The following is a 288358-nucleotide window of genomic DNA, read 5'->3' as shown; positions in this document are numbered from 1 at the left end:
TTTATAGTTATTAATTCCTAAAGCATGTTCATTCGTATGTTCATTAAAAACTGTATCAACATATTCTGAAATGATAAAATTGTGCAAACAATAGTTTCATTAGAAAACAACTTCAAAATTACAACCAGCCATAAAATGGGCGCACGGAGAGTTTTATGATAACCATAAATTATTTACGATGTTAGTTTTCCCTCTTGAAGTCTGACTTTGAGTATTTCATGAATTATTACTGTGTTTCACCTATGTTTGATTACATGACGAATGTAAAACAGATAAATAAACCGACAATGTTTCTTCTGAAGCTATCTTGGGAACTTTTCTCAAGTGTATTCTTTGTCCTAAAGATAGAAGTCTATACGTGTCTGGGCTCTTCCGTGGTCTTATTCTTTGCAAGTCTACTATATGGACAAAATACTGTGTCAAAACATTTGATTTAATAAAACTTAACCGCCTCTGTGGTCTTTTAGGTTGGCTTAGCCTGCTCAAGTCGAGTGTCGGAAGTCAGGGTTCGATCGTCGACTGGGTCTAACCAAACACTTTAAAACTGATATTTGAGGATGTTCCTCCGAGTACGCAGCATGAAGAAGTATGAGTCAAGATTAGTCGGCTCGAAGACAGAATAATTTGTCTAAGTAGGGCAATGTAAGTCCTGCAGACAAATGCAATATGAGCTAGAAATCCCGACTCATTGTGTCAGTTCAGGACAAAGCACCTGGTATTTCATTCTCAATTTTATATTTATATCTCATTTCCATTCTTATATAGTCCTGAATATGTTTGATACAAGACGGCAAGCAGCAATTGATAAAACAATAAAGCTGACGGTCATCGACGATTAAAAGCAAATATCCCAACATATACAAAGGTACGCGTACAAAGGTTATTTGGAAAATCATTATAGTTTTAATTTTCATAATGTACTAGAAGCTTTCTCGAGTTGTACTTTATCGATTTAAAAGGATCAGGTTGAAATTTCAAAAACTATATAGAAAAAAATGTTTATGAACCCATTCACATATTCACGAGTCGTATATTTATAGTTTCTTTTCTTTTTAAGTCTGAGAAATTTGTTCATAGTTGTCTGTTTGTCTGTTTAACTTATTAACTTTTTTCAGTAACGGGGAGATTTATAGCTCGAAAATAGTTGAAGACTGTATGCGGACCTCTACATCTCCTTGGATTGTTTGTCATTTGGGTTACTGTCTCATTAGCTTATACCCCTTGATTAAATATACAAATATTTACATTTAGGTGCCATTTCTTGTTGTTTTATTGTGTTATTTCTTCGTTGTCTCATTGATGTTTATCCAAACTTCCCCTTTAAATACTCATGTAAAACAATTGTATATACCGAAAATTTATGTAATATTACTTCCTTGCACAAGAAGCTAGTCAATAACGTCAAGATAAACTTGCAGGTTCAATCGGATCTGATTTTTGAACTTTATCCTATCTATAGACAATACCGAAGCGTATGAATCTAAAGAGATACGATGTATTCCTCAGCATCATTACCACACAACCAACCAAAATGCATCTTTTTCATTTTCTCATATTGATTTCCTTGAATATCTTTTATCAATCAAATTAATAATTAAAAGAATGAAACTTAAATAACTGAATCTGTACATCTATATTACATTATATCAATGCATGTCTAGAAGCAGAGGTGTTGAATGCATGATTACCAATTAGACATCCTTGCACCAGAGACTAAATGACGTAGAAGTTAGCAGCAGGCTTCTATAGCCGTATAATCCCAAGTCGCTGTCTCATTTTTCTTGTCATGTGCTATTGGTTGCAGTGATGCTAAACTAATTAGAAGCTATAGCATATTATATGGTCTTTGCATATAATTACTCTGATTGGCCAGAAATTCTAACATGCATGCTACAGAGCACTGATTCCGACATATAAATATACAGATATTCTGATATGACGATTTGACGTACTTCCTTTATATATGTGATAATAAGGCAACTTTTGTCATCATAGCCTATGCAGATTTTTTTCAAGCCTGCATCCTAATCGCAATGTAGGACTGCACACCGTTTGGGATTTCTGGGATAAACACACTTTTGAAAACTGCTGGAATTCACGTATAATTTTGACATATCAGCCTTTATCACACATCACATGAATAATTCCATTTTCTTTGACCTAACTATGGCCTTGCATGCAGTTTGGGGTGATATTGAGTTATTATATTCGTTTACACTGAAATATAATTTCTCTCTTCAAACAGGCACATAAAAATTCCCATATGATTTAAACACAATATCCCAATAGTGGTACTTTTGCACGACAAGTTTCCTACCATTTTGAATCATCTAAACTCCTATAAAGCTTGATAGAAACCTTCCTCCATTTTTAACTATAATTGTGACTGAAGACTGAGTTAATACTAGCTACTGAACAGCTCTAAAGAAAGTCTGTCCTATGAAAATGAAAATGCAATTGCTAAATGCTTTTATAAGGCAGGTATAAGAGGAGAAAATTACAGCCCGTTTTCTTTGATGTTAATATCATAAATTCTCATCTATTACTTTATAACTGTTTATGATATATTGTAAAAAGTACACCCTCCGTACCATAAAGTCTAAAAACTAGCTTAGAATCGTATAAATTACTGGAATTAAAGGAATTAACCTTACCAAGGATATATAGCCCGTAATATCACCAATATAACTATATTCTCGATTTATTATGTTTGTTATTGCCTTTATATAAAAGAAATATTTTCTTTGTAGATTTGAATGGCAATATTTCATCAAGTTAACAAACTGTTTTACAGATTTAAATATTGTTTTATTTCAATATGAATGAAATAGTTGTGTTACTTCGTATCAAAATCACTAAGTTGATTATTTTTAATTTTTTTTCTCCAATAATTATGCACGACGTATATAAGTGCAAACTTAGCCGTACAAATAAGATTAAAGGTCTGCTTACAAAATATGCCATAAATTTGAAAATATCAGAATTTTCGTCATTTTGTTATTGCGGAAGTTAGTTTTGAATATTACTTAATTTTTGAGACGTCGTGATTTTATTTTTTTATAAATTATGTATTTGCACGGGCCTGTTTTACTTTTGACTAACAGAAGCACTTAGCTTATATTGTCTATGTTGATTTTCTTCTTCTTTTTTTTTTTTTTTTTGCTTTTTAAAGAGCCATAAACTTCAAAATTTACGCGCAAACGTCTATTTTATTTTTAATTTACCTATGAAAATAAGATTGCAAAGTAGACAGCTATTCATGTAGACATAAACGTCTATAAGTCATCGTACAGCCTTCAACAATGACCGAATCCCATACATTAAGCTATATAAAAGGTCCTTACTTATGTGCACACAATGAACGGGAAAAAATACAACTTACACTGAATTAAAGACTCTTGACATAAAACATCCACATGACATAACAGAATGTGGCATTGTTAAATATGTTTGCGATGAAGTGTTTAATTCTCTCCTGAAAGTGGAACAGGGATGTAACAGCACACGACAAGATCAAACTGTAAAACACAGTTGAAAAAGTCTAGACTAGATAGTTCGACACAAATCACACAAGCTAAAAACAAACAAAAGACAAAAGATGCAAAATATCGACCTGAGAACACTAGCAGTTACAGAAAGCTACGCCAAACCCAACTACAACTAATGAATTAAGCATGATTCCAAGACTAAAATACCAATCAGTACACATCCGATGGATTTAGTGTAAAACGGTATCACTAACACGAAAGCATGGAAAGGTCTGAGAAAGACATGCTCATATATATATATATATATATATATATATATATATATATATATATATATATATATATATATATATAATAATATTTTTAAATTTGCAAACTACATTTCACATCAAATAATAACAGTTCGTTAAAATATTGTCACTAGCGCTTTCATGCCTTCTGGCAATCTTCAGGCGACGTTTTAACAATGTCCTTGACGACACACCAACGGCAGTGTCGTCAAGGACATTGTTAAAACGTCGCCTGAAGATTGCCAGAAGGCATGAAAGCGCTAGTGACAATATTTTAACGAACTGTTATTATTTGATGTGAAATGTAGTTTGCAAATTTAAAAATATTATTATATACATTCTGTACACCGTGTTTATTTACTTTTGCTATATATATATATATATATATATATATATATATATATGTATATATATATATATATATATATATATATATATATTGAAATATATATATTGAAAAATGAACACTTTATACATTTCATTACTTCGATGCGCTTTTATAAAATTGAGAATGGAAATGGGGAATGTGCCAAAGAGACAACAACCCGACCATAGAGCAGAAACAGCAGAAGGTCACCAACAGGTCTTCAATGCAACGAGAAATTCTCGCACCCGGAGGCGTCCTTCAGCTGGCCCCTAAACAAATATATACTGGTTCGTGATAATGAACACCATACTAAACTCCAAATTGTACACAAGAAACTAAAATTAAAATAATACAAGACTAACAAAGGCCAGAGGCTCCTGACTTGGGACAGGCGCAAAAATGCGGCGGGGTTAAACATGTTTGTGAGATCTCAACCCTCCCCCTATACCTCTAGCCAATGCAGAAAAGTCAACGCATAACAATACGCACATTAAAATTCAGTTTAAGAGAAGTCCGAGTCCGATGTCAGAAGATGTAACCAAAGAAAATAAACAAAATGACAATAATACATAAATAACATCCGACTACTAGCAGTGAACTGACATGCCAGCTCCGAACGTCAATCAAACTGATTGAAAAATTATGTCTTCATCATATGAATATCAGGCACAATCCCACCTGTGAGGGGTTTAGTATCATACCATCATAACATATATAAGAAGAGCATAACCCGTGTCATGCCAACAACTGGTTTAATAATAAATGTGTTAAGTTCCGATGCAAAGACTCTATAAGTGAATCAATGTTAACGCCAAAATATGCAATCTTTAATGACCTGACAACAGTATCGTAACTATATCCCTTCTTAATAAGTCTATATAAAGGTTTTGTAAGCTTCTGAGGTGAATACTGACATTTTTGTGCTTTATAAAGAATATGTCCATAAAATATTGGATGTGAAATACCTGAACGTATAAGAAGTCTGCATGTTGAGCTATATTTACGAATGATGTCCTTATACCGATGATAAAATTTAGTAAATGTTTTGACTAGTTTGTGATATCGAAAACCCTGGTGTTATAATTTTTCAGTAATACATAAATTTCTTTCGTTAAAATATAAAACATTGTTACATACACGAGCGAATCGTACAAGTTGAGATATATAAACACCGTAAGATGGTGACAAGGGAACGTCACCATCTAAAAATGAATAATTAACGATAGGAAATGAGAAATCATCTCTTTTATCATAAATTTTAGTATTAAGCTTTCCGTAAATGATATATATATCAAGATAGAGGAAAGGGCAGTGGTCATTGTTAGTATAAACTTTATTTAAAGTAAGTTCAACAGGATAAATTTCTTTAGTATACATACTGAAGTCGTCATTATTGAGAGCTAAAATATCATCCAAATATCTAAAAGTATTATTAAATTTGTGTATCAGATGTTGTTTCGGTGGGTCTTTGCTAATTTTTGTCATAATTGTAACTCATAGCAATACAAAAACAGGTCCGCAATAAGTGGTGCACAGTTAGTCCCCATTGGAATTCCGATAACCTGACGATATATGGAATCTCCAAAGCGAACAAAAATGTTATCTAGTAAAAATTCAAGGGCAGATATAGTATCAAAGCATGTTAAAATTGACATAGTTTTTTTGTTTATTGCTACTAAAAAGTGACCTAAAAGAGTTTGAACATATATTTTCACATTCTGACTTATGTATTTCATTTCATTGTCAACACTTATACACATAGACAAATATCTTGGAAAATTAACGAAAATAGCATAGTAAACAACATTCGGCGATCTTATATTGCAAAGTGAATTAAGAAGAACACAACTGCAATGTAACGAAACCGTCATAGAAGGATAAAGAGGGACAACACTGTAGTGTGGAAACGGACAACACTGAAGTGTGTATAGTAACATTACTGTAGTGTAGAAAGTGACTGAAGAGAGTGACGACATTATTGAGAGAAAAACACTGCTGAGAGGAAAACACTGTAGTATGGAGGGGGTAATATTGTAGTGACGAGGACAACACTGTAGAGAGTGACAACACTGCAGTGTTCAGAGGGACAACATTGAAGTGTGGAGTAGGACATCATTTTAGTGTGGAGAGGGACAACATTGTAGTGTGGAGAGAGACAACATTGTAGTGTGGAGAGGGACAACATTGTAGTGTGGAGATGGATATCATTGAAATGTGGAGAATGACAACATTGTAATGTGGAGAGGGACAACACTGTAGTGTGGAGAGGGACAACATTGTAGTGTGAATAGTGACATCATTGTAGTGTGAATAGTGACATCATTGTTGTGTGGAGAGAGACAACATTGTAGTGTGAATACTGACATCATTGTAGTGTGTATAGTGACATCATTGTAGTGTTGAGAGTGACAACATTGTAGTGTGAATAGTGACAACATTGTAGTGTGGAAAAAGACAACATTGTAGTGAGGAGGTGGACATCATTGTAGTGTTGAAAGGGACAACATTGTAGTGTGGCGAGGGACAACACTGTAGTGTGAATAGGGACATCATTGTTGTGTGGAGAGGGACAGCATTGTAGTGTGGAGAGAGGCAATATTGTAGTGTGGAGACTGACAATATTGTAGTGTGGAGTGGGATAGCATTGTAGTGTGGAAAAGGACAACATTGTAGTGAGGAGATGGACATCATTGTAGTGTGGAGAAGGACAATATTGTAGTGTGGAGAGGGACAAAACTGTAGTGTGGAGAGGGACAGCCTTGTAGTGTGGAGAGGGACAACATTGTAGTGAGGAGAGGGACAGCATTGTAATGTGGAGAGGGACAACACTGTAGTGTGGAAAGGGACAACATTGTAGTATGGAGAGGGACAACACTGTAGTGTGGTGAGGGACATCATTGTAGTGTGGAGAGGGACATCATTGTAGTGTGGAAAGGGATAACATTGTAGTGTTGAAAGGGACGACATTGTAGTGTGGAGAGGGACAACATTGTAGTGTGAATAGTAACAACATTGTAGTGTGAATAGTGACATCATTGTAGTGTGGAGGGGACAACATTATAGTGTAGAGAGGGACATCATTGTATTGTGGAGGGGACAGCATTGTAGTGTGGAAAGGGACAACATTGTAGTGTGCAAAGTGATATCATTGTGGTGTGGAAAGGGACAAAGTTGTAGTGAGGAGAGGGACAACATTTGTATTGTGGAGAGGGACATCATTTAAATGTGCGAGGGAAACATTGTAGTGTGGAAAGAGAAATCATTGTAGTGTGGAGGGGACAACATTGTAGTGTGGAGAGGAACAACATTGTGTTATGGAGGGGACAACATTGTAGTGTGGAGAGTGACAATATTGTGGTGTGGAGAGGGACAACACTGTAGTGTGGAGAGGGACATCATAGTAGTGTGGAGAGGGACAGCATTGTAGTGTTGAAAGGGACAACATTGTAGTGTGGAGAGAGACAACATTGTTGTGTGGAAAGGGACAGCATTGTAGTATGGAGAGGAACAGCATTGTAGTGTGGAGATTGATATCATTGAAATGTGAAGAGGGACAACATTGTAGTGTGGAGAGGGACAACATTGTAGTGTGGGGAGAGACAACATTGTAGTAAACAGAGAGACAACATTGTAGTGTGGAATGAGACAACATTGTAGTGTGGAGAGGGACAACGTTGTAGTGTGGAGAAAGACAACATTGTAGTGTGGAAAGGGATACCATTGTAGTTCGGAGAGGGACAAAATTGTAGTGTGGAGAGGGACAGCTTTGTAGTTTTGAAAGGGACAACATTGTTGTGTGAAGAGGGACATCATTGTAGTGTGGAGAGAGACAACATTGTAGTGTGTAGAGGGACATTATTGCATTGTAGTGTGGAGGGGACACCATTATAATGTAGAGAGGGACATCATTGTATTATGGAGGGGACAGCATTGTAGTGTGGAAAGGGACAACATTGTAGTTTGCACAGTGATATCATTGTAGTGTGGAAAGGGACAAAATTGTAGTGTGGAGAGGGACAACATTTGTATTGTGGAGAGGGACATCATTTAAATGTGCGAGGGAAACATTGTAGTGTGGAAAGAGAAATCATTGTAGTGTGGAGGGGACAACATTGTAGTGTGGAGAGGAATAACATTGTGTTATGGAGGGGACAACATTGTAGTGTGGAGAGTGACAATATTGTGGTGTGGAGAGGGACAACACTGTAGTGTGGAGAGGGACATCATAGTAGTGTGGAGAGGGACAGCATTGTAGTGTTGAAAGGGACAACATTGTAGTGTGGAGAGAGACAACATTGTTGTGTGGAAAGGGACAGCATTGTAGTATGGAGAGAAACAGCATTGTAGTGTGGAGATTGATATCATTGAAATGTGAAGAGGGACAACATTGTAGTGTGGAGAGGGACAACATTGTAGTGTGGAGAGGGACAACATTGTAGTGTGGGGATAGACAACATTGTAGTAAACAGAGAGGCAACATTGTAGTGTGGAATGAGACAACATTGTAGTGTGGAGAGGGACAACGTTGTAGTGTGGAGAGAGACAACATTGTAGTGTTGAAAGAGACACCATTGTAGTTCGGAGAGGGACAACATTGTAGTGTGGAGAGGGACAGCTTTGTAGTGTTGAAAGGGACAACGTTGTTGTGTGAAGAGGGACATCATTGTAGTGTGGAGAGAGACAACATTGTAGTGTGTAGAGGGACATCATTGTAATGTGGAGGGGACAACATTATAGTGTAGAGAGGGACATCATTGTATTGTGGAGGGGACAGCATTGTAGTGTGGAAAGGGACAACATTGTAGTGTGCAGAGTGATATCATTGTAGTGTGGAAAGGGACAAATTTGTACTATGGAGAGGGACAACATTTGTATTGTGGAGAGGGACATCATTTAAATGTGCGAGGGAAACATTGTAGCGTGGAAAGAGAAATCATTGTAGCGTGGAGGGGACAACATTGTAGTGTGGAGAGGAACAACATTGTGTTATGGAGGGGACAACATTGTAGTGTGGAGAGTGACAATATTGTGGTGTGGAGAGGGACAACACTGTAGTGTGGAGAGGGACATCATAGTAGTGTGGAGAGGGACAGCATTGTAGTGTTGAAAGGGACAACATTGTAGTGTGGAGAGGGACAACGTTGTAGTGTGGAGAGAGACAACATTGTAGTGTGGAAAGGGACACCATTGTAGTTCGGAGAGGGACAACATTGTAGTGTGGAGAGGGACAGCTTTGTAGTGTTGAAAGGGACAACATTGTTGTGTGAAGAGGGACATCATTGTAGTGTGGAGAGAGACAACATTGTAGTGTGTAGAGGGACAACATTGTAGTATGGAGAGGGACAACATTGAAGTCTGGAGAGGGACATCATGGTAGTGTGGAGAGAGACACCATTGTAGTGTGGAGAGAGACAACATTGTAGTGTTGAAAGGGACGACATTGTAGTGTGGAGAGGGACAACATTGTAGTGTAAATAGTAACAACATTGTAGTGTGAATAGTGACATCATGGTAGTGTGGAGGGGACAACATTATAGTGTAGAGAGCGACATCATTGTATTGTGGAGGGGACAGCATTGTAGTGTGGAAAGGGACAACATTGTAGTGTGCAGAGTGATATCATTGTAGTGTGGAAAGGGACAAAGTTGTAGTGTGGAGAGGGACAACATTTGTATTGTGGAGAGGGACATCATTTAAATGTGCGAGGGAAACATTGTAGTGTGGAAAGAGAAATCATTGTAGTGTGGAGAGTGACAATATTGTGGTGTGGAGAGGGACAACACTGTAGTGTGGAGAGGGACATCATAGTAGTGTGGAGAGGGACAGCATTGTAGTGTTGAAAGGGACAACATTGTAGTGTGGAGAGGGACAACGTTGTAGTGTGGAGAGAGCCGACAACATTGTAGTGTGGAAAGGGACACCATTGTAGTTCGGAGAGGGACAACATTGTAGTGTGGAGAGGGACAGCTTTGTAGTATTGAAAGGGACAATATTGTTGTGTGAAGAGGGACAGCATTGTAATGTGGAGAGGGACAACACTGTAGTGTGGAAAGGGACAACATTGTAGTATGGAGAGGGACAACACTGTAGTGTGGTGAGGGACATCATTGTAGTGTGGAGAGGGACATCATTGTAGTGTGGAAAGGGATAACATTGTAGTGTTGAAAGGGACGACATTGTAGTGTGGAGAGGGACAACATTGTAGTGTGAATAGTAACAACATTGTAGTGTGAATAGTGACATCATTGTAGTGTGGAGGGGACAACATTATAGTGTAGAGAGGGACATCATTGTATTGTGGAGGGGACAGCATTGTAGTGTGGAAAGGGACAACATTGTAGTGTGCAGAGTGATATCATTGTAGTGTGGAAAGGGACAAAGTTGTAGTGTGGAGAGGGACAACATTTGTATTGTGGAGAGGGACATCATTTAAATGTGCGAGGGAAACATTGTAGTGTGGAAAGAGAAATCATTGTAGTGTGGAGGGGACAACATTGTAGTGTGGAGAGGAACAACATTGTGTTATGGAGGGGACAACATTGTAGTGTGGAGAGTGACAATATTGTGGTGTGGAGAGGGACAACACTGTAGTGTGGAGAGGGACATCATAGTAGTGTGGAGAGGTACAGCATTGTAGTGTTGAAAGGGACAACATTGTAGTGTGGAGAGAGACAACATTGTTGTGTGGAAAGGGACAGCATTGTAGTATGGAGAGGAACAGCATTGTAGTGTGGAGATTGATATCATTGAAATGTGAAGAGGGACAACATTGTAGTGTGGAGAGGGACAACATTGTAGTGTGGGGAGAGACAACATTGTAGTAAACAGAGAGACAACATTGTAGTGTGGAATGAGACAACATTGTAGTGTGGAGAGGGACAACGTTGTAGTGTGGAGAAAGACAACATTGTAGTGTGGAAAGGGATACCATTGTAGTTCGGAGAGGGACAAAATTGTAGTGTGGAGAGGGACAGCTTTGTAGTGTTGAAAGGACAACATTGTTGTGTGAAGAGGGACATCATTGTAGTGTGGAGAGAGACAACATTGTAGTGTGTAGAGGGACATCATTGCATTGTAGTGTGGAGGGGACAACATTATAGTGTAGAGAGGGACATCATTGTATTGTGGAGGGGACAGCATTGTAGTGTGGAAAGGGACAACATTGTAGTGTGCACAGTGATATCATTGTAGTGTAGAAAGGGACAAAATTGTAGTGTGGAGAGGGACAACATTTGTATTGTGGAGAGGGACATCATTTAAATGTGCGAGGGAAACATTGTAGTGTGGAAAGAGAAATCATTGTAGTGTGGAGGGGACAACATTGTAGTGTGGAGAGGAATAACATTGTGTTATGGAGGGGACAACATTGTAGTGTGGAGAGTGACAATATTGTGGTGTGGAGAGGGACAACACTGTAGTGTGGAGAGGGACATCATAGTAGTGTTGAGAGGGACAGCATTGTAGTGTTGAAAGGGACAACATTGTAGTGTGGAGAGAGACAACATTGTTGTGTGGAAAGGGACAGCATTGTAGTATGGAGCGAAACAGCATTGTAGTGTGGAGATTGATATCATTGAAATGTAAAGATGGACAACATTGTAGTGTGGAGAGGGACAACATTGTAGTGTGGAGATGGACAACATTGTAGTGTGGGGATAGACAACATTGTAGTAAACAGAGAGACAACATTGTAGTGTGGAATGAGACAACATAGTAGTGTGGAGAGGGACAACGTTGTAGTGTGGAGAGAGACAACATTGTAGTGTGGAAAGGGACACCATTGTAGTTCGGAGAGGGACAACATTGTAGTGTGGAGAGGGACACCATTGTAGTTCGGAGTGGGACAACATTGTAGTGTGGAGAGGGACACCATTGTAGTTCGGAGAGGGACAACATTGTAGTGTGGAGAGGGACAGCTTTGTAGTGTTGAAAGGGACAACATTGTTGTGTGAAGAGGGACATCATTGTAGTGTGGAGAGAGACAACATTGTAGTGTGTAGAGGGACATCATTGTAGTGTGGAGGGGACAACATTATAGTGTAGAGAGGGACATCATTGTATTGTGGAGGGAACAGCATTGTAGTGTGGAAAGGGACAACATTATAGTGTGCAGAGTGATATCATTGTAGTGTGGAAAGGGACAAAGTTGTAGTGTGGAGAGGGACAACATTTGTATTGTGGAGAGGGACATCATTTAAATGTGCGAGGGAAACATTGTAGTGTGGAAAGAGAAATCATTGTAGTGTGGAGGGGACAACATTGTAGTGTGGAGAGGAACAACATTGTGTTATGGAGGGGACAACATTGTAGTGTGGAGAGTGACAATATTGTGGTGTGGAGAGGGACAACACTGTAGTGTGGAGAGGGACATCATAGTAGTGTGGAGAGGGACAGCATTGTAGTGTTGAAAGGGACAACATTGTAGTGTGGAGAGGGACAACGTTGTAGTGTGGAGAGAGACAACATTGTAGTGTGGAAAGGGACACCATTGTAGTTTGGAGAGGGACAACATTGTAGTGTGGAGAGGGACAGCTTTGTAGTGTTGAAAGGGACAACATTTCTATCAAGCATGAAATATTTCTGGCAAATTGGACTATCAGTATAACAGGAGTATGTCCTCCACTATAATCTCGAGAGGGACAATAACTACAATATGCACCGAGACGGACAATAACTAACATATGTGAGAAGAGGGGCCATAACTTCAATACTTGTGGAAAGGAAGTGCTATGTGTGGAGAGGAACAATAACTACAATATAAACTGGGACGGAAAAAAGCTAAAATATGTGCGGAAAGGGACATGCCATACAATACTAGTATTTGTGAAGAGGGACAATAACTTCAACATAAGACTTGAGGGTCAATAAATACAAAATGCGTGGAGAGGAACAATAACTGCAATATTTGTAGATATACTTACTGGGGAAAAGGGGGGGGGATGATGAGATGATTGAAGTTGTTTTGAAGTTGTTAATGTTTGTCTTTGGTAATATTTATGAACGTTTCGACAACAAAGTTTATCGACATATTGTAGGTATTCTAATGGGCACTAATTGCTCCCCTTTAATAGCAGACTTATTTTTGTAATGTTATGAATCACAGTGTATGACCAAACTCAGTAAAGACCCGTCCAATTGGATTTAATTGATAATTTCAAAACACTTACCTTCATCTTGATATTTTTTCGTTAGATAATCAAGAATTTTCTAAATATCCTGCCGAAATTTACCCAATCGAACTTACTTTAAATAAATCAAATTGAAACGGTATTGACTGTCGTTTCATAGATTTAAAATATTTCGGTTTTACACGGGAAACTCCACACTAAAATTCGACAAGAGGTGCGATATTTCGTTCCCTATTGTTAATTTACCCTTTTTGGAAAGTGATGTTCCTTTGGCACCATCTTACGGTGTTAATATTTCACAACTAGTTCGTTATCATATGCCCGTGTTTGTTGTGACATTTTCGATTTTAACGAACGTAATCTATGTATTTCTGTTAAATTATTAAGCCATGGATTTCGTTACCACAAATATTACTTGAAACCTTTATTAATTTTTTCCATAGATATAAAGATTTGGTTTGGAAGTTTAGTTGCACCTGTATATAGAAAACTTATTTCAAACGGGATAGCGCATCTTCATTTTGATCGATCCTTTAAATAAACATTAAACTTTCTAAAAGGTTACCAATTCAACACTGTATTTAGATCATTGAATATTGTTTTATTGGTATTTATATTGAGTTTGATTAAACTTAATTAAAAGCAAACTTAATATCATTGTTATATATACATACATGCATACACATTCATGGACCTACCATCTGTCGATACCCGTATCTTGGCATTGCACAAAATCATGTTTTTCTCCGACTGTTTATGACGTCTTTACACTAAATCCATTTGATGTTGGATATGTACTGATTGATCATTTAGTCTTAGATTGCATGATTTTTTTTATTAGTTGTTAGTGGCTATGAACAAGCTGTCAGTAACTGCGAGTGCTCTCATATCAGAACTCAGTGTCCTTTTGTTGTTGATACACAAGTCACCGGCCGCGTCCACTCTGTTTTTGGTAGATGCATTTCTATTTGTATCCATAGATGCATGTTATTTTTATTGTTTGTTCGTATGTTTTACTGTTACACCACTGACCCAGGTTAGGGGGAAGGTTGGGATCCCCTAATATGTTAAACTCCGTCACATTCTGTATACATGTACGGGTGTATGTGCCTTTCCCAAGTCAGGAGCCTATAATTCAGTGGTTGTCGTTTGTTGATGTGTTACATATTTGTTTTTCGTTCATTTTTTGTACATAAGACCGTAAGTTTTCTCGTTTGAATTGTTTTACATTTGTCATTTCGGGGCCTTTTATAGCTGACAATGCAGTATGGTCGTTACTCATATTTTAAGGCCGTACAGTGACCTTACGTTTTTAATTTTCCATGTAGTCAGGTATTTTTGTTATTTTACCTATAATTTGATATAAGAGACATTGTCTAATACCAAAAAGTTGCAAATTTACATATTGAATGTGACGGAAATATTGTCCATTTACGAAGAGTGTTATAAATTAAGTCGTCTAGCTCCGTCTCCCATATATCATGAGATCAAGTACTCACTTTCAACAACAGCAAAGTATATCTGATATCATATATTTAAAGTTACTTTACTTGGGTATTTTTGTCCTTCTTCAATGCCGACATAATTGAGTTCATGTGCTTTTTTCTAAGCTGTTTTTTTACAGTATATTCTTCTGTATTTTTTGTATTAACTTTATTTTAATTCACCAAGATAGAAAGAGAGGTTAAACCTCAAACCTAGTGTTTGCCCATCTCAAATTTTACATATATCAAGTCAGTATCCTCCTTATTTGAGATTCGTCGGAGAGAAATCGATCTTTTTCAAAAAATATACAGCACATCTGTTCATATGTTTCTTGTTATAAAAATCTCACAGCAAAATCTGTGATAGTTTAAAATGAGAGTTGACATAAGAACTCCACAAAACAGACCAATATTTATCTTTTATTTCGTATTTGAATGTTCTAAAATCAAGCGAGTGCTTAATTGGTTTTGCTTAAGCGGGGAGATTTTCTTGAAATTGGACAAAAAGGGTAATGTTTGACAAATCCCAGTAAACGGTAGAAAATAAAGGAAAAGGCAACACTCGGTTGAAAGTGATTTTTTCAAAACACCCACCTTACCTTAATGAAAAATGGAAAACACTGCCATATGTTTCAAAACTTTATGTTATATTTGTGCATTCCTTATAATCATGTTACATATGATGAAGTCACGATTTTGTTACTTATCTAACAAATGTTTGTTTTTGCTGGTCATCTATTTCAGGACCTTGACATTTTGTGATTGTATCTGCAATGTATCCCTGATGACGTCAGTTTTTTTTTTGTATATAGTATCAATATAAAAAAGAATTCCAATGAGACAACTCTCCACAAGAGACCAAATTAATAACTATAGGTCACCGCACAGCCTTCAACAACGAGCAAAGGCCATTCAGCTTTAAAATGCCTTGGAATGACAAATGTAAAACAATTTAAACGACAAAACTAACGGCCAAATTTATGTACTAAAAATGAACGAAAAACAAGTATTCAACACATAAATAACAAATGACAACCAATGAATGACAGGCTCCTTTACTTTGAAAACCACTGACATTTACCGCTGCGTATTCCTTTATTCCTATTTCTCTGCTATTGTTATCGAAAAAGTTTAGCCTACATTTGCTTCGGGAATTGTTATTGTAAGAATTTGTAATTAGGTAATATTGATTTACACAAACACCATAAAATCAAACTATCAAAAGTGCCGTGTCGTGCAAAGAAGTCGGGTGATATCCCAGAGCCTTGTGGAATATGTTAAATACTCCAAGTCATGTTGGAATAGCACTCTAAAATGTGTTCCTAGCTTATCTCCGGTTTTAAGAGGGCAATAAAAGATAGAATTTTGATGAACTGGAGTGATTTAGACCCGGTAATAAAACAATAAATTTCCAACTCGAACCTCTTGTACAAATTCGATATACTTCTAGTGTATAAACAAATACAACTTGTTGACAATTAAATAAGACTGGGCGACAGTTTTCATATCTATGGCAAATTTATTGTTCACACATTTGTATTTCGTGTATTTTCTTTTATTATTATTGTCGATCCAATATTGAATCGAACTTAACATTAATTGTTTAATATAAAATATTATTTACAGAACATAACAATGTTTTATAATTATTCATGTAAATGTTTCCACTTCATGTTTCTTATTAATCTCAGTCTTGTCATTGCAACAAACGTCAAACTATGTGCACATATAGCCATCTTTGTTAAATGAAAATAATCTGGCAAGATGTTGGAAGCTGAGCTCGAATTTAAGCAAATGTCGTTCAATGTGATTCAATAACTTTAAGATTGAATAACATTCGGAGGTTCTCCGGTGTCTACTTTAATGTTTGTCATAGTGTCTGAAACTGAGCTTGTCATGTGATGAGGGGTCTGTATGGGCGATGTTGACACGTGATTATCAGATGGATTAGACATTGGGATTTGCATCGTCACGTGAGGAACGGGATAATCGTCAATAGGATCTTGTTTTATTGTAACCTGCTGCATTGTGGGTGTCTGTGAGCTGTGAACTTGGTGCTGCATGTTGGGAATATGACCGGAAGTCTCATTGTGATATTCTTCTATTTTGATATCATCCCCTCTTTTTTTATTCTGTTTTCGCTCTTTTGCTCTCCTATTTTGAAACCATATTTTAACTTGTCTCTCTGACAAGCCTAGGTTTTGAGCGAGTTCGGCCTTTCGACGAATTGTTATGTAACGACTGTAATGGAACTCTTTCTCCAGTTCCAAACGCTGATGATCGCTGTAAACAACCCGATATTTGTCTTTGGTTCTAGTCTTCCCTGTAAAAGAAATAGAAAAAGAAATAAAATATATTTATATACATTGTTAACGGTTTCCCTTTATAGAAAGCTAGCTTTTTCGGGACAACAAATGGTTAATTTCAGTGTCGGTGTCTGTGTGTTGTGAAATAACACACGCTTACATACCCATATTGGCATAGACCAGCCACACTGACGTAGACAACTTGTTATGCAGTTTTTTTTATGTCTTTCTGAATGATATACTTTCATTATTTTTTGTATCTATATCTTTTCGGGGTAGTTGAACATATCTTTAGACCAAGATTTTATCCAGCTTCTGATGCATCGTTACTTCTAATACCTTTTAGTTTACCTGCTGGTGTGCTGTTCGTTAAGAATCTTAAACTACATTATTATATATGTAATACTAGTATAAGATAGTCAAGTCACTGTCTAAAGCCTGATATTCCAAACACCCTAATATCATTAGCCTGGGATCCGGCCCAATCTAGCTGCGCGTCGTAGGATTAGCCAGGACCCCAGGCTACCTAATATATATGATTGAGGAATTTGAGCCAACGTTTCAATCACAATATAGCTAAAAATATCTTGAGAATAAAACAGTGAGATACAGAAAATTTAAATTATATATTAAAACTAATAGTTATGTCTTTTGTACGATAACCCGGTGTACTTTATCAAGATTGCTCGAAAGAAAAAAAAATTAAGAAAAATAAGTATCAGTAAAGAAATATCCCATTCTCTTTCATTTGGCATCTTTAAAGGTTGAAACCGTGTAAAGCATCAAGTATATCATGGTAATCATTATTTCAGATTCTGTTTTGGGAAAAACGCGAAAGAAGATGAACCAAGGTGACTTTTTTTGCTACGCGTTGAAGGCCTCGCTGTGACAATGAGATAAATAACAGCAATTAAAGCGATGTCTAGTCCTTTAACTTATTGTAGTGTGTTTTGCTGTTTATAAACTGAGTTTGAGTTAAGGATGGAAACCTCAAGTAGCTTGTTTTTTCTGTTAAATCTAAAAACGAAATAATAGCTGTAAAATGTTGACGAAACAGTACAGTTACATTTAATATAATATCAGGATAGTTAGCTGAGGAAATCTCCATTTGTAACGTTGTTAAAATATCAAGATTCTTTGTAGTCGAAGTGATCTTAAAAATGTTCAATGTACAGAGAGAAAACAAACGGTTATTACATTATTATTGGTGAATATTGTCCCTCGTTAAATATATCATAGTTTTACGTCCGGTTTAAGGAATGTCTTTAATAGTAGGATTTATATAAAAAAAAAAAACACGCCATAAATATTTCAGAGATACCGTTTGGAAAAAACGGGAATGTTTCGGGATTTGTATGTCCTTTATATTTTGTTTAGTTCAAAAAGGAAAACATTTGATAATATAACCAAGTGAAGTTAGAAAGATTCAATTAACTATAATAGTGTTAATGTTAGATTGGTGTCAAAACTATGATGCCTTTTTATTTATTGCTTGGTGTTTTTTTCCATTCGTTTGAATTCGTCTTCATGACTGGCTAGAATGTTTTATAAGTTTGGAGCAAATCAAATTGAAAAGCAGACACAGCCTAAGTTAGTATCCATGTTCGAGATACATAAAGAGTCATTAAACATTCATTTCAATAGTCGAGTGACAAAACAAACAGAGATCTAGAGATGTCTATTGTCCATTGTCATATTTCGGTTTTGTTTCTATAATTAAAATGTGTTTCTATTTACTATTTTGTTCATTTTTTCTTTGTCGGTTAACGCATTTAACCACCACCTTTAAATTTAATAGTCAATTATTTTTGCATGAATTTAAAAAAAGAATTGTTGATAATTATATAGCTGAAGCCTTGTCATTTTTTGAAAATACTTCAAAATGTAATTTATATCAATATATACATGATGGACATACTTTGCAATTTTATTTAAATCGACCATTGAACAGTTTATACCAGTCATATGTAAAGCCCCAGTCCCACTAGACCACGATCGCACCACGCTCGCCGCGATCTAAAATAAATTTAGATCGTGATGAGGTCGCAGTATGAGCGGCATGAAAATGTAAATTTTCGTTGCTTTCACGATGCTACTACGTCCTCTCTACGCTTCAACAAAGACCCCGCTACGATTATACCACGTTCTCATCGCGCTTATTCTGCGACCTCACTACGCTTATCAAGATCTTTCTACGCTTTTCACGTTCTCACTACGACCATACCACGAGTTATCTGATTGCAACACGATCTTACTGCGATTATAACACGTTCTTACCACGATTATACTACGTTCATAGCGCGATCTTACTACGTTCTCAGCAATAACGTCAACATCGTGTTCCATATCGATACAGTTCAATTCCTTCCTCGGAAACAATACAGTCATGCCACCAAAATCTACCAGAACACGTGGGCATGGTGGTAGGAGTTGATGTAGAGGCAGAGGGAGCAAAGTAACGAATCCTGATCAAGCAGAGATGTCGGACCGACCAATCCAACCTAAATTACAACCTATTGCTGGTCCATAAAGCTCAATGACGATATTTTAGTGAACGATAGCAGAGATGACATAGATGTATCAATATATATAGGAAGATGTGCTATGAGTGCCAATGAGACAACTCTCCATCCAAGTAACAATTTATAAAAGTAAACCATTATAGGCCAAGGTACGGCCTTCAACACGGAGCCTTTGCTCACATCAATCAGCAAGTTATAAAGGACCCAAAATATTACTAGTGTTAAACCATTTAAACGGGAAAACCAACGGTCTAAACTATATAAAAACGAGACGCATGGTTTAGCCGTTAGAGCAAATGGATAATTACATTCAAGCAAACAAAATCTAGGGAGCTTTTTTTATGTATTTGATGTGAAAATGACAATGAGAATGATGGTCGTAGTGTGAACGTAGTCAGGTCGTAAGAAGAGCGTGATGAGGACGGCAAGGGCGTGCTAGAATCGTACTATGGTCGTGAACAGCGTGGTATAGTCGTAGTGGAAGCGTAGTTGGGTCGCAGTGAGAACGTGATGGTCGTAGTGAGGTCGTGATAACGTCGCTGTGCGATCGTAGCGCAGTCTCTCCGAATAGAATCACGCTTTCGCTACGCTCTCGCTACGCTCTCGTTACGATTGTACAGCGACCTTTGCGATCTTACTACGATCTTAGTGCGCTCTCACTACGCTTCTACTACGACATAATTTCGCCACGACCGCACCACGATTGTTTTGCACATGTTCAAAGTTGGCCACGCTCTTCACGATCTTGAAGACCTCACCACGACCGTGATACGACCTTACTGCGATCTACACGATCGCACTACGATCATCAAAATTTGTATTTTATTCACAGATCGTAGTGCGATCGTGGCCTAGTGGGACTAGGGTATAACTAAATATAGAATCAATTCACATTCACTTAATGTAGAAACTGGAAGATACTTTAATATTTCCAGAAATGAGCGTGTTTGTAATATGTGTAATTAGAAAGTAATCGAAGACGAATATCATTTTATATATGAGTGTGATAAATATGTAAATGTCAGAAGTAAATATATTAAGATATATTATTATAGAAACCCATCTACCTTCAAATTAGTTCAATTACTATCTGTAAGAAATATTAAAGAATTAAATAATCTGGGTAAATACCTCTATGAGGCAGAGAAAATTCGTAACACTTGATTTTGTTATGAACCTTTATTATCAATGTAAATTGTATGCCAAACTCCGCTATATATTAATGCTGTATATGTTTATGTAAACTGTATAATTTGTGTATGTATTTAATCCTATGAGCTGTATATTTGCTTACGGAATAAGGAATTATTATTAAATGCTTCCAAAGTTGAAACAGTTTCAAAAGACAAATCAGCTATGATTTTGGCAAAATGTTTGTTATATTTTAAAAAACAAATATAATTGAATAAATCCTGTTTAAAAATTATTTATATTAGCAAACTAGAAAAAACATTTCCTTCTCCGATGCTCCATTTCTCCAACATCTTATGCCTCTTTCTTTTGAGTTAAGTCACTTCCATATCATGTAAATATTTTTCCATTGCGGAATATTACAAAACGATTGACACAGTCATGCTAATCGTACTAGACTCTTGTTAACAATGAACTTTTACTCGTCCCTAAGTTGATAATCTCTGTAGAAATTGCGCAATTATCTGATAAAAACAGGTGTAAATTGCTTTCATCAAACAATTTAATCAGAAATTCATTGTCCAGACTATTTTCTAATTTGTTGAGGTGCGAGTTCGATTGATTTTCTATCTGTTTGTGTAAGATATATACCGAGGTACTCGGTTCAGTATAAATAAATCAAAAGATATCCCCATGCGTAATCAAAGACCATGATATCATTTCTTTTACGTCGCCCCGTTATTCTTGTAATTTATTAATATAAAATAATGATTCTTAAATTCTTTCTGCTTTGTTCCTGAAAACGCTTGCTTTTTACAAACACATTCTGCGAACCTGACATGCCTATTTCTGCAGACCTAATGTCTATATTTGGGATTGTATCATGCTACTTTTCATTTAGTCTTCATATGCTTTTTGATGTATTCATTCGTCAAATAAAAAGCGATTAATACCAAATATAAAATGCCCAAGACCAGAAGTTTGACATTATTATGAGTGATTATTTGTTGTCTTCACACTGACTAAAGGTGTCCATTTAGAAAAAAACCGCACTGCATCATGCAACATTGATTAATCTAATGTAAGGCTTCGTTTTGAAAATAAAATTTTTGGTTGACAATATTATTTTAAGAGAATTAAATCAGTATGTTTTACTTGGTCTTTGAGTAAACAATGATGTACAATGCTGAGTCCCCTTACATGTACATTTTTTTTTATATCCTAACTTATTTTCTTTTACAACTAGTTATAATAAGTTATGTATACATTCTCCATTATGAAACTATATGTAATTTTTGTTTCATCGGAACTTGAAAACCGCAAAATCCATTTTAAAAAATTAGTTTATTTATTCTAATTTGTTTCCAATTTACCACCTACATCGAAACCGTTTTCTTATGTCATCATGGTCATTTTCGTTAATTGAATTGTTTAATTTTGGGGGGATTTTGTAACTAATGAACCGTTAAGGCATGAAAGCATTCTCTTTTCCGTCTATGTTTATGGTCTTAAAATTTGTCATCATAAAATATGTACCGTAAATTTAATTTTTATTGACGGTTTATGTAAACAAATAATCGAAGACCCTAAAAAAATTAAGAATAAAAGCATAAAAATCAGTTTTATTGCAGATAAATGTTCATTTGTATTTCAAAACTTTTCCGGACAATTACGACTTAATCGGTTTCATTTGGTTATTTTCTCTCATGTAGGTCTTCCGGTGTACGTAACAGTACCGTATGTGACAAATGGGTGCGAATTTCTACGCGACTTTGATGTACGGATATCACCCAACAACGTAATAGACCTGACAAAATCAAGTTAATTCGATTACCAGTACAAAAGTAAATAACACTCTTGTATTTAATTTACACATTAGTAAACATTTTGGTTATTCATAATACATTTATTGTAGTTTTCTGTTTGGTGTAAAGTTCATCGATACGGAGAGCCTTTATTTAAGAATTTTCATAAAATAGACTTTCGGCTTATTCCATCTTTGTCATGATCCCGTTGAAGAAGAAAATCTGTCCATTTTGACCTTGTTAAGATTGGCAGTAAATGTTCAACCAAATGGAATAATTTGTCTAATTTCTGTTTGAAATTCGGAATCGGTAGAATTCTTATAATGTACAAAAACATTTTTTACAGAATAATCATGATAATATGCGTCAATTTTTTTCATTATTCAGAAAACTGTCCCGTTCAAGTTTTTTTAATAGGACAATGATGAATCATAATCTAAAGGACAACTATACGTTCTGCTATGCATTCAAGATTTTACAGAAATTTATTTAAAATAGTTATCTGTTTTAGAGTAATGAGTGTGTTTGTCCGACTTGATACATAGTTAATTCACGTTCATTTGGTCTCGTAAATCTGAATTTATTTATTTTTCAAATCTTAATTTTAATCCAAAAACGACATAAATTGTTTGATATATGTAACATTTAAATTTTCATTAAACTTGAATTTGGACTGATTAATCTGACAGATTTTGATATTGGTTCTCTAATATTGGCAGATGGTGTACCTTCTGCAGACAGAATAAATATTGGCTGAGTAAAAAAAATCTTTTTACATAGAAACCTGAATAATTGTATCACCACCAACGAAATACTGAAGGGAAAATTCTAAAGGGGGTTCAATTTCAAATCCTTTCAGCCCGTTCAAAAGTATTACATGAATTGACAATTGTTCAGAGAGAACTTATTTAAGGCAAATAAATCGTCGCGTGGCGGATAAGACTAAGCACCACAAAGATTGATGTTCCAAATTTTCACGACTTCCTATCAGAAATAATAATAGTTTAAAAGGCAATTGGTTATCCCACCGACACCTTCTTTTGATATTAATGAAATAAATTTAAAAGGGAACATATCACTTAATCTGTTTTATCAAATCAAAATTCTCTTTTGAAAAACATTATTGATAGATTTAAGTCATTCTTTGATTACAAAATATTCAAAGCTCCAAGTGCGATGATAGGTGATCTATGATATAGACCATGGACCTTCTCCAGGGAATCATTTACCGCAAATATTGCAAAATTTTCGTTTTTTCAAATATAGATATAAGAAGATGTGGTATATGAGTGTCAATGAGACAACTCTCCATCCAAGTCACTATTTGTAAAAGTAAACCATTATAGGTCAAAGTACGGTCTTAAACACGGAGCCTTGGCTCACACAAAACAAAAAGCTATAAATATATAAATGTTCATAATTGCATGCTTGTTCATTCAGAGCGCGTATTATACTATAGCACATCATTTGTGATATTATTCTCGGACAATTTCCCAAACCAAGGAAGAGAACAGCGTTACTTGCTTTAAATATTCAAGGGTTTTTTTTAGTTAAAGAAGAGGGGAGGGAATACATTTTTTTCTCCTCTTGGTTGAAACTTTAATTTTGAAGATTGCATTCAGTTGAAAGATTAGCTTTTTGTGTGCACATGTTTGATTTAATTTCTGTTAGTATCATTGCCAACACAATACAATGCCATCATGAATCTTAGTTCGTTTTAAACAACCCATAAAGGTAGGAGGCATGCTTAAAATATATAAACAATACCAAAACACACAACTGCAAAATATTATATTTAAAATGTATGACAATTCAAAATGATCGTCTTGAAAAAAGTCGAACACTTTCAATATTATTTTCAAATTTGATAGGAAAGGTTAGTTTTATATATTTCAAGTTAAAACACATTCATTCACAGACAGAAAAAATAGCCCCATGGACATCTAGATTTGAACGAGTACACCACCGAATTATTTCAATTTTGTTTTCGTCTTGCCTACAGGTGTATACTTAACGTAAAGCCGCTAATATTACAAAAATATATTCCTAAGACACTGGCAATTTTATATGCACCCTGTTAATAATAATAATAATAATAATAATAATAATAATAATAATAATAATAATAATAATAATAATAATAATAATAATAATAATAATAATAATAATTTTGTTATATTTTTTTTACTTTTGGAACTTATTTTTCAAAAGTTGATATTCGTTCATTCAAAGAAATTATCCATTTATAAAAATGCTTTAAGTATAAATGAAATAAAAACTGGGTTTCAACTGTTTCAACGCTTACAACGCGAAACATCTCTGATATATAAAATCAGAAGTTCTAAGTTATGAATTCGGATATACTATTTAAAAGAAAAAACGTAAAGTTACAATTGTATAAAATACATGTAAAAATAATATAATTCTTTTTTATTATCAAATTTTAACGTTTATGAATTCAAACACTGGTCAGCCTTATTTGTGTATTTCTTTACAATCAAAGATATCTCTCGAAATAAGTTTTTGTTTACATCTTTACGAAATAACATAATTTTTAGAAGTAAATCACATACTTTTGTAAACAAGAAATGGGGATAATTTTCTATTTGATGAGGGGTTAACAAGAAACAATTCATCTGGCAGAAAGTGGAGAGACTAAAATGCCAATATTATATGAAAACTGCCTAAATAATTGTGATAGATGAAACTTAACTATAATTGTCTGACTCACCTGGTTGTGGACCTGTTGGAACATATGAGGTTTTCTTCATCCAATCGTACGGGGGTCTAATCTGTTTGTTGGAAGGTGAGCCATTGCTCCCACTGGACCCAGTTGATGTAGTAGGGGACCCCGTGGGCTGGGGTGACGTAGACATATTATTCATGTTTCCATTCCCGCAGTGGGTCTGGACATAATCATTCCTGTACTGATACATAGCGTTCATGGAGTGTGGACTGACAGTACCAGAGGCATTGTTCAGTGGCGAATAGTTCATATTTCCCGTCCCATTCCATTCTTCGGGGCGCGACACTCCAGGGCCATACATAGGATAACACTGGGCCTGTTGGAAGGCCGATGATGGGTCAATGTTAAACTGTTCAAATCCATGAGGTTGACCAGCATAATGTCCATTTTGTCCAACGTATCCTTGAAAATGTCCGAAATTGTAGTTAGCTGGGGGTGATGTTCTTGTCTGATACATTGAATTTGAAGGTGTCTCCTGACACAAAACCATAATACAATCAAAATACTAACTGTCCATACAAATTTTTAAAATAAGTTCGTTCGAATCGCACAAAATTGGAAATTCACTAAAACACGGAAAAAACTGTTCCTCGAAATAGATGGATATTTGACAGGTAAATCAATTGCAGACTTTCCTCATTTTCAATTTATTATTACCTGAAATTTGAAGGTTGTCAGTTTTATTGATACACAAGAAGTTTATGGATATAAAATGTCATAGTAAAATTAACCACGCCTTCCTCATTATCTCGCACTGTTTTCATTGGATAAACACCTGACGGCCATATCGTACTTGACCGGAATTTCTTTGATCTGGAACAAATTCTTGATATAATTTTCCGCAATATACTATATTAACCAAGACTTAAACAATTAATAATAAAATACAAAACCGTTATTTTTTTGTCATGACAGTGTCACATATTACATAAAAAAAACTGTTAAATGATTTAAAAAATACTATTTATTAAATTACATTATAAATTATGGCAAGAGATATACTTTGGAACTTTTGAAGTGGGATAAAACTAGTAAAAAATAGTCGATAGAGTAGAGTTGTTTTTTTGTTGTTTTTTTTAATTTGAATCTAGTATTCCGCCTTTTTAAAAATTTGACTACATGAAAAAAAAAAAATCCAATTTTTGATAATATTTTTTTTAATCACATGCAGTGACTGTCTTCAAACACTTTTAACTAATGAATAACATGTATTTAGAGGGAGCGTTAACTTATAGTAGTTCAGCAAACGTAACTTTTCAAAATGTTTTTTTCGACGTCGGAGTTTTCGGCTTTAAGATGAGATGATATGAATAAGATGTGTAGAGAATATTGGTCAGAAAAAAAGGTAAATATAATTACCCTATACTGAAATTATTATAGCACATAAGTATAGAAGTCTCAGCCCTAGAAGAATGGATAAGGAAAAACGATAAATTATTCCCCCAAAGATGACAAGATAATCATCCGGTAAAACATATAAAGAAATGAGATAAATATATAGTAACTTTGATAAATACCATAAATATCATAAATATCATAAATACAGGCTAATTGGACACATTTTATTATTTTTCTAAATAAGTTCCTGCTTCCATAGATTTTACACAATATCGTAAAAAAGTTGTTCTCTATAGATTTATACTATAGATTTGTTTATAGCAGTTTGTAACGAACATGACGTGAAAGTAGAAAATGCAGGCAGACGTGGGTCTGAAAACGTGAAAATGCAAATGCAACACACAATACAGAATATACCAGAATGGTAAAAATTTACCAATTTTACAAGTGCGATTTCATGATTATCTTTTTGTTGTTAAATTGAAGAAAATTTAATTTAAAAAAAAGTTCTTCATTCTCCTCGTTATTACATTTGAATGAAGCAACACGTTGAGCAACTAATATTTGTTTAATACAACATGTACCCGGGTCACTACAGTGCTGTAAATAATCTCCACTCTCTTCATTATTTTCAGCTGGGACCCACTAGTACAACTAATAATGTTTATACATGTATGGTACGTTAAAACTGACTGATGCCATGTAGCACTATACATATTGATTGTATGAAGGAATATTCAATGCACATGTTAAACCAGAGACACATTGATTTTAATTTTTCTAAACAAATGTATATTTTTTTTTTCGTAACATAGTTGTTAGAATATTACTCCCCGAATATACATGTATTTGGAAGATAAAAAATAATTCTTGAATTTAACTTTTGGACTGAAATGATGTTCGACACGGCGGAGGACATTTGAGCGCATTGATAGGACATTTCAGCGGAAAAAAATAGGACGTTTGAGCGCCAAAGTAGAAACCATTTGAGCGCCAGAATTTTAAACCATTTTAGCGAAAATTAAAATTGTCAAAGCCCATTTTAGCGAATAATACCCCTTTTTAGTAAATAAATAATATATATTAACAAAATGTTTAATAGACTCAAGACAGCACAATATAAAACAATATAAAACATATCCATTAAAATACAGCACTAATAGACTCAAGACAGCACAACATAAAACAATATAAAACTTTTCAATTAAAATACAGCACTAAAAGTCTTAAAGGTCTGTTCTAGCCTGGAATTTATAACCTAGAGAACGTGTGTAATGGGCTCTAGATATACCCCCTGTACAATACTGTTCATATAATTGCATTAGGAACTGCTCTTTCTCTTGTCTCGATTATATATAATGGGCATGGAACGACTCTGGATCATTATTTGTTCGCTTTGAGTTGCACGAAACTTCTGCCCAAAGATTAGGCGGGAACCGAACATCTCTATCAACCAGGTAAATTTTCGCTAAAATGGGCTATCGAAAATACAGGTGAGCGGATTAATCCGGCGCTTAAATGGGCTCTAATGTCGGCGCTCAAAATATCCCCTAGTAGTTTTAATTTTTTCGCTCAAATGTCCTGCGCCCGTTCGACAATAGGTTGAATATTCTTCGTCAGATTTCAGGAAATATAAGCTTAGTGCCTGGAAATTTTAGGCAATAACTTGATGCCTAGGCGTTTGCTTAATGCTTAGGATTAAAGCTTAATGCATAATTACACTTATTGACACTAACGAATTGGACTTTTTAACAAATGTTATTATTTTCTTGGATATATCGTGTAGTGAAATTTTGCATATGATACCCAGTCCTTCATCAACGCGAATAATTAAGTTATATTCAGCTGCTCCACGGTGGCGACATCGGAAATGGGGAAGTCGACCTCGGGGAAGGATTGACTTATTCAGAATAGCCCTGTATACAGACAGAAATGTAATATGGTAACGTTGTTTGTATTTTATACAAGTAGTCATTACCAAAGAATGTATACTGTATTTATTTTGCTAGGTTATTAAAACAAAAAGATTTCAAATCAATTTGATGTATGCTTATCAATCTCTTCAAATTCAAAGCGATTTAAAGTTAAAACACTTTAATAATTTGAATGAATGGTGATTTCCAAATACAAGAAACTTTATTTCAGAAAATTACAAACGAATTGAACTTCTCTGTTCTATAAACGTGGAAGTGAAAACGTCTTTATATTATGATAAGATTCTCTTATTAAGTCTTTGATGACCACTGCAAAATTGAATATTAAAATCTTTAAATCAAAATATTTAGGATTGGCCATGTCTTCCGTAAGATCTACGTCATATTCACATCTAACATTTAATGTCGTTTGTAATCAATTGGTTTCTGACTACAAAAAGAAATTCAAAACATGTTTAAGTTTATAGTTCTGTTAATTTTTTTCACACTTTTTATTGACTCAGGACTCTTCAGTGCTTTCCATAGACCCTTTGCTTCATGGTAAATGCTTTCAAATTAAAATAATTAAAATAATTTTAGGCACTCATTTTTTTCTTTTTTCTACTGTCGGAAATTTATATAAAAAGTTAACGCGGCTTTAATAATCAAAGTGATAATAGTATATACATAGGCGGATCCCGTACCCCCTCCCCGGGCCCTTTTTCTTGGGAAAATGTGGTTCACTATATAGGGAATCACTGAATAAAATTGAGAATGAAATGATGAATATGTCAAAGAGACAACAACCCGACCATAGAGCAGGCAACACTGAGCAGAAGGCCACCAATAGGTCTTAAATGCAGCGAGAAACTCCCGCACCCGGAGGAGTCCTTTAGCTGGCCCCTAAACAAATATGTTACTAGTTCAGTGATAATGAACGTCATACTAAACCCCGATTTATACACACAAGAAACTTAAATTACCTGAAGCATGACTTGAGCGGCCAACCCTTAGGTCAGTCAGCCCCCCCCCCCCCTTTTGTGAAAAGTTCTGGATCCGCCACTGATATTATATATATATATATTTTTTAATAACTTACGGTTGACGTCCTATAGTAGACGTTTCTTTGGTATCGTATCTGTAATATATATATATAAATAAAGCGACGAATTTTATCCAAATATGGTGTTGTTGTAAGGCGATTCCCCTTCAGCCTTTGTCGTGAAACTTATATACTTTCAGAAAGTCCATTATGGATGCATCGTCTGATTAAAAAACTATATTTGTGTTTCAGAATAGAAATTGTTAGCACGTAGCTGATATCTATACTGCCACAAAATGTCAGTAAATGTTTGTTCTACTACACCTAAACCACGTAATTTCAGGTATACGTATACTTGCAATGAACAAAAATAAACCCAGACAAAACAGCGTAAAAGCTTTCATTGCAACTTTACATTTTGTAATTCAAACATCCGCGCTTTACATCCGATCTTTTAAACCCGGTCAACTCTCTGGTCATCAAATATTGTAGCATGCTAGTAATTTAGATCAAAGTAAGTTGTGCACAGTTAATTTTTGATTAAGAAACAACCCAAATGTCTACCTTTCGCCAGCTACAACATCGATCTCTAACACCACAATCGAATGACTCATAAAGTCGTAGACACATTGAACAACAAACGAGAGTCTCTCAAAATTTAGAATAATGCCGTATCGTTGCCTATAAATTAATTGCTTGAAATCTGGTTAATAGTTGTCTCAGTTTCAATCATATCACGCTTCCTTATTTTAAAGCCTTGACATTATACAGTCAGATTGCAATGAGTATTTTTGTCCATATTTGTATGGAAAATACCGCTGTGTAAAAATATCGCAAAGGACTTCTTAGTGCACTAATTCCATCAGGTCCTAAGTGCATATTTTTGTTCTTGGTGCACTAAGGAGGTCCTTTGCGGTATTTCTACGGACCCGTTATAAATACCAGAAACAATTAATGAGACTTCTCAAGACCATTATGTATCAGAAACGCAATTTACATGGAAAGGTCTTCAGTCTTTATACTTATATAAAGTTGAAGGGCAGTAATTTTGTATAAAAATCACAAAAATATGTATGCGAACGTGGACTCTATCCATTTTTATTTGTTTATTTTTTGTCTGGGGTATCTGGGTCAGAAAAATTAAATCACCGCGTAACACATATACATTTGAATATCTGAAGAAATCTGTATCAAAAACTTATATGATACCAGAAAACTTAAGTTCAATGAACATCCTTAAATAAAATACAAATCTTTCTGTAAACATTTATTTAAACCTCAACAAAACGCTACTTAAAATTTACTCTTTCCAAAAGATTTTCATCAAATAAAACGAAGATGGTAAAATGTAGAAATTAAACGGAATATCGGAGTTCCAGGTCTTCAAGCCTGATTTCTTTCAAGATGATCCAAGACAAAGCTTTCCCAGCAATCCGATGTTCGTATCTTCTGTCTTTAGATGTAGTTTAACCAGAGACATATATACACAGAGATTGGCAACTGTAACAGTGGTCAGCGAAATCTAATCCAAACATCGCATCACGCGAGACTTTAACGAGATCGCCATTTTTATTCTATCACGACAAGTACACCACCTCGCTTCGATTTTTATTTTACATCAAGCATTTCAAAACAGCATAATGTAAGTACATATTTCAATTTCGTATATGAATTACCTTGTTTTATTCAGTTTGTAGTAGTTATTAGTTAAAATATTGCGACGATTAACGTTTAATTGCAGTATATAATAAAGGAAGCTTGGCCGACATGCACGTTATGAAATTTTTTAACCCCTGTCTGTTTACACTTTATAAACTTTTCCGTCTTCAGAGAAATATTGTACCCAGCACATGCATTACTTTCCTATGACAAACTGGATTGGTATATATAGGTTGTTTTATTCATATTTTCAACCACTTTGATGCAATTTACAATTAAAAATCAGTATTATAGCGGCCATGTTTTTTTTTTGCTTCAATATCGAGACAGGCCCCTGTCTGTTTACACTTTATAAACTTTTCCGTCTTCAGAGAATTATTGTACCCAGCACATGCATTACTTTCCTATGACATACTGGATTGGTATATAGAGGTTGTTTTTTTCATATTTTCAACCACTTTGATGCAATTTACAATTAAAAATCAGTATTATAGCGGCCATGTTTTTTTTTTTTGCTTCAATATCAAGACAGGCCCCTGTCTGTTTACACTTTATAAACTTTTCCGTCTTCAGAGAATTATTGTACCCAGCACATGCATTACTTTCCTATGACATACTGGATTGGTATATAGAGGTTGTTTTTTTCATATTTTCAACCACTTTGATGCAATTTACAATTAAAAATCAGTATTATAGCGGCCATGTTTTTTTTTTGCTTCAATATCAAGACAGACCCCTGTCTGTTTACACTTTATAAACTTTTCCGTCTTCAGAGAATTATTGTACCCAGCACATGCATTACTTTCCTATGACATACTGGATTGGTATATAGAGGTTGTTTTTTTCATATTTTCAACCACTTTGATGCAATTTACAGTTAAAAATCAGTATTAAAGCTGTAGGCCATGGTGTTTTGCTTCAATATCAAGACAGACCCCTGTCTGTTTACACTTTATAAACTTTTCCATCTTCAGAGAAATATTGTACCCAGTACTTGCATTACTTTCCTATGACATACTGGATTTGTGTATATAGGTTGTTTTTTTTCAGATTTTCAACCACTTTGATGCAATTTACAATTAAAAATCAGTACTCAAGCTGTCGGTCATGTTAATTTTCTTCAATATAAAGACAGACCCCTGTCCATGGCTACAGGTTATAAACTTGTCCATCTTTAGAGAAAAATTGTAACCATCACATGATTTAATTTCACAAGACATACTAATACTGGATTTGGGTATAAAAATTGTTTTTTTCATTATTTCCACCACTTTGATGACATTTACAATTTTATATATATATTTACATTCAGTATCTGACAGCTTTTTTTTTTTTAACAGGATCCTGCACGTTATAAAAGAACAAAGATGTTGATCAAATTTACCTAACAGTGCAGCATACAAGAGATAAAATATCATACATGTGCTGAATGTAGGACTCCCAAGTCTTTCTGATTGAAATTAAGAATCCCTGGCAAACAGGAACAACTATTAGTGATGACTTTATCCGAATGTGACGGCACTGTCATGTAGTGGACTGATTACTACTATCAATGTGATACTTAACAATGGTTTTGTAAGAGAGAAAATTACATGTGCTTATCCTGACTGTAAAAACACCATACTATTGTAGTTCATATGCCAAACTTGATGTACATGTGTATGCGATTTTTGTGCAATTGATGGCGAGACCATTGAACTAAAAACAAATACAAGACTCTGCATTCAATCTATTGAATTTGAAGCAGAAGTGATACAGTGGCAGTTGTGCAGATGGATAAAAAAGCAAATAAATATCTTGTGTTCAACTTCATTTGTCTTCTTTATGTTTACAAAGTATACATGTACATAGTTTTTACATACATGTACATGTATAACAATATGATGATGTAGTATGATTGCTAATGAGACAATGATTTACATGTATGACTATCATTGGAAGGCCACTCTATAATATCTTTGTACATCATGAGAATGGAAAATGCTACCCTTGTAGCATAAAGGTAGCATAATGTAAAAAAGTGAAACTGTTCATTTATCTTACAACACCCCTGTGATATATCTTGACAGTACTAAATAGCAAAATATTTCGTTTCACAAATTCCTTCCTCTCCATGGAAAGTAACATATTTAATTGTTTACATGAAATGACAAAATGTGTAGAAAAAGAAGCAAGAAATGTCCACTCTACTACTGTACACTAGTCGCTCACATTGGTCACCATCTATGTTTGTTTCAGTCCTTTAACAAATTGTCAATGGTGCTTATTTATATTTATCTGTTTCAGTTTTCTTCTTTATAATATAACATGTTCTCATTCTGTGATCACTATTTCACCTCTCCTGTTTTGAAAAAAAATGTTTATGCTAATATTTTCTGCAATAAATTGAAAAGGCACAGATGCTATGACTAAACAGAAATGTGAGGTATATGTCAATGAGACAACAACCCAACGACAACAATATTCTTTGCATATCTATGAATGTTTAAGAATTCGTCTGAAGGTCAAAAGCACATAACATGTACTTATATATCCATAACCTGGTACATGTATGTACCTATTTCTGCATTCCGTCCTAAACATAAGTTGTGTGAAGAGACCAAGCAGTTTATATGCTTATAAAAAAGCTGTTATTAAAATGAATAACTGTATAACAAATTCCGGGAATGAGACTATTTTATTTAAAACAGATGACATATGTTTTAAATAAAATATATTGGTGGAAAAGGTTTAAACAGAAGCAGGAGATGTCAAGGGGTAATACAAAAAGTACAAGGTCGTGTAACACAGAGGAAAAAAATAACAAATGAAAAGAAAATAACTGCACCGAAAATTACCTTGAACAACATAAGGGACGACATCAAAAGATCAATGTAAGATAAAAAACTTAATTCAAATAGTTTGGGGGTGGGGGGGTTGAACGGCTGCAAGATTTGGTTATCCGACATTGATTTTTACGTATATCCATATGGGTCAATCAATTTTTCCCAAATTAAGTTAAGAGGGGGGTGGGGGGGGGGGTCAGTGAAAAAACTATGTGAATTAAGTTTTTTATCCTTCATTGAACTTTTGATGTCGTCCCTAAACTCACAAAAGATCGTGCACAATTTTAAATCTTTCTAATTTCAAACTCAAGTTTCACTACCTGATAGGAAAGAGTAAAGATAAGAATGTAGTAGTACTCCGGTGATCTATGAAACAAAACATTAAAATTCTACAGTTCAGCAGGGCATTTTTATGTACTTATGATACAAATTGTTTTTAATCAGAGTCTGTGATATCAAGTCTTAAAAAAACTACAAATAATGACAGATTCATATTCAATATTTCATGGCAGCAAAAATAGTGATTTCGACAACACTATAATGTACTTGCCTTTAGGAAAATCAAATTTATGCAAAGGTTCCATAAATAATTTTATTCTAGGTCAAATTGACAATTAAAAATTAAAATTAAATTAAAACAGATATAAAATCAGTTTCTCACGATACAAAATTCTACTGGCTACATATTTTTTATATATGAAAAAGTTGCTTCATTTCTTTTTTTGACATGTTAAAAGACTTTTTGTTTTCCTGATTGAATACTAAAGTATTGGCCAGTGCTTCTGTTAAAATAAAGTTCTGGTCATGGTTAAAATAATATGTCAGAATTTGTTAAGTTTTAAAAACAATTACCAAGTAATAATCCATATAGAACTTCACCTCCGGCAAAATTCAGGTGATCGCAGGGCAATAAATTGCGTAATCGCACACCTGTGAATCAACAGTCACAACTCTAAGGGACTAATTACCGAAAAATCGGACACACATAATTTCACTGTGTAATTTAGGAGCAAACTATTGCAAAGATATGCGGTAAAGAAAAGTTTCTTGTAATAACAATTGATCATTACCAGATTTGAATTTTTAAATTATATGAAATGCAGAAAAAATATTTTTCTCAATAAATACATAAAAATGAATATAACGATTTCAAGTATTTAAAAAAAAAAAAGAAATTATAAGATGATCTGAAATAATTTTCCCTTTGCTTTTCTTGATTATCTATCGAGGTTTTTCATCCCTGACTTGATTACATGTTCTAATATTCATCGACGAGAATCTCATCCCGGGCCGCGATCTTTCACGGGATTTCACGGAGTTGCCAATCTCTGTGTATATATGTCTCTGGTTTAACTTAACCCGAATAATTCAGTCGTTATATTCCGCTGATCTACGAAGGCTACAATAACTCCTGAACGTGTGGGAGAAAATCGGACACGGAAAGGGCTTGCATTATTCGAGTTAAGTTTAACTTTGAATACTTAGTTCAGATAATGTAAGGCCATTGAGATTTTCGGATGCAATTAAACAATTATGGAAAATTGGGAGTAATTTTTTTCATGGAAGATTTCTAATTCTATTATCTTGAGAAAAATCAAATTTCAAATTTTAAATGGAGTTTCAACACAGTTAAACTTTGCTATGCTATCAAGAAATAATTTACAAAAAAACACACACTTAACTGCATGTATCAGAGTAAATAAAATGAAAGCGGAATTAAGTATTTAGGCCACACCAATTTAATGCCTTGTTCGACGGACCCGCCCGCACCTATTTTTTTCAACACAGATTTTTTAAATTTTTTTTATATTCCGCATCCGTAAATGTAATCATGTCCATTTCCCGCACCGTTTTTTGTAAATATTATAAAAAGATATAAACATTTGTCTTTAGATCAAAGTCTTTTAAACCTGTATATAACGATTTTAAACCTATTAGCACCCCACCACACTGTACATATCTGTGAAACCAATTAATCCCAAGTCGGAGTGCTCCGAAATGTAACAGCGGAAATACCTATACAGAACAAAACATAGGTTTCTTTCCCCCTTACTTATATTCCCTATCACAAAATGTTCGTTGTTAGAATAAAATACAGGGAACTTCTGAAAGAGTTGCCTTCAACTGCAATTATATTGTATGCTGGCGAAACAAAACTATCCATAGCCGCTGTATGTTTATGCACCTGTCCTGATTGACCTGTGTTTGTTATTATCAGGTTGGGAACAATACCCCCCCCTTTTCAGACAAGGGGTCATTTTACTGTTGTAGACTGAAAGAAAATAGAAATACCAAGGATTTGTAAAGTGCTGCTATACAAAACCTTTGATAACTTAGAATTTTTACTCAAAAAGAGGTTAAATACAACATATTTTTAACAACTTTTCTAAAAGAGGGGTCCACTTATTTTGAATAATATTAAACTGTTAAAGTAAATGTGTTAACATGGTTAAAGTCCAGAAATATTACAAAATTCTTGGACCAGATAGATATATAGTTCTTTGGGAAAATATGAGCCCTTTTGTACTAAAAAGTCTTTTTTACAAAAGAATATATTCTCAGTTTATGACCAAACTCAGTAAAGACCCATCATTGTTACATTTGGTTGATACATTCAAAAATACCTACCGTTACCTGGATGATATTTTTTCGTTGAATAATCCAGAGTTCTCTAAATATACTTCAGAAATTTACCCAAACGAACTTACTTTAACTAAATCTAACATAAACAGCAGCAGTTGTCCTTTTCTAGATTTAGACATTTCAATTTCAAACGGGAAACTTCACACTAAAATTTACGACAAAAGAGACGATTTTTCATTTCCTATTGTTAATTTTCCTTTTTTAGACGGCGATGTGCCTTTGGCTCCATCATACGGTGTTTATATATCGCAACTCGTTCGGTTTGCCCGTGTGTGTTCTGATGTCATAGATTTTAACGAACGTAATCAATGCATCACTGGTAAATTGTTGTGTCAGGGATTTCGATACCATAAATTACTTAAAACTTTTACTAAATTCTTTCATAGATACAAAGATTTGATTAGTAAATTTGGCTATACCTGTAGAAAGCTTATTAAAAATGGTATTTCACATCCTAAATTTTATGGTAATATTGTACTTAAAGCGAGGAAATCACTATGTGATCCTTGTAAACTCATCGAACCTTTAAACAAACTTATAAGTAAGGGTTATCGTACCAATATTGTAATAAGATCTCTGAATATAGTTCACATTGGCACTAATATTGATATTGTCATTAGCAAATTAAAACATAACTAAATTTCATTATCTTTTGAGGCGAGATGTATAGAGACACAGACACGTTAACTTTTATTTCTATAGAAGTCGCTCTTCACTATACTACTACCTGTCGATACATTTATTTTTGGCATTGCACAAGTCATGTCTTCTTTGACTATTAATGACGTTAAAATACTAAATCCCTGTGATGTGTTTTAGTCGATTTTAGTCTCTGATGCATGATTTTTTATTATTAATTGGTTTTGGCTTTTAACTAGCTGTCAGTAACTGCGAGTACTCTCAAATCGTATTTTCTTGTTAATTCGACCTGTTGATACTGTTTATAATGCTTTTTTGTCATTTTTTATTTATACGGATCTTGTCTGTACACCAGCTTTGATTATTTGTAATATCTTCACTTATTCTTACAACATTTGTATAAACTTCAAGATTATAAAAAAACCGGTTTTTTCTAAAGTGAACATTGATTGGTTAAATATTTCTCAGTCATGTCCTGTTTTTGAATTTGTTTGTTAGCTTTTTGGTCATGAATGTTTGTCTCTAATATTTAATTAACTGTGCATTTGTATTCAGATATCGCAGATCAAATTTATTCGTTCATTGTTTAATCATACGTTTTTTGATTGAGTTAAGTCTGCCAATTGATATTTTATCGTATGTTTTTCTTTGTTGTGATGTTATGCTATTGTTTCAGAAAAAGGGAGAAGGTTTGGATCCATTAAAACGTTTAATCCCGCTGCAAATGTTTGCACCTGTCCTAAGTCAGGAATCTGATGTACAGTAGTTGTCGTTTGTTTATGTAATATATACGTGTTTCTCGTTTCTCGTTTTGTTAATATAGATTAGACCGTTGGTTTTCCCGTTTGAATGGTTTTACACTAGTAATTTTGGGGCCCTTTATAGCTTGTTGTTCGGTGTGAGCTAAGGCTCCGTGTTGAAGGCCGTACTTTAACCTATAATGGTTTACTTTTTAAATTGTTATTTGTATGGAGAGTTGTCTCATTGGCACTCACACCACATCTTCCTATATCTATTATAAAGTTATATTGAACCCTCATTAAAAGGGATATTTATAACATTAAGGGGTTGTTCCCAACCTGAGTATGACTTGGATGGAAAATTGTCTCATTGTCAGTCACACATACAAAGACCAGATTTAATTATTCAATTATTTCTTGGTAAACAGGGAAAAAAATACTTCATAAATTAAAGAAATGTCAAAGTACAAGTGATAAATCAAGTTTTGATATTGTCAAATCCTACTATTTTATGTTTACAAAAAAAAAATTATAATCGCTCGCCTTTACTTTCAAGCTTCGCCTCAAAAATTTGCAAATTGAATATTTTTTTATTAACATTTTCAAATCGCTCGCTCGCCCCAATTTTTGGAGTCCAAAAATCCGTAGAACAAGAAATTAAATTGGTGTGGCCTTAGACTGAAAAGTTATAAGATTTGTGTAGACGTGGAAAAAAAGAATGTGTCATGCAAATCAATTAGCGACAGTGTTGATTTGTTTGGTTTTGAAGACCTCCTTGAAGTCATAAAACTTTCGAGTCAGTTTTTTTGTACTCATACTCCAAAATCAACCAATCAAAATGTTTGATTTCATGACTCGAGCATGATTTTTGTGCTACGAGTACTGAGCAAAGTTTTATGGAAACTTGTTTACAATATATATAATAAATCAATCCTTAGCTTCAACATGAGAGTGTCGATGTATGCCTTTAATAATGATAAGTGGTACCAATTTGTATCAAATGAATGAGACTTTTGATTATTGTCTGAAAGCTATTGTTGGCACTGAATAAGTCTGCAGTCTGGTATAAAAGTGCTACAAGTAGTTTGGAAGTGGAGATAGAACCAAAATTTAACCATGTGTGCTCATCTAGATTATATGCCATTTTGTCAGAGAATGACAATTTACAAGACACTTGTGTCAAAGGACAAACAATACGTATACATTTACTAATAGTTGCATGCAAAATGTGTATAGGGTTAGCATATGGTAACGTTTAAATTACACAACAATATGATTCCACAAGGACATGAAAACCGAAAGCTGATGTTAATCTGTTTTAAAATAACTATACTACGAAGTCACATTTCACAACAGCAATGTCTAACAGAGCATGTACATGTATATTCCCTCAATGTATACAGAATAAATATTACGAGGATCGTGCTTGTTTATATTAAAGTCTTTTTAAGATGACTAAATGATTTTGAACAGGGATTACTTTAATGCTTTGGCATTTGTAATTATAGTTTCTGACTAAATTGTAAAAAAATATTGGAACCTCATAAAACGTTAAGACTGAGACTCGCGCAGTTTCAGACAATACACACAAATACTTTTAAAAATTATTATCGTTTAAATGAAAATATGCAATTAATGTACGCAAAATCGATTTAAGTAAACTGGGGAAAATAAACAAAACAAAACAAAACAAAACAAAATAAAATGTTAGTATTTGATGTTGCAAATGGAATTCATAGTACACCGAGAATGCAAAGGGACATTACATATATAGGACATCGATTACATACTGTGATTATAGATATTCTTACAAAAGCTTGGTTATTGATGAGACTATAAATAAAGATGTGAGCACAGAATTATATTTCGACGAATGTTCTTAAGCCGGCTTCGAAGAAAGGCATCTTTCATTATGTAAATGTAAAAAAAATGTCTTCCCTCTAGAATAAGGATAGTCGATGCGACACTGTTGCTGAATTATATTAATAGTTACTCTTGATATATCAATATTATAAACTTTCAACACAAAAAACAAGAGTGCACATGTTGGCATATCTCGCATGTTTTTCTAATTATCGATTTTATGTTAGTCCTAAATATAAAGTTTTACAACAAGTATCTTATACACTTAAATTGTCCAAGAAAAAAAGACAAAAAAATGATAAACCAAACATGAAGTGCATGAACACCTTACAATCATTTTTTACATAAACTATAGTTGACCAATTGCTTATGGTCTAAGAAACAAACATAAGCAAGAAAATTAACCATTGACCAATGAACCATGCCAGACAGACATGCACACCTCACAATCAATCTAAGCAGATGTAGTTGCCCTATTGCTGGGTGTTTCAAAGAAACAAACACTGAACCATGAAAATCTAACATCGACCAATGGACCTTAAAATTGAGGACAATGTCAGATGATATCTGCCAGACAGACATATATACACATTGCAAGCATCCCATACAACAAATATAGTTGACCTATTGCTTATATTTTAAGAAGAATTTACCGAAACACAAAAAGAAAATACTCTGACCAATGAACCATGAGTTCAATGTCAAATATAACCTGCCAGACTATACATATTCTTGGCAAGACTGACTGTACATCATCGTACCATATGTCCATACACCAAATATAGTTGACCTATTGTATATAGTTTAGAGAAAAGACCAACACACACAAACTAATCTTAACCCACCGAACCATGAAAATGAGTTCAAGGTCTGAAGACACCTGTCGGTTGGACATGTACACCTTACAATCATTCCATACACCAATTATAGGAGACCGATTGCTTATAGTATATGATATTTGGACTTGACGAAAAATTAACCTGGTTCACTGATCCATGAAATGACATCGAGGTCAGATGAAAACTATTGGACAGGTATGAGGACCTTGCAAGGTACTCGCATGCTAAATTTAGTTATCTCATTACTCAATTATTCCAATAGCCTGAGTTCTGCCTCATATCTTGAATTACTGACATCTAGAAATTGACAATGAGGGTCGGATGAAAACAAAACTTTACGACAAAAGAGATGATTTCAGCTTCCCAATTGTGAACTTCACATTTATATGTAGCAACATTCCAACAGCGCCTGCATATGGAGTATATATATCCTATAATTGATACGATAATCCCGGGTTTGTATTTCCTATCATGATTTCTTTGATAGAGGGTTGCTGCTCACAAGAAAGCCATTAAACCAAGAGTTCCAAATGGTGAAGTTGAAATCATCCATTCGTAAATTTTACGGACACCATCACGAGTTGGTTGACTGTTATGGAATTGCCGTTTCACAGATGATATCGGATATGTTCCTTACAAGTTTGTCGTAACTACAATACCCTTCCCTTTTCGCGAATGTGACCTACTGAATTAGACTATTTAGCGGATTTGTAATATTAATATAAGTAAACACGACGGGTGCCACATGTGGAGCAGGATCTGCTTTTCCTTTCGGGGCACCTGAGTTTTTCGTGGGGTTCGTGTTGCTTAGTCTTTAGTTTTCTATGTTGTGTCTTGTGTACTTTTATTTTTCTGTTTGTCTTTTTATTTTTAGCCATATAAACTATAATAGAGAAAGAACAACTTCGCGACGCATTTTTTAAAGATCTAAAATATAGTACTAAATTTATTACATGGGTCTGTCGGCTTTTTAAACAGTAGCTGCGTTTGGTGTACCTTAGCTAAAATTTATTCTATACATGGAAATTTTAACACAAGTATTCCTAGTCTTAATTGCTGTAAATGAAATATTTACAAATACAACACGGACTATAAAAAAAAACCTTCTGGTTCATCGTGCACATGTCCAGTTATGTGACATTTTTCTTTTCTTTCAGTTAATACATGTATATGAAGATTTTTAGAAAGTTTGTTTGTTCAGTATATTAAAACTCTTAATGACTGTGTTGTTCAGTATAATAAAACACCTAATGACTTCGCCTCGACCAATAGTTGGTATCTCAGGGACAAAAAACTTGCTATTACCCTCACACCCAGTCAATAGGTGTATAATAATAATTGAAAGACGACCCTCGTCGTAGATCTTTAAGAATTTGCTTTGTTCCTCGATTAATTTTATGATTTAAAGTGACTGAATTTTTTAAATATTTGTTTATTGATTTTGTTTTAGATTTTTTTATCTCTTCTTGTGAGTCAAATTATTACAGGAAGTAACACAACACAATCATCATGTTTGCATAGAAAAAGGCACATTGTTCAAAATATTTCATTTACAAAAAACTCACACCGTATTCCATATATTCTAAACTTGAAACGACACACTCGCCCTCACATTAGTCGAACCTCGGATAAGTCGAATTATTTCGTATAGTCCCTTCAACTAAACGAGGTTCGACTAATGTGAGGGCGAGTGTGTAAGTAATAAAAGTTATTCTGATAACACATCACATTCTAGATGAACTTATTTTAAAGGGCATTTTTTAGACAATAAATGCAATTTAAAAAAAATATATTTTAAAGAGGTCTTTAATTTATTCAGTTTGACAGCTTCAGACATACAAACTTTTTTACCTTTTTCAACAGGACCAAAACGCTACTTTAACTTATAATTCACAAATGTTGGTTATTTCATGCCCTTTCTTTTCATTTTCATAACAGATTTAAAGAAAGAAAATTGAAAGATTATACACTGTCCACACTAGATACTACATTGTTTTGAATATCAAAGAACGATAACTTTGGCCCCGGACTGTTTTGGTTAATATCAAGTCATACTATCATAATCTAAAGATTTGTCAGGAAAAAGAATAAAAAACCAGGGGCGTAGCTAGAAAGAAACGATGTGGAAGCAACAACCGCCGATCTGAGGGAGACGAAAAAAATTTGGGACCCTATATATATATATTATGCAGAATTTTGTTTTTCTTTCGGTTTTCGGTCATAGGACGGTTAAAAGAGGAGCTATATGTAGATAAAAATTTATGAATGTAAAACTATTAATAAATCTTCTGAATATAGTAATACATAAACAACAAATATTTGTGATACAGAATTTACTCAAAATTGTCCAAAATCTGCTCTTCGGGTCTGGGCAGAAACAAACTCCTTATTACTTTGTCAACATTCACACTGAAATCCCAATGAACATGCAGTAATGCTATGTAACTTTCGTTGTTCATTGTTGATCGTACATTTGTTTTCAATTACATACGTAGTACCGTGACTGATAGATCTCAGGGCCATCATGGCATGGTAGCACTCGCGAGATGTTATAAACCAGCGTACGTGTTCGGCATCGAGCGACCTCCCAATTGAATTCGTCAAAATTATATGCTAGGTCAGTTTCGTATGTTTCAGACAATATTGAGATTTGTTCGTTTGTGATATTTTTTACAATACGATGAAGCCGTCAGATACAGCACAAAGAAGCGATTTTCTGATAACTTGACGCGAGATTCAAGTAACCTTCCGATTTTGTCATAATCTCCAAAAAAAAAAATATATTTTGAAACCAAATGTCGTTATCTAATGATATTTCATCAATTAAAAAAAGTGACAACATAGGTGTTTCCTTTAACATTCAATTTATAAATTTTTATTTTGCCATTTCTATTTTTGCATGCCGAATCAATGTGCACGCAACTTCGGAGCTACGATCTTTTTCTGAACGAACAGCTTCATCAACACTTGTAACTAGGTTGTCAAACTAATATCCGGGATAGACGGAAAAGACACCAACAGTCTCCGATTCCGATTGACCAACTCATCTCTCTCTCTTCTGCTTTTTTTTCTTTCTTTTTTTTTCTTTTTTGTTTTTGTTTGTGAAAACGATGTGGATGCACGTGCTGTCGTGCCTCCGGGTAGCTACGCCCCTGAAAACAGTTGAGTATCTGGCCAACGGGGCGACGGAGTGCGATTGACCTCGAAATTTTCTGGTACCAAGTGCACAGTTTAGGAATATATCACAAGATCTTGTCTTTGATTGCTAGATGTTGGTATATAAAATCAAAGCTATATTTCAGTAATTCGTTTCGAAAGTGACAACCCTATCAAAACGGTAGAATTGTTTTAAAATAAAGGAATTCTTAACTTGTTTATTTTTTTCCCTTTCTCTCCGGTTCATTATTGAAAGGATTTGTTGGCTTGCAAATTCCGCATATTTATTTCATTAGTACTGGACGTTTCGATTTTTTGGAACCTACGTAATATTATGAATTTATTCAAAGTTTAAAATTGCTTAAAAATATTTTCCTATTCTAATAAATTCAGGCTCGGTTCCAGGGGGGGGGGGGGGGTCCGGGGGTTGGAACCCCCTTTTTTTTTGGACGATCAATGCATTTGAATGGGGACATGTAGTTGGATCCTATCCCTTTTTTTAAATGGCTGGATCCGCCCCTGAAATTATTGAATATATGTTCGCAAAATGACCGTCTTCTGGTATTAACTGTCAGGGCCCGTATGCATAAAGCTACTTAAGTTAAGATTTTCCTTAGTAAACACTTAAGTTAAGGAAACTCCGCCCTTTTTATCTAAGTGGTATGCATAAAAAATCTTAAACTAAGTATTTCCTAAGTAAAATCTTAGTTGTTTTAAGTCACGCCCACAAAACTTAAGTGGTATGCATAAAACTCCTTATACTAAGGAAACGCCTAAGATAACACTTAAGTCTAAGGTACCTATAGAGCTACCTTAAATTTTCAAAAATAGTTAAAAATTAGTCGAAAGTTTGCGTTTTTGGTAGAACATTATTATGTTACCTACAATTTGATTGATTAATATATATATCAGTAATAAACTAATTATTCGTTTATTTATTGCTAAATAATAAGTAAATATTAAAGATCATCGTTATTTTCTTCGAATCACGTATAATCAACAAATCAAGAGATAACAGTGGGTAGTTATATATACTATTTCCTAATCTCGATGTCATGTATACCGAAAAGTACTGAGTGTTACACACATGTAATTCATGGTACTTTTTTTCTTTTGTTTACTTTGTACGTGCACGTTTTTTTTTAATTATTAAAATACACCGCGCGGTATCAATTTTAACCGTTAGTTAAAAACCGAATCAAGGAATGAAGAGAGCATGAAAAACCACACTTCATATATGTGTGGGGGTGGTTTCTGTTTTGCCGGGTGGATGGGGTTGGGTGGGGGGTGGTGCGTCATTTGAACTTTCAATTCAGTTTTATTCTAAAGATGTAGGGCATACCCTAATTTTTTGTTCACTTACCGGGACAAAATCGAAAAGTTTTAAGACCTACCCAGAGGTGGATTTCTTTCATAAAAAAGGGGGGGGGGATATGAAACAATTAGGTTGATTGCTGGAATCACTGTTACGGCAGTCAGAAGTCCCCATGGAATTCGTCGGTTATATAAGGTATTTGTGATACCTTACTCGTTTTAAATTATTTTTTCATATTACCTTATATATTCAGAGAGATATATTGCGGTTCGAAAATATTTCTAAGTTCGTTAAGATGTGGAGAATATACTTACTGTAATAATTTGTTTTAGTAAAGATTGTAGGACTTTTGAAATATACCCTAGTTTGTATATGGATTTCTGGAAAACAATCTACCCTCCCCCTTTTTTTGTTGTAAAAGGGAAGTGATAAAAATGTTAATTTCACATCAAAATAGATTTTTTTTAAACTATAAGCAAATGTAGGCAAGGGTTCTGGACAGGGAGATGGCAGCGCATAATAAGCTCAACGATAAGTGAACATTTTATTGAAAAAAAGTGTTTTGTAAAATTATTTGTTAGCACATGCATGCTTACAATGCTGTACTCAGTCTTGATCTACACCACTGATTTAACCTTGATCATGTTTTGTTAGAGTTTAAAACATATTGTTGTCTCCAGAAAATATTACACCCATGAAAGATAATTAAAGATTAAGTAGAGGAAAGTTTTGGATTACCAATGCTCATCCGTCAAAGCATCAACCATAAAAAGCGTTGTCTTATATGCGCCAATTGTTCATCATTAAACTATGTTACGTTCTATTGAATTGTTTTACATGCCTATATCAATTTAACCCCAGCTCTTTAAAATAAAAGCATGCATTGATCAATAAATTAAAATAATCATAACAAACTTTTACACGGATGAGTACATATGATGAGCTAATATTTATCATACGGTAACTAGAGAAAGGTTCCGATTTAAGTATTCCTTAGTTAAGTGAATACTTAAGTAAGTTTATGCATACCATTTAAGAATTTGACTTAACTAAGGAAATTCTTAGTGAAATCTAAGTTTAAGGAATACTTAAGTTAAGATGTTTTATGCATACGGCCCCTGAGTCTGATTTGAAATTACTCTTGCGAAAACAAGGGATTTTCTATACTAGTATTAGTATAGAAAGTCCCTGCGAAAACTAAAAAAAAATAATTGCGGCATTTGGTTTTTAAAAATGATAATATAACCAAACTGTTATGCATTGTAACATGGTATTGTAACCTAACTTTGTTGACAGAAACAAAGAAAAAAACACTTGTAGAAGAATTAAGACAACACCAGAAGATGTACGCAGGATTATCACGTGTTAATTTAACCGTAAACGTGTCAGGTGTAATTTCTTGACGTTTTTATAATGGACAGATATTTTTCACCTTTATGAAATATGTAAATTAAAATAATCAATTAATTAATACATACCTGTGACAAAGATGACAAGCTTTCAAAATCTTGTTAACTGGTCAATACTTCCTTACCTACACATTGTTTGACAATACACAGGGATCTTTTATCCGAATTTTTGCTATCGACAAATACTAAAGCGAAAGATCGCAATTACTTAAGCATTTTGTTTGTCAAAAAAAAAAACTTAATCTTTTTTTTGGAAAAAAGCAACAAAAATTTAAATCGAAAACAGCTTCAAAGAAAGACACTATTTTTATAACATGCATTTACTTATCATCAAGATCTTTTTGAGATTTTGGAAAAACTTGATTATAAAAATATATGTTTCCATCAAACAATTAAAATATTGTTTTCCTAATTTAATCATTTTTAAAAGATTTAGGATTAAAATCCACCGTATTTTTTTCGATAATAAAGAAACAAAACAAGTTGTCGAAAAAAACCACTAGAAAGCAACGTTAAGGAGACAATTCAGAACTATTTGATCTAAGGCGAATTACTTTTACTTGACTTAATCTGGTCGCCAGTTATATATAGATCTTTATAGACTTGGGCTGTATCGTTCGATGACTGTTAGGCTTTGTCAGATGACTTACGGCATAACCCGAACGGCGATTTGTGATCCGATGTCCCTTGCAGCTAATTGACGAATAGTCAACGAGGATATTATCAGCTCAGTAGTCACAAGTATTTATAACTAACATAATACACGTCCTTGATAGTCATTTGACAAGATTTATAATATACCTTTTTAATGAATTCTCCGTTGATAAGAAATTAAGTTTCCGACGCCCTCAAGTTGACCTTTGGCTGCTCTCTTTGGTAACAGTTACACGTTTTCATGTTCTCATATAATTCTTGGCGTTGTAAATAGGTTTACGCGTTTCTTATGTCGGCAACCAAGAAAAGCGGTTCGGACGCACGAAAACTTATAAAGTATTACAATATATGTGGGTCAAATAATATATGCAATAACAAATTGAGGGATTCATATATGTGACAAAACGCATTGAAATGTTCGGACCCTTATCAAGCAAATCCTTTTATAAGATGCCGTCCGCATTTTCGTCATTAATCCCTTCATACCGAGTCATTTTTCTTAACCTTTCTGGTCCTGAATGTATAAAAAATCGGAAGATTTGGTATGATCCCATTGACATAACCAGAGACTAAATGAGATAAAAGTTAACAACTATAAGACAACGTTCGGCCTGCAACAATGAGCAAAAACTATAGCGCATATATAGCACGGTATTAAATGCTCCAAAATGACAAGTACAAAACAATTCAAAATGGAAAACCAACGGCCTGATTTATGTTAACAATTAATGAAAAACAGCAACAATCGACAACCACTAAGTTACAGGGGCCGTATGCATAAAACATCTTAACTTAAGTATTCCTTAAACTTAGATTTCACTAAGAATTTCCTTAGTTAAGTCAAATTCTTAAATGGTATGCATAAACTTACTTAAGTATTCACTTAACTAAGGAATAAGATAAGATAAGATAAGATAAGAATTTTATTAATCTAATCAAGAACCCATAAAGGGCATCATTTTACAAAACAATATGATTGGAAAAAGCAAAACAGAAAACTAATACATACTTTAACGTTATGAACAGGATCAGAGCCTAACACAACATGTGTTTTATATAACTATTATATTAAATCTTATAACAATAAAATGCAACCATACATAGTCATAATACGAGAAACTCGTCCCTAATCCCCCCTGTTCGAACAAGAACAGCCCTGTATTCAAATTATTTTTTACCGGCAACTGTACGTTCATGGAATCTCCTCCCTGAGAATGCTAAGACCAGTACTTCGGTGGGGGCATTCAGGAAGGTAATTCAGGAATTGTTTCCAGTCTCGGGCGATAAAACCTCCAAATTATTTTTACATTGGTAAGCGATTGGGTGCACGTACAAAGTAAACAAAAGAAAAAAAGTACCATAAATTACATGTGTGTAACACTCAGTACTTTTCGGTATACATAACATCGAGATTAGGAAATAGTATATATAACTACCTACTGGTATCTCTTGATTTGTTGATTATACGTGATTCGAAGAAAATAACGATGATCTTTAATATTTACTTATTATTTACCAATAAATAAACGAATAATTAGTTTATTACTGATATATATATTAATCAATCAAATTGTAGGTAACATATTAATGTTCTACCAAAACCGCAAACTTTCGACTAATTTTTAACTATTTTTGAAAATTTAAGGTAGCTCTATAGGTACCTTAGACTTAAGTGTTATCTTAGGCGTTTCCTAAGTATAAGGAGTTTTATGCATACCACTTAAGTTTTGTGGGCGTGACTTAAAACAACTAAGATTTTACTTAGGAAATACTTAGTTTAAGATTTTTTATGCATACCACTTAGATAAAAAGGGCGGAGTTTCCTTAACTTAAGTATTTACTAAGGAAAATCTTAACTTAAGTAGCTTTATGCATACGTGCCTGGCAGGCACATATTGAGAATGTGACGGAGTTAATCTAATTTAAAGACCCTCCCCTAACCTGGGACAGTGTTGCAATTTTTCCAGGATAGTATAATAATTTCCAAGTTCGGTAAACAGCATCTCCGTTCAAACTAGAATATGCCATCATGTTTAAAAATACATTTTCTTCAGGTACACATAAACTTCAAAACGAAATCATTGAATCTATAGAATGGATTAAGTTAGGGTTACGATTAATTTGGGGTAACGAAATTCTTGTTTTACCGAACCCGTTTTAACAATTTACCAGTAATTAGATATAAAAAGATGTTTTATGAGTGCCAATAAGACAACTGTAAGGTAGTGCCAAAGGAACGTTATCGTCCAAACAAGAAAAACTAGAGAACAAAAAATAAATACCTTTTGTCGTAAATAGTAAATGTCGCTTCCTGAATTATATGGTAACAGTAACAAAGTCAAGGTACAAATCTTCCGTAGTTTCATTTTTATTTGGTCTGACATTATGTCTTTTAATAGTGTATAATACAGTTGACGAAATGATTCGAATTTAGTACTCAATATATTGCAAATATGGGGTTTATCATATAATCTTCTCATGCCATAGTTTTTCGGGCATAGGACATTTGAGCGAAAAAGAAAAAAGCACATAGGGTCATTTGAGCGCCGACTTCATAGGACATTTGAGCGCCGGGATATTAACCTTACCTGAGTTTTCAGACAGGACATTTGAGCGAAATTTTCCCTGATAATTTTACACGAATTAAGATTTTTTTTTAAAAGTAAGAAAAAAAAGTAAGATTTAGTTATAAATATTTTTTATTTTATTTCACACCCGAGTAATTCGACCGGTTCTGGCTGGTTTATGTAAGTGAAATCCTAAGTTGATCTCTATTTACCAATCAATTCTACTATAATTCATTGGCTATGCAAATTTTCTTTGTTCTAAAATTCTTATATATATATCTATTAAGTGAAATGTCCCTTGGCACTTGAAATCTTAATACTAATAATACATGTACGTGTTAAAATGGATATTATTTTGACCGAGACTAATAAGGGAAAAAGAAGCCTTGTTTGTGACAGTTTCCGATATAGAGTGGACAAAACACTAAAAGGAGAAGAAATATCCTGGAGATGTACAGTAAGTACCTTTTTTTACAAATTTAATGTTAATGTAAACTACTTGTTCGTCTGTTACGCTTCAACTTCCATAACTTCTTTTAATTTTGATTTATATCTATATCATTATATGTCTATCTTATACCTACTTTAGATTAATTTTTTAACACATTTGAATATAAGCTACCACATATAGGGTTAGGTATCAAGGCTCCATGTTGAAGGTCGTACTGTAACCTATATAACATTGTTAGGTTGATTTTCTAGGCACTTTACAATATTCATACAATACACTGTAAAAATTGTGCTTAGAGCCTAAACATGTTTAGGAAAATGTTTAGAAGCTAAACACATAAATGTCTGTGGTGTTCCCATTCTAAACATGTTATGAATTTCATTTCATTTCATTTCATACTACATCTTATTTTTATGTCTTGCAATAGCAAATGAAAAAGCATTTAAACACTTCAATTGTATTTGTCCTTTCAATATTTTTCAGGCAAAAGGTTGCAAAGCAAGACTGAGGACGGATTGTACCGGAACCGTTATAATTCAACAGAAAAATACTCATAACCATGATACCAGTGATCGTGACAATGAACGTCACTTGCTGCGGGTACGATCAAAAAGAAAAGCGGATGATGATATTGCTCAACGTCTCACCCTGCACTTCCTAAATCTAGAGAGGAAACACACCAATCATTAAAGAAGATTAATATTCAGTCAAATAAATTTGAAAATTTTGTGCAGTTTAATGATGAACAAACTGGTATAATTATTCTTACGTGTCCAACCAATCTTGAATGTTTATGCAGTGTGCCGGAAATTTTTATGGATGGTACTTACAAATATTGCCCAAAGTTCTTTAAACAGTTATATACTATTCATGGCTATAACAAAGGAAATTATGTCCCTCTTGTATTCTGCTTACTTCCTGGAAAGTCTGAAGAAATTTACGTGAATTGCTTTTCCTCAATTGTCAAGCTATGTTCCGATCAAGGTCACACACTTCAACCGAAAGCAGTACACGTCGATTTTGAAGAACGGGTAATGAAAGTTATGAAGGATTTTTTCCCGTCTATATTATATATAGAGATCAAATGCTGTAGGTTTCACTTAGGCCAAGCCTGGTGGCGAAAAATCCAGAAAGTTGGACTTAGTCAACAATACAAAGAGCTTGATTCAGACATTAGTAAATGGCTTAAAGGGATTTTTGGGATAGCCTTTTTAGCTCCAGACGAAGTAGCCGACTGTTTCGTAGAAGATTTTATGGCCGTTGTACCTAACGACAAGCCTTGTATAGAATTTGCAGATTACCTGACTGATACTTATACTTATATAACAGATGAATCGTTATTTCCCCCTCATCTCTGGGCCGAAGTTCCATCCTCGTTAAAACGTACTAACAATGGGCCCGAATCATTTCATGCCCATTATAACGAGCAGTTCTATCACAGTCATCCATCAATTTATATTTTCCTTGACACTATTATCAAATTGCAATCTGTGACTTACATAAAAATTCGGAGTTTGAACATTGATGCACCGCAGAGCCGAACAGAAAAGGAGAAGGAACAGAATCTCCGGGATTTGCATTCGAAATACTGCCAGCAGGAAATTACGAGGGATTTTTATGTCAGAAGCCTGGGATATAAGTTCCAAGCCCGAACAGACTTGTAAATAATGCCGTTGCCGAGTTTTATGTTTTATGACAGTGCTTTGTTTTTAGTGCTTTGTTTACAATTAAAAGATGTTTTAATCTTTTTGTTGGTAAACTCCTGTTTTATGACTGTGCTTTGTTTTTAGTGCTTTGTTTTTTACAATTAAAATATGTTTTAATCTTTTTGTTGGTAAACTCCTCATTTAATGAACTATATTCGTAAGAAAATGTGGTATGATTGCCAATAAGACAATTCTCTATCCAAGACTTGTTTTCGCTCAAATGTCCTACGCTTATTCTTATTTTCGCTCAAATGTCCTAAAATTTAGGCGCTCAAATGTCCTATACTTTGGCGCTCAAACGTCCTTTTTTTTCGCTCAAATGTCCTGTCAATGCGCTCAAATGTCCATTGCCGAGTTTTTCTGTATAGTTGTTTAAGCTCGGTCTCTAAAAACACCGCAAAGGACCTCCTTTGTGCACAAAGGAGCACAAAGGACCTGAAATTCCCTTTAAAGCATAAAAATATTGTAAATCCTGAAGAAAAATGTTAAAAAATTTAAATAGTTTCAATAAAAATTGCGATTTTTATAATGTACAATTTGGTGTTATCACCGGTATTGGTTTGGAACCGACTTTATACCCGGGCTATGTGATAGCTCATGAATGTATTTTTTTAGATAGTTTTAATGAGACAATTGATTAAAAAGTAAATTATTTTTCTTAATATTTTCTTGTTGTAATATTTTTTTAAAAAAGAGACTTTACCAAAACTTCGAAAATTATGTAAGGATACCGATGTTTTGCTGGTTTTTTTTGTTTTTTTTTGTGTCTTGTATTTCATCATCAGCTTGTTTTCACGGGCGATATCTTTTTGCGCCAAAAAGTAACTCATTTGCGCCACAACTTAATTGCGCCAATACTTCTTTTGCGCCACCTAATTTTCAAAACTCGATGTATCATTTGCGCCAATAAAATAATCATCTAATTGCGTTAATTTTATTTATTTTTATTTGAAATGATTCAGGACCGTTATTGGTTCTTCTGTTATTTGAAGGAATCTCTGCCCATACAGGAGGAGGAAACAACACGTTATCCTTTACGTGTATGTTGATAACACGTAATCAGCGATTTTTTTCTACATTGTACACATAAATTTTAAACATTTTTCTGTAACAACCTTCTGATTTTGACGGCAACAAGGGAATATAATGTCCATTCTTAAAGCCATGTATATTTTAAAGTTGTTTTAAGTATTTTGGACAACATTTATAAAGGTACCATCACAAAAAAAATCTTTTGACACAGAAATTTTAAATTAGCCTCTCATCCTAATAACATTATCCCGCTTTACACCACCAAAATCATCCAATATTCTGTGAAATTCTGCTTGATTTTTAGGTTGAGTTTTCTTGAATTTTATGAGTGTTCAGATACATCTTAAGTGGAAAGTTTAGCTATAGTACAGTACATGTATGATATAATAGGTAAAACATGTACAGTTATAATATAGGTCAAAAAATATTTACAGGTAAATGTGGCGCAATTTCATTTCATTTATTGGCGCAATTCAAACCATCAAAATAAAAGAGAGTGGCGCAATTAATACCTTTTCAAAACTGCAATTGGCGCAAATTGATTCTGCCCGTTTTCACATGTATGGTAATATGTAATGCTATGACGAAAACGTGCCTAAAGGCACAAAGGGGCAATGATTCTAAAGGTAGGAAATTAGTTTGAATTTGTCAATCCGTATTACATAAATTTCAATGTACACTTTGTTTTATAAAATTTTATTCTACACACAAAACAAAGTATGTACAGAAATTTTCTTACTTGACGATTCTTAAATTCCTTTATCGAAAACGTTTCTAAGACACAAAGGGAACAGTATGAGATTTATTCTAAAGGTAGGGGTAATTGGTATGAATTTTTCAATCCGTTTTTCAGAAATTTCAATACACACTTTGTTTCATAAAATTTTATTCTGCACAAAACAAAAGTAGTTGTATTGAGAGTGAATTGAATTGAATTTGTACAGCTTTGAATGTTTTAATGAAGAACTCTCTGATTTTTTTATTCTTATATTTCTATAAAATTTTGAGTAAAATGGTTCTCATTTTTTTTAAAACTTCAATAGACGATGTCTTTGATCGCCGCTGGTGATATCTGTATTTAGAAAACTGGTATATTATAATTGTGCATATGTCTGAAGTTTTCTTTTGTTTTTAAAATATATTAATTAAATACACATTTTTTCGAAAGAAATAACTTTTTCCATGCAATTCTATGAACAATTTCAGTTCCCTTGTGCACTTATCAAACTCTTTTGTGCTTCTTTGTGCTAACTTATACTTACATACTTTTAAGCATCGGTATGTTTTCATTTCATTTTGTTTCGTTTCTTTCCGCTGTTATTTCATTTCGCAGATTGCAGGTACCCCCCTTTTTGCCCCTTTTCTATTTTTGATATATTATCAAAATTTTAAAAATCAAAATTAAAAAAAAATGAAATAATCAAAATTGCACTTTTGGTTTAGTATTTTAAAAGTTTGATTAAATTTCTATACTATCAGATTTAAAAACGATATTTAGAATTTTAATATTTTAATTATTTGATTAAAATTTTAAAATTTCAAAACTTTTACACAATATTGAATTTGAGATTTTTAAAACTTTGATCAAAATTCTAAAATTCTAAAATTTCAAAACTTTTTAAAACTTTGAATTAATAAGTGTTACACGGGCCCTTTCACAGTCGGTTCCAAACCAATACCGGTGATAACACCAAATCTCACATTATAAAAATCGCAATTTTTATTGAAATTATTTAATTTTTTTTACATTTTTCTTCAGGATTCATATTATTTTTATGCTGTAAAGGGAATTTCAGGTTCTTTGTGCTCTTATCAAAATTCTTTGGTGTCCTTAGTGCTCCTTTCTGCACAAAGGAGGTCCTTTTCGGTGTTTTTAGAGAGTTTAAGCTGTATTTTCTTTCATAAGGGGTGTAGAGTGTAAGTTAAAAATAACTACTAAATGATTTTTTTTGGGTATCAAAATCCTTTTTATTACAATAAGTCTTTGGCGTTAGATATATTTTTTGGGGGGAGGGTATAACTTGATTTAAAATTGACCTCAGATGAACGGGTTAAATGAGCCAAGCTATCAAGAGCTTTTAAGTATGTTCGGACATTCTATGCACTTTGTTTACTAAAAAGTAAGGACTAGAATATAGTTACTGCATCTGTGATTTATCTAAGGCAAACAATAAATGCATCTTCATATGTTGATGAATTCCAGGTCCGGTCTGAGACCGTCATTCTGTGATTGTCACGGGCTGCTATCGGTCATATTTGTATTTCGTTTATTGTTTCATTATGAAGCAGGGGCCTGGTTTTCGAAAGTATCTTACGACTAAGACATGTCTTATGATGGTCTTATGACATGTCATAGTCGTAAGATATGTTTTCGAAAGTGTCCTAAGTTACGATGTCATAACTTTTGTCGTAAACTTAAGACCCCTCGCGACATGACTTATGATGGTCTTATCATTGTGAACTAAAAGTTTAATTACTTTTCATGTATTATTTCATGTTAATTGCAATCAAAATATTTGTTGTGTTTCTCAGTTAGCTAAATAGTAAAGATTTTATTTTTCTCAATTAACTAATTTGAATCTTCTGGGACATACGTTTTGGAATTCTTTTCTAACTCATGGTTTTGCATAAGAAATATACATATTATTTCGTTCCCAGTACTGTATTAACGTATGTGCACGGGTATTTCGTTAAGCGGGTACTCGATGTACCGAATCTAAAAAGTATTCACAGTTAAATAACAATGCATGTATGATACTAATACACGAAAGCGAAGTTCAAGATTTATTATATATATGACATATTAAATTTAAAGAAAATTATTAACTCATACATAAAACATTCGTAAATACTAAGAATGGTTATAATTAATATGTTCATACTTTTCATTTTCATTTTTATATTTATCACTTTTTAATCATTATTTAAAATAAATAAATGTTCACTTATGACAGTCATAAGAGCATCATAGCAATGACTCTCTTAAGACAGCTTTGATTTACATCCTATGACATATCATATGATAGTCATAAGATGATCATAAACTATGTCCTAAGATATATCTTATGACATATCTTATGATACTTTCGAAAACCAGGCCCCAGGTCATTTGCTATCTCCTTTGACTCGTTTTCCCTTTTCATGTCTTTCTATACGATATGGATATTGTACATTGTTGTAGGTCGTTAGGTGATCATCTCCACGTTATTTGGTCTCTGGTGGCTATATTTATTTCACTGTCAATCATACCACATCTCCTTATTTCTATTTTTAAAACATTTTTTATAGATCAATTTCATGTTATTTAGCTATTACTTCATAAGTTAATAAAACTCTGTGTGAAATATAGGATGAGTAATTTAAAGGAGAAGTTAATGACCTTGAAAATGAACACCGTAAAATCATGATCCGATTCTGAGGAAGTAGCTTAATTTCTTCGATATTAAATGACCCTCAATTGACAAACAGGAGGTTCACTTCATAAGATGTATTAACATGACACCATGCCAGTTTGAAATAAGATGATATAGACGTTGTTAATTGAATATTAATTAAATTTTATGATTAATTTGACGAGTATGTTTTTAGACTAACCACATCTAAAATATATAAACGAAAATGCGTGATTTCAACATTGATACGACGAATTGTTTAGATAATTTAATAAATGAATGAAAATAAAAACTACTGGAATAGACAAAAAGTACTTTGGACCCTACAGTTTAAGATCTCGGCCAATGTCTTATTCTTTCCAGTGGAGGATCCAGAAATTCAAATACGTGGGATACCAATGACTGCCTAAGAGGGCACCAGTTTGAGTCATGCTTCAGTGATTATCTAAGCAATCAATAGACTTTTCCCCAAACACCCCCTAAATCCGCCTCTGCTTTCAATAGATGTAAAACGGTTCTAATCAGTCTTTCATTGTTACCATCATTTTTTTTAACATGGATAGAAGGATTCATAGGGCATTGATAAATGGAAGAGGTACCGTGATCCTTGCCTGGGTCCTCCGTTAATTTTACCGACTGAACAAGACAGTCATTGGTAGTCAAGGTGGTTAAAAACAACCCTCACCATTAATAAACTGGAAAGTCGTCTGATAAAAAAATATCACAAAGAGTAAACATTCATAGCGGTATTAGGTGTGGGCTCCAATATAAAGCTACAAAATTATATGGTTATCGTAAAGACTTTTTAATACTAATTATGCATGGCCTTTTCAAAATCATTGATTCACAACTGACACTGGTAAAACTGGTGCTGAACATCAATGCAATTCTTTCATGCGAAAAGAGATGTATGGACAACAGTGTGACAGCTACCCTAGAAATCAAGTCCAGCAAAATAAACAAAGTTAAGGTTACAAACTTATCTTCATCGATATACAAAAGCAAGCTGAACTCTCAATTAGGTCCATTTTAATAGCTAGAAATAGTGTTGGGTAATATGGGTACGTCTAAACAATGACATAAAAAGTGCAACTGTAAGATATTTTTTTTTTTAAATAACTATGAAATACTTAGTTTCAAAAAGGAACAATACTATAATATTGTTCTTCATACATCTTTCTGTCCCGTACGTTTTCCTCTGAGACTGAATGTTATCATATTGAAAGACTTCACTTGACAAACAACATTTCTTTATTTGATTTAAACGAAAGGGATATTGTATAAATTCTACACGTGCTTGAACCTCATAGTGTTTGTTCTTTTAATTTGATGTGCTATCTACATCGCCAAACATAACATCTACAGCACATGACTTAGGTATACAGTACTGGACTTTACATCTACAGCGCTTGACTTGGGAATACAGCACTGAACTTTACATCTACAGCGCTTGACTTGGGAATACAGCACTGAACTTTACATCTAAAGCGCTTGACTTAGGTATACAGTACTGGACGTTACTTCTACAGCGCTTGACTTAGGTATACAGTACTGGACTTTACATCTACAGCGCTTGACTTAGGTATACAGCACTAAACTTTACATCTACAGCGCTTGATTTAGGTATACAGCACTTGACTTTACATCTTCAGCGCTTGACTTAGGTATATAGCACTGGACTTTACATCTACATCGCTTGACTTAGGTATATAGCACTGGACTTTACATCTACATCGCTTGACTTAGGTATATAGCACTGGACTTTACATCTACATCGCTTGACTTAGGTATATAGCACTGGATTTACATCTACAGCGCTTGACTTAGGTATATAGCACTGGACTTTACTTCTACAGCGCTTGACTTAGGTATATAGTTCTGGACTTTACATCTACAGCGCTTGACTTAGGTATACAGCACTAAACTTTACATCTACAGCGCTTGATTTAGGTATACAGCACTGGACTTTACATCTACAGCGCTTGACTTAGGTATACAGTACTTGACTTTAAATCTACAGCGCTTTGACTGGACTTTACATCTACAGTGCTTGATTTAGGTATACAGCACTGGACTTTACATCTACAGCGCTTGCCTTAGGTATATAGCACTGGACTTTACATCTACATCGCTTGACTTAAGTATACAGCACTGGTCTTTACATCTACAGCGCTTGACTTAGGTATACAGTACTTGACTTTAAATCTACAGCGCTTGACTTAGGTATACAGCACTGGACTTTACATCTACAGCGTTTGACTTAGATATACAGTTTTGGGCTTTACATCTACAGTGCTTGACTTAGGTATACAGCACTGGACTTTACATCTACAGCGCTTGACTTAGGTATACAGCACTGGACTTTACATCTACAGCGCTTGACTTAGGTATACAGTTCTGGGCTTTACATCTACAGTGCTTGACTTAGGTACACAGCACTTGATGTTTCATCTACAGCGCTTGATTTAGGTATTCAGTACTGGGCTTAACATTTGCAGTGCTTGACTTAGGTGTACAGCACTGTATGTTACATCTACAGTGCTTGACTTAGGTGTACAGTACTGGACTTTACATCTACAGCGTTTGACTTAGGTATACAGTACTTGACTTTAAATCTACAGCGCTTTGACTGGACTTTACATCTACAGCGCTTGACTTAGGTATACAGCACTGGACTTTACATCTACAGCGCTTGACTTAGGTGTGTAGCACTGGACTTTACATCTACATCGCTTGACTTAGGTATACAGCACTGGTCTTTACATCTACAGCGCTTGACTTTGGTATACAGTACTTGACTTTAAATCTACTGCGCTTGACTTAGGTATATAGCACTGGACTTTACATCTACATCGCTTGGCTTAAGTATACAGCACTGGTCTTTACATCTACAGCGCTTGACTTAGGTATACAGTGCATGACTTTAAATCTACAGGGCTTTGACTGGACATTACATCTACAGCGCTTGACTTAGGTATACAGCACTGGACTTTACATCTACAGCGCTTGACTTAGGTATACAGTACTGAACTTTACATCTACAGCGCTTGACTTATGTATACAGTACTGGACTTTACATCTACAGCGCTTGACTTAGGTATACAGCACTGGACTTTACATCTACAGCGCTAGACTTAGGTATACTGTTTTGGGCTTTACATCTACAGTGCTTGACTTAAGTATACAGCACTGGATGTTACATCTACAGCGCTTGACTTAGGTATACAGTACTGGGCTTAACATTTGCAGTCCGTAACTTAGGTATACAGCACTGGATGTTACATCTACAGCGCTTGACTTAGGTGTACAGCACTGGACTTTACATCTACAGCGCTTTGACTAGACATTACATCTACAGCGCTTGACTTAGGTATACAACACTGGACTTTACATCTACAGCACTGGACTTTACATCTACAGCGCTTGACTTATGTAAAAAGTACTGGACTTTACATCTACGGCGTTTGACTTAGGTTTACAGTACTGGACTTTACATCTACCGCGCTTGACTTAGGTATACAGTACTGGACTTTACATCTACAGCGCTTTGCTAATGTATACAGTACTGGACTTTACATCTACAGCGCTTGACTTTGCATCTCCAGCAGTTATTTTAATATATTATGTGAAACTAATCTTATACAGCACTAACATCTACGGAGCTGGACTTCAAATTTGCAGCGCTAGACTTAACATCTTCAGCGCAGTGCCATTTTTTTTTTTTAGATTTTTATTGTACTGCCCTTAACTTTCAAAACCCGGCACAACATTTGCTATGTATGAAAATCAGGGCTCCGTAAATTTTTATGAAATGTGTACACAACTAGTAAAAATGCATTTGATTTTTTTTTAATTAAACTTTTTAAACTTCCCGAAATGCAATCAATAAGAAAGTGTGAAAAAAATCTGAAAATGCACTGTAAATATTCATTAGTTCAATCTGAATTGAAATTTAATTAAAAAAAAAATTTAGAAAAGGAGAGTTCATTATCAGAGTTTATGTGTTGTCAACGTATTTTATGCTCAATCAGAGAAAAGAAACTATCATCTCTAGATTTTTTTCTTCGTTGACTCGGTCAAAATAAAACAAGTTCAAAGTGCATTTTAATCATGATTAACATGATTATGATGTACTGATATCATGATTGATATGTATGATTAACAGATAAAACATATGATCAGTGTTGTTTAACAAATATCGAGACAGTTAATTGAATGGCCTTAAACCTGTCTGTAACATAATGAACGATTCATGGAATAGCTATTGTTGATATTAAATATTTATTTTAACGCTGCTTTAATAATCATTTTACAAATATAACCAACATCGTTTTTCTTGAGAAAAATCATAAAAGAAAAGAAAGACTAAGCAAAGCATACCTTCTTCTTTTTTTGCACAAATAAACGAACAGAATCGACTACATTTCTCTCTCTTTTACTCTATTTAAAGTTTAGTGGTACCGAGTAACTGTCGCAGACGAAAACAATGTTGGTGTTATACTTCTTAAATTTTTGCCAAAATTTAAAGATGAAAATGAAACTTTTAATTTGAGGGAAAACTTGCATATTTTGCAGATAAGAAACCAAATACGAGTTATGTTTTTGATTATCGTATTCACGCTTCCATTGACGAATTTATCATTTCTGAAATAAATAAGTTATCTACGATGATATATAACCGTTAACTGGTTAATGGGTAATAAATCCACTGTATTGCTCTCTTGTTTGAATACACAAAAAATATAAAATTCATTAGCAAATTTTTCGGACAATAATTGTGTACGCCATGTGAACGTAACGAACTACGAAATTCTGTAAAACTTGTACCATTACTCATAGTTGTTTATAGTTAAATACAATTTTTATATGTTGCAATATGAATGTTTTAGAGGACGAATATCCTTTTGTTTTATCATGTCCAGCGTATAGATTTTTGCGTATAGAGTTTTATTCTTTATTCTATTGTTCTTGGCCAAATCGGCACAAATTAGATAATTTATTACAAGCTCATTCTAAATCTCTGACAGTAAAACTACGCAATTATTTAAATGCACCTTGGAAAATTATATCACATATATTGCCATAATATTATTGTATACTCTGTAACTGAGACTACTATAATGTGTTATAGTAGTCTCAGTCTGTAACTACTGTTCTCTGCTGTCTTTTGTTTGTCATATATTGTATATATTTTCGTTTGCCATAGCTTGTATATGCCTCTTGCAAATAAAGTATTTATTCATTCATTCATTCATAGTTATTAGCTTCGAAAGTTTCAAGCTGAATTAAATAAATAAAATCATTGAGGAAATTTTTAATTTTTTTTATAACAAATTAATTCCATACAATTGTCAGAGTCGATTGAATTTATTTTGAACAAGTCGGTATTTTCAAAGACAATATTTACTAATCACAAATTTGATAACATGATAGATAGGGAGATTAACATATGATGTACTGATTAAAACATAGGTTTTTATTTACTTTCCTTGTAGTAAAACAATGTCTGAGACACATAATAACCTTGCCTAACTCCCGTCTACATAAACAATATCGTTACATAGTAATGTTTAGTCCTAACCGTATGTATAGATTATAATAATGTATGTTAATCCCGATAATCCATGTGTGAACATCAAAGAGGTTACTATTATCGATGCTTTCTGTTAAAAATTGTGTATTTGAATACTACTTTAATAAATAAAAGAAAGGAATAAAAGAAAAGAAAAAAAATACTTAAATAAATTATAAGAATTAAAATAAAATATGAAATAAGATAAAAACAAATTTATTAATTAAAATAAATGTTTTGTTAATATATTATCAATCATGCATATTCTGATTCAGATTCAATTTTTGTGTATTTGAATACTACTTTAATACATAAAAGAAAGGAAGAAAAGAAAAGAAAAAAAATACACAAATAATTTATAAGGATTAGAATAAAATATGAAATAAGATAAAAACAAATTTGTTAATATATTATCAATCATGCACATTCGGATTCAGATTCAAAAATTGTGTATTTGAATACTACTATAATACAAGAAATGAAGAAAAGAAAAGAAAAAAATACACAAATAATTTATAAGGATTAGAATAAAATATGAAATAAGATAAAAACAAATTTGTTAATATATTATCAATCATGCACATTCGGATTCAGATTCAAAAATTGTGTATTTGAATACAACTTTAATACATAAAAGAAAGGAAGACAAGAAAAAAAAAATACACAAATAATTTATAAGGATTAAAATAAAATATGAAATAATATAAAAACAATTTTTTTAACTAAAATAATATTGTTGTTATTATATTGGTAACGATGAAAATACTTTAATCATGCAAATTCAGATTCAATATTTTATGATTTATTCAAATTGATTAAGGAAAACAATTTTGATCATTTCAATATTTATTTATTTCTCACGCTTTCACTTAATTTATGGCTTTACGTCAAATTTGCAAATCCGTTCGCTTCCTGAAATGAAGTTTACCTGGTGCCACATATTTTGTGTATCCCAATTTCCTAATGTCAAGAAGGTGCTGATGTGGAGGTATGGCTTCAATAAAAACATCTTACCTGAGAATACCCTACTGTCAACGAAAAGATAACCAATTAGCAGGTAAATGAATACCTGTGTCATCTTCAGGATGCGAAGAAGGCGCCCTACTGATTTCTGATTATGCAATAAGTGTTAAGTTTCCACCGTAAAAATGTCTTCTGATTATTATTTTGACACGAAAGATAAATTCATAACAAAATACACTACGTCCAAGAAATAGAAAATAAATAGTTAAATTACTAATAATAATTTTATGATAAACTTATATACATAATAAAGTTTGAACATATTAAAATAATTCTGCAGGAAAATATAAATATAAACCTGCACTCTCAGAAAAAAAAATCGTACAGAAATCAAGCAGTGGTAAACCAAAAAAGGTTTAAGTTTTCATTTATAATAGAATGGAAATGTGATATTCATCAATGACACAAAATCAGGATATACTCAGCTTGAAGAAAAGCAAAGGAACAACGCATTTATTTGCTGTTTTACATCTCAAAGTCATACGTAGGCCTTCAACACGGAACCGAAAAACTGTCACCTCACTGTAAGTTTAGGACGACCCTAGAACCAGATTCAGCAGAATTCTTTGAAAAAGTAATTTTGCTATATTCTATATGTATTATTTCATACACAAGAATTGACAATCATAAAAAAGAGGTTCATAAAATATCTATTATAAGGTTATCCATGGCTTTAGATAGAATATGTATATTTACATACGTGTGTTTGGTCTTGGACATACTTAGAATAAAGCATATGAGTTCTTTATATCACTTTAAAGAATTAGGTATATAAATTAGAAGACAAGCCACGTATTTGACTAAATACGAGTGTACATCTATGATCACTGTAAATGCATATACCAATAATCGACAGTTCTATTTTTATGTCTTATATATGTAAAAAAAGCCAGTTACGTAAGCAAGGGAACATATTTTTTATCTGCTTTTAATTTTAATTTCTCGAAATGAACATGTTTGACCTATTTGCCACTGGACAATAAGCAACCATTTCATTTTAATCACGCAATATTGATTACACTTAAATGTCGTATTTAAAAAAAAAGTACATATCATTCAAATTTACTTGAATCAATGCTGAGCGCACGAAATTTCAATATATGAAATATATAAATATATAAAATAAGCCATAACAGGTAAAAGGACTGGAAATTTTAACTGAAAATCCAAGAATAAAATTAAAATACACAAATTAAATATATTGTTTTTTTGCTTAGCGTCCAGTAGCAGATATTTCATGTACGTTCAGGACGAGAACAAATCAACAACAGCATGACTTGAGAAATATTCCATATTTTTTAGTTATTATATGATAAAGAACCAAAGTTGCAGTTGATATTCCATATTATAATTCAGTATTGCACGATGGACAGGTGATATAATAATACTGCTGAGCAATTGGGAAAAAGTCACACGATTTTCCTTTTTCCAAAATCAAGAATCTAGGCTTACGTTTCCTACTAATAAAATATTTATAAAAATAGCTAAAAAAAATAACTCTGCTCCTGAAAAAGTAAAATTTCATGGTTTTTAGCAAAACTTCTGTTAAATCGTCAATAAGAATATCGATGAACTCATATTAAATTAAAAGATAATCATAAACAAACATAAATGTGAATGAATATTTATTTCTCACTATTTATGGAAAAGTATATTTATGTCTTTTTTTAAGACAGTTTCTTTTACATAACATTATACAGTTAAAATATGGAATTTAAATATATCCTAAACTATAAAGAATGAACTTTTTTTTAAATATAGAGTCTTCAGCAATATATAAAAATAAACGATGCATTAAATTTTATGTTTATCCCAAATAATAATTTTCTTCTTTGAACTAAAATCCACTAAGCATCACATTGTTTCCTAAAGCCAATAATTAATTTACAAAATGGAAAGAACATTGAAAATATCATTACACTTATTATTTTATTTTATTTTTAATCCATAAAATCCTTTAATTATCATTAATATTGTACAATACCCTGTAGGTAATTCAGGTAAACATAACGGTAGTTCATCAAAGAATGCAACCAACCGTGAAATTTTAAAATTAATCATTAACCAATCAAAAGCCAGTATTTTACGATGTCCAATCAGTCGAAGGTCAATTAGAACTTCACAGGTCGTAAAGTATAAATTTTGGCAGTTTTACATCTGCAACATCAAACTGATTTTGACTTGTCAAACAATAACTTGTCACTGAATTTGGATTTTATACAACATTTTTATTACTACTGCAATCATGGTGCTTAACCAAGAATCCACACCTACCAGCCAGTACCAGGAGACCCAGTCAACATCTAGCTGTAGATTCAACAATCCGTTCCAGGGATATTCATCATTTCCAACACCCTACATGCCTCAGCTAACAGATTTAAGCCAACCTATTGACTTTTCTCAGTCCGGCCATGACAGATATCAGCCACGTCCTGTTGAAGACTGGCTTAGTAACGTATACTACCAGAATACAACAGCTACGTTACCGCATAGTATGTACCACTACCGCTACAATCCATACCAGATGTATGACTACAGCAGCTACGCACAGAACTTCCATCACCAGTATACTACACCTCATCAACCTCAGCCACTTAGTATGACTCATACGTCACCTGCAGCCTCCATCAGTCCTATCAGCTCTGCTGGAAGTTCCTCACCACAAGATCAGCATCATCCCACTGTAAACTTCGACTGGATGAAACCAACCAGCAGCTTTGGTTCCAGAGGTAAATATTTTTCTTCTTCTAATTTTTATTATTTTTTAAAGTTTAATTTTGTTCAAAGTTAATTATCATTATTAAAAAAAGAAATGATGAGAAAAGAATATAGAAAATAGCTTGTGACATTTTCCGTATCGAAGTTCCTAGAAGAAAGCAATACAGTAATGTTAGTTATGAACGAATGCATAAAAAGTTAATGATACATGTAGGTGTACTGAAAGTTTGAATTCATTGTAAAAACAAATTTAATGCACGTACCATAGAGATGAAAACTGAAAAAAATTCAGAAATTAGTAGTGCATTTATCATTACGATTCCGAAATCTGAGGCATAAGAAGTTAAGGGAAGATAACTCAAACTAATAATTTTTAATATGACGAAATATTACCATACTTTGAATGTAATAATTTCACATTGTATCTTATGACATTTTTTCTCTCTTTTAGCACCTGGTAAGACTCGTACCAAGGACAAGTACCGTGTTGTGTATTCTGACTTCCAACGGTTAGAGCTGGAAAAAGAGTTCTGCTACAACAAGTTCATCTCAATCCGCCGCAAATCCGAAATCGCTACCATGCTTAACCTATCAGACCGTCAAGTCAAGATTTGGTTCCAGAACCGCCGTGCCAAAGAACGCCGACAGAAAAAAGAGTTCGACACTATCACTACTACACCACTTGTTAACGATACTACAGAAGATTGTCAGAACACTTTTCTTGAGCAGTCATCGATACCTTCTTCCTCCTCACCAGTTGAGAAGTTCAGTCAAAGTGCCGCAACAGCTTCCGATTCTAGCTTTCTTCTGACGTCATCATTTCCGTGGAAAGACACCAACAGTAGTGACAGTGACAGTTCTCCGTCTTTTATTTTGTAATTTTGTTGACATTTGTAAAACACATCTTAAGTGCTGAAATAGGACTTGGTCCTAATTTTCTTTTAGTGTTAATTGATATTATTGACATTGATATTTGCATAAAGTATATTTTTGATATGAAACATTTAAATATTTATTTTACAGGGTATGTAAAAATGTACAGAATATAAGACAAATATGATGATGTAGATTTTGTAAATCATATAATTGATAAATTAAGCATAATAAATCATCTGTACTGTCTGTTTTTTTAACTTGTGTTTTAATACTGATGCTAACTTTTCATACTTTTATTCCAAGTGTCCTCTTTTAAAAGAATGATGTGGTGTATTCGTCAATGAGACAACAATCAAACGATACCAAATATTGTCTCTGTTCTTTATAATTTTTTTTCGTAGAGGGCTGTTTAAAGTTTGTTATTAAAAAATGCAAGTGACGAAAAGCAGATGAAGGGTGTACGGCAACGAGACAACAAACCAATGATACACATGGTCGTATAGTTCTTCAGTTATGGTTAGCTTTTAGTTTGATGGAAAAATATACAATACATACAAAGTAGATTCAATGTACACATAAATGAGACAGCAATCCAACACGTGACACAAATAGACATATTTCCTTAGTTCTTTAATCATAATTGTTTGATTTCTTTCTTAAGTTCGATATAAAAGAGTCTATTGGATATGTCGACGCACAACTGTGAGACAAAAATAATCGATTGTATTCATTTCCAAATGCACTAGTCCTATTTTTAAGTATTTAAAAAAAGGATATGTGGTATACATCAATAAGACAGCTATCAATCAAGTTAAAAATCGTGTGTGTTCCTGTGATGTATCCATAGTAAAGGTCATAAATAAGTTCTATTTTAAAAGTTGGTTTTACCTTAAAAAAAGATGTGGTAGTATACGTCGATGAGACGGAAATCCAAACAATTCACTGAAAAACACGATCCTACACACTAAAACTAGGGGTGATTTCAGGAGTTCCGGAAGGGTAAGCAGATGCTGCTCAAAATACGGCTCCCGTCGGTTTTTCCCATGTTGGTGCAAATCCGGTATTAGTCTTATTCGGTTGGCCGCTTCAATAGTGAAATTTACATATTGAACATATGGGGTATACGTTGGTGAGGCAGCAATCAAACGATACCAGTTATGATTTGTGTCCATTTTAATGTTCGATAGTACAGGTCTTATTTGCGTTCAAACATCGGCTAAGATTGGTTTCTAACATCTTTTCAAAAGAAGTGACAAACAGGCATGACGACAAAATATCACACCGCATTTCATACACTAAAGCTACATGCAGCAGATCTAACAATTGTTCTATTATTTTTTTATTTCTTTTTCCGGGGGAGGGGGGGGGATGTAAACAATATTGGAGGAATCAATGTTATTACTTCCTACAGGATCTATATATTCAGTAAAACAAGTCGTATTAGTAAGCAATTTGCGCAAACTCTGATTTTTTTTTAGTGGTTCGTTGTTGTGAACTTTATTTTCTTTTACATTAGATAACATTTTATTAAAATCCTTTCATTGCTTGGTATAACTGAGTACATACGGGTGGAAATGTGTATATCGCCATTCACTATGTTGATCTCGCTATCGCGAGCAGGGGTAACATCAAAATCATTGAAAAAAAGATTAACAACGATATAAGAAACAATAACAAAAACAGTTTACAGAAGTTATAAATGTCGCTAAAAAACACTTAAGCGGTGGCCAAGACACTGTGACAAATAAGGGATGTAAATATCTGTCCTTTTATCTAGTCATGAAAGTTCTTTGGAATTCAAGGAATGAAGAACAAAGCAAACTCCGCAATGCATCAGTGACACTTTTTATAAAAATTGTTTCGCGTTCTCATTACTTGGCGTCTGTGATCTGCCAGGGCCGTAACTACCTATGAGGCAGGGGAGGCAACTGCCTCCCCTGAATTTTCTATACTCCAAAATTTTTTTTTGAAGTAATAAAATGAAAAATTGACAATATGTACACGAAGAACTTGAATTAATGTTGTAAGCAACACAAGATTACAGTTTTAACAGTGTTATCATAATACGTGATATCTGTCATTTTCCGGATTTTTGGAAAATGGACCGTTTCAGTATTTTCTTATTACTTTTTTCGTGTGGCTACGATAACACATGTATATGGTTGAAACTTTGCTTTCGATAATTTTGAATAAAACTTAACTATTCACATTTATTTAGGAGCTCAATTAAGCAGAGGAAGTTCTCTTATATATAATGTATTGTGAATCTTTTATGATATCGGAAATTCATTACCGACTGAATCAGCTGTTGGGTCAAGTTTTTAACGTCTTCCGATCGTACGAGAACATTATGGACAATGCCTTAATAGTTATAAAAACACTCCCAATTGTTGTAGCAGGGACTTTATAGAAAGTCCCTGGTTGTAGTTATATACATGTCTGTTCAACTTTCAACAATATTGAAATTCAAAGGTCCTCGATAAAAAAAAAATATCTTGCGTTCTATGAACTTGCTTTACATGTATTTTGAAGTTACCAGTTTGATTTCTAACAAAAATGTCTTAAAAAACAGATAATAATTGTTTGCATAAAAATTTCTTCCAGGATCCAGCAATACTGATATGTTTCTTAAAGTAAGGAAATCGAAGGAAAACGGGTGATTTTTAGCCATATTGAGAAAAAATCCGCGGTCACAATGTATTTAATGTTGACAATTATAGGTTAAAGTACGGTCTTCAAGACGGAGCCTTGGCTAACCCCGAACAACAATCTCAGCTTGTTTTTGCATAAAAAAATGCTTCCAGGTTCAAGCAACACTGATGTTTCTTAAAGTAAGGAAATCGAAGGAAAACGGGTCATGTTTAGCCATTTTATTGAGAGAAAAAAGATCTTTTAGGGGCGGCCCCCAAACCCCTGCCTCCTCTGAATTCGAACCCTAGTTACGGCCCTGACTGCCGTTGTCCTCGTTAACTTTTACATCAATCTCATCTTCTGAAAATACTGGGTCAAATTGAACCAAACTTGGCCAGGGTACTAGTATCTGGTTTAAAAATCTGAATATGACCCGCATACAAAAGAACATAGGGTTATCTTTTTATAGAAGTTCAATGATTGCCCTAATAATGTTAAATTTTACTAACTTTTTCATTATTGTTTATTAATTTCAAAACTATAATATACAGAAAGAATGTTTAATAATGAAAAGCGACCAGCAAGACAAGATCTACAAAAAAGGCACCATGGCTGAAATAGTTAGGCGACTTCTTATTTGTGTTATTGCTCTTTTATAACGAGTAAAAAAAAAATGCGTTTATTTTCAATTTCTTAAAACTGTAAGATGGAAACTTGTGAGTGCAAAAATGATAAACAATACAACATCTATAATAATTCAGCATTACTGAAATATTCAGTCGACTCATGATTGGAGGTATGATTTTTACCATTTTTCTATAGTGTTTACCTATCTATACTATTAAACGAGAAGACCTCATTTTGGGTGTCGCTTCTCCTCTTTCCACAATAAATTAATCAACACGCCTCTGTGTCCTATAGGTATAGTGCATAGTCGCATTTGTCATCTATTCATATGATTATTCAGATTGAGTTATTTCGGGAGAAAAACGAGAAAAAAGGTATCCGGATATTGTCCCACCATTGGACGAAATTTTAAGTCAGATTATACTTCCGGTTTGCGTTTTTCTGTATACTTTGAACATACATATACAAAGAATAAAGTGTATTTTCAGAATTCTATCTGCTATTATTTTCAAGTTTACTATCAACGGCGGTCACAGAGTTTATTAAATAGAGAGGGTCTGTATACTATATCAATGACCACCATGGATCGATTAGTAAACTTAGAATTGAAAGTTAATACACTGACTATATTTATAAGGAATGAATTTTCATAATATACAGATAAGCGCTAAAAATATTCATGTGAACTTTTGATACCTTTTCGGAAATTCTCCAGTCATTAAATCTCTTACAAAAAAAAAGAAGATGTGGTATGATTGCCATGTTGAGACAATTCTCCACAAGAGACCAATATGACACAGAAATTAACAACTATTATTGGTCACCGTACGACCTTCAACAACGAGCAAAGCCCATACCGCATACTCAGCTTTAAAAGGCCCCGAACTGACAATGTAAAGAAAACTAGCGGCCTTATTTATGTACAAAAAATGAACGAAAAACAAATAAGTTACACATAAACAAACGACAACCACTGAATTACAGGCTCCTTACTTAAATGTCCATAACATACTAAATGTATGTTCCAAAATTGGGAATTTGGAAATAAAGGAGGAGGGATAAAAAAAAAAAGCATTTTCCTGTCCCCAATAAGCTATGACTTATGACACTTTTGCTGAAATTCTCCAGTCATTCAATTTTTTACAAAATTCTTCCAACAACACTTTATTTTAAACTACGCTCTGAATGCCCGCGATTTCGCGGGTGTGTTCTAGTTATCTTGAAAAGAATAGAGAACCTCGGTGACCATGCACGTGGTCTAAGTACTCTGTGTGCGCATGACAAGATGGATGTTTTGAATTTTCGAGCTCTCAAGATAAATTCTTATAAATTCTTATAACTATGGATCTAATGATTGACTTCACACTATAAATCGTATGTATCTTATTCAAAGATTTTGGGATGAGGGTCTTATCCTCTCAACGCCCGTAAGCAAAGATTATTGTGTATTTGAGATAACCTGTGATCCCGTTCCGATCCGATGTACTATTTACAAAAACTATACATATTAACTCAACTGAGGGTCTAGAAGAGTAAACAAACAAAAAATGGGAGACAAAAAAGATAAAAAGGGCGACAAATCGACAACGCAGATTCTAAAGGAAAGTAGGAATGTCTTGTATGGAGAAGAAACAGAAATACCTGCTGTTCTAAATAACGTATTGACACTATTAAACAGAATGGATACACGACTATCCTCGATCGAAAAAAATACAGGAAAAAACACAACTTTGAGTCAAATGAACGATAAATTTAATTTCCTTTCCGCAAGAGTATTCGACGCAGAAAAGGATATAGTAGATGTCAAATCGAGAGTGACTCAACTAGAAGCAACTTCGCATGGTACAGGAAATCTTTTCGATGAAATTAAGACAAAGACAGACAGATTAGCTTCAGATATTGAACATTTACAGAGGGAGAGGACTGATTTTGAAAACAGACAAGAGAACATGAAAGAGAAAATAGACAATTTAGAGGAAGATAAGTGTATGTTGAACGACAAACTGATTGATATGCAATGCCGTTCGATGAAGTATAATCTTATATTCTCCGGGATTGAGGAACATCGAGATGAAGACTGTGAAGACAAACTCCGCCGATTCATATATCAGGACATGAGAATTGAACATAGACTAGAATTTGGCAATGTTTATCGTTTTGGGAAGAGTTACCGGAACAAACCGAGACCAATCATAGCACGGTTTTTATACTTTTCCGATTTAGATATGATAAAACGTGCCGGGAAAAACCTTAAAGGTACACACTATGGAGTGAACCAGCAATTTCCAGCTGAAATTGAAGAAAAAAGACGGAAACTTTATCCGATTATGAAGGCCGAACGAAAAAACAACTCAAAAGTTGTTCTCATCCGTGACAAACTATATGTTAATGATGAGTAAGTGACAGTTTCCAACGACGAAGCGCCTCGTGAAGAGCCCCGCCAGACACCTATCAGACCGAAGAAACGATCGAAAGTGAGTTCTACTCCGGACAGAGATGCACTGGGGTAAAGCTGATGACCGTAACTGCATTCACGGTCATCCCAAGATGTCGGATGAAAAATTAGGTCAGTTTCTGTATTGTCTGTTTAAGTGTTTCTATATCATTTTCTTTACAAATCATACATTGAAACGATGTAAATTTATAAAAGAATCACTCGGAAATCACTAATTACTTCTGAGAAATGTGCATGAAACGGGAAATTCGATTTGAAAAAATCGTTAAGATGACCGTAAATCATAATCAAAATATTTTCAAGATGACCGTAACATAAAACAAGGATGACCGTGATTGGTAAAAAGATGACCGTAACTTGTAAAGGATGACCGTAATTTGTAAAGACTGACTGTAATTTATATAGGACGACCGTAACTTTTATAGGATGACCATCAATTCTAAGAAATATCCGTATTGTATTCAAAGCTTTTTTGTTGAGTTTGTCGATCTCAATAGGGGCTCGGTTAGCGGATATAAATATGTTTCATAAATTTCTTTTTTTAAACTATAATATGATTGGCCATATTTAGGATTTATAACAATGATAGTAAATTGCATATTTCTCGTAAACAATGAAATATTTATTGATATCGACGTTAAAATTTTAACACAAATTGACAGCGATACGACGAAAATTTGAAGAAACATGAATGTGTCCCTAGTACACGGATGCCTCATCTACACTATCATTTTCTATGTTTAGTGGACTATGAAAATGGGATAAAACTGTAATTTGGCATTAGAATTAAAAAGATCATACTATAGGGAAAATGTGTACTAAGTTTCAATTTTATTTAACTTGAAGCTGGACAAACAAACAGACGAACGGACGAACGTACGCACAGACCAGAAAAACATAATGCCAATAAATGGAGCATTAAAAACATTAATAATACATATGAATATTTGGTAATCGAGCCCATGTGTATGGTTCCAGAGGAAGCAGATTAAAATCTTAATTTGTCTTGGTATATGCAGGCGGAAACTCTTTTGAAATAGAACAAAAGAATCGAAGCTCTGTGTGTATCGAGAAAGCGATAAATGTTAACTGTAATGTTTGATATAGTAACAAAATTTTAAAAAGTTAATAGAAACAAATAAAACGACAATTTTCTTATTTTAAAAACACCATTTGCATAAGTTTTCAATGTATCTATTACATAGTAATGCAAAACAATAAGATATCAAGTCGACGACATGGTTCTTATCGGGGCCTTTTATAGCTGACTATGCGGTATGGGCTTTGCTCATTGTTGAAGGCCTTACGGTAACCTATAATTGTTAATGTTTGTGTCATTTTGGTCTTTTCTGGATAGTTGTCTCATTGGCAATAATACTACATCTTCTTTTTTATATATAGTATCTATAAGTTGGATGTAGAAAATGCATAACCTCCGATTTTTTTTTATCACGGACGGAGAACATATCAAGCTTATAGTTCAGAAATTTTCGTGTCTGCCCTTCCATTATGTAAATCAAGAAAAAATTCCCCAAAACAGGTAACGATTGTATCGAAAAGAGAAAAATCGAGTGCACCTTTTTATGTTAGGGCATGTTTGGGTGTATATTTTGTCTTTAAAACGTACAAAGCAAGAGTATTTTATATAGCATCTCGCTTCAGATTCTATCATTATTATATATCAAAGCTACAGGTTGACTTTATAACGTAAAAAAATGACAGTACGAAAAGATGAAATATATGGGTCAAGTGAGATACCTATCTAATGAATCACAAAAACAGAGTAGGTGTGTTCGAATAGCTATTTTTTTCTAAAAGTACTTGACGACAGTCTTTTAATTTGGATGATGAAAATGGATATCTTCGAAAAAAAAAATGATTTTCTTGAGTGTGATAACTAGGGTTTATAATCTTCAACCACTAAAATTGTTAAGTCTGCCCTTCCACGAAATATTTAATTAGAATTTTTTTAAATGCTTAAGAATTTTCAAAAATTCCATCTGACATCCGAACAGACAATATTTTTAAGTTGAATCAATGCAGACAAGATCATTAACTAATGCTCATTAGCTAGTATATACATTTGTCTTTTAAAATATAACTGACATATAACGATCGATCGTAATGGTGCTATGTGGATAAATTTATCAGTTTTCAAGAGCAAAATTGGCAGAGCGTCATCCCTACAATGGCTTCCATTTCTACGATTGTGAGCATGAACTGGCGTAATGGGGAGATAATTTTGAAGAAGTAGAATCCTGACTGTATGAATAACATTTCTGTATACATTGTATATACAAATTGACAACGTTCCGCCTTGTGATACGCTTTTCGTACAATACTATTTTAAGGATTTACTTTGCTGGAGCTCACCTTTACTAGTTTATTCGAATGATATTTTCAAAATATTTCTGTTATTTTATTTGCACGACAAAATGAAAGACGATATAATATCAATGGGTGTACATGCATTTTTTTGGCATTTTTAAAAATGTGTATTTATTATATGTCATTAAAAGGAATCCCAGAAACAAACAAAAATCTTATGTCGAGCAGTTGAACTGTGCACCGCATTTTTTTCATTATGCTTGTAAGGTGTCATTTTATCGCGCTTTTGTAGCATGTTTTCCCTTCCTGTTCATTTGCATGTCTTTTGGCAAATTCATTTTAAAAATTAAACCCTCTACTGTAAAAAAGATACATATGGTAATCTTTGCATTTGAAGCACGTCTTATTTTCTTCTACCTATATGATAAAACTCTCATATTAATATGTGTATACCAACACGATTAATCATTTGATACAAAAAGATAGTTATATAAATACGAATATTTCTTAGAATTGAGGGTCATCCTTTAAAAGTTACGGTCATCATTTACAAATTACGGTCATCTTAAAAGCAGTTACGGTCAGCCTTGTTATGAATCGCTGATTCTGTTACGGTCATCTCGATTGTGATTTACGGTCATCTTGGCGATTTTTTCAAATCGAATTTCCCGTTTCATGCACATTTCTCAGAAGTAATTAGTGATTTCCGAGTGATTCTTTTATAAATTTACATCGTTTCAATGTATGATTTGTAAAGAAAATGATATAGAAACACTTTAACAGACAATACAGAAACTGACCTAATTTTTCATCCGACATCTTGGGATGACCGTGAATGCAGTTACGGTCATCAGCTTTACCCCAGTGGAGATGGACATAGTTAGGTCAACCTTGGAAGAGAAAATAACATTCCAGCTCAATCAACTTTTAACAATACAAATAATCATGTGATTAATAAAACTATTTTAAAAATACTTACATTAAATGTGTGTGGTTTAAGTAGACGTGTTCAATATCCTGAGTTTTTAGATCTTATTAATAATTATGATACTCTTTGTTTTGTAGAGTCAAAAACGGATGATTTAGACGAAATTGATATACCAAATTTTGAAATTAAGATGAAAAATAGATTTACTTTGCGAAGGGTAAAATCTGGGGGAATAGTATTATGTTTTAGGACACATTTAGCAGATAAGATAAATATGATTGATACAGATAGTAAATATATCATGTGGTTCACAGTTGATAATGAAATATTTCGTCTAAATCAAAATGTCTTGTTTGGAATTGTATACATTCCTCCTGAAAACTCATCGTATTGTATTGGGGACCCCTATAACGAAATGGGAAATGAGTTTTTGAACTTTTGTTCACATTATAATTACATTTGTCTTATGGGAGATTTCAATTCTAGAACTAGCAGAGATCTAGATTTTATTGATCTTGAATACGATGAATTCTCGGGGATGTTAGACATTGAAAATACCTGTATTAATACATTACATAATTTAGGTTTACCCATCCAGAGAACAAGTATGGATGTTAAAAAGAACAATTTCGGTAACTATTTATTATATTTTTGTAAATACAACAATATGCTTATTGTTAATGGTAGAATTGGTGACAACAGTGGACACTTTACTTGTAAAAATGCTAGTGTTGTTGATTATAATATATGTTCCCCATGTTTTCTCAAACTTATAGAAAATTTCTCTATATTAGAAACGAATACTTTATTTTCGGATATACATAATCCGTTATCATTAACTGTTAAAGCCGAAGTAATAAAAAAAAGTGGTTGTAGATGAACCATCGCATGTAAAGATTAAAGACTGGGAGAGTACTAAAACTGCAGACTTTATTGATAATATAGACGGAGAAAAAGTAAACGAAATACTGACTCAACTAGTAAATATGGTTGACAATGCAACAATAAATGAAACAACCATAAATACCGCAGTTGAGAGTATAAGTAATTTACTAACCGATGCAGCTAAGAGTACTTTTGGCACATATACCCAGCAAAAACTTAATCCAAATTTACAAAAATATAAGAAGGCATCCAAACCGTGGTTTGATGATGATTGTAAAGAAGCCAGGAAAAAATATAAATCATCAAAAAGAAAGCTGAGAAGAAATCGATCTCAACTTCAGGAGGCCGAAACTAAATCATTAGAGAAAAAATATAAGAGGACTATGGATAAAAGTATGAGAAAACATAGGAAAAAAATTAGAAATAAGATAAATAATTTGAAATCCACTAACCCGAAAGAATATTGGAAAATTTTGAATAGTGGAAAAAACAGAAAAGCCCTAATATACCTATGAACATATTGTTAGATTATTTTAAAACATTAAATGCTGGTAGCGCAAATGAAGATGGTGAAAATGTAAACAACCAAAACGATATAGATAAATTAAACATGTCATTAAATGTACCCATAACTGTAGATGAAATTGAAAAAGCAGTTAAAAATCTGAAAAATAATAAAGCCTCTGGTGACGATATTATTATAAATGAGTATTTAAAGCATTCATTTCATATTTTATCTAGTATATTAGTAAAGCTGTTTAATATTATATTTGACAGTGGCATTATTCCCGAGATTTGGTTATTGGGAAATATTATACCAGTATATAAAAACAAGGGTGACAAATTGGATCCCAAAAACTTTAGGCCTATCACTATTATTAGCTGCTTTGGCAAATTATTTACCTCTGTTTTGAACACAAGATTAAACAAATTTTCTGATGATTATCAGATTATTTGTGAAAACCAGTCAGGGTTTAGAAATGGATACAGTACTACAGATAATTTATTTGTTATTTACATGTTATTTAGTTTAATGAAAAGTAAAAAGAAAAAAATGTATTGTGCCTTTATAGACTTTGCTAAAGCATTTGATAGTGTATGGAGAAATGGATTGTTTCAGAAATTGCTTGGAAACGAAATAAACGGTAAAATTTATAACGTTATATTCAATATGTATAGTAGTATTAAATCAAGAATTGTATATAATGGACAATCATCAGATTATTTCCCTTGTAATATTGGTGTAAGACAAGGAGAAAATCTCTCGCCTTTTTTATTCTCCTTATATTTGAATGATTTGGAATCTTTTTTACAAATACATGATGTTTTGGAACTTAGTAAAATTGAGAATGGAAATGGGGAATGTGTCAAAGAGACAACAACCCGACCAAATAAAAAAACAACAGCAGAAGGTCACCAACAGGTCTTCAATGTAGCGAGAAATTCCCGCACCCGGAGGCGTCCTTCAGCTAGTCCCTAAACAAATATATACTAGTTATATCTGAAGAAATTGAGAATGAGATGAATATTTATATTAAACTGTTTGCTTTATTATATGCAGATGATACAGTTCTATTTGCTGAATCAGCTGAATCTCTTCAATCTCAACTTAATACATTTAGTGAATATTGTAAACTTTGGAAACTTAGTGTAAATTCTAGTAAAACGAAAATTATTATTTTTTCTGGTGGACGTTTATCTCACAATCCTCATTTTTATTTTGATAATATTGAATTAGATGTTGTCAAAGAAATACCATATTTGGGATTGACTTTTTCAAGGACAGGTAGCTTTGCAAATACTAAAAAGATATTAGTTACTAAGGCATACCGTGCCATGTACGATGTACTTAAGAAGGGGAGAGTTCATAACCTTTCGGTGAGATGTCAGTATGATTTGTTTGATAAGATAGTGAAGCCGATTTTACTTTATGGGTGTGAAATTTGGGGGTTCAGTAATATGGATATTATAGAGAGAGTACATTTGAAATTTTGCAAGATACTACTGAACTTGAAAAAGTCAACTCCAAACTTTGTGGTATATGGTGAACTTGGTGTGTATCCCATGGTAGTCTATGTTAAACTACGTATGGTAAATTATTGGTGTAGAATTGTCCACGGCAAAGAAAATAAGTTGTCACACATTTTGTATAACTTTATGTTTTTAAAATATTCACAGAATAATTGTAAGTCTGAATGGATTATGTTTATAAAAAATATTCTTGATACATGTGGTTATAGTAATATCTGGTTAGCACAAACTGGCTTTAGCACAAAATGGCTGAGTAATAGTTTAAAACAGAAGCTATTTGATCAATTTCAACAGAACTGGCGCTCAGATATATGTAATTCGTCAAAAGGTTTATCATATAGATTATATAAGGATAAGTTTGAATTCGAAAAATATTTAGATATATTACCAGATAGAGATAGGGTTACATTTTGTAGATTTAGAACTGGTAATCATAGATTACCAATTGAAACTGGAAGATGGATAGGTTTAGATAGAGAAATGAGATATTGTAATTTATGTCAATGTCAAGAATTAGGTGATGAATTTCACTTTCTTTTGAATTGTAGATCCCTAGACGACTCAAGAAAACTGTTTTTGGATAACTGTTATTGTAACAGAGTAAATATAATTAAATTTTGTAAATTATTCCAAACAACACATAGAAATAAGTTAAAAAATATATGCAAATTTATAAAGGTTATAAATTCAGTAGCAGGTCTTCCTGGTTAGCCTTTGTCTATTTGTTTTTCTATTATAATAACTTCTTGTATATATATATATATTTATATAAATAGTAATTGTAACATTCCTATCTTGTCATGTGCACACTTTATTTTGTATACTATGTATTATTATTTCATTCTTTGTACCAATGTGTATACAGTGGTTTTAAAGAATAAAATTGTCTTGTCTTGGCTATTGTAATCACTTGTCAATCAACACTGAGTTTGTAAGTTCAAATCTCACTCGTGCGAATGCACCCGACTCCAATATTAATTGTCTAGGATTGTCACTTTTCCTAACGAAGGTCGGTGATTTTCTCCGATTACTTCAGCTTCCCCACCAATAAAAACTTGCCGCCACGAAATAAGGCGCTTACTAAACTGGTCAGTTAAGTAGCCTTTTTAGAGTTATTGCCCTTTCATGATGATTTTTATACGCCCGTCAAAATTTTGACGGGACGTATTATGGTATACAAATGTCCGGTGTCCGTCCGTCTGTCTGTCCGTCCGTCTGTCCGGTGTAAACATGTCGCACCGTAACTTGAGAACGACGTATCCAAATTTCATGAAACTTAATATAGTTGTTTCTTATGATGGTCAAATGATCTGTATACTTTTTGGTGAAAATAAGATTTAAACTTTTTGAGTTATGGCACTTTGTAACTAAAACAGGGGTGTGGTTTTTTTTCACATGTCGCACCGTATCTCAAAAACGTTTCTTGATTATTGCTTAAAACTTTAGACACTTCTTAGTTATATTAATCTTAATATCTGTATACTTTTTGGTGATGATTCAAAATTTCATTTTTGAGTTTTTGAGTATTTTGTAAAAAAGGGGGAGGGTTTTTTTTACATGTCGCGCCGTATCTCAAAAACGATTTATAATTATTGCTTAAAACTTTACACACTTCTTTGTTATATTAATCTAAAGATCTGTATACTTTTTGGTGATGATTCAAAATTTCATTTTTGAGTTATTGAGTATTTTGTAAAAAAGGGGGAGGGCTTTTTTACATGTCGTGCCGTATCTCAAAAACCATTTATGATTATTGCTTAAAACTTTACACACTTCTTTGTTATATTAATCTAAAGATCTGTATACTTTTTGGTGATGACTCAAAATTTTATTTTTGAGTTATTGAGTATTTTGTAAAAAAGGGGAGGGTTTTTTTTACATGACGCGCCGTATCTCAAAAACAATTTATGATTATTGCTTGAAACTGTACACACTTCTTTGTTATACTAATTTAAAGATCGGTATACTTTTTGGTTTGATTCAAAATTTTATTTTAGTGATATTTGTAAAAAAAAAACAGGGTGTGGGGTTTCACATGTCCCGCCGTGTCTCAAAAACAATAAATGGTTATTGCTTAAAACTTCCTCAGAAACTATTTATGATTATTGCATAAAACTTCCACACAAGACGTCGGGCGTATCATGCGCTCATGGCGCAGCTGTTTATTACCAGAAAGTGACTGTTGAAGATGCAGGAGAGCGACAATAATAATCACATATATCTTAAGAGCCCATAGTCTTAAATTTGCACAGTAATTTTGCTTGTAAATACCGAAGTACTGCTCTTGTTTGTAATTTCTTCGTGCGAAAGATTAACATACAATACTACAGTGCTTCGACCTAGATATAAAAATAATGATATGTAGCCAATGAGACAAATCTCAACCAGAGACCAAATGACATATATAGAAGTTAATAACTATAGGCCACCGTATGGCCTCACGATGAGCACAATCCATACTGCATAGTTCGGTATAAAGATGCCTACAAGTGCAACCTTTTTTTTTATAGGATTATAGGAACTTCATTATCAACGACGAAGGCGACACTAAAAATGAGCAAATTAAGTGAACGTTTTTACTTATCAAATATAGATATGTCCCTTTTTTTTTTTTTTATCATATTGAAGATAAAACATGAGATATTACTGCAAACGTGTGCACATTAAAACAATCGATATATACACTCAAACTGCACCTATATATCATTAGGGTAACAAGCTCCATTTGTCGGCTCAATCCAGTCCTTCTTTTCACCTAATAACCGGATGTGACTTAATATTGTATTTTAAGGCCAGTGGCGGATTTACCGGGGGGGCACAGGGGGCACGTGCCCCCCAGTTCAGGTCAACAATTTTTTTTTCTAACATAATTTTATTGCTACTGAAACTTCTTATCTAGTGCGGAAATTGTCACAGCTTGATTAGACTTCTTAAACTGACCGTTAATTAATACCAGCATCCCCATGCGTGATTTATGACAACTTATCGATGGGTGTGTAAATATTGACACCTGTGTGTAATGTCTCTATGCAAAAGCTTTTAATATGTAAAATACATTTACATGTTGATTGCATTGGAATAATACAAATTTGTATTGGTTTATAATACAATACCGATTAAGATCGATTACCAGGTGAAACTTCTGATCTGTGTATTTGAAGAATAGGTACAAACCTCAGGTACAAACATTTCCTGTAAATGTACGTTTTTTCCCAAACTTTCTTTTTGTGAATTTATTCAGCAACAAATTAAACTATTTATTTTTTGATAACTTAGAAGATATATATGTTTTTTAAACGGAATGTCATATTTCATTCCCCTCTTATTTTCAAGGGAAATCTTTTACTCCCCCTCCCCTTCGCCTAATGCTTTCCCCCGTCCAGGAAAAATAAATTGACATTTCCTATTAAATAATCATTAATAAAATGCTATTTGATTTTCGTTCAAATTTAGTTTGTAACAGAATCTAGGACTTATACATTTCTCTAAAAGCCGAAACATGCAGTTATATTTGTTTTTATTGTTCTTGTTTCAATTACCATGTACATGTATGAGGCTATGCAAAAGGTCACCATTTATGAAGATATGAAGGTGTTTTGCAGATATTAGAATAATGTGCAAAAAAGTAAGTCTGGAAGCAAGGCCAAAAAATATAGATAAAAGAATATAGAGGTGATGATATATAAAGAAAATATTGTTTGATTGTTGCATGGTTGTTGAACATCCAGTGGCAAATATTTGATGCATGTTTAGGTCGAATATAATAAAGATCAATTGGCAGTAAAGTGAAAAAGTAAAAAAACTTTAAACATATTGAAATACAGAAACGATGATCTGACCCCCCACTCTCCCCCCAAAAAAAAACCAACACAACAACAAAAAAACAAACAAAACAAACCTAGCACCCACTCACACTCGCATATGTATATATATCCATAAAAAATAATTTGGTTCATAGTGCACCCCCCCCCCCCCCAGACATCGAGGTCCTGGATCCGCCCCTGTAAGGCAGTTAAGCTGCCTTATGAAAGCACTCTAGATATGTGTTCCTCTCAACGAATTCTGAAAGAAAGTGTCATTGTTATTAAGATGTCAAAGAACAATTGTATAAAATATTTCATCGCCGAAAATCTCTTATTCAATCTAATTAAATCAAAGAGCTGATAGCTCTGAGGTGGAAGAAGGTGAATAAAAGGTAACTTGAATTACCATAAAAGCAGCCCCACTAACCCAGGCTGCTTTGTTCCATTATCGTTATGATGTATTTTTTTCCCTTCAAACAAGAAAAGGTCATAAGTACATGGATTTCCCATCCGTACAATCATTTTCTATGTTCAGTGGACTGTGAAAATTAGGTAAAATCTTTAATTTGGCATTAAAATTAAGAAGATCATATCATAAGGAACACATGTGTACGAAGTTTCAAGTTGATTGGATTTCAACTTCATCAAAAACTACCTCGACCATAAACTTTATAACCAGAAGCAGGACGGACGGACAGACTAGAAAACATAATGCCCATAAATGGAGCATAAAAATAGTAAGACTTGTTACATACCCGCCAACTTTTGAAAGTTCCCATATGGGTTTTTACTGAACAACAACAATTTTAAAGGTTACAATTTTGAGCGAAGTATTTTGCACAATCTGGATTGTCTAGAAAAAGTGTCATATTTGTATGATGAACTTACATGCCTTTTTCTTAAGTCTGTTTGCATGATTCTAGTTATTAAATCGGTAGAAAAGATATACATGTAGCTAGCAGACCAGGGTTTATTTTCTTGCGTAAGAATTTTAGATGCTTGTTGAAATTTCCAATTTTGAATTATGCACAAAGATGGACCTTTAACAGGTTGGGAACAACACTCCAAATGAGGGGTAACCTTACTGGAAGATCATTACAACCCACTGTAAAAAATGAGCACAAAAAAAAGTCATTTATATTCATATTATTTGATGAAACTTTTTAAGTACTGAATGGTCAAAACATGTTAAAAGAATTTTCTGTTGTTTCTAAACTTATATCTTCTTTATTAATTTGACCCCTCATTTAGTAAAAGGTCCCAACCTGAATACAAAAATAAAATATGTTACAACCAGTATTATGTCAATAAATTTTCAATAAATTAGTGAAAAAAAATACTATTTACTATCTTTATCATTTTTATGGTAGTACAGTAGACTCCGGCCAATGGGATAACCAAATTGTCAGCTAAAAATATCAGATTACTCGATATATTCAATTAGAAGATGAATGTATATTCATTGAATATTCTACAATAATAAGTAGATCTATTGCTTAAAGTGTGAAAGGGCTGGAGGATTGATGGAGTGATTTTTATCAATAACATCACCACGATGTTTGCGAAAAAAATTATCAGCTGATTATGTAGCTAATGATTAAATTTGTTTCCACTTGCAGTTTTTAAATCCTATATTTATTAAAATCAATCAAACGTCCTGAAGTATTTATGTAAATTATTATCTTCCATCCATAGTTTGTCTTTACTTGTTTAGTAAACAAATTATTTACATTTTCACACAGGTAAACTAATTTGGCTATAAATAGATCAAAGCATGTCTGTGTAGAATCTCTAATCTAAAATCGTAATTGTTATAATTTTATTTCTTTAAATAATCAAATTTAAATTTATGAAAATAATCATGATTGATAAAATAGTATTGCTTCAAGTTTACGCTTTCAGAGACTATTTATGTTTATGTCATGGTTCTAGAGGCTTCTTCACATAGTTGTAAACAAACCAATATGGCTGCCACACGTGATGTGAACTTGAAAAATATATCTGACAAAAGTCAGATTTCTCTTGTCAACAGGGATTTATATTTATATTGCAATAAATTATTCAGAAGGAGTTACATTCAGTTTTAATTATATTTCTTTTTCTATGAGCATTTAGAGTTTAATCAATTTCTCCAAACAGCAACGTACTGCTCTTGTCAACTGAGTCTTGAATAATTTTATAAATAGATTCAAACCATTTGAAGTAGAAGGGCATCTAATTCACATGACAAAGGAAAACAATGAATACAGACAACAATTTTATAAGAAATAGATTCTTTTAATTTATAAAAAACAAAATCTTCTTGTCAGCAGAATTGCAAATTCGTAACTTCAAGGGCGAACTTGTAAACAGGGCGAGTTGTTCCGATACCAAATGCACGCATGCGTAATACAAATATCTACAGTAAAAACATCCGGTTACAAGTAAACAAAAAACGTTCATGTGGATGAGATGAAATCTAATAATTTACATAAATAAAAGGGTCATATTTACGATAGTGATTGTTTTTCAATCCTAATTTACAAATTAAATGATTCAGATGCTTAATCATGTGTAAAAATCGGTGTCAGGAATCTTAAGTTGTTATGAAATTGTAATACACAGAAACGAATGCGGCATACGGAGGCTCAATGGTCAGCCCCATAGGTCTTCAGAAGACTTGAAGTCTTCTTCCACCAAAAACGGTCTCTCATCGCTCCCGTTTTCTGATCACGCGACATATCAGAAAGCGGGAGCGATGAGAGATCGGTTTTTAATTAGATTGTCTTTTATTAAAGGGAAAATTCGCTATTTTTTACTTATGGTTTAAATATGTTCATTATGACAAAATATATATATTCACAAAGTTTTATCGCTATATGTCCAGTAATAAAGGAGAAATTCAACAATTAATGAAAAATTATTAACTACTTCCTGTAGGTCGTGACGTTTTCTCCTGGTTTTTGCATGCCGGGATTTAAAATACAATCAGTAAAAGTCTTGGTTTTTAATGATATTTAAACGTTATCGTAAGCGCGCCGATGACTTATGGTTTATCTAATAAACATCCGATGATAAGAAGATAAGACGCACAGACGTGCAATTGTACACATTCATGAGATAAATTTTCTATGTTAAACGTATATATTCGAATTATTTTTGTAGACAACCAAAAAAGTTATAAATTCATTAATTAATGCATTTTCGGACTGATATATGAGGTGAACAAATTAAAGTACAATAATCTGTAAAGACAATATGTTGGTGTACTCTTATTGACCTTTTACTATCTCTGCTATGACTAGATTTATACGATGTGTGTATTCACGGTTCTGTGGCAAATTGAATACTCGTAGATGGCTTGTTGAAAGGTAAATTGTTATTTGCACTTCGGTATTTAACCACGCCTCTAGGGCACACCTTGCCAGGTGTGACTGTCTATTCGGATCAGTGGATTATAAAACAAGGGAGCATTCAATATACACATCTTTAATACTAATTCAAGTTTGTGACAAATAAAAATAGATCGCCGTGGAATTATTTAATTATATTTGCTGTATCATTTATTTCAATTCAAATAAATTAATTTACTAAGTAATAAACAATTTTCGGTTAAAGACGGGAAACTTAATTCATGTGTCAGAATGAAATGATATACACCTCTTGTCCTTGATTTAAGTCTCATTAAAAAGGGGAAATTAGAAATAGCTTTACCAAAGCATTTTGATTTTCTTTATTAGGCAAAATATGTACGAGAACACTTACATTTAGACTTTTGAAAGCCATGTATTAATTGATATCTGAAACTATCTGAAGATAAGTAGATAACTCTACCGAAGCGGAGTATAATATGTACGAACAAAGAAAAAATACTTTTGTTTTTAAATCTTTGCACATTTATGATTAATTATTGTTATCTATTACTCATTCAATTACTTAATTGGTACCTAAAATATGTCTACCGCTTGGCATTAAAACTCGGTGTATAGTAGGAAGGGGTTATGTCATATACTAGATTATATTATTTGGATGAGGATTTGAGCTATCCTAAAAAACACATTTATTAGTTAACTACATTCGAGACCAAAGGATATTAACTTAAATGATTCAATTAACTTTACTCACATATTACTTATATGTCCATCTTATGATTTTTGCGTGCTTGTTTTTATAGAACAGTTTATATATGGTCCAAAAATTTATCATAAAATCATAACTAAAAATGTCTTGTTCGGAGAATGATAGTACTATAACAGTGGTTCCAGTCAGTCAAAAGAGTCAGATTTTGACGAGTATGGTCATTTTGGGTACGCACTAGAGCCAGAGTATACCGAGGAAGAGCTCCATGAAATGGAAGCTGCAGAAAGTTCCCGAAATCAAGATATCCTTAGCAACCATCGCTAGTTTTTAAAACACAGATTGGTGTTCGTGTACTAAATGCATACTTATGCCGTTATTAACAGAATGTCTTTGTTGCCACGAATTTACTCTCTTTGATGGTAATATTGAATTGGGTGAATGCATTAGTAACAGCATCGATTTCAGAACAGTTTGTCTGAACCCGGTTGTTCTTGAAACTAACTATATAAGTTTTTTTTAAGTACAATCGTATTCATATTATACATGTTAAATGAATGAACAAATATTAAACCTATCTGTTTATTGTTTTCCATCCATGTCTGCTCATCGCCCGGCAGAAATAAAGTTTGTCGCACGAAAAAATGGTGTTAATTCCAGAGTCAAAATTTAAAGAACTTATTTTCCATGTTTTCTGGTATTGTTCGAAAGAGAATTGACCTAACAGAAGAATTACTATCTTAGGCTGTCAGTAACACATGTAGAGCAGTGGGTCGTTGTTGGACATGTAAATCTTATAAAGTGTATCATCTGTTAAATTTGCAGGTCACTGAAAGGGGAAGTTCCATACGGAAGTAGGTTTTGAGATTGATTTTTTTTTATATCCAGTGACACATTTTACATGCGTATTCTTGAACGTTTGATACATCATTTACTCTCAAATTGCAAAAAACGAAAACTTCCACTTGTATTTATAGTATTTGTTGAAATAGTCCTCGTCTCACAACGTATAATACTCTATCTATTTGACCAACGATGTTCAAAAACAAAAGACAACGAATTTTATGTCATCTTTCCCTATTTTTGAATGTAACTTATAAGGCTGTTCAACTGGCAAGAATACCGCTAAAGCGGATAAGCAGTTTATTCTTTAAATTGCTATCATATCATGGCAAGAAAGAAAATAAATCCCGAAATTGATTTGAAACTTTAATACTCAATAGTTTTCCTAGAAAATACTCACACCCCTTTGGGATTATTAGTGTACGTCCAGTTGCATATATTTTACATGAATGTCGGAACAATTGTGATGATGACGAATTTCTTCCTTTATTCGAGAACAATCTAATTGATATATAAAACTGGGATTTTACTATGTTCGTAACTTCGATGAACCAAAGCAAGATATATATCGACCTGTATTTAAATCAAACTGGTTCTCTTCTTCTTCTTCTTCTTTTTTTGGTATACAATATAGTCTGATACATGTATATATTTTGAATTGCACTATAGTTCCGTAACTTTCTATCCAGGCGTATAAGCCAACATCGAAAAGTGCGTACATTTTTTAAATCAATATTTAAATTTTGGGTATGTTCCAGTCTGTCCTTTACTATTGACAAATTACATTTTCCCAAATTAACCCTCGGAAAAAATATGTATATAGATTTTTATTTCTTCAAATCTTTTTTTTTTTTTGTGGTATTTTTTATATTTTCATAAATAATATTCTTTACACCAGAAATGTTATTTATAAACATTCAAGCGTATACGTTTTAAGTTATTGCCATCATATCACTTTCTGACACACAAGACAGAGATGTGTATTATACACCTGATAGTTCAAAATGGAAAGTTATTAGTCTGCCGTGTACACTGATCAATACCTACAGAAGTGAAACGATGCATGAACTTGCAAGCCCGACAGGAAATCGCTTGAATACCTGGACGTGTCACCTGAGTCCTCACACCCCTCACAATACCTTTGGGAGTAATACCTTTAGCCATGCTGGTGATCAGATGAGGAAAGATCCGAATTTATTTGAATAAAGTTTATTACTTTAAAGAATTATGAAAACAATTTTCACGGAACACTTATTTATTATTTGAACTTTGACTTTTTAACTCATTCCAATATTAACTGTTTAAAAATAACAGATATATAATAATGGTCATTTTCCCTCAGCATTTTCCGTATCAAGTTTATAGTTAGTCAGATAAAACAATCGTACGATTGACAAGATATCGACACGCAATTACGACTACATCGGTTACTGTAGTTTTGGTTCTTTGTGTTTTATAGACATATCGTGATTATAATCGTAGAAGATGACAAAATGGCGGAGCGTAGAAAATTGATACTCAAAATTTAAAATCGATGTTGATCTCTTATCTAGCGGAATAAAACTTTAATATCTATAAATTTTAGCCTTTTTATACAGAATGGACATAATATCAATTTTTGATTTTTTTGCGAAGTTTCCCTTTAAAAGTCGTTTAAATGTTTAAATTTTCAAATGGGAAAGGCGCAGGAATATTGTTTGGCGTCACGTATAGTTGTCTAAGTTGACCGCGTTGTCCATTTTTCATTATTCAAAATTCAACGGGTCTCAGCAGTCCATTCCATTATTCATAATGTAATACCTTAATTATGTTCACGCGTATTTCGACATCTAAGTCCTGCGTTACTCCCCAAATCTCAAATATTGACTAAATACCTTTTGTTCCTCTTTTAATTCGAAGGAGGTATAAGGTACATGTATGTTTGTAATTAGGGACTGAAGGGTCGCAACAGGCCATTCCATTATTAAAAATTAGCTATTTCTTATTTTTTTACGCGTATTTTGGCATTTAGGTCCTCTGTGACCCCTCTTACGTAAACGCAACGTAGAGTATTGTAGAGTTTTTGTAATATGGGGACGTAGTCCCCAATAACAGTAGAAAATTCAATTAAAAAAAAAAATCGGGAAAAATTCCCGAATTTTTCATTGTACTAATGAACTCAAAATCGTTCAATTCTTTTTATGTCATATTTTGAAATCCCGGACCTGCGCAGAAATCTACAATGTACTTCCTTTTTACGGTCTCGTTTGTATGAATCTTTGAGTAAAATAGATATTTATCAGTCTAGTATAAATAGGAAGGAACGCAATACCAATTTCATTTTTAATAATTCCTTGATATGAAAAAACGTTACCTGATGATAGCATTTCTTTGTTTACATTGCATATGACGTCATAACTTAAATAACGTCACAACTAAAATCCCCAACAACAGAACCAAAATCGGAAACGTTACGGTACTTCCGTTTCTTTTTTTTTTTTTAACAAATATGTAAGTTACAAAAAAATAATTCATACAGACTTCGTCCCCATTTACAGGTAATGCCTGCCTCATATTATATGTTTGGTATTCAGGTTGTCCATACATAAGGAAAAAGAAACAAAACTCTCTTTCGAAAGTTTTAACTTTATTTATTTATATAGATAAACTAACGTTAGTGGGTTTCCCTAACTATTTTTAATAGAAATTCCTTGGTTCAATGTATGGTCAACCTGAATACCAAACATATATTTCAAAAGCTAAAATACTCTAGCTACGTTGTGTTTTTTTCCTCCACTGGAGCTTTGCTATTCTTCATATGAATGCCTACTCAAATTCCATCTATTAGAAAAACGAATTATTACAGAAGAGTGTCCACCATGCCCTTGCACTGCACTATCATTATAATAGTAGATTAGAATGATATACAATTGATGGAATTTAATATATATATTACTGTTATACAAATGTTTATATAATATACAACAACAAACCACAGTATACTGATAACAAATGATTGAAGAGAGCCGTGGTGTAGTGGTTAGTGCATCGGACTACTAACACAAAGGTTCCTGGTTCGATTCCCGTTTCGGATGAAAATTTCAGGAACTCAATTTTCGGCTCTCCCTTGACACCATCTGCGAGTATGGTCTTGAGGAAACGATGATAGTCCGTCGGAAGGGGACGATAAATGGCTGACCCGTGTTAAAAGAGAGCCATATCTCTTGCACGTTAAAGATACCCTTGTAGATTTCGAAAAAGATTAGGCTAATGCCGCTACCAGGCAGCACTCGCACCCGCAAAGTGGAAAGGGATTAATATAAGTTGCAAAACTTGTTTCCCAATCCACTATAAATAAATATGTTTAAAATCCACTATAAATAAATATGTTTAAGCTAACAAATGATTGTATCACTTATTACGGTGAGGTTGAATTCCCTGTGATTTATTCATCATCCACACAGAAACTTGTCTCAGAAAAAAATCTATCTATGTACCTTAACCAAACCTGCAGGTATAGAGATGTCGGATTTTTTTCCCGTGACAAGTGGGTGTGAACATTCACAAGAACTTGCGGTCATCCGATGTTCAGTACTTCAGTACTATGATTACAGTTTGGTCTTCAGTAGTGTTGTTGATACCACTGTGAGAAGTGTTGAGTGATAACAAACCTTACAAGTTTTAGCTTTCTAAAAAGCTATGGACTGCTTCGCTCTATCCTAATTTAAGGTAATGTGTTTGCATGTGGTTTTTGATTTATCACAAAGCTTGCAATGCGGAGCAATTAAGAGATAACTGTATTGTATTGGAAGCTTTAAGGACGTCCATCGGTAGTTTAACTGGCGCAAATTTAGTTTACCTGGCGACGCGTAGCGGAGACAGGTAAACGGGTATTTGTGACAGTAAATCTACCGATTGACGTCCGCAAAGCTTCAAATACAATACAGTTATCTCTATTCTAATGCAAAACAAGTTCATAATTAAATTTCAATCATAATTTTAGTGTAAAATCTTCATTAAAGAAAATTCCGCGAAAAGATGTTATCTTCTTTGGTCCCTATGTGAGCCAAAATTTGTTCCTGTGAAAAAAGTTCCAGTGGAACTAATATCACAGGAAATATGTTCTGGGAGAACTTTTTTCATAGATAATTTCAATATAATTTGTTCCATCTCTATGAAATAAGTTCCACACTTTACCTGGTGAAATAAGTACCGGGTTGGTGATATTTGTTCCTTACCTAGTGAAATAGGTTCCAGGTTTATGAGATTTGTTCCTTACCTGGTGAAATAAGTTCTGGGTTTGTGAAATTTGTTCCTCACCTGGTAAAATAAGTTCCTAGTCTGTGAAATATGTTCCACTGGTTAAACAGGTTATCTTATATACTGAACATTTGTCATCAATGAGTTTAAAGTTATCATTCAAGGGCATTATACAAATTAAGTGTCTACAAAAAAAAATTATGTTGTTTTAGGGCATTTTGTAAGTTGAAACAGAGGTTATATGGCATTGAAGATTAAAAGTTTTAGAGTGTCTTTTGATCAATTTTTAAAGTATTTTTCAACACAGGGCATTGAAAATGAACTTTTTTTTTTTTAAAGTAAACCATTTAAAAAACTTATCTTATTGAAATGTGGATTCTTTTTTGATTGCAAAAATATATATTCACTTTTAACAAAAATTTAAATGACTAAAATAGACATAATGATTGATGGGAAATAAACTAATAAACAATGGTTTGTTATAATTAAAAGTTTAAAATTTTTTAAACTGTTTCAAGCCAATTCCTGATAAAAAATAATTATTATATTGAGTGGTCTGTATAATTATGAAAGACTGAGGTTGATAGGTAATGTGGTCAATTTGATTGGCAGTTTAGGAGGTGGGGCATTGTAATTAAAGGTCCACCTTGTCTCTGATTGTTTAGTTATAATGACAGTTGTCAATCATGCTAGTTGAATCAGTACTCATTTACCTAATCAAAATGTTTTTTAAAAAGCCTGCACATCAACACACCTTAATGACATACATTCTTGCATGAACTGCTCCAATAATATACCCAGTTTTTTTCAGTTTATATGTGTATTATGTGCACATACATCAGAACCATATGGAACTATATTTCAGTGTGAATACATTTAGTAACAGTAGCTAACCTGTCCTGTTGTTAGGGAGGCCGGTGCCTAAGTAAAGATTTAGAACAAGTTCTAATCTTTCCAATAAGTATAATATATTGATAATATAATAAATGAGAAATGTAATTCATCCAATAAGAATCTTAAGGACTATAGCAAATGTTTAATTATAAACGTAAAAAATATCAAAATGACAGTCCCACTTTAAGCAGAAAAGAGTAGGATAAGAAAAATCTTTTAGAAAAAATTAAAGTCAAAGAACATGAACATATGAACTAATTTGGAAAGGACGAAATAACTGATTAATGATTGTAAAAGACATGAAGAAACAAAAGACACACTCTTTTGAAACTGTTCCATGACAAGTACATGTATGACTAGAAACAGGGCCATGACAGTTAACAAGAACCAAGACGGAATACCACATAAAACATAGATACAAATTATGATAAATTACCACCACTTTATCCTGTAGAACTTTACAGTCATGCCTAAAATTGCACATGTATCCCATGCCAGCACACTCAGTACAGCATTTAGCTTGCTTTATAATTTAAGTGTAACAAGAAAATGTTTCGCTGTGCAATATGTTGCAAAGGTACATGTTCTTATTTCAGTGAAAATAGGTTTGAGAAGAACTTATTCATTGGTTTCTTTGAAATATGTACATATTGGTCTTAAACTAATATCACAGGAACTTATTTAAAACTTTTAATATTAACTGGAACAAAATTCATGGAGCTATGATATTTGTTCCGGAACTTATTTCATATTTGGTCAAAAAATTAGTTCCGGAACAAATTTTACAGTGCTGGAACATATTTTCTGTGATATAAGTTCCAGCGGTACATATTTCCTATGAAATTTGTTCCAGCGGAACAAATGTCACGCCGGAACATATTTTTTGTTACACCTACACTTCTGTGCCGCTTCAAAATGTAATAAAATTTGATAAAAAGAAGATTTTTAGGTGCAACATGTGAGTTTGTTTGGCTTATTATTGTAGAAATTACATGTCAATACATTCAGCAATTCAAAATGTCGGCTTCCTTAGTTACAGACAAGGAGATAGAGAATTTTACGTTAACTGCCATCCAATCAGATGTCATGTGCTTTAAATTCAGTGGTTGTCGTTGTTGCTGTCAGTGATATTGTATTGTCATATCTATTTTTCCGCTTGATTTTGTTTTATTTTTTTGTCATTTCGGAATCTTTTATGGCTTATTACCGGTATACGGTATGGGTTTAGCTCATTGTTGACGGCCAACCGGTGCCATTCAAATTATGGTTTATATCCACGCCATTTCTTGTGGATAGATGTCTCGTTGGCAATCATACAACATCTTATATCTAATATTTATCTCCTTCGCGACATTCAAACAGGCGGAACAAACAGTCTTAACTCCCGATTTTCTAATTTTGGTACAAAAAATGGTATTACACAAATAGAAAGTAAGTCTATACTCCATGATATTATAGGCTATTTTTGTCTATACTTCTTTATTTTTACCAATAATCAAAGTTTACAATTTACGTGCGACTTCTTATTATTATAGGTTTCACCCACTAGTAGGTAAAACTAAATCGATTCAGAAGCAAATTCTAAAGGCTTTAATGAAAATGTGACGATAACCACTGCATGTTCAAATGTTTAAAAACTATACTCTCAGATATAGTTCAGTTGACGAAACCCAAAATTTGTAAAGTAGTATACCGGTATTATACAAACCATTGATGACACCCAGGAGGTTGCATTTTTTTTTATAACTTTGTCCTCAAAGAAGAGTGATGCATGTATTTATGGTTCGTTATATCACCAACGGATATGGGTTTTTGTTGACTATTTTAAAAAGGTTTGTGATAGTGATTCCTTATAATGTAGCTACTATCAAGAGCTTACTCTCTCCAAATCGTCAGAACCGGATAGGGTGGTTGGTACCTGTTCCACGAAGCATGTGACGAGTTTAAACTTAATAAAAACACATTTATCATTCAACTATTCATTTGACGTTTTCGTAGAACAAAGGAGTATCACAAGAAAGAAAACAAGTTAGCAGTATCCTATAACTTTACTTTCCGATGTATAAATGATGTTCTCTCTCAAAATAATTTCAAATTTGATGAAAATATGTTGAACGCATCTACCCCATCGAACTTGAGATAAAGGATAAAACAGATACAGCTAAGTCTGCCTCATAACTTCACTTGCATCTAGAAATTTAGAACCATAGTTTGTTGAAATCAAAACTTCGACGAAAGAGATGCTTTCAGCTTCCCAATTGTGAACTTTCCATTTCTATGTAATAACATTCCAGCAGCACCTGCATACAGAGTATGTATCTCCCAATTGATACGATTTTACCGGGGTTGTATTTTCTATTACTAGTTTGATCTCCTTGATAGAGGGTTTCTTCTCAAAAGGAAGCTATTAAACCTAGAGTTCTAAATGGTGATGTTGAAAGCATTCCTTCGTAAATTTTACGGATGCCATCACGAGTTGGTTAAGAGTCATGGAACATCTGTTTCACAAATGATAGAAGATATGTTCCTAATGTCGTACCTACAATCCCGTCCCCTTTTCTCGAATTTGATCTACCGAATCAGATTTATTACCAGATTTGTACTAACATGAGCAACACGACGGGTGCCACATGCGGAGCAGGATATGCTTACCCTTCTATAGCACCTGAAAATACCACAAGTTTTTGGTGGGGTTGGTGTTGCTCAGTCTTTAGTTTTCTATGTTGTGTTTTATGTACTATATTGTTTGCCTGTGAGTCTTTTCTTTTTAAGCTATATATATACATATAAATAACCATCGGTCATTTTATACAAAAGAAAGGAACTGCCCAATTACAAGACACCTTTTAAGAGCAGGACATGATTTTGAAAACATCACATTTCAAATCATTGAGAAAAATCAAAATTGGGATACACAAGGAAGACAAAAAAGAGAGAGATTTTGGATGCACCAGTTACGAACTCTTGAACCTGATGGACTCAATGAGAGAGACGAAAAAAGATTTCAAAGCAAATCAAAACCATAGTTATCTTGAAATCATACAAATTAATTTATAAAAATTCATACAATTAATCGAACATCTATAAATGTGTTAAACTTTTATTCCAACTTCATGTAGTTGTAGCTACAAACATATTTTATGACCGAATTAATATGTTACACCCATCCCTCAAATCTTGTATAGATTAAGCTACAAAAATATTTTTCTGTCATGCATCCGATTTCACCTTGAGAGATGCACACGCCTGATGAAGCTAATTTGTTTAGCGAAATATTGCGTATTTCTATTTAACATCTAATAGAACTTTTTAATGTATCAATTAGTGTGTTTTAGTTATATTCTTAGACATTTATATAATTTTAATTCAGTAACTGTATCAGTTTATTTTCACAAACTGATCCACGCTTAATTAGATTGAATGTTGATTGTTGCTATTTTTAGACATTATATATATATATATATATATGGCGTTATCAGTTTATACCCGACTTATATTATGAGTTTGAGTGTCTCTCTGGTATCTTTAGCCTCTCTTTTAAGCTTGAACCACAATGCATTTTGAAAATAAAATATTGTTTTCACAGTAAAAGTCTTGTAAATAAAGCTAATACATTGTAAGGCTAAAAGCGGCGAATTGTTGTTTACTGTACTGAACTTAGAACAGGTACAGCATTAGCATTACTTTATAGAAATAAAACGAGCAGGCCAAATTAAAAACGTTAATTTAATAATATAAAAGATAAATTCACGATATTAAACAATTGAGAAACAATAAAATTACATATAAAATAAAACATGAATGACAATATAGTCACCGCACTATAATGTGTGAAACTTTAATATATTCACCTTTTTTTATTACAACATTTGTCGATTTTCCTTCAGCACAACACAATAATATGGTAAATATAACATAAAAACTATTGCCCAAATTGAATTGGGATATCTACCCATGTAGCTCATAAATCATAAAATTTTTGAACTCGATTTTTTCAAATTCCAAATGAACTGTTTCTAGTAACTCCAAATTTTTTTTCAGACTGAAAGATAAATAATTAAAGGAGTAACAAGATCTTTAAAAAAAAATGAAATATGAATATAAATATGAATATATATAAGGTATTCAAGTAAGGTCTATAATTTACTTGATAGATTTCCATAATCTGACATCTGTAATTAATCAACAATTTAGATTAGTTCACTTATTTAATTTATCAGGAATTGGCTTGAAACAATTTTAAAATTAAAAAAAAACATTTTCATCTTACCGAATTTTTAAAATCAAATTTCCTGTTTAGTACACATTTCTCGGTAGTAATTTGTGATTTCCGTGTGAATCTTTTATAAATTTGCATCGTACCAATGTATGCTTTGTAAAGAAAATGATATAGAAACATTTAAACAGAAAAAACAAATACTAACCTAATTTTTCATTCGACATCTTGGGATGACCGTGAATGCAGTTACGGTCATCAGGTTTACCCCAGTGTATATCATAACTTTAGGACCAAATTTAGGACATATCTTATTTTAAGAGACTTTCGTTAACCTGACTTAGGACTAAGACGTGTCCTAAGACCATCGTAAGACATGTCCTAGTCCTAGGACAGCTTTGTTGACACGGCCCCTGATAGAATTTCAAATTGTATGACTCTACCTTTGGAAAAATCACTATTTACGTTTTTTACATATTGATTTTCAGTTTTCATTGTTTACAAAAATTTAAAAAAACATAACAAAACTGCACATGTAAAAATAAGAAATGTGGTATGATTGCTAATGAGACAACTCTCCTCAAGAGACCAAAATGACACAGAATTTAACAAGCATGAATTGCAAATCTTTAAAAGATTCTGACATCAAAACTATTCATATACAACATTTAAAAAAAGTGAACTCATTTCTACAATATATTCTACAACTTTATACCAATTGTAGTTTAAAAGAAAGTCTTGCATGTAATTTTATTATAAGAAAAAAGTATAAATCAGAAATGTCAATACGTTTCTTACATATGTGACTGAACATTTTCCCACAAGTGGAATTGAAAAGTAGGTGGAACTTTAGCTGTGTGAAAGTAAACAAAAATCGAAGAAAAATATTTTACATGTTCATTGAAATAATCCAGCATTATAAAAGTTGTAATTATGTTTTCCCAATAATTTTTTTCCAAGGCCCCCTAAAATCGTAATCCTTCCAACAATGTTTAGGCTAAAAAGTGTGTGGATCAATGGGTAACAAGTTGTAGTCTTCCGACCTTATGAGAGACAAAAGAGCAATTTCCCCCTCTCCTGTTCCGCAATCTTTGAATTCTTCAAGAATCTATATTTATCGGTATATTTATGGGATTTTCTGATTTCTTTATATAAGTTTATAGTCTTCTTTTAGCAATAGTGCTGACCATATTTAAGGGCAGTTGAAATCAACAACGATTTCAAATGGAGTTAAAAAAAACGTATTGAATTAGTTGTTCTAGGGATTTTTCAGTTATTTTCCCATTTTTATCCGACGTAGTCGATATAAGGACGCTTCACTATGGCAACAGACTACGCATGCTCGAAAATCCTTTCTGTGATTGGACAAAATGCTGTCATGGTGGGTGATTTGGTTGTGTTTGAAAAAACGTCTCGAAAATTATATCGTGATGGAAAGCAAGTGAAAAACTATAAATATTTGAACTAGATCTTATAAAGATTTATATTTTTATTAAAATACTTGTTTCTCCAATAGCTCTTTGCATCCATGACAGCTGTTTATTCGGGACAATTATATAATTTTAATGTAAACTTTGTACGAACGTACATGACTTTTAGAACGCACCTACGCATGTGAGATTTCCGCGGGGTTTTGGTGAATTTAAACAGAAAGAAACTTATTATTCTACCAATAGTTTCTAGCTTTTTTAACCATGAATTAAGTTTAATGTAAACAGTAGTAAATGTATATTTGTTTCTTTTTATTTGCACTAGATTTTTTGACAAATAAAATTTTTAGGTGTCATCACAATATTCTTATATATTATTGCCACTTAGTAAAGAATTTCTTGTAGTTACATTCAGATGGAGTTGTGCTTCTGAAGGTTATCGAAATGATAGTTTTAAACATATACTCAAATTTAAATACGTCGGATATCTTTTTTAAAGATAATTCTTGTTAACAATTCGTACACATTAAGAAACCACTAGCGCGATCTTATTTTTTTTATGTTTAACGACAAACGTACATCATCATTTCTAAATTCAAGGAAATCAACATTTAATATATATTAATATTATTACTTTGAATATTTTGACTTATTTGATTTGTTCAGGAATAGTCACATGTTAAACTATATTTCCAAAGGGTCCATTGAAAACGAGATGGAAAAGTGATAGTGATCGTTTATTTTTAGAATCACTGTGTATCATCGCCACCGGAAATTGGGTACTAACGAAGCGGAGAGAAATAAAAAAAAAGTAAACAAGATGAGAATTCATTCAATTTAAAGCATGTCTACTGATTTGACAAGGGTACCGCTTAAACTTGCCAATGAGACAACAGAGGACGATCGACCTCGAAATTTTCCGGTACTAAGTGGCAAGTTTTAGAGTATTATAAAACAAAATCTGGTCTTAATTTTGCACTTATCGGCCTAATAATTTAAAGAAATATATATCAGAAAATTAATTTCTTAAGCGGTTCCCTCGTCAAATCAGTAGAAATGCTTTAAACTGAATGAATTCTCATCTTGTTTACCTGTTCATTTCTCTCCGCTTTACTTTCACTGGCGTCAACGTGATGATCGTAACTGCAGTTACGATCATCCCAATATGGCGGATACAAATATAGGGAAATCTTATAAGGCTGATTCCTCCACTTTAACAGCTTATTTTCAGATTTGTATTATTTCAAGGAACATCTTTATAAGCATTGCCATTGAAATATTTTTTCGGACAGGATGGAAAAGCAACAAGAAGAATGAAAATCGAGATTCAAAAAATCACGATGATGATCGTAACTTTAATTTATTTTTATCAACGATGATCGTAACTTATACTTAAGATGATCGTAACTGTCTGCTCCCACGGCATTTTCTGAAAAAAAAGGACAAATGAAGCTGTCTTGTATGCGAAAAAATGTACGTTATCAGCTGATATAGTGATGATAACGAGGAATGATCACTGAGGAGAGGGTAACGTCCTATTTGTAATTGCACAAATGGTTATGAATTCGCGAGATTTGGTATTTCTTATTTATTTAGTTCAATATTTAAATGCATTGGGGGTTAACAACTTTATATTGATTTCATATGTTTTATATAAATAAGGTATTGGACAGTTCATATTAATGACCATGCAGTTTGTTAAAATTGAAGATTTTTTTTCATTTTTTCCCTACACTTTATAGGGACAATAGTACCTTCGAGAATCTGTTTGTTTTTTGGGGGGAATTCAGACTTTATAGTTTCTTTTATCAACAGATTCACGATTTTTAAGGGAGAGGTTGAAAAAATAAAGCATTAAGAAGTGAAATCATATCTGTTGAATAAAAAAAACAACAACAATGAAACCGTCAATAAAGAGAGCTACTATTTGATTTTTATTTGGGGGAGGGGCTAGGATGAATAATTTTCTCCTGCATTTTTTATGTTGAACTCTCTATCCTGCGTTTTTATTTTTACTCTATTCGGTCCTGCTTTTTTTCATCCTGATTTTTTTTACATAAATTGTCATCCTACCTTTTTGTTTGGCCAAGATGTTCATCCGGCCTTTTTTTACTCAAATCTCCTGTCCTGCCTTTTTTCAAATTTCACCCCCCCCCTATAAAAATCAAATGGTAGATCCCTTATTGATATGTTTGGCTCAACACAACTTCTTCGACCAACTTGAATAGTACATGTTATATACCGTATAAAAGTAAGAATGTGTAGCTTGAATAATCTAATATGAACGTGTATACCATCTATTTCAACTTTTCCTTCTTTACATAAATAGCCAACCCATGGTAAATATAGGCAACAGTATAGTTCAGTGGCGTAGCCAGAGATTTTCAAAAAGGGATTGGGGACTGGCTGCCTAAGAGTAGGCCTGCTACAGTCATGCTTTATAGATTCCCTATACAATCAATCAAATTTTCCCCACAAAAGGTGTTGCGAGCATCTTGACCCTCCCTCGAAGTCCGCCTCTGTAGTCTACCAATTTTTAATAGTCATAGTTTGATTAGAAAAACCAGGCAACAATTTAAAATCGATAGAAAGTCATCAAAATAATGTAACTTCATGCCCGTCTTTACTTTATTCAGTGAAAGTTTTGGCCTGTATTCTTAAACTGTATCATGAGAATGAACTAGATTACTTATAAGAAAATAATATTGAGGACATTTGCATATAAGTCTGCTAATCCCCCTTATATAATTTCTTTTTAGAATAGCGGTTTTCATTTATTCTTTGTTTGATTTTAAAATAATCATATTTTTTTTTATCGCGACTGCTAAATAGGGTGTTCATTTAGCGGAAAAAAACATTCGTAAATTTTGAGTTACGATCATCTTTTTATAAAAACAAGTCAAAGTTACGATCATCTGTAGACGAAGTTACGATCATCATAGTGATTTTTTGAATCTCGATTTTCGTTCTTCTGGTTGTTTTTCTATAATTTATGAAAAACACATTCAATGGCAATGCTTATAAAGATTTTTCTTGATATAAAACAAATCTGAAAATAAGCTGTTAAAGTGGAGAAATCAGCCTTTTAAAATATCCCTATATTTGTGTCCGCCATATTGGGATGATCGTAATTGCAGTTACAATCATCACGTTGACGCCAGTGATACTTTGTGCCATCATCTAATGAATATCATGATATTGTTAAAAGTTTTTAAAATTGTATATCTATGATCGATTATTTGAAGAAAAAAAATCTTCAAATACATAAAATGTAGACAAAAACAATTGAATTAACAACTCATATGTTGTTATTGTCAAAGAGATATTATGATATATAAATAATTCCAACAAAATTAAATAATAGAAAAAAAAGATAATATAATTACTGACAATTATGATATGAGTATAGCCAGAACTTAATAATATAACAATTGTAGCCTTTGTATGAGCTCAAAACAGGATATATCGACCCAAAGAAGTATACCTCGGACTTCGTCCCCAATTTATATATTTCTTTCAGGTCAATATATCCTTGTATCGACCTCATACAAAGGCTATAATTGTGTAATATCTAAGATAATAATAAGATTTATCTTATTACAACGGCAATTTTTGAAACATTATCTTATATCAATAGCTTTTCCAGTTAATCGGAGATAATTAAATTGACGCAAATTTCAATTTTCTATTTGAATTAGACTACACCAGTTTTCGTAACGAAGAAAGTGTGCTGTCATTATAACCAAGACCAGATTGTTTTGAACTTCGTAGATTTTCATTGCACTGATTTGGCTCTTTGTATCCTTATGACTGTCCAACCAGAAACATCCAGAGCTTTATATCTATCTAGATAAAGGTGTCACTGATCTTGTTTAACACGCGAACATACAGCACCCGTGTTACTATGCTATTTTTGATTATTCAACATTTCAATCGATACTTCATAACTAAATCAGTGAATCCATGATCCGCATCTACTGTTAATTTGAAAGCAGTTTGGCCATAATTATCATCAGCATTTACATCAGTTCATTTACCTATTTGCTCCGTGAGTAAAACATTAATGTACAATGTCTGTGTGTCCATACCATGCTGCTTATACAAGAGCAGTGTTTCTGTCTTTACCAACAGCATTGACATCCGCTCCTTTAGCAATAAGAAAATCTACAGTCTCTGTACGACCACGCTCTGCTGCTAATATGAGTGCAGTCTTTCCATTTTTATCAGTAGCATTGACATCCGCTCCTTTAGTAATAAATAAATCTACAGTCTCTGTACGACCACGACCTGCTGCTAATATGAGTGCAGTCTTTCCATTTTTATCAGTAGCATTGACATCCGCGCCTTTAGTAATAAGTAAATCTACAGTCTCTGTACGACCACGACCTGCTGCTAATATGAGTGCAGTCTTTCCATTTTTATTAGTAGCATTGACATCCGCGCCTTTAGTAATAAGTAAATCTACAGTCTCTGTATGACAAGCCCTGACTGCTAATATGAGTGCAGTGTTTCCATCTTTATCAGCAGCATTTATATCTGCTCCTTTAGTAAAAAGTAAATCTACAGTCTCTGTACGATCTCGTTCTGCTGCTAATATGAGTGCAGTATTGCCATCTTTATCAGCAGCATTTACTAATGCTCCTTTTGTTATAAGTAAATCTACAGTGTCTGTATGACCATCCCTCGCAGCTAATATGAGAACAGTGTTTCCATTTTTATCAACAGCAGTTACATCAGCTCCTTTGGTAATAATCAAATCTGCAGTGTCTGTATGACCACGCTCTGCTGCCAATATGAGTGCAGTCTTTCCATCTTTATCAGCAACATTTAAATCAGCTCCTTTAGTAATAAGTAAATCTACAGTGTCTGTATGACCACGCTCTGCTGCTAATATGAGTGCAGTCTTTCCATCTTTATCAGCAACATTTAAATCTGCTTTATTCGTCAAAAGTAACTTTACAGTGTCTGTATGACCATCTCTGGCTGCTGATATGAGAGCAGTGTTTCCATTTTTATCAGTAGCATTGACATCCGCTCCTTTAGTAATAAATAAATCTACAGTCTCTGTACGACCACGACCTGCTGCTAATATGAGTGCAGTCTTTCCATTTTTATCAGTAGCATTGACATCCGCTCCTTTAGCAATAAGAAAATCTACAGTCTCTGTACGACCACGCTCTGCTGCTAATATGAGTGCAGTCTTTCCATTTTTATCAGTAGCATTGACATCCGCTCCTTTAGTAATAAATAAATCTACAGTCTCTGTACGACCACGACCTGCTGCTAATATGAGTGCAGTCTTTCCATTTTTATCAGTAGCATTGACATCCGCTCCTTTAGTAATAAGTAAATCTACAGTCTCTGTATGACAAGCCCTGACTGCTAATATGAGTGCAGTGTTTCCATCTTTATCAGCAGCATTTATATCTGCTCCTTTAGTAAAAAGTAAATCTACAGTCTCTGTACGATCTCGTTCTGCTGCTAATATGAGTGCAGTATTGCCATCTTTATCAGCAGCATTTACTAATGCTCCTTTTGTTATAAGTAAATCTACAGTGTCTGTATGACCATCCCTCGCAGCTAATATGAGAACAGTGTTTCCATTTTTATCAACAGCAGTTACATCAGCTCCTTTGGTAATAATCAAATCTGCAGTGTCTGTATGACCACGCTCTGCTGCCAATATGAGTGCAGTCTTTCCATCTTTATCAGCAACATTTAAATCAGCTCCTTTAGTAATAAGTAAATCTACAGTGTCTGTATGACCACGCTCTGCTGCTAATATGAGTGCAGTCTTTCCATCTTTATCAGCAACATTTAAATCTGCTTTATTCGTCAAAAGTAACTTTACAGTGTCTGTATGACCATCTCTGGCTGCTGATATGAGAGCAGTGTTTCCATTTTTATCAGCAGCATTTACATTTGATCCTTTAGTGATAAGTAAATGTGAAGTGTCTTTATGGCCCCTTCTTATTGCTAATATGAGGGCAGTGGTTCCATTTTTATCAGCAGCATTTACATTTGATCCTTTAGTGATAAGTAAATGTGTAGTGTCTTTATGGCCCCTTCTTATTGCTAATATGAGGGCAGTGGTTCCATTTTTTTCAGCAGCATTTACATTTGATCCTTTAGTGATAAGTAAATGTGTAGTGTCTTTATGGCCCCTTCTTATTGCTAATATAAGAGCAGTGGTTCCATTTTTATCAGCAGCATTTACATTTGATCCTTTAGTGATAAGTAAATGGGTAGTGTCTGCATTACCCCTTTTTATTGCTAATAAGAGAGCAGTCGTTCCATCTTTATTTGCAGCATTTACATCTGCGCCTTTAGCAATAATTAAATCTACAATGTCTGTATGACCAAAAAATACTGCTAATATGAGAGCAGTGCTTCCATTACTACCAGTAGCATTTACATCTGCTCCTTTAGTAATAAGTAAATCTACAGTGTCTGTATGACCAGCCCATACTGCTGGTATGAGAGCAGTGTTTCCCTTACTACCAGTAGCATTGACATCCGCTCCTTTAGTAATAAGTAAATCTATAGTGTCTGTATGACCATGAACTGCTGCTAATATGAGTGCAGTGTTTCCATTACTACCAGAAGCATTGACATCCGCTCCTTTAGTAATAAGTAAATCTACAGTCTCTGTATGACCACGCTCTGCTGCTAATATGAGTGCAGTGTTTCCTTTACTACCATTAGCATTGACATCCGCTCCTTTAGTAATAAGTAAATCTATAGTGTCTGTATGACCATGACCTGCTGCTAATATGAGAGCAGTGTTTCCATTACTACCAGTAGCATTGACATCCGCTCCTTTAGTAATAAGTAAATCTACAGTCTCTGTATGACCACGCTCTGCTGCTAATATGAGTGCAGTGTTTCCTTTACTACCATTAGCATTGACATCCGCTCCTTTAGTCATAAGTAAATCTACAGTCTCTGTATGATCACGACCTGCTGCTAATATGAGTGCAGTGTTTCCATCTTTATCTACAGCATTTACATCTGCTCCTCTTGTAATAATTTTTTCTACAATTCCGAAAAGACCAAACCTTGCTCCTAATATGAGAGCAATGCTACCATCTTTATCAACAGCATTTACATCAGCTCCGTTAGTAATAAGTGAATCTAAAATATCCCCATGACCAACCCTTGCCGCTGATATGAGAGCAGTGGTTCCATCTTTATCAACAACATTTACATCTGCTCCTTTAGTAATAAGTAAATGTGTAGTGTCTTTATGGCCCCACCTTATTGCTAATATGAGGGCAGTGGTTCCATTTTCATCAGCAGCATTTACATCTGCTCCTTTAGTAATAAGTAAATGTGAAGTGTCTTTATGGCCCCTTCTTATTGCTAATATGAGGGCAGTGTTTCCATCTTTATCAACAACATTTACATCTGCTCCTCTTGTAATAAGTTTTTCTACAATTTCCAAAGGACCAATTCTTGTTGCTAATATGAGAGCAGTGTTTCCATCTTTATCAGCAGCATTTATATTTGATCCTTTAGTGATAAGTAAATGTGTAGTGTCTTTATTGCCACTTCTTATTGCTAATATGAGGGCAGTGGTTCCATCTTCATCAACAAAATTAACATCTGCTCCTCTTGTAATAAGTTTTTCTACAATTTCCAAAAGACCAATTCTTGCTGCTAATATGAGAGCAGTGTTTCCATATGTATCAACAGCATTAACATCTGCTCCGTTATTAATAAGTAAATCTACAATGTTTGCAAGACCGGCCTTGACTGCTGAAATAAGAGCAGTGTTTCCATTTATAGCAGCAGCATTTACATTTGCTCCTCTTGCTGTAAGTAAATGTACAGTATCTTCAGCATCATATCTTGTTATATAAATGAGAGCAGAGTTTCCATATTCATCAACAGCATTAACATCTGCTCCTTTAGTAATAAGTAAATATAAAATGCCTGTTCGACCATCCTTAGCTGCTAATAAGAGAGAAGTCCGTCTTTTGTAACCAACAGCATTTACATTTGCCCCTTTAACTACAAGTAAATTTACAATGTCTTTAAGACCATGCCTTGTTGCTGATATGAGAGCAGTGTTTCCATCTTTATCAACAGCATTGACATCCGCCCCTTTTGAAATAAATAAATCTACAGTCTCTGTATGACAAGCACTGACTGCTAATATGAGTGCAGTGTTTCCATCTTTATCAGCAGCATTGACATCCGCTCCTTTAGTAATAAGTAAATCTACAGTGTCTGTATGACCGAGCCATGTTGCTAATACGAGAGCAGTGTTTCCATCTTTATCAACAGCATTGACATCCGCTCCTTTTGAAATAAATAAATCTACAGTCTCTGTATTACAAGCCCTGACTGCTAATATGAGTGCAGTATTTCCATCTTTATTAGCAGCATTTACATCTGCTCCTTTTGTTATAAGTAAATCTACAATGTCCGTAAGACCAGCCATTGTTGCTATTTTGAGAGCAGTCTGTCCATTGTTAGTAGCAGCATTTACATTTGCTCCTTTTGCCAGAAGTAAATTTGCAGTGTCTTTAAGACCTAGCTCTATTATTAATATGAGAATAGTGTTTCTATCTTTATCAACAACATTAACATCGGCTCCGTTTGTTATAAGAACGTCTACAATGTTTTCATGAATGTCAGTTGCTGCTAGTATTAGAGCAGCGTTTCCAATATTTACAGCAGGATTATTTATATTTGGATTAGCCTTTCCTATGTTACCATATTTTAATGCCAATAAAATAGCCGTATTTCCATGCATATCTTTCTGGTTAAGTTCACATCCAACAGATATAAGCAATTTTGCAGTACTTTTACAGCCCATAAAGCATGCCCACATCAGACATGTCCAACCCATCTTGTCAACGTTATGTACGCTTGCCCCTTTGGAAAGAAGAAAATTACAAATATCAATGTGACCATGTAAACTTGCATACATTAATGCAGTAATTCCGCTCTTGTCTGCTTGATTGATATCTTTATTTATTTGCTTTTCTAAAATTAACTCTGTTATTTTCAAAATTCCATGTTTACTCGATAACATCAATGGGTTCAGACCATCTTTATTACAGAGACCTAAATCGGCTTCTTTGTTTATCAGAAAAGTTACAGTCATTGCAGAGTTACCCGCTTCTCCCATGCCGTTTATTGCATACAACAGAGGAGTCCATCCTCTAGCATTTACATCGTTGACCTGAAATTCTTTAGTTAAAAGGTACTTCACTATTTCAGTACACCCAGAATAGCATGCTAACATAAATGCATTTCTACCATCTTGCTCCTTAACAAGCAAGTTTGATCCCTCATCAATAAGATATTTTGCTGTACTATAATGCCCATTATAAATGGCCCAGTGAAGTGGTGTAAACTTTCTGACATCTGTTTCATACAGGCTGTCTCCTCTCTGAATGAAGCTTTTAACCATATGGAGTTTGCCTAAGGAACTTGCACCAATAAGTGGGGAAACATTTTTCTGAAAGAAAAGGCATTTGTAAAATTCTTCAAGGTTATCTATAAGGGCTCCATTTTCTATAAGCAAGTCTATAATCAGACTATGATTTCGGCTTGTAGAACTATCATTATCGCTATCTGAGTTATGAGACCCTTTTATAGCCATATTCAAAGGAGATTGATTATTATCGTCAGCTTTGTTTACGTTTGCCCCTTTACTTATAATCAACTGCACTATAATATCATCTCCCCTTTCACAAGCTCCAACTAACGGTGGATATGTGCTAAAATGATCTGCATTGATATCATCTGTCTTCTCGAGAATAAATTGTACAAGGTCTGTGTATCCTTTCAAACATACTAGGTATGTAAGAGTTTTTTTGTTTTTATCTTGTGCATGCAGCAAGGATTTTGTATTTTCGTTAGTAAGCAGTTGCAGATGAGAAATAAGTTTCGATCTGTACACTTCATATTGCATTTGCCTGTTGCAAACAATATCATATATTTTGCCTTTACTCAACATATCAACAATTCTGTCAAAATAATCCTGTTCGTTGTCCTTTTCAATCATTATTTCAAAGGCCTTGCGGTTTGTAGGTAAATTTAAACGTTTCAGCTGCATTCTACAACATATGATATCATCGTCAGAAAATTTGAACATACATTTTTTTTGAAACTTTTCACCAAAATACCAACATAAAAAGTCGAACATTTTGTCATGTATTGCATGATAAGCAAATCTATTTGACTCAACCGCATCTTTCTTTTGCGATACCCTTAATTCCAAGTACGTTCCTACAAGTGTATTCAGTTCATTTATAACAAAATCAGTTGGTGTTCCTCGAACGACATTAAAGCGATCAAATATGAGTTCAAGTGTCTGTCTGAATTTTTCATCACGGATGGTTCTTTCAAAAATGCAACCATCGAAGACAATCAGTAAGAACAAAGCACACAGCTTTGTATTATTCATTTGGACATGCATTTCATCTAATTCTTCTGTGTACATGAGGAAAGGATTTTCAAAATATTTCAAAGCATTGGTATTTGAATTTTGTGAATAAAGCAGACACAGAAGAGGTAAATATTCATATCTGTCTAGGCTCTGGCCGATTTCCATAACAACATTCTCTGGTAGGTATGCCTTAGCAATTTCTAATTTAACTTTTGACGGAAGGAGAAAAGCTTTTGATGATAAATCACATACATTCTTTGAAAATATGCGAATTCGCTTAAACTGGGTTTCTTGAAAAACCTGAAGACGTAATGTTGCCAGTAATTTTGTTTTACCCGCCTTCAAAATTGTGTCAATATAATCTATGTATTTTAGCCACTCTTCAACATCATATTGGTTTATTACATATTTTCCACACACATCGTCAATTACAAATATTTGATATGCTCCATCTCTATAGTGGGTAACAATGTCAGAAGGATTTTTACATGGTATAATAGCATATTTTAAGTAGCCATTTTGCAATGACAGAGCATTATGATGAACTGTTGCCGATTTCCCAGTTCCTGGCTTACCCGTAACTGTGACAATGTTCTCTGTATGTAGAATGTTTGAAACATATTCAGATGATGGTGTTTTTACAAATTTCTTTTCCTTAGCTTTCCACTCCTTTAACACAAGCTTGTGAATTCCTAAAATAGAGAAATGGTTTTTTGAGTTATTTGTATATATTCTATTCATGTCTAACAGCATGTGGTTTGGGTAAATAGTTATCAAAGGAACCATGCTTATAATGAAGAGCATTGAAGACCTAAAAATCCAAAAATGTGGGTAAACAAAAGAGAGATACAAGACTTCAAAATACTTTCCCACAAGGAAGTGACTTTTTGTATGTTTACAAACAAAATAGTATACACAGGATAATGAACCAAATAATTAAGACAAGGAAAAAACAGAATTCTTGGAGGAAAGATATTTATTCCGTCTATTGGCTAATAAATAGCTTTGATTGCATTGATAGATGCTCAAAAATGATTAATTTATTTGGGCTTTGAAACTTTTGTTCTCGATAGTTTGACGGTAAGAAATGCCCAAGTCACATTTGCCGTGTGCATCATCATCATTGATAATTTACACTCGAACACTTTACTCTACGATAATTTGAACTTCATCTCATTTACTAGGTTCAATGAGCAACCTTAAATGTTTATAACTAGGGTTGTTTCTGTGAGTCTTATAATAATGGCGTATCTACTCTCGATCTAGAGAGTTATTGTGAATGTGCATTTATGGGCCCAGTTGTTCAAAAGTGTCGTTAGCCTTAACGATGATTAAGCCTAACGAGTCGTTAAATCTTAACTAAGTCGTTAGCGAACATATGCGTTAAAATGTGTTGTTCAAAATTTTTTAACGACAATGTTAACTAACACTGCGTTAAGAGTCGTTAGATTTTTTGTCGTTAAATTGTTACACATAATGCACAGAAAATCTTCACTTCCTGTTGCCAAGATGGCTGAATTATCTGCAAAAAATTGCCTAGGGACAGAAAAGCCAATTTTACATCCATTGAGGCAAACCTGATCAGTTCTAGAGTAACACATGAGTTGGAGTTGTTGAAAGGGGGATTTTCCCCAGAAGTGACAAATCAGAAGAAAAATGAGTTGTGGAAAGTCATAACAGAGGAGGTTAATGCATGAGGTGTCAGCATGAAAAGTGAAACAGAAGTGAGAAACAAATATCGTAATATGTGTCGGGGTGCAAAAGAGAAATTTACAAATAACAGAGAGGAAATGAGCAAAACTGGAGGTGGACAACCACCCACACAGCTGACTAATGCAGAAGAGAACATAGTTAATGCTATGAGGGATAGTACCTCAATCATTGGAGTTGGTGGCTTGGAGACGGAAATAACTTGCAATGGTATGTATTTTTTAAATTCAATTTAATTTTTACTCTAATTTCATTCTTTAATTTGACTTAAAAGCTTTGTTTTTAACCTGTAAATACAGAAAATAAGTTTACGCTTACGGTCGTCTGCTTTGACAGAAGGGTTTCCCATAGCATGGGATTCCTCGCTTTAAATATATTTGACCTTGACATGTTCTAAAAATATATATATGTCAATCTACTTTTTAATTTTCATACGTATGCGTAACTAGTGCATGTCACTTGTACATAAAGGATTGAATTATTCACTTACACTTTTTGCATTTGGATATCCTTGAAACAGTATTCAACCTTTATTAATCTTTATTTTGATTGCAAAACCTACTTTCACTATCGTGTTGTTTTTTGTTTTGCTATTACCGCTTTTTTGTCCCTTGTAACATTGAAAACATATTTTTTTACGGAGATATGACTTTAAAAGAATCAAAAACGGTTTTAAAGTGATGAAACTGTTTTAATCAATTAAAACAATAACTTATTAAGTTTAAAATATATAATTTCATGTACAGATAAGAACTTATTAGTTGCTTACACCATAGATGAAAGACTATATATTCCTCTTTGTACTTCTGTTTTCAAAATAAAAAAAAGAATTCAGTTTACTTTAAAAAGTCCATTCAAAGTGACCTTCTAAAACTGAAAAAACAACTATAATAAACAGCTGCGCCATGAGCGCATAATACGCCCGACGTCTTGTGTGGAAGTTTTATGCAATAATCATAAATTGTTTCTGAGAAAGTTTTAAGCAATAACCATATACTGTTTTTGAGATACGGCGGCACATGTGAAACCCCCAACCCTTCTGATTTTTACAAAAAACTAAATATCACTTAAATAAAATTTTGAATCAAAACCAAAAGTATACAGATCTTTCGGTTAATATAACAAAGAAGTGTGTAAAGTTTTAAGCAATAATCATAAATTATTTTTGAGATACGGTGTGACATGTAAAAAAAACCTCCACCTTTTTTACAAAATATTCAATAACTCAAAAATGAAATTTTGAATCATCACCAAAAAGTATACAGATCTTCAGATTAATATAACAAAGAAGTGTGTAAAGTTTTAAGCAATAATCACAATTTTTTTTTTTTGTGATATGGCGCAACATGTAAAAAACCCTCCCCTGTTTAACAAAATATTCAATTACTCAAAAAAAAATTTGAATCATCACCAAAAAGTATACAGATCTTTATATTAATATAACAAAGACTTGTGTAAAGTTTTAAGCAATAATCATAAATTGTTTTTGAGATACCACACAAAATGTAAAAAACCCTCCCCTTTTTTTACAAATACTCAATTACTCAAAAATGAAATTTTGAATCATCACCAAAAAGTATACAGATCTTTAGATTAATATGACAAAGACATGTGTAAAGTTTTAAGCAATAATCATAAATTGTTTTTGAGAAATGGCGCGACATGTAAAAAAACCCTCCCCCTTTTTTACAAAATATTCAATAACTCAAAAATGAAATTTTGAATCATCACCAAAAAGTATACAGATATTAAAATTAATATAACTAAGAAGTATTTAAAGTTTTAAGCCATAATCAAGAATCGTTTTTGAGATACGTGTGAAAAAAACAAACCCCTGTTTTAGTTACAAAGTGCCGTAACTCAAAAAGTTTTAATCTTATTTTCACCAAAAAGTATACAGATCATTTGAGCATCATAAGAAACAACTATATTAAGTTTCATGAAATTTGCATAGGTCGTTCTCAAGTTACGATGCGACATGTTTACGCCGGACAGACAGACGGACGAACAGACGGAAGGACACCGGACATTTGTATACCATAATACGTCCCGTCAAAATTTTGACGGGCGTATAAAAAAGGAAACAAATTATACAAACAGACAGACACTAGCAAAATGGTAGTATTTCTCTTTTTAAATAAACATAAAGTCATCATTCACATGTTTATGCATTATGCACAAAAAAAGTTGAAAAATGAAGCAAAAGTGGAACCAAGTTCTTTTTAAAAAATTGCTCTCAATGAAAGTATTGGCATATATGTACTATAATTTTATGTGTGTTATATACTATATTTTAATGCTTTCACATTTGCTCTTAACCATTTCATAGGTCATTTGTTAAAAAAGTAAAAAGATTCAATATAGTATACTTTCAAATAAAACCATTTTTTTTCTCAGATACCACCACTTGGTATTTCTTATGTCATCTATGAAAAATGCAGGTCATTGTCCGTATGTTAGTATTTATATATATTAAAAAGAAGATGTGGTATGATTGCCAATGAGACAACTCTCCACAAGAGACCAAAATGACACTGGAATTAACAACTATAGGTCACCGTACGGCCTTAAACAATGAGCAAAGCCCATACCGCATAATCAGCTATTAAAGGCTCCGAAATGATTTGTAAAGATCTATTTGTATAGAATTGTTCTTACTGAAAATCTTTACAAGAATTTCTATTCCTATTTCTTTACTTGATATTTTAGAAGCAAATCCCGCCACAAATGGAAGCCAGTCTCCATGCACAGCTACCCCCAGACCTACAGCAGAAGAATCTGTCTGGATAAGAGCTTTAGACAGACATCACTCAAACTTGCAGAACAATGCGCAGACCTGCTCAGTAGCTGATGATGCTGAAGGGACTGATAGAAATGCCACATGTCCAGGACCAAGTAGTTCAGCATCTTCCCAGTCTAAAAGATCTTCATGTTCATGCAGGTAATGTTACTACATATTTACAACAAGAAATTTCTTATTTCATGACATCAGCAATTATATACATGTTCAATAGTTATATAAGTCTCCATTTGTGTTCGGTGCACAATTTGGAGATAGAATGATCTCATAAATTTTATATTCGTCTAAGCTCTTAACAGAAAATTAGAATATCATAAGTATTCCCTTCAAAAATTACAAACACATATCTAAAAGCAGCCTTTGAATAATTGATCGTCCCAAAAAGATATAATAAAAAGGAGATGTGGTATGATTGTCAAGAGGACATCTATCCAGCAAAGTTAAAATAAAGTGAATATAAGCTATTAGGTAACCGTGCAGCCTTCGACAATGATAAAATACCAATACTGTATAAAAGACCATGCAATGGATTAACAAAAGAATTTATGAAAAAACAAATACAAAGTGAATGAAAAACCACTGACCTACACAGACTACTGACAGAGTGTGTGTGCACTCAACCTTTTTGGGTTTGTTTTTTTCGGGGGGGGGGGGGGACTTTGTCCTGCTTGGTTGTTGTTGTTATTTCTGTCTTGCCTTTTAATTTTTCAATCTTTTTGGTCCTGTCTTCTTTTCTCTTTAGACTACCGTGACATTTTTTTACATAAATTGTCATCCTGCCTTTTTCTTGCAAAGTGTCTCATCATGACATTTTTACTTCTTCTCAAAAGTGCTGTGTCCTGCCTATTTTTTAAAGTTTCCTCGAGGCCCCCTTCCCCAACCTAAATATCAAATGCTCCCAAACATTGATGAACACCTCATGATACTAAAAATTCAAATGAGCAGACAAAAAAAAAGAAATAATTGTTCCATTATAATACAACTGATGAGACACACTCTAGGAAAACAGGACTGTTGAAAGTTGGCAAAACTTGATTATGCCGCAATTAACTTATAATGGTTATTTTTACAGTAATTTTTTTCAATGTTGTGGTTTTTTCTTGCATCATACAGCAGACAACCAGCAAGAAGAAAAAGACAGCTGAAGATGTGTATACATTACAATGTGCAGTTCTTGAAAAGGAATTAGAGAAGAATGCACTACAAGTAGATCTGTTGAGAAAACTGCTTAGCAAATATGACAGTTTAGATTCTGATGCCTTGGAACTACTGTCAGTTTTAGGGCAATGATTGTTAAAACATTCGAAAACTTTTCAAGTTGTTAGATATTTAAAATCTATTTACTGAAATGATTGACTTGTTTTAATTTTTTTTTAGATTTCCACTTTTATTACAAAATCAATTTATTAAAATATTGCATATATTATATTGATTGATTTTCCATTACCACATATTGTATGTATAAATTCTTTGTGATTGAAATTGATGATTATATAACTTATAAATGAATACTGTCAGCAATTTGGATTTTGTGTTGGGTTTTTTTGGTCATTTTTGTAGCCTTATCATTGAAGAGGTATTAACATTTTGATGTCAAATGTGATAATTTCAAGCTGGTAAAATGATAATTCCAATATATTGAGTCTTATTTCACCCACAATGTTTCTGTATATAAAGGAAATTGACTTGTTCAATGTTGATGGCTGTACAGTGTCATGTAATTGCTCATATCTATATCATTTGAAGTATAGAAGATTTTATCTTATTGGCAAGCATACCAAATCTTCTATTTTCATTGTTGGTGCAAGATTTTGGCAATTGCCAAATATGATTTTTTTAACATTCAAAGCTAAACAATTTTATGAAATCGTATTTGATCCTGGTCCTTCAGTTTCTTGGATTACAATACATAAAAATAAAGAAAGTGAAAGAGATGCTTTAAATTTAATGACGGTTAAAATAAGTTTCAGCAATTTGTTCCCTAATCCCTCTTCCATCCTGTTGTCCATTGTAGTTGTTTCCATAATCAACATCATCGTTAACAAGCTCTTCTGCTGCTACATCTGGTCCATTTAGCTGTATGCAGATGTTGTGAAAAATTCCACAAACCATAACTATTTTGGATAGCTTTTTGGGATCCATACGAATCTGAAAAATTAAAAAAAAAATTACCATGCAGGGTTACACAAGATTGTGTGGTTGAAGGAAGTAATAAGATGCAAGTAAAGTCGATGGTGTGGTTTTTTTTTCTCCGGGACCACTGATCGATGTGTCCAATCTGTTGGTAACAGTCTCAAAATGTATAAGTTTGTAATATTAAGTGTAAATATACAAAAATTTACCCAAATAGTTCTGGTTGATAACAGACCATATAAATATACTAAGACACAACTCGGGGGCAAATTTATTCGATATAGTATTGAGAGTGAGAGGGGGGGGGGGGGTATTGTAATTTTCTTTAAAAAAAATTATTATGATTATAATTTGAAAGGAAAAACAATCAATAAGAAATAGTAATAAAATCATCTAAATAATAACTTACTTCAGAATGCAATATGTGGAACCTTCTCTTCCATCTGCCAAATGTTCTTTCTATAATGGATCTTGTGACTGCATGACATCTGTTGTACCTTCTATGGTGTTGTTCATTGGGGTTCAGAAAATGTGTCATTAAAAAATACCTGCAGGGATAGCCACTATCACCAAGTAAGATACCATTTTCCCAATTGCCATTTCTCTCCATGTGAGCACAAATCTGCATGAGCAAATATATCTATTTTAAAGAATACTATACAATACAAAAATATATTTTAAAGAATATACATGCATTTCAATTTAGTTTGCATTGTTAAAAAGATATGTCTTTGGCAATCATACAACATTTTACCATTCTTATCCAGACATTTTTCATCGTCTTTTTGCTGGCTGATACATGTATCAGAGACATATAATACAATATGTCACTGATATGATATAAACCAGAAACATTGGACAGACGTCCTGAGGACCTCTTTAAGAAAAGTGAAAATATTTTGCATCTACACTTAGGTTGTCTACATAAAACAGAAATATATATATACCATCTGGGACTAATAGAATCAAATTTAGTGTTCTCAATGTTATGTATAATTATGATCTGTTTTTATAATACAATAAATTATAAATCAACCATTTACACTCACCTGTGATGTTCTGAAAACATGTGAATCATGACAACAACCTGGCCAGTTTGCTTTTATGTTTGTAAATCTTCCTGAAAAAAAAATCAGTTAAAACATTATATAAAGCACTACTTTAAGTTACTTTTTGTCAATTAATATTTTTTCAAAAACTAGTAAACCTTAAGAGACATTTCACAAAAAGGGAGGGGTCGAAGATTATAAAGCCTTAGTCTAATTAATCCAGCGTCTTTTTTTTCAAGTAATTTGTTTATAGCACAAAATGGAAACTAGAGGCTCTAAAGAGCCTGTGTCGCTCACCTTGGTCTTTGTGAATATTCAACAAAGGACACAGATGAATTCATGACAAAATTGTGTTTTGGTGATGGTGATGTGTTTGTAGATCTTACTTTACTGAACATTCTTGCTGCATACAATTATCCGGGATCCCTATCTATAAGGATTGGCCCAGTAGTTTCAGTGGAAAATAATAGTAAAAATTTACAAATTTTATGAAAATTGTTCAAATTTACCATAAAGGGTAATAACTCCTTAGGGGGTCAATTGACCATTTTGGTCATGTTGACTTATTTTTAGGTCTTTCTTTGCTGTAAATTATTGCTGTTTACAGTTTATCTCTATCTATAATAATATTCAAGATAATAACAAAAAAGCCAAAATTTCCTTAAAATTACCAATTCAGGGGCAACCTACTAACCAGTTGTCCAATTCATCTGAAAATTTAGAGCAGATAGATCTTGACCTGATAAACACTATCAACCCCTATCAGATTTGCTCTAAATGCTTTGGTTTTTGAGTTATAAGCCAAAAACTGCATTTTACCCCTATGTTCTATTTTTAGCCATGGCCGCCGTCTTGGTTGATTGGTCGGGTCACCAGACACAATTTTTAAACTAGATACCCAAATTATGATTGTGGCTAAGTTTTATTTTATTTGGCCTAGTATTTTCAGAGGAGAAGATTTTTGTCAAAGATTACATAGATTTACGGAAAATGGTTAAAAATTGACTATAAAGGGCAATAACTTCTAAAGGGGTCAACTGACCATACTTATTTGTAAATCTTACTTTGGTGAACATTTTTGCAGTGTACAGTTTATCTATATCTATAATAATATTCAAGATAATAACCAAAAACAGCAAAATTTCCTTAAAATTACCAATCCAGGGGGAGCAACCCAACAACCAGTTGTTCAATTCATCTGAAAATTTCAAGGCAGGTAGATCTTGACCTGATAAACAATTTAATCCCGTGTCAGATTTGCTCTAAATGCTTTGGTTTTTGAGTTATAAGCCAAAACTGCATTTTACCACTATGTTCTAATTTTAGCCATGGCGGCCATCTTGGTTGATTGGTCTGGTCACCGGACACAATTTTTAAACTAGATAACCCAATGATGATTGTGGCCAAGTTTAATTTTATTTGGCCCAGTAGTTTCAGAGGAGAAGATTTTTGTACAAGATAACATAAATTTACGAAAAATGGTTAAAAATTGACTATAAAGGGCTATAACTCCTAAAGGGGTCAACTGACCATTTTGGTTCTGTTGACTTATTTGTAAATCTTACTTTGCTTAACATTTTTGCAGTTAACAGTTTATCTCTATCTATAATAATATTCAAGATAATAACCAAAAACAGCAAAATTTCCTTAAAATTACCAATTCAGGGGCAGCAACCGACCAACCAGTTGTCTAATTCATCTGAAAATTTCAGGGCAGGTAGATCTTAACCTGATAATCATTTTTACCTATGTCAGATTTGCTCTAAATGCTTCGGTTTTTGATTTATAAGCCAAAAACTGCATTTTACCCCCATGTTCTATTTTTAGCCGTGGCGGCCATCTTGGTTGGTTGGCCAGGTCACCGGACACAATTACCCCAATGATGATTGTGGCCAAGTTTGATTATATTTGGCCCAGTAGTTTCAGAGGAGAAGTTTTTTGTAAAAGTTAACGACGGACGACGACGACGACGACGACGACGGACGACGGACGACGGACGCCAAGTGATGGGAAAAGCTAACTTGGCCCTCTGGGCCAGGTGAGCTAAAAAGGGGGGGATTACGAATAAATAAGTTGAACATTCTTTTACGAAAACAACGTTTTTTTAAGATGGAAAACATTTTTTTTATTAAAGTTACTGTATGGATTTTTTTTTATCTAGGTCTGGAAGTAAAACTATTAATATCAATTTCAATATAAGACTTCGTTATATGGAACAGACTATAGTGAGACTGTTTTCTGAAATTTAATTTAGGGGGAACAGCAGATTTGTTTACAATGTGACAGTTCAAAATTATGTGAAGATGAAAACAGAAGAACATTACCCTTTGCATCACATACTGCTTGAACATTCAGGCTTGGGTAGCCTTTTCTGTTGATAAATGAGGGTTCGTCATGATGCGGTTTCTTCATTCTTATATGTGTCCCATCAACAGCACCCAAAATGTTTGGAAACCCATCAAACTCGTAAAATTCAGCTTTGGTTTGGTTAAGGTTAGAAGGCCACTGAATGAACTCGTTCCTCTTTTCACAAAGGGCGTCTAAAACAGAATCGACCATTCTTGAAACTGTGCTTTTGTCCAAACCTACAAAGTAGAGATGCACAACTTTAGGATAATAATGACTGGCCAATTACTTTGTAAACAAATATTGTACTGTAGTGCAGAGTATGGAAGAACCAATGCAACAATAAATGCATGTACACTATGAATTAGCACTTAAGATTCTGCTAAAAGTTCTCAAATTGAAATATAACATGCGAAAACATATGTAAACAGTTGAGGCATTTAAAAGTATATAGTCTTACCTAATGTGTCAACATGACCTGGAGGAAACTGCCACTGGCAAGAAATCTCAATGTCACCATTATCTGTTGTTCTACACTGAGGGCATGATTCCGGTTTGTCTGACGTGTCAACCTGTCCCTTACTATATCAGATAAGAATAAAATGCCTTCCCTCCCAAATCTGTAGCGTTCTCTAAGTTCTGTGTCAGTGTAGTCTAGGGTAAGTTCTTCTTTGCTTCTAAAAGTTCTTTCTTTTCTTTGAATTGGTACATGAAACAAGGCTAAGTCTAAGGCGGCCATCTTTAACGCTGCGTTAGGGGTTTAATCGAGGTATGTGAAGTGATTAAGTTTAACACAGATTTAACGACTGAGTTAAGCGTTAAAAATTTTGAACAACACTTAACGATTATGTTAAATTTAACGACTGGCTAACGACACTTTAACGACATCGTTTGCTTAACGACACTTTTGAACAACCGGGCCCTGTCTTCCAAGAATTATGTGTTTTCCTTTTCTTTTCTTTTCCCCCAATCTTTATTGCATATTTGATGTTTACTAAGTTTACAGCTTTAACTTAGTATCCTTCATGTTAGCTTACCTAATAGTTAAGGGAAGCACTATTTGGCAAGATATTGTTTCTTCATAATATTAGTTTTCATAACATAAGTCATTTCACAAAATATATTTGATAAATTATTGTGATTACACATACATTATATTGTGTTTCTTTTTCTCTTTTTCATAATACTATTTTTTCCGGAATCAACTCCGTTATCGGTATGAACCGTGTTTCCATTAATATTGGGCACAGTGTTGTTTTTCACATGTGCGTTATCGGGTATAGTTTTGATGTGTGTCGTCTAAATATAATTATTTATCCACTGGATTTAACGATTATATATGGTGAGTTTACTATTCAAGTTTTCTTTAGTTATATACTGCTCTTTTTTTTTGTCGAAATGTATATATATGTAATGCACAAGTAGTTAAAGTTTGACATGTTTAAGTTAGAACACTCATCCGAAATGAAACATTATTTTTCCACATTAATTAATAAACGTACGGATACATTTATACCGTAACAGTTCTTTTTATCTTTTGTAAATACACATTTTAAAATATAAAAATGCAGTATAATTTACATGTGGTGACTCATGCATGGCTGAACATGTTTACACACATTGAACATGCATGGTTGAACTTGATCATAAATATTACCATATTTGGCTTGTGTACAATAAACAATTTTGTACACAACCTTTGCGCGCAGCTTTTGATTACATTTGCGCGCATTTTTTTGACAGGTAAACTCAGGTAAACTCATGTAAAATACAGATAATAATACTGATTTATTCATTAAATTGTTCTATTTTTACAAGTATAAGTACCCCTTTCGTTAGTATAAGTCCCCTGCTCACCAACGAGGAGGTGGAAGTGGGATTTAGTAGATATAGGAAGATGTGGTATGAGTGCCAATGAGACAACTCTCCATCCAAATAACAATTTATAAAAGTAACAACACGCTATAAAGAGTATTACTAGTGTTAAACAATTCAAACGGGAAAACCAACGGTCTAATCTATATAGAAAACGAGTAACGAGAAACACGTATAAATTACATACACAAACGACAACTACTGTACATCAGATTCCTGACTTAGGACAGGTGCAAACATTTGCAGCGGGATTAAACGTTTTAATGGTACCAAACCCTTATCCCTTTTTCTGAAACAATAGTATAACATCACAACATAGAAAAACACACGATAAAATATAAGGCTTAACTAATAAAAAAAAACGTAAATTAACACACTATGAACGAATAAATTTGATCCCTACTTTCTTAATTTTGCGCAACCAACTTTGGCTTCAATGAAAACGGCAGCATTCTATTCTAGTATCTGGAAACACAGATCTAAATGCATTGTGCATTGCGATTTCAAAGTCAATATGTACGACCCTTGGTTTAAACATAATGGTTCTGTATGTACACAACGAAGATATCATGTTGAGCTAAACAGTGTAAATTTCCTGTTTTGAATGGTAAGAGAGCAAATACTAGTGGTACATAATGTCCCAATTTAAATCCATGAAAATTGTAAAGTTGTTCAAAATATTTTGGACAGTAACTGAAAGTTCCGTCAATGAAAAGTTATTATTTAATTATGATTTAATTTAAAATTATATTTTTACCTGAGTTTACCTGTAAAATGAATGCGCGCAAATGTAATCAAAAGCTGCGCGCAAATGTAATCAAAAGCTGCGCGCAAACGTAAAACATTTTAATCCCCAAATGCGCGCAAACGTAGTGCGCCCTTTGTGCTTCGTACAAAGATTAGTCCTGCTTCAATTGAATCTTTGCAATGAATCTATTTGTTTTTAGAATTATCTGATTAGTTTTTTTGTTATTAAAATTGTTTATTTCAATAATTTCTGAAATTTCTTTCTGGAAATTTTTTAAAATGTTATTTTTTTTTGTCTTCTTTTCTGAGACAAAATGTGATTTGTATATTGAGAAGGATATTATAGTTAATATATAATTAATATCAAAGTATGCTAAATCTTCAAGGATTATAATGTCTTTTTCAATACCCAGGGATTTCATTAATTTCATTACTATTTTTTTTAGAAAGTCATTATTATATGAGCAATTGACAAAAAAATGTTCATAGTCTTCCTTTTTTTTACAATGCTTACATAAGTTGTATTCAGTAATTTTCCACTTTTTTAAAAGTTCATTACTTGGCAGTATGTAAGGAAAAGGTTTCCATCTAAATATTTCAAGCAATTATCAGTAAGATATTGAACAAGAGTGCACACACTGAAATGTCTCGCCTTCTTTACTAATCATTGATATTATGTTGATAGTCCTAAATATAAAGCTTTATTACAACTGTCACTTAAACTTAACATAAACCAAGAAAACTAAACATTGACCTTTGAACCATGAAAATGAGGTCAAGGTCAGATGAACCATGGCAGGCAGGTAGGCAGGCAGGCATGTACAGCTAACAATTCTTCCATACAATAAATATAGTTGACCTATTGCTAAATAGTTTAAGAAAAACAGACCAAAACACAAAAACTTAACACAGAGCACAATGAACCATGAGAATGGGGTCAAGGTCAAATAAAACCTGTGCGACTGACATGAAGATCATAAAATATTTCCATACACCAAATATAGTTGACCTATTACATATAGTATTAAAAAAAAAGACCAAAACTGAAAAAAATAACTTTGATCACTGAACCATAAAAATGAGGTCAAGGTCAGATGACACCTGCCAGCTAGACATGTACACCATACAATCATTCCATACACCAAATATAGTTGACCTATTGCATACAGTACATGTATAAGAAAAAAAGACCAAAACACAAAAACTCAACTATAACCACTGAACCATGAAAATGAGGTCACGGTCAGATGACACCTGCCAGTTGGACTTGTACACCTTACAGTGCTTCCATACACCGAATATACTAGACCTATTGCTTATAGTATCTGAGATATGGACTTGACCACCAAAACTTAACCTTGTTCACTGATCCATGAAATGAGGTCGATGTCAAGTGAAAACTGTATGACGGGCATGAGGACCTTGCAAGGTATGCACATACTAAATATAGTTATCCTATTACTTATAATAAGAGAGAATTTAACATTACAAAAAATCTTAACTTTTTTTTCAAGTAGTCACTGAACCATGAAAAGGAGGTCAAGGACATTGGACATGTGACTGACGGAAACTTCGTAACATGAGGCATCCACATACAAAGTATGAAGCATCCAGGTCTTCCACCTTCTAAAATATAAAGCTTTTAAGAAGTGAGCTAACACCGCCGCCACCGGATCACTATCCCTATGTCGAGCTTTCTGCAACAAAAGTTGCAGGCTCGACAAAAATAAAAATTAACGTATTTTTCAATTTAGAATTTAAATGTTTCTGAAATATTTTTTCCCACATAAGAAAACCATTTGGTTTATCACAACTATCTTTCAGTGTGAATATTTTATCAAGTTCTGTGTTTTCCTTGTCCTAATTATTTGGTTCATTATCCTGTGTATACTATTGTGTAGCTTTGCCGTATGCTTCTTGCATGCCTCCTGCACAGAAGAATTAACGGCATTTCCAGCCAAAGAAAGCTTTAACACTAAAATGCGATCAGGCTGTAGCTATTTCCGCTGAAGGTAAAGTGATCTTCTATTCGGGAGATCGTTAAAGTGAGAAATTCAAAAGTTAGCGATCGCAAGGGGTTACCAACGGGTTATTGCAAATGTTTTTCTCAGGTTAGCACATATCTTCATATAAACAATTAGGAAAAGGAAAAACACAGATAAGAACCACAGAAACAACCCTAGTTATAAACATTTAAGGTTGCTCATTGAACGGAGTAAATGAGATGAAGTTCAAATGATCAAACAGTAAAGTGTTCGTGTGTTAATTATCAATGATGATGATACACATGGCAAATGTGACTTGGACATCTCTTACCGTCAAACTATCAGGTTTCAAGTTTCAGAACCCAAATAAATTAATATTTTTATCAGGTAACAAGTTTCAGAACCCAAATAAATGAATCTTTTTATCAGGTAACAAGTTTCAGAACCCAAATAAATTAATCTCTTATAAGGTTCATGTGGACCCTTTGGCTAAAATGGCCGTATTTTCAGCTCAAAATTTACTCTTAGTAGAGGTCGGTCATTTAAAGACGTATCAACCGTATCATATACGTTGACGTATCCGCATCTGCAGATATACTAAAAAACAGTATATGATCCCGAGGTTTAATTTTCTGTAATAATGCAAATGGGCGAATGATTAATTTCTAATGCAGAAATTAACAAAACAATAAGGAAATATCGAGTTTTTGTGGAATAACCCTACTTTTAAAGATATTCCGTTATAGTTGGAACAGTTTACAGGCATGATAGGAGTGAATACGGTAAAATCGTTTGTTGTGTATGAACTTGTGCTCACGTAGCATTGACAAAATTGAAATTGTTAATTGTTGATACTCAGTACTTTCTATTACATTTTATGATAAAATCGCAAATGAACAATATTCAAAGTTCCTTACATGTATATAAGTAATACATTGGAATTTTTTGTTTTTGTTTATTCATATAAGATCTTGAAATATTTTTTAACTAGATTATTAAAGGATTGTGTACGATATTCGACCGTGTACCTGCCCTACATTGGCTCCTTTTTAAGGGCATGTAAAAGTAGTTAATATGTAGCAGAGTGATTTTTCATGCTTCATAAATTATGTAATTTGCACATTTGAAATCCTTGATTTATATATTAAGAATCTACTTATCAAATTCTTATTGAGTCTTTAGTTTAATTATTTCACTCTTGCAAAGTATTTTTACTAAAGGATATTTATTCTTTAATATTTGATTTAGTATATAATTTACGTATTGAGTAATGTTACTCATACATATTCATGGGGGTTGAAATTGAACTCTTGTTTTGATTGGTTCTTAGTTATTGGCGGTTAAGTTGAGTTTTCCTTTGTGCACCTTGGGGAGAATTTACCTGGACACTGGTCAGTGAAAGACGTTCATGATTGACTCAGATTATTATATCAGAAACCCATATTTACAGATTGTATTTACTATATTCAGCTTTATAGTTTGCCAGACATGACTAGTAGGTTGCACTTTCTTCTTTATTAACATTTTGACACGAATTAATAGGTTTGGTTAACTTTCCTATTTTCGAGTAAATACTCTTCAGATTGCATGCTTATAACACCAGAATGAAAGATTTGAATGAGCGTATTTTTGGTAAAGAAGCTAGGTCATATTTTTATAAAGTAATGTAATATTTGCCGCTGATCATAGCGTAATTATGTAATGTTAAGAGATATCGTTAAAACAGTATTTTACGAATACTGCGTGTAGAAAAATGGCGGCATGTATGATAAGTTACAGTATATTGTGAAAAGAATATTCGAGTTACATATTGTGTAACACAGTGTAGATACTATTCTGTACGCTATCCGGAAGTCGCGATTTTCGAAGCGAGAACTTTTTGGATCACATTTTAAATTTGATGGGTATACTGAATTAAACGGTAAGTTGATCATCTGTACATTGCTTAATGATTAGTTCAGCCGACATCGATATTCTCAAATGGTTTAGAATTAAATTCCGTACATTCAATATTCGTGTCTTAGCCTTAATCAAGAGATTTTCAAGTGCATCACTAAGAAAAATCAGTCGGCGAACCTAAAAACAATCTTTTTGCCCTCTTAGTGTACAAATTAACGTAAAAAAACAGACTTAATTAACTCAATGAAGTATATTTCAAGTGGTGGTAAAAGTTTCAACCAGATCTTTGAAGCCAGAAATAAGAAAATTACACTTGTTTGAATTTCTCACTGTACGATCAGTCTCGCTTGTTTATTTTAAAACTGTATGATCAGTCTTTATGTCACTGTATTCTAGTGGTGATTTCAAAGTTATTTACGATACATTAGAAGGTGGCATTTTTCTAAATAACACAAATATATTTCAATACATTCACATCCTGAAAACTTATGAAACATGTTTTAGCTTGATAGGGTGTACTCGATTTACTACATTAAGTATAAGGATGTTTAAATGTTGCTAAAATAAGAGGAAGGTTTGATGTATACTAGTAAATAAGTTTCAGAAATGTCCTCCGTTTTACTTGAAATTGTACAAACACACAGATTTAGTTGTAATATAAAAATGCATGTATTTACACACATTCGAGGCCGTACTGTAGCCTATAATTGATCACAGTTCCTTCACTTTGTTTAAGATGTAGAGCTATATAAAAAAAATGTGGTATGATTGCCAATGAGACAACTATCCACAAAAGACCAAAATGACACAGACATTAACAACTATAGGTCACCGTACGGCCTATAACAATGAGCAAAGCCCATACCGCATAGTGAGCTATAAAAGGCCCCGATAAGACAATGTAAAACAATTCAAATGAGAAAACTGTCTTTTTGACACTCAATTGTACACCACTTTGTCAAGCGGGGGTTTATAGTGATAAAGAAGTCCGTCTTTCCGTTCGTCCGTTGGACCGGTACAATATGTTTCGCCGGTTTTGTAAGCGCATCTCCTCATAAACCACTTAATATACATTGGGGGGTTCCGGCCATTTTTAAATGGAGAGGGGTCCAATCCATGAGAAAAGGGGATTCCAAATATATGTTCCCATACAAATGAATGTGATGGTTAAAAAAGAGTTTCAAACTGCCGGATCCCCTTTTTTTGAATCCGTCACTGATATAACTATTAATTAATCTTATTCGGATTCCTTATCATAAATGGCAATGACTGTATTGTGTACCGTCTATTTCGACTTTTAGTAAAAATCTTTTATGGGGTGTCTTTATATAAGATACGGACTTCAACATTACATTATATGGGGGGCACCCATCAGGTATTTCCAACACCTCCTAAACCAATCATTAAAGTTTTCTGAAATTGCTCCATTTTTACTCGATTAATGCATTATGGACCTTCTATTTCTGTAAACTTACCAAAATTATATCACATGAATTATCCCCCTACGCAAAGCTGTCTTTATCCATTTTTTGTTATTTTAAAAGACAAGCTTGATTTATGTTATCATCAATTGGTCAACGGCGGACGGTGTAAATAATCTTTAAAAATGTAATAGCTTAACAGATAACTGTAACGACACACTATTACAAAGTCCACAAGCGAATCATGTATTACTTTTTAGGCATTTGATTTTAAATAAGACTGATGGAACAAAAATACAATTATTTTGCTGTCTAAAAAATTCATCCGAAATATATTTGTATTATCTGATGAAAGTAATTACACGTTATAGTTCCCTGGATAGTTCATAATATCACATATACACGTATATACCTTCAAATTGCTGTTGTTTTTTCTACAAAATCACGACTGGTCATACAGTCAAAAAATCTGAAATCGCTTCTAGAATACAGTCAGTTCTAGACTGATCGTACAGTAATTTATTTTGGGATCCTCAAGGAAAACATATTTTTTTATGGGAAATACGAATATTCTACTTAAATACGAAAAGAATATTGAAACAGTATATATTTAACTGTAAACTGATGCAAATATTTGCAATAAAAGATTATTTGCTTTGTGCTACGAGAGCAAAATTGTCCATCGATTTCACTTTTTTCTACCAAGTTGATGTGATGCACACGTATCTATAATACTAAAATTACGAGGTCCAATTTGTCAGCCGTCATCACGTAAAAACGACGAATCAAAGAATTCAACTTTATATATAACTAATATAGTACAAAGGTGTAGATTAAAAATTACACCACTCCAGGCCCTTTTGTTTTCCACGTAATTAGTATTGCCAATAATTAAGAAGTTCCGGATCGAGTCCGATACCGATACCAATAGTATATTCACCTGTTACCTATTACCTTATCTGTACGTTCCGCATCTGACAGGCGCACCACCAAACGGTGTATTCAGGATTAATATGCTATATACACGGGTCATAATCACAGGATTGACACTACTAAATTGTAGTATTTTAATCAGTAAGACTTTCTAAGATAACAATACGAATACTAAACATCTGGACTAAAAATAAGGCGTATAGGTACAGTTTTCAATTTGTTAGCGGGCATGACGTAAAACAGCGAATCAAAGAATTCAACTTTATTTATAACTAATATAGGACAATGCTGTTGATTAAAAAATACTCCATTCCAGGACCTTTTGTTTTCCAAATAATTAATATTACCAATAATTGATAAGTTCCAGTTCGACGGGTTCAAACAGAAAGATTTGAAAACAAGAAAAAACTGTGTATCTTATAATCGGCATGACTTTATCAGATGACAATACTAATACTAAAATAAGGCTTGCGCAAAGTTATATACTTTAATTCAGTCACGGACCCGCGATATCACGGGTGTGTTCTAGTATTTTATATTCTAATGCATGTTTTTGTTACAGCTACTCATATTTATGATGCTATATATACATTGAAGATGTTCAAAGCACTTTGTAGATATAGGAGTAAACAAATGATGAGAAAAGTTACCGTAGGCAAAACCGTCCTGTTAGCCAGTTGGAAATCATCGCTTCGAAAATCGCGACTTCCGGATAGCGTACAGAATAGTATCTACACTGTGGGTTTGTTAAAGTACATGTGACATGTGATGTACATTTCACTACACAATTGAATGAATGAACATTCCATAGTAAATGTGTATCTACTGTTTATAGTAACACTATTATATTAGGAATTGTTTAAACTGTATTAAAATTGTCTGTGATATAATATGTGTATAATATATTCTATATGTTACATGAACTATCATTAATGTTTATAATCTTGTTATTTCAGAGTTTTTATTCTCTGGTAATAAAACTATCCGAACCCAGAAAGTCTTTCGTTTATTTCATCTATACCGGAAGAGACCCCTTTCACAAATAGAACCCCTTATTTTTTTTTACAAAACATCACTATCACAAATATTGAAAGTGTATGTTTGATTGTTTCGAAGAGATTCCAATTTTTTTTTTGTAATGAAGTACGGTCTTATTAATAAGCTCGGGATCACATGATAATTTTTGATATATCTGCAGATGCGGATACGTCAACGTATACGATACGGTTGATACGTTTGTAAATGACCGACCTCTAGTACAGACAAATCTGTGCATCTGGAAAAGTTTTAAGGTTTATGTACCCTTCTGTAGCCATTTTTGTACGAACTTTTCAAACTTCAATTGTATCAAAACTACAGATATTATGAATAATAGAGATAGGCCATTTTGTACATACTCCAAGGGGAAACTTGATGCAAAGCATTATTTTTTACTGTTCCATTGCATTTAATAGAAAAAGAGGACTTTGTGGCAAATATATCAAGATTGTTATAGAAAATCAACAGCCTTTATCCTTGTTCTCTCATATTTGGTAATTTGATGACTGATAGATGTAGGATTATTGCATGCAGTGCTAGCATTGATTTCTTTAAAACAAGTTTATAAATGTAGTTATTGGTTAAGACAAGTAAAAATATGGCCAAAATCAAGTACACCTTTTAGGGTGCGCTCGACTTTAGTGACTCAGCACGAGGTGTTTTGGAATTTACAGGTTACTTAGAACTTTTTGTAAAAAATAAACACTAGCACATCATAGAAAATCAAGTGAGTAATTTATGTTTCAAATTTTATAACTAAAATCTCTGTGTTAAAGGCTGTGGATTTTCTATAAAAATCTTGATTTATTTGCCACAAAGTCCTCTTTTTCTATCAAATGCAATGAAACAGTAAAAAATAATGCTTTGCATCAAGTTTCCCCTTGGAACATGTACTAAATGGCCTATCTCTATTATTTATTATATCTTTAGTTTTGATACAATTGAGGTTTAAAAAATTCGTACAAAAATGGCTACAGAAGGGTACATAAACCTTAAGGCATAGCATGCCCTAGATAAATAGAATTCAAATGCATTGTATGGTTCAGAAAATTCATAACTTAACTGGATTTTGCTGTGCACTTTTTTTCGTCCCTGTAGAAGATGATACAATAACAAACAGTTCAGTTTTCCTTGATATGGTCCACTCAGGTACACAGTTTAAATCACCAATTATTATCAGGTATCTGTTGTCCATCTATTGTCCATGTCAATCAATACAGCTCACTTCAATTATTACCTGTGGGGAAGTTCTCAAACCTGTTTCACAACCTAGTTTATTTTGGCACCTTCTGGAGGAATGAAAAAAAGTGAACTGCAAAAACCTGGTAAGTTTTTATTTTTCTAAAACATAAAACATATTTGAAATTTATTTATCTAGGGCATGCTATGCCTTAAAATTTTTACAGATGCGCAGGTTTGTCTGTACTCAGTGTAAATTTTGAGGTGAAAATACGGGCATTTTAGCCAAAGGGTCTAACAAGGCAATCAAAGTTATTTACTCCGTCTACTGGCTAACATTAGTGCGCAGTACATTTATATTATTTATTACTAAAAGTGACACAGCTTATTGAAAAAAAACGAAAATAACGAAAACTGTCAATGATTAAAGGTTGGTTATTATTGTAAATTTAAACTACAGCCACAAAACCATGTTGATCTAACGAGCCTTACCGATCACCTGAAATTTATATAAATTTGCAACATTGATATACTAATATTAAATTCTCTTTTAATTTGATAAATGCAAAACAAATGGTAGAAATAATAATTTCAGGGGCCGTGTCAACGAAGCTGTCCTAGGACTAAGACATGTCTTATGATGGTCTTAGGACACGTCTTAGTCCTAAGTCGGGTTAACGAAAGTCTCCTAAAATAAGATATGTCCTAAACTTGGTCCTAAAGTTAGGATATACAATTAGGTGTCTTAGGATAGTCCTAAAGGTTACATCGTCCTAAAACGTAATAAAAACAACAAATATGGCATAAACTCAATACTAAAAATACTAATACAATATTAAACTATCATATTAGATAAAATTAATTTTAAAAAAATTGTTAAAAGATTTAATTGTATTAATATATTAAATTATTTCGTGCTGCCTTTTTTGAAGCCTAAACAATACTATCATCATAAGCAAAACATATTTTAAATATTAATTCAAATATGGGAAAAAGTTAACTTCTTTTTTACCTAATCCTGATTCGATACATGTAATGAAATCGAGTGGCCCTAAGGACAAAACTAGTTTATGTACTAAAATTGCAGAACGAATATCACAAAGTTTTGTGACCATTTACTTTTGTTTTTGTATTAAATTCATTTATATCTTTTATCATATTTAATAATGTATTTATTGGTATTCCGTAAAACTTTGAACTTTTATTTTGCGTTAATTGTTAACACGTCCTAAGACCATCCTAAATTACCTATCTTAGGACATATCCTAGGATACTTTCATTGACACGGCCCCTGGTCTATATCTCTTATTAGACATGTTTAATACGAAAAGGTATATTCACGACGCTGAGGTTGACAATTTAAACTTTGAATGTGGGGACTGTGTCAAAACACAAAAGAGATTACCTGTGTATACTTTGAATATTAGTGAGACAATTTTATTTATATTCCGTATGGAACGAATATCCAATAACATATGTACCATTAGAAATATAAGAAATATATATTTTTAAATCCCATAATATGTTTAAGAAACTCTAATGCAAAAAAATGGGAGGGGGTTGGGGTCATGTAAATGCAGTAGATGTGCGGGGCAGCGGAGAGACTGGGTACGTACGTGTGTGAATTATTCGGCGAGCCCTTAATAGACCTTGCAAATAATCTAAAGTATTATAATTTGTTTTATAGATATAGGAAGATGTGGTGTGAGTGCCAATGAGACAACTCTCCATACAAATAACAATTTAAAAAGTAAACCATTATAGGTTAAAGTACGGCCTTCAACACGGAGCCTTGGCTCACACCGAACAACAAGCTATAAAGGGCCCCAAAATTACTAGTGTAAAACCATTCAAACGGGAAAACCAACGGTCTAATCTATATAAACAAAACGAGAAACGAGAAACACGTATATATTACATAAACAAACGACAACTACTGTACATCAGATTCCTGACTTAGGACAGGTGCAAACATTTGCAGTATACCTAGTATACTCGTGACGGTCTGTAACGGTCGTTTTATATCATACTTTGTTAAAACAAAGAAGTTATCATATGTTTTTTTATCAACTTGTTTGCCACCTAAATTTTTATGCAGTTAAGCTGCATTATGCGAGCACCCTATATTTGTGTTCTACCCAATAAATGCTGAAACACTTGCCACTGTTATTATCTAGCTAGCTACTATGTTATATATAACTAATTAGACACTTTTTTAATACTTTTTATTCTGGATTACAAAAAATATAACCAGAAAAACCTTAAATGATCGTCGATTTATCCAAAAGTTTTAAAGTTACACATAGGAAGTAGTGCTTATTAAGAATCCTTGTGTAGTTCATTATGACTTGTGCTTTTAGCTAAGATGTCAAAGAACAATTGTATGAAATATTTAATCGCCGAAAATCTCTTAAGACAAGTAGTTTAGATTTCCCAAATGACAATAGTCGTAGGGATATTGTTTGTCATCAATACGTAGTACAACTACGTCAGTAGTCTATTATATAATACGTTCAACTGTTCATGCTGTTGGCGGCAATTTCAAAATAGAAAAAGAAATTTTCGTAGCTTTTCAATTTGGAGGCCGGTGTGCAAATTAGCGGTGGTCCGAGGTCCACGACCTTCCACTTTTGCAAGCGGAATTTCGAATAGGATAGTTGGTTTCTAGCTACGCCCGACGTAGTCACCTTCCACTTGAAAGAAAATAAGAAATTACTTTGCAAACCTTTTCACCATGTTCACCAAAGTCTCCAATTAAACGAGCTAAAAACTTATTTTTATCATTATTAGTCATGACAGCGATGTTCGTTTTGTTCAACCGCTAGCTTTATACAGAAAATCGCCGACAAATATTGTATAAATTCGAGTAAAATCGTATCTGATTGATAAAAACAACATTGTAAACACATAACAATGGCGGCAGTGAGGACAAAATTTTACAATATCGGATCTGATTCCGGAAGCGGATAAGGGTAATTCCGGGTTTAGCGATCATTTACAAAATAAATCCAAGCAGATGAAAAAATACATCTATGCATGGTAAATGAATATAAACACTAGAATTGTAAACCAAAAGATATATGTAAAAGAAAGAAAAAGCAGAAAAATACTTTATTCAGAAACTCAAAATTACTTTTTGACAAATTTTAATTTAAAAATCCAATACAAAGTGACAGCTGGGAACAGTATATCTAACAATATACATGTTCATGGTCACAGTCTAAATTTTCTTTATAAATGATAAATGATGATAATGCATGTGAGATGCTTTTAAAGTGCAAACATATTGCTGCAATTTCGAAGGGTTATTTGTTTTTCTCAATTTTGAAGGGTCAATTAAAGTAGCTGAAAGTTTCTTTCTTTATTTTCACAAATAATGCAACTATATTATACATGTAAGTAAATCATATGATATATAGGTGGCATTCTTTGGGCCACTCTACCCCCTCCTGTTTGATAACTTGGAAACGGTCGAGCTCCCCACCCCTAAACCATATGAGGGGCATATCAAGGATTTTAGGTTAGGAGGGGCATAAACTTAAAAGTTTGCCAAGCAGAGCGAGGCTAAAAAAAATTTGAGGTAAAATTATCAGAATATTCTTTATTAAGCTGAGAACAACCCATGCTTTGCAAATTTAAGGGGTGTGCAAGCCCGCAACCCTCCCCCCGTCTGAATCAGCCCCTGCATATATTCAAGTATAGGACAATATGATAAATAAAAAATGAAACATAGGGGGAGTCCCTGGAGTTACTACACTCCCTCCTGTTTGAGAACTTGGAAACGGTCGAGATCGCCACCCCTAAACCATATATATTCATGTACGGGACAATATAACAATTCAAATGAAAGATAGGGGGAGTCCCTGAGGTCACCCCAACCCTCCTGTTTGAGAACTTTGAAACGGTCGAGATCCCCACACCAAAATAATATATATTCATGTATGGGCCAATATAACTAATTAAATGAAATATAGGGGGAGTCCCTGGGGTCACCCTTCCCCTCCTGTTTGAGGACTTGACAACCAATGAGGTCCCCACCCCTAAACCATATATATTGATGTATTGGACAATATAACAGATAAAATAAAATGTAGGGGAAGTCCCTAGGGTCACCCAACCCCCAGTGGCGGATCCAGAAATTTTCATATGTGGGGCCCACTGACAGACCTAAGTGGGGCCCGCTCCAGTCACACTTCAGTGATTCCCTATATAAGCAACCAATTTTTTTCCCAAAAAGGGGGGGGGGGCGGGCCCCCTGCCCCCCTAAATCCTCTGCCTACCCCTACCTGTTTGAGAACTTGAAAACCGTTGAGATCCCCACCCCTAAATTATATATATTCATATGTATGGGACAAAATAACAAATCATTTACATTTACTATGGGCAGGTCAGTCAGACCTCACCTTTGATCCCTGTTGTAGTGAACATTTGTCTGATTCGTGTCTTATAACTTTTGTACTATAGAACACAAACTCAGTTTTCTTTCCAGGGAAACCAGTCCATTCATACTATTACATGTTCATACTAAGTCAAATTGAACTTCTAGCAGTCAAATAAAACCAAGGTTAACTACCAAGTAGAACAACTGCAATCATTGGGAACTTGTACCACTGCAGACTCACCATAAAAAAATATACATTGATATATGCATTGCTTTTGAAACCTTGATAACATATAAATTATTTGCCTTAATAAATAAATCATTAGATAAACATGAATGTATTATATATGAATGTTTAATGTTGAGGCAACATTGCCACAGTTTTCATAATTACGGTTGCCTTGGTTTTTGGTTAACTGCCTTCAGCGCTTACAGCGCTTTGATTATCTGACGGGGTGTGTTTAAAGGGGCACTAGCTACGAGATATATAAAAAATTTAAAATTTGATTTTTTTCTGTTCAATCAATAATGAAAGTGAAATAGTGAAATAACAATTCGCTTTTTGCAGCCAAAAGGTTCAATTTTGTCAAATTACGCTAAGAAACATTGATTATTAGTTATTCACTTGCAAGTGAATGAGTCGACCTCTTTAAATCCGTATTCATGTGAACTTCAATTTAACTCCTAGCTAGAGATTGACAACGCATGCATTGAACGTGTACTGGTTATTTAAAGAAAAAGAATGTCAACAATGAAAGTGAAACTACGGTAAATCATTTGATAACTAATTCGATTGCACATGAAATCATTCTTATACGATTAAAAACAATATGAAACATCTATTTTTAATCTATAAAATAAAATCAAACAGACCTATAAAAATCCAATTGCAGTGTTGGTTTAATCTATTCATATCTTTATTTATGTTTACATCGCTTATATGGTCATCCGAGGTCAAATCGATAGTTAATTAGATGGCGTCTGGACTAAAATACACACGAAACGAACCTATATATTATCTACCCCGTGCTCTGTAAACTGTTTATTTTAGACTTTTGATAGTTTGGATAAATGTTTTAAATCCAATATGAGAATTTGAGTCAAATCGGTGACCATGAATTTGACAGCTAGTTCCCCTTTAAAACATCTAAACACGATTTTTATACAATTTCAAGTTGACACATGTTACATTATAGTTTCAAAAAATTTACTACCGGTCATATAGCTTCGAAGGCTTGTATTTTCTTTATTTATTTATTTCTAACTTTGTTTCAATTTAAACAGTTTCAGCTCAATTTGTATTTTCTTCATAAGTGGTTTGTGATGATTGTTTGTTGCGTAACGTCCAGTGGCAAACATGTCATACGTGCTCAGGACGATAAGAGGTTTGTGTAAAATATGACTCACCGGTTGAACATCCCTGCAGAGTTTCAAAATGCATAATGACTTTGCATTAACACCTTAACACCACCTTATGCAGATATTTTGTATTTTATAAATTCCTGAAACATTTTTGTGGAAATTCGCCAATTACTTCATAAGAAAATGACAATAGGAAAATTAACACCGATGACCGATGTGTCTTTCTTCTATCTAAGCTACCAATTCTAGGGGTTTCTCTTAAACTTTTTATGGCGTTTTTAGATCAAATCTGTTGCATGTGTGCCTATTACTACTTTAAGGAGGTACCAGTTGGTTTTTTTAGCTCACCTTGCCTAAAAAGGCCAAGTGAGCTTTTCTCATCACTTGGCGTCCGTCGTCCGTCTTCGTTAACTTTTACAAAAATCTTCTCCTCTGAAACTATTGGGCCAAATTTAACCAAACTTGGCCACAATCATCATTGGGGTATCTAGTTTAAAAAAATGTGTCCGGTGACCCGGCCAACCAACCAAGATGGCCGTCATGGCTAAAAATAGAACATAGGGGTAAAATGTAGATTTTGGCTTTATAAATCTGAAACCGAAGCATTTAGAGCAAATCTGACATGGTGTTAAATTGTTTATCAAATCAAGATCTAGCTGCCCTGAAATTTTCAGACAAATTGGACAATCGGTTGTTGGGTTGCTGTCCCTGAATTGGCAATTTTAAGAAAATTTTGCCGTTTTTGGTTTATATCTTGAATATTATTATAGATAGAGATAAACTGTACACAGCAATAGTGTTCAGCAAAGTAATATCTACAAATAAGTCAACATGACCAAAATGGTCAGTTGGCACCTTAAGGAGTTATTGCCCTTTATAGTCATTTTTTACCAATTTTTCGTAAATTTTTGTAATCTTTTACAAAAATCTTCTGCTCTGAAACTACTGGGCCAAATTTAATCATACTTGGCCACAATCATCATTGAGGTATCTAGTTAAAAAAATGTGTGCGGTGACCCAGCCAACCAATCAAGATGGCCACCATGGCTAATCCAGGTGATGGATATCACTCATGGAAAGATTAGAAGAGTAGTTGAAATAATTTCATATTATGGAATGGTGGGGAAAAATAAACATTAATAAAGCACTATTGCTGAAAATTACATTAACAGCAGGTCTTTAGAAGGAAACGTGCTTTTCCAGTATGAGGATAAAATGAGCTCAAATAAAATAATATGGGTCTCTTAATTTGCACAATTTTATTTAAACTGTAGTTTATATCTTATCCAAATAATGTTGCCTGTTATGAACATGTTTCAAAAAAAATAAATTGCAAATCAAACATTCTTCTAGTAAATGTTATCAACTATCCTTGTAAGACATAAAATCTAGACCAACAGCTAAGAACTTTAAAGTGTCAACAAAAATAATCCAAAAATGTTGTTTTGGGGCATTTTGTAAGTTGAAAAAGAGGTTATATGACATTAAAGATTAAAAGTTGTAGAGTGCCTTTTGATCAATTTTTCAAAGTATTTTTCAACACAGGGTATTGAAAATGTACTTTTTAAAAGTAAACAAATTAAAATACTTATTTTATTGAAATATATATGGATTTTTCTTGATTGCAAAAATATATATTTACTTCTAATAAAAATTCAAATGACTAAAATAGACATAATGATTGATGGGGAATAAACTAATAAACAATGGTTTGTTATAATTAAAAGTTTTAAAATTTGAAAACTGTTTCAAGCCAATTCCTGATAAAAAAAAAAGTGAACTAATCTAAATTGTTGATTAATTACAGATGATTTTTGGAAATCCTTTAATCATTTATCTTTCAGATATAATTTACAGAATCACTTTATGTAATGTAGATCAAAAGTAATAGGCAATAAATAAATCTATCATCCTTATATATATCACACATCTAATATATACATTTGTGTATTCAATTATGAGGTCAAATATTTGTATATTAAGATCTAGATGTATAGTGCAGGGTTCTGTATAATTATATAAGACTGAGGTTGATATGTAATGTGGTCAATTTGATTGACAGTTTAGGAGGTGGGGCATTGTAATTAAAGGTTTTCCTTGTCTTTAATTGTTTAGTGATAATGACAGTTGTCAATCAAACTAGTATCAATACCCAATTACCGAATCAAAAAAAAAAGCCTGCACATCAACACATCTTAATGACATACATTCTTGAACGAACTGCTCCAATAATATACCCATTTTTTCAGTTTAGATGTGTATTATGTGCACATACATGAGAACCATAGGGAACTATATTTCAGTGTGAATACATTTACTAACAGTAGCTAACCTGTCGTGTTGTTAGGGAGGCCGGTGCCTTAGTAAAGATTTAGAACAAGTTCTAATCTTTCCAAAAATAGGACATAGTGGTAAAATGAAGATTTTGGCTTATAACTCTGAAACCAAAGCATTTAGAGCAAATCGGACATGGGATTAAATTGTTTCGGACATGGGATTAAATTGTTTATCAAGTTAAGATCCATCTGACCTGAAATTTGCAGACGAATATGACAACCAGTTGTTGGGTTGCTACCCCTGGTAATTTTTAAGGAAATTTTGCAGTTTTTTGTTATTATCTTGAATATTATTGTAGATAGAGATAAACTGTAAACAGCAATAATGTTTAGCAAAGTAAGATCTACAAAAATTGTCAGTTGACCCCTTAAGGAGTTATTGCCCTTTACAGTCAATTTTTAACAATTTTCATAAATTTTGTAAATTTTTGTAAATTTTTAACAAAATGTTTTCCTCTGTAACTTATGGGCCAAGTTTATTATAGATGAAGATAATTGTTAGTAGCAAGAAAGTTCAGTTTAGTAAAATCTACAAACACATCACCTTCATCAAAACACAATTTTGTCATTAACCCATCTGTCTTTTGTTGAATATGCACATAGACCAAGGTGAGCGACACAGGCTCTAAAGAGCCTCTAGTTTCAGGGAGGGGAGGGGCTAGGATTAAATTGGAAAAAGGCAATTATACCACATCTTCTTTTTTTTTTTTTTTATAGAACAGGAGTTTTGAGTAAAAAAGGCAGGATGAGCAATTTGGCCAAAAAAAAAGGCAGGTTGACTGACATTTATGTCCTTAAAAAAGTCAGAATAAACTTATGGGAAAGGCCGGACCGATAAAAGCGACAAATAAAAAGGCAGGAAATATATAACAACTATGTTGAACCCCGTAATACTTTTCACATGCCTGTCCTAAGTCAGAGGCCTGTAGTTTGTGGTTGTCTTTGGCTACTGTCTGGCATATTTGTTCTTCGTAAATGGTTTTGTTATAAATTATTTCAAATAAATATGTCTTCTTAGCGGATAAAATTTATCCGTGTCGATCACCCATCGTTACCCCCTTCAGACGCCATCAACTAAGAGCTAAACCACGAGCAAAAAGAAGAAATAAAATGAATTAGCGTATATCAGTGTCAAGTATATGTCGAACACATTCTAGGGCGCTTAAAAACTTTCAGAGTCATTGGAAGCTTATGGAGACACCCGGGAGAAAAAAAAATCAACAGACTATAGAGCTTTGTGTGGGATTAGTGGAGCGACAGATTGAACTTTTTCAGGAACTGTAATAAAACAATAAAACTAATATCTAACTGGCTTACTATGTATATATTATCAATCTAGAATCGAATGAACTTGTATAACTCTCAGTCCCCCTTTTTCTATCCTATCCACTCCTGCACGCGTACACATTTCACGTCTTATGATAGCCAGCAATGATAACACAAAAGCAATTGTCATATACGAGGTTATATTATAAATGTGATTTGAATTAACCAAGGCGCACAGGATTTAAATTTTACATGTTTTAATCTATAATCAGTGTTTTGACACCGTCCCCATATTTAAAGTCTTATTTGTCAACCTCAGCGTCGAGAATATACCTTTTCGTAACATGTCTTTTAGGACTCATTATGATTTTTACCTGTTGTCTTTTTTGTGGCTTATTTTGCTGATAATTTTTTTTATTGACAGAATCTCTGTATTTTTATACTTTTTGCACAGTTCGACTTATCCATTATAATTTTCTAGATAAACGGTCAATAAAACATTAATTTGTGTAAATTCTTCATTTTGTGAAAAACTCTAAGAGACATCTGACCAAGCAGAAGCTAGCGAACAATAGCTAGCGAACAATAAGCCAGCGAACAATAAGGCGATATATCGAGAAACCAAAAAAACAGAATAAGACAACAACGGCCGTTAAATCAAAAAATATTCAAAAAGGCAGAAAATTCGTTAAAATATAGCAATTTTAACTCAATTTTGAAATGGTTTTTATCCCATCTATTGATAAAACAAGTCACATCTCTTTTTTGGCTAATATTCAGTACCACAATAACTCTGCATCTATCAACGGATTATTTGTAGGTGTGAGCCACCAATGCACCCTCTTCAATTTAGAACGTATGTAAAAGTAGTCCTACCCTGTAAATAAGCACCATTGATGTCATTGTTTAACTAGAAACTAGAGCTAAAAATTTGAAATAAATGGCAAAAAAATGGCTTCTAGAGAAAAAATCATGAGGGGTGTCACGGGGTATGACTATTTACGTCTTGAAGAGGAGAAACAGGCGCTTCTTTTGCGCCAGGTATCGACGGGCGCTATGTTTAAAAATCTAAAACTAGAGCTAAAAATTTGAAAAAAATGGCATAAAAAATAGGGGGGTCGGCCCATTCCTGGGCTGCTAGATACAAATAATGAGGGGTGTCACGGGGTATGACTAGATAGGTCTGGTGGAGGAGAAACAGACGCTTCTTTTGCGCAAGGTATCGAAAGGCGCTATCTTCAAAAATCTGAAAGTAGAGCTCAAAATTTGAAAAAATGGCAAAAAAATAGGGGGGTCGCTCTATCCCAGGGCTATTCTAGATAAAAATAATGAGGGTTAATTATTTTTACGAAGATGGTGTTTTGTTATAAATGAGAAATGCTTGGATTTCTATGTTTACAGCAACTGGTTAAAAGACTCGTTTAGATCGCCACTAAACCTTGTTAGCCAAGTAGTTATTGTAAATTACTAGATTTTATGGTGTCCTTTTTATCTCGGAACTTCATGTAAAGTGCTTCATACTGTTTGGAAAAGGCAATAACTAGTATTATTCCACTGCATGCTTAGGGTTAGGGTTAGGGTTAGGGTTAGGGTTAGGGTTAGGGTTGGCCCTAGGTCGTGTAGAGGAGAAACAGGCGCTTCTTTCAATTTTTTCTCTTTTTTTAAGACATTGCGCAGAATTTATCTTTGTTTCAAATTAGAAATAAACAACATTACATTTCGTTGCATATAAGAAAATAACCATCACTGACAGTTATCAATCAAAGGAGTAGGTCCTGTCAGGGCCGATTTTGGCCTCAAATTTCAGGTTCTTCTAAGGACATATTTTGGACACTTTTTAAACATTTAAGTGTCTATTTCAATTGATTCAATTAATTTATGTGAAAGATTTTAACTGATTTACTCATTAAAAACGCTCCAATTCTAGCTTAAATATGACACATTTTATAGGTAAGGAACCACTAATTCAGGCCCTGTCAGAAAGAACATAAAGGTATGTTGATTTTTTCATCACAAGTCAGGATAAGGTACAATTTTGACATGAAATAACTGTCACTTTATTTGAAATTAAGACAAAGTAGCCATTAATGCGTGAAGTGCAGAATTTAGCATAGAAAGCAATGGGGCTATGAATTAGTGGTTTTATACCTATTAAATCTGCCAAAAATTGTCACTTGTCAGATGGTTTTTGTCAAAAATGAAAGTGGCCGCATCCGTGCCCATCCTCAACATTTATATATGTTATGTATTATAATCAAACACAACTTAAATTTCAATATTAAGAATGAACACGACTGCATCCACTTTCATTTAAGACGGGAACTGTCTAAAAATTTAAACTGCTAAAATTTTGAAGATTTTGAAAATTTTAGCATGACTTTATGATGTTAGTACCCGATACATGTGCATTGTATTGTCTAAAACAACACAAATGTATGTAACAGAAGCATTCCACTTTCCGATAAATAACTAAAAGTTAACATTTTATCAATTTTGTAAAACAGCTATATTTTGGGACCAAAAAAGGATCTTACAGGACGTACTCCTTCCCCCTTTGTTAGCATTTGGACAAGCTTTATCAACCATGTAACTTCAAGTTTCCAAAATATTTTATAGAAACCCCAAATAAAAAAAAATGATGCTTTGAAATTCCCAAGATACATGTTTATGTTTATGACCCAAAAATGTTATACTACAATAAAATTATCAAGGGACCATTTTTTCAACCTAATAGTATTTTGGTATGCAAGCGGATGTGACGTGCCATGATTTGGTTGTATTACATATATTTAATGGCTTCTAGAGGAAAAAATAATGTGGAGTTTCATGGGGTAAAGCTATCCACAAAGACAAAAGTTAAGCACCCCCACGTTTTTTTCCAATTGACAAATATTACGATAAGGGACATGGGATCGTTGGACAATTGGGTCCTTAATTAGTAATGCAGACTGTAAGGACATGAAATAAGCTTTAAGAAATACACAACAAGTTGCAAAAAAGGACAATAGATTGTCACAAGTTTAAACACTTTAACGTGTCCATTTTGAGTATGGACCTTCTGAGTTCGTTATGCATGAAACTAATGTCATTTCACTTAGAACACGTCCATTGTAAGTCTGTTAACGTTACCCATAGTTCAATATTTAATATCGGGTAAAACCACCACGTGATTGGATGCAGGCATCCACCCTGCGTCTCATCCATCCAGTAAGTCGTCGGATTTCCTGCTGTGATATTTGCCGCCATTCTCGGTGCAACGCTGTTTCCAACTGACGTAAATTTTGTACAGGTGGTTCGGTTGCCTGTACCTGACGGCATAACCGGTTCCAAATATGCTCTATGGGATTTAACTCCGAGCTCATGACAGGCTATGGAAGAGCAGTTACTGCTTCGCCTTGCAGAAATATGGTAACCGCCTTTGAACGATGCGGCCTAGCGTTGTCTTCCATAAAAACAGGTATTGTAGGTAATGGGTGGTTATCAAAATGTGGTACAACTACTGGCCGAAGAACGTCTCTGACGTATTGATCACAACTAAGGTTTCCTCGTAGAGTGACCAAGTATAATTTGCAGTCAAATAATAAATCCCAATACCATCACAGAGCCTCCACCGTAATCTTCTCAATCTAAAGCTTATTACCCATCTTGACTTAAGTCCTGATTTTAACCGGTTCCTCACGGTTGATAGCTGTCTATGAATTAAACATTCTCTATTCTCTTTTAACAATGTTTAAGAACAGGACTTGTTGCGAATTACATTCGTCTAAATATGCATTGCAGTGCCTTGTCTTCACGCTGCGATGTTACCAATTATTTAGGCAAGTCTTTAACGTTATTGGTTTGGATGTGTTTCCGCACAAGCCTGCTGACTACAGTATAATGGTAGCACATCTGACATCCAATGCGATAGCTTATATAACCCTGATGACCGCCTGTCGATAATCTGCCTTCTTTGAGCCTCTGATATTCGTCTTCGTACCATCTTCACAGAGTGTTAATAAAATGTTCAAATCACCGGACTTAAATACTCAAATTTAAAGCACGTGGAAACTGCATTTTATAATTTGAATGGAATGCATTGTTCACGTGTATGTTTATTATTCAATAGGTCATTACGGGATAAAATATTCCCAAACCAGTGGAAAATTGCACATGTTATTTCATTATTTAAAAGTGGTGATAAATCTTTGCCATCAAATTATAGACCTGTCTCTTTATTATCTTGTGTGAGCAAACTTCTGGAAAAAATAGTTTTTAAAAATATATAATTTATACAAGTTTCAATCAGGATTCATTCTTGGTTATTCTACTACCCATCAATTGATTGAGTTGTATAATCATATTATAAAGTCACTAAACGACAAACAACTTACTAGTTATAACATTTGTGGACATAAGTAAAGCTTTTGATACAGTTTGGAGCAAAGGTCTTTTATATAAGCTCGAAAAATATGGCATTAAAGGGGATTTATTATGTTGGTTGAAAAGTTACTTATCGGGACGGTCACAAAGAGTGGTTATGAAAGATTCACTATCCACATTGGGCTGTTTAAGAGCTGGTGTGCCCCAGGGGTCGGTACTTGGTCCATTATTATTTTTGATTTACATAAATGACATTGCAGATGATCTAAGTGGGTTCAGTAGACTTTTTGCTGATGACACATCTATTGGCCATACTGCACCCGATGTTACAAGTCTCAACACTTTAATAAATATTGATTTAGATTATTTGCAAAACTGGTCTGAAAAGTGGATGCTAAAATTTAATCCTAATAAAACAGATATCATGATTTTTAATACTAGGAATATGCAGAACGTCCTTACTTTTGATTTTGGTGGAGTCTCAATAGCTCCTGTAGATACACATACACATTTAGGTATTATTTTTAGTAGTGAATGTAAATGGAATAAACATGTTGATAAACTGATAGAGAAGACGTCAAAACAAGTAAATATACTGAGGAAACTAAAATTTAGACTAAACAGGGAATAGCTTGAAAAGATTTATATGATTTTTATTCGTCCTATTTTGGAATATTCATCTGAAGTTTGGGACAACTGTGGGCAAATTAATTCTGAAAGGTTAGAAAAGATTCAGATGAAGCTGCACGTATAGTTACCGGTTTACCATGTTATGCTATTATCAACTCTTTACAGAGAGACGGTATGGTAGAAATTAAGTGTCAGAAGGGAAGTTAAAAAACTGACCATGTTTTATAAAATTGTAAATAACCAAACACCGGATTAGGCCAAAAATAAAATATTGTTTGTTTCCCCTCCCACCACCGACCCGGTAGAATCGCCGCGACTCGAAAAATTTTATTAGCCATTCTTGTCCAAAATTTTTTTTTGCTATGTTGGTTTTTGGTGATATCTTTCCGATGCTGTAGTAAACGTGCGTTGGTTTTTTGTCATACCTTTCCGATGCTGTAATCAACAACCATTTTAAATCAAGGCATTTTTGCATTGAAGCGTCTATATGATCGGAATAAAGGAAAACAAACTGCCTTGCTACACGAGTTGTGTTGTGTGCAAGGGTGATATTTGAAAATAAAAAATCTGAAGCATCTTTCAACCCACTGAGTGCACCTTGATTGGCTTTGTCTTTTACCTCTGTTCCCGTTTAAAGGATAAAATCTTTGAGTAAAAATGGTCTGAATCGTGCTTTGAAGTCAATCTACTTTGTCTTTGACTTCGGACAGGTTGGGCACAAGTCAGAAAATGTTGGATACGTGAATTCCCTGCTTTCACCTCTTGTGTAAACAAGACCAGTTTAAAAGTGTTTTTATTTTTCAATTTATGGCATGAAATTTACAAAAGGGCACGTTTTACGTTATAACTGCATCAGTTGAATTTGTAAATACTTAAAGTATTCTAGGAACAACAAAACATATAAGTGAAGCCTCGTTTTTTCTAGAACTCGAAAAAACATACAAATCTTTTGTTTAGGAATTAATTAACCAAGCTGCATGATCCAGGTGCAACTGAACATAACTGAATTATGTTCACTTCTATTGAAAATTTGTATTCATTAAATTTTAATTCCCAAGTCATTAACATATCTTTTTGTCATCTCATAATTGATGATCAAGGTATGAATTGGTGAACACAGGAATTGTTTTGTTGTGAGTTATGCATCAAATTAGACTTGAAATAAGCTTGATTTTTAACTAATTAAACACTTGCTTTCATTACACATTGTGATCACATGAAGGATGTGTGCTTTTGTAGATTTCATACCATAAAATGAATAGGAAAAAGGAGGTCCCTGTATACTGTTTTTAACATCAGAAAACTGGGGTGTACACTTAATACAGGGAATACCCCACTTTTCTTGACTTATCTTACCTGTTGAATTTTGTAAAAATTCAATATAGAAAAATTATATCAAGAAATAAAATAAAATAATTTGCCTACCTACCTACCCATACCCTGATAACCTCAGTCGGGGAGGGGAAACAAAGATATTTTTAATGTTGGCCTTATTTACAAGTATTGGTTCCTCCGTATGTATCAGATACTAATAATTATAACCTGCGAAATAGACATAACATTAATATACCATTGAATCGTCTATCAGTTTATCAACAGTCTTTTTTTCCATCTTCTATTACATTGTGGAATGAATTAGATTTGCATATTCGTCAAATTCCTACTTTTTCGTCTTTCAAGCTTCAATTGTAACAACTGTATTTTCATAATGTAAACCCTCCTAGGTACTATTTTTATGGAGATAGACTGCTATCTATATTACATGCAAGGCTACGCAACAAGTGCAGTGCACTTAGCGCAGATTTAAACAAGGCCATTTTAGTACATGATGCATATTGTGCATGTGGTTACACTAGTGAAAGTGTTGAACACTATTTATTATATTGTTATATCTTTGCATCGCAAAGAAATGTTATGCTTACTGAACTGACCCACTTAGACACTCCTGTTCAATTGATTTTTTATTGTTTGGTAATGACAACTTAGATACAAAAGATTATTTTGTAATATTTTCTGCAGTACATAAATATATAAAAGAAACTCAACGTTTCTCACTCTGATAACCTTGCTGGTTGCGTAAACCCCTGAGGGTTTACGCAGTATATATTGGACGAGTGATGTAGTCTTTCGGAACACCGGATGTTATTCGGAACACTTCTGTTCTTTCTATGACCACCTTTCAAATACATGCGCAATAGCTATGACCACCTTTCAAATGCATGCGCAATAGCTTACTAATCTGTTGAATATGCATTAGCATCTTAAGTTGCTATAGAGATATTTTACGTATGATCTGAAATTTATTATGATATAATATTTTCTTGCACACGATTACAAGCTGCTAATATTAACCTACATGCGTAGTATTTTAATTAGTCAAACGATGTAACCAACTGTGTTTAGATATGAAATAAGATTTCATGTAAACAATGCGCTTTATATTCTGAACGAGAATAATTAAAAATAAAATCTTTAGAAAGAGTTTTAGTAGCATTTTATTTTTGATTTTACGTTTAGTGAAGATGTACATGTTGTAAAAAGCAAGCTATTTATTTTTTTATACTGAAATTAAAGGGAAGTCTTTCTTGCATATGATTAAATTACAGTTATTTTTGTTTGTTAAATATTACAACTTTAATAAAAAAAAAAAATGGTTATTAAAAATAAAATTAAATAGATATTGAATATGAAAAAATAAAATATTTTTAACGAGAACAATTAAAAATAAAATCTTTAAAAAAAAGTATTAGCACTTTTTGAAATTTTACGTCTAGGCAAGGATTTGTATAAACCTAGGATAGACCAAGGACATGGAAATATAATCATAAAAACGTGCCTCAAATATGTGTAAAAACGAGGATTTTTCAAAAAAAAAAATCGTTTATTGAAAATAACGTTAAAATTAATTATGAAAGTTATGTCCGTATTTAGTTTCATAAATATTGCAAATTTAAAGTTATTTTCTTTGTTTAAATATTGCAACATTATTTACTTTTTTTAAAACAAGGAGGTCACATAATAACCTCTGAATCCTTTTCGTCATTAAAATACGACTGATAAGTATAGATATTCAATATGAAGGGGGGAAAATAACCGTGACTGAAATCTAAATCTAAAATTTATTTTAAAAAAATACACATTTGACCATGCAGATGTAAGAAATGATACTTCAAGCAATGAAACAACGAATTAAATGTGCCACTTTAATTACGACTGATAACCTAAAAATGAATCATGCATGCATTTTTAGCAGACTTAACCAGGTCGGCGATAAGATATCGAATATAAAAAAGAAGATATGGTTTGGTGTCAATGAGACAACTATCTACAAGAAACCAAAATAACACAGAAATACAAACTATGGGTCACCGTACGGCCTTCAACAACAGACAAAGCACGTACCGCATAGTCGGCTATAAAAGGCCCCGAAATGACAATGTAACACAATCAGTCAAAAAAGAAAACTAACAATGTCCGTATCATCGTATGCGTAACTTAGTTGCTCACCAGAGGAACGCTACGCAAGCGTTTAAACCCGCGTTCCATAAGTTTGAAGTACGTCGAAATGCAAAGGTATACGCTTGATGAACGCTTTTACTTCAGGAAAATTTTAATGGAACATAAAAAATTTCATTCAGCTCAAGCGTTTGTCAAGCGTATACCTGTAAACTGCACGCACATAATATACACGCTACACGAGCGTTGAAAACGCTATAGATAAGTTTGAGACACGTTAAGGGCACATTGCATACAAAAATACTTGTCGCCTTAAAGCTTTCATTCAGGAGAAGAAGTCCGATACGGTTGAAACTTCATAAAACCTACCGGTACAGAAGATATTACACCCTCTCCAACCATGCAACATGGGACTAGACATAGAAGTACAGGAACTACTCCCATTAGTTTGAGCTGTACAAGATCTACAAAAATATCCCGCCTGCCTCAAAGGTGCATAGGATCGACCATGGTCCAGCACTAATGATACAAATACCAACTAAAGTTACAATGACGTGGTAGTAAGTCTTTAAAGGCCACCGAGCGGCCTCCAAAAATGAAAAAAAAAACCTATTTAGTCGGCTATTAAATGCCCCGACCATTAAGATTTAAAAACAAAAATCAAACAAAACTAAACATCCTTATTGATTAACAAAATAATTTACGAAAAAAACTTGACCGACATGAATTATGAACAACAACCACTGTACTACATGTTCCTGGCTTTAGAATGGACATTGGCACATAAACAATGTGGTGGCCATAAACCCAACCCTCCGAATGAACCAAACTTTAAGGTCAACACATCGCAAGAAAAAACTGTAAAATATCAGTTGCAATTCGCGTCCCTACAAATATGGGTACGGTGCACAGTAATCACTTACATAAAAACAATAGACACAATTAAATCACTGAAATAATCGCACTTCCGAAAGCTATTTCAAAGCTAGTGAACATGTAGACGAACCAGTGGACATAGACGGACTGGTAAACATGTAAACAGACGGGCGAATGTGACATACTTATTGACAAACATTCACATATAGACAGACCTGCAGTTGGGAATGTAGAAAGACTAGGAGAAACGCTTAGGTACGCTTTACGCACACCCAATACACGCTTTAAGCTCGTTGTGCACACGATACAGATATGATTGACAGGTTTAATGCATCAAAATTACTAGCGTATTGGTAGCATGCATGATTTTTTTTTTACCACGGCCGACGTACGTCGGATCTATACGTTGATGTGTGAAGCCGGTATTACATTAAGTAAACAGGCAATGTCAGTTTCTAATTCTTATGTACAACAAAAGTAATATAAGACAATACATCTTTATTAAACAATTATCTAATATATATATAATGCCAAACAAGCATTTGGGTTTACGATTGCATTTCTTTTTTTAAAGAAAGCAACTTGTTATTGTTTTATTTACTATTACATCCCAGCTCCTTTGTTCTTACAGGGTCCCTACCAGATCACCCCAGTTTGAGTTTCTTTGTTATGCATGCTTTCCTTTGTTCTGTAACATTTTGGCGGGAATGTCAAATCCACTATAAAACTTATAATTAAATATACAATTATACGGAAAAGACTATCTATCAAAATTCAGGTAGAAAAAATCCAGTGTATATGCTGGGATTCGAACTCAAGACCTTTAGCATATCAAGCCACGACACAACCACTACACCAGGACGACTGGATACGAACTATCAGTAATTTAACATACTTAAAGGAAGCAAGATATTTTTATAAGTGGGGCGAGTTGGCAGACCTTTATTCAGTGGGGTTTAAGACCTTTTCGTTAATAAGTGAGTTGTCAGTGATTGTTCTGTTTGATTTTGCACTTTTTCAAAAGTGGGGCGAGTCGGTAAACAAGAGTGGGGCGATTCTTTTCATAAAGTGGCGATATAGGTTGGGCCGATTGGCCAGTGGGGCGAGTTGACATTGTTTGATATCTACTCATCGTGTTCGGGGGTCAAAAAGGGTATAAATCATATAGTAATGTATAAAGTATATTATAATGGTTGTGTGGCGTTCTAAACTAGATTTTATGAATTGTAAATGGTTTTTCGTCTAATCTAAAACAGCTGGGATGTAAAATAGTTATCCCACTCAGACTTGGTGTGTCAGTGTTAGATCACCCTCTGGCCTCCGGCCATCGGGATGATCTTACACTGACACACTGCGTCATCGTGGGATAACTATTAATTACATCCCAGCTCCTTTGTTCTAACAGGGGTGATCTGAGCCGGATCACCCCAACCAGATCATCTAGTTTAAGGTTTCTTTGTTATGCATGCTTTCCTTTGTTCTGTAACATTTTGGCGGGAATGTCAAATCCACTATAAAACTTATAATTAATTATACGAAGAAGACTATCTATCAAAATTCACGTAGAAAAAATCCAGTTTAAGCTGGGATTCGAACTCAAGACCTTTAGCATATCAAGCCACGACATATACCACTTAACCAGGACGACTGGATACGAACTATCTGAAATTTAACATACTTAAAGGAAGCAAGATATTTTTATAACTGGGGCGATTTGGCAGATCTTTACTCAGTGGGGTTTAAACCCTTTTCGTTAAATAAATGAGTTGTCAGACTGATTGTTCAATTTGATTTTACACTTTTTTTAAAGTTGAGCGAGTCGGTTACAAGAGTGTGGCGATTTTTTCATAAAGTGGCGATATAGTGTGGACCGATTGGCCAGTGGGACGAGTTGACATTGTTTGATATCTACTCATCGTGTTAGGGGGTCATAATAATAATAATAATAATAATAATAATCTTTATTTCAAGAGGGTATGCTCAATTAGTACAAACACTATTCTCCCTTGAGGCCCTCACACTCCACTCACAATGCAATTCACACAATTTCTTCATAACAAAGAAAAACATTAGAAAACATAAATCAAAGTTGATACATAGTCATTTAAATATTTCCTGGATTTTCAAGTAAAAACTTAAAGCAGTTTGTTTTAAAAGTATTTATGTTTGACATGTGTCTTAGTGCTTCTGGTAGTTTATTCCATAAAGTTGGGCCAGAATATGAAAAAGATCTTCTAAATGGTATACATCATATAGTAATATATAAAGTATATTATAATGGTTGTGTGGCGTTCTAAACTAGATTTTATGAATTGTAAATGGTTTTTCGTCTAATCTAAAACAGCTGGGATGTAAAATAGTTATCCCATTCGGACTTGGTGTGTCAGTGTGAGATCACCCTCTGGCCTCCGGCCATCGGGATGAATCGAAATTCAAATGGACATTTATCGACGGCAGAGCCATGATCTTCCGCAGGTGCAATGCACGATTTTCTGATGCGTGCGTACAGGAAACAGATTGACTTTAGGGTGGCGAATTTATGGTTTGGGACGGAATAACCTTCCAGGAACGCAACGATCTGACAATTATTGAAGGAAACCTAAATGTAAAAAGGTAAAGGAACGCAATTCTGGCTCCACTCGTTCTCCCGTTTCTCCGAAGTCATCGTTAAACTACGTTTTTCAGCAGAACAACGCCCGTTGTGAACACATTTTAATGAGTTTTTGGAGAATAATCGCATTCGAATGTTGCCGTGGCCAGTAATGTCTTTAGATTATCGCCAATGGGACATCTTTGAGACGAACTTGGACGACTCATCAGAAAGAGCACAAATCCATCGAAAACGGTCGCCCAACTCGAATAGCACTTTTCAGGGAATATAACAACACAAAGGGTCATTGATAAAGAGGGATGATCAAGGGTAGTTTCTTCAGATACTGGAACATGAATGACAACAATGTCACCATCCTGAAAGATTCGAGGGCCATTTCGGATGCTGTAATGAAATGTTGGTTCATTAAAACGCACGTATGAAACCTCGTGCGACCAGATTTAAACGGATATAAAATGGATGAAGATAGAATATGATGCAGCAATCAAAGAACATGAGAAAAAATAATGGACAAACTGGATAAGTATGACCACAAACATGCAGAACCATTGATTTGTTAACTTCACGAAAATAAAACGGCAGAGATCCAGGTCATGAATGTTTGATAAGCAAAACAAGAAGAACAAGAAACTGAAATTCAATAGATTCACGAAGTGAGATGTATTGAGACAAACTAGAGTAGATATCGAAACCTTAAAAACTGAGGGTAATACGTTGCATCATACTCATACCTCTCGTAAATACCACACACGTGGCGTTTACTATGTGCCGCACTCAATGTAATGTCACGCCACTTTGACATCTTTCTATGACTAATACATCTATCACATAGTTAAGAAGTCCTTTATTTCTATTTTAAGAAAGGAAAAGTAATACAAAGCTGAAAGCCAGTTGTTTCGGAAATAAACGAGCACTTACAAGACTTTGGAAGAATTTTGGATACATAACTGGATAGTTTCGATATAGAAATTGAGGAAGTCACAGATATTTGAGATTCCGTATCACAGAAAAGTGATATTAAGATAGGTCTTAATGATAAAATTGCAGAAGCTTGTTCGGATGAAAAGGTGGTGGAAGAGATTCAGCAAACAGATCAGTATATGTTTGTTAAGGTTAAGAATCCGTCAATTTTTTTTTTTATTCAATCCTCACAATCATCTAGTCATAATTTACCCGTCAATACTACCGTTTTTCAAGCTAGCCATGTTACTGCCTCTAATACACCCATACATATCATAATTTCACCTACAGACAAAAGTGTACCCGCAAGTGACTCCTCTCAATAGCACCCGCACGCCAATTCAATTGATGCACGTCGACATCTCTTGTTCAATAGAATGCAGCATAGATTCATACTAGTTACCCTGCTTTATCAGAGAAAACCGCTGAACCATTGGTTACTAGTAGTAACCTTAACATTCTCATAACCTTTACAGTCTTCGAAAATCATCAAGAATATAGACCTTCTAGAGAGGTTAGGTGAAACATAGTTATTTTAAGTGGATTTCGGAAATAAGTTATTGTAACTTAAATTAATCATTCCCCTCTCTTCTTTTATTGTGCGAGTGCTGCCTTGCAGCGGCATTAGCCTGTTGTATTTCGGAAGCTACCAGGTTGTATTTTACGTGCAAGTGGTATGGCTCCCTTTGACACGTGGTCAGCCGTTCATCCTTCCGACAGACTATCGTCGTTCCTGAAGACAATACTCGCAAATGGTGTCAAGGAAGAGCCGAAAATTTGGTCCTTGAAATTGTCTCCCAGAAACAGAGATGGAACCACGAACCTTTGTGTTTGAAATTAGAGGTTGTGACTCCATGTCTAATTGTTTGAAATAAATCGAATCGCAAGAAATAAAAGACTGAGATTACTTTTCCATTCCTCAAAGAGATCATTTACATCACCCCGATTATACGATTATCGAAGCGATACGAGGTATTCAGAAGTTCGGGAACCCTGTATTTCCTCATTGTTGAAATCTTTGGAATTGGTAATCGCGCGGAACTGACCCTGCTGTATAGTAAGTATGTCTGCATACAAGTTACACTACACCTTATTTTCTTTCATATTTCTTATGACTTGCGGCCACGGGTCTTAAGTCGATCTCTGTTTGGTGGTGTTTTTGTTGGTTAACGAGATCATCTAAAGTACCAATCACGCATGTGCGCATATTTTTGGCTTTAAAGTATTTGATCATCTTCCCCATCATGGTATAGTCTCAGTGGTCGAGAAAACTCGGGTTTCCTCCATTCGTGTGGGATCGATAGAGTAGACATCAAAGTCGTGTTAAATGCATAGTACTTTGATTTCTTTGTTGTTGAATTCAATAACCTTTTCCGTCCATAGGTTTATGAAAATGATTGACTTGAATATGGTATAAAAAGCAACATGGATCGTCACAACGTCTTTGTCTTGGGCGGCACTTGGTGATATTGGCAATTTAAACATAAATGTTTTATCCGTTCAACAAACTTTTTTCTATTGAGATGCCCAGACCGATTTGTACTTTTGTGAAGATGAGGTTTCAAACGATGTCGCGTTCCATCTTCTTTCTCATTGTTGGATTTTATATAGTGCACAGTTAACAATCCATGTTCCTTTAACTCACATAGTTGCGATTCGTTGTACTCTTATGTTGAACATCGACTGGTCATTTGCAAGGCTTGGGTGACAAATCACAAAGAAAAATAGGTATATTTTATAAGGAATACACAGCTTCCGTTGGAACATCCAGTGTCCACTGGTGGTACTTATAAAGTCGAATATCCTCGATCCACCCCTCCGTCGTCGTCCCTCGCTAGTCGTAAATTGGAAACGGCTGTTGTCTTTGTATATTTATTTACACTCCAGACTGCCATAAGCAATAAACCGACGCTGTTAAAAAATGACTCCTCCGGTCATGTGTTTATGTTACGATAGTTTGGAAAATCTCTTCACCGAACTATCTTTCTACTCCTGCAAAACGCACTGGGGAAGAGGTTCTTACAAATCACTTAAGCGACCTAATATCCGATATAGGTAAATGTACCACATCACTCATCAATGCCATTGTTCGTCTTCGGGACTTACAGTAAGATCTTTGTGATGTTTTGATGAATTGGTGCTGAGTAAGCAAAATAGTGGTAGGACTCAAAAACACTTCACCGTGACATATGTTCGGCCCTAACCTTCCAGGTGGTGACAACTTCATGCTGGTCTGAGTCTTACTGCTGTGTCACCATCAAACGCTTTTTTTTTACGCTATTGAACACTAGGTGATGTTTTCTAAAACGCTTAAGGATAATTTTTGCAAACGCTTTTGTGAAGACGAGGTTTCAAACGATGTCGCGTTCCATCTTCTTTCTCACACTTCGAACCACACAATTATTATACCCCACGCAACGAAGTTGCGGAGGGTATAATGTTTTTGACCCGTCCGTCCGTCAGTCCGTCCATCCGTCCGTCCGTCAGTCCATCCGTCAGTCCGTCAGTCCTGTTTCTTGTCATCGCAACTCCTCTCAAACCACACAACAGAATTTCACGAAACCTTTTCAGATAATAAGGACATACTATGTAGTTGTGCATATCGACGGGAAATTGCGATTCAATTTTTTTTCTAGGAGTTACGCCCCTTTGAACTTATTTACTTTAATGTACTACTGCAACAGTGTGTCATCGCAACTCCTCTCAAACCACACAACAGAATTTCACGAAACCTTTTCAGATAATAAGGACATACTATGTAGTTGTGCATATCGACGGGAAATTGCGATTCAATTTTTTTTCTAGGAGTAACGCCCCTTTGAACTTATTTACTTTAATGTACTACTGCAACAGTTTGTCATCGCAACTCCTCTCAAACCACACAACAGAATTTCACGAAACCTTTTCAGATAATAAGGACATACTATGTAGTTGTGCATATCGACGGGAAATTGCGATTCAATTTTTTTCTAGGAGTTACGCCCCTTTGAACTTATTTACTTTAATGTACTACTGCAACAGTTTGTCATCGCAACTCCTCTCAAACCACAGAACAGAATATCATTAAACTTTGTAGATAATAAGGACATACTATGTAGATGTGCATATTCATACTTTCTGAATATAAGATATAAATTTACATACGTTTGTTTTCATATCCACTTGATAACTAAACACGGCATAAACATTGATAAACAGTACTGATCAAAAGTAAATGAATAGTCTTTTATTTTTAACGCAGGAATAAATTTAAACACGGTAAACACCGTAAAGACTTTAGTAACGCTATTAAAAAAATCCACTTCAAAACGGTATGTACATTAACCGTGCGTAACGTTATACTACGAGGTCCGGGTCTACATAGGCTAATATGATGTTCAGAAGAGATTATGATACTCAGAAGAGAATATGAAATTTTGTTCGGCGTCACGTGTGATAGTTTCAACCAATCAAATGTTGATTTCACTATCAAAGTCAGCATGCAGTGGAATAATACTAGTTATTGCCTTTTCCAAACAGTATGAAGCACTTCACATGAAGTTTTAAGATAAAATAAGATATTTGTAAAATAAAATCTAGTAATTTACAATAACTATTTGGCTAACAATTTGGATGATATTTTGGCTCTCAATAATGACGACTTCAGTATGTATATTAAAGAAATTATCCTGTTGAACTTACTTTAAATAAAGCTAATACTAACAATGACCACTGCCCTTTCCTCGATCTCGATATTTATATCACTAACGGAAAGCTGAATACTAAAATTTATGATAAAAGAGATGATTTTTCATTTCCTATCGTTAATTATCCATTTTTAGATGGTGACGTTCCCTTGTCACCATCTTACGGTGTTTATATATCTCAACTTGTACGATTCGCTCGTGTATGTAACAATGTTTTAGATTTTAACGAGAGAAATTTGTGTTTTACTGAAAAATTATTACACCAGGGTTTTCGATATCACAAACTAGTCAAAACATTTACTAAATTTTATCATCGGTAAAAGGACATCATTCGTAAATATAGCTCAACATGCAGACTTCTTAAACGTTCAGGTATTTCACATCCAATTTTTTATGGAAATATTCTTTATAAAGCACAAAGGTGTCAGTATTCACCTCAGAAACTAACAAAACCTTTGAATAGACTTATTAAGAACGGATATAGTTACGATACTGTTGTCAGGTCATTAAAGATTGCATATTTTGGCGTTAATATTGATTCACTTATAGGGTCTTTGCATCGGAACTAAACACATTTATTCAAAAAACAGTTGTTGGCATGACACGGGTTATGTTCTTCTCATATATGTTATGATGGTATGATACTAAACCCCTAACGGGAAGGATTGTGCTTGATGTACATATGATGAAATCATAATCTTTCAGTCAGTTTAATTGAAGTCTGGAGCTGGCATGTCAGTTAACTGCTAGTAGTCTGTTGTTATTTATGTATTTTTGTCATTTTGTTTAATTTCTTTGGTTACAACTTCTGACATTAGACTCGGACTTCTCTTGAACTGAATTTAATGTATGTATTGTTATTCGTTTACTTTTCTACATTGGCTAGAGGTATAGGGGGAGGGTTGAGATCTCACAAACATGTTTAACCCCGCCGCATTTTTGCGCCTGTCCCAAGTCAGGAGCCTCTGGCCTTTGTAAGTCTTGTATTATTTTAATTTTAGTTTCTTGTGTACAATTTGGAAATTAGTATTGCGTTCATTATCACTGAACTAGTATATATTTGTTTAGGGGTCAGCTGAAGGACGCCTCCGGGTGCGGGAATTTCTCGCTACATTGAAGACCTGTTGGTGACCTTCTGCTGTTGTTTTTTTTTCTATGATCGGGTTGTTGTCTCTTTGACAAATTCCCCATTTCCATTCTCAATTTTAGTGGCGATATGAACGAGTCTTTTAACCAGTTGTTGTAAACATAGAAATCCAAGCATTTCTAATTTATAACTAAACACCATCTTTGTAAAAATAATTAACCCACATTAATTTTATCTAGAAGCCCTGGAATAGAACGACTCCCCTATTTTTTGCCATTTTTTCAAATTTTGAGCTCTAGTTTCAGATTTTTTAACATAGCGCCATTCGATACCTGGCGCAAAAGAAGCGCCTGTTTCTCCTCTTCAAGACCTATATAGTCATACTCCGTGACACCCCTCATTATTTTTCTCTAGAATCCCAGGAATGGGCCGACCCCCCTATTTTTTGCCATTTTTTCAAATTTTGAGCTTAGTTTCAGATTTTTTAACATAGCGCCCTTCGATACCTGGCGCAAAAGAAGCGCCTGTTTCTCTTCTTCAAGACCTATATAGTCATACCCCGTGACACCCCTCATTATTTTTCTCTAGAAGCCATGGAATAGGTCGATCCCGTTTCTGCATATGTGTATTTTAGTTTAATTAAACAATGACATCAATGGTGATATATTTTACAGGGTAAGACTACTTTTACATACGTTCTAAATTGAAGAGGGTGCATTGGTGGCCCTACACCTACAAATAATCCGTTGATAGATGCAGAGTTATTGTGGTACTGAATATTAGCCTAACAAGAGATGTGACTTGTTTTATTATTGAATGTTAGCAATATATCGTAATTAAAGGCCTTAAGGAGTCGTCTAATAATTTTGGAGTATATAGAAAGTATCTAGATCTTCACATCGTGAACGTTTTCGACCCTGTCAGATTTCTCTCTTATTAAAATGTTCAAGATGTAAGCATTTATTACGTTCTTCCCTTATGTTCGTTTCTGTGTGTGTTGCATTTTAACGTTGAGTCGTTTGTGTTTTCTCTTATTTTTGAGATATTGAGATAAGACGTGGCACGGTACTTGTCTATCCCAAATTCACATATTTGGTTTTGATGTTATATTTGTTATTCTCGTGGTGTTTTGTCTGTTGCTTGGTCCGTTTCTGTGTGTGTTGCGTTTCGGTGTTGTGTTGTTCTCCTCTTATACTTTCCCTCGGTTTTAGTTTGTTACCCCGATTATGTTTTTTGTCCATGGATTTATGAGTTTTGAACAGCGGTATACTACTGTTGCCTTTATCTATTATACTATTTATACTAGTTACCCATGATATCATTCCCCCAAGTTTTGTTGAAATTTGTTTCAGAGGACAAAATCTCAGATCTAGGATGACCACTAACGCGACAACGGACGCTAAGTGAAGGTCAAGTGACCTAATAGTCATGAGGGATACAAATTGGTACAAATTGTCACAAGAGCAATTACACTTATAATGAATCAATTTTTTTACAATTTTTGTATATCAAATTAATAATTTGTTATGTATAATTATAATTTTTTGTTATATCAAATTGGTAATCTGTCATATCGAACTGATAATCTGTTAAATCAAACTAATAATTTGTTATATCAAATTAATAATTTGTATATCAAATTTATAATTTGTTATATCAAATTTATAATTTGTTATATCAAATAAATAATTTGTTATATCAAATTTATAATTTGTTATATCAAATAAATAATTTGTTATATCAAATCAATAATTTGTTATATCAAATCAATAATGTATTATATCAAATTAATAATGTGTTATATCAAACTAATAGTTTGTTATATCAAATTAATGATTTATTATATTAATTGGAAAAAGAAAATTAGCATGGCCGTTAAAGGCTTCTGTAAATATGGCCTAAAAAAGGACATTGTTCTGTTGATCTTTTTTGTTATTTTTTATTTAACACTCTAATTGATTATTTATTGAAAATATTGCTGTTTACCAATAGACAACTTTCGAGTTCGATGCATTTCCGTCAAAACTCTGGTTTTAGTGAACACTATTCGTGCGTTTAGGTGCATCTTCACTTCCGTTTCAATGTTGAGCGAGTGGTTGGAAAATTTTAATACTATATTGCACAATTTATTCGGCAAACTAAATTCCCATAATTGACAATTAGCACTGCTATCATTAGGGAATTGTGATTGAGTACTTACAAAACAAAAAATATTTCTAGTTTATCCTGCACAATGACGATCACCAAGATGCTTGATGAACGTTAATAGTGCAGGGATACAGTCGTCGTCTTTTTTCAAACTTTTAAAAAATACTCTTCACTGAAACTACTGGACCAAATTTAACCATCATCATTCGGGTATCTGGTTTAAATAAATTGCTTCGCTGAGCGCAGCTTGATACGACCGCAGATTTCCAACTCTGAAAAGTTGGCCCAAAATGGACACAATATTCACGCTTGATACATGTCTGAACTTGGACTGTAACTAAATTTTTGACAAATAATAGGTTTCAGACACAGTAGAACTGTAGTAAAAAAACTTCAAATTGATTTTATGATTTGAATTCATATTAATTTTTTGGCTTTTGTGCAATACACTATGCTGTTTCCAATTGACCCCCCCCCCCCCAATAACTTTACCCCGTTTTTTTTTGCTTTTGTACAATACACTATGCTGTTGAATATTAACCCCCCAAACATATTGAAGGAATTTTCTCCCCTCTTTACCTTATTCCCCCCAAAAAATCTTTCCCTCAAGATATGGTCAGTGTCCCAATTCAAATTTCTAATGCAGTTTGCATCCATAATTACCAAATTAAAGACATCATAACAGTTTTAAAATATAAAATGACGTACATAGTAATGGCCAAAATTAATATTAATTAAAATTAACTGCTAAAAATAGATTGACAGCTTATCACTTTAAGACAATCATCATTTCTTAATACATAGTTTACAAGCAGTGTAAGGGATGTAATCAAACAGTGTTCTTTAAATTGATTTGGGTAACCTCCCTTACACTGCTTTTAAATTGTCTCAATTATCCTTTAACCAGAAAAACCCTTGTGTTTACCCTTTTTTGCCCAAATTACTAAATGGTTTGAGCCATAACCACTAGAGTCAATCCTAACCAACCGTTTGTAGTATGGAAACTTGTGGTATAATTTCAGAGAGATTCATACACTTTTACACAATTTCTTGTCTGGAAACCAAAATAAATGCTTATTTAGGACCCTTTTTTGGTCCCTTATTTCTAAAACTTGCATGATATGTCTATAGATCCAGCATGGCTAAATCAAAAACCCGAAAGGTGGATGCACCAATACTGGGTTAATTCAAGAGTCATATGGTCAAAGTAAAATAATAGTAGAAAGCCAATTAAAGGAAAAATCAAAGTAAGTAGAAGATACGCAACTAAATATATAACTCAAGACAATCTTGTATTTTATTTAAGAGGCCACTGAATATATTTACTTTTAAGGTCTTGGTACTTTCAGATCAACTTTTTGAGAAAGAGTGCCAGACGTTCTGTGACAAAACCCATTGATGTTTTATTCAGAAACCGATGACGTTTTACAAAGTCTGAGTGGCAGCTGCAAGGTTTTAAGTATTGCATGATTTGAGAAGTGTTTTCCATACACAGCATAAGTTGATATATCGCTGCTAAAGTGGGGAAAAAAATAATTTTAAAATTCAAATCTTCTCGTTTGTCATAGATTCTGTTGCTGAGATGACCGATGTTGTCCAATTCGATGTAAACGAGGAAGATAAAGCTTTATCTTACCTCCTATTATATACATTTCTAGGAATGTGATTGGTTAAAGCGCCCTCGTGGAGACCGTGTTTATTTGATATTAGGTTAGTAGGGAGGCGGGGTTTATCTCATACACGGTAAGTAGTGGTGTTACGTCCATTTATTATCGTCTCCTAGGAGACGATATTAAGAATGGAAGGATGGACAGTCAGTGCGTGAATGCTTCTTACTACCTGATTGGAAGATATTACGAGACGTGAATAATCAAAGTTTATTGATTGGTTAGGACAATCCAAACCTAGTAAATGTCCTTTAATCCCGAAGAGTATCGGTTTTGTCCTCTCTATTTTAGCAATTAGATTTTGCCTGGTCATTAATCATGCATATTCATGATATTAGCACACAGGTAACTTTTATCTATAAATAGCCGAATCTTCTGGAGTTTCGTAAACAACAACGTTAAACGATTATACTACTTCATAACGTGTGACCTCACGTGTGTGGTAAAATTTGTTGATTGATGCACGTGGCTATCCTAGTAAATGAATTAATCTACAAAGCGAGAGCACTTTCCATTTTCATCAGCTAAGAGACGACTAGCCCTTTTTGAAAGGCTAATACTTGTCATCTTTTTAGTAGTTAATACAGTAGTTTTGAATATTTTGATATCTCAAAATAGGTCCAATAGAACGGTAATTCGGGCGCGACGCAATTTATTGAATGACGTCATTGTTTGGTATGTACATGTGACGTCACGAACGTCAAGTTTTCATGTTTTTGGCACACTAAATGCAACTTTGAAAAGTACAAAACACACAAAAAAAAATAATAAACAAAATATTTTTAAAACAACAGCACGCAAATTGTAAGGTAACCCATGTGCTTTGGATAAGTAATTGAACAGTTCTTTTGCGCCAATTTACCTGTACACATATCTATCATAAATATTAATGATTAGTTCGGAGATATTTCACCATGAAGATGAACATCTGGAGAGAAATGAATTGAAATGCATTAGACAGTCTATGTGCAGAGAGAGATGATAACGTATTGCTTTGCTGAATATTTAATACAAGATATGCCAAAAGAGAAGAAAATAGAAGCTTTTGCTGATGATGTTTTAGCCACATATGTTAATGAAACAGTGTTTTGTTCACACCATCCGTATGAACTGTCTACCGAAAGACGTACCAGTAATAGAGCAGAAACATTCTACAGGGATTATTATGAACTGTTTTATGCATTTCATCCTTCAACATTTGTCTTTTTGGACAATAAAGTGAAGTTAGAAGCTACTACATACCCATGCAGCAGGAGTAAGAAGAAATAGATATAGGAAGATGTGGTGTGAGTGCCAATGAGACAACTCTCCATACAAATAACAATTTAAAAAGTAAACCATTATAGGTTAAAGTACGGCCTTCAACACGGAGCCTTAGCTCACACCGAACAACAAGCTATAAAGGGCCCCAAAATTACTAGTGTAAAACCATTCAAACGGGAAAACCAACGGTCTAATCTATATAAACAAAACGAGAAACGAGAAACACGTATATATTACATAAACAAACGACAACTACTGTACATCAGATTCCTGACTTAGGACAGGTGCAAACATTTGCAGCGGGAAAGTATGTTTAAGAAAAGGAAGCATTTGCCGAATTTAGGAAAAGGGAGTCATTTTTCTTCTAATTGGCGCAATCGTATGTTTTATTTTTGGCGCAAATGATACCATGTAATTTTAAAACAGGTGGCGCAAACGTAGCACAGGAGAAAAAAAGTTGTGGCGCAAAAGGACGCATTTTTGGCGCAAACGGATCTCTCCCGTATCACATGCCGTATCACTCTCGACCAATATCATCCCTCGGGCCTAAAGGCCCTTGGGCTGATATTGGTGTCTCGGGATGATACGACATATGATACGGATTTTGCTATGTAGTATTCTCTATTTATATTCCATATAAGGTAGTAGGGAGGCGGGTCTTATTTCAAACATGGTAAGTAGTTTATTGTAAATATGTACATGTATGCTTTTAAAGTGTCTCATAAGTCAAATGTTTGGCTGGGCATTGATTGAATTTTAAAGATGTTACTTAATTTACTTGTATATATGTACTGTATCAATCGATGTGTGACACTCAAATAAAATATATATTTATTATAGTTACGTCATTTTATAAAAACAAAACGGTACTGAGAAAAAAAACCCGTAAAGGTTTCAACTGACGGAGAAATTGATGATTCAGATTGAAATAAATTCATAAAACACATTTAAACCTAACAAGTTGTTATTGTAGGTATCTATTTTTGTAAGATCAATGGAAGTTGTTTCTTAATGCTAACAGAATTGAAAACTTGCTTATTTTGATAGGTCTAAATTTCAAACGTTAAGATATTCGGTAAAATAAATTCGTTACATAGTGTGCAAGTGACCCAATACGGTATATATGGGGTCAGTTAATTCGCTCTCACCCCATATGGAATTAACTGACCCCATATATACCGTCACTAGAACACTAGTATGTAATTAACACATGACAGAGGAAAAATTCCTTTGATCTTACTGTGGTATAATCTGGATAATGCACGGGTCAGGTGTGCATTAACTACTTCAATAATTGCACAGGTCACGTGAACTTCACGTCCTTGACAGATGTTTATTGTACAGTTCTTTGCGTTTGTTGATTCCATAGCTACTACAAATATTTGTTTTTCTCCATTTTGTAAGAAATATCAAGTGGATACATGTATCTATACTCGGACATAAAAATCAGTCACTTGATAAAACATCAGAATAGAAAACATACAAAACAAATGTAGTAGTATTACAATCAACACAATACAAGTCTAAATAAGATAAAGAACACAGGTTGATTTAATACTAAAATTATGTTTCCATCAATATAAAAAAAATTGTCATTAAAAAAAATGAAAATAAAGTATCATCGACATCTTCCTATTATAGTCTTGATATGTAAGTTATGAGTGTCACAACATGACACAATGAAAACTAAAAAAAAAACCCGCTTTTTCATATATTTCTATGTACGGCTTAAAAACAACTTAAAATAACAATTCAGTGTTAAAAATTGAAAACAAAATCTGTGAGGTTCACATCTTCGTTACAAAATTGAACACGCAGTTTTGAAAAGAGCTGTTACTTGGCAATCCCCGATAATTTCCTTCTGGTTTTGAAACATTAAATGCATTTTCTGTATTTTCAATATTAACTTGCTCAGGAAGGATTGCACGAGTATCGGTTAATGGTTTGGGATCCTCAAGTTTTATCTGCTTATTAGATGGATTCAAAATGTAAGAGACATCTTTTAGCATAGAATCCGCAGGTCTTTTGTAGGTACGAACAGCCTTTTCCTAATTTTCCTAAAATGCTGTTAATATCTTGAACAGACAAATCCTTCAGGTTTGGTATAATTAAACCACTACCAATTTTAGAATTCTTCCAGTCTTCATAGACATTAACTGCCCATTTTGTGGCTTTCTATGGTTTTTGTTCTCAGCATCTTCAATAAGTGTATCTCAATTTCATTGTCTGTCATTTCTGCAAACCTTGATTCGACTCCTTGTTCCTGATCTTTAGGTTCTTCATTCTAAAATAAGATAATATCACATAATTTAACACAAATATTTCATGAATGTTCCGGATGAGAACAATTAAACAATAAAACTAGTCGGAAGTTTCCGCAAATGATTATATCAAGGGTCTAAGAAGCAGATCCAGAACTTTTTATTTAAGGGGGAGGGCTGACAGACCTAAAAGGAGGGGGCGCGGGTCATGCTTCAGTGATTCCCTATATATAATTAACCATTTTTTTCCACAAAAGAGGGACCCGGGACTCCATCCCTTGGATCCGTCTATGGGTCCACACCTCAAATCATGCAATAATGGGTCTGCGCGTGGCAGATAATTCTTAAAAAAGACGTACCTTGACATTTTGGATCTTTCCGTTTTCCGAAGGAACTTGCAACCATAGATCTAAGGCTAGTCCTACAATGTAGGTCAAATGAAACAGCTGATGTGTTGATTAAATCTCCAGATGCATTCTCATCCATCACATTACTAGGAAACTCTCCAAAAAAGTCCTCTATATTTACATTTCTCAGTTCCATTTCATCCTCCAATGTTTCTAATACTTGTGATAAGATCATATCATCCTCCGATAATTCATTGAAATCCATCCATTTCAACGTCTTGTTGGGCGGATGTGATTTATGCGGGAAAATTGTTGACGTCATGTGTTAAAACAGTTATTGGCCAATCAAATCGGTATATGTTTTAATTTGCACAGCACGAGATGACCCATTAACCCGAACTCCTTCGTCGTTCGGGTTAAACAGGGTCACTCGAGCTGTGCAAATTAAATCCCATATACCGACTTGCTTGGTCAATAACTATAACCTAATAGTATCTGTAGTTTCTGCTATCTCTAGTTTAGGGAGGATATATTAATAGGGCCCGATCAGAAAAGTTGGTAATGTTGATGAAATGAACATTATCTAGATTTCTTGATGTTATTGTTTTTATCGGACATCCGACTCATGTGCAAATAAGGCCGTGTTCACATTGACCTAAACTCGGTGTTGTGTAAGTGTAACTTACACGTAAACTAAACAAAATTGCGTTCCCATTGATAAAACTCAATGTTTACATGTAGTGTAAATCATGTTTTGTCTACATGCAGTCGATACTCAATGTAGGCCTTGTGTAGATTAAGTGTACACAAAACTAGGCATTTAAAACATTAGTTTCACCGTGTATATTTAAGGAAGAAACGATGTTTGAATAAAATTGATATTTATAACGATTATTAATAAAGTTCTTTGTAGAAATACATGACTTTTTTTTTGTATTTGAATAATATAAGAAACAAGTCTAAATGTCCGAAATAAGAAATACATAAATTGGTCCGACTTTTTACACGTTCACATCTTTCCGAATCAACTTGACTTACACAGAAATATTTGCCACTGGTCTTTACTCAAAGAACGATTCACTCATAAATGCATTACTTAACAAATGTGAGGTAAATGTATTATTTGTCTAGTATCTCGGATCCGTTAAATTACACTTAAAAGTTAAAAACAAAAACATTACCCTCTCCCTTTGCCAAATACACATTGGAGAAGAAATACCACTTGAACAAACAGAAAAGATAGAAATATCGTGATCCCTAATATATCCTTCTTCTTCGTCTGTAAGCACACTGCTGCAGCCTTCGTTTTCTAATGCCTAATCGAGACATCTTTAGTATCTTTAAACTACTTCAAATCATCAAAATGGCTTTCATAAAGAAGCAACCACTTAACTTCAGAAAAGAGGGGAGGCGGTATTTTGTTTATTTATCTGAGTCAGAAGTTTTTCCGCGCCAATGTTTGATTCCGGTTTTTTTCCGATGCTGGTATTTATTTCTTTTCCAACATTTAACACTATAATGTATGGGGAAACTCTTAATTAATTTTCCAATTGAGATTCGGAATATAGATTATAAAGTACTAAATGCGGGCCCCATTACCGGCAATGCTATTTTTAGCAATTATCTCCTTAAAAGGCGTCTTTAATAAACTAATTATGGAAAAACTGCTGTTGTCTAATTGGAGCTCGATATCTATTTGTGATTTTACCGCACTTAAATATGTATGGTCCCATGGCTTTTCATGGTGAATTTTGGTGTTTTTTACGATACCTTACGATTTCGCAGTAAATTTTCCCTAAAAAAAATACATAAATGATATAACAACCAATCACAGAGAGCCATCTAGTTTTATTTCTAGGTACATTGTAACCTATACCCCCCCCCCCCCGATTGAAAGTGAAATGGTCGTTCCCTTACTGCTACAATAGTTGTCCGAAAAGTTTGCATCCTGTTCTACGTAATGAACATTTAAATGACATCGAGTTTACAAGTGTGAACAAATCTTATGTACAGGTAATTAAACAAGGTGTATAGATGTGAACAAATTTAATGTGAAACCAATGTCCAGTATATCAAACTAATTGTAAACAAGTTTAGTGTACACGGCGTTTGGTGTGAACACGGCCTAAGTCAGAAGGAAAGGCTGGACAGGAAAGTTAAACAGTTAGTTCACAAAGGAATGCCGACAAACTACTTGCATATTCAACAAATATGTTGTCAACGAGAAAAAACAACATACTGATCAGGTGTTCTACGAACAACATTTTGTTTTCGCACTAATTTAAAATAAAATAATATGCCGAATTATATCACTTTATACCGAACCATTTTTATAAATAAAATTAATGTTACGCTCAAGGAAATGTGGAATATGGTATAACTCTTAACCATAAACAATTTTGTCGCGCATTTTTTCTTTTCACCAATATATGTCCATTTAAAAATCCTATCAATGTCTTCTCAATTAAATAATTAGTTTTTACGTACTACAAATTTACTTCTGGAAAAAATCATATCAAAATAATAGAAAAATTTAACCAAGTCAAACATTTGTAACTTATTCAAATGTGCCACACTACTACTTAACATGAAAATGTTCTGACCAATTTTATGTAGTCTTACAGTTTTATCTTCCTATTTGCTTTTATTTTTTATTTCCGCGAATGTTTGACACCGTTCTACTGGTCAGATTTACTCTATTATTTATGATTTTCAAAATAATTAACTGCATTCATTTTAACCATGCATGTTTGTGCTATACATATCAGCTAAAATGAATCTTAAAATGCAAGATATCATTTACTTTTCATTTATGTTTGATATGGGGGGGGGGGGGGGGGGGGAATTGTGGCTTATATCTAATTTCATTGAATAAAATGTGTAATATTGCTATTTAAAGATGAAATATATCAAAATCAACATGTCGGATAACGGCTGTTATTGAATGTTATTGTCATTTCAAATCAAACATCATATCTGCAGGCTAACTTTTTCCTTACACTTACACGGCTGGTAATCTACACACGCAGAACACTGAATTGGTTCTGCAATGAAAACCGTGAGAGGATTTTCCGGTTGTGCATGAGTGAAGTAATTGTCACCGCTTCAAAAGGTAGGTACATTTCTAAATCACAATTTTCTAATTCAACTGATTAAAATATTGAAAATCGGAGAACGCTATACTGTGGTGAATACTTCATCGAAGAGATACATGTATCATCTACTGTTGTGCATGGAGTTACACTCCTACAAAATCAGTTGCCCCCCGAGAAATTCGCGAAAAAAGTGACATTTAAATTTTGAAATGGTTCTATTAACAGACCTACAAGTTCAAATTTAGTTTTTTTTTGGTCAATTGGTATGAATGTTGTTTTGTGCGGAGTGTACGCTGTCCGAAGTTGATAGACGTTCTAATAAATGTAAAAACTATAATTTTTCATTATTTCATGCGTGAGAGGATCGGTTCTGATTGAGGACATCGTGAATGCGTGAGAGGACGTGACATCATGTTATCTTTTATCCAAGCTATGTGTGGTTGAAAGTTGCCTAAATTTGGTTAAATTGTTCATGAAAAACACATTTGTGTGCATAAAAAAACGATAAGATAGAATTTTGAAATAAATTGTGGGAAGATACGTTTTATTTTGTTTTCTTGTCACAATTAAAAATTAAAATTTTCCTTATTAGCCCAGTATTTTACCAAAAGAGTTATCTCCCCTTAAATGGCTTATTTTAAACAAGAGGCTGTCAGAGCGACAGCAAACCGGATTTATTAATATTAATTCGTGTCCTGGCATTATTCAATATCACAAGAACCATAACTGATGAACGGTGAAAGTGAAAATCATCAATATCAAACTTGAGCTCCATTTTGTCATCAGTAACAATATATTAAAATTTGAAAAGCTTTGGTTGAATGGTTCATGGGTAAATGCAACAACATGACTGGTAACACAATTTTTCAATCTTTCAAAAACCATAACTCCTGAACAGAAAAAAATTAAATCGCCATTATTGATCTTGACCTCCATTTTGTCATCCGTAACAACATATTTGAATTTTAAAAGCTTTGGTTGAACGGTTCGTGAGTAAAAACACGGACACAACTGGATACACCATTTTTCAGTCTTTCAAGAACCCTAACTCCAGAACCGTAAAAGTCAAAATCGTCATTATTGAACTTGACCTCCATTTTATTGTCGGTAACAACATGTTAAAATTTTAAAAGCTTTGGTTGAACGGTTCATGAGTAAATGCACGGACAACATTTGGCTGCCGCCTGCCCGGCCGCCCGCCCGCCGTAAAAACCCAAATCAATAACCGACATTTTTGTCACAAAAATCCAGTAAAAAACTGATTTTAAAAACACAAAATTTGTCAAATATTGCAGATTTGTGCAAATAATCGGTCTAGAGAAATTTGGAAACAGATTGGCAATTTATTGGTTAGACTGTTTTTTTTTTATATAAAGAAAACTTGTCCATTTATTGTATAAACCAATATATTTAAACAGATATCAAATTTTGTGTTTTTAGAATCATTCTTCCCACAATGTATTTCAAAATTCTATCTCATAGTTTTTATATGCCCGTTTGCGGGACGTATTATGGTATACCGTTGACCGTCTGTCTGTCTCTCCCCGTCTGTTCGTCCGTCGTCAATATGTCGGAAATAAACTCAAAAAAGTTTGAACCAATATGCATGAAACTTTGGTGGATTATTTATATCTATCGACGTGTGCTCCCTTTCGTTGATTATAAATTTCGGATTTACCGTTTTTGAGTTTTTAAGTTTTATTCATTAAACTAGAGGCTCTAAAGAGCATGTGTCGCTCACCTTGGTCTATGTGAATATTAAACAAAGGACACAGATGGATTCATGACAAAATTGTGTTTTGGTGATGGTGATGTGTTTGTAGATCTTACTTTACTAAACATTCTTGCTGCTTACAATTATCTCTATCTATAATGAACTTGGCCTAGTAGTTTCAGTGGAAAATGTTAGTGAAAATCTACAAATTTTATGAAAATTGTTAAAATTGACTATGATGGGCAATAACTCCTTAGGGGGTCAATTGACCATTTTGGTCATGTTGACTTATTTTTAGGTCTTACTTTGTTGTACATTGTTTACAGTTTATCTCTATCTATAGTAATATTCAAGATAATAACAAAAAACAGCAAAAATTCCTTAAAATTACCAATTCAGGGGCAGCAACCTAACAACCGGTTATCCGATTCATCTGAAAATCCAGGGCAGATAGATTTTGACCTGATCAACAATTTCACTACCTGTCAGATTCGCTCTAAATGCTTTGGTTTTTGAGTTATAAGCCAAGAACTGCATTTTATCCCTAGGTTCTATTTTTAGCCATGGCAGCCATCATGGTTGGTTGGCTGAGTTACCGGACACATTTTTTAACCAGATACCCCAATGATGATTGTGGCCAAGTTTGGTTTAATTTGGCCCAGTAGTTTCAGAGGAGAAGATTTTTCTAAAAGATTACTAAGATTTACGAAAAATGGTTAAAAATTGACTATAAAGGGCAATAACTCCTAAAGTGGTCAACTGACCATTTTGGTCATGTTGACTTATTTGTAAATCTTACTTTGCTGAACATTATTGCTGTTTACAGTTTATCTCCATCTATAATAATATTCAAGATAATAACCAAAAACAGCAAAATTTCCTTAAAATTACCAATTTAGGGGCAGCAACATATAACAACGGGTTGTCCGATTCATCTAAAAATTTCAGGGCAGATAGATCTTGACCTGACAAACAATTTTACCTCTGTCAGATTTGCTCTAAATGCTTTGGTTTTTGAGTTATAAGCCAAAAACTGCATTTTATCCCTATGTTCTATTTTTAGCCGTGGCGGCCATCTTGGTTGGTTGGCTAAGTTTGGTTAAAGGCCCAGTAGTTTTAGAGGAGAAGATTTTTGTAAAAGTTAGCGACGACGGACGACGACGACGACGCCGGACGCCAAGTGATGAGAAAAGCTCACTTGGCTTTTTAGGCCAGGTGAGCTAAAAAGGGGGATTTTCCAGTTTTCAGACAATAACTCAAAAACAATTTGACCAACCTGCAAGAAACTTTTGTGAATTATTTGATTCTATCGTCATGAGCTCCCTTTTGATTTTTCTAAATTTTAGACTATACGTTTTCGATTTATGGGGTTTTATTCATTACAAAAAGGGGAATTTTCAGTTTTCGCACAATTATAACTCATAAATGCTTTGTAAATTGTTTATATTTATTGTTGTAAGCTCCCTTTTGATTGTTATAAATTTAAGATTTTATGTTTCCGAGTTATAAAATTTATTCATAAAAAAGGGGAGTTTTTAAGTTTTTGGACAATATCCTTAAAGTGCTTAGAGCAGTTTTCATTAAACTTTGATGACTGATTTATAACCTCCATTTTATAGTTTGTTTTTTTATAAATTTCTGATATAACATTGAGAAGTTATTGAACTTTATTGGTTTATAGTTCTTTGACTACATCTATTCAGAAATATAATGTGCAAAATATTCAATTACAATCAAAATTTATACCTGTATCAAGCTTGGATATTGTTTCCATTTTTGCCCCAACTATTCATGGTTGGACCTCTGCGGGCGTATCCAGCTACGCTCAGCAAAACAGTTTATCTTTTATGCACACGCGTGTGTTTTTTCATGAATAAATTAACCAAATTTAGCAACTTTCAACCACTCATAGCTTGGATAAAGAGATAATATGATGTCACGTCCCCTCACGCATTCACGATGTCCTCAATCGGAACCGATCCTCTCACGCATGAAATAATGAAAATTTATAGTTTTTACATTTTTTTAGGACGTCTATCAACTTCAGACAGCGTATACTCCGCCCAAAACAACATTCATACCAATTGACCGAAAAAAAAAAACTAAATTTGAACTTGAAGGTCTGTTAACAAAACCATTTCAAAATTTAAATGTCACTTTTTTCACCAATTTCTCGTGGGGCAACTGATTGTGTAGGAGTTTAACTCCATGCACAGCAGTAGATGATACATGTATCTCTTCGATGAAGTATTCTACACAGCATAGCATTCTTCGATTTTCAATATTTTGATCAGTTGAATTAGAAAATTGTGATTTAGAAATGTACATACCTTTTGAAGTGATTTTAGATTACCAGCCGTTCTTATAAATATTATGATTAAATGACTAATTTTAAGATAAACATTAGGATGCTGGTTAACATACTATATAGGAAAATATCATTTCTATCGATCATCGCGGTGGGAAGTCGTCAAGAACACAGTATTATTTTATTTAGGGGGTTCACTCTATACACGCAAATTTTTATTAGTCTTCACTTCAAGGTTAATCGAACAAATTTATCTAAAAATTGATTTTTACATTTTTTTTACTTTACACCGATCTCATGAGTGTCTTATATCTGATCTTATTGCTGTGTCCACAATTGTTATTCTTCGTATTTCACCTGTATCGGTGTGGACAATTCCATGTTTATATCACATGACATTTCCGCGGGAAATTCTTCTATTGAGACCGTACGAATGGATGTAAATTTGGATTAATGCATATGTATTGTGAAATATATTGTTCTCTGTGTATATATTTTTGATAAATTGATGATCACATTTTCTACAACATAGTTAGATGTCAGATTTGTACACATTTAGTCCCCATTTAGTCTCTACTGTAGTCTATTATTCAAAACTGAAGCCAGTGAACTGGTAAAGGGATACATGTGCTGCATAAACCCAGCACATTTCAGGACATTCAACCAACAAAAAACTATTGAATATTTTATCAGCTGACAATCTATTTTTATTTCATCTAATGTCAGTCATACCAACTGATAGTCCAAATAATTATGACATCTTGAAAGGCTATTATATTTTTTTTCTTTGACGCCTTACTTCGACAGGAAGAAATAGCCTTCCAAGACGTCATAATTATTTGGACTAACCAACTGACAAAATCAGCGGAAACCGTGTATTCGTGAATTCTATGTCTTTCACCTGCTATGGACGATTCTCTATAACATTGTATTTTAGGGGTTGTTTACATTTTGAGTCGTATGATGAATGTGTGTTGGACGATTCCATATAACATTGTATTTTAGGGGTTGTTTACATTTTGAATTGTATGATAAACGTATGTTTGTATGTGTTTCTTAATGAACACAGCTCAATTTTATGATGCTTTATATCCCAATTGTCCCATGGCTTTTACGTGGGAATTCCGCAAATACCATACTGCCATATCGAATTTACCAATAACAAAACAAATATATACATGTATACATGTATAGTCACAGAAGTTTGAAATTCTAGCAATGACGATGTAAAGATATGACAAACTCGACTATACAAGTGTGAACATATATTTGTTCCGCATAATACTTGTTCCCCCTGGAACAAAACTATGGATAATAAAAATTCTTGGGATCAAACATTACATAATATTATTTCCACCTTCATAAGACATTTTCCTGGAACTAAAATGTCATATGATTTCATAATATTTGTTCCTTTAAACAAAAAGTGTCATTTGATTTTTTACACCTGCTTACCTCTTAATTAATGTTCACTTCACATGACATTTACCTGTACATATTTTTAATATTTTATTACTGCATGCTGCACTGTGATCATATAATAAATATTTCTGGAACTTTAATTATTTAATAACCATGATAACTATGGGACGGGGAGGGGATGGGGGAGGGGGTAAGGTCGTTCTACGTTGACGAATTTCATTTATATTCACATTGATAAATTACATGCGAGTATTACGTCAACAGGTTGGGGGGGAAAAAAACCTGTATGGTGATTATACCTGTATAGAGGGATAATCCTTCTTTAGAGGGATAAAATTTTCCCTCTATAGAGGGGTATTTTTGTTTGCACTGGATTTAAAGCAAATTAGGGCAGAATGGCATTTTCTAGTATTATAAAAGAAAGTATTGGGTTTAAAGAGAAATAATGTAACATACCTTCACAACTGCAGCTGAATAATTGTTCTTGCATTTTTGAATTTTGGACAGTAACTTGCTCCTTTAATGTGTCATGATCCATTTTAACTGCATCAACGTCTTTTTGTATGTTTGCAGCTTTTACATTGATTTCTTCCTTGAATGATGTCTGTCCAGTTTTTACGGAAGTTAAACCCTCCTCAAAATGTACAGCTTTCTCTTTTAATATTGTTTGATCATGTTTAACTTCACCAATGTCAGTTTGAAGACTTGTCATCTCACTACGAAATTCTGATAGATTTTGTCTATTATGTATAAGTACATCTTTGTTCAGACTCATTTGGCTCAAATCATCACATTTAGTTTTGTATCCAGTTCCCCCAAGACGACACACAGCCTAAAATAACACAGATTTATTTATATTTAGTACCTTTCGTTTTTAGTTCAAAATAATATGACAATGACCCTTAACTGCCCTATTAAAATATTCTGACTCCCAGTTTTGGAAATTCTCTGAAACAAATATCTTTAGTCAAAAATCTGTTAAAAGTTGGGGTTGGCAAATAAATGTAAACACTGATAGTTCCAAGTTCAGTCCAATTTATCAAACGCACAAATTGTTTCTTTTCCATTTTCATTCATTCATTCATTTATTTCATATTAAGCAATATACCTGGATAAAAAAAAGTGTCCAAACATTTTCAATATCATTATTAACGTTCACAGGCTTAACCCATGTCACATATGTAAATAAGTTTCCCATATACTGTATTCATTTTTCATTGAGAACACAATAATATTTTATAAGGAATTTCTTAATCCTGAAAAGTTTGATTGGTAATGGTTCAGTAGTTTGTGAAAAAGTAATATCCTAAAAATGCTCCGAGGAAAATTCAAAACGGAAAGTCCTTTATCAAATGGCAAAATCAAAAGCATAAACACATCAAACGAATGGATAACAACTGTCATATTTCTGACTTGGTACAGGCATTTTCTTATGTAGAAAATGGTGGATTTAACCTGGTTTATTGCTAGCTAAACTTCTCATTCGACAGTCGCATCAAATTCCATTATATTGTACACGATGCGTGAACAAAACAAAAAGACATAATAGGTAAAAATGTCAAAAATAGGGGTACACCAGTCAACATTGTGTTATAATCTTAATCACTAAAACAACAAACAAACAAATATGTAATAAAGAAGCACAAGATTGCATATAGACACATGCATATAAGCAAAAATTAATCACAAGAATACACAAATTTACCTTAGTACAATAACACATTGACGGGATAAACATAAGTACAGAGCCACGTCATATCTGTATCAAAGAACATAAACAGGCATATAGACATAGCACATAGCAAACACGAAAGACAAACATAAAGCACAATAACGGGATGTATAAGTACAGAGCCACGCTATGTGTATCGGACTAACACCAACAAAGGCATTCAGAAAAAGCACATAGGCAAAAATGAAAGACAAGAATACGAGAATTATTATAAACATTAACATAGTGACAGGATGTTCAAGTACTACAAGTATATTAATCATAATAAAAACACAAACATTTAAGGTGGATCCCTAAAGATATAGCAAATTTTTTTTCACCATTGGATTTTTCTTAAAATTTGCATATATATACTATGCAATGGCCTCTATAAAAATTTTAGTTAAAATAGTATGTCACCAGACTCGTTTCCAAGGTAACGGTCACCAAAATTGGTACATCACGTCTATGCATAAATACATAACTGATGTAGAAACTCTGGATTTTTTTCAATTCTTTGAAAGTATTTTTAAGGGTTTGTTCTTCATTTATTACAAAATTATTATTAAAAATGTAAATAAAACACAAATAATTGGCAGTTTTATTCATATGTATTAATTTCGGTTCCAATTTCATCAACACTGCTGCACACAAAAAACACAGATTTTGTAAAAAATTGGTCCAATGAATATTTTTTTGAATGAATGAATGAATGAATGAATATTTTATTTGCAAAAGCATATAGAACATGCTATTGCAATACATAATACATACATAATGTGACAAAAGACTGGTAACAGAGAACAATACAATAATAACATACATGTTGTAGCTAACCAATAATATCAAATCTAGCTTTCCATGCACTCTTCAAATAGTTACAGAGCTTAATTGTTAGAGATCGAGAATTATAGCTTTCAACAAACAAGATAGTTTAAAAATAGTAGGCCATGAACAATAATAGCGTGGCAAAAACAATATTCTAATTGCCCTATATGCTGGACATACCATTTCAAAATGGAATTCATTCTCAACACATTGCATATTACAACATACACAAAGACGCATTTATCTTGGTATATCAGAGAAGCGACCAACTTCAACATTAAGTTTCAATGTACCACTTCGTAGTTTTGTAAGAATGTAAATATTATTAATGTAGCTAAAATAATTTTCAAGACAAAAATGAAACGTTATACTTCTATACACACTTAATTTCTCACAGTCGCATATATCTGCTGACCATTTTTGTAGATATTGGTCTTTAATGCGTGTCTTTATAACATCAAACGATATATCAATATTATTCTGACCAATCCAAATATGGTTCATTCCAAGACTAAATAAATAAAGGGCTGCACTTTAGCGCATGATACGCTCGTTGCTCTTGGTATAGTTGTTGTAAAATCTGATATTTATACAAATCAAAACGGATGTTACATTAATATATTCACCAAAGTTTCACCAAAGGTAGATTTTTTTGTGTTATTAAAATTTACTGTTACAAAATGATAGAAATTATTATAAATTAAGGAATGTATCTCCCTCATGCAAAGCTCTGATTCCTTTCACGGATTTGGCTTTACTTTTTGGACCTTTTGGATTATAGCTCTTCATCTTTTATATAAGCTTTGGATTTCAAATATTTTGGCCACGAGCATCACTGAAGAGACATGTATTGTCGAAATGCGCATCTGGTGCAAGAAAATTAGTACCGTTAATTTTATTACTACCACTGGGTCGATGCCTCTGCTGGTGGACTATTAGTCCCCGAGGGTATCACCACCCCAGTAGCCAGTACTTCGGTACTGGCATGAAAATACGGATTTTTTTGTGTTATTAAAATTTACTGTTACAAAATGATAGAAATTATTATAAATTAAGGAATGTATCTCCCTCATGCAAAGCTCTGATTCCTTTCACGGATTTGGCTTTACTTTTTGGACCTTTTGGATTATAGCTCTTCATCTTTTATATAAGCTTTGGATTTCAAATATTTTGGCCACGAGCATCACTGAAGAGACATGTATTGTCGAAATGCGCATCTGGTGCAAGAAAATTAGTACCGTTAATTTTATTGCATAAAATCCCCCTTTTTTAAGTATAGAAATTCATTACTTAAGAAAACGTAAAATCTAAAATTTATAAAAATAGAAGGGAGCTTATGTCAAAAGATATAAACAATTTGTCAAAGTTGCATAAAATTTTGTGAAAGTGTTAGTTATTGTCCCAAAATTGGAAAATCCCCCCTTTTTTAAGCATAAAAATTCATAACACGGAAATGTAAAATCTGAAATTTATAAAAATTGAAAGGGAGCTTACATCAATAGATATAAACAATTCACCAAAGTTTCATGGACATTGGTGAAAGCCTTTTTGAGTTATTGTCCGAAGTGTTAAAAATCCCCCTTTTTTTATGAATAAAGCCCCATAAATCCAAAACTTAAAATCTGAAATTTATAAAAATTGAAAGGGAGCTTACATCAATAGATATAAACAATTCACCAAAGTTTCATGGACATTGGTGAAAGCCTTTTTGAGTTATTGTCCGAAGTGTTGAAAATCCCCCCTTTTTTATGAATAAAGCCCCATAAATCCAAAACTTAAAATCTGAAATTAAAAAAAAACGAAAGGGAGCTTACGTCAATAGATATTAACAATTCACTTAAGTTTCATGGAAATTGATGAAAGTGTTTTTGAGTTATTGTCCGAAGTGTGGACGACGGACGGACGGACAGACGGACGGACGGACGGACAACGGTATACCATAATACGTCCCGTCTAAAAGACGGGCGCATAAAAATCACGCACATTAGATGCCCAATTAATTTTTCCATGATTTACATCGTCATATAAAATTTTATATACATCATATACAAAAGCTGGTTTATATGTAACAATACGTAACCAATATTTTAAGATTAATTGTTTTCTCAAAACATACAAAGGCAGATGACCAAGCTCGCCACAAAGAAAACTATTAGGAGCACGTTTTCCTAATTTTAAAACAAACCTACAAAAACGGTTATGAATAATCTCTATGTCATTGGGACGGTGAAAACACCATATTTCAAAAGAATAGTTCAGTACCGATCGAACCATACTGTCATAAAGAAGACGTTGTTGCTTTATAGAAATGTAAATATTATCTAAACATTTTAAGGATGATGAGAGAGCTCTTGATCCTTGTTGGGATAGCCGCTTTTGCGTTTGTAAGAATTTCCCGTTAAAGTGCAGCAACATTCCAAGGTAAACGTATGAATTTACGATTTGAAGTTCTTGATTATTATACATGAAATGATTGTTTACAGGTTGCCATCCATTTCTAAACACAACTATCTTAGTTTTATCAGTGTTAACTTCTATGTTCCATTTTCTACAGTATTTTGATAGGTTGTCAAGTAGCTGTTGAAGAAGTTTGGCAGATTTGGCAAATAAGACAGTGTCGTCTACAAAAAGTATCAAATAAATTAAAAGGCCGTTCAGGTTCACTACATCTTCATTATCTGTAACAGTTATATCTTCAATAATATCATTAATAAAATAGAGGAATAATAAAGGAGATAAAGGTTCGCCTTGTTTCACTCCTAATAAATTGTCAAAGGCATCAGAAAGAAGTCCACCAGATCTTACTCGGCGACGCACAGACGTATAAATTGATTTAATTATGACCACAAATTTACTGCTAACTCCATTGCAAAGTAATTTATAAATCAAAATTCTCCTGCTTAATTTATCGAACGCTTTTCGAAAGTCAACGAAAGCGCAGTATAGTTTCATTTTTTGATGAAGAAAATGTACAATTATACCATGTTAAACAAAAATAGCATCAATAGTTGAATCTCCCGGACGAAAGCCAAATTGATTGTCGATTAGTTTATCTTCGTCTTCGGACCATTCTAGTAATCGAGTAGTTAGAATAGACGTGAACAGTTTTGATAAGACGCTCACTAAAACAATGGGTCGATAGTTATTTGGATCGGTCAAATCTCCACTCTTAGGAACAGCAATAACAATACCATCTGCCCAAGTATCAGGAAAAGTTCCACTTTCAAAAGTATAGTTGAAAAGTTTATTTAGAATTGGAGCAAAAAATATTGGACTTGCAGCAAACATTTCACTAATAATTTGGTCATCTCCCGCGCTTTTGTTCAATTTTAGTTTTTTAATCGACTTCACAATTTCATCTTCAGTAATTTCAGGGTCTAAGATATCTATGCCTATATTTTCAAAATGTTCATTATTTATTAAGTTCAATACTTCATCACAAAGATCGGGTGGATTTTCGCCGAGAATTCTTTCGAAATGTTTTAACATAGCATCATTTTCAACTATGTAACGTGTTCTTTTCGTAGGCCTAATAGTGGACCAAAATTTTCGTGGATCAGTTTTTGCAATATCACAAAGTTCAATACCCATTCGCCGTTTATAGTTCACTTGGGCTTGCCGTTTTATCCTGTTAAATCGATTTCTAGCATCTATATACGATTGTCTATTAACATCAGTTGGGTGTCGAAAAAAGAAGTTTCGAACTTGGTGAAAAATATGACGCTCTGATTTACACTTTTCGTCAAACCAATCATTGTTTTTTCTATCTGTATTATTATTTTCCTCTTTATTTATACAATCATACTTCTCTAGTATAAGTGACTTGAAAAAACGACTTACCAAAGACAAATTACGACAACCCAAATGTTAAATCTATATGACTGTATAAGCACACATGTTCTCTAAATGACAATCAGTAAAAGCTATTGTCTATAGTAATTCCGATCCCTTCTAAACCTCGCATTATATCTAAGACAACAAAACAACAAACATCATAATATAGCAAAGTGGTATATATATTTATTATGTAGACTAATAAAAAACAAGCTATACTTCTTCCATTATATAATCGCTAAAAACTACATGACAACATATAAAAAATGTAACAATATAATCAATAAATGTATCTATGTTTTCTCGGGGCTACTCACTTTATAAAAAATATACCCAATCTAAACAATAATTTGAAACATTATTCTAAAAATAACCTATTCACTATAGGATGCGGTGGATACCTGCAACATTGTTTCGGCTGCGGTGGATACCAGCAGCGGATTTTTTGGCTGCGGTGGATACCAGCAGCGGGGTATCGGCTGCGGTGGATACCAGCAGCACGATATGCAAAATAATCCCATGCTTTCTTATAAAATAATAATTGGAACTGATAATTAAGAATATTTACTATACTGATGTATAATTGACTTGGGGGTAAAAAATAATTTCCCCGAAATTAACATGGCCAAATTAAGCGAATTTAATACCATGAAATGAGTGAAAGCCCCCAAGATAGATAAATCATTTATTGCGATTTAATATTATTTTTATTTATTTTTATTTTTTTTAATTTTTTTTATGAATAGTCGTTTGTGCGAAGGTGTTCTCACAAGTTAAAATAATCAGTTGCAGCATATATGAAGCCCAAAATTTGAACATTAAATCAATCTAACCTAAATTTACTAAAATATGGAATTAAAATTGTCTCCATGTTTTTTACTACTCAAATGTCACATAATGTTACAAAAAAAAAACATGTGTGTAAAACTACAAAAAAGAAACAATAATAATCTGTATTTTACATTTCAAGCTTTAAACTACAACAAATGAATTAGTTATGAAAACACATATCGTGCTGAGCTCTTTTCAATACTTTGGCATCAGTTCGTATGTATCGTATGTAACAGTCTGATGACCACCTGTCCAATGTTTGAATAATATGCTCCTCGACACCACATGCTGCTGCGGATGTAGCTGCTCCTATACGAAAGAAGTGACCGCAAAACTTAACAGTATTATAGCCAAGTGTGTCCAATAGTTGTCTCAATGAAGAAATAAATGTTTCCCTGCTTAACGGCGATGATTGAAATTCATCCTCGACAAAAAGTGGAGATTTTAGTAAAGCGCCATTGTTATATCTTATAGACAGATACTTACTCATTGTATCCACTGGTTTAAATGTGTCATTTTCATAAATAGTAATATTCACCCCTTGACGAAAGGGATCACGCTTAGATGATCGCAGGCGAAAAAGGAAAAACTGTTTCGTCGGATCCACAGTGATATCTTGCAAAAGTACTGTACATGAATTATCATTATAAGACCGACAGGTAAATTCTCCACACCTAAGAAAACCGAAAAATGCCATTTTAAAAGCACACTGAAATATGAGGTCTAGCACTGGTGAAAATATTCCTTTCGATAATAAAGCACAAAGCTTATTCAAAATTGATGATGTAATTGGCAATCTTTCTTGGACAACATTGTTCTGAGATTTTTTAATATCCCGAAGAATAACTGGTAATCTGATAGCATTCGCCATAGGATCATATCCTAAAAATCTTATATAATAATGACGTACTCCGGCAAGATAGAGTTTAATAGTCTGGTGTTTAAGATTAAGTGTTTTTTGACAATAAGTTACGAAATAGACTAGAAGGTCTTCTTTTACATAAGGGAGATTAACTTCGGAGCACAGTTGACCATTCATGACCAGGAAAGTTCTGAAACATTTAAAAGCGGATTTATATGTCAATCTAGTGCTTTCGCTCAAAGACGCATCCCATAATTCGTCTATCTTTAAATTCAAACCATCATCAGTTCTGAGGGATGCAGACAAGGAGTTGGTATCGCGTTTGCATGTGGTGCCAAGGCTCTGAACTTCATCATCTGGTAACGAAAAAGAGAATCAGCTATACAGTTTTTTATACCAGGAATGTGTTTTGCATGCACTACAAAATTATTAATTGCTGAATGATAAGTGAGCTTTCTCATTAACTTCATCAAGCTTTGAATCTTATATCTACCCTTTCTAGCTCACCTGGCCCAAAGGGCCAAGTGAGCTTTTCTCATCACTTGGCGTCCGGTGTCCGGCGTCGTCGTCCGTCGTCCGTCGTCCGTCGTCGTTAACTTTTACAAAAATCTTCTCCTCTGAAACTACTGGGCCAAATTTAACCAAACATGGCCACAATCATCATTGTGGTATCTAGTTTAAAAATGTGTCTGGTGACCCGGCCAACCAACCACGATGGCCGCCATGGCTAAAAATTGAACATAGGGGTAAAATGCAGTTTTTGGCTTAAATTCAAAAACCAAAGCATTTAGAGCAAATCTGACAAGGGGTAAAATTGTTTATCAGGTCAAGATCTCTCTGCCCTGAAATTTTCAGATGAATCTGACAACGCGTTGTTAGGTTGCTGCCCCTGAATTGGTAATTTTAAGGAAATTTTGCTGTTTTTGGTTATTATCTTGAATATTATTATAGATAGAGACAAACTGTAAACAGCAATAATGTTCAGCAAAGTAAGATCTACAAACAAGTCAACATGACCAAAATGGTCAGTTAACCCCTTAAGGAGTTACTGCCCTTTACAGTAAATTTTTGTCAATTTTTCGTAAATTTTTGTTATCTTGTACAAAAATCTTCTCCTCTGAAACTACTAATACAAAAACCAAACTTGTCCATAATCATCATTAGGGTATTTAGTTTAAAAAATGTGTCCGATGACCCTGTCTGCCAACCAAGATGGCCGACATGACTCAAAATAGTACATAGGGTAAAATGCAGTTTTTGGCTAAAATCTCAGAAACCAAAGCATTTAAAGCAAATCTGACGAGGATAAGTTGTTTGATAGATCAAAGTCTATCTGCCCTGAAATTTTCAGACCAATCAGGCACCCAGTTGTTGGGTTGCTGCCAGGGAATTGGTAATTTTCAGAAAATTTTAAGAGTTTTGGTTATTATCTTGAATATTATTATAGATAGAGATTAAGTGTGAACAGCAATAATGTTTAGCAAAGTACAAGCTACAAACAAGTGGATATAGCCAAAATTTTCACTTGACCCTTGAAGGGAGTTATTGCCCTTCATAGTCAATTTTAACAGTTGATTTGTATTTTGTTGTAAACGTTTACCAAATGCTTCTCTTCTGAAACTGCAGTAGTCCCGAAAAAGGTCCTGCCCCCCCCCCCCCCTCACTAATGAACATATACTTGAAGAAAAACAAACATTTATTCCTAATGATAGCGTTCCTTTGTTTACATTGGAAATGATGTCACAACTATAATCCCTAACATCAGAAATGTTTCAGTATTTTAGTTTCTTTTCAACAGATTCAAAAATTTGAATGTCAAGTTTGAATTCCAATAATAATTTATACAGACTTCATCCCCTTTTACAGGTAATGTGTGCCTCATATTATTGTTTAAAACTTTAATAGATTTACAGACATTTTGAGAGCTAAATCAATCAACAACACCAGATCTTAGAATTGATTTATAGTGTTACAAAAAAATAATTCATACAATTTCGTCCCCATTTACAGGCAATGCCTGCCTCATGTTAGTGTTCAAAATATCAATTAACTATTAAAAGATGTTTTTCTCATATATAATAACAATATAGTTCTTCAGTTAATATATATATTAGAAATTTCGGATTTTTTTCTAATTTGATCCTGTCCCTTGTTCTCATTTACTAGAATAAACCTTTTATTATAAAGTATTGGTTTTGAATTGATATATAAGAAATTTATTATACTAAAAATAAAAATGTTACTTGATACAAGAATGAAGACCATGTTTTCAGTGTCATGAGTTTCAGTCATCATATTTGTTGGACTTTGTTGATTCAAAGTGTTTTTTTTTGTGGTAATAGGATATATCAGAAAGAAACTCTTCAATGAAAAGTTACAATACTTCCTTTTTTAGCTCACCTGGCCCAAAGGGCCAAGTGAGCTTTTCCCATCACTTGGCGTCCGTCGTCCGTCGTCCGTCGTTAACTTTTACAAAAATCTTCTCCTCTGAAACTACTGGGCCAAATAAAATCAAACTTGGCCACAATCATCATTGGGGTATCTAGTTTAAAAATTGTGTCCGATGACCCGGCCAATCAACCAAGATGGCCGCCATAGCTAAATATAGAACATAGGGGTAAAATGCAGTTTAGTGCTTAAAACTCAAAAATCAAAAAATTAAGAGCAAATTTGATAGGGGTTGATATCGTTTATCAGGTCAAGATCTATCTGCTCTAAAATTTTCAGATTAATTGGACAATTGGTTGTTAGGTTGCTGCCCCTTAATTTGTAATTTTAAGGAAATTTTGCCGTTTTTTGTTATTATCTTGAATATTAATATAGATAGAGATAAACTGTAAACAGCAATAATTTACAGCAAAGTAAGACCTAAAAATTGGTCAACATGACCAAAATGGTCAACTGACACCCTAAGGAGTTATTGCCCTTTAAAGTAAATTTTAAACAATTTTCATAAAATTTGTAAATTTTAACTAACATTTTCCACTGAAACTACTGGGCCAATCCTTATAGATAGGGATAATTGTACACAGCAAGAATGTTCAGTAAAGTAAGTCCTACAAACACATCACCATCACCAAAACACAATTTTATCATGAATCCATCTGTGTCCTTTGTTGAATATTCACATAGACCAAGGTGAGCGACACAGGCTCTTTAGAGCCTCTAGTTTATAATATCAACAGTAGCTTAATTGTCACAATTGAATAATATACGTTTTCTTTTCCATCTATCTCCCCACAGTACGCATGCCATTACAATTGGATACAATTCAAAAAACGCCATAGATGTTTGCTCACAAGACAATAGTTCATAAGGAAAGTCACCTTGAAACCATTCATTTTGATAAAAACCTCCAAATGAGGAAGGTGTAGCATCAGTAAACAAGTGAATGTTCGCAGCATTCGTTATATTATCATTTAAAAAGAAGGAAACACCATTTCAATCTTTTAAAAATTTTGACCACAAAACAAGATCTGGTTTACAGCTTTTTAAGTGTACATGGTGATGCAATTTTTTAATAGTAGTAGATAGTTTAATTAAGTGTGAAACAAATGATCTACCTGGCACTATAACTCTGCACGCAAAATTTAAATGCCCTAGTAAACTTAATAACTCTCTTTTTGTGCAAGAATTGCGCTTACTAAAATATTCTATAATTTCTTGAATTCGTAAAACCTTTTCTAAAGGGAGATAAGCCTCCATATTAATAGTATCTAAAAATATCCCTAAATATTCTAACTTATGACATGGTCCTTCAGTTTTCTTAAATGAAAGTGGTACACCTAATGACTTAGAAATATCTAAAACCAGATGCTCCGCAGGGCGCAGCTTTATACGACCTCAGAGGTTGAACCCTGAACGGTTGGGGCAAGTATGGACACAACATTCAAGCTGGATTCAGCTCTAAATTTGGATTGTGATTAAATAGTTGACACAGCATAGGTTTCTGACACAGAATGAATGTGGTCTAATGAACTTAAAATTTTTATTTTGCCTTTAAGCAATTCACTATGCTGTTGAATATTAATCCTCTCAAAAAAATTGAAGAAATTTTCTTTTTATTTATGAAATCCCCCTTTCCCTTATTCTAAAACTGATCTCATTTCAAATTTCTAATGGAGTTTGCAACAACAACTACTCATTTAAATACATCAGAAAATATTAAAATGTAAAAAAAGTGCTTGTTATCACTGAATGGTAAAGATTGTTTTAATTTATCAGTTGGTAGTAAAAGTAAATATACATTGTATATTGTATAAAACAATGATTTAAGTTGATTCAACTACTATTCTGAACAAAGAAAGATAACTCTAATTGAAATTTCTTGCTATTGCGCAATATTATGCAATTAGATATTTCTTGCTATTACGCAATACTGTGCAATTGAAAATACTTGCAATTGCACAATACTTTGCAATTGAAGATTTCTTGCTATTGCGCAATAATGTACAATTGAAAATTTCTTGCTATTGCACAATACTGTGCAATTGAAAATTTCCTGCTATTGCACAATACTTAATATAATAATTTTGGATCCTGATTTGGAAAAACTTGAAAACTGGGCCCATAATCAAAAATCTAAGTACATGTTAAGATTCAGCATATCAAAGAACCCCAAGAATTCAATTTTTGTTAAAATCAAACTTAAGTTTAATTTTGGACCCTTTAGACTTTAATGTAGACCAATTTGAAAACGGGACCAAACATTAAGAATCTACATACACAGTTAGAGTTGTCATATCAAAGAACCCCAATTATTCAATTTTTAATGAAATCAAACAAAAAAAAAGTTTAATTTTGGACCCCTATTTGGACCAACTTGAAAACTGGGCCAATTATCAAAAATCTAAGTACATTTTTAGATTCAGCATATCAAAGAACCCGAAGGATCCAATTTTTGTTAAAATCAAACTAAGTTTAATTTTGGACCCTTTGGACCTTAATGTAGACCAATTTGAAAACGGGACCAAAAATTAAGAATCTACATACACAGTTAGATTCGGCATATCAAAGAACCCCAATTATTCAATTTTTGATGAAATCAAACAAAGTTTAATTTTGGACCCCGATTTGGAACAACTTGAAAACTGGGCCAATAATCAAAAATCTAAGTACATTTTTAGATTCAGCATATCAAAGAACCCCAAGGATTCAATTTTTGTTCAAATCAAACTAAGTTTAATTTTGGACCCTTCGGACCTTAAAGTAGACCAATTTGAAAACGGGACCAAAAATTAAGAATCTACATACACAGTTAGATTCGGCAAATCAAAGAACCCCAATTATTCAATTTTTGATGAAATCAAACAAAGTTTAATTTTGGACCCTGATTTGGACCAACTTGAAAACTGGGCCAATAATCAAAAATCTAAGTACATTTTTAGATTCAGCATATCAAAGAACCCCAAGGATTCAATTTTTGTTAAAATCAAACTTAGTTTAATTTTGGACCCTTTGGACCTTAATGTAGACCAATTTGAAAACAGGACCAAAAATTAAGAATCTACATACACAGTTAGATTCGGCAAATCAAAGAACCCCAATTATTCAATTTTTGATGAAATCAAACAAAGTTTAATTTCGGCCCCTTTTGGCCCCTTTTTCTTAAACTGTTGGGACCAAAACTCCCAAAAGTAATCCCAACCTTTCTTAAATAGTCATAAACCTTGTGTTAAAAATTTCATAAATTTCTATTTACTTATACTAAAGTTATGGTGCGAAAACCAAGAAAATGCTTATTTGGGCCCCTTTTTGGCCCCTACTTCCTAAACTGTTCGGACCTCAACTCCCAAAATCAATCCCAACCTTCCTTTTGTGGTTATAAACCTTGTGTCAAAATTTCATTGATTTCTATTTACTAATACTAAAGTTATTGTGCGAAAACCAAGAATAATGCTTATTTGGGCCCTTTTTTAGCCCCTTATTTCTAAACTGTTGGAACCAAAACTCCCAAATTCAATCCCAACCTTCCTTTTGTGGTCATAAACCTTGTGTCAAAATTTTATAGATTTCTATTTACTTAAACTAAAGTTATAGTGAGAAAACCAAGAAAATGCTTATTTGGGCCCTTTTTGGCCCCTAATTCCTAAAATAGGGGGACCAAAACTCCCAACCAATCCCAACCTTCCATTTGTGGTTATAAACCTTGTGTTAAAATTTCATAGATTTCTATTCACTTTTACTAAAGTTAGAGTGCGAAAACTTAAAGTATTCGGACGACGACGACGACGACGCAGATGACGACGACGACGACGACGCAGACGACGACGCCAACGTGATACCAATATACGACGAAAAAAATTTCGATTTTTGCGGTCGTATAAAAAGTATTTATAGTTTGTTGAGCATTGTCTTGTTCTGGTACAATAACTAGAAAATCATCTAACAAGTGTAAAATGTGCTCTATATTGTAATTGTTCTGAGCAATCCAACAAATTGCTTGTGAAAGAGTGTCAAAGATTTTTGGGCTAGACCTGCACCCAAACACCAATTTATTAAAAAAAAGTAATATCTGTCATCCCATTTGATTCCATGAAACGGCCATAACATTGGCGACAGGGGCATCACCTTGAAGGCGTCGGCTATATCGGTTTTTAAAAGCCAAGATTTAAAACCAAGCTTTTGATAGTTCTGATAGCATCACTAATTGAAACATATTGCAAAGAAAATTCATCTTTATCGATAAGTTCGTTTAAACTAGGATTTTTTGGATCTTCATGAGGCGCTGACAAGTCTACGATCAAACGCTTCTTCTTATTGTATTTACCTTCTGCCACACCGATAGGGTTAATGCAGTAATGTTTAAATGGAATAAAATCAAATGGTCCTTCTAAATAGCCCTTTTCTACCTCCGTCTCTATTAATTTTAAAACGTGTGCTGGTTAAGATAACGCTGATCTTAAGTTTTTGCACTCAACAGACTTAGATGGCAATGTTGTAATACCTGTGGAAAAACCTTGACTTAACCCAGAAACTAGGTAATTCTTAAATTCCTTATTTGGATGATTTTCTAATTCATGAACTAAATTACTAATCTTAATGGGTGTTGTTACTCCTAAACTTAGGAAAACTTGATCGTTTACATTCTTCTCTGCATATTGGACCCGATTTTGTTGGGTCCTAGTGCCTCGTTTTTTGAACTCGTACAGACTGTTTTAGGGTGCTCTCAATAACAACTTAGACAAATATGTAAATTTCTACAATGAGGTCTCAAACAACCTGTTTTCCCGTTGAAATTATTACAGATTTCCTTTCCTCCATGGTAAGAACGCTCCCTGTCGTGTATGTCTTGATCTGACCTGTTTGACCCTGTCGCAATATAAAGTGTTATTTCTGATAGACCAGTCAACAGGAATATTGTTATGCCTTAAATGAGTTGCCGCATCAGCAGAAAACCGTTTATGGTACTCGTAAAATCCCTTACCCGGATACCTGGTGGCCATATCAACCAAATCACGTTCATAAAGATCCAGATCACTCCTATGGTGAGGAAATGTTGTACACATTATGTTCTTATAAATCCCAAAAGCCTGAATAAATTCGCCCAGAGACAATGATCTTGAAATCCTAGGGTCAGATTTATTGTTTTTGTCTTTACTCAAGCTTAACTCGTGTGTTCCTGAACCAGAATAGTATGGTATCAGTAAAGATGTCCATACCTGATATAATATTCTTTCGTAACTGGGATGATATTGTTTCCACAAACGGTAGAGTTACTGCAGAATAGCCGTGTGCTGTTCTCACCATGTTGCCTGAATTTCCCATATTTAAAAGCTGTTACTCGCTCCCTGCGGCTGCGTTCGGTGCAGTTCTTGTGTTTTCCATTGCATTGTATGCGGACTGTAGATTAAAATCTGACCAAGATTGACTTGAATTTGTAGAATTATGATTGATGATATTGGTTACACTATCCACCGGAGCGGAGACATATGCATTTGGTGTTTCTGCGATTCTACTAGTACTGGTATTTTCATTTCTGGCTTGAAGTAATAAATTCACCTTTCCTGTTAAGCCTGAAACATTCTGTTGTAGGGATTGTACAGTCGATGATAATTTTGACACAATTCCAATCAAAACACGATTATCGTTATTGGGCGTGTTTTCATTATTGTTTGTGGTTGGTGCATCATGGGATCGCGGATCCCCATCTACACGTGCGTTTTGTAGTGGCAACGCATGATGGTATACCGCACTACCATTTATGGGTTCTTCACCACGTGTGTCTTCGCCTCGTGCTTCCTCCCCACGTGCGTTTGATGTGATACTATCGGAATTTTGGTATCGTTTCAAAAGACGTACCAATGTCAAACGTTTTGCATTTAAAGGAAAAGCGATATTCTTTCTTTCTAACTCTGCTTTTAGTCTAGCAATTGTCCAATTTTCAAGTAATGTAGGATTATAGACTTCATTATTGTTTTTCTTTTTCCTAATCGGACCCATTGCGTCCATGCATGGGTATAAATGTAATGTCAAATGCAATATATGTGAATAAATAAATAAACAGACCTCAGTTCTATGAATAAGAAAACTCCAAATCAAAATATAAAATAGCACATATCGTATGAATAAAGACTTCTCGCCGTACAAACACGTGAATTGTTCAAAGTTTATTCCATGCTCCTTTTCCTAATATATTTTTCATCATACGGGATAACTTATTTGAGTTCATATAAAGTCTGAATAAGCCAACACTTATAGTTTATGCACAGCAGTTTAAATACTGAAACAACTACTTTGTAATGAACTTTTTGAAAACAAAATAAAAATCTGCTACGATGAACTGGCAGCTTAAAACGAGCTTATTAATACTTTACTTATATCTCCTATCTGATTGGCTAACCAATCTTCTAAAAATATCTCAGTTCTCTCAGTAATTTCTAAAAATATCTCTCTCTCTGTTATCTCAAATTGTATTCTATAAATATCCCACCTGACGTAGGCAGGAATTATTTATCGTATAAACTAAAATTTAAATCTTAAATTACCAATTAGGACTGATCGGCCAAATTTTTTTAAAGCACTGTCATATAATATACGAGTGATTTCCCCTACAGCTGTATTCAAATCGTTTTTAGAGGAGATGTTGTCTACCAATGAGAACAACGCACTACGCTCTGTTGTAAGACTTCCATGTAATCACTATTCTTATTTGAATCCCATTTGATATACTTGTGTAGCTTGTGATATTTGTTCTGTGGACGATTGTTTGAGAAATTAAGTTGCAAAAGTAATGGCGAATGATCAGAGAATTCATTAAATTGCAGCACGTTAAAGTAACTAATAAGTTTATAGTCGATCGGCGATACCAGTAAGTAATCATTCACGCTTCGTCCTCTACTTGTACAAAAAGTAAACTTTCCATCTGAATCGTCACCAAGTCTACCATTGGCGACAGTAAGTCCAGTAGTATAGCAAAGTTGAATAAGCTTACGACCAAAAGAGTTCACACATTTGTCCAATGAACGTCTACCTTGAATGTTATAGGGGTTTTCTACGTGCTCAACGCTCTCGACATATTTATCTAAATCATCATCACACAAAACATCATTAAGTTCACCTACTCGACTATTTAGATCCCCACATACAAATACTGATCCCCTCTCTTTATATTCAAGAACAATGTTTTCAATAATTTCATGAAAATCGTTGTCACAGATCTGATAATACTTTGATTTTTCATGTGAAATGTAGGAAAAACATATATATATATATATCATTAGCAATGGTAAAAAATTGTTTATTCAATTTGATAAGGACAATACCACAGTGTAATTTTCTTTCTATCGAGATACCACTACATAAAAAATGTTTACAATAAATAGCAATTCCACCTTCATTTCTTGTACCTATATTAGTGCTACGATTAGTGCAAGATATATTTACAAAACCATCTATTTCTACTATGTTTATTATCAGTTAACCAAGTTTCACAAATAAAAAGAACATCATAGCTATTTACTAAATTCAAAAAATCGTTGTCATTATAGATCGAGTTGAGTCCATGAACATTCCAGCACAAACATTTCAAGTTTTCAAATTGTTCTCTGAACGAATCCTATGGAACGTATTCTTTTCCTTCAACGTAAATTTTATCCCTCACAAAATAGGCTTTGATATTTTCATCGCGTAGTCGCTTCAGTGTCGGTAGTTTTGCTTTCCTGCGTTTTGGGATCTCCACTGGCAACTGCTCCGAAATTCCGTAATTCGAATCTTTCAAATTTTTAGCACTTTTTTTCACTAGGTCTCGACTATCAAATGAAGCAAATTTTACAAGAATAGGTCTAATCTGTTCACCCTTTTTGCCCAAACGGTATGTATCTGTAATATGTAATCTAACAGGATTTTCGCTTTTAAGTTTTTCATGGCAAAACGCGTTGATTGTTTTAGGACAGTCTTCATCTGTAGTTTCAAGAATGTTATAGAAAATAAGATTGTTACACATTGATTTCAATTGAACTTCAATCAACTCGTTTTGTAGTCTATCGTTATCCTTTTTCATATCATTGATAGATGATATAATATTTTGATCAACTTTGGGTGCATTAGATTTATTACTTTTTAACTGTTTTGATATTTTATCTAACTCTGTTTTTAAATCGGAAAAATTCTTGTTTTGTGTATCGTGGGCGTTGCTCATCAACTGGGTACTCATCTCTACTTGGTCCAGGCGATCGTCTTACGATTTTACACCTTGCTCTAATCTTACAACTTTTGCGTTTAATGAAGAAACAAAAGAGTCAATGTGTTCAATAGATATAGGAAGATGTGGTGTGAGTGCCAATGAGACAACTCTCCATACAAATAACAATTTAAAAAGTAAACCATTATAGGTTAAAGTACGGCCTTCAACACGGAGCCTTAGCTCACACCGAACAACAAGCTATAAAGGGCCCCAAAATTACTAGTGTAAAACCATTCAAACGGGAAAACCAACGGTCTAATCTATATAAACAAAACGAGAAACGAGAAACACGTATATATTACATAAACAAACGACAACTACTGTACATCAGATTCCTGGTTTATTTAGTTTTGTATCCATTTGATCCATTCTCTGGAAAAGTTCATCGACTCAAACTGGTCGTTGTTGTAATGTTGTATGTTGGGTAAAGGGTGATACATTCTGCATGGGTGTTGGGTACATTCCGGGATTCGGGCTTGAACATAACTGTTGGTTTTGTGTCGGGAACATAGGATTAAGACCTGGAATTTGTGTGTAAAAAAGGCTTGCATCATGTGAAAAATTTGGCTGGCTCATATTTACATTTTCGTTTACTCCACCGTAAAGTGACTGTTCACTGATAGGTGTTTTGAATTGTTTTTTTAAACTTGTATTGTCACCTGTATTTTCACCTTTGTTGTTACTTTGAGAATCGGTTTTATTCTTCTGTTTACTTTTCTTTCTCTATGGTTTCTTTGTTTCTTGGTTTCCAGACTCATTTGTATACTTCTATCACTCGTATTAGTACGTTTAACACCTGGTGGCATAATTTCACTTTTTTGTCACCTTTTTGTTCTCCGAGAAAAACTGAACTGCCCGCCATATGTCACATGATCAATTATTTTTAAATTTGACATAAGATGGCCAAAACAATGAGCTTTAAAAAAAAATTAAAAAAATATGGGTCACCAGACTGTTTTTTGACCGAAAAACGTTTTTGTGACCCCTAACGACACAGTGATCAACAGCAGTTTTTTGGGCATCTTTCAAAATCGGTGTACAAAGTGTGACAAATGTTGTCATATCCTTTGTTAAACTTACACAGAATAATACAGTTTCACAAGACAATCAAATGAAAGCATTTTTTTGTTTCTACGAACAACAGTTACCATGGCAACAGGACAAGAAGTTGGAATATTCAAGTTTTTGCATTGTTTAACATCTGATGTGCAAGAGTTTCTACCTAACAGACAAAAAGAGATCAAATATCATGATTTCAGAGCAACAACACATGGCTTATATGTAAATGTAAACAAATATAATGCATATATTATATAAATATATATTCCGTATCAACTTCACAAATAATACAAGATGGTCTTGAAGTATAGATTTTGCGTACTGACGTTTGTTATCATCTTAATTACGTATTATAGTATTCTTTTATATGTCTTTTTTAGATATTCATTTGAAGTGACTCTGTGGTTATGTAAAACCACATACTTTGAACGGCAAAATTATTTCATTTATTGATATTACTTTTACTTAAGGATCTTGACATACTATGAATGACAAAACTAATTTATTCAATAAGACTACTTTTTCTGTTTAGTCTGTTTTTTATGATATACATTTGACGTGAAACTGTACTTATGTATCCCGTCATACTTTGAACCACACCATTATTTTATTTATTATTATTACTTTTACTGTTAAATCTGGTTTTTGTTATATCTACTTTACGTGAGTCTGCATTTATGTATGCCGTCATACGACAAAACTATTTTTATGTCTACCTGTGCGAATTTCAAACGCGCAATTTTACACCAGTAATGAAAACCTTCTATCATTTATGGGTAGACTTTACATAGATAAATTCAGCCGTATTTGACGTGAAACTGTACTTATGTATCCCGTCATACTTTGAACCACACCATTATTTTATTTATTATTTTTACTGTTAGTCTGTTTTTTGTTATATCTACTTTACGTGAGTCTGCATTTATGTATGCCGTCATACGACAAAATTATTTTTATGTCTACCTGTGCGAATTTCAAACGCGCAATTTTACACCAGTAATGAAAACCTTCTTTCATTTATGGGTAGACTTTACATAGATAAATTCAGCTGTATAAGAAAAGCAAAATGAGAATGTTAAATTTGATGTATGCCTTTTTGTGCTTTGTTACATTTGTTGTTTATGTAGTGATATTAAGATGATAACACAATATTGACTGTTGTACCCCTATTTTTGACATTTTTACTCTTTGAGTATGTTTGTTTTGTTCATGCATCGTTGACAATGTAATGGAATTTGATACGACTGTTATACAAGTGAGAGGTTTGGCTAGCTATAAAACCAGGTTCAATCCACCATTTTCTACATTAGAAAATGCCTGTACCAAGTCAGGAATATGACAGTTGTTATCCATTCGTTTGATGTGTTTGGACTTTTGATTTTGCCTTTTGATTTTTGATTTTCCTTTTTGAATTTTCCTCGGAGTTCAGTATTTTTGTGTTTTTACTTTATGCTACATTGTAATGCTGCTTATATAAGCATTACTGTGGTCTAAGCTGGGCAAAATAAACAAGTGAAACTGCGAGCTACTGCTCACTGATGATACCCCCGCCGCAAGTGGATAATATTAATAGTGTAAAAATATGCAAGTGTTCGGTAAACAGGAAGTTGTCGAGTGATGAATCTGAAAACGCATCACACGGTATAGCTGACTTATATAAATCCTGAAACCAAATTTCAGAAATCCTTGTATTGTAGTTCCTGAGAAAAATGTGACGAAAATTTTCAACTTGGTTATCATGTGTAAAATCATACAAGTGTTCGGTAAACAGGAAGTTGTCGAGTGATGAATCTGAAAACGCATCACACGGTATAGCTGACTTATATAAATCCTGTAACCAAATTTCAGAAATCCTTGTATTGTAGTTCCTGAGAAAAATGTGACGAAAATTTTCAACTTGGCTATCATGTGTAAAATCAGACAAGTGTTCGGTAAACAGGAAGTTGTCAAGTGATGAATCTGAAAACGCATCACACGGTATGGCTGACATATATAAATGTTGATACCAAATTACAGAAAGGGTGGATGTGTAGTTCCTGAGAAAAATGTGACGAAAGTTTCATGGGACGGACTGACTGACTGACGGACGGACTGACGGACGGACTGATGGACGGACTGATGGACGGACGGACGGACGGACTGACAGACAGAGGTAAAACAGTATACCCCCCCTTTTTTAAAGCGGGGGTATAATTACTCAGAAGTCAGCAAAAATCACCAAATATTTTTTTCTTTCAATTATCGATTCATAGATAAGTCATGCAAGTAAATGGATTAAAAAAATGTCAAGACTTTTTCACCCTGTCCTAAATTAATGATTGAAGTTTGATGAAGCTTAATGATAATACATAATATATTTTCAGTTGTCATAGTAACATAACCAAAAAATGATGAAATTATAACTTTTTCAAAGGTTTTTCAACTTTCTTTATTTTTAATGCCTCAATAATTAAGCAAACATATAAACAAACTGATAGACTGTCAAATACTGAGTGATAGTCATAGCATACTTAGAGTTCACTTTGTTCCCAGTCAAAATTGTCAATCCTTCCATATTGAAGAGTACATGTTGTTCCCAGTCAGGTATATCATATTACTATTAGTGGCATTACGAAAAGAAAATACCAATTATTTTGCTCGCTTCCTATAAAATGTCACATCTTTACATATTACATCCCTGGAATAGGTTTGATCGACTGACAGCTGCTACAAAAATGTACCTGAGTGATGTTAATATATATATATATATATTATAAAGAATATGAGAAGGAATTTTCTGAATGTCACAAGCACTAAAGTATTGTCGTTTACTTCAATTTCTATTTCATATGTTGTTCCTTCTTTAACATTTGAACTTTCTTAGTTACTATTTTTTTTATTTCACTTCTTCTCTTTTAAATTCTGTGTTTTCTGGTTGTCTCTTTGCCTCTCCAATTTCCAATTGAATTTCATACTTTCCCAAACTTTCAGCGTAATTTTCCTGGAGAACGTTCTGATGCTACATTTACCTGTAAGTTTAATTTATTTATTTGTAATGAAAAGGTGTAATACATAATATTATAGTGCAAAATTAATCCAATCATGCATTAAAACATCAATTTAAAAAGATTATATAACTGACTAACAAAGGCACTCATTAAGCATTTAACACCATAACGTGATATATGGCCAGGTGTTTGAAGTGATTGCAATAATTAGGTCACCTGATGGGTATGCAATTTTATAGTGCTTCTGCATATGATGTACATCCTTTTTAGTGTTTTTTTTAACGACAATGGCAATTTGGAATGAAATTTAAGTGACTATATAGGGAGCAGTATAGTGTCCAATACAAATGCAATTTCAAAGTACATATATTTAATAGCTGTGACCTTGACCATTTACCTTAATAAATTCACTCACATTTGGGAATATATTTTCTATTAATAAAGTTAAAGCCTAATTCTTTAAATTTACCTGTATTACTTTGTCAAACCAGTACCAAACATTTGCCATTCTTCAACAAAACTGGCTTCAACCTAATGAAAAAAAAGTAGTACCAAATGTATAAATGAAAGTACATGCAGTGTTCAAATACTATAGCTAAGACATATTACATTTAAAGTTACCTGGAAACTCAGGCTGTTACCAATGAAATTTGTAATAATAATGTATAAAGCTTTCAAAACCAAATTAGTTTCATTAAATTTGTCGAAATTATCCATAAATATAGATGTTATTTAATAAATAGAAATGTAACTATTTCTAGTTCAATATTTTTGTTGAAACCAATTCTGTCATGTTCTATACATGAAAGTCTTCAAGTATATACAACAATGCTTTACCACAAAATTAATTTGAAATATTGACCCTAAACTTGAAATTATCACCAAGATCTGTTAATTAATTTTTATGACTGCTAGGGCAAATATGAATATAACTATGGTCCTCATTATACTTTATATATACTTTGGAAAATTATCAAAAATATACTTTGAAATTATTTAACTAAAGATTTGATTACCTTGCAATTACTCATTAAATTAACCATGTTTAAAACTGTTTCTTCTCCTGGATTAATTTACATGATTCTTTTGCAACTGCAAATATTTTCTTTCCAGTTTCATTCTCCTTTTTCTTTATATACATGTATGGTTGATGAATTCACAGAAAGTACATTCAATCCATTAAGAAAATTGTTAAAATGTGTGGCACCAGTTCCTGCATGTATCATTCCTGAAAAATATGATATGAAATGTCAGTCTGCACATGTATTTGTTAATCATAAACTACTTAGACTTGAGTTCATAATTTTATTTGGAATATACAATTGGTTTTTTTTAAATTTATATTTATATAATATGATTGTCAATTCATGGTTACCTTTACTCTTATAGATCACAGACTCATATTAATTTCTAGTAATGTGGAGTGACCCCATTCTTCGTGTGTTTTTAAATGAATACATCTGTAAGGTATCAGACCACTTGTCTCTGATCACAGCAAAAGATGACTTAATATGAAAATTCTGATTATAAAACATTAATTCTGTGAATGAATCATTATGACTGTATTTGTTTACTTTTTCAATTCTAATTTCATTTATGATTAATTGCTTCCAAATAATTATTAACAAAATAATCCTCCCCCTTTGGATGCAAAACTAAAAAGCCCTTAAGCATATATGTCTTTCTGTTCATTGCAAAAATGATAACTTCCAGGGGCAAAATTCCAAAAAAAATTAGGAAGTCCAGCTTCATAAAAAGTTTGGGCAGCACTTCCCCTCAAAATAATGCTTTTTACTCTCAAGCCACATAAACCCAAGACCATAATAGAGGGGAATTGAAGAAAGAAAAAGAGAGGTGTGGGGCAGGTTCATTTATACAAGACATGAAACCATACACCTTCTCCAACCAGTAAAATGTGTAAAGAGAATCTAAAGAGAACATTTAACTCTCTTACCATGTGCAGCTTTTGACTGTTGATAACAAATTCACCAGTCCGATTTCTTTTCCTCGTTTCTACGCTGTTATACATGTATGATATGCAGGTTACATGACTGCAGCTACTACGATATGGTATGGACAAAATGCTCCACGGCCTCCACCTCCTGGTCCTAGCCAAAGGTCGTATTTCCGTTCGCAGAAAGTATTCACAGGGGACAGTCATACATCTTAACGAAAAGATTCTGCGCTAGGTGGTGATCCAGAGCTAGCCGTCGACCTTCTTTCCAGGTTTCGTCAAACGAAAGGTCACTGTCTGTGATCGGACGTCGAATTTCTCTCACAAAATTTTATATCATATGATCTTATAACACAGGCACTTGTTTCTATCCATGGGAAGACCCACTATCAACGTATATTTACGAGAAGGTACCCAACTACTTTTTTCACCTCTCCGCTTAAAACCCTTATTTCTCTGTCAATTCAGTCTCAATTTTTTTGTTCCATACACCATTCGATTCATGAAAAGTTTATCTTTCAGATGATATGCATTGTATTTACCCTTAGAGTAACCCTTACCCCCAGTCCACAAGATTTGTCAATAAATGTTCATGTTATCATTTTAAACTATTACACTCTTTATCCTGCATGTTGACCTTTACGTCAGTTTTTAGTAAAATAGTTGACTTCTTGTAACAGACATATTTGGAAGTTATCTATATAGTCGATATTTCGCCATCCACTCGTTATAACATTTCGGTAATGACCATAGGTATACAATTTGTTACCTATCGTTTAGACTAGTGATGAAATTAACTCTGTGAGACTGCTTATTTTGTTTAGTTAATTTTGTTATTATTAATTTTTCTAATAGATCTACAATAAAATGACCTTTGTTAGTGTCTTTTTTTTAAATCACGTGACAACTAGGAGGGTAATATATATGGAGAGTTAAGTATTAAAAGTAAATCTGTTAATTACCCCGACCACATGAGTATATACCCATATGGTCATGACCAAACGCGTATGGTCCAAATACTCATATGGTCCGGAACATAGACAAAGAATTAAAACTTTGTGATATTCAAGACCAGAATACAAAAATTATAATAGAAAAATAACACAATATCGGGATACTAAAGTACAGAGCCACGTCATACGAATCAAAGAAACACAAAAAGCCACACGGACAAAGCAAAAATGAATAATAATACAAACGACACAATGACGGAATGCATAAGTACAGAGCCACGTTAAATGTATATCAACAAAACAGATCAAACAGTAAAAGTAATATTAATAAAGACAAATAAAAGAACACTTTAACACGTTATTAAGATGATAATCAACGTCAGTACACAGAATATATACTGCAAAACCATCGTGTATTATTTGTGAAGTTTATACGTAATATTTATCAACAAGGTCTTGGTACCTTCCAATGAATTTTTTTTACATACCCCTGGTTCATAAACTTTCTTCTCAGACACTGGTGACGTTTTTTCAAAGTCTGAGTAGGAGCTGTAAGCTCTTGAATACCGAATAAGTTGTCGGGAAATGTATATCCCATATGCAGGTGGTTGGTATATTGCTATTAAGGTGGGGGAAATTGATAATTAAAATCGTCTCGTTTGTCATAGATTATGGTACTGAGATGACTGTGTATGTCAAGTTCTGGGGGGTATATTAATAGAACCCAATCAGAAAAGTCCGGATTATTAATGGAAAAAACATCATTAATATATCCGGAAGAGAAATTTAATAACCTGGCCTCTTTGATCTTGAAGGAACTCCGATTCATATGAAAAAAGAAGAGGTTGGCAATAAGAGGAGCACAATTCGTTCCCATAGGAATGCCGACAATTTGTTAACAAAAGCCTACCTCCAAATTCAACAAATATGTTGTCGATAAGGAACTCCAGCATACTTATTACTTGTTCATTTGTGCAGCATGTTTTACCCTTTTGTTCAATATTAACAAAATATGCCTTATGGTATACCAAAGTTATTATATAGCGTGTGCTTCCAATTTTATGTTGAAGGTTGCACTTTGTAAATACAGCTGGTTTTCAAACCACGACTCTTTTGAAGAGAAAGATAATTTGATTTGTTGACATACTGGTTCCCAGATATGATCTCTATATTTAATCTCAGAGAGACATTACTTGGGACTGTCACCAGTATAAAAACATAATATTGCGGTGAAAAAAGAATTCTGAAGTAGGCAAAAAGTAAAGGATGAGGAAGTACATAATTTTAGTATAAGTTTTCAACTTTCCATTCTAAGAGTTAAACAATGGCACTTATGAAATTCAGTCACTAAGTAAATTCAAAAGGAACCTATTTCGCTCGTGGTAAAATGTTTAGGATAAAGGGCCAACCCGTGGTGGTAAAATAGGTATAAATTAATTAAGCCCCCATCAATTATTTCTTAAGAATAAAAGGCCAACCTGTGTTAAAATCAGAACAAATTCAAGCCCCAATGAATTCTTATTTGAATAAACCCCAAACGGGAACTATGTGCTTAATTTGTCTATGATCAAAACAAAATCTTTCTATCAGTTTAATTGAGTTCTGGAGCTGTACTGAACTAGTACACATTTTTGTATTGAGGTTTTTCTTTATAATTATGAGGTTTTTCATTATTATGATGAGGTTTTTCTCTATTATGATGAGCTTTTTCTTTATTATGATGAGCTTTTTCTCTATTATGATGAGCTTTTTCTTTATTATGATGAGCTTTTTCTCTATTTTGATGAGGTTTATCTTTATGATGAAGGTTTTCTCTATTATGATGAGCTGTTAGAAGGGAATCATGGGAAATTAGGAGAATTAAGATCAAACAAAAAGAAAAATGGCAGAATCAGAAATGTTGAAAGTTCGTCGGAAAGTTGGATAGCTCCTTGCGGGAAATGTTTGATAAAGACAAAATAACACCAAATATTGAACTGGAATATCTAGGAGTTACTATGGAACGCCGTAACTGCCTTATGGTACTCCATTCTTTATCATGATGAGGTTTTTCTTTATAATTATGAGGTTTTTCTTTATTATGATGAGCTTTCTCTATTATGAAGAGGTTTTTCTTTATTATGATGAGCTTCTTCTCTATTATGATGGGCTTTTTCTTTATTATGACGAGCTTTTTCTTTATTATGATGAGCTTTTTCTTTATTATAATGAGCTTTTTCTTTATTGATGAGCTTTTTCTTTATTATAATGAGCTTTTTCTTTATTATGATGAGCTTTTTCTTTATTATGATAAGCTTTTTTCTCTATTATGACGAGTTTTTTCTCTATCATGACGAGCTTTTTCTTTATTATGATGAGCTTTTTTCTTTATTATGATGAGCTTTTTCTTTATTATAATGAGCGTTTTCTCTATTATGATGAGGTTTTTCTTTATGATGAGTTTGTTTTCTCTATTATGATGAGCTGTTAGACGGGAATCAAGGGAAATTAAGAGAATTAAGATTAAACAAAAAGAAACAAAAATCCATCATACCTCAGATACACAAGCCCACATACTGTTAAATTCACCAGTTGTTAACTCATCTTTGTCAGCATGGGCAATCAAATTCCTGTGGTATTTTATTCTGGCTAAATCTGCTCCATCACCGATTTCTGTGGCTGGTGGTAACTTGTCATATCCAAGGGACGGTGGAGAAATGGTGGACAAGTTTCTCAGTAAACAAATCATTAATGTGACATCATAATCACGTGAAGAGGTATAACCTGCAATGAAAGATTGATTTTCACACTGTGATTCAGTAAGATTTTAGGAGCTTCAGTCCAAAGTTCACCTTTATACAAATGTCTTCAAGATATTTATAAGAAGTAAGTTAACTTATATGCTAAGATTACGAGGGAAAGATAGGCAAATGCCATGTGATCAGTGCCTGAAACTCAGCATGCAATATATGTTACAGCCGGTTTGAAACTTGTATTATCTACGTATTAAACGTGTATTATGGAACGCCATGACTGCCTTATGTTGATGATCAGCATTATATGCAGCAGTCAGGGGACTTACTTAAGTGAGTGATTTTCTAAATCACTGATTCAAGTAACATTATTTCCATAAAGGTTGGAAGTAAGAGTTGTCTTTACTTAATAATCACTAGAAGAAGTGATTTAATTTTCTGTAGCTTTAAATATAGAATAGTTAGTCCCTGAGTATAATACTAATGACCCAGGGACTTATTATGTTTCTAAAACTTATCAGAACCAACATCTGTATTGTCTAGGATGACCAGGTCATTTCATGTTATGACCTTGTACTGAATCAAGGATAATGACATAAAAATCACTTGTTTAAGTATCATTCCTCAATTTCCTTCCCAAAAATCACTTCTTTAGGTATTATTATTTTAATATGCCCCACTAATTTCAACATCCCTAAACAGTGAAATTTTTATAGCGAACAGTAGAATTTTATTACATAATCTGATAGATGAAACCTTGAACTTTACAGGAAAAATACTCCCACTGCTGGGAAAAATCTGTTAAGAAAGTATCAGTTCATAATTATGTAAAGCCATTATTTTAGCATTTTTTCGACTAAAATAGAATTAGTAGCTAAATGATAGCATGAAAGGCACAAATAAACCTTGCTATTTAAAGAAGCAAAAAAATAAAAAAATTTCAATTTTACTAATGAAAAGATATTATTTAAAATTTTGGTAAAACTACAAAATCACAATTTGTGACAAAACTTCGAATTGGCTACTCAAATAAGTTATTTAAAAATCATACTATTATCAAGTCCCCTGACTGTGCACTGGTCACAACATTATATACAGTGCTCACACTATTAAATGCAGTGCTCACAGCATTATATGAAGTGCTCACAACATTATACGCAGTGGTCCAAACATTATATGCAGTTGTCGGGACATTATATGCAGTGGTCACAACATTATATGAAGTGGTCACAACATTATTCGTTTTTTGTTGATGAAGGTGATGATCAGTGATGGTAATGATGATTGATGTATGTGATGGTGGTGGTTCATTCGGTAAACTTCGGAATTTTTTTGTAGGAAATTACCGAATACAGTCATAATTAATAGTGCCCCGCAAACAAATTGAAACAGTTGTTGAATTCATGTTATCAAGGCAATTCGATTGAAAACTATATCAGAAAAAAATAACGCCTGCGATTGTCTGCAATTGGAGAGACATACTTTTATTAATTTATTGGAAGTTCATTCTGAGGAAAAGATGAAACTAAGGGGTGAATGAATGAACTAGTTCTGTTCGTCGTAAGAAATACGCATGGCATAATGTAAGTTAAATAATGAAATTTAGTTCATGAAATATCGAAGGAAAAATTGTATGCCTCGAGTTTATTTCCTACTAAAGAACTTTAGCAGGGTGCCACTTTATAGTCAGTCAGTACTCAGTTTTAAAAAGCTTAATTACATTTTAAATAAAAAAGTCAGCTTTCTATAAGACCTAAGTGCCATATTACGCTAGCTTATATATGTCATAATAATGTCATAATTTGGCATCGATTTTCAGAATTTGGCATTTTCACATGAATAAGTATCTAACAGATATGGAAAATGCAGTTTAAAGCATTTCATTTTAGGTGTTAAACATAACTTTACATCAATTATTCCAATTTTTTTACTAGCTTTTTAGCACGTCAAGCAGTCTGTCTTCTAAATATGAGCAGCAGCCTTATATAGAGACATAAACTGTCATGAGAAATTTTACCCTTTCAAGACCCAGTTTAACATTTTCATTTATAGTTATCATCTCTTATGAAAACTGAGTTTGTGGGGGTGAATAAAACGTTTACTACATGTACGTTTGTTCGTCAGTCTGCACGGTTAATACATGAAAAAAAGTGGTATGCTTGCCAATGAAACAACTTTCCACAAGAGACCAAATGACACAGAAATGAACAACTATAGGTCACAGTACGGCTTCAACAATGAGTAAAGCCCATAGCGAATAGTCAGCTATAGAAGGCCCGGAAATGATAAACGTAAAACATTCCAAACGAGAAAACTCATGGCCTAATTTATGTACAAACAAACGAACGAAAAACAAACATGCAACACATCAAAACACGACAACCACTGAAATACAGGCTCCTGACTTGGGACAAACACATACATACAGAATGTGGCGGGTTTTAACATGTTAGCGGGATCCCAACCCTCCCTCTAACCTGGAACAGTGGTGTAACAGAACAACATAAGAACGAACTATGAAAATCAGTTGAAAAAGGCTCAACTCATTAGATGGATACAAATATAAATACATATAACAAATAAACAGAGTGGACGTGGCCGGGTACTTATATATACCAACAACAAAAAGACACTGAGTACTGGTCTGAGAGTTCTCGCAGTTACTGACAGCTAGTTCAAAGCCACTAACTACTTATAAAAAATCATGCATCTCAGTTTTGCATTTAAGTAAAGATTGAAACAAACTGTGATTAAAAAAGAATGATTTACTATTAGTGGATAATAACGATTGTTCATGAAAAAAGAGTCATCTTGACCTAATTAATTCTGGTTAAGATAGAAGAATATATCTTTCAGATCGCACTTCTTTAATGACAATGGACCTTGTAAAAAGTTGGTCGTCTCGACCTATATTTTACGCACGATTGGTTAATTATGATTAAAATTTGTGCTAAGGTCCAGATGATAGCAAGAACACATAAAAGAGGAATGATATTTGTTACTGAGCACTTCTTTGATTTTATTGAAGGTCCGCACAAAATTTTTGTCACCATAACAGAAGCACAAAAAATAAAACAGAGTAATGTCTCGCCTTTTTGTAATTTTGATTATGCAAATGTTGAAATCAAAATAGCAATACTTTAACATCTTACACAAGTTATGCAAATATTCAAAGTCAATGAATCATGACTGAGTTACATGGATAAACAATCTCCATGTAAATGAGATTTGCCATTGCTAATACAACTGCATACCAAATATCATTGACTTATTATAAGTCATTCCCAAACCTAAATACAAAAATTAACTTGTAAACTATGTAAAAGAGTTAAAGTCAATGAAGCATGAAGAGGGCCGGGGTGGGGCTATATAATCTCCATGGAAACAATACTTACAAATGTAAATAAATTTGCATACCAAATATAATTGATTTAACATTAGCAGTTCATCTTAAACTGATCTAAACACAAACTAATACATGTAAACTAAGATAAGTTTCAACGTCATTAGACTGTGACTGAGGGGCGAGGCCAAATTTTATCCATGGGAATGAGATGTGCCAATGCTTATACAACTGAATACCAATTAACATTGGCCTACCACTAATGGTTCCCCTTGAACTGACCCTAATCACAAACTAATACATGATAACAAAACATTTCAAAGTCAATAGACCATGACTGAGGTGGCAGGGACAAATAATCTCCATGGAAATGAGATGTGTCAATGCTTGTTCAACTGCATACCAAATATGATTGACCTACCACTTGTGGTTCACCATAAACTTGACCTTATCACAAACTAATACATTGTTGACGCCGTTGCCGTCGACTCTGTCAAGGCGAGACAAAAACCGACACTCGTTATTATGTCAATATATAATTGTAATATAATTTATGGAGAACTACTAGTATTGTTTTACTGTAAATTCTTCTCGTTGTTGTTATTTGGCGTTCTAATTCTTCTCACATAAAAGCTTGTCTAGGGAATTATGTTATTTTTGCTAACAATTTTTTTTCCATATTCCATGTTAGAATCAATGTAAGAGGTTGAAAATTTCATATTTGAATATTTTTCGTTATCTGGAAAGTTACTTTTGACGATGGATCTTGCTCGTTCTGTGGGGCTTCTTTCTCCTGTATATGGATCACTCACGGGGTAAAAATTGGAAAATTGTCGTAAAAATTGGAAAATTGTCGTAACTTTTATGTATAGCATAGTCCGCATTTTTTACTTAAAGGGATTAAAATTCACAAAATAGTTATTTTGCACTAAAAATGGCTGTGCCATGCCTTTTTAAAATAAGATTGAACATCGTGTATGTTTAAGTTAAATTTTATTTCGAATAACATCGCTGACCAACATTGATAAAAAAAAATGCAAAGAACATTTTACTTCTGACAGATATTTGGTTCTCCTGGAAAAATACTGGGTCAATACATCTTTAAATTGCAGTCCCGAGTGATCTGAAGATATTTATTTAGAATTAAATAATCAGAAATGCACAATTATATATGTATACATGTTTTAAAACGACCGCAAAAAAATCCAATAAACTAGAGGCTCTAAAGAGCCTGTGTCGATCACCTGTATTTTCTGATGCTTTGGAAATCATGTAAAATAAGGTTTTAATCATAATTTATAGTATAAGATAATATTAGATACTATATTGATATCTTAGATAATAGCAAAAAACAGCAAAATTTCTGTAAAATTACTAACTCAGGGGCGGCAACTTAACAATTGGTTGTCGGAATTGTCTGAAAATTTCAGGGCAGATATAATATCTAAATCTGATGAACATTTTTGCCACCAGTCAGATTTTCTCTAAATGCTTCAGTTTTAGAGATATGAACCAAAAACTGCATTTTACCCTATGTACTATTTTTAGCCATAAAAAGATTACAGAAATTTAAGAAAAATTGGTAAAATTTACTATAAAGGGCAATAACTCCTTACAGGTCACCTGACTATTTTTGTCATGTTGAATTATTTGTAGATCTTACTTTGCTGAACATTATTGCTGTTTACAGTGTATCTCTATCTATAATAATATTCAAGATAATAACCAATCAGGTGCTCCGCAGGGCGCAGCTTTATACGACCGCAGTGGTCGAACCCTGAACAGTTGGGGCAAATTTGGTCACAATATTCAAGCTTGATACTGTGTGAATTTGGATTGTGATCAAATTTTTGACATAATACAGGTTTTTGTCACAATATAAATGTGGTCAAAGATCTAACAAATCTATTGCACAATACTGTGCAATTGAAGATTTCTTCTTTAAACTTTTGAAAACAAGCAGTGTAAGAGAGGTAATCAAGTAATCAAACATATATATAACAGTATTCTTTAAATTTTAATTGCATTATCTCCCTTACACTGCATTTAAATTGTCTAATGTGTTCTTTAACCAGAAAAACCCTTGTTTTCCCCCTTTTTTTGCCCCTAATTGCTTAATGATTTGAGCCATAACCTCCCATAACCATTCCTTTGTAGTATGGAAACTTGTGGTATAATTTCAGGGAAATTTATACACTTAAAGTTAAAACACAAGTGAATGACTACAAACTACAAAAATGCTTATTTGGGCCCCTTTTTCTACCCCTCACTTATTGAAACCCCTCTCCCACCTTGGAGCAAGAACCCCAAAACTCAATTACAGCCTTCTTTTGTAGTAAGAAACCATGTAGCATAATTTCAGAGAGATCCATTCGCTTTAACCCAAGTTATTACCTGTAATCTAGAAACATGCTTCTTTTTGGCCCTTTTCTTGGCCCCTTATTCCTAAATGTTCAAGTATATTAACCCCAAACTAAATCAAAGCCTTCCCTTCATTGTATGGAACCTTGTGGTACAATATCAGAGAATTCCATACAGTTATACATAAGTTATTGTCCCTAAACTACAAAAATGCTTGTTTTTTGCCCTTTTTTGGCCCTTTATTCCACCAGGCTGAAGCTTGCGAACAAAAGCTAGCGAAAAATAAGCCAGCGAACAATAAGACGATATATCGAGAAACCAAAAACAGAATAAGAAAACAACGGCCGTTAAATCAAAAAATATTCAAAAAGGCAGAAAATCCGTCCAAGTATAGCAATTTTAACTCAATTTTGAAACGGTTTTTATCCCATCCATTGATAAAACAAGTCACATGTCTTTTTATGCTTATATTCAGTTCCACAGTAATTCTGCATCTATCAACGGATTATTTGTAGGTGTAGGACCACCAATGCAACCACTTCAATTTTGAACGTATGTAAAAGTAGTCCTACCCTGTAAAATATAGCACCTTTGATGTCATTGTTAAATTAAACTAACATACACATAAGCATACACGGGATCGACCTATTCCAGGGCTTCTAGAGAAAAATAATGAGGGGTGTCACGGAGTATGACTATAAAGATCTTGTAGAGGAAAAACATGCGCTTATTTTGCGCAAGGTATCGAAGGGCGCTATGTTCCAAAATCTGAAACTAGAGCTCAAAATTTGAAAAAAATGGCAAAAAAGCAGGAGGTCGGCCTATTCCAGGGCTTCTAGAGAAAAATAATGAGTGGTGTCACGGGATATGACTATATAGGTCTTGTAAAGGAGAAACAGACGCTTCTTTTGCGCAAGGTATCGAAGGGTGCTATGTTCAAAAATCTGAAACTAGAGCTCAAAATTTGAAAAAAATGGCAAAAAAGCAGGGGGTCGGCCTATTCCAGGGCTTCTAGAGAAAAATAATGAGTGGTGTCACGGGATATGACTATATAGGTCTTGTAAAGGAGAAACAGGCGCTTCTTTTGCGCAAGGTATCGAAGGGTGCTATGTTCAAAAATCTGAAACTAGAGCTCAAAATTTGAAAAAAAATGGCAAAAAAGCAGGGTGTCGGCCTATTCCAGGGCTTCTAGCGAAAACTAATGAGGGATGTCACGGGTTTATGACTATATAGGTCTTGTAGAGGAGAAACAGGCCCTTCTTTTGCGCAAAAATTGCAGAATTTAACATAGAAAGCAATGGGGCTATGAATTAGTGGTTTATACGTATTTAATCTGCCAAAAATTGTTACTTTTCAGATGGTTTTTGTCAAAAATGAAAGTAGCCGCATCCGTGTTCATCCTCAACCTTTATATGTTATGTATTATAATCAAATACAATTTACATTTCAATATTAAGAATGAACACAAATGCGGCCACTTTCATTTCAGTCGGAAACTGTCTAAAATTTAACTAAAATGCTAAAATTTTGAAGGTTTTTGAAAATTTTAGCATGACTTTATGATGTTAGTACCCGATATATGTGCATTGTATTTTCTAAAACAGCACAAATTTATGTAACAGAAGCATTCTACTTTCCGATAAATAACTAAAAGTTAGCATTTTATCAATTTTGTAAAACAGCAATATTTTGCGACCAAAAAAGGATCTTACAGGACCTACTCCTCCCCCCTTTGTTTAGCCTATGGACAAGCTGTATCAACCATGTAACTTCAAGTTTCCAAAATATTCTATAGAAACCCAAAATAAAAAAAGTTATGTTTTGAAATATCCAAGATACATGATTATGTTTATGACCCCAAAATGTTATACTACAATAAAATGATGGATTAATTTCCTACAACTGTAAAATTCAAGGGACAATTTTTTCAACCTATTTTCGTATGCAAGCGGCTGTGACGTACCATGATTTGGTGGTATTACATATATTCAATGGCTTCTCGATGAAAAAATGATGTGGAGTTTTATGAGGTATAGCTATACACAAACACAAAAGTTAAGCACCCCCACGTTTTTTTCGAATTGACAAACATTACGATAAGGGACATGGGATCGTGGGATAATTAGTTCCTTAATAAGTAATGCAGACTGTAAGGACATAATATTAGCTTTAAGAAATACACAACAAATTGCAAAAAATGGATAATTTTATGCATAGATTGTCACAAAAACACAGGTCTAGTAAACACTTTAACGTGTCCATTTTAAGTGTTGACCTTCTGAGTTCGTTATGCATGATACTAATGTCATTTCACTTAGAAAACGTCCATTGTAAGTCTGTTAAAGTTACACATAGTTCAATATTTAATATCGGATACAACCACGACGGGATTGGATGCAGGCTCCAGCCTGCGTCTCATCCCTCCAGTTAGTCGTCGGATTTCCTGCTGTGATATTTGCCGCCATTCTCGGTGCAACGCTGTTTCTAACTGACGTAAATTTTGTACAGGTGGTTCGGTTGTCTGTATCCAACTACATAACTACTCCCAAATATGCTCTATGGGATTTAAATCCGAGCTAATGACAGGCCATGGAAGAGCAGTTACTGCTTCGACTTGCAGAAATGCGGTATTCGCCGTCGAACGATGCGGCCTATCGCTGTCATCCATAAGAACAGGTATTGCAGGTAATGGGTGGTTATCAAAATGAGGTACAACTACTGGCCTAAGATAGTCTATGATGTATTGATCACAACTAAGTTTTCCTCGTAGAGTGACCACGTACAATTTGCAGTCATAAGAGATACATCCCAATACCATCACAGAGCCTCCATCGTAAGGTACAGTTACTTTGATATTCCTTGGGGTATATGCTGTAGTTTTATGTCTCCAAACTCTCAATTCTCCATCTGTTACATGCAGAAGAAACCGGCTCTCGTCTGACCAATGGATCTTGCGCAAGATCTTCAAGTTCCAACTACGACGAGCTATTTAAGCACCATACCAGTTGTTAATGTCGGTCAGTTAACATTGGACGTCTTATTACCCATCTCGACTTCATTCCTGATTTTAACCGGTTCATCACGGTTCTGGTTAATAGCTGTCTATGAATTAACCATTCTCTTTTAAGAACAGGACTTGTTGCGAATTGCATTCGTCTAAACAGGCGTTGCAGTGCCTTGTCTTCACGCTGCGATGTTACCAATGATCTTGGCAAGTCTTTAAAGTTATTGGTTTGGATGTGTTTCCGCACAAGCCTGCTGACTACATTATAATAGTAGCCCATCTGACATCCAATAGCTTATTATTATATGACCATGATGACCGCCTGTCGATAATCTGCCTTCTTTGAGACTCTGATATTCGTCTTCGTACCATCTTTACAGAATGTGAATAAAATTTTCAAATCGCCGGACTTAAATACTCAAATTTGAAGCACGGGGAAACTGCATTTTGTAATTTGAATGAGATGCATTGTTCACGTGTATGATACGTCGATATCTTAATATCCGGTCATATCTGTATGTTCACATCTTCTTGAGGAACATTGATCTTGTTAAAATCTATATTTATATTCAAATTAGCATTTTGTTAACAGTTAATTTATAATTATGAACACATCAATGATAACTCAAGTTAACACAGAAGTGCTGACTACTGGGCTGGAGATACCCTCGGGAAATAACTCTCCGCCAGCACCGACCCAGTGGTTGCAAATAAACTCTTCATAAATACCAGGATTTAAATTTTATATTTACGCCAGACGCGCGTTTCGTCTACAAAAGACTCATCAGTGACGCTCGAATAAAAGAAATGGTTGAAAGGCCAAATAAAGGACGAAGTTGAAATACAGGTAAGGTAATCTATTCCGGAGGTAGAAAAGCCTTAGTTTTTCAAAAATTCAAAGTGGTGTTAACAGTTAATTACAATTATGAAATTATCAATGATAATTCAAGTCAACACAGAAGGGCTGGTGATACCCTCGGAGAAATAAATCTCTACCAGCAGTGGCATCGACCCAGTGGATGCAATTAAACTCATCATAGATATCAGGATTTAAATTTTATATTTACGCCAGACGTGCTTTTCGTCTACAATAGACTCATCAGTGAATGTCATGTAAAGGGCAAACAGGCGCATTGTTTGCGCAAGGCTTCAAGAGGTGCTAAATTTAGTTATGTCGAAAGGAACTAAAATTTAATGAAGAACAAATCCAACGCAACTGTCAGACAAGAACGTGAAAACCTTTAAAAAAAACAGATCAGAGTCAGCAAAGACTAATTGTAATAATTTCTTGTCATAAAAAGTCATAATTTATTCATCCGAATAACATGATAAAAGAGATTGTAAAATGTGTAATGTAAGTACTGATAAAGAGAATGCTGAATACTGGCTGATTTTTTGTCAAGGGTATTTCGAAAAGAAAACGACGAAGATGAAAGAACTTTAGGGCGAAGGCCAGCTGGTATACAACCTAAAGTTCTGTATACACCTACAGACTCAATAGACAGTCTACTTTTTATTATTTTAACAGTTTATTCATATCAGAGGTTTTGTACCAGAATAAAACAAAATCAGGCAAAGAGTACTGCGTTGTTAAACAGATATGATAGTAAAACTACATACAGACCAGTTAACTTTATCAATGACAGTCCAAGCGACACAACCTTAGAGACGGTATAAGTACTTATCGAACACACGTGCGGGCATTATCTGATAAGAAGCAATGTATATATATAAAAAAAAAGAAACGTTACTTTGGTTTTTAAGTGAAAGAAATTAAATATATAAATTTGTAATATTTTCAAGATTAGAACTAATGACTTGAATTACTTATTTGTTAAAAATTCAAAGATAACGTTACGCCATTTTCCGATTTCAAACAAATACGCATTTTTTCAATCATTTACCTTTATAGAGATGGAATTAAGTTGTCCTTTTGATCATTAAATGTGTCGAGCACTATTGTCGCATTAAAAAATTGGAAACGTTACACGTAAGGCAATGCTACGTCTACGTCATAATAACAGGGAACGAGCTATAGCGATGTTAGCAGCAACAATGACTCTATTACAGGTTGCAAATCATTTCAATGTCTCTAGAATGACTATTAAAAAACCGCTTAAGACTCGTCTTCGAGATACTTCGACATAGTAACGTCCCCGAGGTTGCAGACCACGTGAAACAACGTTACGTGAAGATTGGCACATCCGCATTATTTATCTCTGGAATCGATTTGGACAAACTCATGGAAGAAACAAAAGTAGGCTATATTCCCAAAACAGTTTGTAACTGACTACATCTAGTCAGCCTAAGAGCTCGTCGTTCGTTGAAGGGACATATCCTACGCAGTGTCGAAGGATGTCGCGACTCATATGGATAGGGTACGGATTCGATGAAATAGACTAACATGGAGACAAGTCCTTTTTACCGATGAATCGAAATTCAACTTGACATTTATCGACAACAGAGCCATGGTCTACCGCAGGTGCAAGACACGATTTTCTGATGCGTGCTTTTCAGATGCGTGCGTTCAAATCGGCTTTAGGGTGGCGAATTTATGGTATGAGACGGAATAACCTACCAGGAACGCATCGATATGACAATTACTAAAGGAAATCTAAATGCAAAAAGGTATAGGAACGAAATTCTGGCTCCACTCGTTCTCTCGTTTCTCCGAAGGCATCGTTAAACTACGTTTTTCAGCAGAACAATCAGATTATCGCCAATAGGACATCTTTGGGACGAACCTGGACGACTCATCAGAAAGAGCCCAAATCCATCGGAAACGCTCGCCCAACTTGAATAGCACTTTTCAGGGAATAGAACAACACAAAGGACCATTGATAAAGAGTGATGATCAAGGGTAGTTTCTTCAGATACTTGAACATGAATGTTAACAATATCACAATTCTTAAAGCTCCGAGAGCCAGTTCGGATGCTGTAATAAAATGGTGGTTCATTAAAAAGTACGTATGAAACCTCGTGCAACCAGATTTAAACGGATATAAAATAGATGAAGATAGAATATGATGCAGCAATCAAAGAACATGAGGAAAAAAAAAACAAGTTGGATAAGTGTGACCACAAACTTAAACATGCAGAACCATTAATTCGTTAACTTCACGAAAATTAAATGGCAGAGAACCAGGTGATAAATGTTTGGTAAGCAAAACAAGAACAAGAAAAAAGAGAAATTCAATAAATTCGCGGAGTGAGATGTGTTGAGACAAAACCAGAGTAGATATCGAAACCTGAAAAATTGAGGTTAATACGTTGCAGCATACTCGTACCTCACGTAAGTACCACACATGGCGTTTACTATGTGCCGCACTCAATGTAATGTCACGTCACTTTGACATCTTTTTATGACTTAACATCTATCACATAGTCAAGAAGTCCTTTATTTCTATTTTAAGAAAGGAAAAGTGATACAAAGCTGAACGCCATTTGTTTCGGAAATAAACCAGCACTTACAGGACTTTGGAAGAATTTTGGATACATAACTGGACAGTTTCGATAAAGAAATTGAGGAAGTCATATGAAAAAAACCCTGATATTACCTTTCCAATCCTCAAAGAGATCATTTACAACACCCCGATTATACGATTATCGATGTGATACGAGATATTCAGAAGTTCTGGAACCCTGTATTTCCTCACTGTTGAAATCTTTGGAATTGGTATATAATCATGCGGAACTGACCCTGCTGTATAGTAGACATGTCTGCATACAAGTTACAGTGCACCTTATTTTCGTTCATATTTCTTATGACTTGCGGCCACAGGTCTTAAGTCGATCTCTGTTTGGTGGTGTTTTTGTTGGTTAAGGAGATCATCTAAAGTACCAATCACGCATGTGCTCATAGATTTGGCTTTAAAGTATTTGATCATCTTCCCCATCATGGTATGGTCTCAGTGGTAGAGAAAAACTCGGGTTTCCTCCATTCTTGCGGGATCGATAGAGTAGACATCAACGTCGTGTTTTATGCATATATAGTACTTTGACCTCTTTGTTGTTGAATTCGGTAACCTTTTCCGTCCATAGTTTTATGAAAATGCTTGACTTGAATATGGTATAAAAAGCAACCTGGATCGTCACAACTTCTTGGTCATGGGCTGCACTTAGTCGTACTTGGCAAGTAAAACATAAATGATGCGAAGAATAAACGTGTAAAACTGTAATCCAATTTTCACTTAAACGAACAGCGATCAAGCATCGTTTATCGAATTTACGTCGAAATGTTTTATCCGTTCAACAAACTTTTCTATTGAGACGCCCAGACCGATTTGTACTTTGATGAAGATGAGGTGTCAAACGATGTCGCGTTCCATCTTCTTTCTCATTGATGGATTTTATAAAGTGCACAGTTAACAATCCATGTTCCTGTAACTCAAATAGTAGCGAGTCGTTATATTCTTATGTTCAGCATCGACTGCTCATTTGCACAGCTAGGGTGACAAATCACAAAAAAATAGCTACATTTGATAAGGAATACACAGCTTCCGTTGGAACATCCACTGGTGGTACTTATAAAGTATAATATCCTCGATCCACCCCTCCGTCGTCGTCCATTGCTGATATTGCTAGTCGTAAATTCGAAGCGGCTGTTGTCTTTGAATATTTATTTACCCTTCAGACTGCCATAAAACCGTAAGCCGACGCTGTTAAAAAATCGACTCCTCCGGTCATGTGTTTATATTATGATAGTTTGGAAAATCTTTTCATTAACCTATCTATCTACTCCTGCAAAACGCACTAGGGAAGAGGTTCTTAAAAATTACATAAGCGACCTGATATCCGATATAGGTAAATGTACCATATCACTCATCAATGCCATTGTTCGTCTTCGGGAAATGACACAAACAGTAAGATCTTTGGGATGTTTTGATGAATTGATGCTGAGTAAGCAAAATATTAGTAGGACTCAACAACACATTCACCGTGACATATGTTCGGCCCTAACCTTCAAGGAGGTCAAAACTTCATGCTGTTCTGAGGCTTACGGCTTTGTCACCATCAAACGCTTTTTTACGCTATTGAACACTAGGTGATGTTTTCTAAAACGCTTAAGGGTAATTTTTGCAAACGCTTTACATAACAGGATGTTTATAATATGCATTTATTTACCGTGGCTGAGGAGATATGAAGATTTGTTCACCAAAGAAAATTATTCGAGGGTGATCAAATTTTCATATCTCTCGAAGCTAAGGGAAATGAATGTTATATTCCACTGCATATGCTTTGTTTACTTTCTGAATATAAGATATAAATTTACATACGTTTGTTTTCTTATCCACTTGATTAAATAACGAAACACGTCATACACATTGATAAACAATACTCAAAAGTAAATGAATACTAGTCTTTTTATTTTAACGCAGGAATAAATTTAAAAACCGTAATGACTTTACTAACGCTATTAAAAATAACAACCTTCAAAACGGTATGTACATTAACCGCGCGTAACGTTATACTGCGAGGTCCCGATCTACAGAGGGGAATATGGTGTTCAGAGGGGAATATGAATTTGAAGCTTTGTTCGACGTCACGTGTGATAGTTTCAACCAATCAAATGTTGATTTCACTATCAAAATCAACATGCAGTGGAATAATACTAGTGCTTGCCTTTTCCAAGCAGTATAAAGCGCTTCACATGAAGTTCCAAGATAAAAAGAATACAATCAAATCTAGTAATTTACAATTACTACTTGACAAACAAGGTTTAGTGGTGATCTAAACGAGCCTTTTAACCAGTTGTTGTGAACAAAGAAATCCGAGCGTTCCTAATTTTTAACTAAACACCACCTCTGTAGAAATATTTAACCCTCATTGTTTTTATCTAGAAGGCCTAGAATAGGCCGACCCCCATGTTTTTTATCAATTTTTCAAATTCTGAGCTCTAGTTTCAGAATTTTTTAACAAAGCGCCCTTCGATATCTTGCGCAAAAACGCGCCTGTTTCTCCTCTGCAAGACCTATATAGTCATACACCGTGACACCCCTCATTATTTTTCACTAAAATCCCTGGAATAGGTCGACCCCCTTTTTATTTGCCTTTTTTCAAATTTTGAGCTCTAGTTTCAGATGTTTGTACATAGCGCCCTTCCATACCTTGCGCAAAGGAAGAACCTGTTTCTCCTCTGCAAGACCTATATAGTCATACCCCGTGACACCCCTCATTATTTTTCTCTAGAAGCCCTGGAATAGGCCGACCCCCTGTTTTTTGGCCATTTTTTTCAAATTTTGAGCTCTAGTTTCAGATTTTTGAACATAACGCCCCTCGATACCTTGCGCAAAAGAAGCGCCTGTTTCGCCTCTACAAGACCTATATAGTCATACCCCGTGACACCCCTCTTAAATTTTCTCTAGAAACCCTGGAATAGGTCGACCCCCTGTTTTTTGGCCATTTTTTTCAAATTTTGAGCTCTAGTTTCAAATTTTTCAACATAGCACCCTTCGATACCTTGCGCAAAAGAAGCGCCCGTTTCTCTTCTACAAGACCTAGATACTAGTAGTCATACCCCGTGACACCCCTCATTATTTTTCTCTAGAAGCCCTGGAATAGGCCGACCCCCTGCTTTTTTGCCAATAATTTTAAGTTTTGAGCTCGTTTCAGATTTTTGAAGATAGCGCCCTTTGTTACCTTGCACAAAAGAAGCGCCTGTTTCTCCTCTACAGGACCTGTATAGTCATACCCCGTGACACTCCTCATTATTTTTCTCTAGAAGCCCTGGAATAGGCCGACCAGCTGCTTTTTTGCCATTTTTTTTTTTTAATTTTGAGCTCTAGATTCAGATTTTTTAACAAAGCGCTCTTCGATACCTAGCGCAAAAGAAGCTCCGGTTTCTCCTCTACAAAACCTATATAGTCATACCCCGTGACACCCCACATTATTTTTCTCTAAAATCCCTCGAATAGGTCGACCCCCTTTTTATTTGCCATTTTTCTTCAAATTTTGAGCTCTAGTTTCAAATGTTTGTACATAGCGCCCTTCGGTACCTCGCGCAAAAGCAGCTCATGTTTCTCATCTACAAAACCTATATAGTCACACCCCGTGACACCCTTCATTATTTTTCTCTAAACTCCCTGGAATAGGTCGACCCCCTTTTTATTTGCCATTTTTTTTCAAATTTTGAGCTCTAACTTCAGATGTTTGTACATAGCACCCTTCGACACCTTGCGCAAAGGAAGCGCCTGTTTCTCCTCTACAAGACCTATATAGTCATACCCCGTGACACCCCACATTATTTTTCTCTAGAAGCCCTGGAATAGGCCGTCCCCCTGTTTTTTTGCCATTTTTTAAATTTTGAGCTCTAGTTTCAGATTTTTCAACATGACGCCCCTAGATACCTTGCGCAAAAGAAGCGCCTGTTTCTCCTCTACAAAACCTATATCGTCATACCCCGTGACACCCCACATTATTTTTCTCTCAAATCCCTGGAATAGGTCGACCCCCTTTTTATTTGCCATTTTTCTTCAAATTTTGAGCTCTAGTTTCAAATGTTTGTACATAGCGCCCTTCGATACCTTGCGCAAAAGAAGCTCCTGTTTCTCCTCTACAAAACCTATATAGTCACACCCCGTGATACCTCTCATTATTTTTCTCTAAAATCCCTGGAATAGGTCGACCCCCTTTTTTTTGGCCATTTTTTTCAAATTTTGAGCTCTAGTTTCAGATTCTTCAACTTGACGCCCCTAGATACCTTGCGCTAAAGAAGCGACTGTTTCTCCTCTACAAGACCTATATCGTCATACCCCGTGACACCCCTCATTATTTTTCTCTAGAAGCCCTGGAATAGGCCGACCCCCTGCTTTTTTGCCATTTTTTCAAATTTTGAGCTCTAGTTCCAGATTTTTGAACATAACGCCCCTCGATACCTGGCGCAAAAGAAGTGCCAGTTTCTCCTCTACAAGACCTCTATAGTCATACCCCGTGACACCCCTCATTATTTTTTTCTAGAAGCCCTGGAATAGGCCGACCCCCTGTTTTTTTGCCAACAATTTTAAATTTTGAGCTCGTTTCAGACTTTTGTACATAGCGCCCTTCGTTACCTTGCGCAAAAGAAGCGCCTATTTCTCCTTTACAAGACATGTATAGTCATACCCCCGTGACACTCCTCATTATTTTTCTCTAGAAGCCTTGGAATAGGCCGACCAGCTGCTTTTTTGCAAATAATTTCAAATTTTGAGCTCTAGTTTTAGATTTTTGAACAAAGCGCCCTTCGATACCTTGCGCAAAAGAAGCTCCTGTTTCTCCTCTACAAAACCTATATAGTCATATTCCGTGACACCCCTCATTATTTTTCTCTAAAATCCCTGGAATAGGTCGACCCCCTTTTTATTTGCCATTTTTTCAAATTTTGAGCTCTAGTTTCAGATGTTTGTGCATAGCGCCCTCCGATACCTTGCGCAAAAGAAGCTCCTGTTTCTCCTCTACAGACATATATAGTCATACCCCGTGACACCCTTCATTATTTTTCTCTAGAAGCCCTGGAATAGGCCGACCCCCTGTTTTTAGGCCATTTTTTCAAATTTTGAGCTCTAGTTTCAGATTTTTGAACATAACGCCCTTCGATACCTGGCGCAAAAGAAGCGCCTATTTCTCCTTTACAAGACCTATATAGTCATACCCCGTGACACCCCTCATTATTTTTCTCTAGAAGCCCTGGAATAGGCCGACCCCCTGCTTTTTTGCCAACAATTTTAAATTTTGAGCTCGTTTCAGATTTTTGAACATAGCGCCCTTCGTTACCTTGCGCAAAAGAAGCGCCTGTTTCTCCTCTACAAGACCTGTATAGTCATACCCCGTGACACTCCTCATTATTTTTCTTTAGAAGCCCTGGAATAGGCCGACCCCTGCTTTTTTGTCAATTTTTTTCAAATTTTGAGCTCTAGTTTCAGATTTTTGAATAAAGCGCCCTTCGATACCTTGCGCAAAAGAAGCGCCTGTTTCTTTTCTATAAGACCTATATAGTCATACCCCGTGACACCCCTCATTATTTTTCTCTAGAAGCCCTGGAATAGGTCGATCCCGTTTATGCTATGTGTATGTTAGTTTAATTTAACAATGACATCAAAGGTGCTATATTTTACAGGGTAGGACTACTTTTACATACGTTATAAATTGAAGTGGGTGCATTGGTGGTCCTACACCTACAAATAATCCGTTGATAGATGCAGAGTTACTGTTGAACTTAATATTAGCAAAACAAGAATGTGTCCTAAGTACACGAATGCAACACTCGCACTATCAGTTTCCATGTTCAATGGACCGTGAAATTGGATAAAAAATATAATTAGGCATTAAAATTAGAAAGATAATAGCATAGGGAACATGTGTACTAAGTTTCAAGTTGATTGGACTTCAACTTCATCAAAAACTACCTTGACCGAAAACTTTAACCTGAAGCGGGACAGACGGACGAACAGACGGACGAACGAACGGACGGACAGACGGACGAACGAACGGACTGACAGACGGACGAACGAACGGACAGACAGACAGACAGACGGACGAACGGACGCATAGACCAGAAAACATAATGCCCCTCTTCTATCGTAGGTGGGGCATAAAAAGAGATATGACTTGTTTTATCAGCGGATGGGATAAAAACTATTTCAAAATTGAGTTAAAATTGCTATATTTGGACGGATTTTCTTTCTTTTTGAATATTTTTTTATTTAACGGCCGTTGTTGTCTCATTCTGGGTTTTTTTGGTTTCTCGATATATAGCCTTATTGTTTGCTGGCTTATTGTTCGCTAGCTTCGGCCTGGTCTTAATTCCTAGACTGTCCCATTACCCTTAAAATAAATCTCAACCTTCTACTTTATGGTATGAACATTGTGGTATAATTTCAGAGCAATTGAAATACTTATACACAACTTATTGTCCAGAAACTAGATAAATACTTGTTTTGGGAGCCTTTGGGCCCCTAATTTCTAAACCGGGGACCATAACCCCCAAAATCAATCCCAACCTTCCTTTTGTGGTTACAAACATTGTGTTAAAATTTTATTGACTTCTATTAACTTGTTCTAAAGTTATTATCCAGAAACCATCCGTCTTCGGACGACGCTGACGCTGACGACGACGACGCGATACCAAAAACATATACGACCCAAAACAAATTAATGTTTGCGGTCGTATAAAATCGGCAAAATTTCCTTAAAATTACCAATTCAGGGTTGGCAACCCAACAACCGGTTGTCTCATTTTACCCCTATGTTCTATGTTTAGCCATCGTGACCATCTTGGTTGGCTGGCCGGGTCAACGGACACATTTTTTAAACTAGATACCCCAATGATAATTGTGGCCAAATTTGGTTAAATTTGACTCAATAGTTTCAGAGGAGAAGGTTTTTGTAAAAGTTAACAGACGACGACGGACGACGACGATGGACGACGGACGCAAAGTGATGAGAAAAGCTCACTTGGCCCTTCGTGCCAGATGAGCTAAAAATAGACGTATATTGATATCACGTTGTCGTCGTCGTCGTCGTCAGCGTCGTCCGAAGACAGATGGTTTCCGGATAATAACTTTTGTATAAGTAAATAGAAATCAATAAAACTTTACACAAGGTTTATAACCACTATAGAAAGAAGGTTGGGTATTGATGTTTTGGGGTTACGGTCTCAACTGTTTAAGAAATAATTGATGCCAGCTATACTTTATTGCAGTTTTAACATGGGTAGGCATTATATTCGTGATTATTTTTGCCAGAGCGATAGCGAGGTCTAAAATAACACGAATATAATGCCTACCCATGTTAAAACTAAAATAAAGTATAGCTGGCATCAATTATTTCGATTCTGATTAAGACAATTACGGTATTTCTATGTTCGCTGTGTATAAGTGTACAGTATTTGTGTAGGCTCTTCTATCAACCTCGCTGTCGATTTTTATCTAACTAGTTCAAACCAGTTTAATTTCGCAAAGTTGTAGGTTTCTAAAATTCAAAATTGAAACAGAAATTAACAAATTTATTAACTTAAACAATATTTGTGTCACAATATAACAGAAAAGTTATAATTCAACGTCTTTTTCTTTGAGGTCAATTTCTGACACGCACATTTTCAAGTCAGTTGTCAATGGCGGTGGTAGTCCAAATAATTATGACGTCTTGGAAGGCTATTATAATTTTTTTTCTTTGACGCCTTACTCATAATTATTTGGACTGTGGCGGTGGACACACAAGAAGAATCGGGTAGGTCGATCTTAAATTAATTGTAAATGTTCCGCTGGGTAATGGTAGCATTGGTAAATATGTTCATATCTGATAGAGGATTCCTTGATAAAGTTGTGCTGACATTCGAGACTTGGCAGGAGGGGACCTTTGACAGAGATTCATTTATACCTTTTGCAATACACAAAATAAAAAAGGGGGGGGGTATTTTATTTTTATTTTGGGAGGGGTGGGGCAATTCGCAACAGCGTAATGTAAAAGCAAAAAATTAAGTATAAATTCAAATTATATTTAACCAATTCTAAGTTCTTTGACTACAGTTATTCTGTGTCAGAAACCTATTTTGTGTCAAATATTTAATTACAATCTAAATTCAGACCTGTATCAAGCGTGAATATTGAAAGTGTCCATTTTAGTCCCAACGGTTCAGGGTTGGACCTCTGCGGTCGTATCCAGCTGCGCTGGGCGAAGCAATTTGTTCAATAATTAAAGTATATACATATGAAGCATGCTAAGTTGTGAATATGGTGAAACTGATCATCAAAATAAGTTTTGTGGTTAATTGATCATACTTCTTAATTTCCTTATTTCAAACAGTTTTAAATATTGTATACTGCCTTAATATTGGTCTTTTGATGTTGTCCCTAGAAACGTAAGTCTTACACTGAATCTATACATTTTGCCTTGTCAGTCAGACAAGATTCACCTGACCTCGACTTTGCATCATTTAATGAATGAAGGTTTAGTTTTGTGGTCAAGTCCGTATCGTGGATTTTTTAAGCTATAGGATAACTGGTTGTTGTTATGATTGTATGTATACATTTTCGACTTCTGCAAGGTTTCAAATAACATTGACCTCATTATAATGCATCATTTGGCAATGTTCGTTTTATGTTGTTTGGCCTTTTGCTTATATGTCTGTATGCTATTGCGCCATGGTATTTTGTGTATGGTGTACATATCTGTATGCATGTTTCATATATGACGACAATTGAATTTGATATATTAATGATAGTAAGATGTCTATGTCTGGCTTTCGGTCAGGGTTCATATACTTTCGACCTTATGTTCCGAATTAATTGGCCAATCATAACTTTTACATTTGTCAGTATCTAAGGTACTGTAAGGATCGGAACACCTATATATTTGGTGTACGGGATGTTTGTAGAGATCTGTATGGCATGGTTCATCTGACCGTGACCTCTTTTTATGAACCGTTTTGTTGAATTAAAAAAATCAAAGCGCTGTAGACAAAAACCAAGGCAAACCTAATTATAGAAACTGTGGTGCTTCAACACTAAACATTCACATATAGTAAAATTTTTGTTTATCTAATGAATCAATTATTAAGGCAAATAATGTATATGTTATCAAGATTTCAAAAGCAAAGCATATATCAATGTATATTTTTTCATGGTGAGTCTGCAGTGGTACAAGTTCGCAATGATTGCAGTTGTTCTATTTGGTAGTTAACGTTGGTTTTAGTTGACTGCTAGTAGTACAAGTTTACTTAGTACGAACATGAAATGACGTTACGCACGTTATTGCGTCAATACCGTGTAATCAACCAGTCCACACTAATAAACAGCTTTTCTATAAAATCATAACAGTTAAGTTATATAAAACTTATATCCATAGACTAGACAGGTAAATACTATTCCGAAAAAAGTACAAATTGTTTTATCATATTTTACTTTAGTCTAAAATAAGGACAACATATTGACAAAACGTCAAAAATATGCGTGTCAGACGTAACAGACTATACGCATAATCACTTTAGCAGGGGTGTATGTGTTCTTCAAAATAGTGTTATATCCACGAAAATTCGAATGAATGATATACTTTATATATAAAGTATAACAAATACTTTATATATAAAGTATAACAAATACTTTATATATAAAGTATAACAATATTACTGCATATGCGTTCCTGTAACGACCAATGCTATTTTTTGGCAAACACAAATAGAGTTCTTATGGTCAGATTTTGGAAGATGTTAGTTATCAAAATTTAAAGGTTTTAAAATATAAGATTATATGATATTTCGTTTGTGTAAGTTCGGCTCACATAAGTGCATACATAGACCATATCAAAATCGAATTTTACATATAAAAATGCAACGGCTTCTGGCAAATGTCTTGCAAGATGTCCAATGTCGAATTTCGCCGTTTTTTACAAATAAATTGTCATTTGCGACGTTATTTATTGAAAATTTAGATTAGTTGCATGCTAAATAGTGCTTTTCCGTAATTGTGCTTTAACTTTACAAAACAGCTACATACTTTTTAATAACTTGCGTAGTCAAAACGACTTCGTTTTCAAAGAAATGAAATGTCTTGCAAGTTTGTCCACTGGACGATTTTCGTACGTTTTCAACTTTGTCGATTCGGGGTACGCTATTTATGGTGGATCATCTGTATATGATAGTTCCTCAGATAGAATTTTCTTGATAGTCAGATACTATCAACAAGACCACAAAGTATTATAAAAAATCCGATAACTGGGTTTGTTCGTTTAGATGAGGTTCCTAAGTTGTGGAAAAAGTTTTGTATCACAAGAGGATAACAAATCATCTTTATCAAATTTTCAAATTTGGGAAGCGTAAACTGACTGCGATTTTTTTTTATTTCTCTGCAATAAGATTCATGTGTATCGAATTGAAAGTGAGAAAAAAATGGGCCTAAAGCGCGGCTATATACCTCTCCACATCATACAAAGCTTGTAAACGTATGAGATGAATTATAATTAACCTTTTTTTTTCTGACAATCGTTTCATTTCATAATTTAATTGTACCGCTATTAAAGAAAGTATAGTGAATTTTATAAGCAAGACCCGTTTAACTTGTAATTCCCGACAAACTTTTATATTAAAGCCAAATACATACCCTCCTCCTTTTCGCATCTAAATGGGAAAACATTGCACTTTATTACGCTTTATGTCAATTGATCTCTGGTAGAGAGTTGTCATGTTTGTCTCATTGACACATCATACCGTAAAATCTTCTCATTTCATATAGCTTATGCATTACCCAAATACGATATATTTTGTTGTTTGTTGCTTACGTTACTTTCATAGGGAAATATTCCATGCATATTCAGTACAATAAAACATTATAAGAAGTATCCATATTGATGTGCAGAACAAAAATTGCAAGCGAAATACAAAACTTATCCCAAATAATCGGTAATCGCCGTAAAACGTAAAAATTTGACGTTACCATTTCAGACGCAATATCGTGCTTAACGTCAATAGTATGAATTGATTGGTTTCCCTGGAAAGAAAACTGAGTTTGTGTTCTGTAGTACAAAAGTTATGAGACACGAATCAGACAAATGTTCACTACTACAGGGATCAAAGGTGAGGTCTGACTGACCTGCCCATAGTAAATGTAAATGATTTGTTATTTTGTCCCATACATGAATATATGGTTTAGGGGTGGGGATCTCGACGGTTTTCAAGTTCTTAAACAGGAAGGGGTAGGGTGACCCTAGGGACTTCCCCTACATTTCATTTGATTTTTTATATTGTCCCATACATGAATATATATGGTTTATAGGGGTGGGGATCTCATCGGTTTCCAAGTTCTCAAACAGGAGGGGTAGGGTATCACCCGGGACTCTCCTCATATGTATTTCATCTAATTAGTTATATTGGCCCATACATGAATATATATTGTTTCAGTGTGGGGGTCTCAACGGTTTCCAAGTTCTCAAACAGGAGGAGTTGGGTGACCACAGGGACTTCCCCTATATTTCATTTGATTTGTTATATTGTCCCATACATGAGTATATATGGTTTAGGGGTGAGGATCTTGACCATTTCAAAGTTCTCAAACAGGAGGGTGTACGGTGACCCCATGGACTCCCCCTATATTTTATTCGAATTGTTATATTGTCCCATACATGAATATATATGGTTAAGGGGTGGGTATCTCAACGGTTTTCAAATTCTCAAACAGGAGGGGGTGGGGTGACCCAAGGGACTCCCTCTATATGTCATCTGATTTGTTATATTGTCCCATACTAGTACATGAATATATATTGTTTATGGGTGCGGATCTCGACCGTTTTAAAATTCTAAAACAGGAGGGGTGTGGTGACCCCCAGCGACTCTCCCTATCTTTCATTTGATTTTTCATATTGTCACAAACATGAGTATATATGGTTAAGGGGTAGGGATCTCGACTGTTTCCAAGTTCTCAAACTGGAGGGGATGGGGTGACCCCAGGGACTCCCCCTATATTTCATTTGAATTGTTCTATTGTCCCATACATGAATATATATGGTTAAGGGGATGGTATCTCAACGGTTTTCAAATTCTCAAACAGGAGGGGATGGGGTGACCCAAGGGACTCCCTCTATATGTCATCTGATCTGTTATATTGTCCTATACATGAATATATACTGTTTAGGGGTGCGGATCTCGGCCGTTTTTAAATTCTAAAACAGGAGGGTTTGGGTGACCCCCAGCGACTCTCCCTATATTTCATTTGATTTTTCATATTGTCACAAACATGAGTATATATGGTTTAGGGGTGGGGATCTCGTTTATTTCCGAGTTATAAAACAAGAGGAATAGAGTGGCCCAAAGGACGCCACCTATATATCATATGATTTGCTTACATTCAGGTATTATATAATAAAGTTACATTATTTGTGAAAATAAAGTAAGAAACTTCCAGCTGCTATTGACCCTTCAAAATTGAGAAGAAAAAAATACCCCTTCAAAATTGCAGTAATATGTTTACACTTTAAAAGTATCTCACATGCATTATCATCATTTATCACTGATAAAGAAAATTTATACTGTGATCATGATGAACATATATATTTAAGAAATAATTCATGGAGGCTATCGCTCGGGGTAAAATATTTGTCATAAAGGGTCAACCCGTGGTAAAATCACGATATATTCAAGCCCCCATGAATTATTTCGATTCTAATAGGACAAATACGGCAATTCTTTTGGATCGAAACACTCCAGGTGGAGGCAAGTATTTGCCGTTCCCATAGATAAACACACTATTAAATTGGCGTAAAAGAACGGAGCAAAATGAATTAGTGACATGCTTAAACTATTTACAAAAACGCAATTAGATAGCTTTGGATGAATTTAAATGATAATTTACTTATTGTATTTAGAAAACCATTGTAAAAACTATCCTCTAAATAAATCTACTTATTTCAAATATTTACATTTCTGAATATTTTCCTTGTTGTCTCTTCCTTTTATTTAGAGACAAATTTTTATTATTTTTTTTTTTTATAGATAGAAAATCTATTCTATTATTTATACCAGATTTAATTGTATCAACCAAAATGCCAAAATCAAACCAATCATCTGTAAAATTTGGTTATTGGAATATAGGTGGCTTATTTTCAAAGGGCATGAATAAAGCAGAGGATCCCCTTTTTCTGAAACATATAGAGAATTACGACATTGTTTTTTTAGTCGAAACTCATGTGGGATATAATTCCCAAATACACAATATTGGCAAATTTCATTATCATCCAATATGTAGAAAATTATCAAATAATAACCGTCATTTTGGGGGTATAGCAATTCTACAGAAAAGTCACGTTAAACCTCATGTCAAAATATTGATTAACAGTAATCCAGATTATCAATGGATTAAATTAGAAAAATCCTTTTTTGGATTTAAAAGTGACCTATTTATTTGTGTACTGTACAACCCCCCTGTTACGTCTAAATATACCCAAGAACTCTCTTCTGATGTTTTTGAATGCATAGAAAAAGATATCTTTCAGTATAAAAAAATGGGTGAAATTTTGTTATGTGGAGATTTTAATGCCAGAATAGGCTCTGAAAATGACTTTATAGTAAACGATGATTCAAAATTTACTCCAATTTTTGATACATACCCTACTGACAAAAACATTATGACAAGAAAAAGTCGAGACCAAAAAATTGATCAAAGAGGCAAAGAAGTTTTGGATTTTTGCATTAGTAAACAAATAAGAATTTTAAATGGCAGAGTTCTTGGTGATACATTTGGTAATTTTACTTGCTATACCCCCAATGGTGCAAGTGTGGTTGATTATGTTGCTGTGTCGGAAGAAATTCTTGAAAATGTACTGTATTTTAAAGTATCCAGATTTATTCCCACATTATCTGATTGTCATTGTAAACTTGAGTGGGAATTATCTGCAAAATATTGTGTTCCTGGAGAAAATGATATTCCAATCCAGTTGAAAAATATGACACCTAATTATATCTGGACTGACTGTTCAGCAATAAAATTTCAAGAAACACTTTCTTCAGATACACTACAAAACTACATACTAGAATTCAACAACAGCACAATTCAATTTACTCAGACATCAGTAGATGACGCATCATCAAAACTTTCAAACATCTTTTTATCAGCAGCAAATCTATCACTTAAACGACCTTTAAAAAAACACACAAACAAACAAAAAAACAAAAAGTGGTTTGACGCAAGTTTACAACAAGCTCGAACTAACTTGCTTAATTATGGAAAAATTTATTCAAGATTTCCATATGATCCAATTATCAAAAATCACTTTTATAAACTGAATCGTGAATACTCCAAACTAAGGAAATATAAATACAAACAATACAAACAATCATTGATTAGTCAGCTGGACTCCTTGCACGAAGAGAATCCAAAACTGTATTGGAACTTAATTAATGAACTACAGGAAAAAAATGAAACTAAAAAAAAATGTGGAGTACAACCATCAACTTTGATATCACATTTCCAAAAGTTGTCACAACTGAAAGGTGAATTTCAAAGTAGATATACAGAGCTATGTGAAAAACTGAAACAGTTAGAAAACTCAAAATGTTTCAACGAGTTGGACTCCTTTATCACTGAGTCTGAAATATCCAAAGCCATTTCACACTTAAAATGCAATAAATCATCAGGCTTGGATAACATTAGTAATAATATGATAAAGAATGGACAGACTTTCCTTTTAAAAAGTTTTCAACAGATGTTTAATACTTGTCTGTCTTCAGGTATATACCCAACATCTTGGGCTGAAGGTTATATTACACCAATTTTTAAAAGCAACGATACAAGTGACCCTAACAATTATAGAGGAATAACAATAACAAGTGCAATTGGAAAGCTTTTTAATAGAATATTAAGTCTAAGACTGGACAAATTTCTTCAGGAACATAATATTATACATGATAGTCAAATTGGATTCACAAGGAAAGCCAGAACTGCAGATCATATGTTTATTTTAAACTGTCTTATTAACAAATACTGTAATTCAAAAGAAGGTAGACTGTTTGCCTGTTTTGTTGATTTTCAGAAGGCTTTTGATACTGTTATACATACAGGGATCAAGATTAAACTACTAGATATTGGGGCTGGGTCTTATTTTTATAACATTATTAAAAGTATGTATGAAATTAGCAAATCATGTGTCAAAATTCAAAATCAAGTAAGTGATTTTTTCCCATTAGATATTGGAGTCAAACAAGGTGACAACCTCAGTCCGAATTTATTCAAGATATTCATAAATGATTTGCCCAGATATTTGTCAGATACTAGAGACCCAGTTAATGTCAATGACAAAGATCTACATTGTTTAATGTATGCTGATGATATTGTTTTATTATCTACATCAGCTGAAGGACTACGAGAAAAGCTGGGAATGCTTGATAAATTTTGCAAAGATTGGTGTCTCAATGTGAATACTAATAAGACAAAGGTGCTGATTTTCAACAAGGCAGGCAGACATGTAAAACAGATATTCACATTTCAGAATATAAATCTGGAATGTGTTTCAAAATACAAATACCTAGGTTTATATTTAAGCTCATCTGGTTCATTCAGTTATGCTCAAAATGAACTATACAAAAAATCCCTGAAAGCTCATTTCAAATTAAGGAAAGATCTTTTATCACTTAATCCTGATGTAAAAACAAGTATTCATGTTTTTGACCACACTGTAAAACCTATTTTATTATATGGTAGCGAAATATGGGGGATGTTTAATTCTCTTTCCTCTAAATGTAAGAAGGAAGATATATCTTTTGAAAAATTATATTCAGGTTTACCCTGTGAGAAACTTAATATAAAATTTTGTAAATTTATACTTGGGGTACACAAGAAAACAACAAATGCTGCAGTGTTATCTGAACTTGGAAGATTTCCAATATATTTTAATATTATAAAAGGAATGTTATTGTACTGGTATAGATTAGAGAATTTAGGTAATAATTTTCCTCTATTAAAAGAGGCATATACACAATCAAAGACACTACATCACATGAATATAACATCATGGTATGGTTCAATAAATGTTGTTTTTAAAATACTTGGTATTGACTATACAAATGCCATAAATGCTCCATTTTGTGAATCCTTATACAAATTTAAGAAATATATACAAACCAAGCTATCAATATTGTTTATTAGCTGTTGGAAAAAACAAATAGATAAATTTTCAGACAGTAAACTGAAAACCTACCTTTTATATAAAACAAATTTTGGTTTTGAAAAATATCTAACATTGATCAAGAATTTTGAACTTAGAAGAAGTTTTACTAAATTACGTGTATCTTCTCATAGATTACAAATAGAATTAGGTAGATATCAGGGTATTCCCCGAATTAACAGAATATGTAATAAATGTTCTTCCAATACTGTCGAAGATGAGGCTCATTTTCTATTTGATTGTAACAAATTTGAGGATGATAGAAATTGTATGTTAGCTAGTATTGCACAATATAATTCTTATTTTAATCATATGAACAGTCAAAGCAAAATTATCTGGTTATTTAGTGTAGAAAATGTTGAGTTACTTAAAATAATATGTAATTTTATATACAAACATCTTCCTTAGTGAAGATTAGTTAAAGGAAATCTATGTGTGTATATACATTTGATTGGACATAGAAAATTATATTCATCTGAATATCACAAACATACTAGCCGATTAAAAAAAAAAAATAATTGTTAAGATATATTATTTATTCAAATGTTCTCTTATATCCTTGAGGCATCGTCCCCTGGTATCAACTTCATTCAAGTTACCTATGATGCTTCCTTGTTTGCTTTTGATACAGGTAGGAAAGAGACATTTACACACATTTTACATGCCTATGGCCCATAAGGTATCGTCCCCTGGTGTCAGTTGCCTTTAGGAAACCATAATGCTTTCCTATTTGCTGCTGACACAGGATGAGTCATGGACATGTTTAATTTCTACTTTCTTTTTGGCTAATTATTATATATTTAATTGATCCAACTTTTTGTGTACTATACATATGTGGATATCTATTTTTCTTTTTTTTTCTTTTTGGGCTGCTTGTTTGTTATCTATATCAACCACACTTGTAATAAAATGCATTAGTATTAAAAAAAACCAACATACTATAGATTCTTTATCTACGTATTCTTTAAGAACTTAAATAGTTCTCGTTTAACTTTTTTTTTTTTTTATCTCATTGTTTGTATTGTATTATGAAAAAATTATTGATGTTGTAATGTTTATGCCCTTTGGGGCCCATAATTGGAAATAAAAAAAAAAAAAAAAAAAAAAAAAAAAAATATATATATCTCAAATATATAAAAACATATGGCTTATAACACATTTTAGCATCGTTTGTTGACGTTTCTTTGTTGTGATGTTTTCGGTCTCACAAGCGTGTATTTTCCCCGTAAAATGCTTATATTCTTACGTCATTGTTCTATGACGTCGGGAAGCTCATTCATAAAAAAGCATATGACGTGGGAGTACGATCGGAACAGCCCAAACAATATATTCATATTTTACCACGGGTGTGTACTCAAAGCGTTTGAAGGACGTCATGTTAGAATGTTATATATACTGTTCCCAGCTGTCACATTGTATTGGATTTATTTACCATGTATAGATGTATTTTGTCACCTGCCTGGATTTTTTTGTAGTTGATCGCCAAAACCCGGAATTACCCTTATCCGCTTCCGTAATCGGATCCGATATTGTAAAATTTTGTCTTCACGGCAGCCATTGTTATTGTGTTTACAATGTGTTTTTGTCAATCAGATACGATTTTACTCAAATTTACACACTGTTTGTCGGCGATTTTCTGGATAAAGCTCGCGGCTGAACAAACATGAATAATATAAGTTTTTAGATCGTTTATTTGGAGACTTTCGTGAAAAGGTTTGCAAAGTTATTTCTTATTTTCTTTCAAGTGTAAGGTGACTCCGTTGGGCGTAGCTAGAAACCAAGTCGAAATTCCGCTTGCAAAAGTGGAAGGTCGCGGACCTCGGACCACCGCTAATTTGCACCCCTGCCTCCAAATAGAAAAATCATAATTTCGTCTTCTTATTTGAAATAGCCGCCAACAGCATGAACAGTTGAACTTATTATATAAGTCTACTGACGTACATGTAGTTGTACTACGTATTGATGACAAACAATATTCCTACTACTTTTGCCATTTGGGAAATTTAAACTACTTGTCTTAAGAGATTTTCGGCGATTAAATATTTCATACAATTGTTCATTGACATCTTAGCCAAAAGCACAGGTCATAATAAACTACACAAGGATTCCTAATGAGCACTACTTCCTATACTTCAAAACTTTTGGGTGATTCGACGATCATTTAAGGTTTTTCTGGTCATATTTTTTGTAATCCAGAAAAAAAAAGTATTAACCAGATGCTCCGCAGGGCGCAGCTTTATACGACCGCAGAGGTTGAACCCTGAACGGTTGGGGCAAGTATGGACACAACATTCAAGCTGGAATCAGCTCTAAATTTAGATTGTGATTAAATAGTTGACACAGCATAGGTTTCTGACACAGAATGAATGTGGTCTAATGAACTTAAAAAAAATTTTTTGCCTTTGAGCAATTCACTATGCTGTTGAATATTAATCCTCTCAAAAAAATGTTTGAAGAAATTTTCTTTTTATTTATGAAATCTGAAATGAAAAAAAATGACCCCCCAATTTTTTTTTCACATCCCCCTTTCCCTTATTTCAAAACTGATCTCAATTCAAATTTCTAATGAAGTTTGCAACAATAACTACTCATTTAAATACATCATAAAATATTAAAATGTAAAAAAAGTGCTTGTTATCACTGAATGGTAAAGATTGTTTTAATCTATCAGTTGGTAGTAAAAGTGAATATACATTGTATATTGTATAAAACAATGATTTAAGTTGATTCAACTACTATTCTGGACAAAGAAAGATAACTCCAATTGAAATCTAATTGGAATTTCTTGCTATTGCACAATATTGTGCAATTTGATATTTCTTGCTATTGTGCAATACTGTGCAATTGAAAATATTTGCTATTGCACAATACTGTGCAATTGAGGATTTCTTGCTATTGCACAATACTGTGCAATTGAAGATTTCTTGTTATTGCTGAATACTGTGCAATTGAAAATTTCTTGCTATTGCACAATACTTAATATAATAATTTTGGATCCTGATTTGGACCAACTTGAAAACTGGGCCCATAATCAAAAATCTAAGTACATGTTTAGATTCAGCATATTAAAGAGGCCCAAGAATTCATTTTTTGTTAAAATCAAACTTTGGACTTTAATGTAGACCAATTTTAAAACGGGACCAAAAATTAAGAATCTACATACACAGTTAGATTTGGCATATCAAAGAACCCCAATTATTCAATTTTTGATGAAATCAAACAAAGTTTAATTTTGGACCCCGATTTGGACCAACTTGAAAACTGGGCCAATAATCAAAAATCTAAGTACATTTTTAGATTCAGCATATCAAAGAACCCCAAGGATTCAATTTTTGTTAAAATCAAACTAAGTTTAAGTTTGGACCCTTTGGACCTTAATGTAGACCAATTTGAAAACGGGACCAAAAATTAAGAATCTACATACACAGTTAGATTCAGCATATCAAAGAACCCCAATTATTCAATTTTTGATGAAATCAAACAAAGTTTAATTTTGGACCCTTTGGGCCCTTTATTCCTAAACTGTTGGGACCAAAACTCCCAAAATCAATACCAACCTTCCTTTTATGGTCATAAACCTTGTGTTTAAATTTCATAGATTTCTATTTACTTATACTAAAGTTATGGTGCGAAAACCAAGAAAAATGTTTATTTGGGTCCCTTTTTGGCCCCTAATTCCTAAACTGTTGGGACCTTAACTTCCAAAATCAATACCAACCTTCCTTTTGTGGTCATAAACATTGTGTTGAAATTTCATTGATTTCTATTTACTTAAACTAAAGTTATTGTGCGAAAACAAAGAATAATGCTTATTTGGGCCCTTTGTGGGCCCCTAATTCCTAAACTGTTGGAACCAAAACTCCCAAAATCAATCCCAACCTTTCTTTTGTGGTCATAAACCTTGTGTCAAAGTTTCATAGATTTCTATTAACTTAAACTAAAGTTATAGTGCGAAAACCAAGAAAATGCTTATTTGGTCCCTTTTTGGCCCCTAATTCCTAAAATGTTGGGACCAAAACTCCCAAAATCAATCCCAACCTTCCTTTTGTGGTCATTAACCTTATGTTAAAATTTCATAGATTTCTATTCACTTTTACTCAAGTTAGAGTGCGAAAACTAAAAGTATTCGGACGACGACGACGACGACGACGACGCCAACGTGATAGCAATATACGACGAAAATTTTTTCAAATTTTGCGGTCGTATAAAAAAGTGTTCAATTAGTTATATATAACATAGACGTTACGCACGGTATTCGGTCTATGTTTCATTTGATCATTTCTTGATGCAATATTAGGACAAAAACAAATCATTTCTGCGTATTATTAAATAGTTACTTGTCTTGATTCATCATTTGAATCGAAATTAAATAAAACCTGATTTTAATAAATTTAATGTTATGTATTATTTCATAATTAAGCAATAATTCTGCGTTCATACAGCCATTTTTGCCGTGTAAGACGTAACAACAATAACTGACCATCCAAATATAAACGAAGAAAAAAAAAAAAACTTCTGAATGGATTCCTATGAAATTTGTACATGTGGGATATAATATGATCATGTTCATGGTGTGAAAAGGTCACGATAAATGTCATGTCAGTTCGCAATCTGGCGGCCATTTTCGAAATTCCATAAAGCTGTAAGATTTGAAAATTCGAGTATACGAAAATGAAAGCAAGCACTTCGATATTACAATATTTTCACATAAATTATAGAAAGGGTTCGCCACCTCTACAAGTAAATGTAATTTTATTGAATTTTACGAACACGTTTTTATTTCTAACACAGCTTCTCTCGTTTTATTTTTTTTCAGTATTTTCCGTGTCTCCCTTAAATGTTACCATAGAGCCATTGTTCAAGATTTTTCAGTACTATGATAATTTAAATGACAGACAAATGAACTATGAAAACAAATGTTACTACTGAAATGTAATTTGTTTGAAGAGTTGTTTAGGCCTTCAATGTTAAGGAAACGCTAAATTTTTCATCAATTTCCGTCAAGTTGTCCGTGTCTCCCCAAAATGTTACCACGTCCAATTTGAACGTTTTTTGCACGGAACGTATGAAATGTAACGTAATTTATACATAATTCTTTTTTCCATTAACTGCAAGTTTAGCATTTCAAGTTTGTGTCATTAGCTATATAGCATTTAACATGTTCTGTGTAATAATATATTTTTGGAGATATTTTTTAATAATTTCTCTGAAAAGATAATAAATCACCAAGAAAATTTGACTTTAATCATATTGTTGTAAACCATGTGCTGATCTTCAAGGCGTAGAAGTTTTTGATAAAAAAATAACTTTTCTACTTTGGAAACATGTATGTGCCTGCTAGAAAGAATGTTGGTTGTATACACTAACAGTCATTTCCACGCATCCACAAACATTATAATCTTCTTGAAAGACACATATTTGGGGTGTTGATAGTACGGGTAAGAAGACCATAAAATTATTCGCTATTTATAGTTGGAAAACTACAGTTAAAGGCGGTTGATAACATTTATACTTTTAAAGCACAAAACAGCTTTGAAACTGGCTGTTTCCACACGATGTACATGCCTAGACTAAGATACTTGTGATGACGGAATCCTGAGCATCATAGAGGATGTATGCATTCTGAACAATTGACATGCATGGACAGTGACAAATACTTGAAATATATATTTTCAATAAGATTACGATGAAGTAAAGTTTATTTGTCAAAAATGTATAATCAGTCATGTATACAGTCTATTATTTTTTCTAAATAAGAAGTTAAACATCTTAATGCCAGCTGTATTAAATACAGTGCAAAGCTTTGGCGTTTTGTACAGAAGTCGGATGAAATAATTAAAAACTACGTCGAGTAACGTTACCATTACTAAACCGAACACTGTGCGTAACGTCATAGTAGCCATCTAGATAATAACAAGGCAAGTATTTCAGCATTTATTGGGTAGAACACAAATCTAGGGTGCTCGCATAATGCAGCTTAATTGCATAAAAATGTTACTTTAATATGTTCATTCTTATCAAAACAGTTACAGGCTTCAACCAGTTGCATGTATATCAAGTGGTGAAATAAATATTGATTTCTGATTACTAGTATTAAGTCTGGTCACGCATTATCTTTCACGATCAAAATAATGCGTTGCCTGATCTTTCACGATCAAGTTTGATGAAAATTCAACAACACTCAAGGTTTTCATAAACAAATAATATGTTTTAAGGAGAGAGCATACTTTTATTTTACTGTACTATCAGATACACCAAAGATTGAATTTCAAATATATCATGATATATTGAAATATGACCATTATAGGTACAAATAGCGTGGGTTTTTTTTATTAATTCTATAGACATGCATTGCGCCTTCTGTGTTTTTTCATATAAAGTACTGCATATTTTCTTTATCTAAATGCACAGTAATGTTGAGGAGGTTTGACTATTTTGACAGACAACATATTTTTTTGTTTGGATTTGTTCCGCGTTTTGAAAATTAAGCGATTTTTTTCACAGATTCTGAACTAGAATTAACATTAAATATCTTTCACGATCCGGTACCAGAGCTTTCACGATCGTCTCGTAATACTTGACCACCGTTAGATATTCTTTCACGATCATTTCTCTTGTTAAACCGAATGACACCCGTGATCTGGGGAACACCCAGAAAGCATGATGTTGCATCATTTTTTCTATAGCTTCTTGGGCCTTCAGCAGTTCCATCCAGATGCTCCGCAGGGCGCAGCTTTATACGACCGCAGAGGTCGAACCCTGAACGCTTGGGGCAAGAATGGACACAACATTCAAGCTGGATTCAGCTCTGAATTTGGATTGTGATTAAATAGTTAACAGAGCATATGTTTCTGACACAGAATGAATGTGGTCTAATGAACTTAAACATTTATTTTTTATTTTTGAGCAATTCACTTTGCTGTTGAATATTATTCCTCTCAAAAAAAAAATGTTTGAAGAAATTTTCTTTTTATTTCTGAAATCTGAAAAATTGAACACCCCCACCCCACAATTTTTGTTCATCTCCCCCTTTCCCTTATTCCAAAAATGATCTCAATTCAAATTTCTAATGGAGTTTACAACAATCACTACTCATTTAAATACAAAATAAAATATTAAAATATAAAATGTCATGGTTAAAATTAAGTTTAATTAATAGTGACTTTTAAAAAAATAAATGGGGAATGTGTCCAAAGGGACACAGAAGATGCCCCCACTAGCATATGACGTTAAAAAGGGACATAACTCAAGAACTGTAAAAAAGAAGCTGCCAAAAATTGAACTTGAACTGAGTTTAGAGGTACTAAGAATTATATAAACATTTCATTAAATTTAGTTGAGAAACACTTAAAGTCACAAGAAACCTCAAATTAAAAAAAATAATGCGTATGACTTTTTATAACTCAATGGATAGTTTTCATTATAAAACTTATGTACATATACTTTTTTCTGAAGAGAATTCTTTTATTTGTTCATATTCAGAAGAAGTTTACTTTATTTCCAGGAAGCAATTCCTCCGACATTACATCCCAGCTCCTTTGTTCTAACAGGGGTGATCTGAGCCGGATCACCCCTACCAGATCACCCCAGTTTGAGTTTCTTTGTTATGCATGCTTTCCTTTGTTCTGTAACATTTTGGCGGGAATGTCAAATCCACTATAAAACTTACAATTAAATATACAATTATACGGAAAAGACTATCTATCAAAATTCACGTAGAAAAAATCCAGTGTATATGCTGGGATTCGAACTCAAGACCTTTAGCATATCAAGCCACGACACAACCACTACACCAGGACGACTGGATACGAACTATCAGTAATTTAACAAGATATTTTTATAAGTGGGGCGAGTTGGCAGACCTTTATTCAGTGGGGTTTAAGACCTTTTCGTTAATAAGTGAGTTGTCAGTGATTGTTCTGTTTGATTTTGCACTTTTTCAAAAGTGGGGCGAGTCGGTAAACAAGAGTGGGGCGATTCTTTTCATAAAGTGGCGATATAGGTTGGGCCGATTGGCCGGTGGGGCGAGTTGACATTGTTTGATATCTACTCATCGTGTTCGGGGGTCAAAAAGGGTATAAATCATATAGTAATGTATAAAGTATATTATAATGGTTGTGTGGCGTTCTAAACTAGATTTTATGAATTGTAAATGGTTTTTCGTCTAATCTAAAACAGCTGGGATGTAAAATAGTTATCCCACTCAGACTTGGTGTGTCAGTGTTAGATCACCCTCTGGCCTCCGGCCATCGGGATGATCTTACACTGACACACCGCGTCATCGTGGGATAACTATTAATTATTTCCGTATGCAAAGTGACCTGACCCATCTCGTAAAAATCCGGTGATCGCAATACTCATGGATGTCCTTAAAATAAACTATTATCTGATTTTACATGTTAAACACGTGCTCAATGTCCATGCTTTTTTGTTGATTTCTTGTTGATTGTTGACAAACAGGTGACAATCGTTAAACTTCGGCTTCAAAACACGAACTTTAATTACCTGCCATAATTTGACAACAACACTGACCGATTGAAAAAAAAAATTATGCGAAAAAAATTATAAATTCGTGCACAGAAGACTAAGTTTATGATGTTTGTATGCATTGGTTCAAGAATTGGGATAACATTATTTTTCACCGGTCACTCGTTTCTTATGACTTTAATTTAAGAGAACAAAAACGAAAAAAATCTTCAATTTTTCCACTTGTAAAGGGGCATAACCCTAGAATGGTAATCAAAGTGCTTGTAATCACTGAACAGTCGGAAACCAGGTTGAAATAGAACAAAAGAATCGAAGCTCTTTATTAGAGAAATAGAGTGACAATTTTTTTTTAAAGTTATTAGAAACAAACAAACCTGCAATTTTCTTCTCCATAACGCAGTGTTTTATTTCAAAAACACCATTTGCATAAGTTTTCAATTTATCTAGTACATAGTTCAGCAGAACAATTACATATCAAGTCGACGACATGGGTATCTTTCAAGTTGGATGACGAAAATGCATAACCTCCGATTTTTTTGAAAAAATTACCACGGACGGAAAACATATCAATCTATTAGTTCAGTAATTTTCGTGTCTGCCCTTCCATTATGTGACTGAAGAAAAAATTCCAAAAAATAGGTAACAATTGTATCGAAAAGAGAAAATCGAGTGCACCTTTTTATGTAAGGGCGTGTTTGAGTTGAGTATTTTGTCTTGATATCTTACAAAGTAAGAATATTTCATACATCGTCTCGCTTCCCCCTCTCCAAATAAGTTTATATTGATATCAATGATGGTGTTAGTGTAGACATTTGAAAAAATTATGATTTTATTGTGTTCCGGTGAAAGGAAGGTTGCCTAGCAACGGTTTTTATTAAGAATGAAAATTATCACATATTAATTGCTTTATCAGTAAAAATTTAAATATTTGCAAATAATATTGTTTGTCCAAGAAGAACTTGAAGTCACAAATGAAAATACCCTTTGATTTTGTTTATTATATGCTAAAAAACAACCTTGGCAATAGAAATGTTGCCTAGCAACGGTTAAAAAATTGGTGCTTGCCCCTCTTAAGTATGAATTAAGCAATTGTTTGAAGATTTTTCTTTCCATTTGGTGTTTCATTCCAATATTTTTTCATATACATCTTTTTTTATTCTTTACAAATTCCGTATTGAGCATGCAACACAAGTGTTTCTTAGCAACAGCAAAACATGTTTGAATTAAAGCCAACTACAAATCAATTAGTCATTTTATTGAACACATTAAATTGATTGTCTGTTTGTGAACATGTTTAGTTAGAAATGAAAACTTAGTTCAATTGTAGGTCACTACACGCTGATCAACAACTAAGCTACATAACAAGTGCATATCAACCATGCAATAATAGGTTCTTTATATTTTTTGAAGTATGAACTTAGTTATTTTTTAGGAATATACTTCCTAATACAGTGTTTCACTATTATATAAACATCTAGATTATCATTATTTTTTGGACGAATTCTATATTGAGTATAGAATCCCACATCTTGCTTAGCAACAGCAAACAATTTTTTTAAATTGTAGACAACTACAACACCTTTGTTTCAATGTGAAAGTCTTTTCATGAAAACAACAATATATAGGATTTAATAATTTGAGATGAGTTTGAACAGCTTTTAAAGATTCTTAACAGTTAATGGAATGAAAGAGACGTGACTTGTACCAAATACAGACATTGTGTGGAATAAAATGTCTAATCCAGGCAATTACGAATTAATATGATGTAGGTGTTGGAATGTGAATGTGAAGGTGTCCTCTGCATGGGTACAAAACCTATGGTGAATTAGAAACGACTTATTAAGGCAAAAGGGGGGGGATATAAATCATTTTTGGAGTTATTAACGAGGCATTAATTGACCCAAGAAATTAATCCTATTGTGCAGTAAAGAAAATGGCATAGCCTGTAAGAACATATATGGTTCAAGGGTTGGACAATCATTTAACCATGAAAGTTAAAGGTCAATTAATTGGACCTAGCTTGAGATCAACGGTAAATGTCATAATGATATTAGACTGTTATGATATCTAAGTCATGGCTATACACTGTATGCCAAATATCATAAGTCAATGTATTAAAGCTAAATAAATGTAGACCCGGACAAGTGTGTATGAGAATAAAATTCCAAAAAGGAAGAAGAATAGTTATGTTTAACATAATGTATCCATTCATTTCATCTTGGAAGCCAGGGAAAATTGACAAAGACAAGTGAAAACTGAGTACAGAATAAACTGATGTTTCTTTCACGATGAAATGGACTGTGGTTTGAATGGTTTTACAGTAGTAATTTTGGGGCCCTTTATAGCTTGTTGTTCGGTGTGAGCCAAGGCCCCGTGTTAAAGGCCGTACACTGACCTATAATGGTTAACTTTTATAAATTGTTAATTGGATGGAGAGTTGTATGATCATTGGCACTCATACCACATCTTCCTATATCTATGGAACATTTTTATTATCTGTAATTATGATGTGGATACTGGCAATGACGAAAAATGGTTTCACTTTCCTGATTTGTGAAATATCATGTAAAATGCATGTATGTGATTTATTTGCACTTTGTATTTTTTCGTTTTGTTTTTGTGTTTTTGTAATTAGTTTATCAAAATGAACTACAGTTATAATTGGACATGCAAGTTACTAATTTGAGTTCGGGTTAGGGTGAAGGTTGTCGCCTGTTTCAACGTTTACACATGCTGCGTTTGTTTGCAACTAGTAAGGAACCTGTTCAGTGGTCGTTGTGGTTCATATGTGTTCCTCGTTTCTTGGTTTTCTTTTTATATAAAGATTAAACCGTTGGTTTTCCTGTTTGAATTGCTACATTAGTCACTTGTGTGTCCTTGATAGCATGCTGGTCGGTGTAAGCCAAAGCTCTGTATTAAAGGTGGTACTTTGACCTATAATTGATTTTTTTTACATGTTGTGTCCTGGAAGGAGAGTAGTATCATTGGCACTCATACCACATCTTCTTTCTATATATGTTGCAAAAGTTATTTCTTTTGGGTGGATGTGTATGTATATAATTCATATAAGATGGATTCTTACAGTATGCACCCTTTTATTAATTCAATGTACAATTAAATAAATATAATAAATGAATTAAAACGCCTGATATCGTGGGTTCTGGCACCGGCCTGGTCAAACCTAAGACTTAAAAATTGGTATTTGCTGATTTCCGTTACTCAATTGGCATTAAGGGGTAAGCACAAAGACTAGTTGGATCGGAGTGTCAAGTTAGGGTAATATGTCTTCCTGTGGACTGTAACATTTTTAGCTATAGCACAATAAAAATTAATGAAACAAACAACCCATGCAGCAACACGATCTCCAAAAGTTAGCACTTTGTGTAAACATGAATTATTATTGAAATAGTCAATTTTATGAAATAACTGTTAACAAAACTTTATATTGTTTGCAAAAAAAATACGGATAATATATTCAGGAATAAATAACCTTTATTAGCTGTATTTCGCACACAAAAAAATCTGAACTTTGAGCCTTCAAGTTATGGTCTTTTGACATTTTCATATTCAACCGTCACTAATGAGTCTTTTGTTTGCGAAACACACGTTTTACAAGCAAGATATCGTTAATTATGATGCGTTTTATTCCTTTCATATTCAATACTTATTTTATTTTCTTTGACGTGTAAATATCTGATTAAAAAATAAAAGAAGCTTTATTCTTTTGAATATGTCTAAATTCATTATACATGTAGTGCTGTTATTTTAGAAGATATATGATTGATTGAATGTTGTTTTCTGACCGTCCAGTGACAAATACTTTATGCATGCAAATTTTAACGGAAAGATATGTATAGAATGATTTGCAAACAAGAAATACGAAGTAGCACGCGTTGTCGTCAAAATAGAACAACGGGAAGGCGGGAAACAATTACAAATAATAAGTCCAATAAATTCAACACCATGACCAAAAATAACTCAAGATACATAATTTAGATCACAAAAGTGTTGGATATTTTTGTTTAATCTTGATTCTTGTTACACTTACACAATTAACTAATTAAAATTGTCACATGGTGTCTTCTTATGTCATATGAACTACAATGTATGTTATTATTCACAGTTCTGTAATTTATTTTCGCCATCTGCATTTATATTAAATGATTGTCTAAAATGTTATCTTGGCATGTCATACTTGATAGAAATGCGGACGTGAAAGAAAGCACTTTTCACAAAAGTGTCAACGGAGATTAAAACATTCCAGGGCGACGATTTCGTCAATTATGAAACAAAATACGTATATATCTGCACTTTTTGAGTATGAAACAGTTATTATATTCATTCACAATTACGTTCCCAGAATTTTTCTGAAGTTTGTCACAGTTCCGTCTAATTTTGGGTCAAATTTCGACAGTCTGCTGAAATGTCACTTCAAATTCAAGAATAAAGAATACAGGAATATCCTGTTTTTCTGTCTCAAATATGTTTATTTTTCGTCCTAAAGAAACTAGCCATTATTATAGCGTAGCATGAATACATTTCCATCGTCGGATCCAGTAAATACCGGAAATCATCTCCGGTCCGCAGTTCGGTTAAAAATTTCGATAATTCAATGAAAAGTACGACGATTTTTTGTCACTTTTTTTAATTTTTAACTATGAGCGTACTTACGAGGGCCCTCATGGGGTTTTTGATTATGTGATTACTTGGCCGTTTTTTTAATGATTAGTTGATTATTAAGCCAAATATTTCATGATTATTTGATTACCTAGGACTGTATTTTTAGTTTATGATTATTTGATTACAAAAGATAAGCAAATATTTAATGATTATGTGATTATATTGGCAAAAAAATGGTGATTATGTGATTACTAGGACCCCCCCCCCCCCCCATGAGGGGCCTCACTTACGACCCACTAAATTATTTGAATTGCATAATCATTTATGTTCAAGGAATATCTGGTATAAATATGATCGTGGGTCGTAGGTACGCTCATAGTTTAAAATTCAGAAAAAAGATTTGGAAACTGCCATTTTCTGCCCTTTTCGCGAATCTTGAGGTCTTTACAGCAACAGAGCATGAATAATATCACCGGAAGTTGAAAAATCTGTTGATGTTTACAAAAATGTACGTTTTGAACTTTAAAAATAATGTATTATAATTAATGGCAAGTCACTTTTAATTTGAACGAAATTAGGGGGCCGTTCTCTGATGCTTATCGTACCTTGTCCTTTATGGGTCAAGTGAAATACCTATCTAATGAGTCACAAAAACAGAGAAGGTGTGTTCGAATAGCTATTTTTTTACTGAAAGTACTTGACGACAGTCTTACAAGTTGGATGATGAAAATGCATATCTTCGAAAAATTCTATTTTTTTGTGTGTGATAACTAGGGTTTATAGTCTTCAAACACTAAAAAAATCTAGTCTGCCCTTCCACGAAATATTTAATTAGAATTTTTTTAAATGTTTATGATTTTTCGAAAATTCCACCTGGCAACCAATCAGACAATAGTTTTAAGTTGAATCAATGCAGACAAGATCATTAACTGATGCTCATTAGCTAGTTGATACATTTGTCTTTTAAAATATAACTGACATATAAAGGATCGTATTGGTGCAATGTGGATAAATTAATCTGTTTCCAAGAGCAAAATTGGAAGCGCGTCATCGCTACAATGGCTTCCATTTCTACGATTGTGAAAATGAACTGGCGTAATGGGGAGATAATTTTGACGAAGTAGGATCCTGACTGTGAATGGCAAAGATTTTTTTAATTTATCAGTTGGTAGTAAAAGTGAATATTGCATTGCATATTGTATATTAAGTTGATTCAACTACTATTCTGGACAAAGAAAGATAACTCCAATTTTCAAAGAATAATAATCATGGCTGAAAATAAACAAAAAAGCTTCATCAGCAACATTTTATATTGGCAAATTTCCAATGAAGTTTATTAAACTAAAGTTATTGGCAAATTTCCAATATACATAATTTAAAAGCAGTTTAGGTGAGTTAAACAAAAAAGCTTCATCAGCAACATTTTATATTGGCAAATTTCCAATATACATAATTTAAAAGCAGTTTAGGTGAGTTAAACAAAAAAGCTTCATCAGCAACATTTTATATTGGCAAATTTCCAATGAAGTTCATTAAACTAAAGTTATTGGCAAAGGAGAAGGTTCACGAAGGGTTAAAATTGGCCCTAATTTTTTTTATGTTTTTTAAATTGGGCCAAACAATTACAAATTTTACATAGAAATACTTGTGATAATACTACTAAGACAAAAATATATTTTGTTTGCACCTTCCTACGATCCAAAAAGTTATTATATTGATGAATTCTATATCAAAATTGGAATTTTTTGGTTACAAAACATTTTAGATCGTAGATGGCAGCCAAGGTTTTACTAAAGCTTTTAGGTCTGAAAATTGTACAAAATAATCATATTTTAAGAAAATGTCCTAAATGGGCCTACTTTGGAGAATATTATGTATCGTTATGATAAAAACTGATTTGAAAAGCATTAAGGCTTTTGAAATAGACCCATTTACGAACCAAATTGTGACCATTTTGGTGTTTTATGATAAAGTTGATATTTTATGCCATTTTGTGCCTTAAGTGAACCTTGTCCTTTCCAATGGAATTTCTTAATAATAAAGTTTTTGGCAAATTTCCAATATACATAATTTAAAGCAGTTTAGGTGAGATATTCAAATGAGTTTCGATTACCAACCTTACACTGCTTTTAATTTATGTTTTGTACTTAAGTAATTGTCCATTAACCTGGAAACCCTTTCCCTCCCTTTTTTGCACCTTGTTCCTTAACGGTTTGAGCCATAACTCCCAAAGACAATTCTTACCATCCCTTTGTGGTATTCCAGTATCCAAATTCTAAATACATGGTTAGATTCAGCATATCAATGAACCCCAAGAGTTCAATTTTTGATGAAATCAAATAAAGTTCAATGTTGGACCCTTTAGACCTCACTGTGGACCAATTTGATAACCGGGCCCAAATATCATAAATCTAAATACATGGTTAGATTCAGCATATCGAAGAATCCCATATATTCAATTTTTGTTGAAATCAAACAAAGTTTAATTTTGGACCCTAGTTTTGACCAACTTGAAAACTGGGCCCATAATAAAAAAAAACTCTAAGTACATGTTTAGATTCAGCATATCAAAGACCCCAAGCATTCAATTTTTGTTAAAATCAAACTAAGTTTAATTTTGGACCCTTTTGACTTTAATGTAGACCAATTTTGAAAACGGGACCAAAAATTAAGAATCTAAATACACGGTAAGATTCGGCACATCAAAGAACCCCCATAGTTCAATTTTTTATGAAATCAAACAAAAAAGTTTAATTTTGGACCCTTTTGGCCCCTAATTCCTAAACTGTTGGAACCAAACTCCCAAAATCAATCCCAACCTTCCTTTTGTGGTCATAAACCTTGTGTTAAAATTTCATAGATTTCTATTTACTTATACTACAGTCATTGTGCGAAAACAAAACAAAATGCTTATTTGGGCCCTTTTTTAGCCCCTTATTCCTATACTGTTGGTACCAAAACTCCCAAAATCAATCCAAACCTTCCTTTTGTGGTCATAAACCTTGTGTTAAAATTTCATAGATTTCTATTTACTTATACTAGAGTTATACGACGACGACGACGTCATACCAATATACGACCGCAAAAATTATTTTTGCGGTCGTATAAAAACCCTTCAAAAACAATTTGAAACATGTTTGACAATACTTTTAAAAGACCTTAGTTACAATCAAACTTTAATACTGTGTATGTATGCATACTTGTACATGCAGTCTGGCATATAGAAAAATTCATTTCTGCAGAGGATGATGATGATGATGATGATGATTAATTCTGATTAAATGGTGCATAATGAATTGACTATACATGTATTATTTATAATAAACAAATATTTAATGAAAGAGCTGAAAAAGCTCTAAGGAACTAGAGGCTCTAAAGAGCCTGTGTCGCTCATCTTGGTATATGTGAATTAAACAAAGGAAGCAGACAGTTCATGACAAAATTGTGTTGAGGTGATTGTGATGTGTTTGTACATCTTACTTTACTGAAAATTCTTGCTGCTTACAATTATCTCTATCTATAATGAACTTGTCAGTGTAGTTTCAGTGGAAAATGTTAGTAAAAATTTACAAATTTTATGAAAATTGTTAAAAATTGATTATAAAGGACAATAACTTCTTAGGGGGTCAATTGAACATTTTGGTCATTTTGATTTATTTTTGAGTCTTAAATTGCTGTACATTATCGCTGTTTACGGTTTATCTCTATCTATAATAATATTCAAGATAATAACCCAAAACAGCAAAATTTCCTTAAAATTACCAATTTAGGGGCTGCACTCTAACAACGAGTTGTCCCATTCATCTTAAAATTTCAGGGCAGATAGATCTTGACCAGATAAACAATTTTACCCCTTGTCAGATTTGCTCCAAATGCTTTGTTTTTGAGTAATAACCAAAAACTGCATTTAACCTCCATGTTCTATTTTTAGCCGTGGCGGCCATCTTGGTTGGTTGGCCGGGTCAAAAGACACAATTTTTAAACTAGATACATCAATGATGATTGTGGCCAAGTTTGGATTAATTTGGCCCAGTAGTTTCAGAGGAGAAGATTTTTGTAAAAGATCATGGATATTTACGAAAAATGGTTAAAAATTGACTATAAAGGGCAATAACTCCTAAAGGGGTCAACTGACCATTTTGGTCATGTTGACTTATTTGTAAATCTTACTTTGCTGAACATTATTGCTGTTTACGGTTTATATCCATCTATAATAATATTCAAGATAATAACCAAAAACAGTAAAATTTCCTTAAAATTACCAATTTAGGGGCAGCAACCCAACAATTGGTTGTCTGATTCATCTGAAAATTTCAGTGCAGATAGATGTTGACCTGATAAACAATTTTACCTACGTCAGATTTGCTCTAAATGCTTTGGTTTTTGAGTTATAAGCCAAAAACTGCATTTTACCCCTATGTTCTATTTTTAGCCATGGCGGCCATCTTGGATGGTTGGCCGGGTAAAAAAACACAAACTTTAAACTAGATACATCAATGATGATTGTGGCCAAGTTTGGTTTAATTTGGCCCAGTAGTTTCAGAGGAGAAGATTTTTGTAAAAGTTAACGCCGGACGACGACGGACGACGACGGACGACGGACGCCAAGTGATGAGAAAAGCTCACTTGGCCCTTCGGGCCCGGTGAGCTAAAAATGACGCCACTCTCTTTAGTATTGGGATATTTTTTTTGCAAATCTTGATTTTCACATACCGTAATTAGTTTAACCCTTTTGCTGCCAAAGGGACAATTATGGGCATACTATACAGTTTTGATCCCGTATTTACATTTTGATAAAAATTTCCATATAGACTATTTTTTACCTGATTAAATCAAATATGTAATAAAAAATATACCTTCATGTGCTACTTTTTGAGTAAAATGAGGTCAAAATTTTGTATATTTGTTCAAAATTCGGATTTGTGGCCGTTTTTTCTCTTTCAAAAGAAAGACATAACGTTTTTGATTTAAAAGATTAAACACAAATTGTTTTTTGTTAAATCATTTGTAATTTCTGTATTTCATAAGTATCCTAAAAGTTTATACATTTTGTATTCAGAAATATCTCATATTTATCAAATGTTCATGAATGTAGAAAAAAATATAATTTTTTGCTGTATATTTATCAACATTAAAAAAATTGCACTATTTACAGTTTTATAAAATTTGGTTCACATAATCTCCCTGCTAAATAAAACAAAATGTCGTTTTAAAAAATAGGGGTCCATGCAATCGTTTTCAAATTAAATCAGTTTGAATGATAAAAATCAGTCGAAAAATGCATCTTTTCCCGGTATGTCACAGTTTGACGTTGCGAAAATAACATTTTACGTTAGCAACGTCATTACCTCCCCTGTAACTGTATCGTTTCAGTTGGAAAGCAAGTCATTGGAAACGTCCGTTTTCCAATCGGAACTAATCGGCCTTTCTGGTTGCACGAAGAAATAAGTTATTGTACTGCATAGCGAGAATGGCCGAGTAGTTACGATTGGTCCGTTGTCGTCAAGCTTTATTAGCAACAATAGCAGGGGGAATTAATTAGGTGGCGCTACAGTCGTCCGTAACGTCAAAAAGTCCGCCAAATCAATCGGCTAAAAGATTGACGTTTAAAGTATTTTTTGCAACTTGTCATGCTTTTATTATAATTCAATTTTAAAATTTGTAGGTTTTGTGACCAATATAATTTCTTTACGACATACAAACATACAAAAAATAGCTTGTTATCGCTATTCCTTTATCCTGTCCGTTCTAAAAAAAAAGTAGCCATCTTTTTTGTTCGCCAAAAAAAATCGATTTTTCCTAACTTGACGTTTGCGTATTCAAATACAGAAAAGAACGGTTATAATCTTAAATAAAACCGGGAAACCTATTTCAAATTTATACACTTTTTTGAAGCCATCATTTTTTACTTTTATACATCAATTTTAGTGACCACCAGCCATGTCAATTTGTATCTGGTTTTAGCTACGTTTCCAGAGGCGGATTTAGGGGGGGGGGCCCCCCCTTTTTGGGAAAAAATTTTGGTTGCTTATAAAGGCGTTTATAGCTACAGTAAACGTCTTGGAAAATTCTGACAGATCTGACAAATTATTGATAGCCTAATGTATGGATGGACAAAAGCACAAAAATAGCAATAGAAAATGCATTGCAAAGAAAATTCTGTAGGAAAAAAACATATGAAAAAAGGAAATGAAGGTATTTCATAAAATAAAATCTTGCTTATATTATTATCTCTTTACTGAGTAAGCTACAGTAATAAGAGCAAAAACTAGCTTATCAAGCCAAACAAGAAGTTAATTCATAGTGATGTGTTCTTGCAAAATTTAATTTTTTCAAATGGCAAATTCTTGTCAAATTTAATCATCATTGATCATTATTGAAGTAAAATGCACAAGATTTGTCCCACCAATTTCATTTCATTTCCAATTACTAGTATCCAGGTAAAGTATATATACAATACTTTGTTAATAAATATGTAAAGCAGCTGATGCAGCAACCTGTTCAAGAGAAAAAGCCCCATTTTTTCCAAAAAGTTTACCTTCATATTAAATCTATAAAATACCCTGAGAAATAAGACAAAGGGCTTCTGTGTAAGCTAATCTAATAGTTTAATTTTACAATAATAATGATTCTGAAATTCACAATTGTGTCACTTTCACTTATAATTTAAAGCATTTTTTTTTACAGAATTTCTGTCAATATTTTTGGTATAATTTAACTTATCCCTTTTCTGTAGGATATTTTCTAGGCAGTATTTTACTGTTCAACTAAGAAACATAGGCTTGAGTTTAAAGGCTCTCTTAATTTGAAGAAAGTTATTGTGACTCTTGGTCACACTTTATAGAATATAAAATATAATATATGATCAGTACTATTCATTATATCAATTTTCAGAAAGATTATTCAATTCAAATTGTATAAAATATGTTTTATTGCATTAAATATTATCAGAAGTGTTTTAAAAAATTCTGCTAGGAATGATCCCATATACAATTATAAAAATTACACAGTATATTTCATCAGCCAGAACTTATTTCTTTCAATATAGCTAGGTTTTTAGTTTTACATGTAGGTGCCATTATCCATTAAATTTTGTCTTTTAATTTTTACATTTTTACATTTTTACATTTAGTCCTTGTCTGAAAATTAGGAAAGTATCTCTTCTTTATATTATCATTACATAGTTGTAAATCGAGTTTCGTTTGAGTGCAGCGTAATACAAGCAGATTCCAGTTAGTATGTAAAATAGTAAATATGAAACCGAGTGCGGTAGGCGGAGACATAATCGACTTCCGTACGTTCTGGTCAATGGTATCGGAAACATGCCGCTGATAGCGTCATTTTCCAAAAATTGTATGTTTTCGAATATTATAAATATAGTTGTGAAAATAAATAATTAGTACCTTGCTTTAATGAAAATGAAAATTCTTGCTTCAATAGTGCAGAAAATTGATAATCTGTCCTCTTAGTTTACAAAATTAAATAACCGATCCAAAACAAATCCTCCTGGACTCATCATTGACGCTCGAATCAAAAATGTTATAAAAGGCCAAATAAAGTACGAAGTTGAAGAGATTTGAGGACCAAAAATTCCTAAAAGTTTTGCCAAATACAGCTAAGGTAATCTATTCCTGAGGTAGAAAAGCTATATTCCAACATAATTTGTTGCTTTTCAGAATAACAGCATATAAAACAAGTACTATATATACCATGGTTCTTACGAGTTTACATTTTTAAACAAACGAATCCGAAGGATGGGTTTGTTTAAATTAAATATGTTAATGAGTAAGACACGTGGTATATATAATGTTTATATAAATAAAATGATCAACATGTTGTTCATCTCATTGAAAAAATGTATATTTCAGTATATTTTTATAAATTTTTTAATTCGATAATATTAAGATTATTCATCAAAACACAATTTGTATGATAAAACAATTACCAGTGGCGGACCCAGGGAGCGTAGATAGTGTACGTTCCCCTATTTGATCGCTAAAAAAATCAAGTTTTTTCCTCAAATTAAATTAATTTAACAAATTAAATAAATCGTCCAAAAATGTGCTTCTGCCTTGCTACGCTTGCCGATATTTATTTCTTTTTCCTAGAGTTACCGCCCCCTTCTGAATCGAAATTTAATTGAATTTTCTCAAAGGAAATTGTACTACAATCTGTGATTTTTTTCAGAACTAAACTGAAAGAAGTTTTTTTTCCAAAATTAATGGAACTGTTACTCGTAACAATCCGATCTAGTTTGAAACAGATTTTTGGGATGTGGTACAAATAATTTATTGCTTTTTGTTATAAAATGAAAACGGGTAAATGTTCACGACCTTTTACGTTTTTCAGTTTACTAAATTGGTTAGAGGCGAATATCACAAAATCGGTGGAGCCTCAGCCATGGAATAACATACAAATGAATATGTTGTACCATAGCTAAGCTCCGCCTTCTTTCCTTTGGATTCTTGTTGAGCTGAATATCTAATTATCAAAGTATGGTACAACATCAAATTGCAGATAATATATATATACCATGGTTTTCTCTCAACACACTTTTAAGCAAGTTATAGCATTAAAACTTCAAAAGCAAAAAAATGCAATTTATATTTCAATGTCCAATTAGTTATACAAATCATTTGTAATAAATAACAAACCAACACTCTAGATAAAGTCAAAGGTCCTTAATTTCTTATTCATGAGGGGAAAACAAATATGGATTGCTAGCGTAGGGCACCTTAACTGCCCAAAATCGTCTTTGAAGGGCATAAACCCCTATAAGAGTCGTATGACAAATTGACAATTTGATCGAAGTGACCAGTAGGTAGATCATGACATTCTGAACATTTTTGTCGATGTCATATTGTTTCTATCTATATCAGTTTTCAAAATAAAAGAAAGAGAGCGAAGCTCAAATCTCCAGATGGAATTTACTGACCCCATATATATCGTAATAGGTCATTAGCACACTAATTTATCTTACCGACTATCTTAGCATGTGGCATTTAGACTAGTGGCCTATCAAAGTGATCCAGCCTTCAATAATTTGTATTTAGAACATAATTCAATTTGTTTAACATGCCATTAATAACAACTTGTTTGCTTTAAATGTGTATGAAGAAATGTATTCAATCATTTATCATCAATTTCTTCGTCTGTTGAATACTGTCAGATTTTTCCTCATCACCGTGTTGTTTTTGTTGGTTTTATTTTGTAAAGGGACGTAACACCACTACTAACTTTGCCGTGTATTGAAATAAGCCCCGCCTACTAACCTAACATGACATATACACGGTCTCCGCGTGGTTGCTTTAAGCCAATCATATATATAAAAATGTATAGAGGGTTAGATAACAATTCCATATTCCCTACCCAAAGATATATTTGCCGACAGTGCAAGGGCAATATAGCCAGACAAGGTTGTTATAAACTTCCATTTGTTGTCCGAAGATATACATTTTATTTACCTGTACTTGGGTACATAAGATCCATTTGTTTCCTGTTGATAATTCTAAAAAGATTGTTATTGATAAATGTTCTATTTGTGGTCAATATGGTTGATAGTGTAGCTTGAGGGAAATGATGATCGAACTTATCCCTTACTGCTTTTGGTGCAATATTACTCATCAATCGAAACATTCGAAGGAAATTATCCTCTTCTTCAGATAAAGAACCTATGTCAAGTTTCTTTACTTTGGCTAATGAATCTGTGGTACTTTTCTCTTCTTCGGTTAAAAAACCTGAAGTACGTTTTAAGAGTTTACGGATTTTTTCCATTGTTGCCGCTGGAATATACTGTAAAAATAAATGATCGCCTGAAAAGGTAGAATAAGGCAGCAATTATAATAAACTGTTGAAGTTGTGAACCTGCTAAGTATTGTTTGAGGATCTTTTATTCAAGAAAAATTTATAAAAGCGGGTACAATTTTTCGTGTAATCAACTTCTATCACAGCTTTCAAACCAGATCCCTGCAACTTAATAGGAAATTGCATATGTTGAAGCTGTGCACCTGCAATTATGGAAATGTTTTATGAATTTCCACATTTCATATTTTGAATATTGTAATGTTCAGTATAGCGCATTCTCCATTATTTAAGAAATATTCTGTGAACCCGACCATATGAGTCTTCGGTTTTTTTTGGTATTTTCTTATCTTTATATTAGTAATTAGTTCTCTGGCGGTAAGTCGTCTCATTGGCAACCACATCACATCATCTTACTTATATAAGCTCACATAAGGAATGTGAAAGAAGATTTGTATATGAATTTTGTGTATGCATCACTATTGTTATGACAGAAATAAAATTTTGTGTTTAATATTAGTAAATGCTTAATTTCATCATTATTATATACTCACCAAACAAAACCTGCTCCACCACCTGAACAAATTCCTATTCCTGCTTAATTAGCACAGTGTACTTATTATAGCAATTGTAGTAAAGGTACTCCTACAAATAGCGTAATAGGTTCCATCTTGATGTATTCAGATATAGTGTTTGATCCTACAAAATATGTGAATATTGCATTGACTATATAATAAATACATTTAACTATATTAGTCATTTCAAAATAAAGTACAAATTCGGAATCTGAACAGCACAAAAAAGAAAATGATTTAATTCAAATTAGTTCAAATAAATTATAGCATATTGCTGTGTTAACATTTTTTTCAAAATATGCAATCTTACCAACACCCAAGAATGATTTTATTTGAAATGGTGTGCAAGCTGGTGTTCGATTTTGTCCATCCTGTTACTTGTTTTAACTGATAGTAAAAGTCAGAAGGGGAAAGAAAATATCCAATGAAAAGTACCCGTATGACTCGTACTTATAAAGCAGTGTACATTTGAATTCACATTTACATTTATCATTTATGTACGTAGTTTACTAAAAAAAAAATCAGATATTCTGTACGTTCAAAAAAATCCTCTACACAATTCTAAAAAAATAGTGGAGACACCGAGACAGTGTCAGCGAAAACTTACTATTATGTCCGTTTTCACTGCACTTAGGTTTATTGTCAAAATTATTTTACACAATTTGGGGGTTAACAGGAACGAACAAAGGTAGTGACAGGGTGAACAAGGTTGTAACAGTAGAGACAAAACAATATTTAGGTCACACAAATCAATAACAAAAAAAACATTTCGGAATTTCCTAGGGATACAAAACCAGATTGATAAGTAAGGTAACATTTTAAAAGAACTATTCATACATGTATTATCTCTGCCCTGGTCAAGCAAACAAAATAAAAACAACTGGGACATCGGTATTTTCTGGGTTTTTTTCGCTAAGAATGAGGTAAAATCTGGTTGCCCAAAATCAGTGTCAATAAGATGACATGTCTGTCTGTGAATTAGTTCTTTAAAGATCGAGTTCAGCATGTTGGTCTTTATCTCATCGTCATATTCTCTTTCTGAATATGCCTTTCAGTTTCCACTAAAAGCGTTACCAGTCTCTCTCTTAGAAAAGATTAAAGATGTAAGATTAAAAAGGAAACCTAATTGTATACGTTTAAAGACATCAGTAAAGAAATGTTAAAAAACATAACAATACAATTGAACAAAAATTTGAATGGAACATTTTTATTGGGAATGATTCCGATATACATGATTATATATGTTTCTAGTTTCTGACACTTTTTAACACTGTAATCTTGCCAGTCTTGGATTTCTGGATCCACTTCATGAATTCACGAAGAGCCTTTGATTTTGTTTGACTTTTGAATGCTAGACGATATTCTGGAAGTTGTTCAGCATTTATCTTTCACTGATTTTAGCCAATAAAAGCACGGGCGGCCAAAAAGTGGGGGTCTGTTCTTATAAAAAGTTATACACAGACGTGCCGCTGGTATGGATATTTTTTTTAAATTATATCAATGACCTGCAACTTCAAGGGGGCAATATAACATATGTCAATTAATGGGTCATACATGTTCACCTGTTAACGTGTTCTTATCTTTATCAGGCTCATAAAATGACCATCTCATTGAAAAAGATATCGCCGATGATGATCGCTTTTTTTCTTCAAGTTGATATACCGAATGACACCCGTGTGAATCGTTCTAAAACACAAAATGCATTTAACCTTTATACATCTAGTGGATGCCTTTACTTTTCTACTATACTCAAACAGGTGTACAGATAACACGAAGGGTCAAGCGATATATAAAACGTTTTAATGGGATATAGTTTCCGCGTATCCTACTTTTGTTGCGAGCGATCGGTTATGTCAAATTACTGTTTACGTCACAGTTCAATTTGGGGTCCTCTGTGCGGTCCGCGTTTAAGTTTTGTCGACAAATTCAACGATTGGGATGAAAAAATGTACAAATTTAATTGCAGGATAAAGACAATAACTGTTTAGAGTCTCTATTGTCTACGAAACTTGGTATCGTCCGGGTTGGTTTTTTTCTCGAAAGAATGACGTATCGTTCTGAAAGAAAATAACTCCAAATAGGTAGATGAGATGAACCTTATAGTACGGTGACAAATAAGGTAAATTTGAAAATTTAATGGATCGAAATACCTGACGGATAATTTTGTTCTTATTTTGTAGATAATTATAATACCCTTTGATAAAGGCATGTCGTAGAGTGCCAAAGTGGTGCAGATTTTTGAAAACTGCCGTCAAAAGGGTTAGGGTTAGGGTTAGTTTAAAAGGGGGATTTTATAAAATCGCAAATTTTAGACATTTTGGACAATTTCTCGGTATTCTCTCATGTTAACTGAGATTTTTTTTCTGTGGAAGCATGCTCTAGGAATGTTCCACAAATACAGCTAGTCATATTTATGTCTGATTGTAAGAGACAAGTGATACATACGCTCGCTTGCAACATGTCAGAAAATGAAAAAAAAAACATTTTTATCTACGGAAATTACCGACAAAAAAATATTCAAACAAAAATATTAGCTATGCAAAGTATATGATCAATTGGTCACATATAAAGATATTTTTGGGCAAGTTTTTTTAAAATGCCCTACAGAACAGAGGCGAATTAAGAATTGTCAAGATAACACCCGATCCACGATGTAATGAAAAGAAAATGATGAAATTCTTGGCTGTATATTTAAACTTAAAAAAATGTTAGATAATGTGGTCATTTTTATAAATTTCCTGTTTACAAAACTTTAACTTGTTCGAAAAACTAAGGATTTTCTTATCCCAGGCATAGATTACCTTAGCCGTATTTGGCACAACTTTTGGGAATTTTGGATCCTCAATGCTCTTCAACTTTGTACATGTTTGGTTTTATAAATATTTTGATATAAGCGTCACTGATGAGTCTTATGTAGACGAAACGCGCGTCTGGCGTACTAAATTATAATCCTTGTACCTTTGAAAACTATTTACACCACTGAGGTCGATGCCACTGCTGGTGGACGTTTCGTCCTCGAGGGTATCACCAGCCCAGTAGTCAACATTTCGGTGTTGACATGAATATCAATAATGTGGTCATTTTTATAAATTACCTGTTTAAATTTTTCGAAAAACTAAGGATTTTCTTATCCCAGGCATAGATTACCTTAGCCGTATTTGGCACAACTTTTGGGAATTTTGGATCCTCAATGCTCTTCAACTTTGTACTTGTTTGGCTTTATAAATATTTTGATATGAGCGTCACTGATGAGTCTTATGTAGACGAAACGCGCGTCTGGCGTACTAAATTATAATCCTGGTACCTTTGATAACTAATTAGAACTACTAGTATTCAAAATAACTCTATTGGTGATATATATAAAGAAATGTAATATTAAACCTTGACAGGCGGTAAGATTGAAAAATTTACTCAATTTATATGATCATATGATATCAAAGTTTGATATCAAATAGTATCAGATTATTGCTTGGCATTTTTTCATATCGTATGTATTATCAGCCCTAGGTTCAAAATCAGACCGAGAGCCGCATGGCTAAGGGTGAAAAGTTTATAGACGTCAGACCCCAAAGGTAGTACATCAAGATGACATGTTTCTATCAAATGCCTCAACAGAAAAATAACAGTATGATCTGTTCTTATAAAAACTATTAAAAAATAATTCAACAATATACATAATGAATAAAGTTTGGAAAAGTCATCATTTTAAAGTAACTTTCTAAAATAGGTTGGAATTTTTTTTAATGCGTTTATTACATCATTTGTTATTTCGTTTAACACAATATACTTTACTGTATCCAAAACATTTTTTTTGCACCATACTTTGTAATGTTTTTTTTTCATTTAAAAGTACCATCAAGAGCAAAATTGGCAGCGCGTCATTCCTACAATGGCTTCCATTTCTACGATTGTGAAAATGAACTGGCGTAATGGGGAGATAATTTTGACGAAGTAGAATCCTGACTGTATTTAAAAATTAACTTTAGCTATGTAAGGGGGCTCGAGGGTCTAAATCAATTTTTTTTATTTAATATAGGATTTCTCTATATTTTTCTATAAATGAACTTTATCTTATACTTAAAAGAAAAATGAAATAAAAAATGGGGTCACCGTTCATTTACGCTCACAATCTGCCATCGAAAGAAGCAAACATAATAGGAGAAATAGAGGTAATATCGAAATAAAAAAAGAACTAAATTACAGAAGTCGCATAAATTTACAATTATTTACTTTATGTGCAGCTTATTCGAAAACTACAATAAAAATATAGGTTACCGATGAGTTAAAAAAAGATATTTCAATTTTAATGCAAAAAAATGGCATTTTTTAACCAAAGGGAGATAATTTGGAGCCTTTTCAATGATAAGTTATCTACATTTTAAAAGTCACCTGGGGCCAACACGAATTGATTTTATGGAAAGATTTTTGTACCATATGATAAAGTAAAAACTACTAAAGGTAATGAATAAAGTTTGTTATTAAAAATAAATGTTTAATTTTTTTCTGAAAATTTTATACCCGCGAGCCTCCTTAAACTGCATTCACGGTCATCCCAAGATGTCGGATGAAAAATTAGGTCAGTTTCTGTATTCAGAGGCGGATTTAGGGGGGGGCCAGGGGGCCCGTTCCCCCCCCCCCTTTTTGGGAAAAAATTTGGTTGCTTATATAGGGAATCACTGAAGCGTGACTGGAGCGGGCCCCCTCTTAGGTCAGTCAGTGGGCCCCCACTTATGAAAATTCCTGGATCCGCCACTGGTATTGTCTGTTAAAGTGTTTCTATATCATTTTCTTTACAAATCATACATTGAAACGATGTAAATTTATAAAAGATTCACACGGAAATCACTAATTACTACCGAGAAATGTGCATGAAACAGGAATTTCGATTTGAAAAAATCGCTCAGATGACCGTAAATCACAATCGAGATGACCGTAACAGAATTAGCGATTCATAACAAGGCTGACCGTAATTGGTTTTAAGATGACCGTAATTTGTAAATGATGACCGTAACTTTTAAAGGATGACCGTCATTTCTAAGAAATATACGTATTTATATAACTACCTTTTTGTATACAATGAATTTAATCGTGTTGGTATAAACGTATTAATATGAGAGTATTATCCTATAAGTAGAAGAAACTAAGACGTATTTCAAATGAATAGTTCACCACATGTATATTTTTTACAGTAGAGTGTTGAATTTTTTAAATGAATTTGCAACAAGACATGCACATGAACAAGTAGGGAAACCATGCAACAAAAGCGCGATAAAATGACACCTTACAAGTATAATGAAAAAAATGCGGTGCACAGCCCCCAACTACAAGACAAAAGATTTTTTTTTTAATTCTGGGATTCCTTTTAATGACGTATCATAAATACACATTTTTAAAAATGCCAATGCATGTACACCCATTGATATTATATCGTCTTCCGTTTTGTCATGCAAATAAAATAACAGAAAATATTTTGAAAATATCATACGACTAAACTAGTGATGGTGAGCTCCAGCAAAGTAGATCCTTAAAATAGTCTTGTACGAATAGCGTATAACAAAGGGGGAAGTTGTCAATTTGTATATATACAGAAATGTTATTCGTGCAGTCAGGATTTTACTTCGTCAAAGCTATCTCCCTATTACGCCAGGCAGTTCATTTTCACAATCGTAGAAATAGAAGCCATTGAAGGGATAACGCGCTCCCAATTTTGCTCTTGAAAACCGATAAATTTATCCACATAGCACCATTAAGATCCTTATAAGTCAGTTGTATTTTAAAAGACAAATCTATCTACTAGCTAATGAGCATCAGTTTATGATCTTGTTTGTATTGATTCAACTTAAAACTATTGTCTAATCGGGTGTCAGGTGGAATTTTCGAAAATTCTTAAACATTTAAAAAAAAATCTGATTAAATATTTCGTGGAAGGGCCAACTAAAATTTTCAGTGGTTGAAGATTATAAACCCTAATTATCACACACAAAAAAAACAAATTTTGTTTTCGAAGATATGCATTTTTAGTAATTAGTGATTTCCGAGTGATTCTTTTATAAATTTACGTCGTTTCAATGTATGATTTGTAAAGAAAATGATATAGAAACACTTTAACAGACAATACAGAAACTGACCTAATTTTTCATCCGACATCTTGGGATGACCGTGAATGCAGTTACGGTCATCAGCTTTACCCCAGTGATGATACCAACACAGATATATTATATATTGGAAACAAAGCATTCGAAGGAGAAAAGATTCTATCAGCCTGGCAAACACATTTTGAAACACTGGGAACACCAAACTTCGATGAAAATATTTTTGACCTAGAGCGTTTAGAATTAGCAAAATTACAAAATAACATAATACCGGAATTGGACATTCAAAATAAAGAAATAACAAAAGCTACACCAACAGAAATTGAATCTGCAATTAGGAAATTAAATACAGGAAAAGCTTCCGATGAGAACGGCATCGTATCTGAACACTACATACATGCCATTGATGTAATCACTGATGAAATAACTGACATTATAAATCAGAATTAGACGTACCTCAGAGTCTAAAAAATGGAATTTTGACACCTGTCTTGAAAAAGAAAAAAGATAAAACTATACCTGGAAACTACAGAGGTATTGTTGTCACTAGTATATTCTCATAGATATTTGAAACAATAATAAAAGACAGACTAGAACCTGAGCTATTTCCATCACAAAATACTCTACAGAGAGGATTCACAGAAGGCGCGTCAAGCCTATTTACAGCTTTTATAGTCTCTGAAACAACTATGCTATACAAGTTCCTAAAGATTGTACTAGAGCTATTAACATTAGACGCAGAAAAAGCTTTTGACACTGTTACCCAGGATATAATGCTGAACAAAATGTTCCACGATGGGATTAGAGGAGATATGTGGGTATTATTGAAAAACATCTATACCAATATGACACTGCAAGTTAAATGGGGAGACCAAACAACCCAACATGTCAACATACAACAAGGAATACGTCAAGGAGCTAAACTATCTACTCTCCTGTACAAAAAGTATAACAACACTATCCTAAATGCCATCACAGGCAGTCACCTTGGAGCAAAGATAGGTACCATCTGCGTAGCTTCACCAACCTGTGCGCACGACATCGCCTTACTAGGGGAACCACAGGATATACAAGCAATGCTCAATATTATTGAATTTCATACAAAGAGAGACATGGTGAAAATAAACCCAGAAAAATCAGAAGTCCTATATACATCTAAAGAAAAGAACTACCAACAAAAAGCATACACCCTCGGTGAGAAACAAATCAACAGAGTAGACAAGCTAAAACATCTTGGTATCACAAGGAATGTCAAAAGCAAAGTAAACACTGATGAAAGGCTAAAAACTGGTAGACAAACCATATATGCACTTCTAGGATCTGGCCTACATGCACGTACAGGAATGGGCCCGTTAGTACTCTGCAAAATCTTGAAAACATATGTAGTCCCAAGATATCTCTATGGTCTGGAAGTACAAATCTGCACAAAAGCTGATATATACGAGCTGGAAAAACTACTGAGGAAAATTTTTAGACAACTCCTTAGTCTACCCGAAAGGACTGCATCCTCTGCCCTATATATTCTCCTAGGAGCTGAACCAGTTGAAACTATATTAGACAGAAATATGCTTTCATTATTCCTCACAATCTCTCGGCTAGATAATGCAATAGAAAAGGAAGTACACCACTAATTAGTGGTCCCATTGCTTTCTGTGTTAAATTCCTCCGTTTCAAGTAGGCACACCTCTTTTGCTTAACGTTCAAATAAAATGGCAATCATTGCATTTCAAAGCAACACTTTATGGTGTCTTGTACTGAAAAAATGATTTGGAAAAAATCAACATACCTTTAATTACCGTATCACCATGGTGATACGGTCTGATTAGTCAGAGGCTAAACGTCAGGTTCGGGTAAATCTGTTAACGGTATTTCTGTTATTTCATTGGTTATAAATACTATCTAATGGCTGCTTCGTGGCTGTTTCCGGAATGATTATGGGGGAAATGAAGGTCATTTTAACGTCTGATTGGCTATTAATGAGTGGCATGCATTATATGTTCAACGCGTCCGTAAGTGGGGTCGGATTGAAATCATGATACTAGGTTATAGGTACATATTATGATAAAGTGTTCATTTGCTCTAGTGATTAGTTATGATGATAACTCACCACAAACTGTCAATTTGGTACAGATTATATAATCATATGACAATGTGATGATTTAATCTTGAAATAATGTTGCTATTTTGGGAAGAAACTGTACATTTATGTATTATTGCTAGTCATTAAAAATAGAATAGTAATGTGTATAATTTACACTTTAAACTGCGTATTAAAACGGTTAAATGATCGAGATACTTTTGTGTTAGATTTCTTCGTATAAAGCTTAGATTTTAAATAGTTAATGCACAAAACGTATGCTCTATGTATAAAAATAATAACTATTTAAATTTAATTGCTTGGACATATTGATTAGAAAATATTAAAATCACGCAATTTACCGAAGATGTAATTTCGTTTCCAGCACTTTCATCGCTTCATTGATTTCTGGTGTAAATAAACAAACCCGACGATACTGATTAGAAGAATACAAAAATTACAAGGTGAGCAATATGGTTTCTTATGTGCAAAGAAGCCTACACCAAGCATCACGGTATTGTTATTGGCAAGGGTTTCAGTGCACTATAGGATACTATAGTGTCAGCTGTTGCAAATTATATAATTTAGCTTTTTACAATGCACAGCTCTATATTCATGATATTTGACAATGACCCCCAAGGCAATCATTTTATACGATCCTTCGAACCCAAAAAACTTGCAACACAGTGAACTCCCAAAAAGATGTTTGCATGTGGGGTAGACAGTTTGATGATCTTTGATGTACTCGTACATGATGATTTATTCTTTGGAGTTGTCAGGAGGCTGATTTAGAAAGGGGCCAGGGGGCTTGCCATCCTTTTCTGGGAAATTTTGTGGGCCTGCACTTACGAAAATTTCTGGATCCGCCACTGGTTGTTGGACAATAATAGTCCCAGTATGGAAACAGTGGTGATCAGCAGTCATTATAAAAAAGAAGATGAGGTATGATTGCCAATAAGACAACTGTCAACTACAAGAGACCAAAATGACTCAGACATTAACAACTATAGGTCACTGTACAGCCTTCAACAATGATCAAAGCCTATAAAACACAGTCAGCTATAAAAGGCCCTGATATGACATGTATAACAATTTAAACCAGAAAACCAAGGCCTTATTTATATACAAAAATGAAGGAAAAACAAATATGTAACACATAAACAAACAACAACCACTGAATTACAGGCTCCTGACTTGGGACAGAAACATACATAAATAATGTGGCGGGGTAAAACATGTTAGCGGGATTCCGATCCTTCCCCTTACCTTGGACAGTGGTACATGTATAACAGTACAACATAAGAACAAACTATAAAAATCAGTCAAAAAAGGCTTAACTCATCAGATTGCCCATTGATATATCAAAAGCACTGAAAACTTCATTTGATATGTCTGATTTCAATTTATTCAAATCATCAGGTCTTACACTTAGTATATTTTTTCGTGATGAACATTACTATTTGGTTGATTATGTAGGAAATCACTGAAGTATGACTGGAGAAGTCAGGAGATCAATCACTGGTTTTAGAAGTCAAGAATTTTTATATTTTACTTATTTGGGTAGATACATGTACAATGTACATGTAACACAACGTTTATCTTGTCATAATACCTGTACGCTCACTCGCTCAGTGTTCTTCATGAAAACTATCACACTGATTTTAAATCATTATAGGAAAGCACAGTGTATTTATAAGCAAACATTTCAGGAGGCAAAGAGTCTATTATAGGCTGACTGCAATAGTCTGTATATTATCTGAAAAAGCTTAGTTCTTGTCAACTTTCTTATTATTTCAAACATTTAAATAGATGTCTCCCAAATTTGGTGTATTTCTTTTAGCTTTTTTTAAAGTCATTTTCATTTATTTTTCAACCCGGCCCAGAAATATGTTTAATATAGCTGATTTAGAGAAAGGCGACCTGGGTCACCTCTAACAAAGGCTATATTTTTTGTCACTGCAAACATTTTACCTGTTCAACACCAAATGCTGTCAAGTTTGTGGCCCCTGGCCATGGCTTCTTTTTTCATAATTCATCTTACAATGTACATGTACATCTCCTTTGAATTTGTTTGCTTATTTGTTCTATGGTCTATCTATGCATATCTATCTATATACCACATTTTCATGGTCCCACAAAAATGTTTAAAATGTATACATTTGACTTTTTTCTAGCTTCTCTCATGTGATAGCCATACCTTTTTGGTCACTATTTATGTGTTGCATTTAAATATGAATTGTAACACTTTACAGTGACTGAACAGGTAAAACAAATACTTCTCAAGAAACAGAAAAAAGAAGACTACTTGGAACAGCACCAGACTACATGTATGTACATGTATGAATAAAAACTCAGATCGGAATAGCATGGAGGATATGATATGTCCTTGTGAATAAGCAAGGAAAGCTTTTAATAATAGTGCCTATTTTTTTAATTTACTAGATTTTTCATTCATTATCTGTGCAAATTTCAACATAATTTGTCATAAATCCTTATCTAACTTTACTCAAACTTTCAGTGGTGGATCCAGAAATTTTCATAAGCGGGAGCCCACTGACTGCCTAAGAAGGGGCCAACTCCAGTCATGCTTCAGTGATTCCCTATAAAAACAACAAAATTTTTCCTAAAAAAGGGGTGGCCCAGGCCCCCCGAAAAACCCTCTATCTCCACCTCTGACTTTAATTTAATATGACAAGTGTTTCATTCACCAAAATACTGGTGCGTTTCTGTGATAAATATCATGCACAATTTTATAAATGAGAGGGGAAAGAAGATCCACATGTGGTGTACCTGCACATGACAATTGCAAAATGCCCCATTTTTCTTATCACAACCAATCAACTGATCATGCTGATACTGACATTACCAGAGAGTACACATCAAATCAAAAATTAGAATTAACTGATACATATTATCAGATATTACAGAATTAAATATGTTTTAAATTTATTACAAAAAAATGTGTTCTCAATCTTGTAGATAGATATTACTGGATCTCATATACATGTAAGTACCAAAGACAACTGTCTATCCAAGTCACAATTTATAAAAGTAAACTATTAAAGGTTGTAGTTTGGTCTTCAACGCAAAGCTTGGTTCACACCAAACAGCAATTTTATATAGTCCATATCAATCATGACAATGGCGTTTTGGGTTAAACATGTTTTCGTAGGTAAATAATATTGCCATGGAACTTTTTTCATGAGAGTGTTATAGTCTATAGAGTATTACTTCCTGTTTGGTGGAATAGTGAAATAGAAGTCAATACGTTCTTGCTCAATCCTATGTCGCTTTGAAGGTGTCATGATTGTAATCCTCAGCTTAAGCAATGTGTTACTGTAATTTGAATTTGAAAATGACTGAGCGACGTTTTTCGAAGCACTGGTCAACTCCACCATAGCGAATCACATGACTTTGACAATCAGTAAATTCCAGCGAAAAATATCTCTATAAGTAAAGAATTGTCGGATAAAAATTAAATAATAGTACACAGGAAATAGCAAAGTTCACATAGTTGTGTATGATTAATCATTTAAAAAAAAAAAAAACGACCAAAAGGGGGGGGGGGGAAGATGTGGGGCGTACACACTTTACGTCCCCCTTTAGATCCGCCACTGCCTTCTGTTGTTGTCCATTTTGTCAAGTAGTAATCCTCAAAAGTATGTGTAGGTTATATGCTATTTTTATCAAGTTGATTATAGACACAGAATACATTTTATTATAATATCATTCCCCATTTCCATTCTCAATTTTATTAAGTCTCCTTCCATTGTAACACGGGTCCACCAATAATACAACAAAAATGACAAATTAGCGCTATGTTTTCATATTGCTTGAAGTGCAATATTCAAATAAAATTAAACTACTCACAAACCACTGATCTCAATATAATCAGCTAAAATACGGCAAGCTTTTTAGAAAAGCTATTACTTGTGGCATATAAGAAAGAACTTGTTTCCGGAACTTCGGATGTACCAAAACAGGTACTTTAGATCTGACAAACAGACAAAATGTACCCTCTTTTTAAAATTTGGTGCATTTTTTTTAATATTCAAAATCAAAAGTCCAAAAGTGTTCTATAATGATCACCAGTCCTTCAGCTTTCATTTGATACCAAGAATACCTAAATATTCTACATATTTTGAAAGTTACAGTCATGCGTAGGAACTATTTTGTGTTAAATATGTACTACTTTCTGGTATTTGCTTTCTGGCCGGGCCCTAATTAGTGGTGCTACACCAAAAGAAAATCCTACAATGGGAACTTGAAATCGGAAAGGACTTCACAGAATCCTTCATAAACAGAAATAGAAATTTTGAATAAATACAGTCTGCCAAATCCAAAGGAAATTTTAGAAAAACCGCCATCAAAATACAAATGGAAAAACATGCTGAAAAAAGCCATAAATATATACTGGTCAAATATCTGGAAAGAGGAATGCCTGATAAAAACAACGATTAAGTACTTGACAATCCAAGAAAATCCTACTGAAAACCCACATAATATCTGGAAAGCTGCCAAAAACAATCAGAATGACATTCGAAAAGCAGAATTCAAAAGTAGACTAATAACTGGAACCTACATGCTACAAACAACTAGAGCAAAATTTAGCAAAAATCAAATTTCAGGAATATGTGAGCTATGTACCAGAGCTGAGGAGGACATTAAGCACTTTCTGCAGGAATGTGAGTCTCTGGAGAGTGTTCGACTAAAACAGATGAACAAACTTCTATTTTTAACCGAGTTGAAAGGGGGAGGTGATAAAGCTAATTATAAAGAGGAGGATGTGCTTCAAATTATAATGGACTGCTCGAAGCTATCAACATCTAGCCTATCCCACCTAAAAGCAAATGACCTGATAGAAATAGAAAAACAATCTCAAAATTTCTGTCACCAAATGCATAAGGAGCGCACCAAAATGCAAACACGATGATACATGAAGTAGAGGCTGAAGTGAAACTGCTGAACAACCCAAGTACTTTTCTTCAAGACCCTCAGCAAAGTGAATTTACATTTAAACAACAACGCTGTTATTGTATCCAGCTATATAAACTGCATATATACAAAAAGGAAAGATGGACCAAGCAGTCTGCATGGAATGCCAAGCTAACTGCCTCTATCTACGACTAGATTATCTGCTTACATCTAATTATATGCTAAGACCTTGGCAGGAGTTCACCTTTTACTCAAATTTTACGATATATGAAAGATTTCTTCTTTTTTTTTATTAGTTAATGATAATTTTTTATTTTTAATTGGTTACATTATCTCTTAAAATCTATTACCATACTGCCATATATTTAATCCCATTCTTTATATTGTTTTTGTTTGATCTACCGTACTTATTTTTACCTTTTACCCTTTGATTTTATCATTTTTCTTTCACATTTTAATCCTTTAATCTATTAAACATATGATAGTAACATCTCATAACCAGATGCTCCGCAGGGCGCAGCTTTATACGACCGCAGAGGTTGAACCCTGAACGGTTGGGGCAAGTACGGACACAACATTCAAGCTGGATTCAGCTCTAAATTTGGATTGTGATTAAATAGTTGACACAGCATAAGTTTCTGACACAGAATGAATGTGGTCTAATAAACTTAAAATTTTTGTTTTGCCTTTGAGCAATTCACTATGCTGTTGAATATTAATCCTCTCAAAAAAATGTTTGAAGAAATTTTCTTTTTATTTATGAAATTTCAAATGAGAAAAATTGACCCCCCCCCCTCCTCAATTTTTTTTTCACATCCCCTTTTCCTTTATTCCAAACCCGATCTCAATTCAAATTTCTAATGGAGTTTGCAAACAATAATTACTCATTTAAATACATCATAAAATATTAAAATGTAAAAAAAAGTGCTTGTTATCACTGAATGGTAAAGATTGTTTTAATTTATCAGTTGGTAGTAAAAGTGAATAGCCAGTGTATATATTGTATAAAACAATGATTTAAGTTGATTCAACTACTATTCTGGACAAAGAAAGATAACTCCAATTAAAATTGTGCAATTAGATATTTCTTGCTATTGCGCAATACTGTGCAATTGAAAATACTTGCTATTGCACAGTATATTGCACAATACTGTGCAATTGAAGATTTATTGCTATTGCGCAATACTGTGCAATTGAAAATTTCTTGCTATTGCACAATACTGTGCAATTGAAGATTTCTTGTTATTGCTGAGTACTGTGCAATTGAAAATTTCTTGCTATTGCACAATACTTAATATAATAATTTTGGATCCTGATTTGGACCAACTTGAAAACTGGGTCCATAATCAAAAATCTAGGTACATGTTTGGATTCAGCATATCAAAGAACCCCAAGAATTCAATTTTTGTTAAAATCAAACTAAGTTTAATTTTGGACCCTTTGGACTTTAATGTATACCAATTTGAAAACAGGGCCAAAAATTAAGAATCTACATACACAGTTAGATTTGGCATATCAAAGAACCCCATTTATTCAATTTTTGATGAAATCAAACAAAGTTTAATTTTGGACCCCGATTTGGACCAACTTGAAAACTGGACCAATAATCAAAAATCTAAGTACATTTTTAGATTCAGCATATCAAAGAACCCCAAGGATTCAATTTTTGTCAAAATCAAACTAAGTTTAATTTTGGATCCTTTGGACCTTAATGTAGACCAATTTGAAAACGGGACCAAAAATTAAGAATCTACATACACAGTTAGATTCGGCATATCAAAGAACCCCAATTATTCAATTTTTGATGAAATCAAACAAAGTTTAATTTTGGACCCTTTGGGCCCCCTTTTTCCTAAACTGTTGGGACCAAAACTCCCAAAATCAATACCAACCTTCCTTTTATGGTCATAAACCTTGTGTTTAAATTTCATAGATTTCCATTTACTTATACTTAAGTTATGGTGCGAAAACCAAGAAAAATGCTTATTTGGCCCCTTTTTGCCCCCTAATTCCTAAACTGTTGGGACCTCAACTCCCAAAATCAATACCAACCTTCCTTTTGTGGTCTTAAACCTTGTGTTTAAATTTCATTGATTTCTATTTAATTAAACTAAAGTTATTGTGCGAAAACCAAGAAAATGCTTTTTTGGGCCCTTTTTGGCCCCTAATTCCTAAAATGTTGGGATCAAAACTCCCAAAATCAATCCCAACCTTACTTTTGTGGTCATGAACCTTGTGTTAAAATTTCATAGATTTCTATTCACTTTTACTAAAGTTAGAGTGCGAAACCTAAAAGTATTCGGACGACGACGACGCAGACGACGACGCCAACGTGATAGCAATATACGACGAAAACATTTCAATTTTTGCGGTCGTATAAAAAGGGATCAAAACTGTTTTTAAAATCATTAACTCCAACCTAGGTAGAATCATAAATGATGTAAATAGCACATAATTTTAAACAATTGTTCTTACAATTCACAGTTTTACCTGTATATAAGGTTTTTTTTAAACTTGAGCATCACACCACACTGTAAATATCTGTAAATATTTTTAAACCATATATCCCCATGTGGGAGTGCTCCGATATATAACGGAGGAATCTACCTGAACAGAACAGTTAGTAATTACTATTTAATCATAGATGTATTTTATATATATTTTATGTCTATAAATTACAAAAAATAATAATTTCATTTATGATGTAATTGTTTATGAAATATGTTCTTAATAAAACTATTATTATAAATATAAGTAAAGAGTTTTATTAAGAATTTAGTGAAATAACAAAACATACATGCATGGAAAATATTTTTTGAAGCATACATAGTTCGAACTTGTGCAATGTTTTCTAAGTTAACAATTATATTTTTAATAAACTTGTTTATAATAGTAAGCATACATGTACATTGTTAAGATAAAGTTAAATTGATATAAAATCTAAAAAAAAAAATATGATGAAAACTGAAGTTCTACCTAAAAATGAAAAATATTCACATTTATTGGTTTCTTTTCGAGAATAATTTGTAATATTGTTTTATCTAAACGAATATTATTTTTCATAATCTTTTCATATAAAATATATATTTTGATTTTGTTTCTTTCTGATGTTTAGCATGTTTAATTGCTAAATAGCTTTTAATTGTCAGTTTTCTATTGTCTTGATTGTCAATCTGCATCTCAATGACCAACTGGTTCATGTCATTACCATATAAGTGTGAAAGCCATTAGAACGCTGCCGCACATAGAACCTTTGAAGTCATGGTTGAGCTTCATCTATGGTATGACCCTTATACGAGGAAGTTTGATAAGTTTAGAAACCCGGTTTTAATTTCAAAACCTATTTGGAAGAAAACAAAGTAGGACGTTTATCAAATCTATCAGTTCATCTGTTTAGAAACATAGTCGCTTGAGTTTAGGTGATGAAAATACTAAAAAAAAAAAAGAACATAGCACTAAAATATGTTACTGTGATGCACGAAAAACTCGCAGGATGCAAGTTGATCAAGTGTCACGTGATTAATTAACCATGGACACCTGTAAACAAATTTCTTGATACAAAACAAGTCAGAAATCCCAGTGAAATAAATCAAATAATTCAGAGTATAAAAGACGACTATATATAAAAGATATACTGTGCCTGACTAAACTTGTGTTTATTGTGAATGTTTTACTATAGCATTATTGTAAATATAAGTCCGAGCAATTTTAGAAATCCATAATTGGTTTTAGAGAATTATGTCTTGGAACACTGTATATCTAATATATATGTTTCTGATTATGCTTACTGTATTTCAACTTCCGTGTTATCTACGCCATCTGACACCACACGACACTGCACTGGACATCTTTAAAAACGGTCGGTAACAGAATATTCCTAAACAAATATCGATGCATTTATATGAACGTCATTGAAAATTCCCAATTTCTATTTTTAGACTTAGAAAAAGAAGACTGGTCCCTTCAATTCCTATTCGGCCTTAAGCGGGTGTTCGCCCTGAAATTTTAAAGGTTGTCAGCAGCGACAATTTCTATATGATATGCTGGAACGTTTAGTGGAAGTTCAATCAAACTTGTGTATAATATGAAATTCAAAATCAACATAAACTAAATAAATAACATTTCACAAATTATTTAAACGATTTTAAAAACTGTTACCAGACTCCATCCACGTTAGTCCAACTAATATTATAATGAAGTCAAAAGCAACTGAAACTAAATAAATAACATTTCACAAATTATTTTGACTACATCCATGGGAAAACTTGATATAGGTAATAATGGGCTCAGAGGATAGATTATTCACCACAGGGGATTCGAAAAATTCGCCGGTATAACAGTAACGGATTCAAAAGGGGTTCCGGGGGTTGTAAAAAGGCATCTCAGCAGCTTATTATTTCTTTTCTTTCCAAATTAGGTAGACTAACTATTATTTCAAACTTTTATTATGAGTAATCCTAATTTTAGCCCTTCGTCATTTGCCTGTCATTTTTGCACAAATATAAAAATATAACAAAATTCGAAAAATTGCAAGAAAGAGAACTTCAATTTGTGTATGATGACTTCAACTCCACATATTTACTTCCTTCTATCATGAGACCTTTGTGCAGCACTATAACAATGTTGTCTATCCTTCTATCCTGAGCCCTTTGTGCAGTAACATAATAATGGTGTCTATCCTTCTATCATGAGCCCTGTGTGCAGTAACAGAATAATGGTGTCTATCCTTCTATCATGAGCCCTTTGTGCAGTAACATAATAATGGTGTCTATCCTTCTATCATGAGCCCTGTGTGCAGTAACAGAATAATGGTGTCTATCCTTCTATCATGAGCCCTTTGTGCAGTAACACAATAATGTTGTCTATTCTTCTATCATTGAGCCCTTTGTGCAGTAACACAATAATAGTGTCTATCCTTCTATCCTGAGCCCTTTGTGCAGTAACAGAATAATGTTGTCTATTTTTTTATCATTGAGCCCTTTGTGCAGTAACATAATAATGGTGTCTATCCTTCTGTCATTGAGCCCTTTGTGCAGTAACATAATAATGTTGTCTATTCTTTTATCATTGAGCCCTTTGTGCAGTAACATAATAATGGTGTCTATCCTTCTGTCATTGAGCCCTTTGTGCAGTAACAGAATAATGTTGTCTATCCTTCTGTCATTGAGCCCTTTGTGCAGTAACATAATAATGGTGTCTATCCTTCTGTCATGAGCCCTTTGTGCAGTAACAGAATAATGTTGTCTATCCTTCTGTCATTGAGCCCTTTGTGCAGTAACAGAATAATGGTGTCTATCCTTCTATCCTGAGACCTTTGTGCAGTAACATAATAATGGTGTCTATCCTTCTATCCTGAGACCTTTGTGCAGTAACAGAATAATGGTGTCTATCCTTCTATCCTGAGCCCTTTGTGCAGTAACAGAATAATGGTGTCTATCCTTCTATCCTGAGACCTTTGTGCAGTAACATAATAATGGTGTCTATCCTTCTATCCTGAGACCTTTGTGCAGTAACAGAATAATGGTGTCTATCCTTCTATCCTGAGACCTTAGTGCAGTAACAGAATAATGGTGTCTATCCTTCTATCCTGAGACCTTAGTGCAGTAACAGAATAATGGTGTCTATCCTTCTATCCTGAGACCTTTGTGCAGTAACATAATAATGGTGTCTATCCTTCTATCCTGAGACCTTTGTGCAGTAACAGAATAATGGTGTCTATCCTTCTATCCTGAGACCTTTGTGCAGTAACAGAATAATGGTGTCTATCCTGAGACCTTAGTGCAGTAACAGAATAATGTTGTCTATACTTTTATCATTGAGCCCTTAGTGCAGTAACAGAATAATGTTGTCTATCCTTCTGTCATTGAGCCCTTAGTGCAGTAACAGAATTATGGTGTCTATCCTTCTATCATGAGCCCTTTGTGCAGTAACATAATAATGGCAGTGGCGAAGCTTGCATGTATGCTCAGATGCTCAAGCATCCACATCATTTCGACTAAAAAAAAATAGCAGCAGTTTAACTCGAAAGCATCCAAATGTAACAAGGCTGGGGATATGAGGATAACGTCCAGTCATTTTCGAAGCAGTATGCCTGGTCTCAGGTTCATTTAGGATAATTTAGTTTATGTAAACAAGATAGTTGAATCGCAGAATAGAGTTTCAAGTTAACTTTTGTTCGTTAAAAAAAGTCTACGTCATGCGAAGAGGACTGATACGTAGACCCGTGGTCATATATCATCAGAAATTGAACCTAGTGGAGTGATGGCTTCTCATTTGACTATAGCAACTAACAACTAAAACACCATATCCTGATATCGTTTCTTGCGATATGGTAAACGACGCACATAAAAAAAAATCAATTTGTAATAGATAAGTCCTAGGCTTATGAATTCCCGTTTCTATCTAGGTTCAAATACTAATTTTATTTTCAATCAGTAAAGAACAAAGATCCAATGTTCCCCGCTATGCACATTACATTTCATATTTTATCTATCAAAGGACAAGGAACAAGGGAATAACTAAAAAACACTCTTTTTCTTTTTTATTTTCAATATTTTAAGAGAAATAAAAGCTTCACAGCAAATGAAATAGGGTTTTCCATTACAATTTATATTTCAAAGGGTCATAACTGATTAAAAATATTTGATTACGACTTATTTTCCAAATTGTCAAAGACATTGCTTATGATATGAGTTTCACTTAATCTGACAAGAATTGTACACATGAGAGTGCTAACAAGACCGGACGATCGGACGCCCGGTATTTTTATGTCTCCTGCAACGCGTTTAGCTCAGTAATAAAAAATTAAAAACCCAAGCCGGGTTGTAGACTCAAATTCCTGGAAAGAGAAGTCACTTCAGTTCCTATATTCCGAAGTTCCTAAATTATTCAGAAGTGCCGCGTTAATTGGGTCCGTTTTTGATATGTCAAATATAAGATTGGGTGGTAAACTTTACATCAAATATTTATGAATTGAATGATGGTAGTTTCGAGGAAACAATAAAATTTGGTTAAAAATATAAATATATGAATTGATGGGTATTTTGAATGTAAACAAAAACCTAACTAGTGTCGGATTCTGAGGGAGTACATGTGCTTAAATAAAAAATAATTTTCTGCATAAAAAGGTCAACAAAAATTTTCGCCTCGCTCCGCTCGGCGAAACATCCACATCATTTCAACCCTGGCTACGTCACTGAATGGTGTCTATCCTTCTATCTTTGAGCCCTTGGTGCAGTAACAGAATAATGGTGTCTATCCTTTTATCATGAGCCCTTTGTGCAGCAACAGAATAATGTTGTCTATACTTTTATCATTGAGCCCTTTGTGCAGTAACAGAATAATGGTGTCTATCCTTCTATCCTGAGACCTTTGTGCAGTAACAGAATAATGTTGTCTATACTTTTATCATTGAGCCCTTTGTGCAGTAACAGAATAATGGTGTCTATCCTTCTATCATGAGACCTTTGTGCAGTAACAGAATAATGGTGTCTATCCTTCTATCATGAGACCTTTGTGCAGTAACAGAATAATGGTGTCTATCCTTCTATCATTGAGCCCTTTGTGCAGTAACAGAATAATGGTGTCTATACTTCTATCATTGAGCCCTTAGTGCAGTAACAGAATAATGTTGCCTATCCTTCTGTCATGAGCCCTTTGTGCAGGAACAGAACAATGTTGTCTATCCTTCTGTCATGAGCCCTTTGTGCAGTAACAGAATAATGTTGTCTATCCTTCTGTCATGAGCCCTTTGTGCAGGAACAGAATAATGTTGTCTATCCTTCTGTCATGAGCCCTTTGTGCAGGAACAGAATAATGTTGTCTATCCTTCTGTCATGAGCCCTTTGTGCAGTAACAGAATAATGGTGTCTATACTTCTATCATTGAGCCCTTTGTGCAGCAACAGAATAATGGTGTCTATCCTTCTATCCTGAGCCCTTTGTGCAGTAACAGAATAATGTTGTCTATCCTTCTGTCATGAGCCCTTTGTGCAGTAACAGAATAATGGTGTCTATCCTTCTATCATTGAGCCCTTTGTGCAGTAACATAATAATGGTGTCTATCCTTCTATCCTGAGACCTTTGTGCAGTAACAGAATAATGTTGTCTATCCTTTTATCATTGAGCCCTTTGTGCAGTAACAGAATAATGGTGTCTATCCTTCTGTCATGAGCCCTTTGTGCAGTAACAGAATAATGGTGTCTATCCTTCTATCATTGAGCCCTTTGTGCAGTAACATAATAATGGTGTCTATCCTTCTATCCTGAGACCTTTGTGCAGTAACAGAATAATGGTGTCTATCCTTCTATCATTGAGCCCTTTGTGCAGTAACAGAATAATGGTGTCTATCCTTCTATCATGAGACCTTTGTGCAGTAACAGAATAATGGTGTCTATCCTTCTATCATTGAGCCCTTTGTGCAGTAACAGAATAATGGTGTCTATACTTCTATCATTGAGCCCTTTGTGCAGCAACAGAATAATGGTGTCTATCCTTCTATCCTGAGCCCTTTGTGCAGTAACAGAATAATGTTGTCTATCCTTCTGTCATGAGCCCTTTGTGCAGTAACAGAATAATGGTGTCTATCCTTCTATCATTGAGCCCTTTGTGCAGTAACATAATAATGGTGTCTATCCTTCTATCCTGAGACCTTTGTGCAGTAACAGAATAATGTTGTCTATCCTTTTATCATTGAGCCCTTTGTGCAGTAATAGAATAATGGTGTCTATCCTTCTATCATTGAGCCCTTTGTGCAGTAACAGAATAATGGTGGCTATACTTCTATCATTGAGCCCTTTGTGCAGCAACAGAATAATGGTGTCTATCCTTCTATCCTGAGCCTTTGTGCATTAACATAATAATGGTGGCTATCCTTATATCGTGAGCCCTTTGTGCAGCAATATAATAATGTTGTCTATCCTTCTGTTATGAGCCCTTTGTGCAGCAATATAAAAATGTTGTCTATCCTTCTATCCTGAGCCCTTTGTGCAGCAACAGAATAATGGTGTCTATCCTTCATCTTGAGCCCTTTGTGCAGCGACAGAATAATGGTGTCTATCCTTCTATCCTGAGCCCTTTGTGCAACAACAGAACAATGTTGTCTATCCTTCTGTCATGAAACCTTTGTGCAGCAATATAATAATGTTGTCTATCCTTCTATCATGTGCCTTTTGTGAAGTAGGAGAATAATAGTGTCTATCCTTCTATCATTGAGCCCTTTGTGCAGCAACAGAATAATGTTATCTATCCTTCTGTCATGAGCCCTTTGTGCAGTAAAAGAATAATGTTGTCTATCCTTCTGTCATGAACCCTTTGTGCAGCAATATAATAATGTTGCCTATCCTTCTATCATTGTGCCCTTTGTGCAGTAACAGAATAATGGTGTCTATACTTCTATCATTGAGCCCTTTGTGCAGCAACAGAATAATGTTGTCTATTCTTCTGTCTTGAGCCCTTTGTGCAGCAACATAATAATGTTGTCTATCCTTCTATCCTAAGCCCTTTGTGCAGTAACTGAATAATGTTGTCTATTCTTCTATCATGAGCCCTTTGTGCAGTAACAGAATAATGTTGTCTATCCTTCTGTATTGAGCCCTTTGTGCAGCAATATAATAATGTTGTCTATCCTTCTATCCTGAGCCCTTTGTGCAGCAACAGAACAATGGTGTCTATCCTTCTATCTTGAGCCCTTTGTGTAGCGACAAAATAATGGTGTATATCCTTCTATCTTGAGCCCTTTGTGCAGCAACAGAATAATGTTGTCTATCCTTCTATCCTGAGCCCTTTGTGCAGCAACATAATAATGTTGTCTATCCTTCTATCGTGAGCCCTTTGTGCAGCAACAGAATAATGCTGTCTATCCTTCTATCCTGAGCCCTTTGTGAAGTAACATAATAATGGTGTCTATCCTTCTATCGTGAGCCCTTTGTGCAGCAATATAATAATGTTGTCTATCCTTCTGTCATGAGCCCTTTGTGCAGCAATATAATAATGTTGTCTATCCTTCTATCCTGAGCCCTTTGTGCAGCAACAGAATAATGGTGTCTATCCTTCTATCTTGAGCCCTTTGTGCAGCGACAGAATAATGGTGTCTATCCTTCTATCCTGAGCCCTTTGTGCAGCAACAGAATAATATTGTCTATCCTTCTATCCTGAGCCCTTTGTGCAGCAACAGAATAATGTTGTCTATCCTTCTATCCTGAGCCCTTTGTGCAGCAACAGAATAATGGTGTCTATCCTTCTATCCTGAGCCCTTTGTGCAGTAACAGAATAATAGTGTCTATCCTTCTATCATTGCGCATTTTGTGCAGCAATATAATAATGTCTGTATATCCTTCTATCATGAGCCCTTTGTGCAGCAAAATAATAATGTCTGTCTATCTTTTATCATGAGCCCTTTGTGCGGCAATATAATAGTGTTGTCTATCCTTCTATCATTGAGCCCTTTGTGCAGCAACAGAATAATGGTGTCTATCCTTCTATCCTGAGCCCTTTGTGCAGCAACAGAATAATGGTGTCTATCCTTCTATCCTGAGCCCTTTGTGCAACAACAGAATAATGGTGTCTATCCTTCTATCCTTAGCCCTTTGTGCAGTAACAGAATAATGTTGTCTATCCTTCTGTCCTGAGCCCTTTGTGCAGTTACAGAAAAACGGTGACTATCCTTCTATCAAGAGCCCTTTGTGCGGTAACAGAATAATGGTGTCTATCCTTCTATCCTAAGCCCTTTGTGCAGTAACAGAATAATGTTGTCTATCCTTCTGTCCTGAGCCCTTTGTGCAGTAACAGAAAAACGGTGACTATCCTTCTATCAAGAGCCCTTTGTGCGGTACCAGAATAATGGTGTCTATCCTTCTATCCTTAGCCCTTTGTGCAGTAACAGAATAATGTTGTCTATCCTTCTGTCCTGAGCCCTTTGTGCAGTAACAGAAAAACGGTGACTATCCTTCTATCAAGAGCCCTTTATGCAGCAACAGAATAATGTTGTCTATCCTTCTGTCATGAGCCCTTTGTGCAGTAACAGAATAATGGTGTCTATCCTTCCGTCATGAGCCCTTTGTGCAGCAATATAATAATGGTGTCTATCCTTCTGCCATGAGCCCTTTTTGCAGTAACAGAACAATGTTTTCTATCCTTCTGTCATGAACCCTTTGTGCAGTTACAGAATAATGTTGTCTATCCTTCTGTCATGAGCCCTTTGTGCAGTAACAGAATAATGGTGTCTATCCTTCTATCATGAGACTTTTGTGCAGTAACAGAACAATGTTTTCTATCCTTCTGTCATGAACCCTTTGTGCAGTAACAGAATAATGTTGTCTATCCTTCTGTCATGAGCCCTTTGTGCAGGAACAGAATAATGTTGTCTATCCTTCTGTCATGAGCCCTTTGTGCAGGAACAGAATAATGTTGTCTATCCTTCTGTCATGAGCCCTTTGTGAAGTAACAGAATGATGGTGTCTATCCTTCTATCATTGAGCCCTTTGTGCAGTAACAGAATAATGGTGTCTATCCTTCTATCATGAGACCTTTGTGCAGTAACAGAACAATGTTTTCTATCCTTCTGTCATGAACCCTTTGTGCAGTAACAGAATAATGTTGTCTATCCTTCTGTCATGAGCCCTTTGTGCAGGAACAGAATAATGTTGTCTATCCTTCTGTCATGAGCCCTTTGTGCAGGAACAGAATAATGTTGTCTATCCTTCTGTCATGAGCCCTTTGTGAAGTAACAGAATGATGGTGTCTATCCTTCTATCATTGAGCCCTTTGTGCAGTAACAGAATAATGGTGTCTATCCTTCTATCATGAGACCTTTGTGCAGTAACAGAACAATGTTTTCTATCCTTCTGTCATGAACCCTTTGTGCAGTTACAGAATAATGTTGTCTATCCTTCTGTCATGAGCCCTTAGTGCAGTAACAGAATAATGTTTTCTATCCTTCTGTCATGAGCCCTTTGTGCAGGAACAGAATAATGGTGTCTACCCTTCTGTCATGAGCCCTTTGTGCAGGAACAGAATAATGGTGTCTATCCTTCTGTCATGAGCCCTTTGTGCAGGAACAGAATAATGTTTTCTATCCTTCTGTCATGAGCCCTTTGTGCAGGAACAGAATAATGGTGTCTATCCTTCTGTCATGAGCCCTTTGTGCAGGAACAGAATAATGGTGTCTATCCTTCTGTCATGAGCCCTTTGTGAAGTAACAGAATGATGGTGTCTATCCTTCTATCATTGAGCCCTTTGTGCAGTAACAGAATAATGGTGTCTATCCTTCTATCCTGAGCCCTTTGTGCAGTAACATAATAATGGTGTCTATCCTTGTATCGTGAGCCCTTTGTGCAGCAACAGAATAATGTTGTCTATCCTTCTGTCATAAGCCCTTTGTGCAGCAATATAATAATGTTGTCTATCCTTCTTTCATTTGGCCCTTTGTGCAGCAATATTATAATGTTGTCTATCCTTCTATCCTGAACCATTTGTGCAGCAATATAAATTTTTTGTCTATCCTTTAATCATTGAGCCCTTTTTGCAGCAATATAATAATGTCTGTATATCCTTCTATCATGAGCCCTTTGTGCAGCAATAAATAATGTTGTCTATCCTTTTATCATAAGCCCTTTGTGCAGCAACAGAATAATGGTGTCTATCCTTCTATCCTGAGCCTTTGTGCAACAACAGGATAATGGTGTCTATCCTTCTATCCTGAGCCCTTTGTGCAGTAACAGAATAATGGCGTCTATCCTTCTATCATTGAGCCCTTTGTGCAGCAACAGAATAATGTTGCCTATCCTTCTATCCTGAGCTCTTTGTGCAGCAACAGAATAATGGTGTCTATCCTTCTATCCTGAGCCCTTTGTGCAGCAATATAAAATTTGTGTCTAACCTTTTATCATTGAGCCCTTTGTGCAGCAATATAATAATGTCTGTATATCCTTCTATCATGAGCCCTTTGTGCAGCAATAAATAATGTTGTCTATCCTTTTATCATAAGCCCTTTGTGCAGCAAAATAATAATGTCTGTCTATCCTTTTATCATGAGCCCTTTGTGCAGCAATACAATAATGTCTATCCTTCTTTTATTTGGCCCTTTTGCAGCAGTATAGTAGTGTTGTCTATCCTTCTATCATTGAGCCCTTTGTGCAGCAACAGAATAATGGTGTATATCCTTCTATCCTGAGCCCTTTGTGCAGTAACAGAATAATAGTGTCTATCCTTCTATCATTGAGCCCTTTGTGCAGCAACAGAATAATGTTGTCTATCCTTCTGTCATGAGCCCTTTGTGTAGCAACAGAATAATGTTGTCTATCCTTCTGTCATGAGCCCTTTGTGTAGCAACAGAATAATGTTGTCTATCCTTCTGTCATGAGCCCTTTGTGCAGTAACAGAATAATGGTGTCTATCCTTTTATCCTGAGCCCTTTGTGCAGCAACAGAATAATGATGTCTATCCTTCTATCCTGAGCCCTTTGTGCAGCAACATAATAATGTTGTCTATTCTTTTATCATGAGCCCTTTGTGCAGCAATATAATATCGTTGTCTATCCTTTTATCATTAAGCCCTTTTGCAGCAATATAATAACGTCTCTCTTTCTATCATTGAATCATTGTTGCAGCAAAATAATAATGCTGTCTATCCTATCATTGAGCCCTTTTGCAGCAATATAGTAATGTTGTTTGTTCTTCTATCATGAAGTTATTTCCAGTTTGTGTTTTTTGATAATTTGATCGTGCTGCTGTCTTCTATGGAGTAGTCATTTGTGGTAAATCTATCTCCTCATTTTTGTACATTTTAGTTCATTCTCTGAGAATAAGTATTAAGCCTAAGTGTAACTGGGATTAAGTATGAGTGTAACTGGGATTAAGTATAAGTGTAACTTGGATTAGATTAGTGTATCTGGGATAAAGTATAAGTGTAACTATTATAAAGTATAAGTGTAACTATTATTAAGTATTAGTGTAGCTGGGATTAAGTATAAGTGTTACTGGGATTAAGTATTAGTGTAGCTGGGATTAAGTATAAGTGTTACTGGGATTAAGTATAAGTGTACCTGGTATTAGATTAGTGTAGCTGGGATTAAGTATAAGTGTAACTATTATTAAGTATTAGTGTAGCTGGGATTAAGTATAAGTGTAACTGGGATTAGTATAAGTGTAACTGGGATTAGATTAGTGTAACTGGGATCAAGTATAAGTGTAACTGGGATTAAGTATAAGTGTTACTGGAATTAAGTATAAGTGTAACTATTATTAAGTAAAAGTGTAACTCTTATTAAGTATAAGTGTAACTATTTTTAAGTATTAGTGTAACTATTATTAAGTATAAGTGTAACTATAATTAAGTTTAAGTGTAATTATTATTAAGTATAAGTGTAACTATTATTAAGTTTGAGTGTAACTGGGATTTAAGTATAAGTGTAACTTTTATTAGGTTTAAGTGTAACTAGTATTAAGTATAAGTGCATCTGGGATTAAGTATAAGTGTTATCATATATATCAATGGGCGTATAATCGATTGTCTTATATACGCTGATGACATTATTGTATTATCAAACACAAAAAAAGGTCTTCACAACCGACTTGATATCTTGCATACTTATTGTATTGACTGGTGTCTAGATGTAAACTTGTCCAAAACAAAAGTTTTAATTTTTGATTAAGCCTGGAAATTTTTTGAAGGAATCACTTTATTTAGATAATAGCTTACCTTTAGAAATAAGACTTTTACGTTTTTGTACTAGGTCTAGGTCAAACCATTTTTTGTTTTTATGTTTACGTACACCTTTTAATTTTGTTTTACGAAATATTAAACATTTACTGGCAGCGTTATCTAATCTATTATATTAAAACATGCATTAGCCGTTTGTTCAATATAGTCCTCTGAAAGATTAAATTTTGAGTCCAAATGTTTTTTAATACTGTTTCTAATATTTGGCTGGCATAAATTATCTTGAAGTTTTTGTGTAGAGATTTCTGACCATATATATTATCCTGGAAATAAAATAGTAATGTCTCGCTCCTTATTTTTAGGTGAGTAACTAGCTAACAGGCCAAATGTTAGTTTACAGTGACAGTCTGACAGAGTTGATAAAAAATCAACAACATGAAAAAATAAAGTGTCTGCAATCAAGTATTCTGACACGATAACATAGTCAACCACACTACTACCCACTGCCTTCATACAAGTGTATTTACCATAAGAATCGCCCCACATTCTCCCATTTAAAATACGTAGTTTGGACGCAATACACAAGTTCAGAAGTTGTTTACCTCTTGAATCTACTTTTATATCATAACTACATCTTTTTCTTGAATAACATCACAACTATAATTATCATACATTGGTATATGTGTCTCATTAATCATTAATTATAAAATCTGGCTCTGACCCTGTCCTTGCATTTAAGTCACCACACAATATAATACTACCTTGTTGACTAAACTTAATAATATCTTTTTCTATGTTTTCAAGTGTGTCGTCTTCTGATTGGTCAGCATAAAATGAAGTTGCAGGTATAATATATGCCAAACATAGAAATATATCTGTATTTAGATTAAAATAATGTTTATCAAATTGCAACCATTGATAATCTTTACATGTATTTGTTAAAATATTGATGCCCTTGCGAACTTCATATTTTATCAAAATACCTAGGCCCCTATAGTATCTAGAATTAGCTGATTGTGGTCTACAAATAGGGTAATAGTTAAAACCCTCAATATTGACTGTAGTGTTATAACCTACATGGGTCTCAGTTAATAGTACAACATCATAATTTCTTATTTCTTGAAGAAAAAGGGGATCTGTTATTTTATCATGGTGCTTTGAAATAAGCCCACCTATATTCCAAACACAAAATGTTATGTTGTGGAAAAAAATATTTTTCTTTTGACTGGTCATAATTGCTCTCAATAAAAAAAAATAATTCCCTCTGACCACTTCTAAGTTGTACAATATTATTTTTTTTTTTAAATAGAGCGTTAGCTTTTGGGCAGGTACAATGTAATATGAATATGAAATCCTTGTAAAATAATAAAACTCTTTTCCCTCTTATGAAATAACTAACTCCTCTAACTGAGGAAAGGTAAAAATGAATTAACCTTTTCTTGTCCTATATAATTATAAATGACAATTTATGTTTATACAAAACAGAAAGCAAAACAAAATCTATCAACAATTACTTACAATGTGTATTAAACAAAACTTAATTATAACTGGCAACTTTATCTTCTTTAATAAGATAGTCAAGATAGTTAAATATCAGGATATTAAGGCTACCCATATCCACGACCCCGACTTTGATAATTGTTATAATTGTTATGACCGCGACCACGATATCCACCACGACTACGATATCCACCACGTCCACAAATTATACGGCTTCCAATAAGAAATGATTACAGTTAAAATACAGCTGCATCATACATTAAATTTAACGGTCAATCAGACAGTCTGCTAAAGTTCATGAAAACAATAAATCTACAAATACTTAAAATGCTTGACCATTGAAAATTAATGTGGGCAATTAAATACCGATCTTAGATAAGAATAAATATGCAAAGTTTCACCCTATGACACATGCTTATGAGCCAATCCAACATAGGGTTTACCTGATATACCTTAAGTAGCCCATGAAGGACAGTTTCGAAGGCTTTTTCAAAGTCTATATCTGTTTTGGTGGCCTTTATCGATGGTTTTGGCCCTATCATTGATAACAGACACAAATCTTAAGTACAGCACATAGTTGTAATTCGCAACTGTGGTATAAACGAAAAGCATATTGTTTTTCTGTGAATTGTTTTTCTGTGATAATATTTAGATGATCTAGGTAACTCATTTTGTGGAGCTTATCATTTTTTAGAGCATCTTGTAAAATATGCAATGTAAGGATATAAATAATGTGTACATATAAAAAATGTCCATCCATGTCAGTCTCTAAAAGTAAACACTTATAACAATCAGAAGTTTGCATGTCCCTTTGCAATCTAGTAAAAAAAAATATGGAACTCTATATTTTTTTTATATTTAGATTGGTGCCTTTGGTATCTTTCGCAAATCTTTTTTTATTAAAAAAGTGAGAAAAAAATCCCGCAACCCTTAATAAAGGAATTTTCTTAAAATTTGTGTCGATTACCATAATCATTGATATAAAATACTTTGCCCTTTATGGGCCCTTTAATTGGAATTAAAATATCCTATCTTATCTCATGGATAACTTATATGATATTTTAGTAAGCTTTATTCGGAAAAAACATTTTGTGGATAATGACTTATGATGATATAGGCCTATATGTGACAAAAATCAAGAAAGCATCCAGAACTGACAAATTCATGTCTAAAGAATGATGGAGTTGTCTCTCTTTAGTCGAATATGGATGTCCTAAATCACAGGCACTTGTCTCAGATAAAAAAATTCTATATACCTGAATATAACTAACTTATATTAAGGTTTACCTAGGGAAAAAATATTCTGAGACAAGTGCATGTGTCCTAAATGTGGGATCTACTTCATTTTTCCATTATTGTCACTTTTTACAACCAATACAATTATATTCTAATGAACTATTTCGTTTGTTTATGTGTTACATATTTGTTTTTCGTTCATTTTTTTACATAAATAAGGCCGTTAGTTTTCTCGTTTGAATTGTTTTACATTGTCTTAGCGGGGCCTTTTATAGCTGACTATGCGGTATGGGCTTTGCTCATTGTTGAAGACCGTACGGTGACCTATAGTTGTTAATGTTTGTGTCATTTTGGTCTTTTGTGGATAGCTGTCTCATTGGCAATCATACCACATCTTCTTTTTTATATTATTGTCTTTTTAGTTAATTACTTACTCCGTTTTCTTTAAGAAAGATTTATGAAATATATAGGCTTTTCAAATTCTTTCATGAAATTTTATTGTTATGTAGACAATCGGGAGAATATTCCTAAATCTCAGATTAATACGAAAATGAATGATTGCTTGTATGAAGAAAATCTTCATTACATGATATCACGAATTGTGCCACAGTCTTCTTTTTGTTTTAGACAGACACACAGACAAATACACATTTTTCTGGAACGTAATTGAGAATTAAAACGGGTAATGTGTCAATGAGAGAGACAACAACTCTACCGGAGACCAGAAAACAGCCAAAGACCACTAATGGCCATTGGGTCATCAAAGCAGTAAGAAAATCCAATTAGGGGGTGGGGTTCAGCTGGCCCCTAAAAAATAACGAGATCAGCGGAATGGCCACCACAATAAACTCATAAAAATATAAATGAACTAAAATTTAGAAAACGCACAAGACTAACAAAAGCTAGAGGTTCCTAACATGGAACAGGCGCATAATTTTAATAAAAAATAGTTTTATTTTTTTACACAAATGAATATAACCTTGTGGTGTAAAGGATACATGTATATATATATACAATACATTTATAAAAAGACTCCAATTCATGTTTGAATCCGAAAGCTATAACATTTCAGATGACAAAACATTATCTTCATCATCGGACCACGCAACAGGACCTCCGAATGAAGCATAAATGTAGTGCAAGCCCGTAATGCAAGTTACAACTTTGACGGAAATGCGGATGCATTACGCGAGTGCTTTACTAGACGCTGAACAGATAAGAATACATTTAAACGGACAATGCCCCCTGTGCCAAAATCAGGCAGATACTGATTTACACTTCACCATAAAATAAACTTTCTAACAGAGTTAGAAAACTCTTTTAGAAAGTATATTTTATAGTAAAGTGTAATATGCTCTATGTTTTTGTTATCTGTATTTCTTTTTGTATCCATCTGATGAGTTGAACCTTTTCCAAATGATTTTTATAGTTCGTTCTTATGTTGTTCTTACATAATTTCGGGGCCTTTTCTTGATAGCTGACAATGCGATATGGGCTTTGTGCATTATTGAAGGCGTTATCGTGACCTATTGTTGTTAATTTCTGTGTCATTTGGTCTCTTGTGGAGAGTTACTCATTGGCAATCATACCAAATATTCTTTTTAACTCACCTGGCCCGTTTAAATATCCAAAGTCGTTATTTTCAAGTGACGTCCGTTTTGTTGATAGACATATAAAATGTTCTCCCGTGGTAAAATCAACATAGACAATCATACATATTGGTAATTTGAATGAAGTTAATAAGTGAGCTTTTCTCATCACTTTGCGTCCGTCGTCCGTTGTCGTCGTCGTCCGTCGTCGTTAACTTTAAAAAAAATCTTCTCCTCTGAAACTACAGGGCCAAATTTAACCAAACTTGGCCACAATCATCATTTGGGTATCTAGTTTAAAAATGTGTCCGGTGACCCGGCCAACCAACCAAGATGGCCGCCATGGCTAAAAATAGAACATATGGGTAAAATGTAGATTTTGGCTAATATCTCTTAAACCAAAGCATTTAGAACAAATCTGATTGGAAGTAAAATTGTTTTTTAGGTCAAGATATATCTGCTCTGAAATTTTCAGATGAATCGAAGAACCCGTTATTGGGTTGCTGTCCCTAAATTGGTAATTTTAAGGAAATTTTGCCGTTTTTGGTTATTATCTTGAATATTATTATAGATAGAGATAAACTGTAAACAGCAATATTGTTCAGCAAAGTAAGATCTACAGAAAAGTCAAATGATCAAAATGATCAATTGACCCCTTAAGGAGTTATTGCCCTTTATAGTCGATTTTACAAATTTTTCTTAATTTTTTGTAATTTTTTACAAAAATCTTCTCCTCTGAACTACTAAGACAAAATGTAACCAAACTTGTCCACAATCATCATTAGAGGATCTAGGTTAAAAATGTGTCCGATGACCATACCCGCGAACCAAGAAGGCAGACATGGCTAAAAATAGTACATAGGGTAAAATGCATATATTTATATCTCTGAAACTGAAGCATTTAGAGCAAATCTGACTTGTGGCAAAAATGTTTATCAGATTAAGATATATATGCCCTGATATTTTCAGACAAATCCGACAACCAGATGTTGGGTTGCTGCCCCTCAGTCAGAAATTTTATGGAAATTTTGCAGGGTTTTTTTTGGATATTATCTTAGATACTATTATAGTTTATGATTTTAACTTTATTTTACATGATTTCCAAAGCATCAGTAAATACAGGTGAGCGACAAAGGCTCTTTAGAGCCTCTAGTTTATATAACACCACTGTACCAGGTTAGGGGAAGGGTTGGGATCCCGCTAACATGTTTAACCCCGCCACATTCTGTATGTATGTGCCTGTAACTCAGTGGTCATCATTTGTTACTGTGTAAAATATTTGTCTTTGAATTCGTTCATTTTTTGTACATAAATTAGGCCGTTAGTTTTCTCGTTTGAATTGTTTTACATTTCTCATATTGGGACCTTTTATAGCTGACTATGTGGTATGGGCTTTGTTCATTGTTGAAGGCCGTACGGTGATTTATAGTTGTAAATTTGACAAAAATGACACACTTAAACAACTATAGATCACCGTACGGCCTTCAATAATGAGCAAAGCCCATACCGCATAGTCAGAAAAGGCCCCGATAAGACAATGTAAAACAATTCAAACGAGAAAACTAACGGCCTTATTTATGTAAAAAAAAAATGAACGAAAAACAAATATGTAACACATAAACAAACGACACTGAATTTACAGGCTCCTGACTTGGGACAGGCACATACATAAATAATGTGGCGGGTTAAACATGTTAGCGGGATCCCAACCCTCCCCTAACCTGGGACAGTGGTATAACAGTACAACATAAGAACGAACTATAGAAATCAGTTGAAAAAGGCTTAAACTCATCAGATAGACAAAAATAAGGTAAGGTTTTTAAAAGTAATTTATGGTAACGATATCCCTGGTTTAATAATTTACCAGTAATACATAGGTTGCGTTCTTAAAATCAAAAACGTCACAACAGACACGAGCATAGCGAACAAGTTGTGAAATATAAACACCGTAAGATGGTGCCAAAGGAACATCACCATCTAAAAATGGAAAATTAACAATAGGGAACGAAAAATCATCTCTTTTGTCGTAAATTTTAGTGTGGAGTTTCCCGTTTAAAACCGAAATATCTAAATCCAGGAAAGGACAGTTATTACCGAATCAATTTGATTTATTTAAAGTAAGTTCCTTGGGGTAAATTTCAGCAGTATATGGAGAAAATTCTTGATTATTTAACGAAAAAAATATCATCAAGATAACGGTAAGTGTTGTTGAATTTATCAATTAAATGCAATTTCGACGGGTCTTTACTGAGTTTAGTCATAAACTGTGATTCGTAACAGTACAAAAACAAGTCTGCTATTAAAGGGGCACAATTAGTGTCCATGGGGATACCTACAACCTGTCGATAAACTTTGTTGCCGAAACGTACATAAATATTATCAAGGAGAAAATTAACAGCTTCAATCATCTCATCACACCCCCAGTAAGTATATCTAGCATATTTACCTTTCTCATTAGAGAAGAATGCTTTAAATGAGTTGCAGCAAATATATCTACATTCAACTTTACCAAACGACCATTTAATTAAATAGGAAAACTTTTGTTTAATAAGATAGTGTGGAAGTGTAGTGTAAAGAGTAGAAAAATCAAAACTATTAACAGAATCAAAAGGACCATCAAAAGCACGTAATTTATCTAAAACATCAAAAGAATTTTTTACACTCCAAAAATGGTTTATAACACTATGTTCATATATTTTATAACAATAGTTTATGATAAGCTCTTTAATAGTAGTTATTGAACTAGTTAAGAGCACTGAAAGATTAATTGTAGAACACTTACTAGAGGCCGAGATGAAACGATATTTAAATGGTTTTTTGTGTAGTTTAGGTAGCCAATACATAGTAGGGACCATCAAATGTTCAGAAGAAGCCTTAAGCTTTGATGTGGTTGTGATATGCTTGTTTACTATATGACTCTCTGTGGAGCGGATGGACTTGAATGTGGATGAATTTAAAGTTTCATATTTGGAAGTAATGATTATGTTGTTCAAAATGCTTTCGACCTGCAGCCTGCACATGACTTGTTGTAATGTTTGTCCACAATGATACTCATAAGTTAATTTATTCAACATAGAGGCTTAATAATCATTAGGTATCAAAGGCACATGACAATAATATTTATAGATTTTTTCCCTGTTATTTTAAATTGTATTAGCGTTTTAGCCGCAATACATGCATCAGTCTGAAGATGTGACTATATTTATTGATGCAAGGGTCCACATGTTGAAATTTCTGGCCTGTTTGATGGTTTACCATGATTG

General features: G+C 33.7%; 3 protein-coding genes and 1 long non-coding RNA gene across 4 annotated transcripts; 2 read left to right on the top strand and 2 right to left on the bottom strand.

Annotated features, from left to right (window-relative positions):
• Positions 1-16290: 16290 nt before the first annotated feature.
• Positions 16291-25952, bottom strand: LOC143085488 (homeobox protein CDX-4-like). The gene is made up of 2 exons (XM_076261862.1): positions 25253-25952; positions 16291-17080 (listed from the first exon to the last, which is right to left on the bottom strand). The coding sequence occupies exons 1-2, from the start codon at positions 25755-25757 to the stop codon at positions 16578-16580; spliced, it is 1008 nt and encodes a 335-aa protein (XP_076117977.1). The 5' UTR covers positions 25758-25952; the 3' UTR covers positions 16291-16577.
• Positions 25953-31034: 5082 nt separating this feature from the next.
• LOC143085487 (uncharacterized) lies at positions 31035-33031 on the top strand. Its single transcript, XR_012981343.1, has 2 exons — positions 31035-31202; positions 32560-33031. It is a non-coding gene; the product is annotated as an uncharacterized LOC143085487 (long non-coding RNA).
• A 32170-nt stretch (positions 33032-65201) lies between these two features.
• LOC143043216 (uncharacterized) lies at positions 65202-66885 on the top strand. Its single transcript, XM_076215627.1, has 2 exons — positions 65202-65774; positions 66215-66885. The coding sequence occupies exons 1-2, from the start codon at positions 65291-65293 to the stop codon at positions 66640-66642; spliced, it is 912 nt and encodes a 303-aa protein (XP_076071742.1). The 5' UTR covers positions 65202-65290; the 3' UTR covers positions 66643-66885.
• Positions 66886-116155: 49270 nt separating this feature from the next.
• LOC143043002 (uncharacterized) lies at positions 116156-252416 on the bottom strand. The gene is made up of 4 exons (XM_076215500.1): positions 252098-252416; positions 201000-201229; positions 173344-173595; positions 116156-116173 (listed from the first exon to the last, which is right to left on the bottom strand). The coding sequence occupies exons 1-4, from the start codon at positions 252405-252407 to the stop codon at positions 116156-116158; spliced, it is 810 nt and encodes a 269-aa protein (XP_076071615.1). The 5' UTR covers positions 252408-252416.
• Positions 252417-288358: the final 35942 nt, after the last annotated feature.

Source organism: Mytilus galloprovincialis, chromosome 8 (genome assembly GCF_965363235.1).
Source record: "Mytilus galloprovincialis chromosome 8, xbMytGall1.hap1.1, whole genome shotgun sequence".
In the NCBI taxonomy this organism is placed as follows: domain Eukaryota; kingdom Metazoa; phylum Mollusca; class Bivalvia; order Mytilida; family Mytilidae; genus Mytilus; species Mytilus galloprovincialis.
The sequence above is the reverse complement of the archived record's forward strand: the minus strand, read 5'-3'. Positions and strand labels throughout refer to the sequence as shown.

Coding starts and splice junctions, on each gene's coding strand:
- LOC143085488 (XM_076261862.1), bottom strand. CDS start 25,757: ATGGTTTTGTGTCAGGAGACACCTTCAAATTCAATGTATCAGACAAGA. Junction 17,081..25,252: donor TCCAACAGGTCCACAACCAG/GTGAGTCAGACA, acceptor TTTCTTTTACAG/GGAAGACTAGAACCAAAGAC.
- LOC143043216 (XM_076215627.1), top strand. CDS start 65,291: ATGGTGCTTAACCAAGAATCCACACCTACCAGCCAGTACCAGGAGACC. Junction 65,775..66,214: donor CAGCAGCTTTGGTTCCAGAG/GTAAATATTTTT, acceptor TCTCTCTTTTAG/CACCTGGTAAGACTCGTACC.
- LOC143043002 (XM_076215500.1), bottom strand. CDS start 252,407: ATGGAAAAAATCCGTAAACTCTTAAAACGTACTTCAGGTTTTTTAACC. Junction 201,230..252,097: donor TCTTATGTACCCAAGTACAG/GTAAATAAAATG, acceptor CTTTCATTGCAG/GTTATACCTCTTCACGTGAT. Junction 173,596..200,999: donor TGTGGGCTTGTGTATCTGAG/GTATGATGGATT, acceptor GTGTTATTTTAG/GCTGTGTGTCGTCTTGGGGG.